This window comes from Alligator mississippiensis, chromosome 11 (assembly GCF_030867095.1).
Source record: "Alligator mississippiensis isolate rAllMis1 chromosome 11, rAllMis1, whole genome shotgun sequence".
Lineage (NCBI taxonomy): Eukaryota > Metazoa > Chordata > Crocodylia > Alligatoridae > Alligator > Alligator mississippiensis.
The window spans coordinates 62,425,266-62,688,411 of NC_081834.1; the positions used below are offsets into that span (position 1 = coordinate 62,425,266).

The following is a 263,146-nucleotide window of genomic DNA, read 5'->3' on the forward strand; positions in this document are numbered from 1 at the left end:
GCCGTGTTAAAGCAACCTATTTTAAACAGCCTTTTATTCTTCAGACAGACACCTCTGATAGGGCCATGCGGGCTGTCCTTTCCAGAAGGAATTGACAGAGTGACTCGCCCGGTGGCATAAAACTTACTGGCGCAGGCAGAAGTAACCGCGACGTCAAGACCGCCATTGCAACTGAAACGATGTCTTTCTAGCCACCGCATTATTCATATTGGTGACCCACACAGTCACCTCCCTATTTCTGGGGAGGAATCTACCCAGGCAGGACGCTTGTCTGAGGAAAGGGAGAAGGAGAGTGTGAAAACTTTTCCCTAAAGCTTGGCAGATTCACCCTGGGAATGGGGCAAAGGTCGGATACCGATCTTGGAGCTCAGAGGAGCTTGGATACCTCAGAGGGGTTGACAGAGCAGGGCACCCCGAGAGCCTGGAACCCGGAAACAAAGAATTAATCGCAGGGCACCAGACAGGGAGGAAAGTTCTTTATTTGTTTTCTTCCTTTTGGGACTTTGGGTTTATTTAATTAAAAAAAAAAAAGGACTAAGACAGTGGGAAAAGGCTGGTCTTGCCTTGCATAGGAAGAAGGGAATCAGACCTTAAGTACCTAACTGACTATAAGTAGTGGCACGGACTATGCTGATTGACTGTGAGATTTTTTTTAATTAAAACCCCGGGGAATGTGACAGGTAAAGCATGAGACCCCAAGCAGAAAGCAGGCAGGTGGAAAGAAAATATATAGGGAAAAATATATAAAACTGTGAATTCCCAAAAGGTAAATACTTACTTGATGCTGGTCACTCCAGGTGCCGCTTCACCTTATCTCCAGTGAGGCAGATTGCTTTCCTGCAGAAACTGTGACAGGCCTGGTGAGCTGGAGGTAACCTGGAGGAGAACAGGATACAGAAACTATTTTGAGGAGGAGAAAATTAATTTGACATAGGCAGCAACTATCAATTGCATATAAACAACTGGTTGGTATTCAGCTGGGGTATAAGGGGAGGTTGGAGCCCCAGTAGGAGCAAGCCGGATGCCCTAATGATTAACCTTCAACAGAGCAACATCTCCCAAGTTATAAGTTCCATCAAGATGTGGCAGGTGAGAACTGGGCTGTGATCATTGGTTAATTGTTCAGGGCAAAGAGGCTCCAGCTCATAACGGCAGACCCATAAGACACGGGACATCGAGGCATTCATCTGTATACTATGCCCCTCTGACAGAAACCCATAATACACGCACAGACAGAACCCAGGCATTTGGGCCGCACCCCTCAATCCCCACCAAGAGACCCCCTACCCTCCCCTAACTGCAGGGGTACAGGGCCAAATCCCCAGCACCTGTTCCCACCTCACAGCTCAGGGACCGTCCATGCACACAGACACATGCTCACAGCCCTGGTCCCAGCAAGCAGAGACATACACACACGCGCACACAGACATGTGTCGAAGTTTTGGTCATGCTTAATTGTAGTTAAGCTAAGGTGCCACAAAACACCTTGGAAGCAGCAGGCTCCATGGACCCCTGGATGACCTGATGACTGACTGAGCTAAAACGCTGAAATCAGTGGAGTGCGAGTTCTAGGCACCCACTACCCGCTACGTATATTTTACAACTCACTGGTGAATCGCGCAATAAATGTAGCCCGTCCATATGTATAAAGCAATCATCACGCAATGAAAGGGTGAATCGTGCAATAAATGTAGATTGCCCACACATGCAAGGTAATTGTCATGCAATGAACAGGTGACTCATGCACAGGTGATTCATGCAATAAATGTACCCCAGCCACACACACAAAGGAATTGTCATGCAATGAACTGATGAATTGTGCAATAAATGTTGCTTGGCCATATATGCCAAATAATTTTCATGCAACAGGTGAATTGCACAATAAATGTAGCCCAGTCACACATGTGAAGTAACTGTCACGTAATGAACAAGTGAATCATGCAATAAATATACACTGGCCACGTGTACAAAATAAGCAGAATTGGGCTTGCTTTTTTTTTTTTTTTTTTTTGAGTTGCTTTTTTGAGTCATGGATTGATAAACACCCCCATTTCTTTAATATGGGTTGGGCTAATAGGGGATCCAGCCCTGCAAACCCAGCTTCAGGGTAATGCCAAGGTCCATACAGAACCTGGAGGGCATTTGGCCTTGGACAAGAGAGGCAGCAAGCTTCCCTGGACCAAAAGGAGAAAGGGGCACATGAGTCTAGTGCAGGGGTGGGCAATTAATTTGGGCAGAGGGCCACTTACTGAGTTTTGGCAAGCCATCGAGGGCCGCGTGGCAGGCAGCCCAGGGCAGATAAATGTTAATTTTCTAAATTTTTTAGGGGCCCCGTGGGCTGGACAGAATGGCCTGGCGGGCTGCATCCGGCCCCCAGGCTGCATTTTCCCACCTCTGGTCTAGTGTGTACTTGCACCCATGTGTTTCTACCTTGCCTCTGGTCCTGGTGCCCCAGAGGGACCCGTCTCTCTGCTCCCACACAAGGATGTTTGAAGGTGTGGCGCTGACAAAGCTGGAGTAGGATCCCAGGGTGTTACAACTAGGATGTGTCTGGCATCTTGCATTTTATCTGGACAAGTACAAAAGAAGTCAAAGCAAGCTCTTCCACAAGAGCCACTGTGTATTGGGATACAAGTGATCAGGGAACATTCCCCAAGTGACATGCTGTGTTTCAACCAAAGGATGTCCTCATACTCTTCCCACCCTTCCACAAGAGAGGCAGGACCTGCCACAGGTTGCACCTCCTTCCCCCTTTTCCCCCAGAAAAGGCACTCTACTCTCCCCTGGCCGCAGGCTTCTTCCAAAGGGCAGGGTACTTGCTGCACAGCAATACATGGAAGGCCTCAAGTGTTACTGACTCCTGTGCCCGAGGGTTTGCAACAGCCCCTGGATCACAGTGAATCCTTGGCAAAGGGAAGGGGATGGGAACTGACAGGGAGATCTGCCTGTGAAAGGGTTCTGGGTCTTGGTTGGTTCCTGACTCACAGCTCTAGAGAGGGCACAAAGCCCAGCCACAGGGATACCATGTTCAGTGCTGGAGCTTTCTGATCAGAGACTGCATAACAGAGGGCTGTAAAGGGCAGGAGAGAAGGGAAGCAACAGGTACCCAGGGGTACAGAGTACTGGAGAGAGGCTGAGAAGCAAAACCTGACAGACTGGGCTCAGACTCGATGGGCACAGGAGACAGCCAAAGGCAGGCCCTGGGGATATTTGGAGCCAGCTGCCTTGGGGAGGTCACCCTATTGGGAAGGTGCTTCTTCTCCCTGGTGGGGACCAGCTACATTTGGAGAACAATGGGAAAGGCACAGGCTCCAAGACCAATATGAAAATCACCCCCTTGCAGGTTCTCCCAGTATCTGAGCTGGCCTCTGCCTCAGGTGTTTCCTATTATCCCTCCCCAAATCAAACCTTGGGGGCCAGCCACTGGATCCTTTGGGTTCTGCAATGCCCGACAAGGCCCAAAGGCTGCATGAAATATTTCTACACTTCAGCAGCAGGAGGCTGCTTCCCTGAATGCAGCCCCTGGTGGGAGCTGATCAAGTAGGCATCTACAAGCCTTCCCTCCACTTCTGGCAGAATTATGGATCCTCCCGGGTCCAGATACACTGGTGTTTGGCCAGGCGGGAGGAGTCTTGGAAGCTATCCCCACACACAGAAGACTGATGCTGAATCTCCCGTGTGGATGCATAGGTGTCTGGTTAGCCTGGAAGATTGGCTAAATCTCTTTCCCAAACTCCAAGCACTGATGTGCTTTCTCCCCTGTGTGGATGTACTGGTGAGCGGCCAGGCTGGAGGATTGTTCTTCCCACATACAGGACACTAATACAGTGTTTCCCCCTTAGAGATGTGCTGGCGTAGCACAAGATTGGAGGAATGGGTGAAGCACTTTCCATACATAGAGCACTGACGTTTCATAGATTTCATAGACATTCAGGCTGGAAGGGACCCCGAAGGATAATCGAGTCCAGCCCTCTGCCCCGGGGACAGGAAGTCAGCAGGGATCATAGGATCCCAGCAAGATAGACATCCAAATGTGCTTGAACCACCTCCAGCAGCAGGCTATTCCAAACCTTGGGGTCTCAAACAGTAAAGAAGTTCTTCCTCACGTCCAGCCTGAATCAGTTGCACAAGAGTTTGTGACTGTTCAAACTTGTCATCCCTTGGGACACTCTGGTGAACAGACGTTCCCCCAGATCCTGGCGAGCACCCTGATAAACTTACATGTGGCCACCAGATCACCCCTAAGCCTGCGCTTTTCCAGGCTGAAGAGCCCCATAGCTCTCAGCCTCTCACCATAAGGTCTGTTTTCCTGATCTCTGATCATGTGTGTGGCTCTTCTCTGGACTCTCTCAAGCTTCTCCACATCCTTTTTGAATTGTAGAGCCCAAAACTGAACACAGTACTCCAAGGCCGAGTACAATGGAAGGATGACGTCCCAGGATTTGCTTGAGAAGCATCTATGGATGCAAGCCAACATTTTGCTCACTTTACTAGCTGCAGCATCGCATTGCAGGCTCATGTTCATCTTGTCGTCAATGATGACCCCCAAGTCCCTTTCGTCTGTAGTGCTAGCCAGCATAGCACTGCCGAGCCTATAAGCATGCTGCAAGTTTTTCCTCCCAAGGTGGAGAACCTTGCATTTTTTGGTGTTGAACACCATCAGGTTCTCGTCCGCCCATTTCCTGAGCCTGTCAAGGTCTGCCTGGATCACCCTCCTGTCCTCAGGGGTGGATGCTTTACCCCACAGTTTGGTGTCATCGGCAAACTTGGCCAGTCCGCTTCTGACACCAAATTCTACATCTTTGATGATGTTAAAAAGTATAGGCCCTAGGACAGAGTCTTGAGGGACTCCAGCCACTGGTCACCACGATGACTGACTTACGTCAACCACCACCCCCTGGGTCCTGCCGTGGAGCCAATTCCCCAGCAAGCGGATTGTGGCGAGGTCGAGGCCGCAGTTAGCCTATTTTGCCAAGAGGTGATCATGGGGTACCAGATCAAAGGCTTTTTTAAAGTCAAGATATATGACATCAATCTCCTCCCCCTTGTCCAGCTGATAGGTCACCTGGTTGTAAAAGGAAATGAAATTGGTCAAGCAAGACCTACCCACAACAGACCCATGCTGGCTATCCCTCAGGGTGTTACCATCTGCCAGTCCATTAAGAATGGCCTCCTTGATGATTTTTTCTAAGACCTTCCCCAGGATAGAGGTCAGGCTGATGGGCCTGTAGTTTGCCAGATCCACTTTCCTCCCTTTCTTGAAGATAGGCACCACATTGGCCTTCTTCCAGTCTTCAGGCATTTCACCAGAGCGCCAGGAGCTCTCGAAGATCCGTGCCAGGGGCTGGGCTATGATGCTCGCCAGCTCCTTGAGCACCCTGGGGTGTAAACCATCAGGGCCAGCTGACTTGAAGGTATCCAGCCTGTCAACATGTTCCTTCACGAGGTCAGCTTCAATGGAGGGTAAGGAATCTCCCTCACCCAGGCATCCCTGACCCACAGTGCACTCTCCCCTGTGTGGATGCTATGGTGTGCACAGTAGGGGGTATTACTACACAGACCCACCCACATCACTGTGCCAGGTCCAAAATCACGCTTTGGGAGTCTCCCCTGGGGAGCCTACATCCGGCCATCCCCCTTCCAGAGAGGGACAGAATGGGGGAGGGATATGGAACAAAGACATTTCAAAAGAAAATGCCTTGAGCAAAATAGAATAAATTGAGTCTTTCAAAAATGGACTTGGGGAGGCCTTTTTAACACATGGCTTATTGACTTAGTTTTAATCTACTGGCTAAGTTTCAAATCTACTCACTGTAAAATCAGCCAAAGAGTCTCTCTGAGGTGGCCTATGCTTGTCTGAGTCCCAAAATGACTGCCACAGGAAGAAACAGAGAGGAAACTCCCCTCCCTGCAGGAATTTTTACAGCCTGGTTGCCTAGGTGACCAGGTTGATCTAAACACCCAGTGCTTAAAAACAGAGGTGGAGCTGGAATGTCCCAGTCCAGGGAGACAGACACAGCGGGATTTTTTCACAGATGCATTGGTGCCGGTCCAGTTGGAAAGACTAGGTGAAGCTCTTTCCACACACAGAGCACTAATATGGCTTCTCCCCTCTGTGGATGTTGGGCCACGTGGGACGAAATAGTGACGGTCTTCCCACACTAAGGGCACTGATGTGGTTACTCCCGTGTACATAGGCTGGTGCGTGGCCAGGCTGAAGGATGGGTGAAGATCTTACCGTACTCACGGCGCTGATATGGCTTCTCACCAGTGTGAAAATGTTCATGTGTTGTCAGGCTGTAGGATTGGGTGAAGCTCTTCCCACACACAGAGTACTGATGTAGCTTCTCCTGTGTGTGCATACACTGATGTGTGGCTAGGCTGAAGGATTCAGAGAAGCTCTTTCCACACTACCACCACTTCTCCTGTCTGTGGATACACTGGTACTGGGCCAGGTAGGACGAACTGGTAAAGCTCTTTCCACACACAGAGCACTGATGTGGCTTCTAATCTGTGGGGATGCACTGGTGATGGCTACTCCCCAATGTGGATGCGTTGGTGCTGGGCCAGGTGGGAGATCTGGGTGAAGCTCTTCCTACACAGAGAGCACTGATGTGGCTTCTCCCCTGTGTGGATACGTTGGTGTTGTGCCAGACTAGAGGAGTAAGCAAAGCTCTTCCCACACACAGCACACTGATATGGCTTATCACCTGTGTGGATACGCTGGTGAATGATCAGGTTATAGGAACGGCTGAAGTTCTTCCCACACACGGAACACTGATGTGGCTTCTCCCCTGTGTGGATGTGTTGATGATGGGCCAGGTCAGATGAACTAGTGAAGCTCTTTCCACACTGAGAGCACTGATATGGCTTCTCCCCAGTGTGGATGCGTTGGTGCTGGGCCAGGTGGGAGGGCCGGGTGAAGCTCTTCCCACACTGAGAGCACTGATGTGGCTTCTCCCGTGTGTGGATGCGCTGGTGATGGGCCAGGTCAGTTAAACTGGTGAAGCTCTTTCCACACTGAGAGCACTGATATGGGTTCTCCCCATTGTGGATGCATTGGTGCTGGGCCAGGTGGGAGGTCCGGGTGAAGCTCTTTCCACACACAGAGCATTGATGTGGCTTCTCCCCTGTGTGGATACGTTGGTGTTGTGCCAGAGTGGAAGAATAAGCAAAGCTCTTCCCACACACAGCACACTTATGTGGCTTATCACCTGTGTGGATACGCTGGTGAATGACGAGGTCAAAGGAACGGCTGAAGCTCTTCCCACATTCAGAGCATTGATGTGGCTTCTCCCCTGTGTGGATGAGTTGGTGATGGGCCAGGTCGGATGAACTGGTGAAGCTCTTTCCACAATGAGAGCACTGATATGGCTTCTCCCCAGTGTGGATGCGTTGGTGCTGGGCCAGGTGAGAGGTCCGGGTGAAGCTCTTCCCACACTGAGAGCACTGATGTGGCTTCTCCCCTGTGTGGATACGTTGGTGTTGTGCCAGATTGGAGGAATGTTTGAAGCTCTTCCCACATACGGAGCACTGATATGGCTTCTCCCCCGTGTGGATGCGTTGGTGCTGATCCAGGTAGGATGAGCTGGTGAAGCACTTCCTACACAGAGAGCACTGATATGGCTTCTCCCCGGTATGGATGTGCTGGTGTCGTGCCAGATGGGAGGAGTGGGTGAATCTCTTCCCACACACAGAGCACTGATGTGGTCTCTTCACTTTATGGATGCGCTGGTGCACAGCAAGGTGGGAGGAGTGGGTGAAATTCTTCCCACACTCAGGGCACCCATGTGACAGAGCCTGGTGTGAGGGGCACTGAAATATTTTCTGGCACTCCGGGGAGGGGTGGGCTTTGTTCCTGGGCTTGGTAGCCACCTCCTGCTTCCCTCTCAGTCCCTCCCCACTGGCTTGGTTCGGACGCAGGGTCTCTTTCCGGTGGAACTTTGCCTTATGGCTCTTCAGCTCCACAAATCCTTCCCTGGGCCCAGGGCTCTCTCTGGCTTCTGTCCTTTCTCCACACTCACGTCCAAGGGAAGTTGGCTCCTGCTTCACTGCTACTTTCTCCCTCAGTTTTTGGGGTCTCCCCTGGCTCTGGAGCCATTGGTCTTCCTCAGGTCTCACGGACTCTATCTCAGCCAAACCCCCGGGGAAAGACCAGGGTGGCTCCAGGTTTGCAGGGCCTTCTTCCAGACTCTGCTTCTCAACTCTGCTCACCAGCCAGGCACCTCCTGCATGGGAAAGAGAAACTCCAGCTTATTCCCTGCCCTGCTGCCACAGGCCAAATATTACTGTGATGGGCATTAGAGCATGACTGCACCTTGGCACTTAAGTTTTCTGAAGAGAACAAGGTCTTCCTGCCAAACCACAAGTGCTGGGTGTGAGGGAGGGGCACGTCTCTGTGCCAGGTTAATGTTCCCTGCTCAGTGGAGGTGAGAACCAGACCCTCAGGGTTTCTGGCCCAGCTGTCATTGCATCCCCTCAGATCCTGCAGTGAGAAACCCACGTGGGACATGTTACGATAGGACCTAGATGACTTCTTGCCCTAAGGACCCCAGGAAACTAGAGGCAGAATCAGCAGAAAGGAAGAAGGATTCTCTCTAAGGGTTGCTCTGTTCCACAGCACTAGCGGGTCCACAGGGAGATGATGCTGAACCCTCCACCTGGCTAGGTTGACATGCTCTGGAAGCCAAAGTGCATTGGTGGGACTGCTCTCCATTGTTTGCCCATGGCCTCTGGCAGCCCTGAGACCAGCATCTGGTACCAGGATGGACAGCCTCATAGTGAATTTCTGGGGCTCACCAGCAGTCAGGGTTGTGGGGAGAAAATGGCTTTACACTGGACCAGCTGCTTCTCCTTGGTAGAAAAAGCCCATGTAGTTTGTCCCTCCTGCCTCCAAACCTGCTCTGGGAGGGGAGGATTTAGAGCTGGGGGTCTCTTTCCTGGAAGGAACAAAGCTGTGCCTCCTTCCTGTCTCCAGGGAAAGGTCTGGAGACTGGAATGGGTGTATGAGAATTTCCTCTGCTCCTGAGACCCAGGTGGCCTGCATGTCACCCGAACAGTATACCTGGTTGTCCCCTAGCAATTGTAGTTAGGAGGAGGAGAAGGGAAAGGCTGCTCGTCTCCACACCTTGGAGTTTCAGTGCGTGGGAACAACACCTCCCAGGACACATGACTGCATAAGCTATTCAAGGTCAGAAAACAGGAAGGGCAGCGCCGGGCAGGTCTGCGGGTTCCAGGCCCCGTCACTGTAGGCATGGAGCATTGCTGAGAGGGGACTTGGGGGAAGGGACAGCCACAACTCACCTGGCAGCAGGTCCTCCAACTTTGAGATGTCCCCACGGTCCTCATCATCACGGACCCAGAGCTCCTTCTGTCCTTGCACAATGCAGCAGATTAAGTCAGGGGTGGGACCACGATATCCTGTTCAGGGCAGTGGTTAAAAAGCATTCATGACTGGGTACTGGATCCCAAATAACCAACTGGGATTTGGGGAATGGATCCAATGAACTCAAGGATTCTACTGAGGCCTTGAAGGACAAGGGAGGGTGGACATTTAAGATGCAAGAGATGATGGCCTTTGTCACTCAGGGGCTGGGGGATGGTCATAGGAAACAAAGTACCCACCACTCTGAGGTATAAAACAGATGTGAGACTGACAGAACTCCCAGACAGGGGGTGTAGATGCAGTGATGTGCTCAAGGGGAGAAAGATGAAGCTTTCACTATTTAAAAGACACCAGAATGAATAGATGCTGGACACACTGGTGGCTGGATAACATGTCTTATCAGTGTCATTCCAGGTAAAAGAATGGAAATGAGTTTTTTCTCTGGGAACTTTTAAAGCAAGGCCTGGCAGCAGCAAACAGAATCCAGGACAATATGGCTGATCATGACACTTTTTTCTGCAAGATGGGATCATTCCCCACCAGGGCAGAGGAAGGGAGGATTTTATAAGAACTGCAGTGGCAACAAATGCAATCAACCCATCCAATGGGAGGATAATCCCAGAAAGGGAGACGAGCACACAAGCTCCCAATCATCCCATCCAGTCGGAGGACCATGCCAGAAGGAGAGATGAGCACACTCGCATGGAAATCCTGCAGGGTTTGAAACAAAGGTCCTGGGAGTCCTGGATATGGACAAGAGAAGGCAGAAAAAGACACCTTTTGCAGCACATAAAGGTCCATAGCGTAGGGATGGTTGACATGGTCTTCGCTGAGCAACAAAAAGTCTTAAAGCTCTTCCCAAAGGAAGTCCTTCAGGGGAGCCGGAAGAAAAAAGCACTAGAAAAGTAAACTGACCTGGTATAAGGTAAGTCCCCCAACCATGCCCACAAGCCAGAACAACCCCTGTATCAGAGACCCTCTGGAAACGACAACCAATTTTCACCAGTCCTGCACCAAGCCCACCTATTTTATCGCTGTGATGGCATCTAACATGCAGAGGGATGATGGGAGGAGGGGACAGCAACTTCTGTCAGTGTCAGAGCAAGCCTGGCAACAGGTCTCCAAGTAAACACAGTCAAGCCAGAGCCTGTACTTATCAAGACTGTAGGAAGGAACAAGCAGCTTCCAGGGATCTGGAGAAGAAGTTCCCAGATCCTGTCACACGTGCACAGGTTGCTAGAGATGAAGTCAAGGAAATGCTAATCCCAGGGCTGGTAGCAGCAGGGGCTGATAAGTCTTCCATTACCCTCTGCTGGGTCATAACCAAAGAAGAAAGGGGCTTTAGACAGCACTGACTGAACACAACCAGAGAATTAGACGTGTGGGACACAACATGCTAGGTGGAACAGAGAAGAAATCAGACCCACTTCCTGAGGAACAGCTGGCAGTGAATTTTTCTGCCCAATCAATTGGGAATGATATGACCACGCTGAGAAGGGAAAAGGAGATACCCTCACCAGTGAACGGCGTGTACAACCTGGTGGCTGGGGAGGCGTGACAGCAGTGGGAGCAGGTGGCAGTGGCGGGGAGACTGAGTTGATAAGCGCTGACCAGCAATCAGTGACCACCCGCAGGCGCCGCCAGCACTGGCGGCAGCAGCCAGCAGCTATCATGGACTGCCTGCAGATGCCGCCAGCAGTGCTGCCGGTGAGGTGGCGAGCAGTAAATACCTGCGAGCGCTGCCGAGTGTCGGCAATGCCTTTTTGTAGCGGGTGCACTGCCACGCTCGGGGGGTGCACATGCACCTGCGTGCACCCCCTACGCATTGCCCCTGCCCTCACCAAGACATGGCTGGAAGCACCAGAGGTTACAAGAATGGAAACGACTCAAGTGAAGGCAGTCAGATCAAATGAAGCAGGAAATGTTGGTGTTAAACATGAGAGAAGCATGATCATACATGGAGCTGTGGGGAGGACATGGATTTCAACCCCCGGGGAAAAGTTCATGAGGACAGGAGTGCTGAGAAGCAGGGAGAAGACAATAAGTGTCAGCGCTGACACGGTTGCGGGGAGAAGCCGGAAAAAGCTTTACCCAGGGAAACGAGGGCTCGCCAGTTCCTCAGCATCTGGTCCCGGTAAAGGCCCTTCTGTGCGTCTTCCAGCAGCTCCCACTCCTCCCGTGTGAAATACACAGCCACGTCCTCAAAGGCCTCCTGGAGCTGCAGCCACAAGCATCTGTGTCACCCAGGCCAGCTTCTTCCAGCCCCTGCCGCGCTCTCCAGAATCCCTCTGCGCGACACCTCTCTGCAGGCTGGGCCACGACACCCAGGGGTGCAAAATGCCCCCTTCTGCACTGACAGGGAATGTGGGTGCAGCCGTGGATGTAGGGGTCCACGTCTGCCCTAGCCAAGCCCATCATGTTCTATGTGCTTGGCCCCGATGGCAGCACCTTTAGAGCCAGATGTTCCCGTGCCAGCAACCCTGGCTAGCGACACTGGGGGCAAGCTCTGGCTAACGCCACCTGGGTGTGGCTGCAGCCCATGTCACCAGACTTGTCTCTCCTTAGCTCTCTCCGCTCCCCAAACTCTCAACTGCACCCCTGTCTCCTCCCAAGTATTGCCCCAGTGGCACTCCCACCCCCCCCCCAGGAGCTGGTGCCCTGCTCACCTCCGTGGTCTCCACCTGCTTTGCCAGCTTCCCCTGCCCCTGCTGCAGTTTGCTCGGCTCAGGACTCAGGAAGCCCGTCTCCCCCAGCCTCCCTGAGGAAGTCCTCGGCAGCTCCAGGTTTGCATCCCCTTCTTCAGGAGGCTGCTGATGAGCTTTGCTCATGGTTCCTGCAGCTGTGGGTGGGAAAAACAATGCACAGGTGAGGCCTGGTGCTGCTGGCAGGGGACAGCCCTGCTGTTGTCCTGTACTGGCCTGTGACTGTGGCAGCTGGAGCCTGTGGTGTGTGGGAGTGCAGGGAAATGGAGAACAACTGCTGTGGCACTCAGACCTGTGCCCTGGCCTGCACCTGGCCCCTCACCTGACTCTGGGCCTGGCATCGGCTCTTCTCTGAGGCTACGAGGTGGCTGGTCCTGAGACCTTGCGTTGTCCCGCTGTGCTGCCTCCTCCAGAGGCACTTCTGCAGTTTGGGCCCGCGCCTGCTCTGGCCAGGGATCGCCGGGCTGCTGCAGCGCCCCACAGGGCTGCATCTCATGTGAGGCCACCTCCTTGACTTTCACATTCACCGTGACCTGGGGACAAGAGGAGCGTGTCACGGGATGGCTAGGGCTGGGAGAGACGGGGAGGCAGGAAACATGCCCCAGGCACACAGAGGCAGGGTCAACAGCATCCACGATCAAGGTGAAATGGTTGGAGGTGGATTTTCTTGGCCTCTGCCTGCCCCAACGTCGGCCTCCGGGTAGCGCAGCCCCTGAAGTGCCGGCTCCAGGCGCCGGCGCGGGGAGCTGGTGCGGGTGGCAGCGCTGGGTGTGCGGGGCGGGGGCGCGGGCTGCCTCACCTCCTGCCCCCGCCTCTCCCGGCGCGGCACCGGCTCCTCCTCGCGCCCCTGCGCCGCTTCCCGCAGGGCTGAGGCTCCCCCGACCCCGGCCTGGGCCGCGCCAGACACTCGCCCTGCCGGCACACGGCCCGGGCCCTGCTCCGCCATCGCCCCGGGGCTGCTCGCGGCCGCAGGGAAGCCCGAGGGTGCGCGGGGCTCCGGCGCCGCCGCGTGTCCTCCGCCGGGAGAGGCCGCAGCCCCGCCGGGCCCCGCTCCGCTCCGCTCCGCGCACGGCGCCGCCGGCAGCGCCCGGCCCCGCGGGCTGCAGGAGAGGAGGCGGCGCGGCTCGGACCGGGGCACGAACACCGCCCCCCGCCCCGACTCCCCTGACAGCCCGCAAACCCCACCCGCACAGGCGGCACCGGGGCTGCCCCAGGAGCCCCCGGCCCCGGCCCCGCCCCCTGGTCCCAGCTGAGGGATCCCCGCCCCCGGGCCGCGCCTGCGCACTAGCTGCTCGCCTGCCGCGCCCCCGGGAGCAGGTTGGCCACGTGACGCCCGGCGGGGCGGGGCGGGGCGGGGCCGAGGCCGGGACGTGCTGCGGGGACGCTGCCCAGCGGGTCGGCGGGGGGGGGGGGGGGGGCCGTGCCGGTAGCGCAGAGCGGGGGGGGGGGGGGGGGGGAAGAGTCTCTCCTTAAATGTCGCAAGCGCGCGGGGGTTAGCGCGGTGCGTGACGACGCGGTCCAGCTACGGCGCTCTGCGCCTGCGCCGCCGCCCTGCTCGAGGCGGGGCCGTCGGTTTCCCGCGAGGGGCGCAGCAAAGCCCCGGGGTGCGGGTGCGGGTGCGCCAGCCCGGCTGTGCCCGGGGCCGAGGGGCGCTGCGGGTCGCGGGCGGCCGCGGAGGGCGGGGCGGACCCGCGCGCCCAGGCCGCGCACACGCGTGGGAGCCAGGGCCGGCGCACATGAAGGCCCCCCCTGCCCCCCCCCGATGTCCGGGACACACGGCCTGGCCCGCAATTTTGTGCCCGGCCCCTCGGGACTCCGGGGACACCCCCTCCCCCCCGCGTCTGACCCGCCCCGCCCCGCTCCCCGCCCTGACCGCGCTGGCGACTGGGCCGCTGGCCCTGCCCGGCCCGGCCCGGCCCGGCCCTGCCCACCTGGGCCGGGGTTGCAGCTCGGCCCGTGGCTCCCTCCGTGGCCGGCGCTGGGAGACGGACGCGCTGTCCGCTCCTGTTCACTTCTTCTCCGCTGTCCCCCCACGGCCTTTGCCGCGGAGCTGCTGCTCGGCCAGTGGGCCCCGAGCCGAGCCGGACCGGACCGGGTGCAGGACAGACTGGGGACCGACTGTCCCCTCCCCTGTTCTCACAACAAAAAAGACACCATGAAAACCAGTAAAACAACCCCAAAGTGCCCCAAAGATCTCTTTAATTTTTTTTAACCCCTCCATTGTTCTTGTCTGGCTTCGTGCCACTCGGGTTTGTTTTTTCCCACCCCCCCACACACACACACGCACACACACACACACACACACAGCCCAGGCTAGTTTGCATAGTATATGTATTTTGAGGGAAATCCAGACAAATATATACATTCAGGGAACCGCATAAAGTGTGTCCTTGTTGTCTGGGCGGCTAACAGCATCCTGGGCTGCGCTGGGAGGAGCGGTGCCCGCAGGTCGAGGGCAGCGATCCTTCCCCTCCGTTCAGCACTGGGGAGGCCACATCTGGAGTCCTGTGTCCAGTTGTGGCCCCCCACTACAAAAGGATGTGGACGAGTTGGAAAGAGTCCAGTGAAAGACAGCAGAAATAGTTCGGGGGCTGAGTCCCATGACTTGTGAGGAGAGGCTGAGAGAGCTGGACTTATTTAGTCTGCAGAAGAGAGACCGAGGGAATTTGATAGAAGCCTTCAGCTTCCTGCAGGGCGGTTGTAAAGAGGGTGGAGCTGGGCTGTTCTCCGTGCTGACAGATGACAGAGCAAGGAGCAAGGGGCTCGAGTTGCAGCAAGGGGAGTTGAGGCTAGATACAAGGAAAAACTCTTCCCTAAGAGGGTGGTGAAGCACTGGAACAGGCTACCTAGAGAGTGGGGGGTTGCGCTCTATGTCAATGAGCAATATACATCGACCCTTATCAAAACGGAATCGGAGGAGGAGAAAGTAGAAGGATTGTGGGTTAGGATACACGGAGGTCAAGGGGAAAGGGATTTGGTGGTAGGGGTCTGCTACAGACCCCCACACCAAGGGGAAGAGCTAGATTTGGGGCTCCTGAGGCAGCTCTCGGAGGCCATAAAGACTAAGGAGGCGGTAGTCATGGGGGACCTAAACTACCCAGACATCTGGGAGACGCAGACAGCAAAGTCCCACCATTCACGCAGGTTCCTATCCTGTGTACAGGACCTCCACCTGACACAGGAGGTACACGGTCCCACTAGGGGGAAGGCCTTACTGGACCTGGTATTGGCAACGGGGGATGACATGGTAGGGGACCTACAGATCGGTAGCCATTTGGGGGACAGTGATCACCTAATAATAGAATTCACCGTAAGGTGTCGAGTGGGTAAGGTAGCTAGTAGGGTGGAAGTGCTATACTTTAGGAAGGCTGACCGGCAAGCTCAGGCATTTAGTCAAGGACACACTGCAGGGTAAGATTTGGCGAGATGGGAGCCCAGGAAGGGTGGCTGTGCCTTAAGGAAACAATCCTTTGGGCACAAAGGGAAATGATTCCAATAAGGGGGAAAGGGGCCAAGAGGCTTCCTTGGCTGACCAGAGAAATCCAGAGCAGCCTAAGGGCAAAAAGGGGGGCATATAAGCAGTGGAAACAGGGAGGAATTACTAAAGAGGAGTATACCTCCTCAGCTCGCAGTTGTAGGGAGGCAGTTAGAAAGGCCAAAGCTACCGTGGAGCTGAGGATGGCATCCCAAGTTAAGGATAACAAAAAATTGTTTTTCAGATATATAGGGAGTAAAAGGAAGGCCCAGGGCGGTATAGGACCACTACTGAACGGGCAAAAGCAATCGGTGACAGACGGGGGACAAGGCTGAACTCCTCAATGAGTTCTTTGCCTCAGTGTTCCTAAGCGAGGGGCAAGACAAGTCTCACAATGGGGTTGTAGAGAGACAGCAGCAAGGCGCCAGACTACCAAGCATTGACCCTGAGATAGTGCAGAGTCACTTGGAAGGACTGGATGCATTTAAGTTGGCAGGCCCGGATGAACTCCATCTGAGGGTGCTGAAGGCGCTGGCCGACATCATTGCAGAGCCGCTGGCAAGAATATTTGAGCATTCATGGCGCACGGGCCAGGTCCTGGAGGCCTGGAAAAGGGCCAATATGGTCCCCATTTTCAAGAAGGGGAGGAAGGAGGATCCAGACAACTATAGGCCAGTCAGTCTCAACTCCATCCTTGGGAAAGTCTCTGAAAAGATTATTAAGGCTCATGTATGTGAGAGCCCAGCAGAAAAAATGATGCTGAAGGGAAACCAGCACAGGTTCGTAGCAGGTAGATCATGCCTGACCAATCTAGTCTCTTTTTATGACCAGGTTACAAAACACCTGGACGCAGGAGTAGGGGTAGATAGACTTAGACTTCAGGAAGGCCTTCGATACGGTATCCCACCCCATACTGGTGAACAAATTAAGAGGCTGTGACTTGGATGACTACACAGTCCGGTGGGTGGCAAATTGGCTAGAGGGTCGCACCCAGAGAGTGGTGGTAGACGGGTCGGTATCGACCTGGAAGGGTGTGGGCAGTGGGGTCCCGCAGGGCTCGGTCCTTGGACCGACACTCTTCAATGTCTTCATCAGTGACTTAGACGAGGGAGTGAAGTGTACTCTGTCCAAGTTTGTGAGTGGTACAAAACTATGGGGAGAAGTGGACACACCGGAGGGCAGGGAACAAGTACAGGCAGACCTGGACAGGTTGGACAAATGGGCAGAAAACAATAGAATGTGATTGAACAAGGAGAAATGCAAAGTGCTGCACCTAGTGAGGAGAAATGTTCAGCATACCTACTGCCTAGGGAATGACCTGCTGGGTGGCACAGAAGCGGAAAGGGATTTTGGAGTCCTAGTGGACTCCAAGATGAACATGAGTCAGCAGTGTGACGAAGTCATCAGCAAAGCTAACTGCACTTTATTGTGCATCAGCGGATGCATGACAAACAGAGCCAAGGAGGTGATACTTCCCCTCTATCAGGCGCTGGTCAGACCGCAGTTGGAGTACTGCGTGCAATTTTGGGCGCCACGCTTCAAGAGGGATGCGGATAACCTGGAGAGGGTCCAGAGAAGGGCCACTCGTATGGTCAAGGGCTTGCAGGCCAAGCCCTACAAGGAGAGACTGGGGCACCTGGACCTCTTCAGCCTCTGCAAGATAAGGTTGAGAGGCGACCTTGTGGCTGCCTATAAGTTCATCCTGGGGGCGCAGAAGGGAATTGGTGAGGCTCTACTCACCAAGGCGCCCCTGGGGGTTACAAGAAATAATGGCCACAAGCTAGCAGAGAGCAGATTTAGACTGGACATTAGGAAGAACTTCTTCAGTTAGAGTGGCCAAAGTTTGGAACGGGCTCCCAAGGGAGGTGGTGCTCTTCCCTACCCTGGGGGTCTTCAAGAGGAGGTTAGATAGGCATCTGGCTGGGGTCATCTGAACCCAGCACACTTTCCTGCCTATGCAGGGGGTTGGACTCAATGATTTATTGAGGTCCTTTCCAGCCCTAACATATATGAACCTATGAATCTAAGAGGTGGTGGAATCTCCATCCTTGGAGATTTTTAAGACCCAGTTAGACAAAGCCTTGTCTGAGATGAGATGTTTGTGGCTGGTCCTGCTTTAAGTAGGGGGTTGGACTAGATGTGACCTCCTGAGGTCCCTCCTAACCTCCATGATGAATGCATTCATATAAAGACCCATACAGGGACACCACAGCTTCTTCCATGAAACAAGTGGCTGGGCACTTGGTATAACTTGAGGCCTGTCTCATGGTCAGAGACAACCCAATTAGGGTGCTGGGCCCCAGGGAAATCAGCCTGTGCAGGGCCCTGCCCCTGGACATGAGGAAGCCGGCGGTGGATTCGGCAGCCCAGGGAGGGGGGGTTTCCGGGTGGCTAGAGTTGCTGCGTCGCTCTGCCCAGCTCCGCAGGGGCTCCCTAAAGTGCGGGGCTTGGGGCAGTCACCCTGATTCATCCCCCCCAGGGATGGGCCTGCCCATGGTACAAGGATCTCTTTGTTACGGCCTGGAAGGTAGCTAGTTCATTGCAGTACAAAGATTGCAGTTCTGCTGCTGCCTGTGCAAGGGGCTTGGGGCTGTCGGGTCCTGCGACCGACTTCAGTGCTATCAGGATGTAGAGTCATAGGAGTCCAGAAGGAAGGGACCTTATACATGCACAGACAGGACCCAGGCATTTGGGCCACACACACACACACCCACTCCCAGCTGATTGCTACTCACTGGTGGAGAAGGCATGGTCCAGCCTGCTGCATATAAAAATTGTGAAAGCTTGGACAGTGTACAAGACAAAGGCTGGGGCAAGACTGGATCACAGTAACAAGACTGCCACAAGAAAATCAAACTCTGCTAATGGCTTGCAACCCATTAGGCGTCAAGACAGTAGAGTGTTTGCAGTACCTAATACCAGACCCATGTCATAAAATAATAACAGTGGTTAAAATTGTTGGCAGAGACCCAATGCGCTCATCACATGTGTGCACCTAAGAAAGCCCTTTAAGGAAAAGGCTGGGCCAGTGAAGGCAAGGAAACTATATACAGACAAGGTTCTTTGGGTGAATCTGATATCTTTTATTAGATCATCTTAAAAGTGTAGTTGGTCTAATAAAACATATCAGTGTCACCCAAAGAACATTGTCTGCCTGTGTCCTTAGACCAACACGGCTACAACCTACACCCCAGGAAACTATATATGCATTTCAACTGACCTAGCAGCTAAAGAAAACAAAAGGCATCTCAAAAGAAACCTGTAAAAGGTGCACTGAATGCAGGGAGGATGTTCTATATGTGACATCCTCACATTTCTCAAAACAGGCATCCAATGTCACTCTAAGGCGTTACAGTGTCTCAATCATTCAATGTATATCTGGAGTTCTGTAAGTAGACCATCACTGGTACAAGCTACTGCAAATTTGCCCCACTGCTATACAAATACCCCAAGATAGGTTCAGTGACACCTCTTAGTATCCTGTCTGACACCCAAGGCCCGTCATCTGTGATTGACCTATAATTGCAGGGACTGCAGAAACACAGTCTTTACACCTAGACATTCAAGAACAGGAGCCAAACACTTAATAGTTACGATATGATGATCAACCTTTTCCTCCATTTTGTTTGGACTTTAATCAGGCAATCATCAAGGAAAAATGATGTTTTGAAGCTATACAATTAAACAGTATAAGAACTAAGCAGGACTGCCAGCAAAGTGTGCATAGTCCAAAAAGTCATTCTGCCACCCAGCCAACAAGTGAAGGACCCACGCTTTCAGGCTGTACAAGAACTGCTTCCTGCCTGCAAAGGGTAAAGATCTTTGTGTAGCTAAGATAATACTAAGGACTAATAGCTTGTTTTATATTGGGAAAGAGTCTTTTTCTGTTTAGTTTTGTAGTTTGTTGGAAGTTATTAAAACCAGCCTTTCTGCTATTCATCAACTGAGTGTTGAGTCAATTCTCAGAGCACTAGGTTTAAAAACCTGCTTTCTAAGTGCAACACAGTCTGGACTCTGCTTCCCGCCTACGCTTCATTGCCCCAGCAAGGAAAACCATTGGTGGTGCTGTGCCCGTCTGTCTCCGCGTGACCACTGGCAAATGTGTGTTCATTGGTTGTGACCAGCATCAGGGGCTCCCAGGGGCTGTGTGTCTGTCCATCTCCACTGCCCTGCATCCACAGTCCTGGCAGAGGTACCCACATCTGTACAGCAGATACCCAGCTACAACCAGCACAATAATCCCAAGTGCTATGAGGACTGTGCCCCACACAGGGAAATGCCCTGAACCTGCAAACCAATGACCCCAGTCAGAAGTGGGACCCCAGGGGTTACTCTGGAGCCTCAGCTTCTGCCTCAGAGGAGCCCTCAAGTGCCCTGTGGAGGGGTAAACCCCACCCCACTACTTACCCTGGTCCCCAGTGGTGATGCTGGTGGTAGACCCATGTCCATGCATAGCTGGTGGAAACAAGGCAAGTTCTGGATGGAGACACAAGGTAAGGGGGTGATGGGGAGGTTTGGGCGAATGGTGGTGAGGGTGAGATACAGTGTCGAAGGCCTTCCTGAAGTCCAGAAAGACTACGTCCACCACAACACCTGCGTCCAAGGATTATGTGACCTGATCGTAGAAGGCCACCAGGTTGGTCTGACAGGACCTGCCTCAAATGAACCCGTGCTGGTTGCCCCTAAACATGATCTCCCCTGCTGGTCCCTCGCAGATGTGCTCCTGGATGATTTTCTCAAAGAGCTTCCCCAGGACCAAAGTAAGAATAACAGGCCTGTAGTTTCCTGGGTCCTCCTTCCCCCCCTTTTTGAAAACGGGGACCACATTGGCCCTTTTCCAGTCCTCCGGCACCTCGCCAGAGCACCGCGAGTGCTCGTAAATCCGTGCCAGGGGTCCCGCAATGATCTCTGCTAATTCCCTCAGCACTGGGGTGGAGATCGTCAGGACCTGCTGACTTGAACACGTCCAGCGCCACCAGAAGTTCCCTGACTAGGTCCTCACTCACCCTGAGCCTGACAGCACCTCCCCTGGGTCCGTCAGGGATCCCAGTGTGGGGGATGCCCTGCCCCTGCTCAAAAAAATAGAGGCAAAGAAATTGTTAAAGAGGTTGGCTTTGTCGTCTGGTGTGACCACCAGATTTCCTAGCAAATCCTGCAGAAGCCCCACATTACCTGGTACCTTCTTTTTACCCGCTATGTATTTAAAAAATGATTTCTTGTTGTCCTTGATCCAGGTCACTAGTCCCAGTTCCATCTCTGCCTTAGACTTCCTGACCACCCCCCTGCAGTCTCAAGCAATGGAGGCATAATCCTCCTTGGTGATGACCCCTCCCTTCCATTGGGTGTACGCCTCCTTTTTAGCTTTGAGACACTTGTGGATGCTTTTGGCGAGCCATGGGGGCTTTTGAGCACTCTTGCCCCTTTGATCCGTGTTGGTATTGTCACCCTTTGGGCTTGGAGGATCGTCTCAAGGAACGACCACTCTTCCTGGACTGGTCAGTCTTTCACAAGTCCTGTGGGATGCCCCTGCCCATTACGGGACAGGGATGCCTAAGCGAGGGTGGTTTCTTGCCCTCCATCAATGCTGACCTTGTGAAGGAACAGCTTGAGAGGCTGGACACCTTCATGTCAGCCGACCCTGACAATCTACACCCCAGGGTGCTCAAGGAGCTGGCAAGCATCATAGCCCAGCCCCTGGCACGGATCTTCGAGAGCTCCTGGTGCTCTGGTGAAGTTTTTTTCCCTGCAGGCAAGCCCAGCTTCAGTTTTGAAACATTTCAACTGCCCCTCATTTCGTTTCGAGGCTGTTCAAAGCCCTTTGTTTCATTTTGATTTTGCTGTTTCAAGCTCAAAATGAGTCGAAACAAAACAGCCAGCAAAATTTCACACAGCCCCAGTTCACACCACTCAGAATCCCCCCACAACTCCCTGCAAATTTCGTCCCATCCCCACAGACCAGGCCGGTTCATGTAGCTTGTGTCATAACGTACTTTGGGGGAAATCCAGACAAAGATACAAAATCAGGGGCATAAAGTGTACCCTTGTTGCCAGGAAAGCTAACGGCATCCTGGACTGCATTGGTAGGACCGTTGCCAGCAGGTCAAGGGAAGTGATTCCTCTCCATTCTGCACTGGTGAGGCCACATCTGAGGTCCTGTGTCCAGCTTTAAGCCCCCACTACAGAAAGGATGTGGAAAAATTGGAAAGAGTCCAGCGGAGGGCAACAAAAATAGCTCAGGGGCTGGAGCACATGATTTGTGAGAAGAGGCTAAGGGAACTGGGTTTATTGAGTCTGGAGAAGAGAGGACTGAGAAGGGATTTAACAGCAGCCTTCAACTCCCTGTAGTGGGGTCCAAAGAGGGTGAAGCTGGACTGTTCTCAGTGGTGGCAGGTGACAGAACAAGGAGCAATAGGCTCAAGTTGCGCTCTCTCACTAGGAGGGTGGCAAAGCACTGGAACAGGTTACCCAGAGTGGTGGTCCATCCTTGGAAGTTTTTAAGACCCAGGTAGAGAAAGCTTTGGCTGGGATGAGATGTTTGGAGCTGGTCCTGCTTTGAGGAGGTTGGACTAAATGTGACCTCCTGAGGTCCCTTCCAACCCTAAATTGTTATGATTCTATAATTATATATATGTGTGTGTGTGTGTGTGTGTGTGTACATGTATGAAGATACGTATGTATATGTGTAACATCACGTTAGGTGCCAGTGTAGGCCTCAATCAGCAGTGGGTACCAAGAGCTCTTGCAGTGAAGGAGCCATGCTTGCGGGCAGAGAAAACAGTAGAAGGAAGACGCAATGACTAACAACCAGGCTCCCTGTTCTCCAGCACAGGGGCCACAGGGAAAAGGAGCAGAAAATGGATCCAAACCTGCTCGGGGGTCCAGTCAGCCCAGTCACAGCGTGAAATCTTACCAGCATTGGATGGGGGCTGACAACAGACTCCCTCTTGATCCTTACTAATATTTGCTTCTTTCCTTTCTCCCACCTCAGGTGAAAGTTGATCCAAGCGCAGAGAAGACTCCTACACTGGATGGGCAGCTTGCTTTTTAACATGGTTCATGACAAGTTTAGGGCTGAGGGGAAGCCATCTTCTGCCCAACTTAGACTTCCTTCCTCAGTTCAGGTGTGTCCTTCAGCCTCAGGTACCTCTTCCTCCCCCTGGAATCAACCCCTTGGGTGCATTTACAGTGGTCTCACCTCCACCAGCCCATTGTTTGTGGTTTGCACAGCGCTGAGCACCAAAGTCTCTTTTGCCCTTGGTTTGCTCTGAAAATTGTGCCTCCAGAGCTGTGATGAACGTCCTCACTTTTCAGATATACCAAACTTTTCATTCAGATCGACTCAGTGACTATGGGATCAAGCTCCACATCTGACATTGGGTTACCGCACAGCTCTGCTGCCAGCCCTGCCCCCCACATTGCTGGTGCCCCTCACTCCCGACCCACAGCCCTCTGCCCTCCTAGCCCTACTGCTGCCCCTCACTCCCGACCCACAGCTCCCTGGCCCCAACCCTGCCAGTGCCCCTCACTCCCGACCCACAGCCCGACCCCCCAGCCCTGCTGGTGCCCCTCACTCCCGACCCACAACCGCCTGCCCCACCGCTGTTCCTCACTCCCAACTCGCAGCCCCCTGCCCCCCAGCTGCACACGGGGCAGCAATGGGGATCTCACAGCTGGGTCTGGGGGACCCCCTCCCAATCAGAGGTCTCCCCTGGAGCTGGGGGACAACTGGGTCTGGGGTGGGGGGACGGGGGTTGCAGGGACCCTCCCACTTCAGATAAAAGCAGCCCCCTCCCTCACCTCACGGACAAGCCCCAGTCTCACTCACGGGTTGGAAATGAGGTGGGAGATGCACTTACCCTCTCACGCCCTGCCCCTCCCTCTGCGCATGAGCAGTAGCATCTGCCAGCTGCCTTCATCAACTGCTTCTATGGCCCCATCACACATGCCACCCTAGAAGTGCAGTTCGCTGCCTGGGCCTGGTGCATTGTGGGAACGTGGAGCTGGCAGTGGGGGCATGGAGCCACCCAGGCAGGATGAGGGCAGAGATGAACCTCACCATATACAACTAACAGCCCCACCCCACCTTCCCACCATGCACCAGGAAAAGCCTTTGGGAATGCCCCTCCTTTCCCCCCACACAGCTGACCCTAATACCCCCCCATTAAGAGCCAATCCCCCTATATAGCAATTCCCCTCCATTGCTCTGCCATACAACCAATTCCCCCACAAAAGACACCGCAGGCTCCAGCAAGATCCAGCTCCATTTACTGTATAAGAACAAGTTCCAGGGTCAGGGTGCAGACACGTGGGTGGTGGAGGCGAGTAGCAGCAGCAAGAGTGAAAGCCACCGCACAACGAGCAGTGCAGGCAAAAACAGTCCCCAGGCACGTGTGTGGAAAGGGGCAGATGCAGGCAAAAGCAGGGGGGGGGGCAGCATCGCCCAAGGGTGGCGTGTAGGGGAGGGGACATGAAGTGCCTTGTATTGCAAAACTGTGGGGGGCGGGAAGAGAACGACATGCCCATACATGGCATGGTGACGGGAGGTGCGGGTTTCCCCGGCATTTCTCCCAAAAGTGGGGGAGGCAGGGTCATGTGCTCAGCCCCCTTCCCCATCACCCCATCACCTACCAGAAGGGCACCACGGGTAGTTGTGCCCTTTTGATGGCTGCAGCAGTACCTCGATGGCTGGTGATGCTCTAGCCGTATGTCTCTGGTGCCAGCGGACACTCTAGCCCATAGGACCCAGCCCCCTCTTTATGGTTATGGGCCTATGTTGTTTAGTTAAGTGGAGTTGCGCTGCAAAGTAAAAGTCTTACTTTTTTTTTTATTATTCGTATCTGAGTTTGCACTGGAAGCTCAGGATCAATTTGTTTTCAACATTTTTAAATTATTATTTCCTTTTGTTTTAATTTAGGTCAGGTCGATGGGGGCAGCCGTCATCCCCGGTCTTTTCCCCACAGAGAGCACAGGCAATAGGGACAAACCTGCTGTCCAGGCTGAAGTCGCCCTGGCCACCACCAGGGGAGCTACCATCAGTGCCATGAGGGCCAGGAAGCCAAGTCTTACGCTGGTGCCAGTGCTGACGTTGCCCATGGGATCATAAGGGAAATTGTCACGGTTGTTGCTGACAGGGCTTCCCCCAAGTCCACGGCATAACTTGTTGGGGGCTGCAAGGAGTTTGCCGAGGAGGACGCCAAGGCTGCTGTGGTTACCAAGAACGCCACCACCAAGGCCGCCATGGTTGCTGCCACCAGGGTTGCTGCAGCTGCCACCTCTAAGGCTGCTACAGCTGCTGCCAGCAAGGTTGCCAGCAAGGCCACCAAGGTGCCTCCAGGGGATGCCACTATGGCCGACAAAGCTGCTGCCGAGGCTGCCGGGGCTCTCATCATTGCTGTTGAGGCCGCCAAAATGGCATAATATTAAATTTAATCCGACAGCAGCCACTGGGCATTACTGTAACTGATTTCTTTTATACACCATGAGCTATTACTCATTTTACCCGACTTGTGCGATGTGCTGGGCATCACGATGCCAAGTAATTAAAATTTTTTAGCTGCATTTTTGGCTTTTTGGTGCTTTATTTGTAAATCGGGCTGTGCCATTATTGCTACTACTGCAACATTCACTGTTACATCAACAGGCTTCACGCTTTGATCCAGATTCAAGATTTTGTTTCACAAAATTGGGGATTGTCTGTGTAGTTCTATTTTTTAAGAAAGGCAATATTATGTGCACACACATTTTTTGTGATGTTGCAGTAGCACTTATAATGTATTGTTCCATTTTTACATTGTGTTTACCTTAAGACTCTCTTCTTTCCCATCAGTTGAGGTGTGGGTTTGGGCTTATTTTCAAATGTATTTTTACTCCCATAAAACCATGAACTTGCTTTTTTTAAGTAAAGCCATAAAGCTGGGCCCCCCACCTACCTACAATGCACACTGAAATAAACTCGAGAACCCCCCTGCCCCCCATATAAAGCCAATCGCCCCCACCAAAAGAAAACCCACAGCCCCAAGGCTCCAGGGCAGCTGCAGGATTCAACTCCATTTCCTGCCTCAGGCAAGACGCTCCAGGGTTGGAGACAGACAGACTGGGTGGGAAGTGGCGGCAAAACCCTGGAGCAGGTTCCCTGCAGCTCAGACCCCCCCTATACACAGAAAGGGGGGGCACCAGAGTGCTAGATTCCCCCCCAACCCCCTTCCTGCCGGTCCAAGTAGCTGAATCTGCTCCCAGTTACCCAGAGTCCCCCCCAGCTACTAGGGAGACTGGGGAGGGGGCCAGGAGCAAAGGATTATGGTCTGGGGGTCAATAAATAAGAGGTGGCGGCTGGTCCCATTGGAGAAGGGGGCTGGGGGGGGGGTCCTAGTGCACCATGTGCTCCCTGTGCTTGTTGAGCCAGACCTGGCAGAAGAAGCAGCCCAGCAGCATGTAGAGCCCAGCCATGATGAAGCAGCTGTAGCTGACCTGTTCCCACAGGTGGTAGGTCCTTATCGGCCCCTGCAAGCTGGGAGGTGGAGGGGGGGATAGAGGGGGTGAGGGGGTCAGCCCTGATACACAGGACTCCCTAACCCCCCCACCCCAGCCAGGGACCCTCAGGATCAGGGCCCTGGAGGAGAAACCTGCCACCCCAGCTGGGGATTCCCCCCCCGCCCCCAACCACCCAACCCAGCACCAGCCCCTTTGGGGAAGAAAACCCCCTTGGCCCCATTCCCACCCCCCAGGACCAGGTCTGGATCAGGACCCCCACCCCCCAGCTCTTACTCATCAAAATCTTCCTCAAAAAATGGCATGTCCTCGATGTGCACGCTGAGGAAGAATCTCAGCAGGATCTGTGGGGTGGGGGAAGATTTTTTCTTAGTTAATCAGCATAGTAAATATTTCCTTGCAATTCATAGAATCCTAGACAATGAGGGTTGGAACGACCTCAGCGGGTCACATCTAGTCCAACCCCCTACTCAAATTAGGACCAGCCCCAACTACTCCGTCCCAGTCAAGGCTTTGTCTACCTGGGTCTTCAACTTCTCCAAGGGTGGAGACTCCACCATCTCTCTGGGTAACCTGTCCCCGTGCTTTACCACCCTTCTGAAAAGAAAGTTCTTCCTCATATCCAAACCCAGCTTCCCTTGCTGCTGCAGCCTGAGCCCATTGCTCCTTGTTCTGTCATCTGCCACCACTGAGAACAGGCCAGCTCCTTCCTCTTTGCAACCCCCCTGCAGGGAGTTGAAGGCAGCTATCAAATATCAACCTCAGTCGTCCCTTCTGCAGACTGAATCAGCCCAGTTCCCTCAGCCTTTCTTCACAAGCCATGTCCCCCAGCCCCTCAACCATTTTCATTGCCTTTCCAATGTGTCCACATCCTTTCTGTAGTGGGGGGCCCAAAATGACTCCAGATGTGGCCTCCCCAGTGCTGAATAGAAGAAAAGAATCACTGCATGCTGCCGTCCATCTGCTGTTAGCCTTCTTGGCAACAAGGGCACACTGCTGGCCATACTCAGATTCTTGTGCCCTGTCACCCCTAGATCCTTTTCTGCAGAGCTACTGCCCAGCAGTCAGCCACCAGCCTGTGCTGGTGCATTGGATTGCTCCATCCCAAGTGCAGGACTTTGCATTTGTCCTTTTTGAACCTCATGAGATTTGTTTTGGCCCAATCTTCCAATGTGTCACAGTCTCTCTGAATACCAGCCCTACCTTACAACATATCTACTACTCCTCCCAGCTTGGTGTCATCCACAAACTTGCTGAGGGTGTACTCTATGCCATCTTCCAGGTCGTTGGTGAAGATATTGAACAAAACCATCTCCAAGACCGACCCCTAAAGCGCTCCACTTGATACCGGCTGTCAACTAGACATCAAGCTATTGATTACTACCCTCTGAGCCCAATGCTCCAGCCAGTTTTTTATCCACCTTACAATCCATTCATCCAGCTGGGACTTTCTTAGCTTGCTTGCATGAATGTTGTGGGAGAACATATCAAAAGTCCTGCTAGAATCTCACACCTATCATCTCCCATAGCCTTTGATTCTCACTGCCACGCATTTGGATTTTCACAGACCTGTATTTTGCATGTCGGCTTCTCTTCCACCATGGAGAACACAATAACAGCAGCAGACCCTTCCTCTGCCTGAAGGAGGGTGTTTGTACCTAAAAGCTTGCAAAGAACAATTTTTCCAACTATTCAGTTGGTCTAATAAAAGATATCACATTTATGCAAAGAGCCTTCTCTGCCTGTGTCCTTAGACCAACACAGCTACAGCCAACACCCCTGAAACATAGAAGATATTGAATTTTGCCATTTGAAATCGAAACTTCACAACATGAAGCCAAACATTTTCTAAGCCTATGCAAGAAACACAACATCATTCCCAGAGGACTGAATATCTACAATCCTCTGACTATGACACACAACCCCAAATACTCTTCATTGCTATGCAGGAGAACTTCAGAAAAACAAAGAAATCATCTCCTTCACTTCACCTACTCCAAGAGAGATCAACTTAAGGAGGAAACCAACACAGGCTGTAACAAGTTAAGAGAGATCAATCCGGATATCTTCCCAGACATCATATAACATTTACAAAGAGACTTCCAAAGACTTTTTACAACATCCATCCAACATAAAAAGAAGAAATTGAAGCAATTACTCCAGGAACAACTTTCCCAGCCACTAAACAACCCTCAGAGAAACGCCACCAACAACGTGTGACATTCCAACCTCAGACCTGATGGAACTGAAGGAACCAGTCAAGCCTCAAATATTATCCATCTCTGCATGCACGCACTTAGCAAAGCTGATAAATCTGTCCTCTCCTACAGGCCTTCATTTCTGCCCAGATAAACACCTTCATGAGAGACTACAATGTGGAGAACTAGAAGAATTTTTCCAATGCCTCCAACTCAAGGAATATTTCCACAACCAAAGTGAATCCACTTTCAACAACACTTCATCCTGTCACAACATCAAGGAAAAGGTTAACACCAAAAACTCCAAAAAACACATCAGAGTGGACACTTCACAGCAGACAAAAACCAAACCCCAATGGCTACATTGACGGCTTCAGAGACAGAACAAACAATGAAATAACCAGCGCACGGCACCACAACAACCGCTCCCTCTCGGAGAGATGGGCCGTAGAAGCTCTAAGATCTGACCACCAAATAGTCATAAAACCAGCAGATAAAGGAGGAGCGATAGTTATTGTTAACCACGAAGACTACATCAAAGAAACCAACACACAACTCTGCCACCATGTAGGATGAAGAGCTAGAGCAGTGATCACCAACCAGTGGATCTCGATCCACTGGTAGATCTCGGAGCCTCCTGTGGAGTTGATCCGAGGCTGGGGTGCAGGGCTGAGTGCGCGGGTGCATGCACGTACATGCCGCACCCCCAGCCCAGCAGGTCAGTCCGTGGGGGAGGGAAGGGGGCAGGGGCCAGATCGAGGTCCCCAGGGTGAGGGCAGAAGTGGGGCTGGAGCTGGGACCTCGATCTACCCCACTCCCCCTTCCCCTTCCCCACAGACTTACGTGCTGGGGAGGCATGCCCCCAAATAATTTTTTCTCCCTCTGCTTTGATCTGCCCCCCCTTCCCCTCCCCACAGACTTACTGCTGGGGGTGGGGGGTGGGGGCAGGTCAGGAACGTTGTACGGTAGATCTTGGGTTGCTTTTAAATGCCAAAGGTGATCTCCTACTTTAAAAAGTTGGAGACCACTGAACTAAACGAAAATCCAACTCCCCTTTTCACCTTAAAACTCAAAACCACCATCACATCATTTCTATCTGAACTACAAGAGAAACTACAGAACTTGATCCCCCATGACCCAACCCAGGGACTCTTTACACTTCCCTAAAACCCACAAACAAGGGAACACCAGCAGACCTCTCATATCCAACCATGGAACCCGAACTGAGGAAACCTCAGGATTCATCGAATCCATCCTAAAACCTGAGACCGACTTTTTCCAAGACACAACAAACTTTCTACAAAAACTTAAAACACACACCACCCTCCTAGCCACCATGGACGTTACTAGCTTATATACCAGCATCCCACACTGGATGGCACCCAAGCCTGCCTCACATATCTACGAGAGGAATATTACAGCTCCAAGTATAGCCCTCAGGATATTACTGGACTTCCACACTTCATCCTCACACGCAACTTCACTTTCAACAACCAACACTTCCTTCAGACCATGGGCACAGCTACAGGCACCAAAAGGGCCCCACAAGATGCTAGCCTTTTTATGGCCCATCTGGAAGAAAAATTCCTCAAGAACTGCCCCATGAAACCCATGCTATACCTGAAATATCTAGATGACATCATCATCATTTGGACCAAAACCCTGGAACTCTGATTGATTCCCATCAGATATTCAACAATCATCACCCCTCCATCAGATTCTCTCTTCAATACTCCAGCACAAACATTTCCTTTTTAGATACAATGATTTTTATCCAGAATGGTGAAATACAAACGATGGTATACAAGAAACCCACAGACCAACATACATATCTGCACAGAACCAGCAATCACCCTCAACACACCAAGAAAGCTGATATCACAGCCAAGCCCTCTGATACCACCAAACTTGCACCAAGGAGAACACTCACGATTGTCACCTCGCAAATCGCAACAAGGACACCACTTCAGAGAGATAGATCACACTTTTGAAAGAGCCATCCGGATACCACGTGAAGAATGACTGCAGTACAAAAAGAAACCCCCCACGAACCATACACAGTTAGCTATGACACACCATCCTTCCCTGGAACCAGTCTGGAAAATCCTCAAACAGCTGCAACCCATACTAGAAGAAGACCCAACTCTTAAAGAGATCTTCCCAGAGCCACCCATCCTAGCCTTTAAACAAGCACCGAACCTAGCCAACCTCCTCACCAGAACCAAACTTTCTATGGCCCAAAGCACACTGAATGGATTCAAACCACCACAAGAGATGTAAAACCTGGCAACGCATCTCCACCAGTCCCAAACAGATGGTGACAGCCTTCTTGTGACCCACCCTCTTAAGCAGTCTGCTTACTTTTTGATCTCCTGAGTCTGCAACTAATGTCACCAAAATAGCGACCAAGTGCCTTTAATTGGCCTCCCAGTCAATGGAGCATAACTCAATATTGAAGTGATTACAACAATCCTTTTCAAGACCAAGCACCACGATTAGTCCCTGGAACATGGATTTGTCAATTGAATGTTGGTCTTTCACAGGCTAAGTGTGACTACTTAGGAAAGATGCTGAGAACCAATGACACTGATGATCTCACACAACAGGAAACGCAAGTTGTAACAACAAGCAAGCATGCCGCTATAAGAGCTATGGCTCTAAGCCTGCCACACCCTACACCATGTAAAATATGGCCTGGAGCGCTGCATGAAAGATGACGTTACCAGCTGTATCACAGAGGCACCGCTACAGCAGCTGTCAAGATTGGTAAGCTGACCGTTAGCAATATCTACAAACCCCCACAATGAAGAATGGCCTAATCTAGCTCTCCCCTCAACATCCAACCAAATATAAGGGAGACTTTAACAGTCACCATACTGAATGGGGCTACGATGGAAATGACACCAGTGGAGAAGCCCTGAAAGACTGGATGTCAGCCTGGGATGTTCACCTTGTGTATGAGGCCAAACATTGTGCAACTTTTCGATCAGCAAGATGGGGGAGGGAATACAATCCCGACCTCACCCTTGTCTTGTCAGGTAGCGAAGGCATCTCTATACGCCTGTCCCAAACTGTCCTATCAGACTTCCCACAGCCAACATAGGCTGGTTACCAGCCACAAGGGGTTGAAACCCCTGTCATGGAGAAAACTATCCACTGCATCTCCCTGATGCCAAAACAGTACAATTGTTTCGTGGCTCTGCTTGTTGCTGCAGCTAAGAAGAACATCCCTCGACGTTTCAGAGAGCGATACATCCCTTGTTGGAGCCATGACTGTGAAGCCCTTTTCCAACAATATCAACAACTGCAGACCCAGCATTAGCCACAGCACTACTTGAATCTTTAATATCTGCAGACAACAAAGCTGGCTGGACTGCGTGGAATCCGCAGACCTGGAGCAGCAAACCTAGCTAACCCAGAGTCAGCCCAAATACTGTCACTGCCAAATTGATGGCCAACTCAAAGAGATCCCTTGAAAAACAACACTAACAGGAAGTTAAGAAGAATAGTGAGAGACGATGACTAATTGTCCAGAGTTCTCTCAACTGTCAGACCATGTCACTCTTGCAGACCTGGATACTGGCTTAGCATCCACAAAGGGCAAAACTGCTGGGAAAAATGGTATTCCACCAGAATTCCTCCTCCATCTTGGCCCAATGGCAAAACAATGGCTTCTGGCTCTTTTCAGCTGTGATGGAGAACAGCCATATTCCACAAAGCCAATGTGAGGCAGTGGTGCTAGCCCTGCCAAAACCAGGAAAGCCAGTACATGACCCTGGGAGCTATGGGCCCCTTTCTTTGCTCTGCTCAACCTGTAAGCTCCTTATAGGAGCAGTGCATCTTTGTAAGAACCAGCTCTATCATCAACCTATTCCTCCCGCAAGAACAGGCTGGCTTTAGACCCCATCACAGCAGCTGTGAACAAGTTCTTGCCATCACTACAAACATCAAGGCTGGTTTTCACCACAAGCTCAAGACCAGGGCTGCCTTCATAGATCTTTCCTCAGCCTATGATCCTGTGTGGAAACACAGCCTGAAGCTCAAACTGTCCCTGCTGCTGCCATGTGCCATATTACTCTGGCTGCTGTGGACTTTGATGAGCAACAGAAGGATGAAGGTGCAGCTACAAGATCAGTCAGCGCTCCAAGAATACTCAACAATGGCTTCCCACAGGGTACTGTTCTGGCACCAACACTTTTTACCATCTGCATAAGTGATATGCCATACACAACACAGCAGAAATTTATCTACGCCAACAGCATTGCTTTGACCACGCAAGCAAAGTTTTTTCAGGATACTGAAGCCACATTGGACTCTGATTTATCAGTAATGGCTGAATACGTCCATAAGTGGAGACTACGACCAAATCCAACCAGGTCCATCATCTCTGCATTTCATCTTTACCATTGCAAGGCACATACCCTCAACATCACCTTTTGTGGAGACCCAGCTCCTACCTACCTCAGGGCAACTCTTGATCGCTCTCTAACCTACAGTTATGACCTCCGAAAGACTGCAATGAAAACAAAGGCACAAGTGGACATCATCCAAAACCTTGCCAGTACACGCTAGATGCAAAAACCTCTGTGCTCCGCACTTCTGCCATAACCCTGGTCTTCTCAACAGCTGAGTACTATGCACCCATCTGGACCTCAAGTAGATGTACCAAGTTCCCCAACACACAACACCACTCAGTAATGAGGGCTCTGTCTGGAACGCTGCTACCAACTCCAGCGCAGTGGCTACCAGTAACTTCAAACATTACACCTCCCTCTATTCGACGGGATGCAGCAACATACAGAGAAATAACGCCTATCAATAGTAATCCAGACCTTCCCATCCACAGAGACCTGCAAGATCTTCCAACTCATCACATGATTTCACGAAAACCTTTGCTACTCTTGAATCCCAGCTCCCCCCCCCCCCCCCGCCCCAGCCCAACCCCCCCATTACCCTCCTTCTGCCAGCTCCCCCCCCCCCCCTTCCAGCATGACAACACCCCAGGTGCTGAGCACCATGCCGCAGACGGCCACCTTGGGTCCGCAGCACCACAGAGACACCAGGGCCGGGCCATCCAAGCCGGCTGTGGGTGCGGTGGGCGTGCAGCCCCCTCCCCACCAAGCTGCTGCTGATGGACACCGAGGGTCTGCAAAGGTGGCGTCAGCGCTGCCAGGTCTTAAACACGAAATTGGTGACTATAACTGGCCAGTGAGCAACTGGGAACTGGGTCCTCCAAGTTGAAGCATGTCATTTTGAAGCAGACAGGCATGGGAAAGTGCTGGCAGCAACCCAAAGGTCACTTAGTATGATTATTATCATTGCATAGTTATACATTAATTACTGTATAATTCTTTTACAAGCGGCGGGAACAGGGCTGGCTTTTTAAAACTCAGCTTCATTTTTAGAGTGGCGGGTTGTGCGTTTGGGGCCTTTTTTTATTTGCAGGTGACTTAAACTTGAGATTTTTCGACAACACGGGGGTTCCCAAACTGTGGGTCGCGGGTTGCAGAAACCAGGCTGGAGGGCGGGTGGGCACCCAGCACACGACAGGGCTTGTCGGCAACCCGGACGTGCCCGATCCTTTCCCCGGGACCCCGCGTGCCCCCTTCTTGCTCCAAAAACCCCACCCCACGTGCTGCACCCCGGAAACACCCTCCGTGCCCCAAATGCCGCCCTTCACCCCGCTCCAAAATGCGCGCGGACCTCCCCCGCCCCTGCCCGACACACACAACGTGCCTTACTCTCAGACGTGACGTCGTCGCCGGATGGGCAGCGGCGCGCGCAGCAGCGCAGGCCCCGCAAGGAGGGCTGGGGCCAGAACCGGCTCTGCATCGCGCCGCGCCGCGCCGCAGGTACCGCCACCCCGGTTGGGAAGCGGGTGTTGGCGGGCCCCGAGTTGCCCCCGAAAGGCGGGTGCAGGAGCCCCTCGCGACCCCCCCCCGATCTGGTGCCCGGGACGCCCCAGAGACGGATGGAGAGGACCCTGGAGACCCCCGGGCTGGGAGGGGGGTCTCCCCGGGGAGCCGGGGCCCCTGGGTTTTCTGCACAGGAAGTGGGTGCTGTACACCCGGCTCCGTGCGGAGGGGAGTTTGGCCCGGTGGCTGGAGCACGGCGCAGCTAGGAGCCCAGGCACCTGTCTTCTCGGGGCTGGGCGGCGGCAGCCGGCACAGCCGGGCTCTCCCTGCGCTGGGGCGGGAGGCAGGGCTGCAGCACCCCCATCTCCCCCGTGCTGCAGGGGAGACGCAAAGTGGAGTCGCCCAGGCAGGAGACCGCCCTGCCCATGCTGGAGAGGGGCCCGAGTGATAGCGACCTCAATGGTGAGTGTGGGACTTGAGAGAGAAAGGAGGTTTGGGGGCCTGAATGCCTGGGCTCTCTCCTGGCCTTGGGGGCGAGAGCAGGGGCTGGGAGCCCGGACACCTGGGCTTTCTGGCCAGGTCTGTGCAGGGAGCACTCATCCTGCGACTTTCTCTCTCAGGTCCAAGGATGCAACGACTCCAGGACCCAAAGCCAGGGACAGATCTTCTGCAGACATCCAAAAGCATTGTGCATTATTGGTACGGGGTGACCAGGGCATCATGGTGCTGGGCTCTGCCTGGGACTCTCCCAGGCCTCTACTGGGTGCCCCCCCCCATTCCCCTTCCTGCTGTGCTGGGCACTGACTGCAGCCCAGGCTGAGGATGGAAACTGGGCTGCGCTAATGTCCTTGCTGGGATCAGCCCTGCAAGGACATTAGCTACTTGTGCTACACTTGCTGCCCCTTCTGACACCCACTTCCCCTCCCAGTTATCATCGCTTTAGTATTACTGGCACTGCTTCTGGGGCTGTGTGGGATACCATGGCTGCATGGGACACCGCAGCAGAACACCACCACTTTGATGCCTTTCTCCAGTCCCCGTAAGTAATGGGGGGGGGTGGAGCTGGAAGCCAGGACATCTGGGTTCTCCCACAGCTCTGGGAGAGGAATGGCACAGCAGACAGCTGGGCTCTCTGTTACTTAAGAGGAGAAGTAGCCAAGCCAGGGAGCACTGCAGGGCAGTGGGTGGCTAAGACAACCGGCTACTGGGCACTTAGCAGGCACCACAAAACAGTCTGCTGACCAAAGGTAGGCAGGGCCCCAGGTGCATACAGACCTGGGGCTTGAGCGCCTCTAGGCCTGCTCCCTGGTTCAGGGACACTGGTCAGACTGCTTTGCTGCTGGCAGGGAGACTTAGGCTGGAGAAGCTCACAAGGAGCCAGGCTGGGAGGAATGCTGGCCCAAGAATAGGAGATTTGCCCTCTGAAAGGGACAGAGGGCTGCTTCTATTGTTTTGTTTGTTATAGCCCAAGGGCTTACGTTATGTTACTGCTTCTACGGGTGGTTTGGGATGAGGCTACAAGGAGAGGTGGTGCCCAGGGGCACAGCCACAGAGGGGCCAGGGGGCCAGCAGACCGGGGCTAAGGAGCTGGTGACTGGACAGGACAGATGAAGCCAGTGCCTTGAAGCCAGGTCCAATTTTCAGTGGGCCCAGGCTAGAAGGAGATTAAAGGGGCAGAAGCCAAGGAGCCCGAAATCCCAACAGAGGGACAACGTACCGGTAATACCCACGTGGCATAGGGCATGGTAAAGGGGAGGATTTGGTAGGCCGTGCAATTAGCACTTAAGGCTTTGGGTGACCTGCTGGGCACAGCTGACTACAAAGGCCCAGCCAGGGGCCTGGGACCACTGTGACCGAGGCTTAGCAAAGGTCTGCGGGCAGCTGCCCCCATTTATTTATGTTACCATCAAGGCAGGCATGGTAGGCAAGACAGGAAGGTGTCCTAGGAGCAGAGGAGGGCATAGTCACAGTACCACCGGGGGTGTCACAGCCACCCCTGAAGCCCCGCCATGTTACAAATGGGGACTGGTGGGCTGGTGCAGGTGAGCGGGGAGCCCAGTTAGCTCCGTTCGAGGGAGTGACCCTGTTATACCCCCTTCTACCTCTGATTTCTCCCAAAGCAAACAGCATTGCAGAAACTCTCTTCTTCAGCAGCACTAAACTAAACTACTCAGCATGTCACAACTTCTGTCAAGATCAAGGGTGGGAATTGCTTGGACCTGACGTGGCACAGGTAGGTTATGGTCAGGTGTAACAAGGGGGCTGAGATCCTGCTACCTCTGGGCCGAGGCACTGGGGGCTGGTTGTACAGAGCACCAGCACCCTGTGCTGAGATGCGGCTGGCTCTGGGGTGGGCACAGGAAGCTTGGGCTCCTGTTACTTTAACAAAAGAAGAGGCAGCAGACGGAGCCCAGGGAGCTGAACAGGGGCTAGCCCCAAGGACAGCGGCAAAGAAACACTGCTGCCCGGTTAGGGAGGTGCCTGTAGAGGGAAAGGGCAGAGAGCACCCAAGGAGGCTCAGTGCCCACAGCCAGGCAGACACAAGGCCCAGGCAGAGAGCTACCAGAGGCTCAGCGCCCAGGCCATGGGGGAGACAGGGCCAGGGACCCAGACCAACAGAGCCAGAGCAGGGCAAGGACAGGACCAAGGGTGTAAGAGAAGGACAGATACCAGAGCCAGGGGGTTCAGGACCCAGGGAGGAGAGACAGGGCCTGGAGCCCAGAAGCTCGCTCCAGCACAGCACACTAGGGCTGGAGGGCCCAGCAAAAGAAAAGGGGTGGTGGGCAAGGCCCCGACAGGGGAACGACCACAGTAGCAGTGGCAAGGTATAAGGGGTGGTCAGTGCCACGTAATTAGCCCTCAGGGCTGGGGACAGAAGCTGCACACAGGCCAACTTAAATGACTGGAAACCAGGTCAAATCTGTAACACAACAGCTGTTTGCCACACTTAAGCCGCTTCCTGAATGGCTGAAACCAATTTAAGATAAACCTGGTTGGATGTAGCATCAGACTAAACTGACTTAGGTCAAAGTGGTTTATGGACCTTCTGTCCCAGACCCCTTCCAGCAACAAGTTAACTCACAGAATGTTTCGCAGTCCTAGGCTGTGCTGTCTGCTCCACTGGGGTAGCATTGCCCCCACCCCTCTGCTCTCTAGCTGGAGAGCTGTCACTGTTCTGGTTGACTGAGAAGGAGGTAGGGGGTAATCCCAGGCCCAGACCCAAGTTGAGGTTTTCCTGGGGGGTGGCAAGCAGCTGCTCTGAGGCTTTTCCCTGCTCAAGTGGAAGATGTGGCCAGGCCCCAGCCCAGCTGGCATGCTGAGGTGGGCGAGAGGGGTTTAAATCCCCTCCCTGGCCTGAACAAGATCCCAGTCAGGGTCTGCCTGGCAGGAGAAGCTACAGGTGCCCTGGAATATGGACATTTGGCTTAAGGGCACAACTGAGGTCAGCAGGATCTGGGAGGGGACCTGCTGGCATCTAGAAGAACCAGGGCTCTTTCAGTTAACCAAATGCATCAGTGCCTGGTGGGTGAGGAAGGCACCCTAGAGCTCGAGCAGGGCAAGAGTAGCGTGGGCACTTGGCAGTGCTATGGCCGCCCCTGGAATCCAAACCTTCCTACAGGCAGGGCTGGATTAATGCGTAGGCAAACTAGGCACAAGCCTAGGGCTCCAGTCCTTCCCTCCATGGCAGCACAAATGGCCTTGTCCACCTCTCTTTCCTTCCCCTCCCCTCCCCTCCACTGGCTTCGCCACCATGGCGGCCACGCCCTAGCTGCAGCTTGGAGCCCCACTCCCTGCAGGTAGCAGCGTTTGCAGGGGGGGGGGAGGGGGGTGTCTCATCCAGCCAGGGGCCCACTAAAGGGTTAATGCGGCTCTGGCTACAGACTGGCTCTAAGGTGGGTGTCCAGCACCACAGGCAGTCCTGTTTCTCCCACAGGCGCAGCAGGAGCATTACAAAACTACATGGGTCCAAACTCCCTCAACTAAGGACCAGCCTTGGTGAGTGCAGTGCTGGGCTGGGGAGGGGGCACCCAGGTCTGCCCCCATCTTCTTTTGGCTTCAGAACAAGCACACTAAAGATCCCAGTGCCCCTGTCTGTTGGGAGGTGTGAGCCTCCCATGGGCCCTGCCTCTGCCCTGCTCTGTGCCTCCCCCCGGGCTCTCGCTGCAGCGCTGGGACAGCACTGGGGACAGGCAGGGAGAGGCCAGCAGAGCTGCTGCTACGTGTGGCCGTCTGGAGGTTTCTAACAGCATCTCCCCATTTCTAGGACATGCTACTACCTGGAGGATGGGGAGCAGAGAGAGAGCAGCTGCACTGTCACCAGACCCTGCCATTGCAGGGAAGCATCAGCACCTGCTTCCCCGCAGAACTGAGGTCTTGGACCCCAGGGGGACAGCTCCAAGTACAGCCCTCAAGATATTACTGGACTTATACACTTCATCCTCACACACAACAACTTCACTTCCAGTAACCAGCACTTCGTCCAGACCATGGGCACAGCTACAGGTACTAAAATGGCCCCCCAATATGCCAACTTTTTTATGACCTGGAAAAATAATTCCTCAAGAACCACTCCATCAAACCCATGCTATACTTAAGATATATCAGTGACCTACCTCTCGATCAACTGGACCAAAAACTTGCAGTGTGATTGATTTCTATCACTAATTCAGTAATCATCAACCCCGCAACAGACTCCGTCTACAATACTCCAGGACCAACATTTCCTTTTTAGACACTTGGATCACTATCCAGAATGGTGAAATACAAACCACCATATACAAAAATCCATGGACCAACATACATATCTGCACAGAACCAGCAATCACCCGAAACACACCAAGATAACTGTAATATACAGCCAAGGCCTCCAATACCACCAAATCTGCACTAAGGAAAACACCCATGATTGTCACCTCACAGATCTCAAAAGGGCTTTCACCCAACAAGGACATTCCTCCAGAAATATAGACTGCACTTTTGAAAGAGCCACCCAGATACTACATGACAAACTGCTGCGGTACAAAAAGAAAATCCCCATAAATTGCACACCATTAGTTATAACATACCATTTTTTCCTGGAACCTGTACAGAAAAGCCTCAAACAATTACAACCCAGACTAGAAGAAGACCCAACTCCTAAAGAGATCTTCCCAGAACCACCCATCCTAGCCTTTAAACAAGCACAAACCTCGCCAGCCTCATACATTCATAGACGCTAGGGCTGGAAGGGACCTCAGAAGATCATCGAGTCCAGCCCCCTGCCACAGGGGCAGGAAGTCAGCAGGGGTCACAGGATCCCAGCAAGATAAGCATCCAAATGTCTCTTGAAGGTGTTCAATGTAGGCACTTGAACCTCAGGCAGCAGGCTATTCCAAACCTTGGGGGCTCGGACAGAAAAGAAGTTCTCCCTTATGTCCAGCCTGAAACGGTCATGGAGGAGTTTGTGACCGTTCACCCTTGTCATCCCTTGGGGTGCTCTGGTGAACAGATGTGCCAAACCCCAGATCCTGATGAGCACCCCTGATAAGCTTTCAGATGGCCACCAGATCACACCTGAGCCTGCGCTCTTCCAGGCTGAAGAGTCCCATGGCTCCCAGCCTGTCATCGTAAGGTCTGTTTTCCTGACCTCTGATCATGCGCGTGGCTCTTCTCTGGACTCTCTCAAGCTTCTCCACATCCTTTTTGAATTGTGGAGCCCAAAACTGGACGCAGTACTCCAGCTGCGGCATCACCAAGGCTGAGTACAAGGGGAGAATGACGTCCCGGGATTTAATTGAGAAGCATCTATGGATGCAAGCCAGCGTTTTGGTCGCTTTACTAGCAGCAGCATCACATTGAAGGCTCATGTTCATCTTGTGGTCAATGATGACCCCCAAGTCCCTTTCGTCCATGGTGCTAACCACTGTAGCACTGCCGAGACTGTAAGCATGCTGCAGGTTTTTCTTCCCAGGGTGGAGAACCTTGCATTTTTCAGTGTTAAACACCATCAGGTTCTCATCTGCCCATTTTCTGAGCCTGTCAAGACCTGCCTGGATCACCCTCCTGTCCTCAGGTGTGGATGCTTTACCTCACAGTTTGGCGTCATCAGCAAACTTGGCCAGTCCGCTTCTAACACCAATGTCTACATCATTAATGAAGATGTTAAATCATATAGGCCCTATGACAGAGCCTTGGGGGACCCCACTGGTCACAGGGCACTACAACAAGTCCTACCACAGAGCCAATTCCCCAGCCAGCGGATCGTGCTGGGCCCGAGGCCGCACTAGCCAGTTTTGCCAAGAGGTGATCGTGGGATACCAGATCAAAGGCTTTTTTTAAAGTCGAGATATATGACATCAATCTCTTCTCCCTTTACCAGCTGATAGGTCACCTGGTCGTAAAAGGAAATGAGACTGGTCAAACAAGACCTACCCGCAACAAACCTGTGCTGGCTATCCCTCAGGATGCTGCCATCAGCCAGTCCATTAAGAATGGCCTCTTTTTGATAATTTTTTCCAAGACCTTCCCCAGGATAGAGGTCAGGCTGATGGGCCTGTAATTTGCCGGATCTACTTTCCTCCCTTTCCTCCTTATCACCGGAAGCAAACATCTTATGGCCCAAAACATACCGAATGGATCCAGACCGTGCCAGGACAAGAAATGTAAAACCTGCCAACACATCTCCACCACCCCCACAGCAAAACCATCAGCATTCCCAGATCTCACACCTGCATCTCCAGAAGTGCGATGCATCTCATCCCATGTACCAAATGCTCTGATGGAAAATGTGTTGGAGAAATGAACCAACAACTGCACACCAAAATGAACGCTCAGCAAAAATCTACCAAAGACAAGAATAACCAATGACCTGTGGGTGCACACTTCTCACAAGACAATCACTCCCTCTCCGGCCTCTCAGTTCTAATCCTCAAAGGGAATTTGCAAAACACCTTTCATAGATGAGCCTACGAACTTCATTTCATCAACGTACTGGATACAAAAAATCATGGACTAAACATAGATATTGGATTTATGGCACATAATAACCTGCCCAACACCTGACACCCCAGGTAAAGTCTCTATATTTTACCAGGTCAACACCCCCCCTCCCCCTCCACCTGTCTCACACCTATTGTTTCCCATCCTCTCTGCTCACGGCCAAGCATTTGCATTTTCACAAACTTGCATATCGGTGTCTATTCTACACAGGAGAGCGCACAAAACACCAGCAGACTCTCCCTATGCCTGAAGAAGGAAGGGTGTTTGTACCTGAAAGCTTGCAAAGAACAATTTTTCCAACTATTTAGTTCATTTGATAAAAACTATTACATCTACCCAAAGAACCTTGGAAACCATTGAAGACAATTAAAGAAAGCACAAGGCCAAAAAGGAGATAAGGGAACGCTATGCATTAAATAATCTGTAAACACTATATTGCAGCTTTATCTTTTAGCAGTAGTAGCAGCGATTGATGTAGCCTAATGCATTAGATGTTATTTAACTATAATAGGGATATTTCTGTTCAAATGCTGAGACAATCTGCAAAACCAAAGGCAGCCTGCTGGAGAAGACCATAAAGTCAGGTAAAAAAGAGACAGGACCAGCACTCCACAACGGGGAAGGAAAGGTCAGAAACCCTCTGTCTTTCCCAAGGATATCAAACCCAACTAAGTGATGCTTTCTGAGTCCACCAGAGATCTGGTTCCATCCACTTCCAAAAGTTTCAGTGAAACAGGGATTTTTTCTGCTCCCTGACTAACATCAGACACCTCCAGTGATGAAGCCTGCCTAATCAATATATCAGAGAGCAACTCTCTCACAAAAGGACTGAGTCACCCAGGGGAATAAGTTTTCAACCCCTCTCCATCCCCTGTGCAAAATGAAGTATTCTACTACCTGGAAGATTTTTTGCAATCTTTGAATTCTCCTCAGCCTGATGAACAGTGTTTGGACCCAAAAGCTTGCTAAGAGAGACACTTTTTTTTTACTAAATTGGTCTAATAAACCTGTAACGCAACAGAAGTTTGCTGCACTTAAACTGAATTTAAAATGGCTGAAACCCCTTTAAGATAAACCTGGTTGGATGTAGCACCAGACTCTACACACCTGCCACCCCTCAGCAAGGATAAGCCTGTGGCAGGGGCTGCTCCTCTCCCCCCACGGCCGTTCTCCATCTTCACCTGGCTACAGCACCTCCCTGGAGCCACCAGGGGGCAGCACCGCCCCGCCCCGCCCCGGCTCAGTGGCTCTAGTGCCCACTGTTAGCCACAGGAGCGCAGCACTTCCCCATCTCTACGTCCCAGATCAAGCTAACCTCAGTCCCGGTTTAACACTAGGCACAACTCCAAATGGTGGCTGGTTAGCTCAGCTGGTTAGAGCGTGGTGCTAATGACACCAAGGTCACCCCAAAGAATAATGTTTCCAACGGCTTAGTTGGTCTAATAAGAGATATCACATCTACCCAAAGAACCTGGTCTGCCTGTGCCCTTAGACCAACACAGCTACAGCCAGCAACCCTCACAGTCCCCCAACATCCCAGGCTGTGTTGAAGCCCTGCGCTGTGCTGTGCTGTGCTGTGCTGCGCTGCCTGTCGAGTCCAGTGGAGCAGTGTCTGCCAGAGCACCATCACTGCTCCGGCTGGCTGAGAAGGGGAGGGGGGGGACCTGGGTCCGGACCCCAGCTGGGGTCTGCCGGGGGGAGAGAAAAGAAGCCCTCAGAGGTTTTTCAACTCTCTGCTAAAGGGGAAAGGCAGGGATGGGTAGGCCCCATCCAGCAGGCTGAAGTGGAAGGGGGAGGTGAGGGAGAGGGGGATTTAAACCCCATCCCTGGCCTGCAGAGGACCCCAGCAGGGTCTGCCTGGCAAGGCTGTTTCCCCCTCCCGCCCCCCACCCACTGCAGGCAGACCCTGGCTGGGGTCCCTTGCAGACCAGCGGCAGACCTCACGCACTGGCCATACCTCCCCCATCTCCGCTCGAGCACGGGAGGTGGGGGAGAGAAGCTACAGGCGCCCTGGGGCACAGATAGGCCGAGTACCCATTCGGCTTAAGGGCAGAACTGAGGTCAGTGGAGTCCAGGAGGAACCTGCTGGAGGCTAGAAGAACTGGGCCCCTTTCAATTCCCCCAGTGCTCAAGCTCTAGGGTGCCCTCCTCGCTCCCTTGCCCGCCAGGCCCAGAGGCATGAGCACCAGGGATGCTATGGCCACCCCTGGAACTCAAACCTTGCTACAGGCTGGCTCTGGGGTGGGTGTCCAGTGCCACAGGCTGTCCTGTTTTTCCCCACAGGCACAGCAGAAGCACAACAACAATGCATGGATCCAAACCCGAACTCCCTCAGTGAGTGGCCCCTGGGCTGGGAAGGGGGCACCTGGGTCTCCCCCATCTGCTTTTGGCTTCGGAACAAAAGTGCTGTGGACCTCGGTGCCCCTGGCCTGTGGGGAGGTGTGAGCCTCCCATGGGCCCTGCCTCTGCCCTGCTCTTGCCTCCCCTTGAGCTCTTACTGCAGCACTGGGAGGGCACTGGGATACACTGAGGACATGAGGGAGAAGCAAGCACAGCTGCTGCTCCGTGTGGCTGTCTGAGGGTTTCTAACAGCGTCTCCCCCCTTCTAAGACACGCTCCTACCTGGAGGACAGGGAGCAGAAGGAGGGTGGCTGCACTGTCACCAGAGCCTGCCACTGCCCGAGAACGCCAGCACCGCCCCGCAGCAGGACTGAGGTCTTAAAGTAGTTGTAGCAGCCTAATGTAACCTAATGTATTAGAGGTTATTTAGCTATAACAGGAATATTTCTGCTCAAATATGGATGTAATTTGCAAAAAAAAAAAAGCAGCCGGTCAGAGAAGACCATAAAGTCAGGTAAAGAAAAAACAGGACCACCGCTCCACAATGGGGAAGGAAAGCTCAGAAACCCTCCGTCTTTCCCAAGGGTATCAAACCCAACTAAGCGACACCTTCTGAGTCCACCAGAGATCTGGTTCTGTCCCGTTCCAAAACGGAAACACTCCACCCAGGAAGCACGCACCACGCGCAGACGCTTCCTCAGCCTGATACCCGAACGCTTGCTAAGAAAAACTGTTCCACCTATTTGAGCTGGTCTAATAAAAGATATCAGATTTACCCGAAGAGCCTTGTCTGTCAGTGAAACAAAGACATGTAAATAAAGCCAATCAGAGATCATTAATTATAATATTAAAACCAACCACCTATCAATATTGGGTAGAGTCTGGAGAGCTCAGCAAATTTGAGACCTGCTGCCAGTCTGTGTGCCACCCTCCTCCCTGGCCGGGAGCGGTGGGGATCTGTGCCGTGGTGCCGTCGGGAGCCAGGCAGACTTCGGAAGAAATATTTACGTTCGTGTTTGAAGGTGCCAGCAAAGAAAAGGTTGGGCTGAACATGCCAAAGGCAGCTAACTTGAAACAAAGGGGGGGGAAACGAAAGTGCCACATTTGTCTATTAGTATCTGCATACTTGTCCTAGCAGTACAGTCCAAAACGTTGTCAGCGTAGGGCACAACCCTGGCAATGGCGTGGCTGCGTTTCACTCGTGCAGAGGGGACGAGTGTCGCGTTGCAGACCGCGCTGCACGGTGCTGGGGGGGGCCATCACACGGTGCCCCCCCCCGTGGGACTGGCGTTGTCCGAAAGGGGCCTCACGCGAGGACTGGCGCGAGGGAGGATTTCACAAGGGGGAAGGGGTCAGTGCAGGGGTGGGCACGATGCGGCCAGGCCAGTGTGTCCGGCCGGCGGGGGCCATACAACATGTAGAAGATTACTATTTATCTGCCCCGGGCTGCCTGCCAAGCGGCCCGAGGGCGCCCAAGCCTCAGCAAGCCTCGCCCGAAATCCCTGCCCGCCCCTGGGGTACGGTAGGGTGCCGCAGTGGCTATGCCCCCGCCCCGCCCCGCCCCGCCCCGCCGCAGCGGGACACCAGCCTTGTGGAAAGGGCCGGGCCGGGCCGGGCCGGGCTCTCACCGCGGCCGCGAGTGGGTGCGCGTTGTGCCGCGCTGCAAAATGGGTCCAGGCTCGCTGTGGCGGGCTCGGCCCGCGACCTGCCGCCGAGGAGCAGACCCAGGCCCGGGGGTCTCGGGGCGGAGCCAGGCGGCCGCAGTGACTCACCGGCACGATGCGGCAGTCCCGCTCCGGAGGCCGCTTCCTGCCCGCGCTGCAGCCGCACTGACGGGCGGGCGGGAGAGCGCGTCCCCGGCTCTGGGTCCACGTATCCGCGCCCGGCCGGTTTCCGAGCTCCTTTGAAGCCGCTGAAGAGCGCGGAGCCGGCGGGGGGCAAGGCCCGTGCGCGGACAGACCTGTCCCCGGGTCGTTCTTCAACCTAACCCACGTTCAAGACAAGCTTCGTGCTGGTGCAGCGCAGCGCGGGGACAGGGGCTGTAACGAGCGGGCCTCGGCACGTAGGAGATGCGCGCGGGGGCCGGGGGTGGGCGCTTGTCGCCCCCGGACCGCGCGTCGCTGCCGCGGGCGCCCCGACGCCCCCAGCGCAGCCCCGCTCCCGGCCCCCCGCACCCCCCCCACCCGGTCACAAGCGTGCCTGTAAAGGCAGGACCTGTTCACGGGTTATGGACGTTTTGTGAAGACAACAAAGTCACGGGTGTTCTGGCGATCCCCCTGGTTCTCTACGGCTGAATCTCCGAATCGTCTGAAGTGATTCGGCCACGTCAAATCGGGGAAATGATTTGGGTCTCCGAATCAAATCTCTGGCATCCAAATTGGCTGAATCCAAATCTGAATTGAATAGTTCCCCACTCACGCAGGCCTAGCACACACACATCCCCTGGACACCTGGGCTCTGTGTGTGTGCGTGTCCATCACAGACACCTGGTGTGCGCACTCACGAACACACACACACCCTGCCGCCTGCTGCCAAACCTCCAGCCCCCACCCAGGCCCTGCCCCCTGAATGGGGGGCCCAGCCAAATAGACACACCCAGCAATGGGCATTATAAAGAGCCATACACAGACACCACGACTTCTTGCATGAAACAAGTGGCCAGGCACTTTGTAACTTCAGGCCTGTCCCGTGGGACAAGGAGCTCTTTGTTACGGGCTGGAAGGTAGATTCAGCTCATTGCAGGACAGAGGTAGCAGGTCTCCTGCTGCCCGTGCGAGGGGCTTGGGGCTGCCAGCTCCTGCGACCAACTTCAGCACTGTTCAGTTGTAGGAGTCCGGCAGGGACCTCACACACACAGACAGGACCCAGGGGCTCAAGACACACACGCGCGCGCGCGTGCATGATAGCTGAATCTCACTGGTGGGGATGGTGTTGTCCAGCCTGGACCCAGCTTGTAGCCCCTGCTCCATTGGCCCGGCTAGGAAAACCATTGGTAATGCTACATCCATCTGTCTCCGTGTGACCATTGAGCAGTGTGTGTCCACTCATTGTGATCAGCATCAGGGCGCCCTGGGGCTGTGTGTCTCCCCATCTGTATTGCCTTACTTTTCACAGTCATGGCAGAGACCCACACCTGTACAACAGAAATCCAGCCACAGCCAGCATGAAAACGATGAGGACTATCCCCCACCAGGGGAAACCCCCTGGACCTGCAAAACAATGACTCCAGTCAGAAGTGGGACACCAGGAGTTGCTCCAAAGCTTCAGCTTCTGCCCCAGAGGAGCCTTCAACTGCCCCAGGGAGGGGCAAACCCCACCCCACTACTTAACTTGGTCCTTGGTGGTGAAGCTGGGGGAAGATCCAGGTCCATGCATGGCTGATAGGAGCAAGGTGGGTTCTGGAAGGAGACACAAGGAAAGGGATGAGGAGGATCTTTAGGCAGGAGGCTGTGGACTAACATCATAGCATCAGAGAGAAGTGAGGCTAGAAGAGACCTCCAGAGCTCACATCTGCATGGCACCTCCAATCTTTAACAGTCAGTCACATCTACACCTGAGTGAACATGACCACACCTCAGTGAAGGTCTTTAGCTGGAGCTAAAAAGAGTTTGCGGGACTCCAAAACAGAGGAGAGATTAAGAGCATGGGCAGATGTAAGATATAGAAAAGGGGGGTGCAGAAGGGGTGGCACCTCATTGCATACTGGAGAAACATATGGTGCAGTCACTATCCCTGGTGGTGTTCAAGAGGAGGCGGAACAAGCACCTTGTTGAGCTCCTTTGAGCCCAATTACCTCCTGCCCATGGCAGGGGACCCGACTTCCTCCTACAGGTCCTTTCCAGTCCTTCTAGTCTACTATTTTATATGTATTGTTTAAGGAAAACAAGACACTTTGGTAATATACTGGGGGCCTGACACTATAGTATTCAGATGTAGATCCAAGCAGAGACAGATATAAATACTGGAATGTGCATTACATTATATATAATCCTAGAAATAGTTTGCTAGATTATATAGATAGGTTTTAAGAAAAGAAAAACCTAAGAAACTAGGCAGAAAAATAGCCAAAATACTCCAAAGCTATTGTGTTGTTAGCCCTTTTGCCATGTCATCAATTTCTAATTTGGATTCATTAAAACAAAACCTCGACTTCTTGAGGAGCTTAACAGCACCTCCAGGACTTCACAGTCTGTTGTATTGGGGGGGTTTGGGGGGTGCACGTGGGTGCACGTGTACCCCCTGAGATTGGCAGTGCCCCTTCTGTGAAAAGTGCCGCCGACGCTGCTGATGGCGCCCGCGGGCAGTTGCTGCTTGCCACCCCCCGCCTTGCCACTGACCGTGTCTGCAGGTCGTCGCCGACCACCAATCAGCACTCAACACCTTCCCCCCCTGCTGCTGACACCGCTGTGGCCACCTGTGGAAGCTCCCCGCCTAGCCCACCCCTGCCACCAACACCGCCACCACCGCCTGCGGGAGCTCCCCGCTGCCACACGCCCCGCCCTCCCCCCCAGCCTCTGGGGGCATGTGTCATTCATGGTCAGTCATGTCTACCCCTAAGTATGTGACCACCCAAGTGCAGGATTTTAGCTAGAGCCACAAGCAGTCTGTGGGGCTGTGAAAGATGAGAGAAATGTCACCAGGCAGGGCTGACAGACAGCAGAACTGCAAAAGAAAGGGTGGTTTGATTAGTGAGAGATCAAGAGCATTGGAGAGGAGGGAGGGGTTCACACCAACAGAGTGAAGATATTAGCAGAAATGAGAGAGATGACAATGCAGTCATTGGGCTCCCTCACGGCTGCCTGGATACAAATGTCCCTGTCTCTCCCACACTTTTGCCTTAAACTTTGTAGGGGGGAGCAAGGATGAAAGGAGAGGTGTGACTGCCCCAGTTCCCGCCCCCCGCCATATCCGCTGCTGCTGGAGACTCCTTACCAGGCAGCACCAGTGTGATGTTGGCCAGGAGAGTGCTGTCCAGAGAGCACCTGATCTCAAAGTGCCCACGGAGCTGCTGGACCATGCTCTGGGCTGTGAAAGCACCATCCCCCAGCGTAAAGTGGCCTAAGCTGTGGGCCATGGGTCCTCCCGGGAGCTAGGGCAAGATCTTGTGTGGATGTGATGTCCCCATGGGCCATGCACGGACCATCATTATACAGCCAGGGGGGTCCAGGGGCACGTGGGCAGCTCCCCCCTTGGGCACAATGCAGCGCCAGGCAGGGATCTCTGCAAGGAGAGAGTGCTGTGGTGAGACCCTCATGGCGGTGAATGGGTAGGATAGGGAAGGAGCAAAGGAACTATGCACCCTGGGAACTGGGAGGGCTGAAGGGGAGATTCTCCCCCCACACACAGATGCAGGACATAGGGGTTCCCCCAGGGTTTGGGAAAGGTTCTGCTCTCATCTGGTGGTTGGTTCTGGCGCTGGCAGTGGCTTGGGGCGGTTGTGGGTGTGGGAAGGGTCACTGCACCCAGCAGGGATCATGGTGCTCCCGCTGCCCCCTGGCCTGGGGCCCTGTGGGGGAGATAGAGTCCCACACCCCTCACCTCACCAAGGCAGCCCACCTCCCACCCTCCCACCGGCTGCAGGGGGACAGGGCCAAAGCCCCAGTGTCTGTTCCCACGCCACAGCTCAGGGATGTGAGACTCTCCACACACACAGACACATGCTTACAGCCCTAGTCCCAGCAAGCAGGGACACACACACATATGTGTAGAAGTTTTGGTCATCTGAGGCTGCAGTTATGCTGAAATCTAGTTAAGCTAAAATGCTGCAAAGGACCTTGGGAGCAGCAGATGCCACAGACATCTTGACAACACGGTGAACTAAAATGCCGAAATCAGTGAGGTGTGAGCTCTAGGCCCCTGCTACATGTTACATGTAGTATGCAATTCAGTGGTGAAACACACAATAAATACAGCTTGGGCACGCTTGCCGAATAATGATATCACAATGAACCAGTCAAGTACACAGTAAATGTAGCCTGGCCACACACACAAAGTTACTGTCATGCAATGAACACGTGAATCACGCAATAAATGTAGCCCAGCCACGTGCAAAGAATAAATGTAGACCATATATTCAAAGCAATCATTATGCGATGAACTTGCAAACTGCACAATAAGTGTAGCCCAGGCACCTGTGCAAAGTAACTGTCACATAATGAATGGGTGAATCATGCAATAATGTAAAAACTGGCCACATGTGCCAAATAATCTGAATGGGTTTTTGGTTGTAGCCGTGTTGGTCTAAGGACATAGGCAGGCAAGTTCTTGGAGTAGATGTCATATCTTTTATTAGACCAGCTGAGTTCTTGGCAAGCTTTCAGGCACAGTCACCCTTCTTCAGGCAGAGCAAGTCTCTGCTGGTCTGAGACTCCAAGGAATGAGAAAAACTTCTCTCAGTAAACCTGGGGTAATAGCAGACCACAGTATGAATGTGACCCGGCTGTGCAATGCTGTAGGCAGCAGGGCAAACAATACTCTGGCATTGTATCACTCAGTGCATCTCCAGCAAAACCAGGGAAGTGATTCTTCCGCTTTCCCTGGCACTGGTGAGACCGCAGCTGGAGTACTGCATCCAGTTCTGGGTGCTGCACTTCAACAAGGATGTGGACCAACTTGAGAGTCCAGAAAAGAGTCACCCATATGATCAGGGACTTGCAAGGGAAGCCGTACGAGGAAAGGCTGAAAGACTCGGGCCTCTTCAGCCTAAAAAAGAGAAGGCTGAGAGGGGACTTGATAGCAGCTTACCGCTACATCAGGGGTGTGCATCAAGGGCTCAGTGAGCAACTGTTCACCAGGGCACCCCTGGGGAAAACCACGAGTAATGGCCAGAAACTCCTGAAAGACCATTTCAGGCTCAAAATTAGGAAAAACTTCAGATCAGGGTGTCCAGACTGTGGAATAAGCTCCCCCGAGATGTGGTGCAATTTCCTACCCTGGAAATCTTCAAGAGGAGACTGGATGGTCACCTCGCTGGGGTCATCTGACCTCACTTGTCTTTCGTGCTTGGTGCAGGGGGCTGGACCTGATGATCTTCCGAGGTCCCTTCCAGCCCCTTGCAATCTATGAATACACACACACGCACCTATCTCTATATATATCTATCTACACACACATGCACACACACACACACACACACACACCCCTCTCTGCCTATATATATAATCTATATGTATCTTTATGTATATCTTTCTATATTCTTGTATGTGGCAGGCTTGCCTTTTGGAGCTTGGGTTGAGTCCCAGGCTTGAATCCTTGCTGTTTTGATTGGTGGAGCTCATCCCCCAATCAGGAGGCAGGAAGAGGAGTTCAGTCATGCCCCTTTCCTGAGGGGGCCTGCAGAGGAGTCGGTCCCCCCCCCGCCCGGACCTGATTGAAGACTTCAACACTCAGGTGCGGTGACTTCAGGGGCGGAGCCCTGGGGCGTATAAAAGGAGCTGTGTGCCCAGCATGGGGGGACATGTCCAGGACAGAGAAGAGCTGAGGAGAGGTGCTCAGCAGGGCAAGGCAGTAGCCCAGAAGCGACCCTGAAGACTTCCATCACTGGGGAATAGCGGATGGCTCCAGCAGATAGGCTCTCGGCGCACAACACAGCACATGGCATGCAGCCCCTGGGAGCTGCATGAGGTGGCTCGGGTCTGCAACCTCTGGTGTGCAGCCAGAGATACGGTGCACAGGCCGGTGCACGGAGCAGGACCTTTGGAGCGCTTGGGTGGCTCAGGTCCTCAACCCCCAGAGCGAAGCTGGGAGCTTGATGCAGGACATGCTGCACGGAGATCTGGGAGCAGACAGAGCCTGGTGCTGCACAAGGGGGCCCAGGTCTCCGACCCACAGCAAAAGGCTGAGTCCAGGCAGCCAGACGGTGCTCGGGCTCGTGAGCCAGCAGACAGGGCCGAGCCAGAGGCCCCAGACGCCCTGCACAGAGGAACCCTGTTCCAGGGGACAGCGACCCTCCCCAAAGCCCATGGCAGGCGAGAGCAGCTTGGCACACAGGATGAGAACTGTCCTCCAGGCCTGGGAGGCAAGAGTTGCAGGGAAAAGAGGGTCCCCACGGGGGAGGGGGAGTCTCCCCTGGTTAAATAAGGGCTCCTGAAAGTGGAGGTGCCACTGCAAGGGCCCCCCTAAAGTTACCGGCTTCCTTGTAGGGCTTGGGCAAAGCCCAGGGGCATTGGAGTTTCCCCTTGGGATTGAGTTTATCTTTGGTGTTTATCTGTTTCAGAACAGATACTTACCTGTGACTTATCTGTATCTGGAGCACTGGTATAAGGTTTTATGTCATTTACCCACAGGGTACTGTTTATGTTACTTGTTTAGATACCTTATAAATATATATATATACATTGTACATATGTTTATATCCCTGTTCCTTTCCCTTGTGAGAAGTTAATGTAAATAAATGTGTATATAAAGTCCCCTGACTGTCCTGGCCTGGTGCTATAGGGGCAGAGGGAAACAGCGCTCTGCACTTCTCCCACAGCACACCTGCCAGCTAACAATGCCCTTCAATTGGAGAAGGGGAGTATATACCCAAGTTACCTGGGCTACATCTATATATATACCTATCTACACACACACACACACACACACACACACACACCTCTCTGCCTATATATATAATCTATAGGTATCTCTATATATATCTTTCTACAATCTTATATAGCTTTGTCTATATGTAGCTATATCCCTATATAGCTATCTCTCTCTATATATATCTATAGATATCTTCCTATATATTTATATATAGCTCTATATTTCAATATATATCTGTCTTTCTCCTCTATATATACAATCTCACTATGTCTATATAAAATATCTCTTGCTTTCTCTATATGTATATAATCTCTGTCTCTGTATATCATTCTCTCTCTCTCTCTCTCTCTCTCTAGTCTAAGCAAATCATCACAGCTGGCAGCATTCCCAGATGATAAGAGGGTGGAAAAAGGTGGGGGAAGGATTCTTACCCCAGTGAGAGACAGAAGGTCATTGCTCTGGGCAGAGATGCCTCAAGGAGGCTACATCCCAGGCACAGGTCCAAGATCAGCAGAGGCTGAGGTCGCAGCCCAGAGAGAAGGGAACAGAGAGGCCTAGAAGCTGGCGATGCAATGGGGGTGCACGCAGGTGCAGATGCACCCCAGGAGCATGGTGGTGCACCCCTTACAAAAAGGTGCCACTGACACTCTCGGCACTCTCTCACACTGACACACAGGCACCGGCCTGTCTGTGGGCAGTCACCGCTTGCCACCCTCCTTGCTGCCAACACCACTGACGGCACCTGCAGGCGGTCAGCGATTGCTGCTGGCTGCTGCTGCCAGTGGTGTCTGTGGGTGGTTTCCAATCCTTGGTCGGTGCTTGCCACCACCCTCCCCACCCCCACTGACAGCGCCAGCAGTGTCTGCAGGAGCTCCCCACTTACCGCCACCACGCTCCTGCCACTGCCAGCACTGCCATGGCCCCCCAGGTGCCGGGGGCATGTGTCGTTCATGGGCCTAGATTTGCAATCACTTCCCCCGGCCCTCTCCAGGCCCAGACAGGAACCCAGGCATCCAGGCTCCAGGCCCCACTTGCTCCAGCAAGCCCCCAGAGCAAGTGTTCAGGGCTCCAGCACCCCTGCTCTAGCCTCCCTCCCAAAGCAGGGAGACAACCCAGGCTTTAGCACTATGGATGAAAGGGACTTGGGGGTCATGGCTGACCACAAGATGAACATAAGCCTTCAATGTGATGCGGCTAGTAAAAGGAGCAAAATGCTGGCTTGCATCCATAGATGCTTCTCAAGTAAATCCCAGGACGTCACTCTCCCATTGTACTCAGCCTTGGTGATGCCGCAGCTGGAGCACTGCGTCCAGTTTTGGGCTCCACAATTCAGAAAGGATGTGGAGAAGCTTGAGAAAGTGCAGAGAAGAGCCATGTGCATGATCAGAGGTCAGGAAAGCAGACCTTACGATGACAGGCAGGGAGCCAAGGGACTCATTAGCCTGGAAAAGCGCAGGCTCAGGGGCCATCTGCTTGCCACCTATGTTTATCAGGGGTGACCACCAGGATCTGGGGGAACATCTGTTCACCAGAGTGCCCCGAGGGATGACAAGGTCAAATGGTCACAAACTCCTCCATGACTGTTTCAGGCTGGACGTAAGGAAGAATTTATTTGCTGTCCGAGCCCCCAAGGTCTGGAATAGCCTGCCATCGGAGGTGGTTCAAGCACCTACTTTGAACACCTTCAAAAGACATCTGGATGTTTGTTTTGCTGGGATCCTATGACCCCAGCTGACTTCCTGCCCCGGGGCAGGGGGCTGGACTTGATGATCCTCCGGGGTCCCTTCCAGCCCTAATGTCTATGAATCTATGAGTCCTGCCTCCCACCCTTCCCTTGCTCCAAATGCCCCAAAACTCTCATTATAAGCAGGAGGGGCCTGGAGCCAACACCCTGTTCATACCAGGGAAGGAAACAATGCTGTTATACACCAAAGAGTACTATAACTAAAGGGCTAAAAAAAATTCAGAAAGAGCCACTAAAGTCATGTTAAGAACTGTCTACAGTCTATACACACAAGCAGGTAAAAAAATTGGGGAAAAAACAGGCAACTGCCATTTAGGCCAGGGTGGGCAGAACGCAGCCCACAGAGTGATTTTGCCCAGCCCGCTCTGGGTCCCTTGGACCTGCTGGATTGGTTTTGGGTGCACGTGTCCTTACCAGCCTGCAGCTCGCCCTGGGATGCCCGCGCAGCAGCAGCAGCTCCCAGCTCTGCCACCCCTTAAGGGCATGGTTCCCCCCCTCCCGCAGGGAAATGATGCCCCCAGATCCATCCCCTGCCAGAACATGACCCTCTCCCTCGCCCACTGCCCCCCCCATGGTATCCTCTTCCTCTTCCCATGGTGCCCACAGTCTGCCCCCCTCCTCCCTCCCCCCTCACCCAACATACACACAGGACCCAGACATCTGGACACATTTTTTTTTCTCCTCTGTCTCTTTTTTTCAGGAAAATTTGTACAAACCCATGGGGGTGGGGGACAACAGATGAATGCAGGGGAGGGCATGGGCAACTGGTGCCACCTTAGTCAGGGGGGGCACATGCCCCCCCCCAGCAACCAGTCAGCAACCCTGGGGGGGGAGGCCCCCTACAGCAAATCTCACTGACGGGGGAGGAGGCGGGGGGGGGGGCGAGAAGTCCCCCCACAGCTGATCATGCCGACTGGGAAGTGGCCATGGCACTTCATCTGGCACTCCCACTCTCTGGCCAGTGCTCATGGGGGGGGGGGGGGGCACCAGTGCTCCCACCTGCGCCCCCTGCCCGTCACCTAAGTGGGGAGTGCAGCCTGTCAGGCACTGGCACTCTCAGGGGGTGCACGTGCACCCTGTGCACCCCCTATACATTGCCACTGGGGGAGGGGACACACAGGTGGCCATGGGGGTGCTGTGCATGTTCCCACCCCCTACCCCCTAAAACCCTCCTCCAGCCACTGCAGGAAGATCACCTCATTAAAATGCTTATTAAATACCTGGCCCTATATTCACTCCCCCAGGGTCCCTGGTGACACCCGGGGTGGGGAAGGGTTCGGGCCAGAGGACCAACCACATAGGGGGCTCTGTGAGCTGTTGTGTGCCAGGTCAGATCTCCCCACCCTCTGTAATGTTGCATCCCCCCCATCCCCAGTCAGCCCCACCGCCGACAACAGCTTCCGAAACTGCTGCCCAGGACTTACAGCAGCACCTGGAAGGAACCGCCACCTGCCCCCCAGGGAACCCAGGCGGCAGGGCCCCCACCCCCTGCTCTCACCCCCTGGCCCCTCCTCCCCTCCCAGGGAACCCAGGTGCCCAGACCCCCAGTCCCCCCTGCTCACACCCCCAGCTTCCCCTTCCTTTCCAGAAAACCCAGGTGTCTTGCCCCCCACTCACCTTAGGGAACCCCCATGCCCCCCTCTCCCCCTCCCACAGCCTGGAGCGGAGATATAAATACCAGTTCACGAAGCGCTGGTTTAAACTCCCCATTACCAGTGTTGGGGAAGGCTCTGGCAGGAGGACCAACCTCACTGGGGGTCCCAGGAGCTGTGCACTGAGTCTGGGCCCCCACCTCAACAGCTGAGCAAAATTCCCCAAGTGCATGCCATACTCAGCCCACCAATCATGCCAGGGATTGGTGTGGGGGTCGGGCCCAGATCACAGGGTAATGACAGCTGCCTGGGTGTCCCAGCCTGTCCCCATGGAGCCCCCACCAGCTGCCTCCATGTGGCGCCCGCAGCAGTGGGCACAGGGCGGATGGGCTGGGGTGCTGGGGCAGCAGGGCTGGCAGCAGCAGGAGCCGGCAGCAACAGCCAGAAGCCACCACCGCAGGAGCTGCCAGGAAGTGAGTTCAGTCCCTCTGTGATGCCCCAGTCCCCCTGCGTACCCGGGGGTGGTGGGGCTGGTCCCACGCACCACTGCTTGGCCTGGGCACAATTGAGTGACCCACCGGGGACTGTAAAACATCCCTTGGCAGCTGGATCCAGCCCACAGACCATATTTTGCCCCCACTCATGGGATAAATGGTTACCCCATGGCATGCATCTACAGCAAAACTGAGCCTACGGTCTTCCCAACAAATTCAATCTGGCCTTCAGGCAGCTGGTGCTAGGGAAGGAGCTGAGAGACGGAGGCTGGTTCACGCCAGGCCTGTCTGTGGGTTGCAGCCAAAGGACTGCGGGGCACCGGTGACTTGTGGAAGGGACTATGGGGCGGTCCTAACTGCCCAGGGAGAGACAGCAAGGACCAGAGAGAGACCCCTCAGCCCACAGCACCTCACCCAAATTCCCAAACTTACCAGCACCAAGACAGCTCCCATCACCACCCATTAGCAGGGACATCTTTGTATAAATGGACTCTGGCTGAGAGCCGGCACTGATTGAGCCCCCCCGATTCTAGGTCAGCAGCAAAGGGGAGAGATGCCCTTTCCTGCATTGACATTTCCTTTCTCAGTTTTTCCATAGTTTTTCCATAGTTCGTCATCCCACTAACCTGGAACAGATGAAAACAAGAACATGTGTTTGGATTGGGAATTGGAGATGGAAAACTTTTGGACTCAGGACCTGGGATAACCAGAAAAGGCTCTGTGGGACACAGTGACTGTGCGCACAACAGCTTAACTTAAAGTGCAACATAATAAGCAGGGATCTGGGTTTTCTGTTTCCTGTGGCAAAACGTGCATTTTCCCCTTTGAAGTGTGAAACCATGGGCTTTCCCTGTTGCAAACAGCTCTGTGCAGACTGGCAGAGCTCCAGCCTGCAACCAGCTGCTTACAAAAGGGTGGGAAACCCTTAGCCCTGTCCCAAGGCAGAGGAAGCAGGGCCTGAGAAACCTAGGACCAACCAGGGCTGGCTCAGACTCACTTGCCTCCTGCAGCCTTTGGGATAAGTAGGGCCTGGGGGTGGCTGGCAGCAGCTGGATGCCCCCTCTGACAGGGGGCTATAGGTTGGGAATGAGGCACACCAGCAGGGCTCGGGGGGGCTGCAGGTTGGAAATGAGGGGTACCAGGGGAAGCTGGGGGGCAGAGGGGACTGTGCAGGCCCCCATGCCCACAGGACAAGGAGGAGGAGATCAAGCAGGAGATGAACGTGCTGAAGAAATACTTGCAGCACCACCTGCTATGGCACCGTTGTAGAGTACACAGTGCTGCCACTTCCCCTGGCCTGGCTCATCTGAAGGTGTGATGTCACGTTAAAAGCTCAAGTCCTGCACAGGTGTGATAGGTCATGGTTCTGCAGTGAACTTTTCCTTGAGGTCAAGTGAAAGATGATCGGTTGGAAGTGTGAAAAGTAATAGGTTTGTTTCAACATGAGGATCGATGGCAGCACCAACTGGACACGGGTTTGAGTGGCAGGTGCCTTGGAGAGATGACTGGATTGTGTATATGGGGCAATGTTGAGGGTTAAAAAGGGGCCTGAGCTCTGCTCTGGGTGTGTGAGTGGTGCGAGTGAGGAACGGTGTGTACCTTGTGCGAGTTTGGGGTATGTGCTGAGATTTTGTGTGAGTCTGAGGACAGAGACTTGTGAGTTTGAGGCTTTGCATCTGAAAAAAGACTGCTTAGGTCTGGTGAGTCAGACTGGATGAGATGAAGGGTGTTTGATGAGCGTCTAGTGTCTGTTGAGGGATTGTAGGTGAGTGTGCAACCCTCCCTGGTGATCCCGCTGGGAGCACGACTGTAGACCCAGACCGGTGCCAGTGGGCCACTCTTGTGGTAACGTATCACCCATTCCCTGGATTGAAGGAGAGAGAGTGCACTGAAGAGGGGAAAATCTCCTGGGAAAGTGAGGACTGTGTACAGTTCTCATTGGGCATTTAGACGCATACTTTTTCATTCAGTGACGAGCCAGAGATCTGCCACTTCGGAGCACACTTGATTACTCGAGTCTGCTCTGCACGCGAGCTTGATGCGCACTGCGCCGCGTGCAGTTGTATAAGTGGCAAAATGCACAACCACGCACAGAAGATGACGTGCATGTGGCTGCTTATACAACTGTAAGTGCCTCAGTGCCAGCCGCTTTGCAAAGCACCCGGTGCTGCAGCGCTTGCAGGTGTAAAAATGCCCATCGTAAGCTCAGGGCCCGAGAGCCTGTAACAGCGAGGCTCTGTGCACACGAGTGTAACTTGCAACACTTGTCTGTCTCACTGCTTTCTTACTTACCATTGTAAATACTCTTGCAATTATTGTAAGCATTTGTTGTTGTCTGTTATCATTAATAATTAAACTGGAAACCACAGGACTGTAAAGAATCTGATCGTTTGTTTGGTGGTGGGGTTGTGCTGGGCTGCAAGCAGACACCCTGCTTAGAGTCCCCCACCACCTGCATTTGCCACCAAATCTTCTCTGTTTCCGCTCGGGCGTTTGCACCAGGAAGTCGTCCCCAGCACTCTCCAAAACCTCCCTGGATTGCCTGTGCACTGCTGTATTTTCCTCCCAGCAGATGTCCGGGTGATTGAAGTCCCCCAACAAGGACCAGGGCCTGTGATTGGGAAACTTCTGCTAGCTGTTTGAAGAAAGCCTCATCCACCACTTCCTCCTGCTCTGGTGGTCTATAGTAGACCCCCACCACCACCTCACCCTTGTTGCTGTCTCCTCTGACCCTATCCCAGGGACTTTCGACAGGCCTATCTCCAGTTTCACACTGTTTTCCATAAAACGCAACCCCTCCTCCTCTTCTCCCCTGCCTGTCCTTCCTGAACAGCTTAACTGACGCTATTGCAAAATGGATAGCTATGGGCTGCAGACCACTCAACATTGTAAATGACAGAGGGATAAGAGACTGCCCAAATCGCATCTTCCAATCCTCCCGAGGAGCCTGCAACGTGAATACAGGATGTATATCAAATGAGAAGACTACTAAGTTGGAGCTTCTGAAAAATGCAGAAGTTGGTGATCACTGGACATCTTTGAGAATCACATCTATCTTGGAGTCATGGCACACCTGCTTGACCCCGGTGAGAGGGCACCAGGGTGGGGAGCCCAAGCCTGAGCCCGCAGTGGACAGCCCACTCCTGCTCCCACCCTGTGCATAAATCTGGGTGCTACGTGCCCCCCAATCCCCTCCAGGAGTGTGCACAGCAGTGGGGAGCCAGCCCCCGCCCCCATCCCATCCCAGAGGAGTCACCTGCAGCCCTGTCCCACTTGCCACTGGAGCCCTGCAGCCATGCATTTCAGCCCCAGGCCCAAAGCCCTACGCGCACCCACCTGGGCAGCAGCCTGAGCCCAGCCCTGCCCAACTCCCTCCCCCTCTCCATCACTATGGGGGCCTTAACCACCCTCCCCACCACTGGACTTACCTGCGGGAGCTGCTGTCCAGGCTGCCTGGCGGCCATGTGCATGCATATGTGCACACATGCACATGGTGCCCCCTACCTGTCTGCCCTCCTCCCACTCCCCCCAGCCCCTTGCAGGCCGGAGCTCTGCCAGCCTGCAGAGAGGCCTTTGCACAAGCGGAAAATCTGCGTGTTTCTCCATTAAAATGAAAAATCCACACTTTTTTTTTTTCCTTGTAAGAAACAGAAATCCCAGATCCCTGGTTATGACCACCATCAGAGGCTCCCTGGAGCTGTATCTGTCCATCTGCACTGCCCTTTTTCCCACAGCCCCGGCAGAGATACTCACGTCTATACAGCACATATACAGCCACAGCCAGCATGAGAATCCTAAGCACCATCCTAAGCACCGTGGGGAATATGCCCCACATGGGGAAACCCTCTGGACCTGCAAAACAATGACCCCAGTCAGAAGATTTGGTGTGTGCAGCCCTCCACCGCTCACCAAAACTCATTAAATTGTCCTCCAGGTGAAATAATTGCCCACCCCAACATTAAGAGCTGATCATGTGGCTCCTCATCTCTGCTTTTAGCCATGTCCAGGCCTCACAGGTGTTACTAGTCTGCTCAGGGTGAATTTTACCCAAAGGACAGACCATCCCTGGAAGCAGAGACACCTCTCGGGTGGGTCCTGGGTTGAGATGCAGTCTGCTCCCCACTCCTTCCTCCAGTGCAAACACTGGCCTATCGTGGACTCATCATGGGGCATTAAAGCCCCACTGTCCCATCAGTGGTTCAGCCCCCTTGTCACCTCCAGTCCATGCAGGCCTTGAAACCAGGAGCAGTCTGTGCCATGGATGCAGCTGCCAGCCCTGGGGCCTTTGAGCATCCCACCAGCCTCTATGCATCGCATCCTCTCGACCCCTCCTGGGCTCTGGCCTCTGTCCCTGTAACTGCACCTCCAGCTCCCCTCGGGCTCCGGCCTCATCACCGCTGACAAACTCTGTCCTTCCTGGGCCAAGGCCTCCTAGCCCTGCTTGTTCTCACCCCTCATTCCCAACCCACCCAGGGTCCGAGCACCCTCACACCCCACAACCTGTCCCCCACCAGAGATCCCAGGTGCCTGGGCTCCCAGTCAAACCCTGCTCTCATCTCCTTTCCCCCACCACTACCACTAACCCAGGCATCAGGCACCTGCTCCCCTAACCTGGCCACCCAGGGGATGGTCTGCAGCCCAGCCCCCACGGCTCCCTCCATGCCCCAGCCCGGGAGACAAGGGCACACTGCTGGCTCCTATTCCCAGGCCATGATAGACCTTACACTTTACAACCTGATAATGTGTTACACCCCGTAACATGATGCACATGCATGGGATTATATCATCACGTGCAGAGGCACAATCATCGCGTGAGCTCGACAGACATGGTTTAGCTGAACCAGATGTAGTTGAACCAGGTTCTGAGACAGACGTTACAAAAACAAATCACCCGATGTGATTTAGGGTCTGTCTGCGTTGAGAGTTATGTAGTTTGTCCACTAGCTGTAGGTCCAGAGCCTGTAATTTCTTATCTCCAAGCTTCTGAGTTGTGGCTGGTCAAGCAGATTTCGTTGCTGGAAAAGCAAAGTAATCAAGTATCACCTTGGGATTTGCCAACTTGAAAATTCAAGTAGGCACTTAAGCTAGGATGTTTTAGCAATGGGACCCTGGGCTGTGCCAGGAGCCTCTATGCCCTAGTAAACTATGTTGTGTTGCGTCTAAATGCTCCCAGGACAGGGAAATGAGTTTTATGAGCCATCAGATCTTGCTCACTTGTCACTCCTGAGCAACAGGAAATCAGAAGCATGCATACAGACAGACTCACTCTCCATTCACAGGCTTCCAAATACACAGACACAATAAATATGTATGTTTGCTCTCCCAAGCTACACACATTTGCACATACACCAGCAGGGGAAAGAGGAAGAAACATGAAAAACTTGGGGGAAAAAACCTGAAGTCATGAAAACTAAAGGAAAGCTCTGACCTATTTGAAAGTATTCACTAAAACACTCTTTCATTTCTCAGTCCCATTTCTGGCAGTGTCAAGCCCAAACACAATCAGTATTTATCCTGCAGGAGCACGAAGCAGCCCCAGCCATGGGGTGGGATCCCCCCGTGCCAGGTGCTGCGCACGCTGAGAACAAGATGACATTCTCCCAAGGAAAACAACAATAAGAGAAGAGGAGCTGGGTCAGGCTCAGCAATAGCCGTGAGGTAGTTCCTACCCAAGAAACGAGCGAGTCTCCCCAGCTGCTACCAGATGTGGCTGGGGGAAATTCCACCAGCCGCTCTCACAACTCCCCTGCTGCTGCCTGTGTCTCTGGATGGGATTGGTAGCAGACAGCTGCTCAGGAACATTTCTTTGACCAACACAGCTACAACTTATATCCCTGAAACATGGAAGATAGCATATTTAACCATTTGCAAATGTAAACCTCATTGCTAGTAGAACTGACCAATTGTACTTTGACTGCTGGCTTTGGCCAAGGACCCACTGTTTGGGGCCCTTGCCCCTGCAGCAGCGGGGCTAGTACATAACCCCCAGAGGCCACCCCGGACTTGTTAGCAATGGAAAAGGAACAAAGGAAGGTCAACAACTAAATGAACATGTAGCGGTCTTCTAGTAGTTCTCCCTGGCTTCACCTTCCGGGTGCCTCTTAGCCTGGGAGCTTGTGTAACAAGGCAAAGCAAGCAAGCAAGCAAGTAGAACAAAGCCCTGCTCCTGTACTCCCGGGGGCTGCTTAACCTTCGTAACCCCAGGCTCCAGCCAGGTGCAGCCTCTTGAGCCTGTTTTCTGTGTCTTTTATCAAAGATATCACTTCTGGCCCAAGAGTTTTGACTGCCTCAGGCACAGCTGCCCCCACCTGCTCATCTCGTTTGCAGGGCCCTGGGACAGTATGATGGTCCCACAGAGCTGCAGTCGCTTAGCGTTTGTGCTGCCGACAGCCACAATAGATGCAGCCAAAATTTCTCCCCTGTGGCTGGAGAAGCCAGGTTCCCCTGGGAGCATAGGGCCTGGCTCCCTGCCCGTTCCTAAAGCAGGGCCAAGCCCTCCTGAACCTCTCTTACACCTGCCCCTTTCTTCCTCGTTGCTCTGTGCCAGCCACATTCCCTATAGGGAAACTACAGTCCCTTGCTCGCCCAGTGCCCAATCACATCCCAATCTCCCAGTGCCACAGCAGGCGCTTAGTTCTGGGAAGGTCTGGACTATGGCTAGAAGCCTTAGCATAGCTCAGTTTGCCTGCTTCTAGTTTCACTGCCCAGAAGAAATGCTTCATTTGTAGCCCCATATCTCCATGTCCCACCCCAGAGCATCGCACCTCAGAGGACACCATAGCTCTATTCTACCTGGCTGCTGCTATGTCCCCCCACCCCAATGCTAAGCCCCTCAACCACCTCCCCCCTCCCCACAAGAAGAAATGAGGCTCAGATTAGCAGGAAAATAAACTTTATTCTTCACAGAAAGAAAAGCTTTAATTTACATTATATACATTGTCTTTTAATTGAGCTGTAATTAATAAGTTAAAGCTATTCAAGTCTTCACATATTAAAAGCTTAAATATTTAACCTTTAAATAAATGAAAAATAATTTAAGTGTTCAAAATAATTACAGCTAAATTGAAATTAAATAAATATACTGTCTAGAACAATGCCACACGAAGCATGACATTTCAAACCATGATGTTTTTTCAGAGTACATTCATGCAGTGTGGCATGTACATGCCATCCAGTAGTGCTACCAGGTACTAACTTAACACACATGACTGACTGAAATGTATATCATCTCTTTAGACAGTGGGTGCATGCATCTCAGCTGCAGCTGAATCCAGAAGGATGGTGAAGCATGGGCACAAGCTGCCCAGAGAGGTGGTGGAATCTCCATTCTTGGAGACTTAAGACCTGGGTAGACAAAGCCTTGGCTACAGTAAGATGTTTGGGGCTGGTTCTGCTTTCAGCAGGGGGTTGGACTAGAGGTGATCTCTTAAGATCCCTTCCAGCCCTCTTTGTCCATGATAAATGCACACACATCAAAAGCCATATTAGACATCATGGCTTTTTGGTGCAACTTGAGGCCTGTCCCATGGAACAAGTAACTCTTCATTACTGACTGGAAGGTAAATACAGTTCATTACAGTACAGAGGTAGTAGTTCTGCTACTGCCTGTGCAAGGCCCTTGGGGCTGGTGGCTCCTGCACTGACTTCAGCACTGTTTGGTTGTAGAGTCGTAGGAGTCCGGCAGGAAGGGAACCTCATACATGCCCAGACAGGACCCAGGTGTTTGGGACACACGCACCCCACCTGAGGGCTGAAATTCGCTGGTGGGGAAGGCTTGGTCCAGACTAGATCAAGCTTCCAGCCTATGCTCCGTCACCCCCACCAAGAAAACCATTGGTGACGCTGTGTTGGTCTGTCTGCAAGTGACCATTGGCAAGTGTGTGTCCATTGGTTTAGACCAGCATTTGGGTCTCCCCGGGGTTGTGCGTTGTCTGTCCATCTACACTGCTCTGCTTCCTATGGCTCCAGCAGAGAGATGCTCACATCTGCACAGCAGATATCCAGCCACAGCCACAGCCACAAGAATGCCAAGCCCTATGAGGACTATGCTCCAAGGTGGAAAACTTCCTGCACCTGAAAGCCAATTACCCCAGTCAGAAGTAGGAGCCCAGGGGTTACTCCAGAGTCTTAGCTTCTGCCCAGAAGAGCACTCAAGTGCTCCAGGGAAGGGTAAATCCCACCCCACTACTTACCCTGGTCCCCAGGGATGATGCTGTGGGGAGATCCAGATCCATGCACAGTTGGTGGGAGTGAGGTGGGTTCTGGAAGAGACACAAGGAGAGGGGGTGACGGGAAGGTTGGGCAGAGGGAGGCTGCAGAATACTGTCATAGCATCATAGAGACACGAGGCGGGAAGGCACCTCCAGAACTCAGATTCACAGTGATAGAATCCTAGAAACGTGGGGCTGGAAGGGATATCAGAGAGTCATAGACAGAGAGTCAAAGAGAAGTGGGGCTGGAAGGGACCTCCAGAGATCACATCCAGTCCAACCCCCTTCCTGATATTACATAGTAAGTTTAAAAAGCACTGCAACCTAGACAGAAACAGTCAAAAGATAGTGGGTTTTTTTCAGTTCTGTCACTCTCATTGAATGTACATCTCTTATTGAGATTCATGAAACCAAGTCTAGCCTCCTTGAGCATCTGGATGGTGCCTCCAAAACTTTGGGGTCAGTCATGTGTACCCCTGGGTGAACATGACCACACCTGAGTGAAGGTTTTTAGTTAGAGCTAAAGAGTATGCATGGCTCCAAAATAGAAGAGAAATATTAAGAGCATGGACAGATGTAGGATTTAGAAGGGGAGTGCAGAAGGGTTGGTGCCTCATCACCCCCCCCCCCCCAAACAGAACAAAATAAAACAAGTTTTTTCTCCAGTTAAAGGACAACCAAATACTTGGGTAATACACCAGGCGCCTGGCACTATAGTATTCACCTACAGATAAGAGCAGAAACACACAGATACTGGAGTGTCCACTAGATTCTATATAACCCTAGCAATAATTTGCTAGATTATATATGTAGGTTTAAGAGAAAAACATAAGAAACTAGGCAAAAAAGAGCCAAAATAGTCCAAAGCTATTGTGTCATTAGTTCCGTAGTCATTATAATTGACTATCAATCTCTAATTCAGATTCATAAAAATCTCGCCTCCTTGAACAGCTTGACAGTACCTCCAGTACTTCACAGTCAGTCCTGTCTACCCGTGTTCATGTCACCACCCGCGAATGCAGGTTTTTAGCTAGAGCCACAATTAGTCTGTAGGGCTGCGATAGAGGAGAGATGTGACCAGGCAGGGCCGACAGACAGCAGAACTGATTAGTGGAAGATCAAGAGCAGAGAAAGGCTTCATTACTAGGAAGGGCTGACAGACATTTACAAAAGACGGGTGGCTTGATCAGTGGAAGATCAAGAGCGCTGGAAAGGAGGGAGGGAGATTCATACCTGTGGAGAGAAGAGATTAGCAGGAATCAGAAAAACTGATCATGCAGTCAATGGGCTCCCTCACAGCTGCCTGGATAGAAGTGTCCCCATCTCTCCCCTACCCTTAGCTTTAAATTTATTTATTTGGGGGGGGGGGCAGGCAGGAGTTAGAGGGGTGCAACTGCCTCACTTCCCCCCACCCAGTCTACCCCTGCTGTGGACTCCTTACCAGGCAGCACCAATGTGATGTTGGCCAGGAGACTGTTGTCCAGAGAGCACCTGATCTCGTAGTGCCCGCAGAGCTGCTTGACCATGCCCTGGACTGTGAAGGCACCATCCCTCAGAGTGAAGTTGCTCAAGCCATGAGCCACAGATCCCTCTGGGCGCCAGACCAAAACATTTTTTGGATACGATGTTCCCACAAGCCATGCATGGACTATCACTATGCAGCTGGGGGTGTCCAGGGGTACACGAGTGGCTCCCCCCTCCGGCACGATGCAGTACCAGGCAGGGATCCCTGCAAGGAGACATTGCTGTGGTCAGGCCCTCATGGGGTAGGAACGGACAGGAGCAGAGAAACCCTGCACCCCAGAAATTTGTGGGGGCTGACATAGGGAGAAGCGCATGAATGACTGGTGCCTCTCAACTATGGGGTGTGGCACAAGTTTTAGGCGGCAGCTTCAGTGACAGGGTAGCAATCCACAACTGTCTGCAGATGCTGGCAGCAGTGGCAAACGTTTGTGTGTGTGTGTGTGTGTGTGGGGGGGGGGGGGGGGGTGCCAAGCAGCAGCTCATCTCAAGGGGACATGTGCACCCATGTACCCTGCCCTACTTGTTGCCAGTTGGGAAGGGGGTGACCCCAAACACCTGGGTTCTGCTCTCACCTGGTGGCTGGTCCTGATGCTGGCAGAGGTTGGGGGTGGGTGCTGTCGAGGCAAGTGTCACTGCACCCAGCACCAGGTAGACAGCAATAATCATGATGCCCCTGCTGCCCTCTGGCCTAGGGCCCTGAAGAGGAGAGAGGGAAGCATGAGTTCTGCACATCTCACCCCATCTTCCACCCCACCAAGGCAACCCACTGGCCCCCTGCAGGCTGTGGGGGGACAGGGCTAAAACCCCAGTGCCTGTTCCCACCCCACAGTGCAGGAATGCAACACACACACATTTTGGTTACGCTAGGCTGTAGTTATGCTAATCTCTAGTTAAGCTAAGGCTCTCAAGGTCCTTCTCGGCACAATAGATGTAGCTGGCCACAGATGTCAAATAATGATCACGCAGTGAACTAGTCCAGGGGTTCCCAAACATTTTGATGCTTCCCTCTCTAGAAGCAGTGGTGTGGATGGCAGGGCCAGAGCCACCATCTGGCACTGCCACATGCTGTGAGCTGTTTCCCTGCATCCAAGTCTGGCCATCAACTAGCGAGGGTGGGGGCATCCCCGGGCAGCCAGTCAGCTGGACTCAGGTGTGGGGAAGCAGTGCACAGCACGTGGCAGTACCACACAATGGATGGTGGTGGTGGCCCCGTGCCCTGTGCCACCCACTTCTAGGGAAGGAAGCGAAGTTTGCAACCTCCTTTAAAAAGTTGCTCGCAACCCCCCAGGGGATCAGGACCCACAGTTTGAGAGCCCCTGAACTAGTCAGTCACACAATACTTGTAGCCTGGTCATACATGCAAAGCAACTGTCACGCAATTGAAAAACTAATGCAGCCCAGCCACAAGTGCAAGGAATAAATGTAGACAGGCCATAAGTGCAAAGTAGCTGTCATGCAATGAATGGACCAATCACGCAAAAAATGTAGCCCAGCCACTTGTGCAAAAGTAATTGTCATGCAATGAACAGGTGAACTGCACAATAAATGTAGAACCCCTTCCCCAACTCACAAAAAATAGCACATACATGCATGCACACGTTGTCATGTAGCAAGGTAGGGCTTCAGCACCTTCCCCTGGCCCAGCTCCCACAGCTCTAGGAGTAGTAGACGCACCCAGGGCTGTTGGCTTCTGTTGCTGGCCATCTGTCCCTCTGTCTCCTCCCCGCCCTCCCCTTCTCTTTGTGTCTCCTTCTTTCTACACCCCCCCCCCCCATATTAGGGATGCACCGATAGAGATTTTGGGGGCCAATACCGATTTTTAAGGCGGCATATCAGCCAACACCGATCTGATTTCCGATACAGCTAGTAAGCCTGTTGTGGTAGACGAGGAGGGGTTACGAAAGGTGTGTGTGGCGGGCAGGCAGATCAACACCGCCTGCGGTGAGGGAGGGAGTGGGTCTGGTGCTGCCCAGCCAGGGCAGGGCAGCTCCTGGCACTGCATGTACCCTGGGAGGGCAGGGGGGAGGCATGTGCCCCCCCAAGTCTGCATGGGAGGGATGCCATGGCTGGCTGGAGCCAGGGACCATAAGCACTCTTCCCCATGCATGGGGCTGCACTCGGGGCATGCAATGACAGAACTGGGAGGGGGGAAAGACTGAGGGCCTGCAGCCATCCCAAATTTCAACATAGCCCCCCCTGGTATCCCCCTCCCTACACCACAAAGGCACTTTAACTAAAGCTTGCTGAACAAGATGTAGTTAAAGCCCCCCCCCCCCCACCATTTGAAATCCAGGGAGGCTGAATACATGCTATGTAGAGGCTGCTGAAGCACACTAGTTAGCACACTCCAGCAGACTCAGTTAATTGAGTCTGCTCTGATGTATGCTACTTACCATGCCTCCAAGCAGAGGTGTGTCACATGTCTAGGTGTCCCTGGCTTCTTGTCATGTAAGCAGGGGGACTCTACATCTAACCTCATGGGCTACCTGGGCAGTGCTCTTTTTCATAATTAATTAGTTAAGAGAAAAAGAACCTGCAGGCCAGGAAAGTCCCAATTAGAAGACCTTGGGCAATGTAACACCAGGAATACAGCAACCTGTCTGTCTGTCTGTCTGTCTGTCTGACAGACCTATAGCAGTATAGCTCTATCACTCTGTATAGACAGCCAGCCAGCCAGCCAGCCAGCTATAGAACGACGTGAGGGAACCTATTTTAACCTCATATACATTACATGCTCAGGTGTGTACACACACACACACACACACACACACACACACACACACACACACACACACACAGCTTTAAAAACGGTCTCAGCTTCCCACCCTTTCCCTGGAGTCCCTCGCTCTGCTGAATTTATTTTAGCAGATGCAAGTCTCCCAGCTTCCTATTGGTCCTTTCCACCTGCCTCCGAGAGAAACAGACCAATCCAGATGTGGATGCTGGCCTGGCCTTTCCTTCAGCAGGGAGGAGATGCCAGGATGGCGCCCACCCCCTGGAGCCTCGGCTGCTTCGACTCTGTGCTGGGGGCTCAGGACCAGCCCCTGCCCTTGCCAGGGTAGCCCCTTTCCCTCCCCATGGCCGGCGCTCCCTGTGGCAGCTGCTTAGAGCCCACACAGGGATGCCCAGCCTCTCTGCCGCATCACTGCCACTGCTGGGTGGCAGAGCTGGCAGTGAAGGAGCCATACTGAAGCCTAGCATGGCACAGGCTCTGGCAGCAGACATTGCCCAGTGTTGGCAGAGGGGGGCGGGGGCACTTTCCTCTGCCCCAGCACCAGCTTGTGCCCAGCTGCTGCTGCTCAGCCTGACAGGTGAGCCTGGAGCTGGCACAGGGTCCAGGCTAGCAGCGGCGGAAACAAACTGCTGCTCCACATGAGGCAAAAAAGCACGCCCCAGACTCTTGCTGCCAGCGCTCCCTTGGGGTTTCCCCACACCATTCTCACAAGCAAGCTAAAGAAGTCCTGGCTGGATGAATGATCTGTAACATGGAGAGAAAGCTGGCTGGAGCATTGGGCTCAGAGGGTAGTAAGCAATGGCTCGATGTCTAGTTGGCAGCTGGTATCAAGTGGAGTGCCCCAGGGGTTGGTCTTGGGGCCAGTTTTGCTCAATGTCTGCATCAACAACTTGAAAGATGGCACAAAGTACAGGACACCCTCAGCAAGTTTGCAAAAGACATGGAAGGGGGGGAGGGAAAAGAGTAATAAATACACTGGAGAGTAGAGCTAGGATTCAGAGTGACCTAGACAAATTGGAGGATTGGGCTAAAAAGGCATCTCATGAGGTTCAACAAGGACAAGTGCAAAGTCCTGCACTTAGGAGGGAACAATCCCCTGCACCAGTACAGGCTGGGGTGACCGGCTGGGCAGCAGCTCTGCAGAAGAGGACCTGGGGGTGACAGGGGACAAGAAGCTGAACAGGAACCGACAGGATGTCCTTGTTGCTAAGAAAGCAACAGCATCCTGGGCCCCCAGGATTGATAGGAGCATTGCCAGCAGATCAAAGGCAGCGAGTCTTCCCCTCTACTCAGCACTGGTGAGGCTACATCTGGAGTACTGGGTTCAGTTTTGGGACCCCCCTGCCCCCCGTTACAGAAAGGATGTGGACAAGGCAAAGAGAGTCCAGCAGAGGGCAACAAAAATGGTTGTGGGGCTGGGGGATGACTTGTGAGGAGAGGTCAAGGGAACTAGGCTGGAAAAAAGAGATGGCTGAGAGGGGGATTTCATAGCAGCCTTCAGCTCCCTGCAGAGGGGTTGCAAAGACGATGGAGCTGGACTGTTGTCAGTGGGGGCAGATGGCAGAGCAAGGAGCAACAGTGTCCAGTTGCAAAAGAGAAGTTTAGGTTAGATATTAGGAAAAATTCTCACAAGGAGGGTAGTAAAGCACCAACACAGGTTATCCAGAGAGGCGGTGGAGCCCCCATGCTTGGATATTTAAGACCCAGCTCAACAAACGCCTGGTCTGGGATGATGTAGTTGGGGCTGGTCCTGCTCTGAGCAGGCGCTTGGACTAGATGCGAGCTCCCGAGGTCCCTTCCAGCTCTCATACAGACACCACTGACACTGCTACAGACGCGCCCCATGCCTCTATAGCTCTCTCTCTCTCTAGTCTAAGAGATCACAGCTGGCAGCATCCCCAGAAAATGGGAGGGTAGAGGGAGGGGAGCACAGGCAGAATGAGTCTGACCCCAGCAGGGGATACAAGATCACTGGTCTGGTTACAGATGCCTCGTGGGGGGCAACATCCCAGGTGCAGGTCCAAGATCAGCAGAGACCAAAGTATTCAGGGCTCCAGCACCCCCTGCTCCCAAAGTAGGGAGAAAGCCCAGTAGTCCTGGTGCCCACCCTCCCTTGCTCTAACCCTGCCCCAAAACCCCCATCTTCCTCCAGACCAAGGAGAGGATCCAGGAGTCTGAAGCAGGAGGGGACTGGAGCCAACACCCTGCTCAGACCAGGGAAGGAAGTAATGCGAGTAAAGGGTCAAAAATATTCAGGAAAGAGCCACTAAAGTCATGTTTAAAACCATCTACAGTTCTACATACAGAAACATGTAAAGAAAAAAAAAAAATAGAAAGAACAGCAGTGAACTATCATGCAGGCCAGGGGTGCACAGAAAGCCCAGCCCGCCGTGGGGCCTTCACACCTGCTGGATTGTGCTGGGGAATCTCTGCCCCTGCCAGTCCCCAGGTCACCTTTGGATGCACCCACTCTGGCAGCAGCAACCCCGAGCCCCACCTTGGCATGAGGAAGAGCAGAGGCGGGTAGACAGCAGGGCTGGCAAAGTCCTGGCACAACCATCACATGGACATTAGAGATAGCTAAGGGAGCAGGGGAGGGTCCCAGACTGCTTGGACTTGGGTGAGCAAAGAAAGCAGAAGACGACAGAGGTGTAGGTTGTAGCCATGTTGATCTAAAGACACAAGCAGACAAGGTTCTTCAGGGGAATCTGATATCTTTTATTAGACCAACTTAAGTAGCTGGAAAAACAATTTTAGCAAAATCGTGAAAAGAGAGTGTCCAACTATTTAAGTTGGTCTAATAAAAGATATCAGATCCACTGGAGGATTACAGATGCAGCTCAGAAGCACAGCGGGGCACGGCGCGGCACGGCACACCAGAGCGAGGCAAAGCGGGCGCTCCCGAGGGAGGGAAGGGAAGGAAGGCAAGGCAAGGCAAGAGAGCGCCCGAGGGAGGGAAAACAGTAAGCAGAAAGGGGAACAGCGGAGGTCAGAGGAGCTGTGGCGGGCACACAGCAAACAGGGCACGGACACGAGTACTCAGCGTTTCAAAGAGGGCTAATCATGTTTTCTAAAACCTAACAATAAATCCCCTGAAGTGCGAGCACAGATGAACTGAAGTGTGAAGCCAAAGGTAGAGGAGAAAAGAGGAAAAAGAAAAAGCGACACCACCCCGGTCCCTGCACAGAGGGACAGGGAACAGGACCAAGGCCACGCGGCGCTGCGGTGGCAGCCGGACTGACACGAGCCCCGGTCACCCGCGGGAAAGGCACCCGCGCAGCGCGGACACGAGCACTTGAGGCAGGTTTCCAGGGGTGCGGACCCAGCGCCCCGCTCCTGCCCCGCCGCCCCCGCCCCGAGCAGGGAGACAAGCAGGAGGCGGCCCGGCCGGACTCACCCGCCGGCTGCCCGGAGCTGCAGGTGCCGGCGCCGTGAGCGACCAGAGACCGGCGCGGACACGAACCCGTCTACGCGGCGCCGCCGGCGCAGCACCAACATTTAAAGGAAGCGGCGGGGGCGGGGCCCGGGGGCGGGGCGGGGCAGACCATCTCGCGCAGCTGCAGGGTGCGCCGGTCCGGTCCGGGACGGAAGCATCACCCCCCCACCCCCGCCCCCCCTCACTATCTGGGTGCGCATGCGCACACCTTAAAATATTTTTCCACATTTTGACACCAATAGTTTTGAAGTGTTGGTTCTTGCGCCGCTCTTACTCTTTTCATTCCTGGCTTGATTTTTAGTCTCATCTTATTTTTTATTGTCCTATTTCTCTGTCCTCAACTCAGTTGTATTGCTTGTTTAAATACACAACACCCCCCCCCCCCGCGCGCGCGCGCGCGCGCACACAGACGTGCAAACAGCTGCACGTGCCCCTAGAGCTTGAGCTGAATGACACACACTCACGCGCACGCCTACAGACACCCGCAGAAACGTGCACACACACACGCACCACTAGAGCCTGAGCTGACACACGCACGCACGCGCGCACACCTCCTCCCGCAGGGTGTCTGTGCGGGCGGGGGTGGGGATGTGACTCCCGAGCCGGGAGCGGGGAGCGGGGAGCTCCCGGGGGTGCAGCTGCCCGGGGACGGGAGCAGAGAGCAGCGCACGGTCCCCACGTTGCACTGCCGCCCCTCTGCGTCGCAGCGCGGCACGGGGGACAGAGGGGCAGGGAGGAAGGGGACTCCTCGCAGCGAAGTTTATTGAGCTCGGGCACATCACAGGCCAAGGGCGGGGCAAATAGGGCAGGGAGCAGAAAGCAGAGCAGTGGGTGGGGCAGGGGCACAGTTGCCAGGTGGGGTGTGCGTGTGTGTGAACAAGTGTCCCTGGCCCAGACACCAGGATGGTGCCCGCCCGCACCCTCCTGCCGAACTCCGCTGCTTTCCCGCCCGGATCCCACCGGGCTGAACCGTCTCAAGCGCCGGCAGTGAGGGCAGGAGAGCTCCGTGCCAGCCCCGTACCTCTGTGTATGGCTACGTATACATGTGGGCATACATGCGTACACACACCCAGATGGATACACACGTGTACGTATACAAATATATGTGCGCACACACACCTAGGCACAGCCCGACACCTGGACATGCACACACACTTATGTACATAGATTCCCACCCCCACGCACCGTGTTAGCCCACGTTACAGCACTGCAGCACCCGGTGCTACAGCACATACAGTTGTTAGTGGTGAAATGCACGGCAGCGCTGAGAAAATGGCAGTATGCTTTTGAACTGAAGCACCTCAGAGGCATTTTAATTCAAAAGCACACTGCCATCATTTTCTGCACACTGATGTGCACATCCGCACTTACACAGCTGCACGCCAGCTCGTGTGCGGAGCAGACTCAATGAATCAAGTCTGCTCTGACCCGCCAGATTGCCAGCGCACTGCGATACAAAAAAGGATGTGTATAAATGCCCCAAACTTCCAAGACATCATGATCCTGGAGCTGGTTTATCCCATTTCCTGTTACAGGGCAGCAGCGCAGTCGAGTGCCAAGAGTCCCCACGTGGACTCGAGCCCTGCCTTCGATTCCTGGCTCTGCCACTGACCTGCTGTGTGATCTTGTGCAAGCCGCTCAATCCATGTCTTGGTTTACCCTCTTTGGGGACACAGGGGTTGCTACCAACTTCCTTTGCAAAGAGCTTTGAGGCCTAGTGCTGAAAGAGCAAGGCCCTCTTTGGAAGCACAACGACATGCTCAGAGATGAAAACCCTGCACTAAATTTCCCAGAGACTGATGCCAGAAGTGAATGTTCTTTGGGACTGCTCTTGGCTTCTGCACTTGCTGCAGGCTGCATTTCTCACTTCCCAGGAAATTGGAGGTTGTAAAAACAATGGACCACTGGGCTAGAACATGATTTCACTCACGCTGGTGTAAATCCAGGATAAAGGCCACCGACTCCACTGGCATCGCTCTGGATTTGCACTGCTCAAAGAATCAGAATGAGGACCACTAGATATGCTGGGCTTTAAAAACCTCCAAGGGCATTTTGAGTATTTAGGAATTCAAGAGAAGTGGAATTAGTTGGCAACTCCAACAGGACAGCATCTTGTTGTGATTAATCACTCGTCTATGTTCTTCCCTCTGGTTTTTGGTATTGCTCAGAGGGGGCAGGTTCTGACTCTTTTGTGCAACAAGCAAGACTGAAATGCCTAGACCTGACCTACACACCCGATAGGTAACTGCTTACAACCTAGTTTGTGGTAGGCCCTTCTGATAGACCACAAGCAAGAGTTGTGGTAGACCACAAACAAGAGTTGCACCCTAAATCTCTATCTTCTATGAAAAGGAGAAACTCGTAGTTGACATCCTGAAGCCCTGGGGCTCTGTATGGTCCTTGCACGGCCTCCATCACTGTAGCAACAGAATGATTCCTAATACTCCTCTAAAGCAGGGGGTGGTAATGCCCCCATTTTACCAGTGGTAAATCGAGCGGCGGAAAGCTATGAGATTTGCACAGGAAGTTGTAGTAAATCAGGTCTGAGTCAGCTTTTTGCACTTTCTTTAACCCCTGGGAAACCCTTCCTCAGCCCATATCCTTAAGATGTGCTATCTCTGCATCCCATTTTGAGAGACCCTTTGACTAAAGCAGTTAGGAAGATGATTGAAATGTATAGCAATCATAACTGCTTATGCTCCTTTTGTCTTCAGTATCAAAGCACTTAGTGTCAAGGTGAATTTATTTGGAGTGCTAACCGAGCTCTAAATGATGAGGTTGGTGCTAACTGAGGGTAGTGAAGACAGGACAAGGCCTCACTTCAACTTTTCACCTTGTTGATGATAGCCACCACCAGGTCAAGGAGTTCTTGGAGTAGACCAAGGATCTCTGTGCCAGCAGACAATAAAAAGACATCCCTTGCCCTAAACCCTGCATGACAGCCAGTGACAAGTGAGGTGAACACAGACAAGAGTGGGGAGTGCAAGAAATGCGTGCTGATCTGGTTGCCAGCATAAGCAGCAGAAATTATTTTTCTGGCCTTCCACTGCTAGGCCACTGGTGCTCATGGACTAAACAGACCTTGGCTTTATGACATTATAACCTGCCTGACATCTGGCTCGCTCTTTGGCTGACAAGCAGTTTAAGGGTTGATTCGATGAAACCCACTGACTGTCAAGCACTGACTCCTCAATTTCCATTTTCACTGACTGGCTTGCTGTAGCCCAGCCTCTGGCTTCACTATTCATTCCATCCAGGAAAAGCGCACACACCAAGTGCAGATACTTCCTCAGCCTGATAAAGGGTATTTATACCCAAAAGCTTGCTAAAAAAAAATTAAAAAATTCCAACTATTTAGTTGGTCTAATAAATCAGATTTACCCAAAGAACCTTGTCTGCTGTGTGTGTGCATTTGGCCATAGTAGCATGAGGCATGTGCCCCCCACCCCCGGGTCCACCCAGCCTCCCCAGCCAGCACTAGGAGGGGAAGGGGCCCCTCTCCCCCTGCAGCCCAGCTCCCATGGTGGTAGGGGACCTTCAATTTTGTGTTTGCCCAGGCCCCCCAATGCACCTTAATCCACCTCTGGGCAGGTTGAAGCAAGGTGGGCAGACTGTAGGACTTGTGATAAGGAACTTGTTTGGTGGTAATGTCAACGTCCATTCCTCATACCAGAGGGTCTCCGCCACACGGTCCTGGTGTGGCAGTTTGGGCCTCAGTGGGTGTCATGATGGTAGGTGTAAAGCAGGTGGATTTGAGAGCTTGTCATGCAGCAGCAGGCTAGGACTAACAACAGTCCCGTTCAGCCCATGCTGGGGCAGAACCTGGCTGGCATCTGACTAATACAGCTTGCTGGGGGTAAGGGGAAGCAGCAGAGGCAGTGCACTGTTGCGCTTCCACCCAGTTTGGGAAACAAGTTGGACTGGAGGTTTCGGCGCTTCCGACCCCTGCTGTGGCTTTGTGGTTTCCACTTGTGACCTCGGATTTCACATCGCAGTAGTCTCAGATTTTCTCCCTCACCTGCGACAGGAACAATGCAAGGTGTCCCCCCCGCCCAGTCCTGCTGGCTGGACATGCAGGCTGCAGCCGGGTTCTCCTCTGGGCCAGTGTACACACACTCTCACACACCTGCATGAGTGCACCCACACAGGCGTGCACACCCATATGCATACACATGCACTTGTGCACATACATGTGCATGCACAATGCATAACATACACACACACATGCAGGTACAAGGACACCTGCTTGTGTGCCCACATACGCATTTCCCTACGTACATACAAACACACGCAGATATGGACACCCACACAGGCACATGGAGACACGCATGGGCACCCACATGTGCACTTACAGACTGACGTGCATACATGCAGATACACATGCACAGCCATACATATACACTTGTAGCTGTATATAAGTACATATGTATATATACCCATGCATAAGCATACATACTTACATGTGCCACATGCACACATACATACCCACATGTATACATGCATACACATACATCTACACACAATCCAGGCATCCAGGACACCCCCAGGATCTATATAGGAGCCCTGTTTCCTTCTGCAGGATCCCAGAGGAGGGGGGAGCCCCAAGCCTGCAAACAGGAGAGCCGCAGAGGAGAGGAAACCTCAACTGGATGCAGCTGCAGCACAGGTCACCAGCAGCCACCTCTCAGCCACAGGAACCCTCCCACAAGCACCAGACGCCAGGCCACAGAGCTCAGGCGATCCTTAGGACATGCAGGGCACCCCACTATGCAGCCACCACAGGTCGCGGTCCAGAGAGGAGGGACTGATAGACACAGAACTCGTGTCCAGGTCACCCCCAGCCAATTCTCTAGGGAGACACACACATATACACATGTATGCATCTACGTATATGGATATGTTTACATCTGTATACACACACACACACACACACACACACGTACATAAGCACCTACCTAGACAATTCAACACCTAGACATGCAGATATACATGCAGACTCCCACCCCCATGTGCCCCATGCGCACACCACAGGCTGCCCCCCTTGACATGCAGTGGTCCCAGACTCAATAAACTTGGCTGCAAAGAACTCCCCTGCATCCCCCCCGCATGAACCTCAGATTCTTTGTCCCATGGGCTCCCCTCACCCCCCCCCAGCCCCCATGATCCTAGTCCAGATTGCCAGATGCAGCCTGGGCTCCCACATGTCTGTTAACGTGGGAAGCAACAGCAGTTTCCAGCTTCCCACCTGCAGAGACCAGCCTATGGCCAGCGCAGCAGCTTTCCCTTTCCACTCCAGCCGAGACAGGCTGCTCCCACACACTGGGGTTGCGCGTACATGTATAGTCCATCTGTTCTGGAAACAAGCATGTGTATATGTCCGTCTGTCCATCTCCGACACCCAGGTACGACTGTGCTCATCTTGGACACCTGGATTCTGTGTGCAAGTTGTGTGCGTGTCCATCCTGGACTCCCGTGCAGTGCGAGCATGTTCCCCAGACATCTTGGGGTGTGTGTCCATCTGTCCACATGTGCACGCATGCGTATCAGATGCCTGGGTTCTGTGCACATCCCAGACACCTGCTGTGCATGTGCACATGCATGCATCTTGACCACCACGCCCCTGCTGCTGCCAAATCTCCAGTTCCCAGAGGGAGTCCCAGGTCCTGCTCCCTAAACTGGACACCCTCCCGTTCCAAGAATTATACCTTACAGGCTCCTGGCAGACATTACATTTAAGGCACAGTTCATCACATCTTAAGCAGCGACTCAGCCCAGTGTCATAAAACATGGACTAAGGAGTGAAGCTGTTTTGCAATATAAGCGCCATAAGCATAGCTGGTTCCCATTATGCCATAAATGGAACGTGTGACCAGCACCCACGTGACGACCAGCGGGTCCAGGCTCAGGAGCTCGCTGGAGCCCTCGCATTCCCAGGAAGAAGCCGAGAGCCACGTTACTCTGGGGGGCAGGGGAAGAGCAGACCAAAATGCAGCTCGTGCTCATGGCAGTCCTTACACTTACAGCACCGTTTGCTAGTTTCAAGCACATGTTGCACCATCTTCACCCCTTCGGAGTGGCTGAGGTTCCCCTTCAAACATGGCGTTATCCCCAACACACCCTGTCCCAGAAGCGGCCTCATCTCAACCCTGGGGCCGTGATATAAATGCAACCCTCCTCTACACCCCCCACCCCCAGAAGCAGCCGCACGCATGCGTAAGCCCAGCAGGACGCAGTCCCCGACAGCTCGGCTACCGCACAAGAACTTTATTCGAGTCACTCCAGTCTTTGCAGGGGAGAAGTATCCACCCACCCCCGCCCCCCCCTCACCTCTGATCTTCTCAGGGAAGGATCCCAGGCAGCGAGGGGCTGGGCCCCGGCCACCACCCAGGGGCGTCCTCGTGCGGCTGTGAGCTGGGTCCCCTGCAGGGCGGGCTGGAAGGGAAGAGGAGGGCGGCGGTGAGGCGGGGGCAGGCGGGGGGGATGGGCAGGCGGGGGGGGGGGGGGGGGGGGGGGCCGCGGGCTCAGGGCGCTGCGAGAGTTCGTCACGGCGGAGTCAGAGACTCTAGTCCAAGCAAATCATCACCGCCGGCGGCACCCCCAGAACACGGGCGGGGGGAGTCTTACCCTATGGGGGGGGGGGGGGGGGGCGGACGGGACAACGCAGGTCACCGGTCCCGACCGAGATGGCTCCTGGCGGCTGCGCCCTGGGCTCAGGGCGGAGGTGGCGGCCTGGAGAGAAAGGAATACGGAGACGAGTGGTGATCGCTTCCCCCAGCCCCGCTCCGCAGCAGGGAACGCCCCGGCGCCCGGCCCCACACCTACCTCCGCTCTCGCCGCCGCGCGGAGAAAAGGACCGCCCGCTCGCCCGCGCCTGCTTTTATAGAGCCCGTGGCAGGCTGCGGCAGCGCCTGACTGTAAATCCCGTGGGCGGGCCCGCAGGCACCGCGCTAGACGGCTTCCCGGCTGCCCACCCGCAAGATGGCGGACGTAAAATACAACGGTAGGACGCCCCCTTCGACCGCCAAGGCTGCCAGCATCCAAGATGGCGGGCGGGAAAGCGCGGAAGAACTCCCATACCTGCGATGACGACCCACCGGCTACATCACCCGAGCGGGCCGTCTCTGCGCCCCTAACAAAGATGGTGGCCGGCCTGGCGCTCCTTTGAGGCTGCAAACCTTTCCCCTCAGGCCTCTCCTCACCCTCCGAGCCGCCCGGCCCTGTTTATGTCCCCTGGCCTATCACTTTTACACCCCCCCACCGCCGGTGCCCCTTCCCGGGCTCAGACACCCCCATCCCAGAGCCAGGCAGCATCCAATCAACTGCCAGGGCTGCCCCCCCCCCCCAGGCCTGGGAGGTTTCCCCCTCCAAAACCAGTAACATCCACTGCATCCAGCCCATCCCACCCAGTTAAACCAGCCCAATAAGACCCACTCCCCCTTACAAATCCATCTCAAGACACCCCACCCAGTGAAATCATGACGCCCACTCTGCCACCCCTGAAGTTAACCCAGCATGACCCACTGCTCCATTTACCATCCCCCACCCCCCATTTAAGCCAGTCCACCAGGACCCACTGTTCCAGTGCCCTCAGTCCATCCCCCCCCCACACGCACCCCCTCCACCCCCACAATATGGTTTCAGGCATTTACTAGTTTCCTCCAAGGCCCAGCAGTGCCAGGCACCTTTATTACCAAAAACACCCCAAAAGATGACAATGGAGATGACATCACCGGGGGGTACACAGTCCGCGAGGGGGGGGGGGGGGATTTTTTTTTTTTTTTTGGAGTATTTCTCTTTTCTATAAAAACAAAATTCCCAGTTTGCCACAACAGCAGCTCTGGGGGGGATGGGGGGGGAGGGGGGGCAATCTCTTCTGTCCCCTGCCCAGCCTGGGTGCCCCCCTCTCGGTGCTGGGGGGTCCAACAGGGACAGGGAGGTTAAAGACCATCAAAAAAGAGCCGGGGCAGTTCCAGTGGGGCCTTATCGGGTCTGCTCAACTGCAAGAGAGAAAAGAAGGGGGGGGTTAGTGGGGATGCCCGATAGCCCCCAGCCCCCCACCAGAACCTCCAGCCAGGCAGGCCCCCACCCCTCCCTGAGACCCCCGCTCCCAGCCCTTGCACCTTTCCCCAATAGCCAGGTGCCTTCAACCCAGACAGATGTGCACTGCCACCATCTGTCCCCAGACAGACTGAGGGAGCCTAGAGCACAGTAGCAATGTCTGCACAGTGCCCCCCCAACCCTGGCACTACTCACTGTAGGAGGAGATGTCGATCTCATCAGGAAGCTCGCTGATGTTCACCTCAAAGCGATCCTGGACATCATTCAGGATCTTAGCGTCATTCTCATCTGACACAAAGGTGATGGCCAGGCCTTTGGTGCCGAAGCGTCCAGCACGTGCCACCTGTGGGGAAGATGGTCAGAGCCCAGCAGGCTGTAGGGGGAACCCAGGGTCCTGCATCCCAGCACAATCCCCATTCTACACCCTGCTGCACCCCAAACCCAGTCATCTGGGCGCACCACCCCCATGACTTCATTTCCCCTTTCAGGGCTGGAAAGAATTCAAGAGTCTGGGCTCTCAGCCCCCTGGATCTAATCCACCCCCTCTGATTTGGAGAACCTAGGCAAATCCAGGCTCTCAGCTCCCCACCAACTAACCACCTCCCCCAGCCTCCTCTCCCCTCTCACAGCTGGGAAAGAACCCAGGAGTCCAGGCTCACAGTTCCCCAAGCTCTAGCCCTCCCCACCCCAGACACCACTCTGCCAGAGGATTCAGGGATCCAGGCTCCCAGCCCCGCTCCCCTACCAGGAAAAGGACCCACATATCCGAGTTTCTAGTTCCCTTCCTCTAACCCCGCCACCATAAATCCCTTTCCAGACAGGGGAAGAACCCAGGTGCCCTGGCTTCCTGCTCACCCTTCACTCACTCCCCCTTGCAGAGTAGAGGGAGAATCCCAGCATCCAAGCTCTCAACTCTCCCTTCTGCTCAGCACCCAAGCTTCCAATGCTTCCTCCCCACAAAGAGCCCTGCCTGCCACCCACCTACCACCCTTCCCCCACCCCATGGAACCCCAGCATCCAGGCGCACCCGGTGCAGATAGGTGTCCGAATCCTCGGGCATGTCGTAGTTGAAGGCGATGTTCACACGCTCAATGTCCATCCCCCGCCCAAACAAGTTGGTGGCTACCAAGATGCGGCGCTGGAAGTCCTTGAACTGCTGGTACCGTGACAGCCTGGAGAGGAGGGGCAAAGGGGTGAGAGTCAGTGCTGAATATCTGTCAACCCCCCCCCCACCACCATTACAGCTGCCAAGAGCAGAAGCCCAATCTTCTGCTCACTCATTCTCACTTTCCTGCTTAACTTAAGCTGAAACTCTAGCTGCTGCTGGAGATGGATCCAGAGACCTATTGCCCCTCCCCATCCCATGGTCCACACGGGAGCCCACAATCCCCCTCTCCCATGCTCTTTGGGGGACACCCAGGAACAGCTGACAGACAGCAACACTACTGCAGTAAGGCTAGCTTAGACATCATATATACAGTTTCTCCCAGAAAAGTCACTGCTCTCCCAGTACCCAAATGTTCAGATTTCCCACCCCCCCCCGGAGAAAACAAAAAAAGAGAAAAGAAAGAGAGGGCTCCAGGAAAAAAAAGGTTACCTGGGAATAATGGGCTAAATCACTTCTGGGAGAGTTTCTACTGAGAGTGATAAAACCCTCTTCCTCCTTGGAGAAATAAATCATTCCCAAGAGAGTTTCTCTGGGAAGTGATTCAACTCCAGGTGTTTCTCTTGGGAGAAACAAATCACTCCCAGGAGTTTCTCCTGGGAGAATAAATGCTTGTACATGCCATGGCTTCTCTCAGGAGAGGACATAGTCCTCCAGTATTCACCCGCTCCCTAGGGAGACTGCTTAATTTGCTGGTCTCTGCTGCTCCAGCTGGGAGCAGCACATGCCCCCTTCACACCTTTTGTACTGCACTGCAGGGAAACAGGTTGGCCACAGGCAGCCAATCAGGGCCATCTTATGTACAGCTGCCATCTGTCACCAGCTAGCCTAAGAGAGTCCACAATACACACTGTGATGGGTGCACAGGGTACCCCAAGCCAGCTATAGTGTCACTGCTAGCTCTCCACTCTTATGGACCTCAGCATTGGGACATCTTTACACAGGGGTCTGGGTTAATTCTCTCCAGTACTTTCTCTTGGTAGAAGTTCTCCCTGGGCAAAAATAGCTCAAACTATACCTACACTAGGAGGGCTGTTACCACTCAGGAAACATCTGGGAGTCAGTGGGGACAGTAAACTAAAAGCATCAGCTCTGTGCTCAACTGCCAAAGGCAAACACAATGTTAGACATTATAAAGAATTAAGTTGTCAGCACAGCTGAAAGCATCATGATGCTGCTTTGTAAGCCCATGAGGTGTCCACACCTTAAATACCATGCCCAGCTCTGGTCCCTACACTTCCATAGAACTAGAAAACGGTCCAGAGAAGAGTAGTAAGGATGCCGAGTGCAGGGCCTCCAGATTGGGAGAGACTAACGAGGCCAGGCCTGGTCAGTTTAGGAAGGAGACTCTTGAGGGGAAACATGAGGATTCTCAAAATACTAAAGTAGTGAAGAGAAAGTAGATAGGGATTTGTTATAGACTGTCTCTCACAGTAAGACTCAGGGTCATAAAATGAACCTAGTAGGTAGAGAGTTGAAAAACTTCCTCATGTTCGTTTTTTAATCCAGCGGGTCATTAAAGGGTGGGACTCACTGACACCAGATGTGGTGGAAGCCGAGTTCAGCCAGATTCCCAAAAAGGATTGGAAATATGCTTGGAAAAACGGGTTTCAGTAGCAGTTGAGCATAGGAGTAAGGGGCACAGCCTCTGAATGAGAACTTCCTGGATTTGAAGGCTGAAAGGGGGGTCCCAGACATCTGGGGAGACTTGCTGAGGCCTGGCTCTGGGGGTAGGAGGGGTTGGGATTCCAGGTGTCTGACAGTGGGATTGCTCTCAGGTCTGGCTCCAAGGAACAATGGTAAAAAAAAGCACCCAGGTCATAGTGGTTCACTCTCCCACTCAGCTGCCATGTGACAGGGGTCTGAGCAAAAACAGACCTATGGGCTGACCAACAAAATGGCAAATATTATGCTCTGCATGTCTGCAGCCTTAATTAGCAGATGTCAACCCGCAACAAAAAAGGAAAGGGTGAGGGTCTCTGGAGCCAGGGTTAAAAGCAAGCTACCTCCTCAGCTGAACAGAAGAGGCCCCTGCTGCTGGGAAAAGGGAAGTCAAAGCTGGGGGCTTCTGTGTATCCACCTGACCCAAAACCCACCTCTCCTCCTGGGGCATGCCACGGTGGATGGCAATGGCTGGGAAGTTCTGCTCCACCAGCAGCTGTGCTAGGGCAATGCAGCGTTGCACGGACTTCACGAAGATCACCACCTGTGGGAGGTGGGGGAAAGAATAAACCAGGATTCAGATGCCTGGGCCCCCAACCCCAGCCTGGCAGCTGAGGGGTTCCAGCAGGCCTGGCTCCCCTGCTGCTGCTCTCTCTGGGAGCAGACAGGACTGCAGAGTCCAGGGAGAGGTTGCCCCAAAGGCTTGGGTCCTGGCCCCTGCCATAAGAGGCCTGGGGATGCCACCCGGACACCTAGGTCCCCCTTCCCCATGAGTGCTGACACTGCCCTTGGCAGGTGTGGGCATATAAAGCTCCCCAGATACCTGGGTCCCAGTCCTTCCCTCTAGAGCTGAATGAATTTTATAGCTGCCTGGGTCCCATCCCCTCTCTTCAGACCCAGACCTCACAACACTGCCCCCACTCAGGGGCTATGGCCCAGGCAAGTCCTCCCTGGATGCCTGGGTCCTCACCTGGTTGAATTCAAGGACGTCGAGGAGATCGAAGAGCTTGCGGTTCTTCTCATTGTCCTTCAGTTTGACATAGTACTGCTGCAGCCCATGCAGCGTCAGCTTTGTCTCATCGTCCACGAAGATCTCCATGGGCTGAGGGGGGCACAGTAGGGTCAGGGCCCCGCTCACACTCCCATACACTCCCCCCAGGCCTGGAGTCTTCCCACACCTGCTTCAGCCTCCCCCCAGGCATTCTGGAACAGAAGCCACACCCTCCCAAATACTGAGGGCGCCCTCAAAGACCCAAGTCCCTCACCTTGCTACATACACTAACATCCCCCCCCCAAAAACCTAGATGCAAGGCATGCTTGGAAGAGAGGAGAGGGACCATTCCTCCCTGGCTTTCCCTTAAGGGGAAACAAGAGATCCCAGAATGCTCTGCAGCACCTAGCCATAGAAGTTAAGGCAGTGCAGCCAGTAGCAGACACTGAGCATCCCTCACAGCTCACACAAGCAACATCAAAGTTGCTGGCTACATCCCAGCATGCACCAGGTGCAGCTCCACTACTCCCAAGGGAGCTAAGCAGCAATCTTGGAGGAGGCGTGGCTATTGCCATGCCCATGTATCACCACCAGCCCTCCCCAGGAATGGGATTAACCCTGTTTCCCACCCACCAGGAGGGGGGAGGTGGGTTTAACCCTCTGCTGCCCACTTCAAGGAGTCAGCTACTCCTCCTAGACCCTCCCCCAAAACTTCCCCACCAGCCCCCCACCAAAATCCCAGCCCGGCCGCCACAAAAAGGATAATCTGGCTCCGGGTGCCGCCGTGGGTCCCTCCGGAAGTCACCGCCACGGGCCGCCATGCCATCTCCATCTCGCTGACTGTCTTCGCCACACGGAGCGGGGGGACGCCGCGGTCTCCGGAGGGGGGCAGGGGAACGGGGGGGCCGTTGTGGGGGAGTGGAAGGGAGGATCTTAAGGGGCCCAATTTGCGGCCGTGATAGAGATGTGCGGGTGTGAAAAGGTAAGTCCAACGCTTACTTGCCTGGGGGTGAGGGTCCAGATGCTTGCGGTGACAGGGCCGGAGGGAGGCAACCCCCCCTCGAAGGAAGAAGAGGGGGGGGTCCCCTACTCGAGCTGGGGCTGGAGGGGGAGAGGGGCTAGCATGACCCGAGAGATCTTCCGGAGGCTATGGGGGTGGCCTGAGCTAAAGCAGTGCAGGGCGGGACGGCGGGTCCCGGCGGTGCTGGCTGACGGAGGAGGAGAACCCCAGCACCCCCCCTGGATGGAGTGGCAGGGGGCTGAGGGGGCAGAGAAGGTAGAAGCGAGGGGGGGTGGTAATTACGTCTTGCATGAATTTGCGGCACACGGGGCGGATTTCCTTGCTCAGGGTGGCGCTGAACATCATGACCTGCTTTTCATGCGGGGTCATGCGGAAGATCTCCTGGACATCCCGGCGCATATCTGGGAGGGGGGCAGAGAATTGGGAGGGGGTCAGCAGAGGGAACCCCCACAACAATGAGGGGGTGGGGAGCTGAGAAACCCCAGCAAATCTTGCCCCCTGTGGGCAGAACCAGACTGTGCAGTTGATGGGACATTTCTATTCAGGCAGTGCTGTTCAAGTCCAATGACTATACCAACAGTGCTCAACCTAGTGGCCCCAAAGACCAGCTCACAGAATCATAGGTAAGTCAGGACAGAAGGAATCTCCAAATATCGCAGAATCATAGTCATAGAAAAGAGGGACTGGTAGGAACCTCCGGAGACCAGTCATGACCATAAAGAAGTTGGGCTAGAAGGGCCCTCCAAAAGATCAGACAAGCTGAGATAAAGGAAACCTCCAAAGGTCACATCCTGAGGCAGGATCAGCCCGGTCCAAACCATCCCAGACGAGAAATCCCAAGCAGAAGCTAGACCCCACACTAGAGGAAGTCAACCCCCTCCCCCGCACCCTCATCAGTACTAGTCTGACCAATGCAGCATCAGTATGGCTCTGAGCAGAGAGGCAAGGCCCTCTAGCCAGGACTCTCCACCTTTAAGTCCCAGCATAGGTCCAGCCTGGTCACCATCCCCAGCCTGGGCTACAATCAACACCCAGTGTCTTTGAGAGCAGCTTAAAAACCCTCTGACATGTAGCAAAAAGGGGGGAAAGCTTCCCTCCCACTTTCACGTCCCAGAAGCCTAGGAAATCTCCACGGCAGGGCACAGGTACCTCTAGGCCTAGATCAACCCCCAAGAAGTGTTCTTCTTGTACACCCCCCCCTGCTGAAGAGCCCACAGCCTCTCTGGGTGTCTAATTCCCCTACCTCGTGGCTTTAAGTGAAAAAATATCACCCGCTATCCAACCTAAGCCTCTTTGGCCATAATTTCAAGCCATTAGTTCCATATTCTCCTCTCTGCAGCACAGGGGGAGGGGGGCTTTCCTTCTTCCTCATAGCAGCCCTCAAGGTATTTGAAAACTGCACTGCTTAGATGCCTTTTCCTCAGGCCCAGCAGCTTTTGCCATTACCTCCCCACCACACATGGCTCTACCCACCCCACCACCCCCATGGGATCTCCCCCAGCTGAACCAAGAGAGAGGACCCCCCAAACAAACAGCACTGTGGGAGGGTTCTGAAAGGGAAGGGATCCCAGGAAATCCTGCCTCTGTGGAAGTCTGGGAGGTGGGGGGCAGCTGTAGTGGTTTCTCTATTCAGGCAGTGCTGAAGAAGTCCACTAATTACATCAAAGCTAAAGTTCTTGCTCCCTGGACCAAATGAGTTAGATGAGCTTCTGAACACAAGACTAAGACATTCTTCCTCAGGTTTCTGCTAGCATCAGATTGTTGTTGTAGCAGTGATGGTCCCAAAATGACAAGATAACTTTCTTAGCATGAGCTCTTATTGGACCAACTAGAAAAGACTTAAGAGAAGCTTTTGAAAGCAAAGCATCCTTTGTTAGGTCTCTGATCACGCAGAGCCATAACCACTGCAATAAAAAAAACAAACTGCCCTAAGAAAGCCTTGCCTCTTGTATCACATCTTTAGGCTGTTCAGGGCTGTGACATCCCTCCAACACTTTCAAAAACAAGGAGCAACTTATCTGGAAGCATGCGAGAAAATGCCCTCCACCTTTTGGGCAGTGGGGGGCACCTTACCACAAGCTGTGACATCAAAGCCAGAACACCCCAAGTGACTGAGGACTGCCTCCCACAGAAAAAATCTTGCTGCCCCCTGGAAGGGCACCCGTTCTAGGGGTGGAAGCCAGGTACCACCCCCAGCAACTCACCGAGTTGCTCCAGCATCTTGTCACACTCGTCCAGGATGAAATGCTTGATGTGTTTGAGGTTGAGGCTCTTGTTCCGCGCCAGGGCCAGGATCCGGCCCGGAGTCCCCACCACAATGTGCGGGCAGTTCTTCTTCAGCACCTCCTCGTCCTTCTTGATGGACAGGCCCCCAAAAAACACCGCCACCTGCAAGGGAACGGGAGGGGGGGCAGTGAGAGGCTGTGTTCGTTGCCCTGCTAACATCCCCCCCCCCCCCCCCCCCATCCCCAGGCATATGCCCCTCACCTTTACGCTGGGCATGTACTTGGAGAAGCGTTCGTATTCTTTGCTGATCTGGAATGCCAGCTCCCGCGTGTGGCACATCACCAGCACCGACACCTGCAGGGGTAGAACAACATGGTTACTAGCGTTTGGTAAGCTGCATTTGCGCTGGCCTCAGGACTGCCAGTACCCACCTGGGTTAAAAACTTCCAATGCAAATCAGCCCCAGTTGCTTCCTCCCAGATTCTTCGCCACCCCCAGTAACCCCAGTTGGTTTCTCCTAGAGCCCCTTCACCCCCCCCACCCAACAATGAATCCTTCGAGACCCCTCCAACAAATCCCCAGTTGCTTGTTCCTGCTGAAGGCCTGAACTGTTTCTTCCAAAACTCATAATCTGTCTATCACACCCAGCTGCTTTTGCCACCCCCTCCCATTCTCACTCAGCTCTACCCTGCCCCCCTCCCCCCCCAGCTCACCTGCCCCGTGACAGGCTCCAGCTGCTGCAACGTGGCCAGCACGAAGACGGCTGTTTTGCCCATGCCTGATTTAGCCTGGCAGAGCACGTCCATGCCCAGGATGGCCTGTGGGATGCACTCATGCTGCACTGTGGGGACAAGAACACGGAGCTGGAACACACTACACCACACCATGTGTACCTACTAGGCCCCCCAACTCCCTGCAAGTACTCTAACCCACCAGATTCTATTCCACTGCCCAGATCTGGAAAAGAACCCTGGTGTCTGGGCTCCCAGTTTCCACTAGTCCTCAGCAAGCCCCCACCCCAGACCCTACACCCCTGCCTGACCTCAGAATGTCTTGAATTCAACCCCTCCCTCAAGAGCCAGAGAGAACCCAGGCATCTAGGCTCCCAGCTCCCCCTGCCCTAAGCCCCAAAGCCAGAGAGAACCCAGGCATCTGGATGTTCTAGCTTGTCCCTGCTCTCACCCACCAAAACCTGCTTCTAAGAGCTAGGAAGAGAACCCAGGTGTCCCAGCTCACAGATCCCACACCCCAAGTATGCAGGAACCCTGGAGTCCAGGCTCCCCCTGAAACATCCCCTCCCCCCACCTGCACATGCAAGGCAGGAACTCCAGCACCCAGGGCCCCAAGCCTCCCCGCCAGAGTGAGGCAAGAACCCTGGCATCTGGGTTGCCGGCACCACCCCCCAGCCTGGTGGGAAACCCAGAGTCCAGGCGCACCTTCAGAGGGGTGCTCAAAGCCGCAGTCGACGATGGCACGGAGCAGCTCGGGCTTTAGCAAGAAGTCACGGAAGCCGGAGCTGTGGATGGAGACGTAGGAGCCCTTGACGTCCTTTTTGGAGGGCACGTCCACGCCGTCGCCTGCGCCTGCGTTTTCCACCTCATCATCCTCATAGTCCAGGAGCTCATTATCCACGTCGTTCTCTGCCATGGCCGGCACTGCTGGGGAAGCAGGGGAGGAGGGAGTCAAGCTAGAGGGAAATCAGGCATCCAGGTGCCCAGCCCCCATGCCTCGCCCCAAAATTGTGGAACCCAAGTGTTCAGGCTCCCCCTTCCCCCCTGCTGAAGCCAACCTCCCTCCACCATCACCAACTTCCCTCCCACATCTTGCAGTGTACCCAGGTATCTGAGCCCCCAGCCCTTGCACCTCACACAAAGGTAAGAGAGAACCAAGGCATCTGGGCTCCCAGTTGTCCCTGGTCTAACCCCCCAGGCTGGGAAGGGAACCCAGGCATCTGGGCTCCCAGCTCCCCTTACCCTGGCTCTGGGAGTTAGAGAACTGAGATGTCCAGGCTTCCAGCCCTCTCTCCCCACAACTTAAGCCTACTAGACCTCATGTCTCACACCAAGCTGGATGAGAACCCAGGGGTCCAGGCACCCAGCCCCACCCCTCCCCTTTCAGCCCACCAGATCCCATGTCTTGAGCCAAAGCTGTAGGAGAGAACCCAGGTATCCAGGTCCCCCTGCTTCAGCCCACCAGACACCTGTACCTTGTCCAAAACTAGGAGAAGACCCAGGTGTCTGGACTCCAAGCCCCACTCCCCAACCCCCCTGCCCAGGGCACACAAAACCCCCAGGCATCCTGGCTCCCAGCTCTCCCCACAGTCTCTCACATCTAACAACCTGGACCCTGTTCTTCTCAAAGTACATCCAGGCTCCTAGCCCCACCCCCGCTTTAGCCTACAAGACCCCAGTCCTCATCCCAAGCTTGAGATGGAACCCAGGCATCCGGGCTCCCGTCCTCCCCCTACTCCGATTTCCTTAGCTAGGGGGAACCCAGGTATTCAGGCTCCCAACCACCTGGGATACAGCTACAGCACCCTCAAACCCACACAAACAGCTGGAGGTGGGGGCAGGGTACCCAGACACCTGGGCTCTCTCCCTGCTTTGAAGGGGGAATAGGGGTCTGATGGCTTTGAGCACAGGCAGGGTGGTGCTGGGAGCACAGGCACCCAGGGTGTCCCCTACAGGGGAATAGCAGCTGGGGCAGGAGTGGGGTTCGAGCAGAAACTGAGGACACCTGGGTTCTCTGCCCACCCTGGGGCAGTAGTGGGGGCTGCACATGTGGGTACCCAACCTCCCCCACAACACTAGGAGGGGGCAACATGACACCACGGAGCTGGGATGCATGGACTCTCTCCCACTTGACAAGTGGGGGGGGAGGGGCAGCAAGGAGCCCAGATGCCTGGGTTCTCCCCGCACTCACCCCAGCTTCTAGGTGCCTGGCTCCCCCCCAACCAGGCAGGTTTGTGGGGGGACCTTAGACCCCCACCCCTATAATGGGGTCCCCCAGAGCAGGGCTCCTATGTTATTGGGACCCCTCCACACAGCCCCCAGTGGGGGAGTCTGGGGTCCCGTGGGGGGCACCCCCTTCCCACCATGCATTGCAGCTGCCCCCCTTCCAGCCCCAGCCAGGGGGAGAGGGGGATTCAGCGCGCCACGTTCCTGCCTGCCACCCCCCGCCCCGCCAATGCCCATCTCGGGGACCGCAGAGGAGTCCGCCCGCCCCGCCTGGCCCGGGAGCGGCCGACGGCGGGGCGGCGCGGGGCGGATGGCGGCGGATTACGGCGGCCGCGGCCAGGAGCCGAGCAGCGCCCGCGCCATCTTGGATTTCCCCGCCACAGGCCCACAATGGGGAGGTCCCCCCTCCTTTCCCAGCCGGGCCCAGGGCCTCCAGGGGTGCAAGGCGGCCCCTAACGGGCCCCGCGGGCGGGGAATCGCCGGCGGACGGAGCCCGGGCGGTGAGGAGGGGTGGACGGCTCCAGATGACAGCGATGCGCGGGGGATGGCGGGCGGGGACGCCCCTCTTACCTCTTGCGGGAGGGGGCGGGGCGACAATGGCTTCTCTCGGCAGCGACCAAAGCCAAATGAGCGCGCAATCTCCACTTCCGGCAGGAGGCGGAAGGCGGGGTGTGCGTCAGGACCCCGCACCATGAGGCTGCCGTCAGCAGGTGCCTGTGTAAAACAAAGAGGGGGATGTCCTCCCCTTCCCTCTAGAGGCCTCAATAAGGGACGCGCGGGGGTTGATGTCCTGGCCCAGAGAGGAGAAGACGCACTCACTCCCCCCGCAGATTTCTGCTCAGGCGGCTGAAGTAGATAGCCCTCCGCCTCAGCGGGAGGAGAGCGTTTCCAGCTCGCAGGGAGGGGGCTTCAGGGCGTTGCTATGGAGAGGGGAGTCGTTTGGTTCGGACTGCGAGGCAAAGTCTTGGTTGGCGGGCCGTGGGGGCGTGACGTCATTAGTCGCGCCTGACTTCCACCTGCATCATAGTGCCACACCATCCAGTCCCATGTCCTCTGCCGTGCCAAAGTGCCACACTAGTGTCATGTGACCACCACCCTGGTCCCACACTTGTTACATGACCCCCTTCAACATGGCACCATGGCTGTCACGCGGCCCTCACCAACACGATGCCATGTTATTCATGTGACCCCAGAGGGTGCCACACTGTTCTCACGTGACTGCTGGCAACATGGTGCCACACTACTCGTGTGCCTGCCAACCCCTGCTCCATGCTGGTCATATAACCCTGCTCACATTGCGTCATGTTATTGTCATGTGACCCCACCACCGCACCATGCTATTGTCATGTGACCTGCCATGCACCTCATGGTGTCATGCTAGTGTCCTGCGACCCTTGCACCCATCATGGTGCCACACCATTGTCATGGGACCTCCACCACATCAATAGGGCCATGCTGTTGACTGCGGCCAGTGCCAAAGTAACAGACCCTTGTCATGCGAGGCCTAGCTGCATCAAAGTGCATTCCTGACTACATCCCTAGTCACGTTTCCCCCCTACCCACGTCCCATGGGGCCCAGCCCTGTCATGCTAGTGCCAGCCCCAGTGCCTGTCCCCGTTACAGCCAGGCCTGACACCCCCCCAGAGCCAGCTGCAGCGCCTGTTCCCATTGCACCCAACCCTGAACCCTGGAGCCAGCCGCAGCTCCTGTCCCTGTTATCCCCCCCCGAGTCAGCTGCAGCTCCCAGCCCCACTGCTATTCTAGCCCCCGCTGGCTCCCACTCCCCCCCCCGGACTGAGGTAGAACCCCGGTGTCCAGGCTCCCAGACCCCTTTGCTCCCAACGTGCCCCACCCCAGAAGCAGCTGCATCTCAGCACCAGCTAACTTGGGAACCCAGCATTGGGCTAGCTGCGGGCTCCAGGTTGGGACTGAGGGGTACAGGCACAGCTGGGGGGGCGCAGGGGCTGTAGGTCAGGAATGAGGGGCACCGGCCCAGCTAGGATGGGTGCAGGGGCTGCAGGTCGGGCATGAGTGGCACCAGCCTGTCTACGGGGAGCAGGGGCTGCGGGTCAGGAGTGAGGGGCATCGGCACAGCTGGTGGGGACAGGGGCTGCGGGTAGGGAGGGAAGGGCATGGGCATGGGCATGGCTGGCAGGGGCTGCGGGTAGGGAGTGAGGGACACCGGCACAGCTGGCAGGGGCAGGGGCTGTAGGTTGGGAGTGAGGGGCAGCAGCTCGTCTGCAGGGGGCAGTGGCTGCGGGTCAGGAGTGACATCAGCACGGCTGGCGTGGGCAGGGGCTGTGGGTCGGGAGTGAGGGGCACTGGCCCGTCTGCAGGGGGCAGGGGCTGCGGATTGGGAGCGAGGGGCACTGGCACAGCTGGCAGGGGCTGCGGGTCGGGAGCGAGGGGCACTGGCTCGTCTGTGGGGGGGCAGGGGCTGCAGGTCAGGAATGAGGGGCATCGGTACATCTGGTGGGGGCAGGGGCTGTGGGTAGGGAGGGAGGGGCACAGGCACAGCTGGCAGGGGCAGGGGCTGCAGGTTGGGAGTGAGGGGCATCGGCACGGCTGACGGGGGCAGGGGCTGCAGGTTGGGAGTGAGGGGCACTGGCTCATCTGCAGGGGGCAAGGGTTGCAGGTCGGGTGTGAGGGGCATCAGCATGGCTGGCAGGGGCAGGGGTTGCGGGTTGGGAGTGAGGGGCACTGGCTCATCTGCAGGGGGCAAGGGTTGCAGGTCGGGTGTGAGGGGCATCAGCATGACTGGCAGGGGCAGGGGTTGCGGGTTGGGAGTGAGGGGCACTGGCAGGCCCAGACCCGGGGGATGCTAGGACCCAGCGTTGCCGTGGTACCCGGCTGCTGCCGTGGCAGCAGGCAGGGATGCGGGGACTGCAGCATCCTTCCAGCAGCGCCATGGCCAGCCAGACTCAGGGCATCCAGCAGCTACTCCAGGCCGAGAAGCGGGCGGCCGAGAAGGTGGCCGAGGCCCGAAAACGTGAGCCCCCAGCTGGGGGGAGGGGAAGGCATTGGGGTTGGGGCGGGAGGCACCCGGAGAACCCAGGTGCTTAGGCCCCCACTCCCCCTGCTCCCACCCGAGTCCCCACTCTCCTCCCAAAGAACACAGGTGTCCGGGTCCCCAGCCCCATCTGCTCACCCCCCAACCCCTCCCAGGGAACCCAGATGTCCACCCCCCACAGCTCTCCTTCCCGCCCCTGCCCTCACTCCTCTCCTGAAGAACCCAGGCATCTGGGCCGGCAGCCCTCTGCTCTAATCCCCCCAGCCCCCGACTTCTCTATTAGGGAATCCAGACAGCTGGGCTCCTAAATTAGAGCCAAGGGGGAGTATGGGGCTGGGAGGGGAGTAGGAACCAGCAGGCGGACTGGAACAAGTGTGGCTGGGATCCCGCACTCCCGAGTTCCCTAATAGGGGAGTCAGTCTGGGGGGATTAGAGCAGAGGGTTCTGGTCCCTCGTACACCTGGGTTCCCTCCCAGGCCTGGGCCAGCCAGGAGGAGGGGGTGGGGACTAGCTCTGGCTCCCCCGGATGCCTGGGGTCTCCATGGGTCCCTGCCCCTACACAGGGAAGGCACGGCGGCTGCGGCAGGCCAAGGAGGAGGCCCAGGGCGAGATTGAGCAGTACCGGCTGGAGCGTGAGCGCGACTTCCAGCAGAAGCAGCAGGCGGTGAGGAGGCACTAGGGCCAGGCTTGGGGGGCATGGGGGTGGATCTTGGGGGAGACAGGGGAAGTGAGGGTCCCAGGGAGCTCCCAGGGGGGCTGAGGGCAATGGGTGGGTCCAGGGAAGAGGAGCTGGGGGAAGTAGGAAGAGCTGGGGCATGCCAGGGGGAAGTGGGGGTCTGGGGGAATCTTGAGGTGGGGCTGTCACTGATGGTGGAGGGTCAGGGAGGTCTCTGAGCACCTCTGTGAGGCCATGTGGGGTCTGCGGGCAGTGGGGAGGCTTGGGGGGGATTTCTGGAGAGAGTAGCTGTATCTGGGGGTGCCTAGGGACTCCCGGGGGGGGGGGTCTGCACCAATGTAGGGGGATGCTGAGGGGTTGGGGGACTCTGGGAGCCTGTGGGGCCATGTGGCATAGGGGAGGTAGTAGAGAAGTCTAGGGGAGGGGAGGTCAGGGGAGGGGGGTCTCTGGAGATAGCAGGTGGAGTGGGGAGCTGTGGCTAGATCTGGGGAGCACTGGGTGTTCGGGGGGTCTCTGGGCGGGGTCTGTGGGGCAGCACTGACCCCCTTCCCCCTACAGGCACTGGGCTCGCAGGGCCACGTGAGCGCAGAGGTGGAGGCCGGCACACGGCGCCGGGTGCAAGCTCTGCGCGGGGGCCAGGCCCAGGGCAAGGAGCGGGTGCTGCGGCGCCTGCTGGGCCTCGTCTGTGACCCCCGGCCCTGCCTGCACCCGAACCTGCGCCTGCCTGCCTAGGCCCCACCCCCAGGTGCAGGCCCTGCCCCAGCACCCATCTGGCCTGCACCCGCTTGCCTAAGCCCTGCTGCCTTGGTACCAGCCCCCACCTGCCCACCTTGGACCAGCCATGCCCCCCCCTGTACACTAGGCCCTGTTATCACTAGCCCCACTCCTAGGTGCTAGGCCCTTCCCCCTGCAGTAGACCACATGCCTTGGGGAGCCAGGCCCTGACACCTTCACCCAGGCCCTGCCCCAGTCTTGGAGGTTTGACCCTGGTCCTGTGCACTATGCCCCACCACAGCTGCACCTGTTCCTGCCTGGCTCCACCCACCTCCCAGGCCCCTCCCACTATGCTCCAAATCCCACCTCCCTAAGGGGGCCTCAACTCCACCCACCACTGCCTGGCCATGCCCCCATCCCCATAAACCCTGCCCCTTTCTGTGCTGCTGACTGTGACCTGCGACAAATAAATGGTGACCTGTGGTGGCCAAGTGGTTATTGTGGGGCCCAGATGCCTGAGTTCTCTCCAGCTCTGGCAGGGGGGCTGGGAGCCTGGATGCCTCCGTTCTTCCCCGACTCCAGAGTGCGGCCTGTGAGCCCTGGGGGCAGCCCCCAGCCCCATGGAAGTTCACGACCATAATTTCTGACCTATGAGATGCCCTATTGCCCCCTCCCATGCAACCTGCTGAACACAGGGGGCATCTGAAGCGAGAGGACCCCAGTCCACTGGGCCTGGACCTGGCCTGAGCCGACTTGCCTGGGTTCCTGGCCCTTGCCACCCCCAAGGGAACCACATCCTGCCACCGGGGGCTTCGTGGAATGGCCCAGGCTTTTGCCCCCACCCCAAGGCTGCATTTGACCCCCCTGGGAACACTCCCTGGCTTACCGGTATTGGCAGGCTCGGTGCTGCCCTCTGCGGGTCAGGGCTGGAACGCACGTCGTAGGCAGGGAAATACATTAGCTGCGGTGCCCCTCACTCCTGACCTGCAAACCCCTGTGCCCCGACCCTGCCAGTGCCCCTCACTCCCAACCTGCAACCCCACAAGCTCAGGCAAGATGAACCATCTTGTTCCTTTATTGACCTGTCAGGTAACAGTCCAGCATCTCAGGGGTTAATAGGCCCCTTTGTGCTAGGGGGGTGAGCAGGGCAGGACCAAGGCACTCCATAGCAGCAGCACTGAGGGGGATTGGAGCAATCAGCCCCTCCCCCCCGCCAGGCCTGGACCCCCTCACAATAGTCCAGGAGCAACCTGAGAACTCCCCCATTCAGTCCCAGTGCCCCCAGCATCCGAGTAGGAACTCCCCCATACAGGCCAGTGCCCCCCAGTGTCAGACTGGGACTCCCCAATCAGTTTGAGTGACCCCAAGTATCAGCCTGGTATCCCCTAGTCAGCCCTAGTACTCCAGGGTACCCCAGTACTTCCCAGTGCCCCCCAATGTCAGACTGGGACCCCCAATACAGCCCCAGAGTGGGAGCTCTTCCACAGAAACCAGTGCCTGTCAGGGTCCGACTGGGGACCCCCCAAAGGCTAGTGGCCCCCTGGGGGACCTGGTGCCCTTCAGTTGGGGGTGGGGGTGTTAGTAAGAGAGGCCTGGAAAGGAAAGGGTTAATAAATTAGAGGGGGACAAGTGGAGCTGGAGGCGGAGCTTATTGGGGGCTGAGTTAGAGTGGGAGACTATGCCCTTAAAGGGGCAGGGCCAGATCAAAAGGGAGCATGTCCCTGTCCTGGGGGGTGTGACCAAATGGAGGAGGGATGTCCCTATCCAGGGGGCATGGCTAGACCTAAAGGAGGCGTGCCCCCAGCCTGGGGGGCGTGGCCACATGGGGGGAGGGGTGCAGGGCAGGGCTCAGAGGGTGCCAGGGATGCTGATCTTGGCCAGTGAGATGCTCTCTTCAGGCTGGCTTCGCCCCTTCTCGTAGAGAAGGAAGAGGCTGGGGGGGCGCCCGGGCCCCGTCCCCAGGGCACCCAGGCAGGAGTAGCCACTGGGCCCCTCCCAGACCTGCAGGGGGTGCTGCCACCACGAGGCGCCGCCCGTGAAGCTCCAGCGCAGCGTCAGGTTCTGCCCTGGAGGGGACACGGGGGAGCAGCGGTGAGGGGCTGCCCAGATGCCTGGATCCCCAGGTCCCCTGCCTCCAACACAACCCTGCCTTCCCCACCCGTGGATGCCTGGGTCCCCAGCTCTAACCCCAACCCTCCCCCTGGGATGCCTGGGTTCCCAGCTCCCCCCCACCCCCACGGGGCTTACGCTTGCTCTCGTGTGCCGGGTTGCTGAAGAAGACGAGGCCAGAGGTGGCCAGGGCACCAGCAGCCACAGCTGGGTCCACTAGCTCGGGGTCGAAGGTTACAGCCTTAGGGGGCAGCGTCTCGCCCCCGTCCCAGCTTCGCGCCACGATGCGACAGGCGCAGCGGTAGAAGTTCTGGTTGCGTGCATTGATCACCAGTGACCCGTCCGACAGTTCGTAGGGCTGGAGAGGATGATGGGGGGAAGGGGTGTCAGCCTGGATGTCTGGGGCAGCTGGGACACATGCACACACACACACACCCCCACCCACCCACCCCCTGGATACCTGGGTCCCCTTACTTCCTTGGCGGGGGGGTGGGGGGAGTGGGGGGTGATGGGTCCCCTCACACCCCCAGGGATGGTGAGGGGGGCCAACCTCGATGCCTGGATCCTCTACTTAGCTGGGGGAGGGTCACAGGTCCCCTCACACCCCCAGGGGTCACTCAGATGCCTGGGTCCCCTAGATCCACCTGGGGATGGCAGGGAGGAATCAGCCCAGGCGTCTGGGTTCTCTGGCGCACGGGGGGGCAGCGAGGGCCGGCCCAGACCCCTGGGTCCCACACCCTGCCCTGAAGAGGGTGACCACCCCAGATGCCTGGGTCTTACCTGGCACTCGTCGGGGCTGAAGTCACGGAGCTGCTTGGGCTGCCCATAGGGGAGGCCCCAGAGGGCGCCCCCAAAGCGCCATGTCCCACCGTGGTCATCGCTCAGGAGGCAGGAGATGCCGTCCAGCTCCAGCGTCCCATGGCCGCAGACCACCAAGCGCCCACGGGCTGGGGGGAACCGCTTCTATGGGGGGAAAACACAACTGAGCAGCCCCTTGCACCCCTCACTCCCAACCTGCAGCCCCTCCAGTCTCCCAGTGCCCCTCACTCCTGACCTGCAGCTCCCAGCCCTTCTGATACCCCTAACTGCCAACCCACACGGTGCCCCTCATTCCCGACCCGCAGCCCCCACCTGGATGCCATAGCCAGGCCCGGGGGCAAACATGATGGTGCCGATCTCCTCAGACAGGTTGCGGGGGAGGCTCCAGGTCTCTCCCTCATCGTGGCTGCGGATGATCATGGTGCTGGCCACATCGCAGCGGCGGTAGTGGGCGCACAGGGTGTAGAGCAGGAATGCGGCACCTGTCTCCTCATCCACCACCACCGCCCCCAGGTTCAGTCCATCTGGTGGTGAGCCCCTGTCATCCACAATGAAGGATGTTGGTGTCCATGTGGCCCCTGTGAAGCAGTAACATAGTTGCATAGTAGCTAGGGTCAGGACGGACCTGAACAGGTCACCTAGCCTGACCCCCTGCCACAGGCAGGAGTGAATGCTGGGTTTACAAGACCCCAGACAGGTGATAGTCCAACCTCCTCTTGAGTTTCCCCAAGGTAGGGGTGAGGACCACTTCCCTGGGAAGTTGGTTCCAGATTTTGGCCACCCTAACTGTAAAATATTGCCTTCTGATCTCTAACCTAAACCTATTCTCCATCAGCTTATGACCATTGTTCCTCGTCACCCCAGGTGGTGCTGGGGAGAAAAAGGCTTTACGTATTTGCTGTTGCTCTCCCTTGAAGAGCTTGTAGGCAGCCACCAGGACCCCCCCAGCCTCCTCCTGCTGAGGCTGAACAGGTTCAGTTCCTTCAGTCTCTCCTCACAGGGCCTGTCCTGCTGCCCTCTCACCAAGCGGGTAGCTCCTCTGAACCCTCTCCAGGCTAGCCACATCCCTCCTGAAGTGCAGCACCCAGTACCGGACGCAGTAGTCCACCTGCGGCTTGACCGGCTTGAGATGCACCTTTGGATGCATGACAAGGTATGGCTGGCCTTGCTGGCTGTGGTCTGGCATTGGTAGCTCATGTTCATTTTGGAGTCAGAGATGGTAGAAGTGGCAGCAGGGGGGACCCTCACTCCCGCCTTGCAGCCCATGCCCCACTCCAGCTCTGCTGGTGCCCCCCCAGCTCTGCTGGTGCCCCTCACCCCCAACCCACTGCCCCCCCCCCGCCCTGCCAATGCCCCTCACCCCCGTCCAGCGAGCGGCGCAGGGCAATGAACTTGGGCCCGCTGTCGGAGGAGGAGCCCTTGCGGGCCTCGGCGAAGGCCAGCAGGGTGCCGTTGGGGGTGGCCGCGATCAGTGGGATCCGGTAAGTTGCCACTTCCCCCATCTGTTTCCCGCTCACCCACAGCAGCTGCTCCATTGTCACCAAAGGGTTAACCTGGTGGGGAAGTTGGGGGGGAAGGGGGTAACATCTGCCAATGGGGGGGAAATCTGCCCCCCTGGGGGCATCAGGCTCAGGACAACCCTCATGGGGGGCTCTAGGGGGGAGCGGTGCCAGGGGCAAGTGTGGGGGCACCTGCCCCCCTGGGTGGCACTAGGGGGCTGGGAGGCACCAGGCTTGAGACAGCCCTCCCGGGGGAGCACTATGACCCTGGCGGTGGGCGGGATGCACCGCCCTGCGAGGCACTGTGGGGCATGTCTGGGACAGCCCCCAGGGGGCTATGGGGGCACGGGGGGGGGGGGGGGGCGCCAGGCCCAGGACAAGCCACTGGGCAGGCCGGGGGGGGGGGGGGGGGCGCCGGGAGTGAGCCTGGATTTACGCCCCGGGGGCAATGAGGAGCCAGGGGTGGCAGAGGCCAGGGACAGTCCCCTGGGGTCCAGGCCGGGCCGAGCCCCGATCGGGGGTGGGGGGGCTCACCTGCCCAGGGGTGGCGACCCAGTCCTGCCCCCGCACCAGCGCGCACAGCGCCAGCGCCAGCAGCGCCCAGCGCCGCCCCATGGCGGCGGCCCGGGGAGGGGTCGCCGCCCGGGCCCAGCAGGACCCCGCGACGCTGTGACAGTGGTGGGTCACGTGCCCCGCGAAGCCGCGCGGGCGGGGTCGAGGGACGGTTCCGGGTCACGTGACGGCGGGTCACGTGAGAGACCGGCTGGGCGCTGGGCTTAAAGGGGTAGAGCGGTGCAGAGCGGATACCCGGGCTCTCTGTGCAGGGGTCGGGGGGGGGGCGACAAGAGAAGCTCGGACGCCCGGGTCCCCTCCTGCCCCCGCTGCAGAACAAAGGATACGGCTGAGACCGGAGACCAGGAAACAGCCCTTTATTCCTTCTCCCTCCTCCCATCCAGCCCAATACCCCTTCCCGCCAACCTCTATCACCAGAGCCCCCCTGCGGCTGGCGCTGGAGACAGCATAGCACACAGACCCCCGCCCGGGCACTGGGGGGGTGCAGATCCCCAACCCCCAGGTGCCCCCTTGGGGGGCGCAAGTTCATCCAATAAATAAATAAATAAGTCAGTCCCAGGGCCACTGCACCCCCCCAGAGGGCAGCCCGGGAAAGGCAGGTCCTGCAAAACAGGACAGAGTCCAGGGTCATGTGTCAGCTAGTCGGAGCAGAGTCCCGGAGGTACTGGGGATGCTAGGAAGGAAAAGAAGAGGAGATTAGGCAAAAGAGGGGGGCGGGACGGAAGGGCTGGATCCCCCCTACCACATCTTGGGTGCCTGGGTCCCCTCCCTCCCATGAGCCTGGCATGGGCGGGCAGGCAGGAGCCCGTTCATCCAGGTCCCTTCCAGGTGAAATTGGAGTGGGGAATGATTTGGAAGGCCGGATGCCTGCCTGGGGTCTCATCCTTTGCAGTCCCCAGTGCCTGGGTTCTCCCTCAACCATGAGAATGGATTAGGGACATGATGTGGGAGCCTGGGTCCCCTTGCCCTGGAATCCCAGATGCCCGTGTCCCGTCCCCAACATGGGACTGGATTGGAGGGGTGACATAGGAGCCCAGACACCTGGGTCCCTCACCAACGGACCAGCTGGGCCCCGATGAGGTCGTGGATGTGGTAGGGCAGCCCCAGGCGGACAGCACGGGGCGGGCGCCGGGTCTGCAGCTCCGCCAGCAGCACCTCGCGGTACCGAGCCTTCTGGATCAGGGCCAGCACGGCCTTGCGCCCTACAGGAGGAAGGGGGCAGGTCAGGGGAGCCCAGCCCTCGGAGGGGAAGGAGTGGATCAGGGGAGCACTCACCTCGCAGGAAGGCCTTCATGAAGCGTCCAGCACCCGGCACGGCCAGCCACCAGCTCCCGGCGTCTCGCACCGTCAGCACTCCAGCGCCCACCAACTGCCTGGGGAGGCATGGAGGAGCTGCAGCTGGCTCTGGGTGGGTAGGGCCGGGTGTAATGGGGACAGAAGCTGCAGCTGGCTCCAGGGCAGGTGTTGGGCTGGGTGTAACAGGAACAGTAGCTGCAGCTGACTCTGGGGGGCATCAGACTGGGTGTAATGGAGACAGGAGCTGCAGCTGGCTCTGGGATAGAACAGGGCTGGGTGTAACAGGTCACAGACTCACGTGATGTCGGCGTCCCGGAAACCGAAGTCCTGCATCATCCTCACCATGTCATAACTAATGTCAGCACAGGGTGTGAGCACCGAGTCCAGGAAGCGTCGCACCAGCGCCTCTGACTCCTTTCCCGCCACCGCCTCCACCACCTGATGGGACCAGGACCCATTACCCAAGAGCCAGCCATAGCTCCTGCCCTGTTACACCCAGCCCTCCTCCACCCTACAGTCAACCACAGCCCAGCCCAGCCCAACCTTGGCCTTGTAGTCCTCAGTGAAGACTACCCCGAAGGCATCAGTGTCAAAGCCGAGCTGGAAGAGGCGGACCAGGCCCTCCTCCTTCATGCTGTTCTGGGGGGAAGGGGAGAGTCAGAGGGGCCCTAATATTAGTGGGGGGCAGGGGCCCGATCCGGGGGCTCACCAGGTGCTGGTCCACAGCTGTGCGAGCAGGCACCAGGCTGTAGAGCTGGTGGCGCAGCACAAGGGGGGGCAGCGCGTCATCGAACAGCCCCCGGGGGAAGAGCGCAGCCAAGGAGTGCAGCGCCCCCTCCACTGCCTCACGGCCCTCTGGGAAACAGGGGCACTGGGTCAGACCCTGCTGCGGAGACCCAGATGTCCAGGTGCTTGCAGCCCCCCTTCACCCCCCACTTCTCCCCCAGGGAACCCAGTTCCCAGCCCCCTCCTGGTCTCACCCAGCTGGATCTGTTCACTGGTCAGAGGACCCAGGCAGCCACCCCCCAAAGAACCCAAGTGTCCTGCCCCCCAACCCCCACCAAGAAGCCCAGACTTCCAGTCCTCCCCACCCCCACCCCAGGGACCCAGGCATCCTGCCCCACCACCCTCCAGGGATCCAGGCATCCTGCCTCCCCGAGGGGACCCAAGTATCTTCACTAATGCCAACTGTCACAAAGCCATCACAAAATTCAGGATTTCGAAGTCAAAATGACTCTGACATTTGATTTCCTGATCCAACTCTCAGATCTTGAGATTTTCCCCAGCTGGTAAGTGGAGGGAATGGGCAGGGGAGAGGGAACGGGTGAGGTGTGGGGCAGACTGAGGCCCCCGCAGTGAGGGAGGCGGTGGGGCAGGAGCAGGGGTGGGGGTGAATGGGGCCCCGGGCCAAGGCAGGTCATCCAGAGGCACTGGGGGGTGGTCCCCTGCAGGAGCATGCACCCCTGGGGGAGGCATGGGCAGCCCATGCCCCTGCAAAACAGAGGTGAGCTGCCCACTGCAGGTACATGCCCCGCCATGCCTCCCCTCAGGGTGTGCGGCGCTGTGGAGGGGAGGCCCTAGTGCCCCATTCACCCCTGCCCCAGTGCCTCCCTCACCACAGAGATCTCTTTTGCACCCCCCCTTTCCCTCCACTTACCAGCTCAGAGCCATCTGTGCATCTGTCAGTGTCTCCATGCATCTGCCCCTCACTCCCACCCCCAGCCCTGCTGCTGCCCCTCACTCCTGACCCGCAGTACCTGCATCTTGCCAGGGTGTGTGGGGTCCCCCTTCCCCGGGTCCAAACCCTGCACACACGCACAGCCCCCCAAGCCTTCACAACCCCCCCCCCCCCACACACACACACACTTCAAAAATAGCATCTGCGATCTAGGTGCCAGTCTCTTGATTGTTTATGAGTTCGTCTCATGGTGTTTTGGCAGGGTGGGGCTGGCAATGCTGCGCCCCTGGCACCCCCGGCATCGTGCCCTGCCCCCCACCAAGGAGCCCAGGCTTCCTGGGCCTGCCCCGGGGACCCAGGCGCACCGGGCTCGGGCTCTTGCCGCCGCCGCCGCCGCTTGTGGGCCCCGAAGGCGTCGGCAAGGAGGCGACGGCGGCGCCGCTCCATGGCCCCCGGTCCCCGGGAGATGACGTCACGCCGCCCCCTCTCCGACCCCAGGACTCCCAGCCAGGCTGGGTCGCCGGAGGACGACGTCAGCTCACGCGGAAGAGGCTTCAAGCACCTTCCTCTTTTCCGGAAATGAGTTGTGACGTTAGGACCCAACCCCCGAACTACGCTCAAAAATGACATGGGCGTGCTGGGGGAGACTAAATGAGCAGGCAAGGAGTTGTCACGTGGGCGCGCTGCCGGGTCAAAGGTTGGGGATGTGCGGCGCAAAGCTACCCTCCGCCATCTTTTTTGTGGGCAGGGCTGGAGCTCACCAGCCGGATGAGGCCATCTTGGATGAGGGCAAGCGCCCTGCCTTTGTCAGCCATCTTTTTTGAGAGCGGGGTGCCTGCTCTTGCGCGTAGCAGCCAGTCCCAGGGCCCGCCGCCTGCGGGGCCTTTGACGTCACCGCCACGCCCAGGAGCAGGGGGCGGGGTTTCCCCGTCGCTCTGTGATGACGCCACACGGAACTCGCGCCACCGCGGCGGCCTGAGAGGGACACGGGAGTCGCCGGCGGCGGTGAAGGGTCAAAGGTCGCCAGACGGCGGGGGGCTGACCCTGGGAGTGCAAAGGGCAAAAGTCACAGCCCCCGGCGGGGCCTCCCTTTGGAGGCCTAAAGGCTGCCCAGGGGCGGGGCCTCAAGGGTGGGGGCGGGGCCTAGGGTGAAGCTCTTGGGTGGAGCCCGGGAGTGCAATGGGGAGGGGGAGGAGAAAGGGGCGGGGCCTTCGGGCATAGGGGCCCTCGGGGGTGCCGCGTAGGCTGTCCATCCCAGAATGCTCTGCGGTCGGGAGGTGGGCTCGACGCGGGTCCCTTTGGGAGGAGATGTGGGGATTTCCTTCCTGGGGTCAAGGGTTAAGTGGGAAGGGCCTCAGGACGTCACTGAGGCAGGGTAGGTCCTGGGGGCCCACCTGGGCTAAGGGAATCTTGGGGTGTCAATGGTGGGAGGCAGTGGTGGTCCCTTCACCCCTCCCCCCCACGTCCCCAGGTCTCCATGGCAACCGCCGCCCACCCCCGCAAGCGCCCCCGAGAGGATGACCCTGAGGCCCCGCCCCCACAGCGCGCCCCGAGCGCGCCCCCCCGCACCCTGCCCGTGTCCCCAGGGTGCTATGCCGGGCCCTTCCCCTTCTATGGGCGCCCGGCTGAGGTCGGACACTTCTCCCTGGACGAGCAGCGCCGCTACCACGGCGACGCCCGGCAACTGCGCTACTTCGCCCCGCCCCCCGACCACCGCCCCGACCCCCCCTTCGACCTGCTGGACGGCTACCAGGACCGCTACGTGCGCCGCGATGAGGACGTCCGCGAGGGCCTCGACCACCTGCTGCGCTGGGTCCTGCACAACCGGTGCCGCCTGCCTGGCCACCGCCCCGGCCAAGGGTCAGCTGGGGTCCTGCGTGTCGATGGAGTCTGCCACGGCCTGGAGGGTGGATGAATGGGGACCAGGGCCCTAGGGGGTGCCAGGGAGTGGGGGGTGGGTGGATGGGGTCCTCCATGAGCCTTGGGAGTGCCAGGTGGTGGATGAATGGGTTCCTCCACAGCCCTAGGGGGTGGGGGTGATTAGGGTCTTCTACAGCCCTGGGGGTGCTGCGGGCCTGGGAAGGACTTTTCTAAACTGCTGTTCACTCTGGGACCTACTGATGGCTCTGCCCCTCCCAGTCCAGGCAGGCACCACCTATGTGGTTGGTATTGCCCCCCAGCCACTAGGGGGTACAGTGAAGGTGGAGTCTGCTACCTCTGAGCCTTCAGTCCCACCTGAGGCTGTTCATCCTGGTCCCTACTGATGGCTCTGCCCACCTTTCCCTCCCCAGCAGGCACCAGGTGAGCACACATGGGGGTTAGTGATGTCCCCACAGGCACTTGGGTGCTGTGAAGGCAGGACCTGCAGCCCTGGAGCCTCCATTGTGATCCACGGCTGTTTACTCTGGTCCCTACTGATGGGAGCATTCCTTTTCCACTCCAGCTGGCAACTGCTGAGCATGTGTGAGGGTCAGCGGTGCCCCCTCAGACACTGGGGGGATGGCATGAAATCAGAGCACTCAGCGCCTGAGCCCAGGGCTGTTCACCCTGGTCCCTACTGACGCTCCTCCCCTCCCCCTGGTAGGCGCCCGGTGGCGGCGGACGTGGTGACATGGCGTGGGCACCTCACCAAAGTGGTGACAACGCCGTACGAGCGGCGTGAGGGCTGGCTTCTGGCTGCCACCCGCTTCCACGGCACCATCTATGTTAGCGAGGTGGAGACGGTGGCCGCCCGTGCCCAGCGTCTGGCCCGGTCCGAGGACCTGCGGCGCCTCATCTACATGGGCTACAAGTTCGAGCAGTACATGTGTGCTGGTGAGTACCCAGGTGTCTGGGCTCCCTGCTCCCCCCCCCCCCCCCCTGCTCCACCCCACAGGCCACTCACAGCTGGGAAAGGCCCCGGGCACCAGACCAATGCTCTTTTAACCTACCAGACCCCGTTCTCCTTTTGTGCCTCAGGAAAGAACCTGGGCGTCCGGGCTCCTAGGCTCTCCTGTTCTCACCCCCCCCAGCATAGAAGACAACCCAGGTGTCCAGGCTTCTAGTCCCCCAGCTTTCACCCCCAGCCCCCCTCACCCCCCAAGAACCCAGGCATCTGGGGCCTCAGCCCCCATTTTCCCCCCAGTAAACCCAGCCTCCCAGCCCCAGTGCTGGAGAGACCCCAGGTGTCCGGGCTCCCAGCCTCCTCCTCCTCCCAACCAAGAACTCAGGAGTCTGGGCCCCCCAGCCCCCATTTTCCCCCCAAAGAACCCTTCAAGCCCCAGCGCTGGAGCGACCCCAGGTATCTGGGTTTCCAGCCTCCTGCTCCCCCACAAGACAACCCAGATGTCCTGGCTGACCCTCCCTCCCCCCCTGTGCCAGCAGAGCGGGCGGGGGGCGGTGCAGCACCTGGGGGGGTGGTGAACACCAACGCTGCCTACTGCACGGTGCTGCGCGCCCGCCTGGGCCCCCACTCGCTGCTCTTCGCCGCCGAGGTGGACTGCGCTGACCCCGCCCCTGGCCCTGCCCCTGACCCTGCCCGCTACGTCGAGCTCAAGACCACGGCCACCCCCACCGTCTCTGCCCAGCACCGTGCCTTCCGGTGAGTCCCTGATCCCTGATCCCAGCCAGCGCCGCTCCTTTCTCTGAGGTCTGACCCCTGGCCCCATCCAGCAGCACATCATCTGGTGAGCCCTTGACCTTATCCAGGGCCCATCCCAGCCCTGGTAATATCTGACCCCTGACTCCACTCCTGACCTTACTCAGTGCCACATCTTCTGGTGAGCCTCTGACCCTTCCTTCTTGACCCCCCCCCCTTTTTCTGGGGAAGCTTGACCCTAGCTCCAGCCCCTGACCCCACCCAGCATTGTACTTTCTTCATTTTCTGGCTCCACCCATGACCCCAGACCTTTCCCAGGGTCTGCCTTCTGGAGAGAGCCGAGCCCAGCCCCACCCTCTGCCCAGCATTGAGCTTTCCAGTGAAGTGTGACCCCTGACTCTACCACTACCCCATGCCCTCCAATTCATCCCTGCCTCCTGACCTGCCTCTGCCCCTTGACCCTGTCCAGCATTCCTCACTCTCTTACCCCCCCACCCAGTGCCATGCCTTCCCGTGAGACCCTAATCACACCCAGCCCCCTATCTTCTGGAGAGACCTAACACTTGACTCCACTCCCTAGTCTCTGCCCTAGCCCTGCGTGTCCTGGTGAGACCCCACGCCCTGATCCCTCACTCAGCTAGTGCTTTCTAGTGGACCCCAGCTCTTGACTCCTGACTCTACCTATGACCCTGTGCAGGTTCATGTCTTCTGGTGAGGCCCTGCCCCATGCCACACTGCATGGAGCCCTGACCCTCCCACTTCCGGAGTACACCTGGAGGGCTGTGGGGATGAGACACCCAGACACCTGGGTTTCCTCTCCACCTCAGGCAGATACTGGGGGTTGGGGTGAAAGATCCTGGATGCCTGTGTTCTTCCTCCGCTCCTGGTGGGGGTGGGGAGACAACCTGGACACCTCAGTTCTCTCTAGTTCTGGGGCAGTGGGGGCTGGGAGCTTGGACACCTGGGTTCTACAGCCCCCCCCCCCATCCACAGGCGCAAGCTGCTGAAGTGGTGGGCGCAGTCATTCCTACCTGGGGTGCCACGTGTAGTGACCGGGCTGCGAGAGCCCGACGGCTCCGTGGCTGCACTGGAGACCTACGAGACAGCTGCCATGTTCCAGCTTGTGCGGGTGAGTCCCTGCCCCCTACCCGCTACCTGCACTGACCCTTGATCCTGACCCCCCCCCCCCCCCCCCCCCGTACCCCCTGCAGGATGACCCCGGGGCCTGGCAGCCGGCTGCCTGCATGAACTTCGCCTTGGCCTTTCTGGACTTCCTTTCTCACGTTGTGACCCAGGATGACCCCCGGTGAGCATACATGGGACCCAGGAGTGTTGGAACCACTTCTCCCCTGAACTCCATTCCTACGCCCTCCCTGGGGGTGGGGGGCCTGATCTCAGGGGAACCCATCCCTACCCCATGCCCTGCTGGAAGAACCCAGGTGTCCAGGGACCCCATCCCCAAACTCTACCCGTATGCTGCAGTAGAAGGAACCAGGCACCTGGGTTCCCAGCCCCTGCTCTCAACACCCCCAACCCTCATCCATCTCCCAGGGATGGGTCCCCCAGCCCCCCCCGGGGAACCCAGGCATCTAGGCTCCTCTGACCCACCCTCTCTGCCCCCCTGCCAGGCTGGTGACCCTGTTTGCATGGGAGCCTGGTTGTCATGTGTCCTGGACCCGGCACCGTGACTCCGACTACAACTTCCTGCCCACCTGGTACACCGAGGCCTTGACCCAGGACCCAAGCCCCCCACAGCCCCCCCAGGCTCCCCCCAACCCAGCAGACCCCCAGTAAAGCCTTGGGGGGACGACGGAGCCACCCCACACCTTTGCTGTCCATTTGTCTCTGTAGGTCTCTTTCTAGCTAGGGAGCAGTTTACACAGGAAAATACAGTAACTGAGGTGGGACTTCGGCTCCAGAGTCACAGCCTCCCCAAGCCCTGGAGTAGCTCCTGGCCCCATGACCCAGACAGGGGTGGTAGCAGAGTAGGGAGGAAGGCAAGTGGCTGTACTATTTAACTACCTATGTACAACACCCCAGCTTGCTCCTTTGCCATCTGTCTGTCTCACTGGGTCTGTTCCTCTTGGGGTTGGAAAATATGGTAACTTGGATGGGGCAGGACCTCAACCCTGGACATCCTGCTCCTCTGCCCCCATGCTCCAGCTTAGTTCCCAGCCACACGAGCAAGACTTAAGTTGGTAACAGGGTAAGGAGAAAGGCAGGGTGGACATACTGGAATACCCCACGTGTGATGTACCCACATGTTCATTTTTTTAAGTCCTCTGCTCGGGGAAGAAGTTTAGATGGAAAAATATAGTAATTTTATGGAGGGTAGGATCCCTGCCCTGGAGGCACCCCTCCAAGGTGCCAGATTGGCTGGGAGCTTTATGACATGGAGGCAGGGAGTGCTAACAGGGTAAGGTGCAGGTGGTTGTGCTTTAATTACCTGTGTCCAATATGCCTCCATGCCCCTCTTCCCAGGCTGCTTCTGCCTGTGGCTCTGCCTCTCACTAGAGAGTTTAGATGGGAAAATATGGCAACTGGAAAGAAGAGAAGGAGGTCCATGTCCCACCCCCACCCTCCCCTGGATTGGATCCCAGCCCTGTGAGTTGGATGTAGGGACTGGTAGCAAGGCTAGAGATATACAGGCAGATGTGCTATAATTATCTATGTACAATATGTCCGTGTGCACCTCTGCCCAGGCTTCCAGTGTCTGCCTCTGTCATATGTCTGTATGTGGCCAGGGAAAAGTTGATGTAAGAGAATACGATAGTCAGGAAGAACAGTGGGACTTTACTCCAAAGATGCTGCCCCTACAAGCTGCAGATTGGTTCCCAGCCCCACTAGCTAGACACTGGGATTAGTAGCTGAGTAGGGAAGAAGATGGAGATGGGTGTACCATAATTACCCATGTACAATGCACCCCATTCCTCAAGTATCTGCCCCATAGCCGAGGCAGGGGGGGGCAAGGCTCTGGCCACAAGCAGCAGGGAAGGCATTCCACTGGGCATTGTTTTAAGCAGGTTGTGGGGTTTCCTGTCCTACCTTCAGGCAGCTGGACCAATCAGTCAATGTCCACCTCCATATACCAGTCAGGCACCAAGCAGCAGCAGCTTCAGGATGGGGTTTATTATGGGCTGTAGCTAGCCCCAGATATTCTAGGTAGGTGGGGGGCACAGTTCTGACCCCCTCAAGTCCCCCCCCCCCCCCCCCCCCCCCCATGATGCCACCAGGGGGAGTTCTCAGGCACAGGAGCCCCATGGGGGGAGGAGGGCTGCTCCCCTATTGGTCCAGAAGCAGCTGGTCAAAGGTCATGCCTAGCTCCTTCCCCCATAAGTCCAGAGATGAAAGGTCAGAGGGCAAACCCACTCCTATGACCGCAATGGAGGGTCAACAGTCACGAGACTGAGAAGCTTCTAGGGGATCAAAGTTCATGAAAAAAACTTGCCCTAGTGACCTCAACGTTCACAATGGAACTGTTGACCCCAGCCCAAGGGTGAAAGGTCACCAGGATTCAAGGCCTTCCCTGAGGTCAGAGAGCAGCAAAGGTGTCTATTTCCCCCAGATGGGGGTCAGAGACTGGAGCTTACAGTGGGGCAGAGGTCACTGAATGTAGAGATTGGCAGCAAAGGTCAGAGGGGAGCTGTTAACTCAAGTCCAGGGATGAAAGCTCACCAGGATTTGAGACGATCTTTGAAGCCAGAGGTGTTCTGTCCCCAGGGCAGGAGAGCACGATTGGGTCGCAGATCCCAGGTTTGAAAGTTCACAGCAAGTCCAGGGGGCATAGGTCAGGGATCACAGCAAGACTGGGTGGGGGTCAAGAGGCTGGCAGTCATGGCAAGGCCAGGAGCTGGACATTGTGGTAAGATCAGGGTCATAGCTCGGATGCAGGGGGGGGGGGATTGGCTAGAGGGGGGGATTCAGAAAAGGTATGTATAGGACTGGGGACAGGAGTCAATTGCTACACCATGGGGTCAGGTTGAAGATCACAGGTCATGACGGTTAGGGTCACAGAGAAAACTGAGAAAGCAAGTCAGGGTATGGGCTAGGGTCACAATGAGGTCAGAGGTTGTGGGGTGGTAGTCGTGAAATCAGGAGGGTCGGAGGTTGGAGATCCCAGTGAAATCCAGTTGTGACAGGTCAGAGAGATGGGATCACAGCAGGGGTGGAAGTCACACTGAGACAAGAGGTCATGCCAAGGTCAGAAGTTGCACTGACAGATGGTCCTGCCAGAGTTAGGGGTCAGAGACTGGGAATTACAGTTGAGTTGGGACCAGAGATCATGGCAAGGTCAGGGGGCACAAGGTCGAAGGTCAGCATTGAGGTGACAGCAAGGGCAGAATCTCAGAGATCATGGGTCAAATCAGAGGTCACAGTGAGGTCAGGGCTCACAGCTCAGGAGTCATGAAGTTGGGAGTCTCAGATGGGAACTCAAGGTGAGGTTAAGTGTCACAGTCCAGAAGGCAGAGGTCACTGGGTGTAGAGGCTGGCAGCGAAGACGATGTCACGCTTGATGAGAGCAGCAGCCGCCTCCATCTTAGCACCGAGTGCAGGGTCCCCAACGACACGGGCAGCGCCACGCACATCCCGGCAGGTCTCAGCCAAGCGCTGGATCCCACGCACCACGGCCCCCTCCTGCACCGCTGACAGGCGCGCCAGCTCCACAAACGGCTGTGGGGGAGGGAGCAAAGGTCAGGGGTGGGGCCTGATGGGGGTGTTGTGGTGAGGTCAGTGCAAGAGGGGTGCTGGAGGACTAGAGTCCTGATCCTGGGAAGCCCCATCAGGGTAGGAGGGGCAGGGCCTCCATCCAGAGGGTGGGGCCAGGGCCAAGGATGCCAGGAGGTGGAGACCATGCTGGAAAGAAAGTGGAGCCCCAATCCTGGGGGGGGGGCACCCCTGATGGGGGGTGGGCCGCCTGGGAGGTGGAGTCTTGATCCTGGGGGCAGGTCAGTGCTGGCAGGGCAGGGCCCTGATGCTGAGGCCTCTGGACCCTAATGGGGGGGGGGGGGGGGGCGGGGGGCCTCACCATGCCACGCGCCCACTCGTAGACAACCTCCATGAGGCCAGGCCCGAACTGTGCCACAAAGTCGTCAAGGGGCTCGGGCACCCCGCAGGCCTCCTGCAGCTGCCCCACACGCTCCGCCACTGCCCGCAGCCGCTCCAGGCCCTGCCAGATGGGGGTGGGGCATGTGTCAGGGGACCCAGGTATCTGGGCCCCCCTGCTCACATCCCACCTCCCAGACAGCCCAGGTGTCCAAGCTCCCAGCTCCCCCTGCTTACACCCCAGGGAACCTAGGCATCCAGCCATTTCATCTCAGGACAGCCCAGGTGTCCTGCACCCCCCCCCAAACCCAGCAAAAAATAACCCAGACATCTGGGGGCCCCTGCCCTCAGCAGGGAAGAGCCCCAGACTCAAGCTGACCTGGCGCAGGCCGGGGGTGAGCTGGAGCTCAGCAGTGGCAGGCTGGGGGCAGGCGATGCAGCTGAGCAGGGCGGCTGCCTCCTCAGGCTGCAGCGGGGTCAGCGCGTTGTCCAGCACCAGCTCAGTCAGCACCAGCTCCTGGCTGCTCATGGCACAGGCCACACGGCCCGCTAGCCCCACCGCCCCCCCTGGCTCCACATAGCCCAGCGTCCGTAGCACCTGCAGGGAGGACCCAGGCGTCCGGGAGGGGACTCAGGCAGCCGGGAGCCTGAGCCCCACCCCAGGCCCTGCTCCCCTCCTGGAGAACCCGAGCATCCGGGAGCCTGACCCCCTACTTTGACACCGCAGCCACTACTCCCCTCCCAGAGAACCCAGATGTTCAGGAGCCCCTTGGCCCCCACTCCCTTCCTGGAGAATTCAGGTGCCCAGGAGCTTGATCCCTGCCTGCTCTTATCCTCCAGCCCCACTCCCCTCCCAGAGAACCAAGGCATCCCACAGCCTTTCTTTCTGCTCCCACCCCCCCAACCCCCAGTCCCCTGCCCAGAGAACCCAGGTGTCCAGGCTCCTAGCCCTGATCCCCTACTGCCCTCTTGCCAGTACTCAGGGGGGCCTGACAGACTAGGGGGCTGAGAGAGGGGAGCTTAGAGAGGGTATTGGAGCTCCTCAAGGCATTGGTGGTATTGGGGACCCCCACGGTACTGGGGGGCTCACCTCCAGCCGCTGGTGGTACTGGGGCAGCAGCAGCAGGGACTGGTCAGACAGCAGGAACTGCAGCTGCTCCAGCTCTGCCTCAGCTGCCCGCCGCCGTGCCAGCACTGCATACTAGAGGGCAAAGGGGTTGGGGGTCAGCCTGGAGCCTGCACCACACCCCCTCCCCCTGCTGGCAAGAGAGGGGAGCAAGAACCCCACTGGCCCTTATAGGAGATCCAGGACTCCCCCTGTCCCCCACAAAGATCTCCCACCACCCCTGCTGGAGACCAAGGAGACCCCCAACACCCCACAGAAGAACAAGGACCCACTGAACCTGCTAGGAAACCTTCCTCTAACCCCTAAGAGACCCCCCCCCCACCCCCGAGGGACCCTCCCAGCCCCCTCTAAAGACCAAGGGCCCAACCACACCCCAGACCTCCCCCACACCTAGGACCCCCCCAGCACCCCAAGGGACCCCCCAAGAGACCTAGGACCCCCCCACAACCCCTCAAAGAGACAAGGACTCCCACAACCCCCTAGCCCATGAGACCCCTTCCCCCAGCTGACCCCCCAGTACCTGGCGGGGAAAGCGGGGGCTGTGTGGACAGTGGAAGCCAGGCAGTGCAGCCTCGAGGCGCCGGGCATGGGTGGCCGCCTCCACCACAGCCGGCTCCTTCAGCTGCAGGGCATTGACAGGGTCCAATGGGGGCAACCCCCCGCTAGCGGCCCCTTCTGCCAGCCGCAGCAGCTCCTGTGCTGCTGTCACTGCTGCCGCCGCTGGGGGGTCTTTCCTGGGGGAAGTGGGGGGGGGGGGCTAGGGGTCACAGCCTGCCTGGGGGCTCCCCCAGGATGAAGCAGGAACCCAGGTTTCCAGGCTATGGAAGCCCCACCCTCTCCCAGGCTCTACCCCCAGGCCAGCAGTGTGCCCCCCACTCCACCAAATCCCAATACAAGCCTCACCCTCAGGTTTCACCCCCTGCCAGAAGCTCCTCCCCTGTCTAGCAGCTCCGCCCCACCCAGGCTGTCTCCCACTGCCCCAGACCCCAAAGGTCCTATGCTTCCATACTGGGAGTCCGCCCCCCACCCTCCCGGGACCCAAAAAACAGGCCCCACCCCCATGCTGGAAGCCCCACCCCACCCAGGCTCCACCCCAACCTGTAGCGGGGGGTCTGGCGCCGTCGGCTGTCCTCAAGGATGCGCTCAGCACTGATCCGCAGTGTCTTGGCTGTCACGGCCGCTATGTCACCCGGACCCAGCTGCTGCACCACGTGTCCTGCCCGGCCTGAGAGGGTGAGGCAGGGGGGTAGGGTGGTTAGCCTGCGGCTCTAGGACCCAGGCTCCAACTCTGCCATCCCTCCCAGCTCTCATTCACCAGCCCCTACTCCCTGCCCAGAGAACCCAGGTCTCCAGACTTCTGCCCCCATCCCTGCTCTTGCCCTTCAACTTGCTTCACAGAGAACCCAGGTGTCCATGACCCCTGCTCTGACCCACCCCACACTGCCCTTCCATAACTGGGATACAACCCAGCATACAGGCAGCCCGCCTCCCCTGCTCCCAGCCCCAACCCCCACTGAATACAGGTATCTGGGCTCCTAGTCATGTCCTGTCCCCCCACCCCACCCTGAGAACCTAGGCATCCAGGCAGACCTCACCTTCTGGGAGAAAGAGCTTGGTGAGTAGCAGATCCTCAGGCAGGGGGGCTTCAGCCTCAGCCACAGGGCTGGGGGGGTTGGTGCCCTCCGCTGGGGTCCCATCCTCAGGGGGCACGTCACACAGCACCAGAGCGGTGAAGCTGCGGGCGCCTGCATCTGTCGAGACCTGGGGGGGGTGGGAGTGGGAAGCGTGATGTGGCTGGTTCTGGGGTGGAGCGGGGCCCCCACCAGCCACACGTAACAGACCCAGAGAGCTCCAACAGGTCTTGACAGCTTGAGAAGTGGGATGTGGAAGATGATTCGGGGGGGGGGGGGGGGTGGCGGCGGCGGCGTGCAGGACTATGGAGATGGGTCTTGGAGTTGTCCAGAGAGTACTGGTGGATTGCTGGAAGGTCTTCCAGGGTAGGGGAATGATATGCCCCTTACTGTGCCTACCTGCAGGACCAGGCCCAGGGCATTGCGGTGCACACTGTTACAGACGACAACCACACGCCCGGGGCTCAGTGCTTTCAGCCCGGCTGCCGACTCCAGCACCTTCCTCTGCGGGGGTGGGGGAAGAGCGTCAGCCCCTAGCCCCTCCCCCAGTGGACCTGTCCCTAACCCCCCAAAACTTCCCCTACTTCGGCCCCTGCACCCTGCAGGGCTTGGCTTCTGCCCTCTGGTGCCTGCCAGGAACCCCCAACCCCCCGGGGCCAACCTCAGCCCCCTCACACCCTCCTAAACACCATGGGAACTACCCTTGCCTCCCCTGGAGCACCTCTTAGGAGATCAGGGCAGGCCTAAACTCCTGAAGCCTCTAAAGCCTCCCCAAGGGCTTGTCTCTTCCCCCTTGGAGCCCCCTCAAGGGGCCTGTCCCTGCCCTCCCAGAGCCCCCGAAGCACCCCAGGCCTGTCCCTGGCCCCCAAACTCTCAGATCTGCTTCTGCCCCCTGCACCCTCCAAGCCCCACCCCACCCCATATTCCCCAGCACCTGCAGCAGTTGCCGGGCCTGGCGCAGCTCCTGCACAGAGTCATAGTACTGGGGCAGGTCAGCCAGGTCCCCTGTTGTCTCCACTGGCTCCATGGCCTCCAGCGCCTGCCGCAGCTCTGTCACCCGCTGCTCATGGGTCTGGGAGGAGGGTGGGGGGGGGTCAGCACTCATCCTCTAGCCCTCTAGGATCCCCCCCCAGGACCTCCTGGCCTCTCCCAGACCCTTCTAATTCACCCCAGACCCCCTCCAAGACCCCCTAGACCCCCTGCCACCCAGAAACATTCCAGCCCTCCTTCAAAATCCCCTAAATTCCTTCCAGCTCCCCCAGGCCCCCTCCAAGACCCCCTGCAGGACCCTCCCCACACCTGCAGCTGATGGGCACTACCTGCGCATGGCGGCGGGTGTGAAACTCGGAGAAGCTGCGGCGCATGACATCCTCAACCCGCAGTCCCCGGGCCCGCAGGAGATTTAGGATCATGCCATAGGTCAGACGGAAGCGTGACTCCAGCGCCAGCGCACGGCCCTGTGGGGTGGGGGGGGAGGGAGGGGGGGAGAAGGGAAGGAGCCCAGTCAGGAGGCAAGGCATCTCTAGATCTAGTTGGGGGAGGGGGGCATGGGAGAGTAGGGCAGTCTCAGACCTGAGTCTGGCTAACCCTTCAACCAAAGGTGGGGAACAGGGCACTTCTAGACCATGGAGGGTAGGGCTACGATTCAGAGAGACCTCAACACATTGGGGAACTGGGCCAAAAAAAAAAATCTCATGAGGTTCAACAAGGACAAATGCAAAGTCCCTTAGGAGGGAACAGTCCCATGGACCGATACATGCTGGGACTGACTGGCTGGGCAGCAGTTCTGTGGAAAAGCACCTGGGGGTGACAGAAGACAATAAGGTGAATATGAACTAACAGTGTGCCCTTGTTGCCAAGAAGGCTAACAGCATCTTGGGCTGCATTGGTATGAACATTGCCAGTAGGTCTAGAGAAGTGCTACTTCCCCTGTATTCAACATTTGGGAGGCCACATCTGGAGTCTTTTGTTCAGTGTTGAGCCCCCCACTACAGAAATGATGTGGACAAATTGGGGACAGTCCAGTGGAGGGTAACAAAAATGGTTCAGAGACTGGGGAACATGATTTCTGAAGGAAGACTGAGAAAATTGGGCTTATTTAGTCTGGAAGAGACTGAGCGGGGGTTTAATAGCAGCCTTCAACTCCCTGCAGGGTGGTCCAAAAGAGGGTGAAGATGGACTGTTCTCAGTGGGGGCAGATGACAGAACAAGGAGCAATGGGCTCCAGTTGTAGCAACGGGAGTTGAGGTTGGATATTAAGAAAAATTATTTCACTAGGAGGATGGTGAAGCACTGGAACAAGTTACCCAAAGTAGTGGTGGAATCTCCATCCTTGGAGGTTTTAAGACCAGGATAGACAAAACTTTGGCTGGGATGATCTAGTTGGGGCTGGTCCTGCTTTGAGCAGGGGGCTGGACTAGCTGTGATCTCCTGAGGCTCCTTCCCTCATTGTCTGTGTTTAGGTGCATCCAGCCCTGGACGGAAGCATAGGGCAGGACAAGGCAAACCTAGACCCAGTTGGGGGAGCAGGCAGTCCTGGAGGAGGAGGTCACAGAGAGCCCCCAAACTTAGGAATTGGGAGGCAGCTGGCCCTGGGACAGGATGACACGACAGTACAGGGCATGGCAGGGTAGAAAAGCTGAGCCCTTCTCCAGCTGGAGCTCTCACCAGCATCATCTTGTGGAGGTCAGCCATCTCAGGCACCTGGCCCTTGCACAGGATGATGACCATGCCTGTGGTGTCCAGCCCCCGGCGCCCAGCCCGCCCGGCCATCTGGATGTACTCGCCTGCAAGGCATTGTGGGAGAAAGAGGGAGCATGTGGGGTGTGAGAGCAGCTCCTGGTGCCACCTGACCCCGGGGGACTGCTCTGGCCCTGCCTGTGATGGGGGGGATGGAACCCAGGCGTCCAGGCTCCCAACCCCCCGTCAGGCTGCACCCCCCTGACACAGAGCAAGAAGCAAACCCAGATGTCCCAGCCCAGCCCAGCCCCCCCTGCACCACTGACCTGTCTCAGTGCTAGGAGAGAACCCAGGTGTCTGGGCTCTCAGATCTCCACCTGCTGCAACACTCCCAGTGCCCAAAACCCTTCACCAACCCAGGGGCTCCCATCATCCCCCAGACTCTACCCTCCCAGGCCCCACTGTCCTGGCTCAGAGCCAAGAGAAACCCCAGGCATCCAGTGCTCACCGGGCAGCAGGTCACGGAAGCAGGACCCGTCGTGCTTGCGGATGGAGTCAAATACAACCGTGCGGGCTGGCATGTTCACGCCCATGGCGAAGGTCTCAGTGGCAAACAGCACCTGGGAGGGGGTGGGGAAAGGGTTAACCCCACCCCTTCTAGCCCCACCCCATCTGAGCCCACCCCCCCTGCTCAAGCCCCACCCCCTCACCTTGACCAGCCCCCGGCTGAAGAGCATCTCCACAACCTCCTTGAGGATGGGCAGGATGCCGCTGTGGTGCACCCCGATGCCTCTCTTCAGCAGCTCTACCATGTGCAGCACCTGGGAGGGGGAGGGACCCCAGGTAAGTGCAGGGCTCCCAGGGGACCATAAGTGATGTTGCACTGGGGAGGGAGGGGACCATAAAGACGGTTGCACTGGGAGAACCGTAAGCACAGAGGTCCACCATGACAGAGACTGCTCCAGCCAAAGAACCCCCCCACTGCTTCCTGTCTCATCCAATGAGACTTCCTGCTGCACACCCTCTGACCTGCAACTGGTCCCCTAAGCTCTACACTCACGCCAACCCCTACGGGGCCAGTATCTCCCCCTACCCCTCTGAATGGCCTTTGACCTTCAAGTGCTCACTTAAGTAGAAAAAACTAGTTTGGTTTGGGGGGAGGGGGGGACCCCTTTGTGGGTGGCCTCACTTCCTGTTCCATCCTGTGGGCATCCCTACAACTCGCATGCCCTCCCGCCCATGGTGGGCACCCCCCACTTCCTGGCTCATCCCATTGGGCTCCTAAAACACTTTCCCGTGCCCGCAGACCGCTTAATGAGTGGTCCTCACTTCCTGGGGGAACTCCCATGGCCGTCTCCCCCATCCACTGTCCCTCCACCCATGTCCTGAACTACTGGGGGTGGCAGGGTACGGACCTGGGGGAGCTGGCGGTCAGTGCCCTTGAGGCGGGAGATGCACTTGTGGAAGAAAACGTGGATTTCGCTCTTCTCGGCGCCCGTGGTGAGGTCAGCCGTGGTCAGCATGGAGGCGTGCTCGTCGCACCGGTTCCGCGAGAACGTGAAGGCCACCACGGGCAGCTGGTCCCGGCGCCGCAGCAGGCTCAGCAGCGACAGCCACACGTTCTTGTCCTGGGCGGGGGGACGACAATATGACTGTCAAAACTGGGGGGAACCAAGATGGTGGCAGACCCAAGATGGCACCAACAGGGAAGACTTGATGGGACCAACATGGCTGCCAAGGGGAGCAACAGATCCAGTACGGCCACCAAGACGGGTAGGGGTTGGCAGGACCAAGGCTGCCAAGGTGGAGCTGACTGACCCAAAATGGCCACCAAGATGACCTCCAAGGGGGAGGAATAACAGACCTCAGATGATGATCAAAATGGTGGGCCAAGGGGTGGGGGGCAAAGAGGGCAGCCCAGAAGGGATGGGATGACAGGATCAAGATGGTGGCCAAAGGGAGGGAGGTTGGCAGGACCAGGATGGTCGCCAAGGAGGAGATGACGAACGCAAGATGGAGGCCAATGGGGTCAGGGGGTGAGGGGACCAAGATGGTCACTGAAAGGTGGCAGGTCACACGACTAAGACAGAAGCCAAAGGGGGGGAGGGGGATGATGGGACCAAGGTGGCAGCCAGCAAGTCACGCCACCTACCTGACGGGATTATGACAACTCCAACCCCTATGCGGGTCCCCGTGACAACCCATAAGTAGGGCTAGGAAAGGCCCCACCCTCACAAGTCATCCCCGAAACAGTCCTGTGGACCCTTTTCTGGTTGCCATAACAACCCCCCAGCACCATACCACCCCCTGCAGGTTACCACAACTGCTCCCCTCCCCCAGGGTCACATGACCTCTCCAGATAAATGTCCCTAATTGCCACTGTCCACCCCCAGTGGCCCCCCTACCTGCCTCCCTGCCACTGACCTGCCCGGGCCCGGTGGTCTGGTGCGTGGGCTGCCGGGCGCCAAAGGTCTGGGCATGCTTGCTGGTGCGCTCCTTCTTGGCCTCCAATGCCGCATAGTACCTGGGAGAGCAGGGGTTAATGGGCGCCCACCTCTGGGGGGGGGTGCTAGGCTGGATGTAGGACCTGCGGCTGGCTCTTGGGGGGGGGCGGAGGGCAGGGCTGGGTATAACGGGGACAGGAGCTGCAGATGGCTCTGAGTAGGTCAGGCCTGGGAAGTTCAGGCCCAGCATAACATAGGAGAGGAGCTGCAGCTGGCACTGGGGCATTGGGCTGGGTATAAAGGGGACAGGAACTGTGACTGGCTCTGGAGCAGAGTAGGGTTGGGTGTAATGGGGACAGGAGCTGCAACGCGCTCCAGGGTGGGGCAGGGCTGGGTATAACAGGGACAGGAGCTGCGGTTGGTGCTGGGGGTGCTGGTGGAGGGATATGGCTTCCTCCAGAGATGAGGGACACACACCCCTGGGTGAGGAAGGTGCCACGGGCATCAAGCAACAAGAAGAGCTGGTCCTGGGTGCGCGGGCTGTTGCCCGTGTAGAGGAAGTGCTCCAGGGGCACAGGGCGGCGCCGCGTGCTGATCACAAAGATCTGCTTCTGCTTGATCCGCCTGGAGGGAGGCATTGGGGGGGAGGGTCAGCACCTGCCAGACCCCCAGACTCAGCTGCAGTCCCCTGGTACACAGGCCCCCACACTGGGCTCTGGGGCGGAAGACCATGGGGGGCTGGAAAGGTGAGCATCAGCCCCCCCACCCCCAGTGTTACAACCCCCCCACTGTGGCCTAGACCCCCCCCCCGCACTGACACCCCCAGACAGGTGCCCCCTTCACCTCACAAGGCATGACACTCCCCCAATTGCTTACCCTCCCCTTCCCTTCCAGGAGCTCCATGCACTCCTCCCTGCCCCCCCAAAGACCCACGGACCGCCCAGGCCCTTCTGCACCCCCAGCCTTCCCCCAGACGTACCCGACCCAGTCGGCGAACTCGAGGGTGTTGGGGACAGTGGCGCTGAGCAGGATGATGTTGACATGCTCAGGCAGCATGATGAGGACCTCCTCCCAAACCACCCCACGCTGAGTGGGGCACAAAGAGGTGAGGCACTGACCCCAGAGACCGCCGCGCCCCCCCCACCGGGAACAGAAGTTGGCATGACACCCCCCAGAAATCCCCAAGCCATGCTGGGGGGCAGAAATAGATGAGACACTGCCGCCTACTCTCTGAGGCCCCTGCTGGGGGGCGGGAGGAAGAGGGGTAGAAATACATGGGCCACGGCCCCATCTCACCTCAGCATCATTAATGTAATGAACCTCATCAAAGATCACCCACTCCAGGTCCCGGATGGCGTCTGACCCGTTGTACAGCATTGATCTGGGATGGGCAGACAGACCAACGGGTTCACCCCTGCTTGTCTGTGCCCCTCACTCCCAACCCACAGCCCCCTGCCCCCCAACCCTGCCGGTGCCCCTCACTCTCGACCTGCAGCCCCCCATCCCCTCACCGCAGGATCTCGGTGGTCATGATGAGGCAGGAGGCCTCGGGGTGCAGCTGGACGTCCCCTGTGAGCAGCCCCACATCTCCGAAAGTTGTCTTGAAGTCCCGGAACTTCTGATTGGACAGAGCCTTGATGGGTGACGTATAGATGGTCCTGCAGGGCGAGGGGGGGCATGGGAAGGGTCTCAGCTCACAGGGGTGGGGTCAAGCAAAGTGGGTGGGATTGCGCCAGGATCATGATGGGGGGGGGGGGGGGGGGGGGGTGTTGGCCAAGGGGGTGAGCCAGTGGGGTATGGTGGAGGATGGGGCTTCGCACAGGGGGGCAGGGCTTGCTGAGTCGTGCGTTTCTGGACAGATTCATACTCGAAGGGGGAGGGACTTGGCCCAAAGAACAGGTCTCACCAAATAACTGTCACCCTAGACCAGAGTGACATCATACTGTGCCCAGGAGGGGCGGGGCTTGGTCCAGGGATGGGTGGGGCTTACCAAAACATACAACCCCAGGCCAGGGTGATATCATACTCAAGCGAGCAGGAAGTGGGGTGGGGGCTCACCCCCATTCCTGAGCCAGGATGACATCATGCTAGGCCAGGGGGTGGGACTCAGTTGAGGGGCTGGGACTTGGCTCAGAAGTAGGCGGGCCATAACAGGTCATGTGGTACTGAGCCAGGGCAGGGCTTGTCCCAGGGGGCGGGGCTCACCGTGTCATGTGGCGCTGGGCCAAGGCAATGGCATACTCGGCCACCACAGTCTTGCCGGCTGAGGTGTGGGCAGCTACGAAGACGGAGTGGTGCTGCTCCAGGTGCAGGATGGCCTGCTTCTGGAAGGCATCCGGCTCGAACGCCCACTGCACCGCGCAGGACAGGGGAAACCAAGTCACAGCGGGGCTGAGGAGGCACTCTGCCACTCCCGAAGCCCTATCTGCCATGAAGGTGGGGCTGGCGTGTGAGCTGGACAGATAGCCCCACCCACAGCACGGCACCCCCCCCAGTTCCCCCCTAGGGAACCCACTGCTCCCCTGCTGTCATGCCCCACACCCCAACCCCAATGGGGAAGTAGCTCAGGTGTCCAAGCTCCCAGCCCCACCTTCCTCCAACACCCTGAGCTGGAAAAGAACCCAAGTATCTAGGATCTTCTCCCCTTCCCCAAAGCTGGAGAACCCAGGTGTCTGGCCTCCCAGCCCCCCTTGCTGTGAACCCCCAAACCCCTCATCCCCTCCCAGAGTGTCCCACAGCCAGAAAGAACCCAGGCCCCCAGCAGCCCCCCAGGCTGGGGAGAGCCCAAAAGTTGGGGGTGGGGGGGCGTACGGACAGTACCCGGAAGGCAGGGTCAGGGACACGCTTGTAGAAGTCATCCACGGGCGCAGAGACATCCACGGCTACAGCCCACTGCTGCTCCCGAGGGGGCTGCACAGGGGCTGGGGGGGCAGTGCTGGACTTCGGGGTCACCTTCTGTGGGGGGAGGGGGGGTCAGGGCCTGGGGGAGACCCCCCAGTTCCCCTTTGACCCCTTCAACCCCCAGTGACCTCCCGCTGCCCCCTGAACCCTCACCTGGATCTTCCCCCCGCCACCCCACTTGCTTCCCCAGCATCCCACAAGCCTCCTCTGGGTTCTCCCCGCTCTGGCCACCCTACCAAGCATCCGAGAATCCTCCCGGCCCCTCCGGAACCCCCAGCATCCCACAATGCTCCTCTTTGCTCCTCCCCCACCCACACCCCATAATTATTTGCTCCTCTAGCATCCCAGTCTTCCTCTGAGGTCCCTCGGCATCCCACAATCCTCCCGTGTCTCCCCAAACATCCACAGTCCTCCTGTGGTCCCCTGGCTCCCCCAGTAACCCAATCTTTCTTAAGTCTTCTGACTCTTCCAGCATCCCACAATCTTCCTCTGTGCACGGTCCCCCCAGCATTCCCACTCAGTGTCAGGGAAGTGGAAGTTGGTGGAGCTGCCCCTCCCACCATCCCACATTTATCTGCTCCCCCAGTATCCCACAATTCTCCTCCAAGATTCCCTGGCTCCCCCAGCCCCCTTAAATCCCATCTCTCCAGCTCCTCCCATACCTAGATCCCCCCTGCCCCCCCCTCACCTTCATCACCAGCTCCTCCAGGCTGTCAGTGCGGGCTAGGCGAGGGCTGGGGGTGGGGCTGGGAGCATCCTTGGCCCCCTTGGGCTGCTCCTCCGCCCCCCCAGCCTCATCAACCAAGCCCCCCAGGTCCCAGGTGTCCAGCGCCTCCAGGAGGCCAGGCAGGGCCAGCAGCCCCGGGGCAGAGCTGGCAGCTGGGGGGAAAGCAGGTGAGGTGGGCACAGGGGAGACCTACAGACAACCCTAGAGAGGAAGTAGCCTGGGCACAAGAGATTGTGGGATGCTGGGAGGCCTGCAGAGGAGCATTGTACAATACTAGATGAACTGGGGGACCTCAGAGGAGGATTATGGGATGCTGGGGGAGCCAGAAGGGGCCCAGAGGATTCTGGGATGCTTGGGGAGGCTGGGAGGGGCACAGAGAAGGACTGTAGTAGCTAGGGGAACAAGTGAGGGGGAGGGGGGGCAGAGGATTGTGGGAAACTGGGGAGTGCAGGGGGGAACTCAGAGAAAAAATGGTAGGACACTGGGGTGCGAGGCAGACAGGAGGATTCTGGGTGCAGGATGGAAATTCAGGGAACCCAGAGAAGGATGGTGGGACACTGGGGAAGCTCCAGAAGAGATGTGTGGGATGCTAGTGGGGCTGGAGAGTCTTAGAGGATTCTGGCATGCTGGAGGAGGGGTCAGAGGAGGATTCTGGGATACTGGGGGAATGGGAGGTTCCTAGAGATAGCTTGTGGGACGCTGGTGGGACTGGGGAGCCCAGAAAAGGATTGTGGGATACTGGGAACTAGGAGGACCCAAAGGAAATTAGTGAGATACTAAAGGAGGGAGGCAGAGGATTGTGGGATGCTGGGGGATCCAGAGGAGGTCTGTCCCACTCAGCCCCACTCAGATCCCTCCCAAAATACCACCCCTACTCCCAACCCTCATGCTCTCCTCTCAACCCCTCTTTATACCTCCAGGTCTTTCCCAGAAGTGTCAGACCTCCATAGAGGGGCTCATACACCGCCCAGAGGCCCCCTAGAAATACCACAGCCCCCCACACCCCCAGAACCCTCACCTGTGGGCTGGAAGTCCACACCGCGCTGCCAGCCGGGGGGCACTGTCAGCAGGTCTGTGGGGGAGGGGGTGGGGGGAGGGAATAGGAGTTAGCTGAGGTCACAGCCAGCCTGGGGGGCTGGGGCGGGGGCCCAGATGGTTCCGTACCACGCTCAAAGTCCACATCTTCCTCCTGGTCCCCTCGGGCACTGATCTGGTCCAGGCCAGGCTCATCCAATCCACCTGCGGGTTGCGGGGGGCAGGGGAGTTAGTAGTGGGGTGGGGGTAGATGAGGGGGAAGGGACAAGTGTGTGTGTGTGGGGGTACGTACCTGGCCAGAAGGGGAAGTTGGTGGAGCTGCCCCGGAGAGCCTCGGCGGGGGGACCAGGCGCACGCCGCAGGGACAGGGAGTTCTTGGCTGACAGCCCAGGGGTATCCAGCACGGCCTGGGGGGATCACGAAGGAACCCATGTGTCCGAGACTACACTCAACAGCTCCTTGGGGGGATGGGGGGACCTAAGCATCCAGGATTGCCCCCCCTCCCCTGGCCCCAGCTTGGGCAGATGAGACCTAAGTGTCCAGGGTGTTTTCCCCCGCCCACCCTCCAGCCTTCTGGGGTGGAAAGGACCCAGGTGTATGTGACAGGGCACCCTGGTCCTCATCCAGCAGCCTCTCCAGGGAGCAAAGGACCCAGACATCTGGGATGCCTCCCCACAACTCTGCAAATCATCGAGGGGAGTTGGGACCCAAGCGCTCAGGCCTTCTCCTTCCAACCTCAGAGAGTGTACCCAGGCATCCAGGCCTAAGTCTGTTCTTTCCCTCTACCCACAGAGTGCCTGGCTGGGATCCAAGCACACCCCCCTGCATCCTAAAACAGTGGATGCGGGCATCCTGGCCCACCCCCACCCTCAATCCCTAGCCAAGTTGCAGGCACCTGGGCCCCACCTACTCTAAGCCATTGGACCCAGGCATCCAGGCACCTCCCAGAGAGTGGACCCAGGCATCCAGGTCTGCCCCCACTCTCACCCTTTACCTGTAGAGAAGCTGGCTGGTACCCAGGTGCCCAAGCTGCCTCCTCACCCTGACCCTCAGACAGCAGACCCAGGTGACTGGGCCCCCCTCCATCCTCTCCTTCTCCTCCCCAGAGAGCCTGGTTGCAACCCAGGTGTCCAAGCCTCCCACACCCTCTCCCCCTACCCCTAGGCAGTGAACCCAGGTGTTCAGGTCTGCCCCAACCCTCAACCTCTACACCCAGAGAGCCTGGCTGGGACCCAATCGTTCAGGCCCCACCTACCATCAAACAATAGACCCAGGTGTCTGGGCCTGTCCTAGGCAATGGGCCTCTCCCTCTACCCCCACACAGTGGACCCAGGTGTTCAGGCTTCCCCTCCATCTCTCCCCAGAGAGCTGAGCTGGGACCCAGGTGTCCAGGTTCCCCCTCCCCAGAGAACCCTGGCATCCGGTGCTCACCTCGGCAAAGCCCAGCACACGGCCCGTGGCCGGGTCCCGCTGAGCCCGCAGCTCTGAGTGGGCAGGGGTGGGCTCTAGCCCGAACAGCGCCCGGGGCTCCGGCTCCCGCGCCCAGAACCTGGGGGTGAAGGGGGGGGAGGGGGTCAGAGCTCCCACATCACTGGCAGCCCCACAACATCATGGGACTGGCCGGCAAGGACTCTACGGCATCAAGGGACTGTCCAGAGGAACCCAGGTGTCTGGGATACCCACCCCCCACCCAATCCCATCCAGTCTCCATGGGTGGAAAGGACCTGGGTGTATGAGACCTTCCCCCAACTCTACTCGCACCCTTCCCAGGCCCTGCAATAACACGGGATTGGTCGGTGTGGGCCCCAAGGCAGCATGGGATTGGAGGGGCCTACTGGCAGTCCAGTGCATTCTGGGATACATTGGTAGTATTTCTACCCCATAATCCTTTGACTGCAAAGCAGAAGCGCTAGTGTGCATCCCAATGCATTGTGGGTAGCCAATAATAGAACAGAAGCTCCAAGGGATTGTGGGGAAGCATTTGCAGCCCACTGAAACAAGTATTATGAGCAGCCAATGGCATTATAGAAGTGGTCAGCAACCCCAAAGCATTCTGGGAAGACAGTTCTAACCCAGGGCATTGTGGGAAAGGCCCGATAGGTCCAAAAAGCATTGTGGGTAACTAACAGCAGCAGGGGAGAGATCAGTCCCCCTGGAGGACTGAGTAGCCAAGAGCTCCATGGGATGGGTCAGCAACGCCAGAGGACTCTGGGTAGCCACAACAACCCCAACATGACTGGGTAGTCAAGGGTCCCAATGGGATTGGGGATCCCTGAGCCTTTTGGGTAGCCAAGGGCAGTGCAAGATTGGCCAACAATCCCAAAGGGTTCTGGGTAGCCAAATGTCCCTCCACAACTCCAGAAGCTTCTGGGTAGGCCCAGAGAATCGTGGGAGAATCCGACAGACCCCGGAGGCCTGGGGTGCGGCTGCCCCAGGGCATGTTGGGATAGCACCCCCAGCTCACCTGTGGGCACGCTCAAAGTGGTGCAGGGGCAGCCAATCAGGGGAGGCCAGGAAGCGCCGCTCCAGTTCCGCGGCCAAGTCAGGGGCGTGGGGGGGCAGCCCCCAGGGCAGCTGTGGGCACAGGGAAGGGATCAGGGGATGGCAAAGGGGGGAGGAGGGGGCAGCAGGGGCAGGGGAGAGGGGTCTCACCGTGGAGAGGGGGTCCAAGCCAGGGTTATGCCCCTCCAGCAGCTCAAAGCGCCCCCCACAGCCCAGCTCCAGCAGTGACAGGGGCAGATCCAGGGGCCCCCGGGGGGGCAGGGCTGGGGCAGGGAGAGAAACAGGTTAGAGCAGGGCATTGGTGCCCCCCCCATCAACCCGCTCCGCCCCCAGAGGCCCCAGGCCCTGCCCCCAGCCCAGCAGCTGCCTGACACCCCCAACCCCATCCTAGCTCCTCCCCCCACCCCTCTTTTACTCCATTCAAGCCCCACCCTCAACCCCATCCTAGCTCCTCCCCAACCCTACTAGCCCCCTCCCCAACCCCACACCACCCAAGACGCCCCCACTCCATCCTGTCTCCCCCCTCCCCTCGCCCATTCCACCCCTCCCTCCCCCCACCGAGCCCCCCACCCCTCCCCCCAGAGGCCCCCAACTCCCCTCCTCCACCCCATCCTATGTCTCTACACCCTCAGCCTATGTCCCCAGCCCCCTCCCCCAGGCTCAGCCCTTCCCCCATCCAGTCCCCCTCCCTCGCCCAAGATCCTCCCATTCCCCTCCTCCGCCCCATCCTATGCCCCCGCTCTGCAGCCCCCTCCCCCCGCACCCATCCGCTCCAGCTCCATGTCTGCGGCCCAGGGTCCTGACAGCTGGGCCCTGCCCCGGAAGTGCTCCCGCCGCCGGCTCATCCCCTTCCACTGAGGGGCGGAAGTTGGGGAGACTAGAGGCGGAAGTAACACCAGACAGAAGGGCCCGCGTGAGGGGCGGACGTAACGTATATAGACTTCCTCCATCAATGGGCGGCCACAGGTAGGCCCCGCCCCCCGGGCGGCAGAGCCAACCCCCCCCCCTTCCACCAATGGGCGCCGGTTGCTCGGCGGATTATGCAAATAAAGAGTTGGGCGGGGCTAGACCGCAGCCGCGCAGGTGGGGGGGGGGGTCTGGCGCGGCGGGGAGCGGTGCGGACGAGTTGCGGTAAGGGTCAAAAAGGGGCGGTGGTGGAGGGAGCTGAACGGGGATCCCCCTAATGCCCCCCGAGATGGGGGGCGGTCTGCAAAGCATCATGGGAGCGCGTTGGGAGGACACCCCTCCTTTAGGTTGAACATGAGCCCCGAGGCATCATGGGAGCAGCTCGGGGTTGGGCCCCTGGTACATTCTGGGAGGGCCCAGAAGTTGGCACAGGCCCCAGGGCATTGTGGGAGCAGGTCATGGGGTGGCCCTAGTTGTGCTTGGTGGGCATGGCCCCAGGGCATCATGGGACTGGTGGGGGGGCTCCCCAGAGTCACCGGGGCTGGCATAGGCCCCAGGGCATCATGGGATTGACAGTGGGTTCCCAGAGCCCGTGGGACTTGGCATAGGCCCCAGGGCATTGTGGGAGCAGGTCCTGGGGTGGCTCAGGCTCTGCGGGGTTGGCGTAGGCCCCAGGGCATCACGGGATTAGCACTGGCATCTTGGAGACTGGCAGGGGTTGGTGTAGGCCCCAGGGCATCATGGGATTGGTGATGGGCTACCCCATCACCAATTATTAGCTGGAAACCAGCAGAGATGGTGCAGCCCCAGGGCATTGTGGGATTGGCACTGGCATCTTGGAGACTGGCAGGGGTTGGTGTAGGCCCCAGAGGATCATGGGATTGGTGATGGGCTACCCAGAGACCAGCGAGGGCCGGCATAGGCCCCAGGGCATCGTGGGATTGGTAATTGGCCTCCTCGGCCCAGCAGGGGTTGGCGTTGGCCCAGTGCATTGTGGGAAGCGATAAGCAAGACTGCTCAGGCTCAGCGGGGGATAGCACAGACCCCAGGGCATCGTGAGGGTGGTGGTCAGTTCCTGGAGACCAGCAGGGTTGGTCTTGGCCCCATTGCATTAAGGGAAGAGAGAGAGGGGCTGCCCAGTTTCTGTGGGGTGGCCGTGGACCCTAGTGCATTGTGGGACTGGTGGAGGCTGATGCAGCTTTGTGGGGTGGGCATAGAGCCCTGGGCATTGTGGGAGAAGTGGAGGCTACCCCTGCTCAGTGGGCTTAATGTTAGTCCCAGAGCACTGTGGGATAGGTAGAAGTCACTTCAGGTCCCTGGGATGGGCATAGGCCCCAGGGCATTGTGAGCCACCCCCCTCCCCAGGACTACTGGGACGGGGCAGGGGGCTGTAACAGCGCGTTGTGGGCCACTGTCCCGGCAGGCTGGCACCATGCTCACACTGCCGCCCGGGCTGAGCGAGGAGGAGGAGGCCCTGCAGAGGAAGTTTGCCAAGCTCAAGAAGAAGGTGAGTGGTACGGGGGGGCTCTGGGGGGGGGACTGAGGGGGGCATTGGGTGTTCTGAGGGGCAGAGGCAGGCTGGGGGTCTCTGGGCTGGGATGGGGGGGGGGTTGAGGGATTGAATGGTCAGAGGGGGCAGTGGGGAAGGGGTCTGAGCTGAGGGGGTGAGGGCTGGGAATGTTGGCCAACTCTTCCCAGGCCTCACCCCCAGCTCTGGGTGGTCTGAGGGTGCTGGGGGGCTCTGAGGGGGCAGTGGGTGGTCAGATGGGGTGGAAGAGGAAGCACCCCCCCTAAATTGTCTCCCTCTTTCCCCCCCCAACAGAAGAAGGCACTGATGGCTCTGAAGAAGCAGCAGAACTCAACCAGCCAGGCCAGCCAAGGCGGCATCAAGCGCTGTGAGCTGGACGCTTGGGTTCCCTGTGGGAAGGGGAGTGCTGGGAGCCCCAGACACCTGGGTTCCTTCCTCAGAGAGCAAAGGAGTTTAGGAGTTTGGAGCCAGTGAGGGGGGGTGCTGCCCACCTGGACATCTGGGTTCCCTGCTGGCAGGGCATTGAGTCTTAGGTTAGCTCACGTCCTGAACTCCTGGGGCTAAGAGGGCAGGCGGGCGTTGTAGGTTGGCTAATGCCCCGGACACCAAGGTTCTTTACCTGAGGATCTGAATGGCGCTGGCATCCAGCTGCCTGGGTGCCTTACTGGAGACCCATGGATCTGAGTGGGGCTTACCCCCCAGACACCTGGGTTTTTTACTGGGAGACCCATGGATCTGAATGGGGCTGGCACTCCAGATGCCTGGGTTCCCTGCTGGGAGGGCAGCGAGGCCTAGCGGGTTGGCTGACATCCCCAGACTCCTGGTTCCCTGCCACAAGGGTCACGGGGCTTTGGCAGGGCTGTGCCGGAAGCTCAGGTGCCTAGGTCCCATTCCACCTCCACCCCTCCCCACTCCTGGCAGCCATCTCAGACCAGCCGGCAGTGGACACAGCCACGGCCACTGAGCAGGCCAAGATGTTGGTGAAGACGGGAGCCATCAGCGCTATCAAGGCCGAGAACAAGAACTCGGGCTTCAAGCGCTCCCGCACACTGGAGGGCAAACTCAAGGTCAGGGAGCAGGTCCTGGGCCCAGGGCGGGGCAGAACATTAGGGGGTGGGGCCTTGGCACCCAGGGGTGGGGCCAGCCCAGGCCCTGCCCCTCATGGCCACACCTCCCTGTAGGACCCAGAGAAGGGCCCAGCCCCGACGTTCCAGCCTTTCCAGCGCAGCATCTCGGCTGATGACGACTCACAAGAGGTAGCTGGACGCCTGGGTTCTCCAGAGGAGGGTGGTGGGAGCAGCAGGGCTTGGGAGCCCAGATGCCTGGGTTCTCGCAGCCCTGAGTAACTGCCCTCCTCTGCCTTCCCTTTGCTCTAGTCCCGGCGCCCCCAAAGGAAGTCGCTCTATGACAGGTGAGAGCAAAGCCCAGCATGACCCTGCCCCCTCCCAGGAGACTCCGCCCCCCAGGGGCACCTCTAAACCTGCCCACTCACCTTGGGAGATTCTGCCTCCTCCACCCCTGTGAGGCTCCACCCCCAAAACCCCACCCTGACCCCACCCCATAGAGATTTCCCTCCCCTCCCCATGACCTTATTTCCTCCAGGAGACTCCACCCACCAGGGACCCCACCCCCACTGCAACCCCACCCACTTTCCTAGAGACCCCACCCCCAGGTATTCCTCCCTCTCTCAGGAGGCGGTGCCTCCTCCCATAGCCCCACCCCCTGACCTGTGGGCCATGCCCCCTCAGCTTTGTGAGCTCGAGCGAGCGGCTGCGGGAAAGCGAGGAGGACGGGCCCCGCGGGGGTGACAAGGACCCTGAGCGTGGCGAGGGGCCCCGCAGCGCCTATGACTGGGACCGTGGCCGGGACCGGGACCGTGATCGAGACCGGGATCGGGACCGCAGCCGCGACCGCAGCCGAGACCGGGACCGTGATCGTGACCGTGACCGTGACAGCAGCTTCCGCCGTATGGCTGTGCCCAGATGCCGGGGCTCTCTGGGAGGGGAGGGGGTGCTAGGGGTGAGAGCAGGGGGGCTGGGAGCTCGGATGCCTGGGTTTTCTCCCAGGTCTTAGATTGGGGCTTAATGGGTCTAGCTAGGGGGATCCCAGCATGGGCGACTGGTGGCGCTTTAGTCAGGGGGGGCACAACCCCCCCCTGCAATCTGTCCCGCTGACGGGGGGATCCCCCCATGTCCGATCCCACTGGGAATGGCTGCAGCTGCTTCTGGGAGTGGCTGCAGCGATTTAGCCAGTCCTTGCAGGGGGGGCACTGGCACTCCTGCATGCCCCCCCGCCCATCGCCTAAGTGGCAAGCATGGCCGCTCTGGGGGTGCACCAACACTCACAGGGGGTGCACATGCACCCCCTACGCATTGCCACTGGATCCTGGACACCTGGGTTCTCTAGGGAGTGGGGGTTGGGGGGGTGAGAGCAGGGGAACTGGGAACCCAGATGCCTGGGTTCTCTCCCAGTGTGGGGGTGGGATGGGAGGTGCCCGGGTTCTCCCTTGGTGGTGTGGGGTCAAGATGGGGCATCCCTGGATGCCTGGTTTCTGTAGGAAGGGAATAGGGGATGGGGGGGTAAGAGCAAGGGAGCTGGAGCATGGACACCTGGGTTCTCCCCTGGTGGTATGGGGACAAGATAAGCAGGTCCCCAGATGCCTGGGTTCTCCCTGGTGCTTGTTGGGGCAGAGCACCCAGACACCTGGGTTCCCTGACCCCCTCACGCTCCTCCCCCCGCCCCAGGCTCAGACTCGTTCCCAGACCGGCGGGCTCCACGCAAGGGGAACACAGTTTACGTCTATGGGGCCGACATGACGCAGGCACTGCTGCGCTCTGCCTTCACCCCCTTTGGCACCATCATCGACATCTCTATGGACAACCCCCGCAAGTGGGCACTGATGGGACAGAGGGCAGGGCTAAGGCTAGGCAGGGGGAGGGGCTGGGGTAGAGGGTAGAGGCTTGGGGAAGACCTGGGCAGGGCTATAAAGTGTGGGGGGCTGGGGTAGAGGTGGGGTTTGGGAAGTGGTGGGGCGGGTCTAAGGCTGCTGCTGGCTACGTCAGGGGGGCAGGCTCTGACTCAGTTTCCCTCCTTATCTAGCTGCGCCTTCGTTACCTATGAGAAGATGGAGTCGGCTGATCAAGCCATCGCTGAGGTAATGACCCCCGGCATGCAGCTGGCTCTGGTGGGGGGCAGGGTTGGGCGTAACGGGGACAGGAGCTGCAGCTGGTTCTGGGGAGCATTGGGTTTGGTGTAACGCTCTCTCCGGTTCCCCCCAGCTGAATGGAGCAGTGGTGGAGGACGTGCAGCTCAAAGTGAGCATTGCCCGCAAGCAGCCCATGCTGGACGCTGCCACCGGCAAGTCGGTCTGGGGGTCGCTGGGTAAGTGCCTGTATACTTGGGTTCTCTGGGAGCTGGAAGCTAGGAACCTGGATGCCTGGTTTCTCTGGGTGGGGGGAAGAAAGTCTGGGGGGTGAGAGCAGAGGGGCTTGGGAGCCTGGATACCTGGGTTCTGTGAGAGGGGATTGGGGTCTGAGGGATGGGAGCAGGGGAAACTGGGAGCCCGGACACCTAGGTTCCGTCCCCACTGAGGCTTTCTCCTGGGCACAGCCGTCAAGAACAGTGCCAAGGGCTCCCACCGTGACAAGCGCACCCAAGTTGTCTACAACGAGGACCTATTCTGACTCCCCCCCCCCCCACTTGCTGGGGTCTTGTTTGTATCTCCATTTGCTAATTAGAGTCATTAAAGGAACCTTCCTGTGCTTCTTTCCTTGAGCTCCAATCACCTCCCCACACCCCCAGGGTTGCCAGGCCTAGTGTGCTCCAGTCTGGGAGGCTCCCTGAGCAGGGTATGGAACCCAGGTGTCCAGGCTCCCAGCCCCCACTCCCTTTCTAGACCTGAGTCAATGTAGCTGCTCCCCACCCCAGACCCACAGCGCCCCCCGGGGGGATCGTCCCAAGTGTAGCACCTCCTACTGCCTCCCGCCCCCCAGCCCCACAGTGGCTCCTGGCAAAGAGACAGGGACCTGCAACCATTTGGAAGCCAAGTTTATTCTATGTTCTCCCCCTTGGGGGGCTGGAGGCGGGGAGCTGAGGAGACTTTGAGGGGTTCAGAGGAAGCCGAGGTCCTCGTCGGCCAATATTTCCCGCAGCCAGGGCAGCACAGTGAAGAGGTTGATGTGGAAGTCACGGGCATAGGCTGGGGACCGATTCTTGCCCTGCATCTTCTGCCCTCGGCACACGTCCACCACGCCCCAGCTGATTACGCCCACCTGTGGGGTGCTGCTGTCAGCCACTGTCTTGGTAGGACCCACCAAAATGGGCCCCTTCTCCCTCCCCCACCCATCTATCAACCTCTGGATGGTTTTAAGGGAAGCTGGGATTGGCCTCCATTTTAGTAGGACCCCCCTAAAATTTCCCCCCTCCTCCCAGCTGGGTAGTGGAGGGCATGGGGTGGGCTGCCATTTTAGTATGACCCACCACAATGGCCCCCACTTCCCCAAGCAGTCACCACCTGGAGGGTTTTTGTGTGGGGGCTGAGTAGGGGGGAGTGGGAGCAGGGTTGGGATTGGCCTCCATTTTGGTAGGACCCCCTGAAATACAGTTTTTGAGGGTGGGACTGGGGCTAGAAAATGTCAGCTCCCGTATTGGTAACACCTACCAAAATGGCTCCGTCTTCCCCTCCCTGCCCCCCCAACCAACCAACCGCATTCTGGATGGCGGGGAGTGATGGGACTGGTCTCCATTTTGATAGGACCCCCTGAAATTTCCACCTCTCCCCTGCCCCCCCCATTCCCTTGTGTGGGGGAGTCATTGAGCTAAGGTGCCAGCAGCCATTTTTGTAGGACCCACTGAAAATCCCCCTGCACCCCAGAGCTGGGTGCATTGTGGACCCACCTGGATGTAGCGCTTGCCCTTGGCAATGATGAGCGGTCCACCGGAGTCTCCTGGGGGTGGGGAGAGAAGGATCAGGGGGCGGACTCTGGGGGGGGGAGGGGGTTGGGGGGGTTTGGGGGCAGGGCCTCACCCTTGCAGGTGTTGGGGTCGACGTAGGGGTCAATGCCACCACTGCATAAGAAGCGCGGGGTCACAACGGCATCGATGCGGGTCACATTGCGGTAGATGGTGGCCTTAAGGGCATCTGCCTCGCATGCTGGCCGCTGTGGAGTCAGAGGTCGTGGCGCTCAGGGTCGGAGGTCATGGTGCTGGAGATTGGGCCTTACTATCCCCAGTGGCAAAAGTCAGGGCCATGACGGGGGAGGGGCAGAGAACAGGGGGCAAGGTTCACAAGCCTGGGGGCAGAGGTTGCGACCCCAGAGAGGTCACAGCCCAGTGACAAGTCAGAGGTTATAGTGACAGGGAGCAGAGGTCACAACTGCAGGGGCCAGAGATCGTGACCGCAGAGATTAGGAGGTCATGCCCTGGGAGCAGAAGTCATAATCCTGGGGGCAGAGGTCGCAGCCCAGGGCTTAGAGGTGATTGCTACAGGAGGCAGAGCTCAATGATTCCTGATCCCCAGACACCTAGGTCTCCTCACCTTGTCACCATACTTGACGAGCACGTTCTTGCGCTCCAGCACCTGGCGCCCTTCATGCGGGTGCTGGTTCACAAAAAAGGCACCAACATCACCCGGGTTCAGGAGCATCTGCTCTGTTGGGGAGAGGGGGTGGGTTGGGAGTGAGGGGCACTGGTAGGCCTGGGGGGCAAAGGGCTGCAGGTCACAAGTGAGGTGCACCATTGGGCTGGGGGACACGGGGCTGTGGGTCGAGAGTGAGGGGCACCAGCCAGGCAGAGGAGGTTGGGGGTGAAGGTCCTTACCGTGGTCCTTGCAAGTGGTGCCAGGGTGCCGCTGGCGCAGGGCCCGCGTGGTGCCCTCAGTGCAGGGCAGGCAGATGGGGCTGTCCAAAGGAGGGAGAAAAAGGGGGTGAGTTGCAGGGGAACAGGGAGCAGAGGGCTGTGAGTCAGGAGTGAGGGGCACCGGTAAGGCTGGTGGTGGGGCAGGGGGATGCAGGTCAGGAGTGAGGGGCACCAGCAGGCCTGGGGGGATGAGGGTCTCACCGCACGCCGTTGTCGATCCCCACCCGTGCCGCCTTGTTCAGCTTCACAAGGGCCACGTCGTAATCGTAGAACTCGGGGATCCCAGCACTCGCCTTTGCCCCAATTTTGTACATGGGGTGCGAGTGCAGCCTTTCCACCGTCATTGGCTGCGAGCGGTCCCCTGCATGAAACCCAAACGTCCAGCTCTGCTACCCTTTCCCCCCAAGGACAGGAAACCCGGGCATCTGGGCTCCCAGCCCCCTGTCCCCAACCCCCACCCCAGAACCCACGTGTCTGGGGCTTTCCCTGTCTCCAGAGAACCCAGGTATCCTGGCTCCCAGCCCCCCTACTGCCACCCCCAGCCCCAGCTCGCCTTGCAAGGACCCCAGGCATCTGAGTTCCCACTCCCTGCCCCAAGAACCCTGGTGTCCTGACTCACCCAGGTCCACGGTGATCCAACTGGCTTTATCATCTATGGTGAAGCAGTGCGCGGCCGTGAGCACAAAGTACGGTGACACCAGCGCCCCCTTGCACGTCTCCCGGCCCTTGCCTGGGCGCTAGGGGTGGGAGGAGGGGTCAGGTGGGGGCACCTTTGTGCCACACAGGAGCACTGGCCTTGCACAGTGGATGCTGGCCTTGCACTAGCCCATGGGTGCCACAGGGGCCCCGCACAAGGGTTGAAAGGAGAAGGGGGTGGAGAACAATGCCTTCATGCCCCGCATGCCAGCAACCCCAGAACAGGGAGCTGAAAGCAGAGGATTTGTGGCCGCGGTGGGCTGGGGGCAGTAGCTGGGTGTCCAGGGGCAGCTTGACAGCATGAAGCTGCAGCCGTAGGCAAGAGCAACAGTGAGATGCAATAGGAAATAGCTTCAGCTGACCGTAGAGAAATCCCAGGGCACCCTCTGGGAGTGGGGATGGTAGCGGGATGGTGTGCCAGGGCCTCAGCCAGGCTGTGCCCTGCATTGAGGCTCAGTGTAATTCCCACCAGCGAGCCAGGACCGGCCTCTGAACACCGGGACTGTCCAGCTAGACAACGACATGGTGCCCCAGGGACAGGAAGCAGCAATGGGAATAGTTGAGAGCCATAGACAGTAGCAACAGGCAATAGCAACCGATCAGCAATAGCAGGAAAGATAAGTTACAGTTAGAGGTAATGTCAACTGATAGGCAACAACAAGGGTATCAGTAGGTCATTAATGGGTAATTAATAGGTAATGGCAACACACAGGCTATAGCTGGGCTTATGTGGTCTGGAGAGGGGAAGATGGAGGGAGATTTAATACCAGCCTTCAACTCCTTCATTGTCTTCAGACCTGCAGGCAATAGCAACAGCCAGGGCACTAGCCATAGCAGTAGGCAAGAGCAATAAGTAATGGCAGTGGCAATGGGTAGCAGGGTCCAGAGGAGGACCGCTCGCATGATCGGGGCAGCAGGGCAGGCCCTATGAGGAGAGGCTACGGGACCTGAACCTGTTCAGCCTTCGCAAAAGAAGGCTGAGAGGGGATCTGGTGGCCGCCTATAAACTTGCCAAGGGGGACCAGCAGGCAATGGGAGAGTCCCTGTTCCCCCGGGGCACTACCAGGACTGTCAGGGCGGCTAGGAGCTGGAACCAACTTTCAAGGGAAGTGGTGCTCGCCCCTACCCTGGGGGGTCTTCAAAAGGAGGCTAGACAGTCATTTGACCCCAGCATCCTTTCCTGCCCGTGGCAGAGGGTCAGCTTGATGATCTGCTTAGGTCCCTTGCAACCCTGCATTCAACTTCATGATGGGTGATTGCAAAGAGGATGGAGCTGGACTGTTCTCAGTGGTGTCAGATGATGGATGGTGCTGGTGTCACATGGGGGTGGGGTGGGGCCTGGGATAAGGGCAAGGGGAAGGGCTGTGGGGGGTGATGGCATCATGCTCACAGTGATGGTGATCCCCACGTGCCAGGGGTTCTTCTGCTGGTCCCTGGCCTTCTCGAATTCCCAGCCCAGCCCACACATGCTCAGCGTCTCGCTCTCATCTGCAGGGGTGGGAAGAAGTGGGGGGTCAGGACACCTGGGTTCTCTCCCTGCTCAGCAGGGGATTGTCTCCAGGATGCCTCAGTCACCTGGAGTAAGTGTGGGGGGGTCTCCCTGGTGCCTCAATCCCCTGGTGGTAGAGAGGGGGGTGGTCTTCCAGATGGATGACAGGGTGCCTTCAGGACACCTGGGTCCCCTGGGGGTAGAGGGGGTGTCTCTCAGATGGTTGGGGGTGTCCTGGATGCCTGGGTCCCCCCAGGAGGGTGTTGGGGACTCCCCTAGACACCTGGGTCCCTTGTGGGGGGTAGGGAGAGCTCTCCTGGACCCCTGGGTCCCTGGAAGGTAGGGGGCAGGGTCTCCCAGATGCCTGGGTCCCTGAGACAGTGGTGGGGGGGCCCTTCTGGGTGTCTGGGTCCTCTGTGAGGGTGATGGGGACTCTCTCAGATGCCTGGATCTCCTGTGGGGGGGGCTTTCCCAGATGCCTGGGTCCCCGGGGGAGTGGGCATACCAATCATGTCATGGAAGGCCTGCTGGAGGTCGGTGAGGTCGCGCAGGTAGAAGACGTGGCGCTCATCAGGCTTCTTTGAGGCCAACTCGTTGATGTTCTCCAGGTGCACCATGGCCCCCACACCGAACACATATATGTCTGTGACATGACACACAGGTGAGCATGGAACCACACAGACCCTGATCCCCTCCCCAACCTGAACACGTACTCATTTGGGACACGCCACATGTCACACAGGGTGAGTCCGGAACCCCATGGACCCTGACCCTTGAACACATACATGGGACGCAACACATTAGGTGAGTTGAACCACATGGACCCCCTCCAGCCTGAAATATTACATGTATGGGACCCCACAGTCCCATTGCTACCTCCTTGGAATAGGGAGGAGACCATAGAAATGCCAGGGGAAGATGGGCCAGAGTGTCCCTAGTGCCTATAAGACCACTTGGAGCTATGGGGTCCCCAGTGGTGGACAGTGGAACTGCACCCAGCCAGACCACACCCCACTGCTCTGCCCTGCCCCCCCCCCCCCGCCCTTCCCACACCTGGCTTCTGCCCCCCAGCTCCCACTCCTGCCCATATGGCCCCTCCAGATCCCCCAACCCCCCTCTACCCCCAATACCCCCCAGCCCTGCTCACCCAGGAAATCCTCCCGGGGATTGTGGATGTCACGGCCAATGCTCAACATCTCCCGGATCTGCTTGACGACGGGCACTGGAGATCCCCCCATATTCGTTTTGCCTGGTGGGAGGCAAAGGGGGGACTCCAGCTGGACTGGGGGGGGGGCCCTGATGCTGGTTTGGGGAGACGGGGAGGTCTGCTGCGGAGCCCGTGGGTGGGGTAGGGGTGTCAGGGGTGTCTGAGGGGAGTTAGAAGGTCTGGGGGGAAGTCAGGGGAGGCTTGGGGGATCCAGAAGGTGTCCATGGGGTATGGCAGGGTCCAGGAGTTATTGGGGCAAGAGAGAGTTTGACAGTCCAGGGGAGGTCCAGGGGGATCTGGGGTATAAGGGAGACCCAAGGGTTATTGTGGGGATCAGGGGGGCTAGGTTATGGAGGGGATCCAAGGGGTACTGGGGTTGGGGGGGGTCCAGGGAGTGCCAAGGGAGATGGGGTGCCTGTTGGGTCTCGGGGATAGTGGAGAGGTCTGGAAGGTGTCAGGGGGCACAGGATGGGTCTGGAGAGGTTCAGGGGCTGTCACTGAGGTCTCAGGGTGCCAGAGGGCCCAAGGAGGCTCTAGAGAGTCCAGGGGGTGATCGGTGGGTCCCAGGGGTCTGGCCCCACTCACCATCGGTCATGATGATCAGGACGTGGCGGGTGGAGTTGACAACAGGGGCTGGGGCGGGGCCATGCCGCAGCTGCTCCTCCTCCTGCTGCACCAGCATGTGGTAGACGGCCTCCAGTGCTGCCCGAGTGTTGGTGCCTGCCTTGTACGCATGGTCTGGGGGGCAATAAGGGGTCAGGGCCTCGCCTGGGTGGTCACAGACCCCCTCTCTGTCTCCCCTGGGGGCTGAGTGGGGCAGGAACAGGGGGTGGGAGGGGCCAGGGGGCAGATCTGGCTGGGTGCAGTCCCACCCTCCACCTTCAGGTGGCCCCATAGCACCACACAGAGGTGTAGGCACTAGGGACACTCTGGTCTCTCTTCTCCTGGCTGCTCTATGGTCTTCCCTTTTTTCCAGTCTTGTCCCCCAGCCCCTTTTTGACCCCAGCTCTTGCACCCCACCCCCTTCCATCCTCAGCTCTTGTCCCTGCCCCAGCCCTGGTTCTTGCACCACTACTCCCTCCAGCCCCAGCTCCTGCTCCCGTCTCTGCCCTGCCTCTGCCCCTCTCCCCCATGCCAGCCTGGGATTTCCACACCCCTGCTCACCCTTGTATTTGAGGCCCTCAAGCTGCTCACGCACCCAGTTAGCATCGGCACTGCGGGCGTCCTGGGTGCTGATAACCACGTGGGGCTCGCTGGCAAAGGTGATGAGGCTGTAGTGTGGGAACACCCCGTAGCTGGAGACCTGGGGGGGCATGGCATCAGGGAGGGCAGTGGTGGGGGAAGGGCAGATACTGGGTTGGGGGAGGCACAGCATGGCTTTGAGGTGCCATGGGTGGAAGGGGAGGACATATTTGGGGGATCCTGGGGTGCTCCCAGCAAGTCAGGGGGGCCCACCTTCTCGACAAGCTGGCTGAGAGCGTCGCGGGAGCGGGTGAAGTTGTCGGTGCCGATGCTGTCAGAGGCATCGAGCAGCAGGTAAATGTTCATGGTGCCACCTGGCTCAATGCGGATGCGCCGCTTCTGGCTGTCACCTGCAGTCAAGGGTCAGAAGGCAGGTGGCTACCCCCCACAAACCTGGAGAGCCTCAGCCTGGCACCCAGACCCTTCCTAGAGACCCGTGGTTCCCCGCTATCCTGACCCCACCCCCCACAATGCAGCCCTGCCCCCAACCACCCCTGGCCCTCCCTCACCCCCTACACCCTTAAAATTACCCCCCTCCCTCCAGCCCTGCCCCCCCAAACCAGTCCCTTCTCCCCCAAACTGACTGAGGGAGGTGTTGGCCTCGGCCTTCTCCACGGTCTCGGACAGGGAGGCCAGGAAGGCGGCAGCCACGTCACGGGGTGTGTCATAGGCGTACGGCGCTAGGGGTCACAGTGTGAGGGGGGTAGTCAGCATGGCCCCTCCCAGCCCTGCCCCCACCTCTGGGATCCCCCCCGGCCTCCTGCCTTTGGGGAGATCTCCCAGCCCACCCCAGGTACAGTGCCAAAGGGGGGGTCCCCTCACCCCCCCAGGTGTTGATGGTGGCAGAGGAGACCCCCTGCCTCCCCAGGGACTCAGGGTCTCTCTAGGCCCCCCCAAGACCCCTCCAGTGCCTCCCCAGATCACCTGAGTGCTCACACCCCCCCATTCACCCCAGCCCCTCCAGGACCACCCCCCAGTGACCTCAGACCCCACCACTGAATGCTCCCAGCCCCCACAGTGACCCCAGACTCCCCAAAACCCCCTGAGGTCCCTCAAAGTCCCCCAGACCCTCTGTGACCTCAGATTCTCCCCCAAACCCCCCAGCCCCCTTAAGACCCCACAGACCCTCCCCAAATCCACTGGGGTCCCCCCAGATCCTCCTGGTGATCCTATCACCCCCCAGTCTCCCCAAGACCCCCTTAGACCCTCCCCAAATCCCCCAAGACCCCCTCAACCTCCCCTCTGGTGACCCCCAGAACCCCTCTAGCCCCTCCCAGCCCCCCAGCACTCACTGCGGCAGAGGGGGGGTGTCCCACTCCAGGTGCGGTCCTCTAGGCAGGTGCGATGTGCGGAGCCAAGTAGGGTCAGGCCAGACCGGCACCGGTACTGCACCTCGTCCTCAGCCCGCAAGCCCCCGCCCGATACAGTGGCCCCCACTGGAACCCCCAGCGCTGGACAGTGGCCCCCTGGGGGGACAGGGCACAGGTCAGAGGTCAAGGGTCAGAGGTGCATCCAGTTTCCCCCCTGGCCTCCCACCCAGCTCTCCATCTGTTCACGCCCCGCCCGCCATGTCTGTTCCTCTGGCGCCAGGGTCTGTCTGTCCATCCAGGGTGGATGTCTTCCCATTTGTCTGGGACTCGTGGCTGGCTGTCTGCCTGCCTGGGACCACTGTCTGGGGCCAAGGTCCATCTGTCCTTCTGTCTGTCTGACTGGGGCTATCTATCCGTCTGTCTGTCTAGGGCTGGGGTCTGTCCATCCATCTGTCTGTCTGTGGCCTGGTGTCTGCTGGTCCGTGTGGCTACGGCCAGTGCCTGCTTGTGCAAGGCAGGGTGTCTGTCTGGGCTGGCAGGTGCCCCTGCCCCATCCCCCCACCCCCCCGACTCACCGCCATCATCACAGACGGCAGGGGTGCCGCTCCAGGTGCCCTGGGGCAGGCAGGTGCGGACACCAGAGCCACTCAGGGTGAAGCCGTCAAAGCAGGAGAAGGTCAGCTCCTGGCTCATGTTGTACCAGGCCTGGCGTGGCCACCACGTGCCATGCAGGAACTCCACCGGTCCCGGGCACCGAACCACTGTGAGGCAGGGGTTAGGGGCAGCTGGGACTCCTGATCCCCCCAGGACCCCGCCCAGCCTCTCTGCAGGGTCCCTTCAACCTCAGGACCCCCCAGCCCCTCCACAGGACCCCCACACCCCTGAGATCCTCCCGACCCCCCAGTCTTTCTGGCTGGCCCTGCATCCCCGTCCTCCAGTCTCCCCCCGACAGACCCTTCCCAATGCCCCCAGCCTCCCCAGTGATCCCAGAGACTCCCCCCAGACACCCTTAGACCCTCCTCAAATCCCCCACAGCACCCCCTGAAACTCCCCTAAAATCCCCCAGGATCCCCCCTTGCTGATCTCAGCCCCCCCCTTAAACCCACCTAAATCCCTGAGGACCCCCAGCTCCTCCCAGTGACACCCTCAGAGCCCCCCCAACCCCTCCAGCCCTCCCAGTGACTCCAGACCCCCTGAGACCCTCCAAAATCCCCCAGACCCTCTCAGGAAACCCAGACTCTCCCCAATTCCCACAAAACCTCTCTGCCTCCTCCAGTCCCCGCAGCTCTCCCTGGTGACTCTAACCCCGCCAGACCATCCCAATGACCCCCTGAGACTCCCCCTAAATCCCTAAGGACTTCCCAGCTCCTCTCAGTGACCTCTTCAGCCCCACTGGTGACCTCAGACCCCCCAAGACAGACTCCACCCCACCAAATCACCCCAGCCCTGCCTCCAGGTCCCACCCAGACCCACCTCGGCACTCAGCCTTGGCCACAACCCGGTTCTGGGTGTCCCGTAGAGGGCTCCACATGCCGTTGCTGCGGCAGGCGCGCAGGGCTACGGGGTGCGGGTACTTCCCCTCTGGGCATATGTAGCGCAGCCATCGGCCCCTATCTGCCACCTCCGCCTGGCCCCCCAGGATCGGGGCCCCCTCCGGGTCGCAGCTGCCCTCCGCTGCAACTGCCGCCCCTGGGGGACACAGCATGGCCAGGGTCATGTGGGCCTGATCCTGGAGGGTTGGTGGGAACTCGATCCTAGGCCACCTGCTGGTTAGGGGCCCCGATCCTGGGGGCAGGGGGCCTGGTCCGGGGGGGCAGGGGGTCCTCATATGGCCTGATCCTGAGGCAGAGGGCCTGATTCTGGGGGAGGCGCTGAGGGGGTCCTGATCCTAGGGACAGGCAGGAACAATCCTGAGAGGGGCTGGGGGTGCTGATCCAGGCCTGATTGTGAAGGTCTGGGGGCCCCGATATGGGTCTGATCCTGGGGGTAGTGGGTCCCAACCCTGGGGAGGGCTAGGGGTCCCAATCTGGGTCCAGTCCTAGGGGGTAGGGGTCCCGATGTGGGTCTGATCCTGGAGGCAGGATCCTGGGAGGGGGCTGAAGGTCTCAATCTAAGCCTAATCTGGGCCTGATCCTGAGCATGAGGGCTGGGGGGCCTGATCCTGTGGCTTGGGGGAGGCATTGTTCCACTTGGCTTTTGCCCCACCCCAGACCTGGTCGCATTGTGAGGCCCAGGAAGGACATTGTCGGGGTGGGGGTGGAAGGATCCAGACCCTACTGAGGGTCCCAATCCAGGCCTGATCCTGAGGGTTGTGAGTGTGTGTGTGTGGGGGGGGGGTTGTTCCACTTGGCCCTCTCCACCCACCCCAGCATTGGTCGCATGCCCAGCACCCAGGGAAGCCCATGGCAAGGTTGGGGGTAGGGAGAGGTCCCGATCCAGCCCGATCTGTGAGGCAGGTGGGGGCCACCCACCGGAGCCAGCCGGGACCAGGAGCAGGAGGCAGGCCAAGATCCGGATCAGTGCCCTCGGGCCCATGTCTGTCCGTTTGTCCGTCCTCTTCCTCCGCAGCTCTCTCGTCTGTCCGGCTGGGTTGGGGCTGGGGAGGGAAGCCTGGAGGGGGGGCAGCCCTGCTCTTGCGTCACCCCCCCTTCTGGGAAATAGCTCTGGGGAGGACAGGGGGGATTCCCCGCAGGGTGTGGGGAGGGGATCTTGCAGAGGAAGGGGCGGGGGGGATGCAGAGAGAACCCAGGCATCGGGACAGAGGGGAGGGTCACCCCAGGGAGGGGGGGAAGCAGGTGAGTTCTGGGAAGAAGAGACAGGGGGGAGGCAAAGGGTGCGGCCCAACCCCCCCGCAACCCCTCCATTGGTTGCTACTTCCCTGTTGCCCCGGCCAACACCTGCATTCCCTGGAACAGGGTGTGGAGCGAACCCAGGTGTCCAGGCACCCTGCCCAGGACCCAGACCCCCTGCCAAAGAACCCTCCCCCTGACACGCAGCCCACGGGGTCTGAAGTTCAGACTGTGTTTGTCTGGTGGAGGTCGTAAACCCTGCACCTGGGGCACTGTCAGGGGGAAGCTCGCTGCCTAGGGGCACTATCAGGGACAAGGTCCCTGCCTCAGGGCACTGCCAGAGGGAAGCTCGCCACCTCAGGACACTGTCGGGGGGAAGTGAATAGCCTTAGGCCACTGTCAGGGAAAAGCTCCCCACCTTGGGGCACTGTTGCGAAGGGAAGTTCACCACCTCAAGGCACTGTTACAGGGAAGCTCACTGCCTCGGGGTACTGTTACAGGGAAGCTCGCTGCCTCGGGGCACCTGTCGGGGGAAGCTCAAAGCCTCAGGGCACTGTTACAGGAAGCTAGCAGCCTCAGGGCACTGTCAGGGAAAAGCTCGCAGCATGAGCACAGGCCAACAACCACAATGAAGTTCTGTCTTGACACCAGGACTTTATTGTTCCATCAGCAGCACGGGATGCTGGGAAGGGACTGAGCGCAAAGGACTGTGGGCCATTGGAGCAGAGCACAGGATGCTGGGTCGGGCCCTGGGATTTTGGGGAGAGATATGCTGGCCAGGCCACGGCTGTGTCTGGAGCAAGGCATTCTGGGATGTCAGGGGTGAGGGCCCCACACTCTAGGGCATGCTGGGATGTTGGGGGTCTCTACAGCAGGGCATGCTGGGATGGTGGCAGTGGGGGCCCGTGCCCTGGCCCATGAAGGGATGTCAGGGGTCTCTACAGCACAATATGCTGGGAGTCTCTGGGATGGCGTTGATGGGGGGCACCCACTCCGGGGCATGCTGGGCAGCGGGAAGTCTTCTCAGCAGGCCATGCTGGGATGGCAGCGATGGGGGCCATTCCCCGGGGCATGCTGGGATGGTGGAGGTCAGGGGCGAGGGGTCAGGCCGGGGGCAGGAAGTGGAGGGCGGGGCTGAGGTGCTCCCGCAGCCAATCCTGGGTCTGGAAGAGGCTGAGGTAGAAGTCGCGGGGATGGTGCCTGTGGGGCGGTGGCTTCCTCTGCATCCGCCCCTGGTTGTCAGGGCGACTCTGGGCACACGGGTTGTAGGTGCCCCAGCTGACCACGCCCACCTGCAGGACCAGGCGGGGGCAGGGTGAGGGACCCAGGCATTGACCTCTCCCCCTCCCCGCCCAGGGGACCCAGGAGTCCGGGCCAGTGCGGGGGCTGCACCCACCTGGAAATACCTCATCTTCTTCTCCACGAACAAGGACCCGCCGGACTCACCTGCGGGGAGGGGAAATTGAGGCCTGGGGGGGGGCCAAGAGGCCCTGCCCCTATGGGCCAGGGGGCAGGGCCTAGTGCCCTCCCCCCCAGCCCCACCCCCACTGGTGCCACTATCCCAGCATGCCTTGCTCAGGGACTCCCACCTTCCCAGCATGCCTCATTCTGGCCCATGCCCTGCTCCGCTTCCCAGTATGTTCCTCCCTTCCCCCTGCCCCGCCTCTTCCTAGCATGCCCTGCTGACCCTTGCAGGTGGAGGCCTCAGGCTCGCCGGTGCTCTCAGGGCCGGAGCAGAGAAAGCGCTGCGTGACCACATCCGATACGTTTGCCTTGCCTGCATATAGCGTCCCTGGCTGCACTGCTCCCTCTGTGCAGCGTGCCCACTGTGGGGGGACAGGGGTGAGCACCCGTGTGCCAGAGTGCCCTTCTGCCTGCACACCTAAGTCCCCTTTGCCCAGATACTGAGGTTCCCCTCCATCAAAGGGGCTGTGGGAGCCCAGATGCCTGGGTTTCCCCCACCTGCCTGGACGCCAGGGTTCCCAGATGCCTGGGTTTCCCCTGACCCGGCTGCCTGGGTTCCCTCCAGCAAGGGGGCTGTGAGAGCCCGGATGCTTGGGTTCTCCCCTTGCTCTGATGCCTCAGTTTCAACCTGCCTGGACACCAGAGTTGCCACCCACCCGGACACCAGGGTTCACTCTAGCGAGGGAGCTGTAGGAGCCTGGGTGCCTGGGTCCCACCCCACCCAGATGCTGGAACTGCTCCCGCTCAAGACACCTAGGTCCCTCCCCTCCCAGATGCCTGGGTCGCTCACCATCTCATTGGTCTTGATGTGCACGCTCAGGCGCTCATTGTCCAGAGAGATGAACTGGGCCGGGACCCGTGCCTGCCTCAGCAGTTCTACCTCTGCCGGATGGACGGACGGAGAGATGGAAATGTCAGGACCCCGCGACGGACCCCCACCCCATGCCAGAGGTGAGACATGGGGATGCCCAGGAGAGCCCGGACACCTGGGTTCTCTGCACAGGGTTGGGGCTGGGGGATAGGAGTGGAAGGAGCTTGGGAGCCTGGATGCCCGGGATGGGGATGGGGTCTGGAAGCAGCGGGGTGGGCGCCTGGACGCCTGGGTTCTCTGCACCCACCGTGGTCCTTGCAGGTCGCCCTCACTGGTTTCCTCAGGGCTCGGTTCGCCTCCTTGGTGCAGGGCAGGCAGATCGGCCTGGGGGGTGGGGCTCATACTTATGGCCATGCCCCATCTTCAAGCCACACCCACAGTCTCTAAGCCAACCCTTACCTCTATGCCCTGCACTAAGCCCCACCCCTCACTTTCTATGCCCCGCCCACACTCTATGTCCAAACCCCATTCTCTAAGCCCCACCCCTTCATATGCCCCCCACACCTGATGGTGGCGGAAAAGTGCACGGGTCTCTCCAGCTGCAGCAGGGAGAGGTCATAGTCATAGAACTCAGGGATGCCTTGGTCCACCTTGGCCCGGACGTTGTACTGCGGGTGGTCGAAGCGCTGCGCAATTTGGATATCCTTGGAACCTGTCGCGGCCCCCAGGTCAGGATTGAGCCCACCCCGGCCAGGATTGGGGCCCATCATGGATCAGTATTGGGCCCCCTCCGCCAAAATCAGGCCCCCACAGGTCAGGATCAGGACCCATCATGGGTCAGGATTGGGAACCCCCTCCCCAACAGCCAGGATCGGGCCCCCACAGGTCAGGGTTGGGCCTCTTGCAGCCAGGATCAGGCTCTCTGGTCAAGATTGGACCCCACAGCCAGGATCGGGGACTGTCGTGGGTCAGGATTGGGCTCCTCCCAACAGTCAAAGTTGGGCCCCCGCAGGTCAGGATTGGGCCCCCCACATCCAGGACTGGGGCCTCCCTGTCAGAATTGGACCCCAACACAGCCAGGATGGGGTCCCCAGGTCAGAATCAGGGCCCATCATGGGTCAGGATCAGGCTCCCCTACAGCCAGGACCCCCAAGTCAGGATCAGGGCCTCACAGGCAGGATCAGCCCACCCCCCAGTCAGAATTGGGACTTCCCAGCCAGGATGGGGCCCCAGCTAGGATTGGGCCCTCTCCAGGTCAGAATTGGGCCACTTCACAGTCCAGAATTGCCTCCCTCCCCATCCCCAACCTCCTGCAAGGGTCCTATCCTCCCACAGGTCAGGATTGCACCCCACCAGGATCAGGCCCATCATGAGTCAGCATCTGCCCCCCACCCCCAAGACAAGATTGAACTGGGTGTCCAGCGCCCACTCCCCCAGGCTCCCCGGCCTGATCCTGACCCATGATGGTCCCTGATCCTGACCTGTGGTGGCCTGATTGTCACTGTGGTGGGGCCTGATCCTGATCCGGGGGGGTTCCAGGGGACCTTTTTTCCCACTCCTACTGGACACTTGGGTTCCCTGGGTGGGGAGTGGAGACTGTGGGGAGGGAGAGAGTTGGGAGGCTCCCAGATGCCTGGGTCCCTTACCTATGTTGACCCTCCAGAGCTTGGTGTTCTGCACATTGTTGAAGCAGTGCGCAGCTGTCAGCACCCAGCGGTCGGCCACCAGTGACCCCCGGCATGACTCCCCCCGTTCTGGCTGCAGGGTCCAGGGGGTCCAGGTCAACCACCGTGGGGACCCTGGTGTCCAGGGCCTGTCCCCCACTTCCTGGAGAACCCAGGTGCCCAGGGAGCACTGGGTGTGAGACCCAGGAATCCGGGTGGCACTGGCCAGCCCTTAGGTAGGTGGGGGCTCTGGGATGGGGTAGGGGACCCAGGTGTCTGAACAGCACTGCCTCTGGGTAGGTAGGAGGACCTGGGACAGGGTAGGGAACCCAGACATCCAGGCTGGGGCCCATCTGAAGCCTTCAGGGGGCGGGGGGTAGGACATAGGGAACCCAGGCATCCGGGGTCCCCCTTACCCTAATGACCACGTGCCAGGGGTTCATCTGCTGGGCTGTGGCACCCTCTGAGTGGTTCCCGAGTCCACACACCTCCCCGATGCTCTTCACATCTGGAGAGAGAGGGGGTGGGGTCAGCTCCGACCCCTCTCCTCAGCCCCAGGAGGAGAAGGGGATCTGGGATCTGCCCCCCAGGGGGGGCAGTTCTATACCCAAGATGCTGTCCAGGGTAGTGCGGAGCTCCACAGGGCCATTGAGCTTGAAGGCATGTTGCTCCCCAATCTTCTTGGAGGCAATGGCGTTGAGGTCTTCCCACTCCACATCCGTCTGCCCCACTCCAAAGGCATAGATGTCTGAGAGACAGGGCAGGTGTTGGTGCACCTAGGCCCCACTAGGCCCAGGCACCATGGGAAGGGATGTTGGGAAAGGTGGGTTCCATGGCATGGGGGCATTTGGGAACTTGCTGAAGCTTGGGGTAGGCAGTGGGGCACCTGGGACTGGGGTTGTGGCACCTAGAACAAGGTTTGGGGCACCTACAATGGGGTTGGGGCAGCTAGAACTGGTGTGGATGTACCTAAAACCACAGTCAAGGTGGTAGGAACCAGCATTGAGGTACCTAGAACTGGGATTGGGGGCACCCAGAACCATGGTCAATGCACACTGAACTCATGTTGAGGCATTTAGCACACCTAGAACCAGGATTGGTAGACGTAGAATTGGGCTGGGGCACCTGGAAGTGGTTGTGGTACTTAGACCCAGGATTTGGGCACCTAGAATGGGTGTTGGGGCACGTAGAACTGGTGTCGATGTACTTAAAACCACAGTCAAGGTGTCCAGAATTAGGGTTGAAACACTTAGACCTGGGGTTGGGGCCCCCTTGAACTAGGATTGGAGCATCTATAATCACAGTTAAGACATACCTAATTAGTGTTGTGGTATCTGGAGCTGGGGTTGGGGCACCTTACCAAGGATGGGGCACCTAGGACTGGGATTGGGGGCATTTAAAACAGCAGTCAAGGCACCCATAACAAGTGTCAAGGTATCAAGGACCAGTATTGGGCCACCAAGAACAGTGGATGAAGCACCTGAGTTACTTCATCTAGAAGCATGGTCAAGGCACCCAGAACTAATATCTAAGTATCTAGGATTGCGGTTGGAGCAACTACAACAGCAACTGGGGCACCTAAAATCTGTGTGAGTGCACCTAGAGTTACATTCAAGGCACCCAAAACTAGCATTGCAGTATTTAGGACTGCAGTTGGGGGCAACCAAAACTGGGATTGGGGTGCTTAGAATGGGATTGGGGTGCCTAGAATGTGAATGAACCTACAAGCATGGTCAAGGCGCCCAGAATTAGTGCCAGCATATCTAGGGCTGGGGCTAGAGCATGTAAAACCATTGCTGGGGCATCTAGAACAGCAACTGAAGCACCTAAAACTTCAATTAGGGCACCTGGAACCTGTGTGGATGCACCTAGAACTGTGGTCAAAGGACCCAGAACTAGTGTTGAGGCACCTAGAATGGGGATTGGAGCACCTAGAGCCTGTGTGGATGCATCTAGAACCATGGTCAAGACATCCAGAGCTAGTCTTTAGGCACCTGGAACCAGTGTTGGGGCACCTAGAACCTGTAGTGCAAAGAGCTCAGCTCCCGGGCCCTGTACAGGGACTGGGGGCCCCAAGACTAGCACAACCCCTGCATATGTGTGGATGCACCTAGAACCACAGCAAAGGCCTCTAGAACCACAGTGGAGGCACCTAGAATCAGGGTTGGGGCACCTAGAACCTGCAACACAAGGAACTCGGTGCCCAGGCGTTGACCAGGCACTGGGGTTCCAAGGACTGGCTGAGACTGGCTGGAAAAGCAGTGGGTAGATTCCCAGAGTCAGAAGGGCAAGGAACCCAACACTGAGGCACCTAGAACTGGGGAGCTTCCAGTGGTAGGCCTCTGGTACCCAGCAGCCAATTGTGTATCATCTGGCTACTCCAGGAACCAATAAGAGGCCAGCTCTAGGACCAGCTTGGAAGCACCTTGAATAGGCATGGCGTGAAGACCAGCACCAAGACCCTTCAGGGCCCAACTCACCCAGGTAATCATTCCTGTCTGGCTTCACCTCCAAGACATCTTCGATTTTGGTCACAGCATGTTTTGGGGACCCGCCCATGTTGAATTTGCCTGAAACAGCATCCAGTGGGAGTGAATGAGCGGGGCTGGGTCCTTCTCCACCAGAATCCCACCAGGGAAAACTAAGTCTGGAGCCACAGAAGGGTATAGAGAAGACCTCTCCTCCCCCTGGCAGATCCTCACCATCCGTCAGCAGGATGACAGCATGCCTTACTTTCTTCCACTCATCCGGTTTGTTGGTCTTGGACAACGCCTCCTTCTGGAAGATGATCCAGTGATAGATTTCCTGCAGTGCATCATGGATGTTGGTCCCTGTCCTGTTGCCATGAGCTGAGGGAGTGAGGGAGCGAATCAGGAGACCTGGACACCTAGAACCATCATGGAGCCCCCCCATAGTGGCCACGAAGCCTACTGCTGGTGTTGATGCACCGAGAACCCACTCACTCTGGGTCTAGGGCACCTGGTGCTCCCATGAGGTCCTGGTTGGGGACTGAGACACCTAAAACCCACCCCTATGGCTACCATGACCTCATGACCTGTCATGGCTGCAACCACATGACCTGTCATGGCCATGACCTCACAACCTGTCACAGTGGTGACCTCATGACCTGTTGTGGCCATGACCATATGACCCATCTCAGCTGTGACCACTGCTTGTCGTGGCCATAACCTCATGGCCTGCTGCAGCTGTGACCTCACATCCTCTCATGTTGGGTCTTGACACGCCTTGATGCTACTGGATGGGAAGTTTCTTCCACCACTCCTCAGAGCAGGCAACTGAGTCACTTCCCTCCCCAAACTGGCAACAGTTGTTTCAAGGAAACTTCCTGTGTCCTCACTGGGCCATGGATGACTCTGCTGGCATCCTTGGAAGACCTAGAACATGGGCAAGGAGAATCTAGAACCCAGCATGGCACCTTTCTTGCTCATGTGGTTCTCCACGCGTTCAAGGACTTCGTCAGCATCGCCAGCTTCTTCTCCATTTATGGGAACGATCACGATGGGCTTGGACGCATACGAGATGACGGCAAATTTCACAGGCACATCAAAGCTGGCAATCTGGGGGTGGGGGGCAAAAGAGAAGGGAGGCAAGGGAGCATGGAGTTAAGGGGACAGGGCAGAAAACCAGGGGAAGACCCGCCTTGGAGAACACGGGGGGGGGGGGGTGTCTCAGAGCCTGACCTGGTAATTAGGTACCTAAAACCAACCTTGGGGCACCTAGAATGTGCTCTGGAGGTACCTGGGATTGTGACCTAGGCTCTGCTTTGCCAATGACAGCTCCCCAGGGAAGCCTGAAATGCCAGCAGTGGCTCCTGTAAGGTGCTGCGACACAAATGAGCCAATGAGGAGGCCCCTCTCTGGTTCCTGCCTCTGGGAAGGGGGTTGGCCTAGATGGGCCTGTGCAGATTCCTTCCAGTCCTACCTGTCTATGACTATGACCCTATGTATGCCCTCTGGAGGCCTCTTCTAATCCAACATCTCTATGACTATCGTTCAATGATTTCTGGATGTCCCTTCTGGCTGCTGGATGATCAGAGTAGTGGCCAGCTGGACAACAGACCAGTGGTCCTTGGACTACTGGACTATAAGACTACTTGACTAGACTATTAGACTAGTAGGCTATGGACTTCAGGACTAATAGACTAGGTTCACCAACACCCACCCGCAGCCACGACAGGCCTTGAGGCACCTAGACACAGTGCCAGGAAGCCCAGGACCACTCCCCACATCCACCTCAGGCTCACCCGGTCCACCATGATCTTGACACAGTCCTTGAAGACCTGGAAGTTGGCCTCACTGACGCTCTTGGAGGCATCCACGAGCAGGTAGAGATGGAGGACACTGTCCTGGCTGAGGATCAGCCGCCGCTCCAGGGAGTCTGTCCCAGGATGTGGGGCAAATGGATAAGTGGGGCACTTAGGGTGAAGTAGGGGAGATGACCCCAGACCCTGCCCTTGTGGGGATGTTTTAATGCCCCCCAACTTCCTTTTTGTCCCCCCTAGGGCCTAAAAAAATCCTAGAGATTCCACCCCTAGGGGTTTCATCTCTGATCACCCCCTTCTTCACCCCCCTGGTCCTTTGATCTTCCCCAGCCCCCCACCCCCTTGGGGAGGGGTCTCATCCCCGATTCAGACCCTGATATTGACCTCTCACCCCTCACCCTGACTTAGGAGCTCTCCCTAACCTCCTCTCCCACCCCTGGGCAGCACTCACAGGTCTTGAGGACAGGCTGGTTTTGGTCGGTGGAGGTTGAGGAGGCCACAAAACCCAGGACACTAATCAGGGATGCCCCGAATGAGGCCGTGACATCCTCAGGCAAGTCGTAGGAGAAAGGGACTGTGGCAGGAGGACAGAGCAGGATTAGTATGAGGGTGGGAGAATGATGTCCTGGGTTCAAGGACATCTCAGGGAAGTGGAGCTGGGCTGGGAGGATCCATAGGGGAGTCTCGGGGGGAGGGGTGGGGGGGGCCTTAGGGTGGGGGGCTGGCCTCAGGGATTTTGGGGGTTGTGGGCTCTGTGGGGTATTAATTGTAGTGGGAGTTGCAGGGCTGGAACCAGGGGGTCTCAGGAGCTGAGGGGTCCAGTGGAGGGTTGGGGGGGTTGGCAGTTTAGGGCATCTCGGGAGAGGCCAGGTACTCACAGCGGCAGGTGGGCTCCGCCCCAGACCACTCCCCAGTGGGTAGGCACTCACGCTCAGGGGACCCCACTAGAGCCAGGGTCCCCTGGCAGCGGTAGGATACACGGTCACCCTGGCGGTAGCGGGAGCCACGCCGCAGCGCCCCGGCCGGTACACCAGGCTCGGGGCAGTGCTCCGCTGGAGGCAGGAGGAGCCATCAGGGATGGTATGAGGGCTGTGGAGAGACCTTCCAATGGCTTCCCCAACCCCCCCAATGGCTCCCCATACCCCCTAGTCCCCCAAGACCCTGCCAGAAGCCCCATGCCCCCCTGATACCCTCCATGGCTCCCAAATACCCCCCTAACATCCTCAGATTCCACCTGGTCTCCCAAGGATCCCCAGCCACTAAAGACCCCCCCCCCCCCCCCGAGCCCCACAGGACTCTGCCAGACCTCCTTAGGGCGTTAAATAAGTAGGAGACCCCAACCAGAGGGGCTGGGGGTCAGTACAGTGTAAAATCATCACAGCTGTCAAGCAGTTTTAGCCCATCTAAGAAAATTTGGGTTTTTTTTTTTTTCTTTACTGACAACCGAATGGTGTTTTTACTAGGGTTGAGGTTCCATCCTGAAAGTGGAGCCCAGCCCTTCTCACCCAGCAGAAGAGCCAGGCCTGGCAGCAGAATTCCATCTACATGAAGGTACGTCAGTAAAAAAGTGCATTGGGGGAAAAATATTGGATTGTCTGGAAAATTATTTGATGGTCAGGTAAAAAAATGGATTGTCTGGAAAAAGCTACCAGGAAAAAATATTAAGTGTCAGGAAAAATTGGACTTAGTAAAACGGTTTGATTTGATTATCAGAAAACATCTTGATTGTCAGTAAAAATGTTATCAGTAAAAATTGTGTGGTCAGTAAAAAGTTTTATCAAGAAAAAGAATTATCAGTGAAAATGTCTGTTAATAAAAAAAGTTGGATATCACTTAAAAATGGACGCTAATAAAGAGTGTTTTCAGTAAAAAGATAGTTGATAAAAAAGATTGTTAAGAAAAAATGTATCAGTAAGAACTGATATCAGTAAATAAAAGTGTTGAGAAAAGCTTGATGGAAAAGTAAAAAAAATGGAATCTTGGTTAAAAAGTCATTATCAGTAAATAAATTTGATTGTCACTAAAAAGTTTCGTTATTGGTAAAGCAGTTTGCAAGTGAAAAGATGATCAGCAAAAGACTGGTTTATGAGTCAAATGCTTATCAAATAAAAATGTTGGACTATCAGTAAAAAAAGTTGGTCAGGATGCAACATTGATTAACTTTAATCTTTTGATTGTCATTAGGAAGTTTGATTGTAAAACAAAAACAAATTGGGTTCCATGTAAAAAGCCATTACCTGTAAAAAAGTGTCTCTGCAAAAATATCTGTAAGAAAGACTGTCAGTAAAAAAAAAATTAAAAAAAATCGGGTGGTGGCAGAAAAGTTATCAGTAAAAAACCCTGTCAGTAAATATATATAAATATATATATATGTATTAGTAAAAAAATTGGATTTGTCAATAAAAAAGTCAGTAAAAAAGAGATCAGGAAATAATTGGATGGTTGGTAAAAGTTTGTCAGTAAAAAAAGATTGAAGGTCAGTAAAAAAAAAAAAAAGGATTGTTAATAAAAAAATTTCCTTTGATTTTCAACCCTGGAGCTAGGGGCTAGGCTCAGGGCCAAAGCTCAAGGTGTTGTTGGGGGGAGGGTGGGGGGCTCACCTCCATCATCGCAGGCTGGCATCTCCCCGTCCCAGCGGCCTGTGGGCAGGCAGCGACGCAGGGCGCTCCCACGCAGGGTGTAGCCATCACGGCACTCGAAGGTGAGCTCAGAGCCCACGAGATAGAAGGTGCGGCGTGGCCCCACAGTCCCATGCTCGAACTGCAGCTGTGGTGGGCACCGCATCTCTGCCCCCCAACCCCATGCAGAGTTATTGGGGGATCCAGGCATCTGAACACCCCACTCTCAACAATCCTGAAACCCAGAGCTGAAAGAACCCAGGTGTCCAGGTTCCCAGCTGCCCCACTCTCACCCCTCAGGCCCCAACCCCCACCCAGAGAACCCAGGTGTCTAGGCTCCCACCCCCACCCCCTCATCCCTGCCCAGAGAACCCAGGTGTCCAAATCCCAGCTACCCCACTCCCACCTCCTGGCCCTCACTCCTCTCCCAGAGAACCCAGGCATCTGGGCTCCCAAGCCCCCCCACTCCCACCACCCAACACCAGTCCCCTTACAGAGAACCCAGGTGTCCAAGGGGAGCTGCAGTACGTACTGCGGCAGGTAGGGGTGGGGTTGTGGGTGCTGGAGGAGGTACGCAGAGGGGTCCAATGCCCACTGGGTTGGCAGAGGCGGCTGGGCTGGGGGTAGGGGTAGGTGCCAAGGGGGCACAGGTAGGTGAGGAGGCTGCCTGGGCGCAACCCATCTGACAGGCTCACGTTGCCCCCCTGGATGCCCACATCCCCACTGCACTGGGGGGACTCAGCTGGCAGTAGGGCCCGGGCCCCAGAGCCTGAGGGGAGGCAGGCAGGCAGGTGAGCCCCAGGCATCAGGGCTCCTAGCCCCCCTGCTTCCACCCCCCCTCCTCTTCCAAGGAACCCAGGCATCCAAGTTGTCAGTCCCCCTTGTTCTCAGCCCCCCCTCTCCCCAGGGAACCCTGGTATCCAAGCTCCCAACCCCACCTGCTCTATCTACTACTGCCACTCCCCTCCCAGGGAACCCAGGCATCCGGGATCTCCGTCCCCCTGCTCTCACCCCAACCCAGAGAACCCAGGCGTACAGGCTCCCAGTCCCCCCCCCCCCGCCAAAAATATCTTGGGGTGCCCCTAGCTGGATCTCACCCCCCAGCTGGGGGGCTGAAAGAGGGACCCACATCCCCCTATACCTGAGGTGAGGATGAGAAGCAGGAGGGCGCAGAGTGGGGGGACCATGGCAGGGCAGGTTGTGGCTGCTCCAGTGCCGGCTGCTCTGCTCTGGTGGAAATCCTGCCCACCCTGGGTTGGGAGGGGCCTGGGCTGTATCCCCCCCCCCTCCCCCCCACACAAACAGCCCTCCCACCCCTTCAGCCCTTCCCGTAAATGCCTTCTGGGTTAATGGGTACCCAGGGGTTGATTGACAGTCTGGCAGGGAACCCAGGCGTCCAGGCTCCAGCTGGCTAGCCCTCACTCCCTCTTCCCAGAGCTGGCAGGGAACCCAGGCGTCCGGGATCCACCTCCCCATCCCTGCCCCCCGAACCACCCCACTTCCCTCAGAGCTGGAGAGAACCCAGGTGTCCGGGTTCCCAGCTGCCCCTGCTCTCACCCCTAGCCTGCACTGCCCTCCAGGAGAACCCAGGTGTCTGGGCTTCCCCCTGAAACACACATTCGGGTCCAGGCTGGGGTCGGACCCCCGGGGGCAGAAGCCCTGGGGGCGGGGATGGGAACTGGTGGGGGGCTTGGAGGGGGTGACCCAGCTCAGCTGCCTTGTGGCTGTGCCCCATGTCTGTATGCACATATGTGACCCTTATCCTGGGGTAAGGTTGAAGTAGACACACGGATGGGCCCCTTAATCCATATTACAGATGCACAGAGACTGAAGGCCAGGGTAGTTGTGGGTTAAACCTAGACTGGACACACAGATGGGTCCAATAATCTGGATTAAAGACACACAGACACTTGAGGCCAGTGTAGACCTGGGTTAAGCCCAGAGTGGACACACAGACAGGCTCATTAATCTAGATTAATGACCAACAGATCCTGAAGCCAGTGTGGACATGATTTAAACCTAGAGCAGACACACAGACAGGTCTGTTAACCTGGATTAAGGACAGATGGACACTGAGGCCAGTGCTGATGTGGTTAACTCTGGAGCAGACACACAAATGGGCCCTGTAATCTGCATTAAGAAGACGCGGATGCCTGGAAGGACGGACAATGGGAGAAGAGACACCTCTGAGCCGGAGCTCCGTGTAAACATGTGTTAAACTGAGAGTGGACACATGGATAGGTTACTCTCCTCCATGGATTGGGGAGGGGGGGGGCGGGGGGGAGGGGTTCCATCCAGTTTAAGGATTGATGAAAACTGAGCCAGTATCTGTTAACCAGATTAAGAACATCCCAATGCTGAGCCCCGTGTAGATGTGGGTTAAAGTAGGAGTGTGTGAACAGATGGGCCTGTTAATCCAGACAGAAACTGAGGCCCATGTAGACAAGTGTAAAACCCTGGAGTGGACACATGGATGGACCTGTTAATCTGGATTATAGATATGCAGCCACTGAACCACTGTAGAGGTAAATTAACCTAGAGCGGACACATAGATGAACCTGCTAACCTGGATTAACTACAGACAGGTTTATTAACATGGATTAACCATAGATGGGCCCATTAACCTGGATTAGCCTGGACACACAGATAGGCCTGTTAATTCAAGTTAAGGACGCACATACAATGTGTCAGCACAGAGATGAGTTAAACCTTCAGGAGACACAGATGAGCATGTTAACCTGGATTAAGGACACAGGGGCATCTACGGCCTTGTGTAGATGTGGATAAAACCACAGTGGGGTGGGATGTTAATCCAGATTAAAGCCACCTACAAGGATGGACAATGGGGCAGAACCCCCCAGGCCCAGAGACCTAAGTAAAAGTGGGTTAAACCTAGAGTGGACACACAGACGGGTCCTTTAATCTGGATTCAAGACACATGGACACTGAGCCCCATGTATACACGAGTTAAAATGGGAGCAGACATGCATGACCTCTTTAATCCATGTTATGGATGCATGGACCGAGCCAGTATAGACCTGGTTTACAAGGGGAGTGGACACACAATCAGGTTTGTTAATATGGATTAACAACACACAGGACCAGAGCCAATGAAGATGTGATTTAACCCTGAAGTGGGCACATGGACAGGTCCATTAATCTGGATTAAGGACACACGAACCCTGAGCCCCATGTAGCCATGGGTTAAATCCAAAGTAGATACACAGATGGGCCCATTAATCCAGATTAAGGATACACAGACATTGAGCCCAGTGTAGACAGGGTTAAGAATGCAATAGACACAGGGACAGGCCTGTTAATCCAGATTAAGGACACGGACACCCCATGAAGACGTGGGCAAAAGCCGCAGCGGTTCCCACAGCACCTTGGGTACCACGGGGCCCCCTGAAGCCGCCTGGTCCTCCAGGTGTCCCACAATGCATTGTGCTGCACCTGCGGCACCACTCGGGTGTGAGCCGGGACCTCTACTGCTCTGGGGTCAGCTCATTTAAACCCTGGGGGTCCCAGGCCCCCCGCTCCCGCCCCAGCCCCGCTCCTTGCCAGAGTGCCCAGGTGTGGTGGCGAGGTGGGGCTCCTTTAAGTGTGAATGTGGGCGGGGGAGCTGGTAGCTATGGTGATTCCAGGAGAAGGGCTCAGAATTCTCTCCCGGCGCCCGGTGATGACATCCCGGTGCCCGGTGATGGCGTTCGCGACATTGAAAGTGGAGGGTGGGATTTAAAAGCTCCGTTCCTCCATCGATCCCACAGTGCTCCGGGGCGGACTCCCACCCCGCCACCCATCCCACAATGCTCCGAGACAGCCTCCTCCTCCGCCTCCTCCCCTTCAGCTCCCACAATGCACCGGGGCAGCCCCGCCCCCACTTCCCACGCTGCTTTCAGGCCAACACAAAGCCTCTTCCCACAATGCACCACGCAGCCCCCCCTCAACCCGCCCCCCGCCCCCTTAAGACCCCCCCTCTCCCTTGTGTCCAATTTCTATCCGGCGGACAAATAACCGCCCCCCCTTGGTGGGCGCCCTGTCCCTTTAAGGGGCCCCGGCCTCGCTCGGCCCCTTTAATTCGCTCGCTCCGGAGCTGCCTCCCGGTTCGCAGAGGCGGGGGGAACCCGGCCCCCCCACGCGCCCGGTCAGGGGGGGCTGCGGCGGAGGGGGGCGTATAGGGGGAGGGGCTGGGGGGTATGCAATAGAGGGAGGGGCTAGGGGGGTGGTCGTGCCATGGGGGGAGGGGCTGGGGGGGTCCATGCAGTGGGGTGGAGGGGCTCCATGCAGCAAGGGGGAGGAGCAGGGGGTCCCACAATGGGGGGACATGCAATGGGGAGTGGCTGGGGGGGTCCACGCAGTGAAGGGGAGGGCTGGGACAGGGGTCCGTGCAGTAGGGGGCAGGGATGGGGGGGGTCTGTGTAGCGAGGGGGAGGGGCTGGGGTCATCCATGCAATGGGGCAGGGGCTGGGGGCTCCAGCTATTGACCCCCACCTTTCTCTTGCAGCTTCATCAGGTGCACCCCACTGTCGGCCACCTGGAGCTCTCCCAGCTGCCTGCACCCCCCTGCTTGGCCCCTCCTGGGCCCCCCCACCCCCATCTTCCCCAGTGCGTCCCAAACCCCATCTCCACTCTCCTGGCTCCCCCATTCCCTTCCAGCCCTGCCCCCGTCTCTGCCCCTCTCCTTCCCCCCCAGCCCCAACTCCTTCACCCATTTCTTGCCCCTGACTCCCCCACCCTTCCAAGCCCCCCCAAAACCCCTGTCTCAGCCCCCCAGGCCCTTCCAAGCCGCTCCAGCTCCCCCCAAACCCCCCACTTCCCCACAACCTGCCATCTTAGCTCCCCCAGAGCCCCTATCTCAACCCCCCCAGGCCCCTCCAGCTTTTTCCAACAGTGCCCGCACTCATCCAGCCCCCCGAACCCCTATCTCCTGCCCCCCAAGACCACCCACCTGTCCCCAGACATCTCCAAGCCCCCCAAACCCCTATCTCAGCCCCCCAGACTCCTCCCCAAGACCACCCAGCCTGCCCCAGAGCCCCTCAAGCCACTCCAGCTGCCCCCAACCCCCCCAGCCACTTCTGAACCCCCCTCAGACACATCCAAGCCCCCCCGTTTCTTTCCCCTAGACAGGCCTCTAGACACCCCCAAGCCGCTCGAGCTCGCCCACTCTCAACCCTCCCAGGTTCCCCCAAATCCCTATCTGCACTCATCCAGAGCCCTCGGGTCCCCATAGCAACCCCATCTCAGTCCCTCACCTCCCCAGGTCCATCCAACCCCCCATCTCGGCCCCTCCAAAGCCCCTGGGTCCCCCCAGCATCCCCACCCCGGCCCCCCAGGCCCCGTCTCTGGGCGCAACAATGGCATCGGGGCCGGAGCTGCTGCGCTTCCAGCTGCCAGGCCACGAGGCAGCCACGCTGCGCAACATGAACCAGCTGCGGGCCGAGGAGCGGTTCTGCGACGTGACCATCGTGGCCGAGAGCCTCAAGTTCCGGGGGCACAAGGTGATCCTGGCAGCCTGCTCACCCTTCCTGCGCGACCAGTTCCTGCTCAACCCCAGCTCCGAGCTGCAGGTCTCGCTGGTCCACAGCGCCCGCATTGTGGCCGACCTGCTGCTTTCCTGCTACACGGGTGCCCTGGAGTTTGCCGTCCGCGATGTAGTCAACTACCTGACGGCTGCCAGTTACCTGCAGATGGAACATGTGGTGGAAAAGTGCCGCAATGCCTTGTCCCAGTTCATTGAGCCCCGCATCGGCCTTAAGGAGGACAAGCCAGGGGCAGGCGGGGGCCCGCGCCCAGCCCCCTTGCGCCACACCAAACCGGCCCCCCGCAAGCCTCGCCCACCTGTCAAGCTGGAGCTGCGCCTGGCCGAGGAGCCTGAGCCCAAGGATGAGGACGATGATGACGAGGAGGATGACGGGGATGAGGATGCCGTGTCCGACATCTGCATTGTCAAGGTGGAGTCAGCCTATGAGGTGGCCCAGCGCCACCGCAAGCAGCACCTGCTGCAGCCTGCCTGGGCCAAGGATGGGGCAGCAGGGGCCAGCTGGGTCAAGGACGGGTCTTCTACCGCCAACTGGGTCAAGGATGGGTCTTCCACAGGCAGCTGGGCCAAGGATGGGTTGTCGCCAAGCAACTGGACAAAGGAGGGGTCATCGGCGGCCAACTGGACAAAGGAGGGGACATCGGCAGCCAACTGGGTCAAAGAGGGGTCAGCCATGGCCAACTGGAGCAAAGAAGGGTCTTCCATGGCCAACTGGGCGAAGGAGGGGTCATCGCCAGGTAACTGGGCAAAAGAGGGGTCGTCGCCGGGCAACTGGAGCAAAGAGAGGTCATCACCGTCCAACTGGGCCAAGGAAGGGTCGTCGCCGGGGACGTGGGCCAAGGAAGGGTCGTCGCCAGGGACGTGGGCCAAGGAGGGGTCGTCACCAGGGGCGTGGGCCAAGGAGGGCAGCTGGGCCAAGGAGGGCCCCGGTGACGGCGAGGGTGAGGACCCGGGCCCCGAGGCGGCCGGGCCAGCACCAGGTGAGCCAGGCAAGGCGGTGCCAGGTGTGGTGAAAGCCCGCTATGCCCTGGCAGAGGACACGGAGGGCGAGGGGCTCCTGCTGCTGCCCCCGGGGGCCTACCTGGAGCCCGGGCCACCCAGCGGGGGTGGGCACGGGGCCGGGGGTGCGGGCGGGGGGCCGGCGCGCTGTGCCAAGTGTGGCGAGGCCTTCCAAGGGGTGGAGAAGCTGGTGTTCCACATGCGGGCCCAGCACTTTGTCTTCATGTGCCCGCGCTGCGGGAAGCAGTTCAACCACAGCAGTAACCTCAACCGGCACATGAACGTGCACCGCGGCGTCAAGTCCCACTCGTGCGGTGTCTGCGGCAAGAGCTTCACACAGAAGTCCACGCTGCACGACCACCTCAACCTGCACAGCGGCCTGCGGCCCTACCGCTGCTCCTACTGCGACGTGCGCTTCGCTCACAAACCCGCCATCCGCCGCCACCTCAAGGAGCAGCATGGCAAGACTACGGCCGAGAACGTGCTGGAAGCCAGCGTGGCCGAGATCAACGTGCTCGTCCGCTGAGCCAGGGCTGGGTGGGGTGTGGGGGGCCCAGGGGCCTGGAGAACCCAGGTGTCCAGGGTCCAGATCCCGTAGCAGGTAGAGATCACAGGCATCGGGTGCCTGGACCCTGCTGTGGGTGGAGAACCCACACATCCAGGTGTCCAGATCCCATAGCAAGTAGAGAACCCAGGTGTCCGGATCCCATAGCAGGTAGAGAACCCAGGTGTCCGGGTGCCTGGACCCCACTGAGGGTGGAGAGCCCGGGTGTCCGGGGTCCGGATCCCGTAGCAGGTAGAAAATCCGGGTGCCTGGATGGCATGGCAGTGCAGAACCCACAGCAGACAGAGGACCCAAGTATCCAGGTGCCCGGACCCGCCATGGGAAGAGAACCCAGGTGTCCAGACCTCATAGCAGATACAGCAGGGGTTCCCAACCCCCGGTCCACAGCCCGGTGCTAGGATGGGACGGGCTGGCTGCCGGACCAGAAGTGATTGCGGACCGGCAAACTGCGGACTGGAAATGATGGGGATCCTGCAGACTGGCAGCCAACCCTTCCCTACGCGGAGTAGAAACAAGGGTTGGGGTTGGTCCGCAGTTTGCCGGTCCACGGTCGCTTGCCGGCCCTCAGCATAAGAAGGCTGGGAACCCTGCGACGGAGAACCGGGCGTCCGGTGCATGGGTGAGACCCCCGGTGCCCAGGTCCCGTAGCAGGTCGAGATCCCAGGGTCCCGACTCCCCGGCGGAAGGAGGCACCAGGCGTGCAGGAGTCTGGCCCCTGGGTAGTGCAGGTCCCGCGGCTGGAGAGGACTGGGGGGGGGGGGGGTGAAGCGGAGTTGAGGGTGTAATGGGGGGGCCCGGACGCCTGGGGTCTCCGGAGGGGGGGCGAGTTGCCATCAACCAAAGAATAACCACGTGAGCCCGCGGAGGGGCGGGGCCTGGGGGCTCCGGTAGCAGTAGCAGTAGTAAGAGGTATTACCCCGTGGTAGGCGGGGCTAGATGGGGCGGGGCCTAGACCCTGCTGGGGTGGGGGGCGGGCCTGGGCCCGGGGGGCGGGGCCATAGAGGATTAACCGTTTTTAGACTTTTTAACTTTTTTTTTAATTAAAATAATTCAAAAGGAAATAAAATTTGAGACGTTTTTATTGGGGGGGAGGCGGGGCCCGGCCGCTTGGGTGGTCTGCGGGGGCGGGGCCGGGCGCGGACGACCGGGGAGGGGGGGGCCCGGCACCACGTGGACCCGAACAATGGGCCGGGGGGGCGGGGCTCCGGGCGGGGCCGCGGCGCCTTTAAGGCTCCCGCTCGCCGTGACGTCAGCGTCGTGACGTGTCGCCGTCGCTCCACCCCCACCCCCAGCTCTGCAGCCGCAGCCATGGAGGCGGTGAGCGCGGGGAGCCGGCGGGGAGCGGGAGCCCGGGGGGGCGCGAGCCCGGGGGGGGTGGGAGCACCCGGCGGCCGGGCGCGGGGGGGGGGGGGACCCGGGCGTCCGGGCCGGGCGGCGAGGAGCCGGGACGCCGGGGTCCCGGCGGGGCTGGCGGTTGACCCACCCCCGCCCCCAGGAGCAGCTGCCGGAGGCGCTGGAGGCCGCCGCAGACGCAGGGGACGCAGGTGAGATGGGGGCACAGCCCCCCGCCCCCACTCCTCCTCCCAGCCCCCAGCCCCTCCCCCTACTCATCTCCCCCCCCCCCCCAGGGCAGCCCCCCATGGGCCAGGGCCCCCCCCCAGAGCCCTCCGCCCTCCTCTGCCCTGCCGAGGCAGGGGCCAGTGGGGACGAGGTGGCACCGAGGACCCAGGTGTCTGGGAGCAACAAAGAGCCCGAGGCTGAGAGCAGCCCCGCAGCCGGCGCCAGCCCCGGGGGCAGGGGGCTGCCAGGTGAGGGGCTGCGGGTCGGGGGTCGGGAGTGGGGGGCGCCGGCAGGGCTGGGGGCCGGGGCTGCGGGTCGGGAGTGGGGGGCACCGGTAGGGCTGGAGAGGGAAGGGAGCCAACTCCTGGGGACACCTGGGTCCTTGGCCCCATTCTCACTCCCTTCCCCCCCGGTAGGCCACGCTGCCAAGACCCTGCCGTCACCGCCAGTGGGGCCCGGGGGGCCCCCGAGCCGGGCCAAGATGTCACTGACCGGGGCAGGGAAGTCGCCCCCCTCGGTGCAGAGCTTGGCCATGCGGTTGCTAAGCCTGCCGGGTGCTGGCCCTGCCCCCAGCATGGGCCCCGCCCCTGCTGAGGCCCCGCCTTTGGCACCCCCAAGCCCGGAGCCCAAGCCCAAGGTGCACCGGGCCCGCAAGACCATGGCCAAGCCCGGCAACGGACAGGTGGGTGCCAAAATGCCTGGGTTTCCTCTGGAGGTGGGGGTCCCTTTGCCACATGGGTTCCTTCCCTAGCCTGTTCTTTGTGGGTGGGGGGGTCTCCCAGATGCCTGGGCTCTTCCCAGGGGTTCTGCGGTGGGATGGGGGGCAGGGGTCCCAGATGCATGTGTCCCATTTGTGGGATACATTTGGCTGGGTGTGGGGGGCAAGGGCTGGCAGAGGTTGGGGGGTGCCCCAGATGCTTGGGTCCCAGCCTGCTGCCCCCCCCAGGTGCCAGAGAAGCGCGTCTCCGAGATGCTGCACTTCCGCGTCTCCGACGATCTCCGTAGCATCGAGGAGCCAGGTATCTGGGTTGCGGGTCGGGAATGAGGGGTACTAGTGGGGCTGGGGGGGCTGCAGGTTGGAAGTGAGGGACACCGTGAGAGTGGCTGCCACCTCCCTCATGCCTTTGTATCCCCCCAGAACCCGCCAAGCGCCGGAAACTGGACTACGGCCCTGAGTCCCTGCACAAGCGCCTGCCGCCCACCTTGCCCCGTGCCAGCACTGAGGTACCTGCCCCATATGCCTGGGTCCCCTGAACCCTGTCCCCAGGCACCTGGTTGCCTTCCCTTCCACTGCATCCTGGACACCTGGGTTACCTACTCCTGACCCCACCGCTGCAATGTCTGGATCCTTTTTCCCTTGATTTTTCCCCTTCTTTCCTCATAGACACCTGGGTTTCCTTCTTCTGACACCCTCCCCTTGCACCTGAGCTCCCTACCTGGGAGCTCTCCCTCTTGGGCGCCTGGGTCCCCGTCCAGCTGGGAGCCTGGGCCGAGCTCTGACCCCCCCGCCCATTGCCCCCCAGATCACGGTGACGGAGGAGATGGCAGCACGGCCATTGGGGCCAGCGGGCGAGGATCGGGGCCCCGATGAGTGGGAGGCCGAGGTGGGAGCCGACTTCAGCCTCTTCTACGACAGCTACTCAGTGGATGGGCACAATGACTCGGACAGCAAGGTGGGGGCGCGGGGGCTGGGCTGGGCATAACAGGGACAGGAGCTGTGGATGGCTCTGGGGGACGGTGTCAGGCTAGGCCTGGACACCTGGATTCACCATGCTGGGCCCCACCCGCAGTCAGAGGCGGATGGGGCTGGGGAGCAGTTGAGTGAAGAGGAGGAGGAGGAGGAAGAGGAGGACGAGGAAGAGGAAGAGGAGGAAGACGATGAGGACGACGATGATGAGGATGAAGAGTCCGGGAACACCTCAGATAGGGTGAGGCCCTGGTGGGGTCGAGGTCACCAGGGGTGGAGCGGTGTACTCCAGAGCTGAGGCTGGATGGGGTCAGAGATAGGGAGGAGGGGCCTGGGGAGTGGGCTCAAGGGCTTAGATTGCGTGTGGATATGGGGTCAGAGGTCAGGCCTGAGCTCAGCAAAGGTCAGGGCTCAGAGTCTGGGGTGCATGGCCTGTGAGGGTGGGAGTCAAAGGCCTAGCATGGGAGCTTGGGTGTGCAGAGGTCAGAGACCACAGCTGAGGGTTTGGTTTGTGGAGTGTTGGAGACTTAAGGGGAGAGCGTGGCTGGGGTCACAGGGCACAGGTCAGGATGGGGTGGGCATTGGAGGTGGGGGAACTTCAGGGATTATGAGAGGGCCTGGGGGCTGTGGGTTGGGTGTGAGGGGCTTGGGGAGGGCAGGGGGCTGTGGACTGGGAGTGAGGGGCACCAGCAGGGCTGGGGGGTTGCCTCACCTGACCTGCCCCCCAGAGCGCATCAAGCACCAAGCGGAAGGCGCGGAAGCGCTGGAAGAGCGACAGCCCCTGGGTGAAGCCGTCACGCAAACGCAAGCGCAAGGACCCCCGCCCCAAGGACCCCCGAGGTGGGGGGGAGGGTTCTGGGTGTTCTGGGGAATGTTAGGAGGGGACTGGGGAGGGGGAGGATCCTAGGGGGGTTCTGGGTGCAGTGCCCCTGGCAGGGGATTTGGGGGGGGTCTCAGGATGGGAAAGTCAGATGCTGGGGGGCCCCCAAGAACTCAAATATCCCTCCTCTCCCCCCAGGTGTGAACGGGGGGCCGGCGCCAGGCCAGGGCGACTACACAGAGCTGCCCCTTGGCTGCCTGGAGCTGCCGAATGAGGGAGCCCTGTCCCCGCCCCATGCAGGTGAGACCCACCCCCATACCTCCCCCTTGCTGCTGCAGGACCTCCTGCAGCCTCCCACAGAGAAGGGTAGCAGCATCAGGACCTTCATGATATCCTACCCCCCTTCTCTTTGCCCTGTGGCTTCGCCCCCTCACCCATGCTCTTGCTTTGTGTGGCTCTGCTCCCTTTGTCACCACTTTCCTCTGGCCCCGCCCCCAGGGGTGTCAAACGAGACAAGCTCGCTGGAGACAGAGCGCTGCGAGGAGCTGCCCCTCTGCTCCTGCCGCATGGAGGCCCCCAAGATCGAGCGTCTTGGCCCAGCAGCCCGCGCCCATTGCATGGCCACGGAGAGCGTGGACGGGCAGGTGAGACTCCATCCCCCTGGAGTGAGGCCAGGCAGAGCAGGGGGCGGGGCAGTGAGGAGAAGGGAGGGGCTATGTGGCTGGCAGTAGGGCAGGAGGATGAGTGATGTGGGAGGGGTTGGGGGTGGGGTTATGGAGATGTGCTGGAGTGGGTGGAGGTTTGGGTGGAGCTGAGGGCTGTGCAGATTGAGCTGGTGGGGGTGGGGCCAGGGGGTGGGAGTGTGGCTGGGTGCTGGAGGTGTGGGATATGCAAATGAGGTGGGAAGGGGGCTGATGGGGTGGGTCTGGTGGGGCTATGCAGATGCAGGGGAAGTGGGCTGCAGCGAGTGGATTGGGGTGGGGCTATGCAGATGAGGTGTGGTGGAGGCTGTGGGGGTGGATCTGGGGACAGGGCTATGCAGATGAGCCCTGGCAGGGGCAGATCAGTGGAGTTGTGAACATGACCTGGGGGCGGGGCTATATAGATAAAGGTTTCCTGCGGTGTGGACACGGGAAGAGAATCTGCCCCGGTTAGATATTGGAAGAGGTGTGGGTATGCATATGAGAGTGGGACTATGTTAAGGAAGCACCCAATGAAGGGAGGGACCTCTGGTGGAAGAGGGGGTGTGGCTATGGGGTAGAGGTAGGGCTGGGGCCAGCCAAGGTTGTGGTTTGGGGCTGTGGGCAGAAGACAAGAGCGGGGCGGCCTTGCTGATGCAGAGGTGTGGGCGGGGTGGGAAGGATCCCAGGCATCTAAGCTGACCCCTCCCCACCCTGTCCCCAGTTGAGCGGCTGCAACAGCAGCATCCTGAAGCGTGAGACGATGCGGCCATCCAGCCGTGTGCCCCTGATGGTCCTGTGCGAGACCCACCGCGCCCGCATGGTCAAGCACCACTGCTGCCCTGGCTGCGGCTACTTCTGCACCGCCGTGAGTGCGGAGTGGACAGGGGACTGTGGGTTGGGACTGAGGGGCACCAGGGGAGCTGCAGGTCAGGAGTGAGGGGCCAGGCTGAATCCCCCACCCACCCACCCAGGGCACGTTCCTGGAGTGTCACCCTGACTTCCGCATCACCCACCGCTTCCACAAGAGCTGCGTCTCCACCCTCAACGGCCTCGTCTTCTGCCCGCACTGTGGTGAGGATGCTTCTGAGGCCCAGGAGATCACCATTGCCCGGGCTGACACCTCCACGCCCGCCCCCGCACCCCGGCCCCCTGGCCACGAGCCCCCCCGCGCTGACTCCACCCAACCCAGGTATACCCTGCAGCTGGGCTGGGCGTCAGGAGTGAGGGGCACTAGCAGGGCTGGGGGGAGCTGAGGGTTGGGAGTGAGGGGGGGCTGCAGGGCAGGAGGCTGTGGGTTGGGAGTGGGGGGCACTGGCAGGGCTGGGGGGCTACTGAGGTGAGTTCTGAGCTGGGGGGCAGAAGCTTTGTGGGGTTTGGTGGAAGGAGCCTTCTGTCTCACTGACTCCGCCCCACTGTGGCCTGACTCCGCCCTGTGTTGCCCTGGCAGCGCACGGATGCGGGGCCAGGGTGAGGGGCGGGCGGCGCCCCCAGACCCGCGGGCCGACGCCATCGACAGCTCGGGAGGCCCAGTGCTGCCCCTGCCCTCCGGCGCTGCTCTCTCAGCCCTGGGCCTGGCCCCAGGGCTCGGGCGTGAGCAGCTGGAGAAGGCCCTAGTCGTGCAGGAGTCTGAGAGGTGAGTGCTCCGCCCCCTTTTTGAGGCCGTGCCCATGATGAAAAGAGAGGAGTACGTCCTGGGGACCTATGTATGTAGGCTGCACTCCTGATGTGGAGGGAGGGGAGTATATATGCCCCACCCCTTCTGAGTTGGGAGGTGCATAGGCTCCGCCTTTGACTGGTGAGGCTCTGCCCCTTGAATGGGGGTGTTTAGGCCCCGCCCCATAGCACCTCCTGGTGGAGCAGGCGTTGCTCATCCCCCCCCCCCCCAACTTGTCTGTCCATCTGGGCCACGCACTGATCCAGTCCCCTTTCCCATGTCTGTCTGGCAGACGCAAGAAGCTGCGTTTCCACCCACGCCAGCTCTACCTCTCGGTGAAGCAGGGGGAGCTGCAGAAGGTTGTGCTCATGCTGCGTGAGTGTTCAGGGCAGGTGCAGGCCTGGGAGGGTCTCCCTGTGGTCCCAGGGACAAACCCTTGGGGGGGTTTGTCCCTGGTGTGGGCAGCTAGGGCATGGATCCCCCCATTCCAGGGGGTGGCTTGAGGGAGGGACAGTGACTCTGTTCTGTGCTTGTCTGACCCTGATTTCCCCCCCCCAGTGGACAACCTGGACCCCAACTTCCAGACTGACCAGCAGAGCAAGCGCACCCCACTGCATGCTGCCGCCCAGAAGGGCTTCTTGGAGATCTGTCACGTGCTGCTCCAGGTGGGCGGTGGAGACTGGTCTGGGGGCGAGGCTTAGTTCTGGGGACCAGATCTGAGCATGGAGGGACTGATGTGGGGGGCTGGCAGGCTATGTGTAGGAAGAAAGGGGTAGGGCTTGGTTTGAGGGGGGGAGGCTGAGGAGTAGGGGAAGCAAGGGGTGGGTCCTGGGTGGGGTTAGCTGCTTGAGGGGGTGGGGCCTTTATGCTATGGCAGTAGGGCGGTGCCTATGGCAACTAGATGGGAGGTCTAGGGGGGCTGGAGTGATGAAGAGGAGGAGCCTGGCTACTATGAGAGGGGCTGGGAGTGGGGGAGGAGCTGGGCTTTAACCCTGTCCTCCCTGGGGCAGGCGGGCGCCAACATCAATGCGGTGGACAAGACGCGTCGGACGCCACTGATGGAGGCCGTGGCCAACAATCACGTGGAGGCCGCACGTTATATGGTGCGCCGCGGCGGCTGCGTCTACAGCAAGGTTAGGGATGTCCAGTGCCCCTTTGGTGGGCAGGACATGGATATGGGGCGGGGAGAAATAGTCCTGTGGTTGAGGGGAAGCGGAGGAATATGGTGGGGCTGTGGAGTTTGGAAGATAAATAGTTCCTCTGTCTAGGGCAGATGGAGAGGTGTGGGGAATAGAGCAATAATTCTTCTGTGTAGAGCAGGTGGAAGGATATACAGGATGTGAGATTTTAGAGAGAAATAGTTCCTTAGTGGGGTGTAGGTGGAGGGATGGGGGGAATTGGGGGTTTGAAGGTAAAAAGTTGTCCTGTGCTGGGTGGGTGGAGGGAGACAGGATTTGGAGCATGGGGAAGTGGTTCCCTATGTAGGGCAGGTGGCAGAAAGCAGAGTGTGGAGTTCAATGGCAAGCAGGTGGAGGGATACAGGGAGAGCATAAGTAGTAGAAAGTCTTTTAGGGGAGAACATGGAGTGTATAAAATAGTCCCTGGACAGAGGGATGCATGTGGGAGTTCAGGGTGGGGTTGGTGGAAGGACACATGGGCTTCAGTGATGGGGAGGCTGGTGGCAGGATACATGAGGGTGCATGGAGAGTTCATGGAGGAGGGGGGCGGTAGAACGTGGGGCTCAGCGAGGTGGGGGGCTGGTGAAGGGATGTGTGAGGGATTAAGGGGCAGTTGGCAGAGGGATACGTGGGGTCAGTGGGGTGGGTTGGAAGAGGGCTGTACGGAGAGTAATGGGGCTTCGGTGTGGGGGTTGACAGGGAGGGATATGTTGGGTGTGGAGGCGGGATACATGGGGTCGGTGGCAGGGTATGCAGAGGGATACATGGAGGGTGATGGGGTTTCAGTGGGGGAGGGCGGGCACAGGGATACATGTGGGTGACAGGGCTGTGGTATAGTTAGACCCATGCAGCTGGGCTTAATTGGGGGTTGGGGGAGGGATTTGTGGGGCAAGTGCTGATCTGCGTGGGTGGAAGGACACATTAAATAGGCCCTACCCCCCAGGAAGAGGACGGCTCCACCTGCCTGCACCACGCAGCCAAGAATGGCAACCTGGAGATGGTCGACCTGCTGCTTTCCACCGGCCAGGTCGACGTCAATGCTCAGGTGGGACCCTGGTGTCCAGGGTGGGGGGCATGGGGCGGGGGGGTTGGAGGCGGCATGCTGACCTATTGACTGACTCCCCAGGACAATGGCGGCTGGACCCCCATCATCTGGGCGGCCGAGCACAAGCACATCGACGTCATCCGCATGCTGCTGACCCGCGGTGCCGACGTCACCCTCACAGACAACGTGAGCCCCCCGGGCTGCCTATACTGCTTCCCCTTTGTTTGTGTGGCATCCTGGGGAATCCTTGTACTGGCTGGTTTTGGGGTCCCCTGCATTGGGAGTCTTGGGGATCCTCTCTCCCTTGGGAGGTTTGGGGGTCCTGGTGGGGGTCCAAGCCACCCTTGCCTCTCAAAAGGTATTTGGGGTCTTGTCTTGGGGTCCCCATTATGCTTGGGGTCTGGGTCTCCTGTGCTGGGGGTTTTGGGGTCCCCTTGCTCCTGCCTTTAGGAGTTCAGGTTCCCCCAGGATAAGGGTATTGAGTGTCCCCTATGCTCCTGGGGGCTTTGGGGTCCCCTGTGCTTGGGGTTTTGGGATACACTGCTCCTCTGTGTGGAGAGACTACGGTGCCCTGTGCTGGTACGTTGAGGATCCCTTTGGGCTCCTAGACTTATGGGAATCCCAAACACTCTGCTCTTGGATTGGGGGGGGGGTTCTGTAGGGGTTTCTGGGTGTCATGCTCCTGGATTTGGGGGTTCAGTGCTCCTAAGCTGGGTATTTCAGGGTCCCCCAGTGCTGGGATTTTGGGACACCCTTGTGCTTCTGGATTTGAGAGCTCACAGCCCCTGAGCTTGGGACTTGGGTGTCAGGGATTCCTGTGTGTGGAGGATTTAGGGTCTCTTGTCCTCCAAGTTTGGGGTCCCCTGGATTTGGCAGCTCAGAGGACCTGAGCAGCAGAGTTCAGGGTTTTCCTGCTCCTGCTTTGAGGGGTTCAGGTCCCCACCAGGTGGGGGATCTCGGAGTCCCATTTGTGCTGTGATTCTAAGGGGGCCTCATTCCTGGATTTGGGGGTTCAGTGTCCTGAGCTGGGAGGCTTGGGGTCCCCCTGCTCCTAGATTTGGGGTTCAGCATCTCAGCTGGGGATTTGGGGGTGCCACCATACCAGCTCCCTTTCTTCCTGTGTGTAAGGGTCCGGGTGCCACATGCAAGCTTCAGGGTCACCCCAAGTTGGGGGAGTTCTGACTGCAGGAGTTCAGGCCTCCTGGTGACCCCCACCCCCATACCTCCCTTCTGCTGTAGGAGGAGAACATCTGCCTGCACTGGGCCTCGTTCACGGGCAGTGCTGCCATTGCTGAGGTGCTGCTCAATGCCCGCTGTGACCTGCACGCAGTCAACTGCCACGGCGACACGCCACTGCACATCGCCGCCCGTGAGAGCTACCGCGACTGCGTCACGTGAGTGATGCGTGTGTGGGGATACCAGGGTGGCGGGGGCAAGAGGGACACTGCTTCACGTAGGCTTTTGTGAGAGCTAGCATGGTTGCATTACACAAGCATCGCGCGTGTGTGGGGACGGGTAGAGGAGGAGACACGTGTGCAGGGATATGGGGGTGGGAGGGACACTGCTGCATGTGGGTGCTTGTGAGAGCTACCACAGTTGTTACATGAGTATCACATATGGGGGGGGAACACATGTACAGGGACAGGAGGGTGGGAGGGGCACTGCTGCACATGAGCATTTGTGAGAGCTGCGTTACACAAGTAACACGTGTGTGTGGACACAGCACATGTATGCTGGGAGATGGGGGGGGTAGGGAACATGTCACTGCCACCGCTCTTGAGACTTTGTCACGTATGCAGTGCATGCATTTAGGGAGCATGCGTGTGTGGGGACATGGGGATTTGAAGGATGTCTGGGTTCATTTCCTGCTGGCAGTCCAGATGCCTGGCTTCAATCCTGGTTTGGGATGGGTGGGTGCTAGGGGCCCATACGCCTGGGTTCTCTGGGAAGGGAGTTAGGGTCTGGGAGCAGGAGGGGGGTGGATGGGAGCCCGGACACCTGGAGTCTTTGTGGGGGAAGTGGGAGCTGGGGAGTGATAGCAGGTGGCACAGAGAGCCCAGATACCTGGGTGCCTTTCATGCTGGGAGCCCAGATGCCTGGATTCAATCCCAATTTGGGATGAAGGGACATTGGGAGCCCAAATGCTTGGGTTCTCTAGGATGTCAGCGGGGTGGGGCTGGGAGCCCTGCTGTCTGGGTTCTGCAGCAGGGCAGGGGGCCTAGATGCCTGGATCCCTGGCCTGACCCCCTGCCCTGCCCTGCCCTGCAGACTGTTCCTGTCGCGGGGGGCCGACACAGAGCTGCGCAACAAGGAGGGCGACTCCCCGCTGGACCTGACGTTGGAGCACTCGGATGTGTGGGTGGCATTGCAGCTCAATCGCAAGATCCGCCAGGGGGCGGCCTCGCGTGGCCTGCGTACTGAGCGCATCATCAGCAGGTGGGCGGGGCAGCAGGGGGTAGGGGAAGGGAGGGGAAGGGGGTGGAGCCTGGACATAAAGGGCACCATCAGCAAATGGGTGGGTATGGGGCCAGGACCCAGGTGCCAGCGTTCCACAGGTGCATCTGTGCGCCCCACACACTTGGATCATGTTCGTGCATCTATGTGTGTATGAGCTTGTGTGGCCCAGACACCTGGGTCCCCTGCATGCACCTGCATGAGCATGGTTGGGATACTTGGGTTCCTTCTGTATGCGTGCGTATGCAGGGCTGGACACTTGAGTCCTGTGTGTGTCTATGGCTGGAGCCTGGATGCCTGGGTCCTGTATGTGTGCATGGCCTGGGCACTTGGGTCCTGTGTCTGCGTGTGCGTGTGGCCTGGATGTCTAGGTTCTGTGCCTTGGTGTGTGTGCATGTGTGACCTGGATGCCTGGGTCCTGTGTATGTGTGAGAGACCCAGACACCTAAGTTGTGTGTGCGTGGGGCCTGGAAGCCTAGGTCCCTCTTGTGCTGGGAGCCCTGTATGCCTGGGCCCCTCACACCCCCCCCATACGGTGGCAGGGACGTGGCGCGGGGCTACGAGAACGTGCCGATCCCATGCGTGAACGCAGTGGACGATGAGCCCTGCCCCAGTGACTACAAGTACATCGCTGAGAACTGTGAGACCTCGGCCATGAGCATCGACCGCAACATCACCCACCTCCAGGTGCCGAGGGGGTCCCTGGGTCACCTGCCACCCCCACCTGCTCTGTCGGGAGGGGGTGGAGATGTCTGCTCCTTCTGGGTGCCTATGGGGGCCAGCACCTCCCTGCTGTAGATGGGGTGGGGGCGGGGGGAAGTGCTTGAATACCCTCGTTGCACTGCTCACCAGGCCTTCACTGCACCCCCAGTATCCTACAGTGTCCTGCTCCCACCCCCAAGAGGAGCAGCTGTAGGGCTTCCCAGGCTCTGAAGGGGCAGGGGGGCTAGAAGGGCATCCCTTTCTCCCTGGGGCTATAGGGTGGGGGCCTGACCTTGACCCCTGCTGCCCCCCCGAGGGAGGGACCCAGGCATCCGGGGCCGGCTGACCAGCATCTGTCTGCCCGTGCCCAGCACTGCACCTGCCAGGATGACTGCTCCTCCAGCAACTGCCTCTGCGGCCAGCTCAGCATCCGCTGCTGGTACGACAAGGTGAGCCCCACCCCCAGTCCCTGGGGAGTGGATGCACTATCAAGGGTGAGGAGTGGGGTCGGGTGTACACTGGTAGTGGTGGGGGGAGAATACCAGTAATGGGGCTACAGGTTGTGAGTCAGGCCCTGGGGGGGGGGGGGGGGGACACTGTGGGTTAGGAGTGAGGGGTACTGTAGGGTGTGGGAGGGGGCAGGGCCTGGGATGACATGACCCTCCTTCCACCCCCAGGACGGGCGGTTGCTGCAGGAGTTCAACAAGATAGAGCCACCGCTGATCTTCGAGTGCAACCAGGCCTGCGCCTGCTGGAGGACCTGCAAGAACCGCGTCGTGCAGAGCGGCATCCGGTTGGGACCCAGGCGTCTGGGAGTAGCCAAGGGGCGGGTGGGGGCAGAGCTTCAGTGAGGTTGGGGGACCCAGGTGTCTGGGGATGGTGGGGGGAGGGGGTGTCAGTGAGGCTGGGACACCCAGGTGTCGGGATGGTGGGGGGAGGGGGTGTCAGTGAGGCTGGGTGTCTGAGTGGCAGTACTGACCCCGTCTCCCCGCAGGGTGCGGCTCCAGCTCTACCGCACAGCCAAGATGGGTTGGGGGGTGCGGGCACTGCAGGCCATCCCGCAGGGCACCTTCATCTGCGAGTGAGTCTTGGGGGCCTGATCCAGGCCTGATCTTTGGGGGGGGGGCATGGTGTTCCTCCTGATCTGCAGCCCCCCCCCCCCCCCCCCCCGAACCCCATGGCTGCCCATCCTGACCCAAGGCCTCAAAAACCCCACCCGTGCCCCTCACTCCCAACCCGCAGTCCCCTGCCCCCATCACAGCTCTCCCTCGTTGGGGGTGGGGTGGAAATTACTTGGAAGTTTCCCACAATGCACCTGTGCCGTTGCACCGCCTGGCAGATACGTGGGGGAGCTGATCTCGGATGCAGAGGCCGACGTGCGGGAGGATGACTCCTACCTGTTCGACTTGGATAATAAGGTGGGGTGGTGGGCTCTGCCGCCTGGCTTCTCAGAAGGATTGGAGGAGCTGGGAGCCCAGCACCTGGGTTTCCTGCAGGTTGGGAGTCCAGGCTGGGGGATGAAAGGGGAGGGTGGGGTACTGGGTCCCCCGACGCCTGGGTTCCAGTGCCCTGTCTGCCCGTCCACCAGGATGGCGAGGTGTACTGCATTGACGCGCGCTACTACGGCAACGTGAGCCGGTTCATCAACCACTTGTGTGACCCCAACATCATCCCCGTGCGTGTGTTCATGCTGCACCAGGACCTGCGCTTCCCCCGCATCGCCTTCTTCAGCAGCCGCCACATCCGAGCCGGCGAGGAGCTGGGGTGCGCTGTGCTGGGGGCAGGGCTGGGGTCCAGGCTAGGAGCCTGGGTGGGAGGGGCTAGGAGAAGTGGGTGGAGCCGTGGCAGGTGCCTGGGGGCAGGTGGGGGCATGGAGTAAGGGGGTGGGGCCAGCTCTGGGGGCTGCTGTGGAGCTAGGATGATGGGTAGGGGCAGGTGATGTGGGTGGAGCTAGGATGGGGGTGTGCACTAGGTGGGGGGGGTCTAGGGGGGAGCCTGGGGCAGATGTGGGAGGTCTGGGCAGGGCTAGGATGAGTGGATGGAGCCAGGGGATATGGGCAGGACTAGGAATTGGGCTTGGTTGAGTAGGTGGAGCTAGGGGCCAATGGGTGGAGGCTTTTGTGAGGGCTAGGCAGAACCCACCTAGGGCCCCAGCAGATTCCACCCCCCCGCCTGGGCAACAGGCTCTGTGGGTGAGGCTGGCTGACCCTGCCCCCTGGCCTAGGTTCGACTATGGGGACCGGTTCTGGGACATCAAGAGCAAGTACTTCACGTGCCAGTGCGGGTCGGAGAAGTGCAAGCACTCGGCTGAGGCGCTGGCCCTGGAGCAGAGCCGCCTGGCACGCCTCGATGCCCCCCATGACCTGCTGCCTGACCTGCCTGCCCTGCCCCTGCCCGCGCCCTGAGCCCTTGTGCGACGGGGGCACTTCCGTTCGTTCCTCATACACGGGGGGACCTCCTCTGCTCCCCGGCCTGCTGGGAGACAGGGCTCAACCTGGGCCCTGGTGCGAGGCCTTGGGGCCAAGGGCGTGCTCCTGGCCCCTGGTGCATCCTTCTTGTGCAAATGGGTGGGACCTCGTGCCTGGGCCCACCCGTTTGCCTTAGGGGAGGGGGCCTTGTGCGATGCCTTGGGGGAGAGGGAGTGCCCCTGGGCCCTTGCCCTATGGCCTCATGCAAGGAGGCTAGGGTTGCTGTCATGTGGACAGTCTGGTTGTTGTCTGTCTGCTATTGATACAAACCTGGATGCCTTTATGTCCTCTATTTTTCTCTTGAAGAGAAAAGTAAAGGCATCAGGTTTTGTAGCACGAGGACAGAGTAGCAGAAAACAAATGCTGCCGATACCGGCCACGCTGGAGGCGACCCCTTCCCCGTGCCCCCTCGTCTGAGAGCCTTAACCCCCTCCCCTTTTGTTGCCACAAAGGAACCAATAAACTTTGCTTTGATACAAACTGCCTGGCCCAGGCCTGGCTTCTTTCTCCTTTTATTTTTATTTTCTGCGAGGTGGGGGGTAGCAGGACTCCTGAGTCCTGTTGGGGGGGAGGGGTGTCCTGCATGCCTGGGTTCTTTATTTTTGGGGAGGCAGGACCCCTGGGTCCCATGAGGGGACTCAGGGCATCTGGGTTCTTTTTTGGGGGGGCAGGATGTCCTGAGCCCGTGAGGGGGTGGGGGGGGGGTCATCTAGACAGCTGGGCTCTCCTGGTGGGGTGGCAGGAAAGCTGGGTCCCCGGGGGAGGAGGAGGGATGTCCCCGGGCACCTGAGTTCCGGCCAGGTGAGCAGGTGCAACGGGGGCGTGGCCAGGTACGCAGGTGCGGGGGCGTGGCCGGCCGACGTCACAGGGGTGGGGTTCGGACCCCCCGCGCAGTGTCCCCGTCGCTCGCAGCCAGTCGCAGCCGCGACCTCGGGCCACGCGGACCCCGACCCCCGCCATGGGGCGCCGCCAGGAGGGGGGGCAGCACGGTGAGGGGCAAGGGGGGGGCTGCACCCCCGGGTGCTTCTGGGGGAGGGGGTCCGAGCTGGGGGCTTTTGGAAGGGAGATCGACTACCCCCCCCTCAGCCGGGCCGGTGACCAGGAAGCGACAGCGGGAACATCGTGAGCCCGAGGGTCCGGGCCCTGCCCCCCCCCGCCCCCGCCCCCTGCCCGGGGAGTCCAGCCCGGCCCGCACCCCGGCGTCCGGGCTCCCGGCCCCCGCTGCACCCCCGCCCCCTGCCCCGGGGGCCAGGCGTCCGGCCCGGGCTGACAACGCCCCGGACGCGGCCGGATCAGAGTCCAGGTTCGGGACCATAAAGCGGGGAGGAGGAGAAGCCCGGTCCCAGGGAAGCAGCCTGCACCGCCCCCTGAGCCAGGATCCGGCCCGGATCGGGGCCCCCTGAGAGGGACCGGCTCTGACACTTGTCACCCCCCCCCCCCCCGGTCCCCCGCCGGGAACACGCCTGTTTGCACACGCGGGTGCGACACCGCTGTGCCCAGGGAACGGGAAACAATCACAGCCCGGGGGGGGGCACCAGCGGGGCAGGGGGGGCACCAGGGGCTGCAGGTCAGGAGTGAGGGGCACTGGCTAAGATGGGGGGCAGGGGGCTGCGGGGTCGGGAGCGAGGGGCACTGGCAGGGGTGGCAGGTCAGGAGTGAGGGCACCGGCCGGGCTGGGGGGCAGGTTCTGTGGGTCGGGAGTGAGGGGTACTGGCAGGGCCAGGGGAGCAGGTGGGGACTGAGGGGCACCAGCTGGACAGGTGGGGCAGGGGCTGTGGGTCAGGAGTGAGGGGCACAAGGGGGAAGGGGGCTGCAGGTCTGGAGTGAGAAGCACCGGTCAGGTGGCAGGGGTTGGACTTCATGCCCCGTGGGGCAATAAGGAAGCTGTTGGGGAATCCCCAGGGGGCAGTTCAGGGCAGGGTGGGGAAGTGGGGTGTCATTGCCTCCTGGCTCAAGGCTTTCAGGGCCCCTGGGCAGAGAACCCAGGCATCCGGGTCCATCCCCTCCCCATCCCCCTCCCCCAGGGCAGCCGTGCCAGCATGACCCGTCCTTCCGAGGCCCCATCCAGAAACGGTGAGTCCCCCCCCCCCCCACACACAATCCCCAACCACACCCAGGCCCTGGCCTCTGCCCCCTGCCCCATCTGACCACCTGTCGCCCCCAGGAGCTGCACGGATATCATCTGCTGTGTCCTCTTCCTTGTCTTCATCGCTGGCTACATGGTCGTGGGCATCCTCGGTGAGGAGGGGGGGCAGTCGGGACCTCCCGGGGCCATGGAGGGCAGCAGGGGGCACAGGCCAGGTTGGGGGCTCCACCCAGATGCCTGGGTCCCATGTCCAGCTGGATGGTGCCCCCAAGCTGGACCCTGTTGCGGGGCAAGGGGCAGTTGGGGGAATCTGTGGGCAGTTGCCCTGACCTCTGTTGCCCCCCCCTGCCCTCCCAGCCTGGCTCTACGGGGACCCCCGGCAGGTGGTCTACCCCCGCAACTCCACCGGTGCTTACTGCGGCATCGGGGGCAACCGGTGAGTACCCCCCTGTGTCCCCTTGTTACTCCGGTGGGGGGGGCTTTGCTCTCTTCTCCCCGTCCTCTATCTCCTGCATCTCCCTGCTCCATGCTGCTATGCCTGTGGGGGACTCAGGGGGACACCAGGGGGGACCCAGGAGTCTGGGAGGCCTGTCAGAGGTGGCCTGGGGGGTCCTGGTGCCTCTCTCTGCTACCACTTATGCCTTGTTTCTGTCTCTTCCTACCCTGCCCCCTGCCCCCCCCACTAGGGACAAGCCCTTTGTTCTGTACTTCGACCTGCTGCAATGCGTCCCCTCCATTGGGGCCTTGGCAGCTGCCCTGGATGGGCTGCAGTGCCTCACACCCCAGGTACCCCCCCCCCCACCTTCCTGTAAGCCTGGGTTCCCTGGGGGACAGGAGGCTGGGAGCCCAGATGCCTGGGTTCCCTATGGTGGGGGGAGTCTGGACACCTGGGTCCTCCCTGCTCTCCTGTGCCCCTCAGGTCTGCGTCTCCTCCTGCCCCGAGACGTTCTGGACGGTGCCGGTCACTGCATTCACGTCACCAGGGCAGAGACCTGACCAGGTCTGGACTGCAGAGCTCAAGCGACTGTGTCAGCCCGGCCTCAACCTCACGGACACCCACCTGGTACAGCCCCCCCTCGCCGGTGCCCCTCACTTCTGACCTGCAGCCCCTTGCTCCCACCTAGCTTTGCTGGTGCCCCTCACTCCTGACCCGTAAGCTCTGCCTGCCACCGAGCCCTGCCGGTGCCCCTCACTCCTGACCCGCAGCCCCCTGCCTCCAGTATGACCAGGTTTCTCTCCCTCAGACAGCAGCAGAGATTATCAGGCGGGACCTGTGCCCTCGATACACCATCCCGAGCAAACCCAGTAAGCCTGGATGCCTGGGTTTTCTGTGGGGGTCGCGGAGGGTAGGAGTCCGGGTGCCTGGGTTTTCTGGGGCACAGGGTGGGGCTGGGCATCGGGGTCTAGTCCCCCTTTCTTCCCTCTCCAGTCCTGAACCGCTGCTTCCCCTGGTTCAACTCCTCTGACCTGGGGAGCTTCAGCCTGGATGGACTCAGCCCCAACGGTACCCAGGAGGCCCTCGCTGCTGGCGTCCGGTCAGTATGGGGGCCCTCACTCCTGACCCGCAAATCCCTGCCCGGCTGGTGCCCCTCACTTCTGACCCGCAGCCCCTGCCTCCCCCTGGCTCTGCCGGTACCCCTCACTCCCCCCTCCCCCCTGCAGGCAGATCATGACGTCCCTCGACGCCAGGGACATCAGCGTGAAGATCTTTGAGGATTTTGCCCAGAGCTGGTACTGGATCCTCATGTGAGTGACTCACGGGACCCAGGTGTCCAGGCTGGGATTCAAGTGGGGCAGGGACACAGGTGTCCAGGTTTGGCCCAGGGCGTGCAGGCCCCAGGAGTCCTGGATGGGGGCTGGGACACAGGACCCACGCGTCTGACAACAGAGACAGTGGGACCCAGGCGTCTGGGGCTGGGCCAGGCATGGGACCCAGGTGTCTGGACGGTGCTGACCCCTGCCCCCCACAGCGGGCTGGTGATAGCCATGGCGCTGAGCCTGCTCTTCCTGCTGCTGCTGAGATTCGTGGCTGGCATCCTGGTCTGGCTGCTCATCATTGGCGTCCTCGGCCTCGGCGCCTATGGTACTGGGGGAGGGGCCTGTGAGCTGTGGGGTGGGGCCTTTGAGCCAGGAGGAGTGGGGCTAGGAATGGGCAGGGCCTGTGAGCCAGGAGTGGGTGGAGCCATGTAGAGGCAGGGCTGGGAGACAAAAGGGGGTGGGGCTTGCCAGGCCTAGTACCAGCTGGAGGGCGGGGCATGGGAGCCAGAAGGGGCAGGGCCTGGGAAACATAGGGCCTGGGGGCAGGGCCTGGCAAGGAGTGGGGCTTGGTGGAGGCCAGGTGGTAGAAGGGGGCGGGGACTCCACTAGGAGGGGTGGAGCCTAGTGCCTTGTGGGGGCAGGGTTTAGGAGAGGGTGGGGCTACATCTTAGGTTGCACTCCAAAGGGGGTGGGGATAGGGGAATGGGTGGGGCCTCCTAAAATGGGGGTGGGGCCAGGGGCAGAGCTTATCCCTGCCTGGCTTTTGGCCCAAAGAAGATGGGAGCCTGGGGGTTGTGGGGGTGGGGACAGGGGAGGGAGGCGGAGCTTGTGGGGACCCAAGCCCCTCCCCCTTTCTCACCTAGGTATCTACCACTGCTGGCGGGAGTACAGCACCCTGCGTGCAGCCGGTGCCTCCATCACCTCCGTGGGTTTCAGCACCGACCTCAGTGTCTACGGAAGTGTCAAGGAGACATGGCTGGCTGCCTGTGAGTGCGGGGGCCAGGCCCGGCCTGCAGCCACATCCCTGGACGACGCTAAGCCACACAGGGGCCTCAGACTCCCCAGACACCCCCAAATCTTGGCGGGGTACCAGGGCGCTGTGGGCACATCACAAGCACCCCTCAAATCCCAAAAGTTTCCATGTTTCAGGCAGGTCCCTGGACACCCAAAAACCCCTGGGAGGGGTTCAGGTCCCTAGATACCTTGAAATCCCATGAGCAGATCCCTGGACACCCCCAAATCCCAGAAGGGCTGCCATATTCCAGCCAGAGCTCTGGACACCCCAAATTCTGGGGGAGTTTCCTGGGTTACAGGCAGACTTCTGGACATCCCAAATCTGAAGCTCCCCCAAATCTTGGGGTGCCCCCAGCTGCCCCCTTTGTCTTGGCAGGGGTCCTCCTTGCCCCTCCCAGGATGAATTGAGGCCCTCTCCCCACACCCCTCCCTGCTTAGATGGGTGGAGCCAGGGGGAAGGGATGTGGCCTGGGACAGAGGTGTAAGGTCTTGTCGGGGAGCTTGTTCGCATTTCAGTGAGGGTCAAAGGTCACCAGGTGCGGCTTTGCAGGAAAACCCATAGCATTTTAATGAGGGTCAAAGGTCAGCAGGTTGGTTCTGGGGGTGGGGCCTTGTGGTACCTGCTGCATGTTAATGAGGATGAAAGGTCAGCAGTGGGCAGGGTCACCCCAAGCCCCGCCTCCTGCCCCCACAGTGATCCTGCTGGGCGTGGTAGAGGGCATCCTGCTCCTCCTCCTCATCTTCCTTCGCACCCGCATCCGCATTGCCATCGCCCTGCTGCAGGAGGCCAGCCGGTGAGCCAATCAGGGCCTGAGGGGGGCGGGGCCTGAGGGAGGGGGTGTGACCTGGCAACCGGAGCCTGGGGACGTGGCCTTCAATGGACGAGGCCTAAGAGAGCTGGCAGGGCTGAGAAAGGTGGGCAGGTTCTGGGACATGTGGAAGGGGGCCCGGTGGAGGGGGTGGGGCTTGGCATGGCGGGTGTGGGCAGAGGGAGGGCGTGGCTTTGGAGGAATGGGTGGGGTCTGGGGTGGGTGGTGAAGACCTGTGTGAAGAGGGTGGGTTTAGAGTGGTGGGTGGGGTCTGGGGGCAGTGGGGCAGGCCTGGAGGGGAGGGGAGGGCTTGTGGCTTGGCATGGGTGGGTGGGGCCTTGGGTGGGGTTTAAGCAGGTGGGCAGGGCTTGGGGTTGTGGCCACAGGGTGGGGGCGGGGCCTGAAACAGGTAGGCAGACCCAGGGGTGGGGCCTGAGGGAGTGGGCAGGGAAGATGCCGGGCTGGGCGGGGCAGGGGGCATCAGGGGCCTCATGGAGGCCCCCCAAACCAGAGCTAATTGCTCCTCTCCCTGCAGAGCCATTGGCTACATGATGTTGTCCATCCTCTACCCGCTGGTCACCTTTGTTCTCCTCATTATCTGTGTGGCCTATTGGGGCATGACGGCCCTGTATCCTTCCACACTCCTCTCACCCCCCAATCAGGGCCCCAACCCCTGCCTCCCCAACCCCCCCAGGTTTGGTTCAGATCAGGGCTGCCACAGAGGCTGGGAGCAGGCCCACATCAGAGACCTCTGAAGGGACTGGAAACAACACCCCCCCCGATCAGGTTTGGATCGAGGCACCCGACCCCACCCACCACCCAGGATTGGCCCAGATTGGGGCCCACACAGAGGCTGGGCTCCTGCCCCCATAGCAGCTGGGACTGGGCCCACATCGAAGCCCCCCTGAAGGGGTCAGACCCCTGCTTCCAGCCCCGCCACCCCCCCAGGATCAGGCCCGGATTGGGGCCCCTGTCCCTTTGCTGTTGCTTCCTTGACCCCCGCCTCCAGGTACCTGGCCACATCAGGGACCCCCCTGTACCGTGTCACCCCCAACAATGCCAGTGCCCCTGGCTGCTCTGCTGTCTCCGGCAACCAGTCCTGTGACCCCTTGGTGAGCACCCCGGGGCAGGGACCCAGGCATCCGGAACCCTGTGGGGGGCAGGCGGTGGGATCTTGAACGCCTGGGTCCTTTCTCCTTCCCCATCCCACCCAGCCTGAGGGGGTCACTGAGAGTGTGTGGGGGGAGGGGTTTAGGAAGAGGCTGAGCACCTGTTGTCCAGGGGCTAAGCCCTGTAGGAGGGGGTCCCGGTGGGTTGCACACGTGTGTGTGCTGGGACTCACACGTGTGCTGCCAGGGGCTAGGCGGGTTCTTCCGTGTGGGGTGCATATGAGTGGGTGGAGCTGACTGCACTGGGGTGGGCCCCTCCTTGTGCCCCCATGTTCACCCACCTGTTCTCTCGTCTGTCCATCCTTCATCCATCTGTCCATACTTATATCTATTCTTCTTGCTTTCTCTCTATGTCCATCCTTCCATCCATCCATTCATTCATCTGTCCATCTTTCTGTGCATGCATCCCTCTCTTCATCTGTCTCTCCACTCACCTGTTCATCCATCCATCCATCTGTCCATCCTTCCAGCAGCTTTACCCAATACCCATTCATCTGTGCACCCACCTACCCATCAATCCTTGCCCACAACAACCCACCCACTCATCTGTGCATCCCCTGATCCACCCACACATCAATTCATCCTCACAGCCACTGGATCCATCCTTCCTTCTTTCCATTGCTCCTTTTGCCAACTCGCCCACCTGCCCACACATGGATCCATCTCCACAACAACTGATCCACTTATCCATCCATCCATCCATCCATCCATCCATCCATCCATCCATCCCCACGTCAGCCCACGCACTTATTTGTCTATCCTTCTGTCCCTATACCTACCCATCCGTCTGTCTCTCTATCCCCACATTGTTTCATCCATCGACCCACCATCCATTTTTCTGTCCATCCACCTACAGATCAGTCCATCTTCACACCAACCTGCCCTCTTCTCCACCCATTCCTCCATCCCCACATCTATCCTTCTGTCTGTCCATCCATCCTTCTATCCATCCATCTACCCATGCACCCACCCACCCATTCATCCCCATATCCACCCATCCTTCCATCCATCCAACCACCCACACACCTATCCACCCATTTGTCCATCCTTCTGTCCATCCACCCATACATCGATCCATCTCCAAACCAAACCACCCACAAATTCATCTGTTCACCCCCACATCCATCCATCCACTCAGCCTCCCACCTACCCACTCATCCATCCTTCTGTCCATTCACTCATACATTGATCGGTCTCCACAGAAATCCATCCATCCATCCATCCATCCATCCATCCATCCATCCATCTGTCCATTTTTTTATCCATCTCTTCCTCCATCCACTCTCCCTTCCACATATCCATCCATCCATCCATCCATCCATCCATCCATCCTTTTAAACACGGACCCACCCCCACACCAACCCATCCATCCAGCCCCATGCCCACCCAACCTTCCATCCACCCCCCTCCCCCACTCATGCATCCACCATCTCCCCTCCCTGCAGACATTCAACGCGTCACAGTGGCTGCCATGCGTGACCGGCTGCACGTTCCTGGCATATGACACCAAGGGGCTGCTCCAGCGCAACCTCTTCAACCTGCAGATCTACAACGTGCTGGGGCTGCTGTGGGTGGCTAACTTTGCCCTTGCACTGGGCCAGTGCGTCCTGGCTGGTGCCTTTGCCTCCTACTACTGGGCCCGCGACAAGCCCCGTGACATCCCACCCTGTGCCATCACTGCTGCCTTCCTGCGCACCCTCCGGTCAGCCCAGACACTTGGGTTCTCTGGGAGGAGGGGGCCGGGGGCCAGGATACCCAGGCTCTCTGGGGGGAGGGAGGGTGTTAGTGCAAGGGGAGCCCTGGGTTCTCCAGGAGGGGTGTGTGAGGGCTGGGGGAAGAGAACAGGAGGGCTAGGGTCTAGACATCTAGGTTCTTTGGGAGGGGAAGAGGCTGGGAGCCTGGACACAGGTTCTCTTGGCTGAGAGGGGGATGAGAGCTGAGACACCTATGTACTTTTAGAGGGAAAAGGGGATGCGGGTTAGATCAGGGGGTCTGGGAGCCCAGACTTCTGGGTTCTCTCCCCAGGACTCACCCCACCAGGTCCCTCCGGCAGGTACCACGTGGGCTCTCTGGCCTTCGGGGCACTGATCCTCACCATTGTCCAGCTCATCCGCATCTTCCTTGAGTACCTGGACCATAAGCTCAAAGGTGGGGGCCCCCAACCCTCCTCACTCCCTACCCTGCTCCCCACAGCATTGGGACCTCATACCCCCAGATCTCAGCAGGTCAGATGGTCTCTGCAATTCCTCACACCTCTCCGCCAGAGTCTGGGCCCCATCTCACCCTGGTCATGGCCCTCCCAAAACTTTACCACCTTCAGCTGCAGCCTTCATCCCAATATCCAGCTGTGCTCCCCAAAAACCTACCTCTGATCCTCCCCTCCATGGTTGCTGACTTGAGATAATTTTTTTTATTGATGATCTGAATTTTTTTTACTGATGACCCAATTTTTTTTACTGACATGGTGGAAGTATGGATGGATGGAAAGTTGGAAGAAAGCTGTAATGGCAGATGGAGATTTTGGGAACCCCCCTCCTTTTTCCAGTTGTTGCTCCCTGCCTTCACTCCAGGGAGCAGGGCACTAGAGCAGCTTTGGGAATTAGGGGTACATCTGGGGCCAGGCTAGGGTGGGAGTCAGGCCTGTGCAGGGCAATGGTGGGTAGGAGAGAGCATCTGCATGGCACACCTCATGCAGCCCCCAGGTGATGAGGCCCCCAGGGCATGGGACCCCACCCCAACTCTGGAGGGCTTAGAAGTTGGACAACCCTGATTTACATAATGCAACTGTAACTCTTCTATCAGGCCAAGTTCAGGAGTCCATTTAGGTGTTTAACACCAATTATGGTGAAAAAGAGGTTGTTGGTTAAAAAAAAAAAATGTTGGGATTTTCCATTTAAAAATGTTGGGATTTTCATTAAAATTTTTGGGTTGCCTGATTAAAAAAAAGTTGGGATTCCCAGTAAAAAAAAACCCCAAACCAAAAATTTTTGTGGGGGGGTCTGTTAAAGTTGGGAATTTCAGTAAAGAAAAAAGTTGGATTGTTAGTTTTAAAAGGTTGGGATTTTCAATAAGAAAAACACTCAGGGGTCTGTTAAAGTTGGGATTCAGTTAAAAAAAGGTTGGGATTTTAAATAAAAAGGGGTGTTGGTTAAAAAATATTGGAATGTCAGTAAAAAAAATTTGGGATATCAGTAAACAGTTGAATTGTTACTAAAAGAATATTGGGTTTCCAGCAAAAGAAGTTGGGATTGCCAGTAATGAAAAGTTGGACTGTCAGTTAAAGCAAGTTGGGGTGTCCATAAAAGAGTTGGATTGTCAGTGAAAATGTTGGGATTTTCTGTTTTTAGAAGAAAAAGTTGGATTGTTAGTAAAAAAAAAACAACCCCCCACCCCAAAAGATGTTGTGGGGTGGGAATTGCTGGTTCATGAGTAAAAAGTTGAATTTGGCAGTCAGAAAAGTTGGGTACCAGTTAAAAAAAAAAAAGAACTGTTAGTTTAAAAAAAGGGGGGGATTGTCAGGAAAAAGAATGTCAGTAAAAATGAAAGGTTTGGAAAGTTGGGGTCCAGGGCATTTGCAGATCCAGGGGTGACCCCCCAACAGTTCAGGGCTTGAAGGGGGGGTATGGTGACTGCCCTGGGTGGGTGCTTGGTCTGGGGGGTTGGGGTGCATGGGGGGGGGTCTGATGACTTATGCCCCCCCAGGTGCTGAGAACCCCCTGACCCGGTGCCTGCTCTGCTGCCTGAAGTGCTGCTTCTGGTGCCTGGAGAAGTTCATCAAGTTTCTTAATAGGAACGCCTACATCATGGTAGGAGGTGGGGGCTGGTGGGGCTGGGGAGGGGGAAATGGGGGGTTGGAGGGTACTGGAGGGGGTCCCAGGCTGTGTGGGGAGGGGTCTTGGGGAGTCTCAGGGGGTGTGGGGTTGATTATGAGGACAACAGTGTTGGGCGGGGGGGCTGCATGTGGGAGGGACCAGCGTGTGTGTGATGGGGTGGGGTCCCTGGGGAGGGGTCTTAGAAGGGGTCTCTCAGAGGTCACTGGGGGATCTAGGGTGTGTATTGAGGTCACTGGGAGGTCACAGAGTGGGTCCAGAGTATATGTATTAGGTGTGACTACAGGGGTCATGGGGGGGCAGTGTGTGTGTATTGGGAGGTTCTGGGGGTCACTTAGGGGTCATGGGGGTCATTAAGGGGTCAATGGGGGGTCCAATGTGTGTATTGTGTGTCATGGGGGGGGGTCCTGTGTCTGCATATATATGTGTATTGGTCACTGGGGGGAGTCCTAGGGGTCACTGAGGTCATTGAGAGGTCACTGGGGATACAGTGTGTATGTACTGGGGTCACAGGGGTCACTGAGAGGTCAAGGAGCTCCAGTGTATGTATATATTGGGGGAATCAGTGGGGTTCATTGAGAGGTTATAGGGGGCTACAGTGTGTGTGTATTGAGTCCTGAGGGTGTTGGTGGGATCATTGAGGGGTGCTGGAGGTCACTGGGGACATTGAGGGATCACTGGGGGGTTTCAGGGGTCAGCTTTGGGGGGCACCAGGTTGGGGGTTCTATGGAGGCTCCCAGGTTTGTGTACTGGGGGTCCCTGCAGGGAGCTCTGGGGGTGTGAAGGGGCATCAGCCCAGCTGGGGGTGTGGGCTTGGGGGTTGGTCAAAGGGAGCCACTGGGCTGTTCAGGATTGGGGGGCACTGGGGCCAAAGTACCCCCTGCCCCCCAGATCGCCATCTACGGGAAGAACTTCTGCGTCTCGGCCAAAAATGCCTTCAGCCTCCTCATGCGCAACATCCTCAGGTAGCCCAGGCGCCTGGGTTCCCTGGGGGGTGGGAGCAGGGGCGTTGGGAGCCCGGGCACCTCGGTTGTCTGGGAGAGCGGTGGGATGTGGGAGGGGGGGTGGGCTGCACCTGAGTCTGCCCTGACGCGTGGACCTGCGCCGCAGGGTGGTGGTGCTGGACAAGGTGACAGACCTGCTGCTGTTCTTCGGGAAGCTACTGGTGGTGGGGGGCATCGGGGTCCTGGCCTTCTTCTTCTTCTCGGGCCGTCTGCCCGGCGCTGGCTCCACGCCCCCTGCACTGCACTACTACTGGCTGCCCATCATCGTGAGTGCCCCAGGGCATGGGGCTCCTGGAGGGTCTCTATGGGGTGGGCTGGGGAGTATGGGTTATGGGGGTTCCTATGGGAAGATTTAGGGGCTCTGGAGGTGCCAGGGTGATGGGGGACTCTAAGAGGTGGTCTGGGACATGGGGGGTTTTTAGGAGGTGGGGGTGGGATTGTGTGGGTTTCTATCATTGGGGGAGTTATGAGTTTTGGGGTGTTCCTATGGAGCAATTGAAGGGGTCTGGGGGGTGTTTGGATCATGGGGGGTCTGGGATATGGGGGGTTCCTATGGGGTGAGGTGGGGGGAGACCTAGATTCTTGAGGAATCTCTATGGGGTGTGGGGGGGGGGGGCTCTGGGCTATGGGAGGGTCCCTACAGGATGTGGGGGGGGCACTCAGGGATATGGGGGTCTCTTTTGGGTGCTGGAGGGGCTCTGGGATATGGGGGTCTCTGTGGGGTATGGGGGGCTGTGGGATCGGAGGTCTGTATGGGGTGGGCCAGGGGCTCTGGGATGTAGGGGTATTTGTGGGGTGGGCCAGGGGCTCTGGGTTACGGGGATCTGGGACCACCTCTGTCCCCCACTGACTCCCCCCTACCCCCTGGCGGCAGACGGTGGTGGCTGGTGCCTACCTCATTTCCCACGGCTTCTTCAGCGTCTACAACATGTGCGTGGACACCCTCTTCCTCTGCTTCTGTGAGTACTTGACCCCCGACCTCTGACCCTCCCTGAGCCCTGACCTCCCCGAGCCCTGACCTCTGGCCTCTTACCCCTGACCCGACTTGCACCTGCAGTGGAGGACCTGGAGCGGAATGACGGCAGTGTGGAGAAGCCCTACTACATGTCCAAGCCCCTCATGAAGATCCTCCACAAGAAGAACAAGACCAAGGACAAGGCCAAGACCAAGGACAAAGACAAGGAAAAAGTCAAGGCCAAGGACAAGGCGAAGAAGTAGCCGCCAGCTCCTGGCCTGCCCCTACTTTCTGTTGGCCATCTTGTCTTCACGGCCTTCTCCCATTCACAGGCTTTGGCCTGGCAGCAACACTTCCTGTTGGCTATATTGTTGCCTTGGCCAACTCCTGTCAACTCCCTGGTCTGTTGACAGCACTTCCTGGTGCCCATTTTGGTGCCTTAGCCAACTCCCTGCCCCATTGGCAGCACTTCCTGGTGGCCATCTTGCCCTGGCCAACTCCACAGCCAGTTGGAAGCACTTCCTGTTAGCCCCTTGTGCCTTAGCCTGTTGGCAGCCCTTCCTGGTGGCCATTGTTTTGCCTTGGCCAACTCCCACCAACCCATTGGCAACACTTCTTGTCAGCCATCTTGTTGCCACCACCAACTCCCCTGCCCATGGGCAGCACTTCTGGGTGGCCATTTTATCATCCCAGCTAGCTCCCCCCGCCCTGCCCATCAGTGGCACTTCCTGTCAGCCATCTTACCCTCCCTCACTCCCACTTATTAGCCGGCTCCAAATGGGTGACTTGGGTCTTTCCAGCTGGCTCTGCACTTTAGTGGCACTTGGTGCTCTTCCCATCGGCCATGTTGTCCTGAGTTGCCGTGGGTTCCTGCTGTTTCGTGTCAGCCATCTTGGATTTCTGGCCTACTCCGCAAGGGCCGATTCCTGCCCATGAGCTGACCTCCATCTGGCACCTCCCCTCACACCCTACCCGCTCAGCCCTACTTCCTGCAGGACGGGAACCTGCCAGCTCCCATTGGCTTACAGCGGCCTCCACATCATCGTGCCTTGGCCAGTAGTGTAGCGATGGTGGTGGGGGCTGGGGAGGGGGGGAGGGGCGGCCATGGAGCCCCCCCACTCAGCATCAGCCGTGGATGGGGGGGCGCAAATGGAAACACTGATCCCCTGGCGCTGGAGACCCACAGTATGCCACTGGCCCTGGCACCTCCTAGTTTGACCCCAACGCCCCCGATGCTCCGGTTCCTGTCCGCCACGTTGGATGTAGGCCTACCCCATCGGCTGGCAACAGCTAGCTCCCTCTGGAGGGCCAACCACCTTCATCTCTGCTGCTCTGTCCCCACCACCCTCCACCGTCAGCCACCCTGCTTTCCCAAAACATTCCCCTCCTTTCCCCACTTCCTGTCCATAACTCCCTCACCTCCTGCCCTGTCTCTATGGCATCCCCCCAGTGAAGTACTGTACAGAAGGGCTGTTTTTTCCACCCTTTTTTTTTTTCAGAAGATTTTTATGGAATATTTTATAATCCGAATGAGTAATAATAATAATAATAATAATAATCGTAATAATAAAGGTGATTGATTGATATCAAGTGGAGTCCTCCTCTCGCTGCCCCCTCCCCCACCCTAGCGCGCCCTGCTGGAAGCAGCCCCGTTCTCATGCTCCATCCTCTCATCTTGGGGCTCTAGTTGCACCTGTGACCCTGGGTTTGAGTGGGGTCAAATCCAGTGGGGACGGAGAGGACCAGCCTCTACGATACCCTGGGCTTGATCCCCCATGGCTTTCCCAGCAGCCCCGGCTGCAACCTAAGGGCATTAGGAACTCAGGGTGAAACTTGTGCCCTTCTTAGCTCCCAGTGACTCTTGGGGAGCGGGGACAAGGTCTTAGGGACTCCAGACCCCATCAGGCTGGGAAGGTGTCCAGACAGGGCATCAGGGGCTGGAGAACCCAGGTGTTCGGTCACCCAGATGTGAGATCATCCCATAAAATGAGAGGCTGGGAAAGAGGGTAAGTGCAACCCCCAACCCGGCCGATGCCCCTCACTCCTGACCTGCAGACCCCCAAGGCCAGCTGATGCCCCTCACTCCTGAACTCCTGTAGTGTATAGCCCAGACACCTGGGTTCTCTGCCAGCCCAGATGGGCTTGGTGGGAACTGGCAGGTTAAGAGGAGGCAGCAGGGCAGGGTGGGGGGTGTCTGGGAGTCCGGATGCCTGGGTTCTCCCAACACAAAGGACATCCAGATGCCGGCAATTAGGGAATAAATCACTTTATTCTATAAATACAGCGCATGTTGGGGGGGGGAGAGGTAACACTGAGCCCCCCTAAAATAACACTACACCCCCAAATTGGGGGAGGGGCACTTATGCCTTGCGGGGCATGTAAACAGTAAGGGGAACCTCAATACTCATGCTGGGGGATCGAACCCCCAAATACTGTCCCCCGCATCTGCCAGGGCCTCCCAGGACTGACCCCTGAGTCACCCCAAGTCCAGCCCTGAACCCTGAAATCATGTGACCATGACTCCCCAAAGCAGCAGAGCCTCTGCAGCTCCTGTCAATCTTATCTATAGTACCCCAAAGAAGCCAGGGACTCCCAGGAGCCCCCCATGTCCAGCCAGGCTCCCCCCACCTGCAAAGCTGAACCCCCAAAGAGCCCAGGTGCCTCCCCAAGCTGCCTGGCACCTCCCCTGCCTGTGGGGGCTGGGACCCCCAGAGTGTGGGGCTGGGGGGTGGGGCCCCTTGTACCCCCAACCCAGCTGTACACCCCCAGCCTTGTCCTGGGGGGCACTGCTATGGCTCCCCCCCACCCCTGAGCCAATGGGGGCTCCATTTTGGGGGGTCAAGGAAAGGCCCCCCAAATCCCTGAGTACGTGCATGGAATAGGGAGGGGGGATATTGGACAGGGAAGGGTTAATACTGGGGGGTCCAAGCTCCAGTTGCCCCCTTAAAGCCCCCCACAAGCCACAGCCCCCGCAAGCCAGCCCCAACCCCCCACCCCCACTGTCAACGTGGCTGAGAACCCAGTCGTCTGGACTCCCAGCCCTCCCTGTTCTCACCCCGAGCCCCCCGTCCTGTCCCAGAGACCCCAGGAGTCCTTGTCTCCAGGCCTCGCTCCCCTCCTGGAGAACCCAGGCGTCCGGGCTGCCAGCCCCCTCCCCTGCTGGAGGACCCAGGCGTCCGGGCAGGGCTACGTGAGCCAGGGCTGGATGCAGGTGCTGTAGACGCGCCGGGAGTTGTGCCAGGCCACATGGCCCACGCCGGGCACTACACAAGTGTGGATGCTGCCGCGCCCGTCCAGGGTCTTCAGCCCAAAGGCGTCACGCAAGTAGACCTGGGGGTGGAGGGGTGGGGAGCATGGGACCCAGGTGTCTGGGAGCCCCCTGCTCCTACCCGCTCCCAGAGAACCCAGGCATCCAGGCTCCCAGAACCCCACAGCCCCCACCCCCATGCCCAGGGAGCCCAGGTGTCTGGGCTCCTACCCATGCCCCAACACAGAACCCAGGCCTCCAGGCTCCTGGCCCCCCTGCTCTCACTTCCAGCTCCGAACTTCCCTCCCAGAGCCCAGGTGTCCATGTGCCACTCACCGGCTGTGCCCGCATTTCTGTCACCGTCTCGTTAGTGTCGTAGAAGGCGAAGAGGCTGGTGGGGGGGGGGTCATTGGGGGGTGCTCAGAGACTCAGGTCCCCTCAACTGGCCAGTGCCCCTCAATCCCAACACGCAGCCCCTGCCCCCCAGCCCTGCCAGTGCCCCTCACTCCCAACCCGCAGCCTCACCTGGACTGCCAGGGCGTGATGACACCGTCATCGGGCCCCCCGATGAGAACCATGTTCTGGATCCGCAGCAGGTTCCTCTTCCAGGCTGAGGAGATGCCAGGGGAGGGGAGCAATTACAGGAGGGCAGGAAGGGCAGCCCCCTCTTGGAGCCCCAGCCAGGGGGCCAGGGGTGCTGCAGGTTGAGAGTGAGGGGCTCCGGGTGGGGCTCACCAGAGGCATTGGGGTGCAGCCGCTCATCGTTGAGTAGGGCCAGGAAGCTGCTGCTGTTCAGATACAGGTCGCGGTGGTGGGGGTCTGCGGGGGTCAGGGGTTGGGGGTCATGGGGGGGGTCAGCCACCCCCAACCCCCCCAGCCTCCCTAGCCTCCCCTGGCCCCCCCCCAGCTCTGACCGTTCCAGTAGTTGCAGATGGAGACATCCTGGCCCAGCTGCGTGTAGCAGATGCGGTAGATGTTGGTCTTCACGTGCTGGGGGAACAGCCACTTCAGGTAGACAGTGTCTGGGGGGCAAGACAGCAGGGGACGGGGGACGGGGGTCAGGGAAGCCCCCCACTCCCAACCAGCAGCCCCCTGCTCCATTGGTGCCCTTCACTCCTGCCCCGCAGCCCCCCAGCCTGGTTGGTACCCCCCACTGTCAACCTGCAGGCCCCCAGAACATCACTGGTGCCCCCCACTCCCAACCCACAGAGCCCCTGGCTTGGCTGGCGCCCCTCACTCCCAACCTGCAGCCCCTGCCCTAGTGGTGCCCCACACTCGACTTGCAGCCCCCCAAAACTTCAGTCACCTCACTCCCAACCTGCAGCCCTCTCCCCCCAGTGCCCATCACTCCTGACCTGCTGCCCCTGCTCCATTGGTACCCCTCACTCCCTACCTGCAGCCCCCCAAAACCCCAGTGGTACCCCTCACTCCTGACCCACAGCCCCCCCTCTGCTAGTCCAAGCGTTGCCCCTCACTCCTGACCTGCATCCCCCTGCTCCATCGGTGCCCCTCACTCCCAACCCGCAGCCCATCACTCCTGACCCACAGCTCCCTCCTAGCTCCAGCGGTGCCCCTCACTCCCGCCACGCAGCCCCCGCTCACCACCATACTGCCCCATCTGTGGGGCCGAGAGGGAGATGAAGGTGTCCACGTTGTGCTCTGGCATTGTGCACAGCAGTGCCCGGCAGATGAGGCCCCCTGAGGAGTAGGGGTAGAAACAGGGGGGTCATCACAGGCTGGAGATGCCCCAGCAGGGGCCTGTGCACCCCCCTCCCCCCTGCCCACCACATGGTGGTGCCCGTCTGCCCTCTGGTGGCCCATGGGGGCACCACATCCCTCCCTCCAGCACAGTGGGGGCAAGAGCCCTTAATGAGGAGGCCTCCTTAGTCTGGGCAATGGAGTGTCACCCCTGAACAGCCCCTCAGCAGGCCCAAGGGGATGAATATGAAGATGGGGGGGGGGGGATCTAAGGTGTCTGGGAGCCCCCCCTAATTACCCCAGCTCTCTGCCAGCAAAGGCAGGTGGTCTGTGGTGGAAGGGGCCGGGAATAGGGGGAGCAGGAGGCCGCAGCTCGGGAGTGAGGGGCATTGGCTGGGCAGGGGGCAGTGGGTTGTGAGTGAGGGGCACCAGGCTGGTGGAGGGGGCTGCAGGTGCGGAGTGAGGGGCACCTTGGGAGTAGCAGAGCAGGTGGACACCGTCAGCTGCGTTGGCCATGATGGGGGCGATGGCACGGCGGAAACCTTCGACCTGGAGCCAGAGCGGCCGGAGGCTCTCGCTGTGGTCAAACAGGTCAACCACCGTCACGTTGGTGCCTGGGTGTGTCTGTAGAGTGGGGGGACGAGGGACGGGTTTAGAGACCCCTGGTACCCCCCACTCCCAAACCTGCAGCCATCCCCCCCACTGGTCCCGTTCTCTGTCTCTCCCACCCCCAGACACTGGGGAAGCACCCAGGGGAAGTTTCCGGCTGGTGAGTCAGGCAGGGAACCCAGGCGTCTGGGCGGTCCGGTCCAACAGCCCCAGCTCAACTCCCAGCAGCTGTTCCTCCACCTTCTGTTTTGGCCCCAGGCCTGGGAGGGGGCAGGAGATGCTGACCTTGTGCCAGAACCGCCTACAGCCCCATTCTCCAGTCAGAGAACCCAGGCACCCGGGCCCCTGCTCACACCCTCCAGCCCCAAACCCTCCCAGAGACCCCAAGCATCCGGGCTCCCAGCTCAGCATGCTACCACCCCGGCCCCCTTCCCAGAGACCCCAGGTGTCCGAGCTGCCCCTACCCATGCACATCGCACCTCAGACTCTGGGCAGGGAGCGAACCCAAGGGTCCGTGTCCCCCACCTTAAGAACCCAGGTGTCCAGGCTCCCACCCCTCTCCTCTAAGTCCCCCAACCATGCTCCACACTCAGAAAACCCAGGCGTCCGGGCTCCTAGCCCCCTGCCCCTACCAGCCCAGCCCAGAGATCCCAGGTGTCCGGGACACACTGACCTCGTTGATGAAGCCCAGCAGGTGCTGGAAGTCGGCCGGGCTGTCGAAGAGGCCATGCACCACGATGACCGGCTTGTAGGCACCCCCTGCTCTGGCCAGGCCCAGGAGGAGGAGGAGGCCGAGGCTGAAGCCCAGGGGGGCCGGGGGAGCCCCCGCCCCCATCGCCACTGCCTGCTGGCACAGTGGGGGGGAGCATAGTTAGTGCGGGGCAGGAGAGGAAACCTGGGCAACCAGGCTCGCCTGCTCTCAGCCCTGTAGTATCCAGAGACCCCAGGTGACCGGGCTCCCCGCTCCCTGCCCCCATCCCCACTCCCAGCCCCCCAGTGCCTGGAGAACCCAGGCCTGCGGGCTCCCAGCAAGGAGAGAACCCAGGCATCCTGCTACCCCCCCCCGGTCGCCCCGCCAGCAGGCCTCCGACGCCTGGATTCTCCCTCTGGCCTGGGGGGGTCCTTGCCTGGCCTCTGTTTATTTCCCCTCTTGTGCAGATGCCCCCCCTTCCCCCCCACGTCACTTCCCTGGCAACCTCCTGGCAACCGAGCAGGCGTCCGTGGCAATTGAGGGAGGAGCATCTGCCCCCCCAATCCTCCAGCAGCTGGAGGGAACCCAGGCGTCCCGGCTCCCAGAACCCCCTGCTCTTACCCCCCAGGCTCCAGAGCTGGAGGGAACCCAGGTGTCCAGGCTCCCAGAATCCTTTGCTCTCGTCCTTCAGCCCCAGTCCTCTCCAGAGAACTCAGGCATCCGGGCTCCCAGTCCCCTGCCCCCACAGTGCTTCCCCCCCAAGAGAGCCCAGGTGCCCTCTCACCCACCAGCCTGTGCAGGGCTCCCCAAGCAGGAGGAGAACCCAGGAGACTGGGCTCCTCCCCCCACACGCTTATATAAGCCGCAGCCAGGCCTGGCGGGATCCCAGGAGTCCTGGCCGGGTGCCCAGGGTGGGGGCGGGTGCTGGGCAAACACTTGGGGCCTGAGAGGGTGTAAGGCGATTCAAGGGCTTGTCTGGGCAGATGGGGGGGGGCGGGGGGACGGGACTGGGTGTGGCTGGTGCTGGGATGGAACAGAGGGTGTTACCATAATGCCTTGTGTACATGTGCACCTCACCCTGCCCTGCACTGGGCACCTAGGTGGGGCATGGGCTGGGGCTGCTACAGTAATGTCTTGTGTACACATGCACCTCGTATTTCCAACCCCCTTCCCCACCACTAGGCACACGGGTGGGGCACAGGCTGGAGCTGTTACCATAATGTCTTCTGTACAATATGCACCAGCAGTGTCTGCCCTAGTGCAGCCCCCACAGGGGGCACACGGGTGCTGTAGGCAGATGGGCTTTGCCCCAGGCAAGTGAAGGGAGAAGCCCCCTGGGGTTGGAGTCTGGGGCCACAGAGCTGCAGTGCTGGTACAGGCGGAGTGTGTGCATGTGTGCTTGTGTGTGTGTGTGTGTGTGTGTGTGCATGCATAAATATTATGCACATATGTACATATATGTAAATACGTGTTTTGTGGGTGTGTGTTTGCATATCTGTGTGTAAAAATGTGTGTTTATATGTGCGTGTAGATATGTGTGTTTCTGTATGCATGTGTATGTGCATATGTGTGTGTGTTTGTGTATGTGTGTTTCTATACATGTGTGTACATGTATGTTTTTGTATATGTGCCTGTGTATACATTTTAGAGACATGTATTGTATAAATATGTTTGCATGTGTGTGCAAATGTTTGTAGAAATGTTTTTGTACCTACATGTGTTTGTGTGTATATATGTGTGTGTTTCTATATACATGTGTGTGTATTCATGTGTGTTGGTGCCTACGTGTGTGTGTGTGTGTAAAATGCAGGTGTCTATGTATGTGTGTGTGTGTATACTTAGGTTGCTATGTCTATGTGTGTCTGAATATGATTCTATATAGATATGTGCGTGCGTGCGTGTGTGTGTGTGTGTGTGCAGTGAATATTATAATGACATAATGAATATTAATAGTGGGAAATGGGATCGGTGACATGAATGTGGTGATAGTGTCATTCACATTAAGGCTGCGTTGGCAGAAACATACACAAACATAATAATGCCATCATAAATATTCATGCAGGGATACTGAATAAACTGTGTGTGTGTGTTTGTGAGTGGCACTAGTATGACTCATGTGATATAGCTATAGATAGACACACTTTCCTCCCCCTCCCCCGCCTAAGAACCCAGGCGTCCTGGCTCCTCCTGCCCCGACCCGGCAGAGAACCCCTGCCCTCACCCACCAGCCTGAGCAGGGCTCCCAGAGCAGGAGGAGAACCCAGGCAGACAAGGTTCCTTGGGTGAATTTGATATCTTTTATTACACCAGCCCAAATGGTTGGAGAATGGTTATTAAGCAATCTTCCGGGTTCAAAAACTCTTCGTCAGGCTAAGGAAGCTTCAGTAGTTGGAGTGTGCTCTTCCTGGAGAGAGAAGATGCCTGGAGGAGAACCCAGGCATCTGGGCTCCCTTATATAAGCCACTGCCGGGCCTGGCGGGAGCCCAGGCGTCCTGGCCGGGTGCCCGGGGCAGGTGCTGGCCAAACACTTGGAGCTTGAGAAGGTGTTGGGGCAGCTCAAGGGCTTGTCAGAGCAGATAGCGAGTGGGAGGACGGCTGGGTGCGGCTGGTGCTGGGGTGGAACGGAGTGCTACCATAATGCTTCGTGTACACACACACTTTTTTGCCCCACCACCTTCACTGGGCCCATAGGTGGGGCACCGACTGGGGCTGCTACCATAATGCCTCGTGTACAACATGCACTGGTGCTGCCTCCCCCAGTGCACCCCTATGTGAGGGCACACAGGTGTTATGGGCAGCTACGCTTTGATGAGGGGAGGGAGATGTGCCCCTCGAGCCTGGATCCATAGCACAGCCGTGCTGGTACAGGCAGAGAGTGTGTGCGCGCGCACGCGCACTTATGTATATATGTGAACATGTGAGTATGTGTGTGTATACAGACATATATTGCACATACATGTGTATACAGATGTCGTGTGTGTGTGCATGTTTACGTGTGTGTGCAGAAATATCTTTCTGGAGGTACATGTGCACGCACACGTGTGTATATACATATGTGTGTTTTTATATATGTATGTGTATATATAGATATGTTTGTGTACATATATGTGTGGAGGGGTGTTCAGAATGATTGTGTAGATGTGTGTATTAAAATATGTGTGCATATTTATGTGTCTTTATGCATCTATAAATATGTTTCTGCACATATGCGTGTTTCTGTCTATGTGCGTGTACCTGTGCATGTGCAGTGAATATGATAATGAAACAATGAATATTAATGTTGGGAAAGTGAATACAGGCAGTCCTGGATTTACAACGTTTTGAGTTACAATGTTTCACACTTACAACGTTTATAAATTGACACCCTGTTTCAACTTTACAAAGCCAGTTTTGACTTACAGCGCTTGATCCAATGCAGTGCCATGCCAGTGAACAAGTTTGCTGCGTCGCTCATCTCTCTGGAGAACATCTGTCCAAATTTCCTTGGACACTTTCTTCAAGAAAGCAGACAAGACTCCGGAAAAACCTGCAGCCGAGACTGCTGAGAAGACTCCAGGCAAGAGCCCTTCAAAATGTCCAGCAAAGTCATGTCAAAGAAGGCCTTCCAAATCAATATGATTGCTATTTACAATATAAATATATTAATATAGCTATATTACTCATCTATAATTGATCGAGTACAAAATTCTTGGGTATTTTTTGTGAAAATACGGTATCGAACCAATCCCCCATTTATAATATTGTTTCTTATGAGAAAACTGGTTCCGAGTTACAACGTTTTGACTTAAGAGGCAGTTTTCAGGAACAGTTGTGTCGTTTGAATACAGGACATGGTGTGGCGCTGGTGCACTACGGGGCCAGCCGCGCCGTGTCCCCACGCGTGCACTATTGCAGCGCTGCAATGAATATTCATGATGGGGAAACAGAAATAAACATCATCCATCCCGTGCTGATGCCATTAACATAAAGCCATGCATTTTGCATACATGGACACATGAGCGAGTACACACACACCTACAGACACACACACAAATACACATGTATAGACACATGCACAGGTACATGTACATGTACACGTGCACACATCCATGTGTATACACATGCACACACTTGTCCGTACACGCACACACGTCTACACATGCACACACACGTATGTATATACGCACGCACGTGCACATGCGTATATGCATAACCCACGCACAGAGCACTACACCTGTTTATATGCACGTAACACACCCGCAATTATGCAAAACAGAGATTTGCATAGAGAACGTGTTTCTGCACATAGCTCTAGCACACGCATGGACAGGGAAGTGCACACACACGTGCACACCATGACCATTAAGACGGGACACCGACAGCCCCCACGGTGCTAATCAGCTACAGACGAGATGGCAAAAAACCGCCCCGTGCCTCCTGCCTCAGCCTCCCCGGCCCCCGCTGGCCCCGCCCCGCCCCGCCAGGAGGACGGGGAGGAGCACGCGGGAGGCCCCGCCCCGGGGCGTTGCTCACAGGCGCTTCCGGGACGGGCGGAGGCTGCTCCCGCCCGCGGCGCGGCCCCCCCCGGCCCCATGCGGCGGTGGGTGCTGCCCGGGCGGGTGCGGGGCGGGCTGTGGCCGGTGAGTGCCGCGGGGGGCGGGGCGGGGCGCCGCCTCGTTTGCATACATGCATCCGCCGTGCCAGTATTGAGCTGCGCCTGGAGTTGCATTATGTAGATGAGATGCAAATGAGGCAACTCGCAGCCGGAGGGGGGGTTCCCTCGCCCGCCGGCCCGAGCTCACTTGCATGTATGCAAATAGAGAGGCTCTGCCGCGGGGGTTGCAAACTGGTCGCGGGGGGCGGGGTGGAAAGCGGAGCTGCACGTGTCGACCCGCACACAGCCTGCTCCCCGCGCATGCGTAGGGGCTCCCCAAGCTTGCAGTGCCCGGCCCGGCCGCAGGGGGCAGTGGGGCCAGGGTGGGGGTGGGGCTAGGGGTGGCCTGGGGGTGGGACTGGGGGAGGGGGCAGGAGCTGGTGGGGGAGGCTGGAGGTGGGGCTAGGTGGTCTGGGGGAGGGGCTAGGCCTGGGGGCAGGAGTTGGGGGGCAGGGCTAGAGGGACTGAGGGCGGAGTTGGGGGTAGGGGTGTGGCCAGGGGGTCGGGGCACAGCCAGGAGCCTGAGAGAGTGCCCATGGGGGTTGTGGGCGGGGCTGAGAGGGTCTGTGTATCCTGACCCCTTCCTCCCTCTTCCCCAGGGCACCCCCCTGCGCCGGGCACTGGCGGTGCCCCCCTCCAGACCATGCCAGCCAGTGCCACCACTGGGGCAGACGCTGGGCCGGTACCTGCGGGCACTGGAGGGGCTGCTGGAGCCCTCTGAGCTGGAGGAGACGCGGGCACTTGTGGCTGACTTTGAGGCCCCCGGGGCCGAGGGGCCGCGACTGCAGGCCCAGCTGGAGCGCCGCGCCGCCCGCACCAGCAATTGGGTGCGCCAGGGACCCAGGCGTCCAGGGTAGTGGGGGGGATGTAGAAGCTTGGGGGGCCATGAGGGTGACCCACGAGGCCGGGAGCCTGCAAGGGGTGGCAGGGTTGGAGGGGAGGAACCCGAGCATCTGGGGACTTGAGGGTGGACTGTCGGGGGGGGGTGTGGGGTGGGACCCAGGTATCCGAGAGGGGTGGGGGCTAGGGGACTTGGGGACCCAGGAGTTCAGGGGCAAGAGGTGCTGATGGGGGAGGGGACCCAGGTGTGGGGTGGGGGTAGGGAGGGGCTGGGGGGGACCCAGCAGTCTGGGAAGGAGCTGGGAGGGCACCCAGGCGGTGTCCAATGTAGAGGGAGGGGGCTGCTGGAGGTCTGGTCTGAGCCCCCAACCCTGTTGTCTCCCCCCTGACAGCTGTCAGAGTGGTGGGTGCAGAGCTCCTTCTTGGAAGCCCGCTTGCCCCTGCCTGTGCACTCGAACCCGGCACTTGTCCTGCCCAAACAGGACTATGGCGACTGGCACGGGCAGCTCAGGTGGGCTGTGGGTCAGGAGTGAGGGGCATCAGTGGTGTTGGTGGGATGAGGGCTGTGGGTCAGGAGTGAGGGGCACTGTGTATGGTGGGGGCTGCAGGTTGGGAGCGAGAGGCACTGCCTGGGCTGGGGGCAGGGGGCTGCGGGTCGGGAGCGAGGAGCACTGCCTGGGCTGGGGGGCAGGGGGCTGTGCGTCGGGAGTGAGGGGTACCGGCCAGGCTGTGACCCCCCTCCCCCCCCATCAGGTTTGCAGCCAAGCTCATCGCCGGGGTCCTGGATTTCAAGGCCAAGATTGACCAGTGAGTGTCTGACCCCAGAAGGCAGGGTGGGTGTGGCATTTGGGAGCCCAGGGGATTTTGGGTAGTGTGGGGAGGTTGTGGGAGGGGCAGAGGGATTTTGGGAGGTGATGGGGGGGCTTGTGTGGGGGGGGTCCAGAGTGGTTCTGGGTAGTGGGACACCCAGGGGGTTTCTGCGTAGTGGGCAGGCCCAGGAGTGCCAGGGAGTTCATGGGAGCTCAAGGGATTGTGGGTAGCTCCCTGACCCATTCCCCCATCCCAGTGGTGCGCTGCTGGCGGAGTACCAGGGCGGGCACCCACTGTGCATGGCGCAATACGGGCGTGTCTTCGGTGCCTGCCGTGTGCCGGGGCCCAAGCACGACGGGCTGCTCCTGCCCCCCCCGGGGCGCCGGCCCCCAACCCACGTCACCGTCGTGCGCAACTTCCAGGTACCCCCACTTGGGGTAATGGGAAGGAGGCTGAAGGGGGAGGGGGCTGTGGAGTGATGCAAGGATTCTGGGTAGTGAGAAGGGCTGAGAGACCAGGGGGATTCTGGGTAGTTGGGGGGGAGGGCGCCTGACCCAGAGGTTTCTGAGTATTAGGGAGGCCCAGGGGGATTGTGGGTTGCGGTGGGGGCTGTGAGGGTGCCCAGGGGTATTCTGGGTAATGGGGGTCTCTGGGATGACCCAAAAGATTCTGGGTATTAGGGTGGGGTCCAGGGGAATTCTGGGTAGCAGGGGGCACTGGGGTGACCTAGAGAATTCTGGGTATGAGGACGGCCCGCATGGATTCTGGGTATTAGGCTCTGGGGCAACCCAGAGGCTTCTGGGTAGGAGAGAGGCCCAGCATGGTCCTGGATAGTGATGGGGGCTGTGAGGGGTGTCCTGGGGCACTCTGGGTAGTAGGGGGGCCCAGGGGAATCTTTGTTAGCATTGGGGGATATGGGGATGTCCAAGGGCATTTTGGGTAGGGGGCACCCCTGGCATGACCCAGAGGATTCTGGGTAATAGGGGGATCCAAGAGCATTTTGGGTAGTAGGTGGCTCTCAGGTGACCCAGAGGATTCTGAGTAAGAGAGGGGCCCATGTGGATTCTGGGTATTAGGCTCTAGGGTGACCTACATGCTTCTGGGTAGGAGAGAGGGCCAGGGTGGTTCTGGGTAGTGGTGGGGGCTGTGAGGGAGCCCAGGGGAATTGGGTAGTGGTGGGAGATGTGGGGATGCCCAAGGGCATTCTGGGTAGTGGGAGGATCTGGCGTGGTCCAGAGGTGTCTGGGTAGTGGGGGTCCCACGTGCCCCTATCCCCAGTTCTTTGAGGTGGAGGTGTACAACAGCGACGGGACGCCACTGACTGTGGACCAGCTGCACGTGCAGCTCCAGCGCGTCCGGGCGCAGTCCTGGAAGACAGACAAGGAGCCACTGGGGCTGCTGACCAGCGACCACCGCCACACGTGGGGCCTGGCCTACACCACCCTCATGCGAGGTACCCTGCCCCCCGGGGAGGGACTTCTTGTTGTGGGGTGAGCAGGGCAGAGGGTCTTCCTGTTTTGGGGATGCCCATGGAGGTGGGACTTCCTATTTTGGGGTAAGCTGGGGAGGATCACCTTTTGTGGGGTGATCAACTTCCTGTTTTGGGATGTGTAGGGGAGGTGGGACATTCTTTTGTGGGGTTTGCTAGTGGGGAGGGACTTCCTGCTGAAGGTTGGACAAGGGGAGAAGGGGATTCCTCTTGTGGGATGATCTGGAGGCCAGGATGTCTTGTCCTGGGGTGTGTGAAGAGGAAGCACTTCCTGTTTTGGGATGCACAGGGGAGGGGCTTCCTGCTTTTGCATGTGCAAGGGAGGAGGGACTTCCTGTTGTGTTGTGTGCTGTGGGAGGGACTTCCTATTGCAGGATGTTCTGGGGGGAGGGATTTCCTGCTGAGGGTTGCATAGGGAGAGAAAGAGCTTCCTGTTGTAGGATACACAGAAAGGGGAGGGAGGGACTTCGTGTAATGCAGTGTGCAAGGGGCTGGGACTTTCTGCTCTGGGGGGGTCACCTTGGGCACAACTTCCCATAATGTAATTTGCAAGGGGTTGGACTTCCTGCTCTAGGCTTCTGTGGGGGAGGGACTTTGTCCTCAGCCATTGGGAATGCCCTGGCCCTCTGCCTCCAAGGTCAGGAGGAGCCTGGGGGGAGGGCACTGTGGCATGACCCCGCCCCTGTCCCATCCCCAGACCGGCTGAACCGGGAGTCGGTGCAGTGCATCCAGCGCAGCCTCTTCACTGTGTGCCTGGACGCGTCCGTGCTGAAGGTGTCGGACGAGCGGTTCCCGGCCCGCGTGGCTGCCCAGATGCTCCATGGTGGCGGCAGCTGGTCCAACAGTGGCAACCGCTGGTTTGACAAGGCCCTGCAGGTGAGGTGGGGCCAGTGGGGGTGGGACTTCCTGCTCAGTGGAGGCAAGACTTCCTGTCTGGGAAGGCGGGATTTCTTGTCTCGGATGACAGAAAGATGGGACTTCCTGTTCTGGAGGCCAGGACTTCCTGTCTTGGACTATGGAAAGGTGGGACTTCCTGCTTTGGGGACAGGGACTTCCTGTCTTCAAATGAAGGAAGGTGGGGCTTCCTACCTTGTGAGGGCTGAAGCTTCCTATCTTGGATTGTGGAAAGCCGGGACTTCCTCCACACGGGATAAGGGAGACTTCCTGCTTTGGGAGTGGGTGGGGAGGCGGGACTTCCTCTTTTGCAGGAAATGGAAAAACTGTTTTGTACCTTCTTCCCTCCCTTCCCCCTTCTCTTGCCCCCAGTTCATTGTGGGAGAGGATGGTGTATGCGGCGTGGTGTACGAACAGGCTGTGGTGGATGCACAGCCAGTCGCCACCATTGTTGACCATGCCCTCGAGTACTGGTATGGGCACTTCCTGCTGGGGGGGAAGTAGGCAGCACTTCCTGTTTAGTTGGTTAGGGGAAAGGGCTGGGATTTACCCCCACGGGGGCAGAAAGCAATGTGGCTTCCTTGTTTGCTGAGGCAGTGGGGTAGGAGTACAGCTGGACTTCCTATTGGGGGGGCTGGACTTCCTGCTTCTGGGGAGGGAGGGGAAGGGGGTGGGACTTCTGGGGGAAGACAGTCAGGTCTCCTTTTCTGTGGCACAAGACTTCCTGTTTGGGGGTGGGACGTCTTGTTTTGGGGGACCAAAGGGGGTGGTCTTGGCTTGTGGGGTTCAGGCTGCCGGCCCTGATCCTCCCCGTCTCCCCACACCCACAGCAAGAACCCCGACACGCTCCGTGCTCCCATGACACTCCTGCCCCTCCCCCGCAAGCTCTACTTCTACATCACCCCCGAGATCAAGCACGACATCGAGAGGGCCAAGTGTAACCTCGACATGTGCGGAGGGGCTGCGGGTCGGGAGAGCGGGGTGCTGGGAGGGCAGGGGCTGCAGGTCGGGAGAGAGGGGCACTGACAGAGCTGGAGAGGGAAGGGGGCTGCGGGTCAGGAGTGAGGAGCACCGGCAGGGCTGAGGAGTAGGGGGCTGCGGGCCAGGAGTGAAGGACACTGCCAGGGGTCTCTAACCCCCCACCCCCCTGCAGCCTGATCACAGACCTGGACATCAGCTGCTTCATGTTTGAGGGCTTCGGCCGGGACTTGCTGAAGGCACAGGGGCTGCGCCCTGACTCTGTGATGCAGGTGGCACTGCAGCTGGCCTATTACAGGTGGGGGGGGGTCTTCAGAGGGGGCTGGGTGGGTCATGGGGGGTCTTTGTGAGGGCTGGGGGAGATCCTGGGGGCCTGGGGAGTTTTGGGGGGCTGGGGAGACCTGGGGGGGAGATTGAGAAGGGTCTGTTGGGACAAGGGAACACCAGAGGGGTGGGGGGGGGGTTATGGGGGGCTTACAGGGGAGCCCTGGGGGGGTTTTGAGGGGGTTTGTGGGACTGGCAGAGACTCTTGGGGGTTTGCAGGGTGCTGGGGGGTTGTGAGGTTCCCTAGGGTGTGGGGGGAGACTCTGGGCTGGCTGTGGTGGGGTATATTGGGAGGACTCTAGAGGCTGCAGGGAGTTTCAGACCCCCCTGAACTCTGCCCCACTCCCCTCCCCCCAGTGCGCATGGCTCACTCTGCACCACCGGCGAGACGGCTTCGCTTCGCCGCTTCCACCTGGGCCGCATGGACTTGGTCAGGCCGCCGGCCGCCCCCTGCCTGGCGCTGGCCCTCGCCCTTGACGCACCCCACAGCTCGGTATGGCCCCGGGGCCCAGCACTGGGGAAGACCCCAGATCCCCTCTAGCTAGTGGACTGTAGACTCCCCCCCAACCATGGCCAGAAACCCTCCTTGAAACTTAGCACAATGGCCAAACCTCCCCCCCCCAGGATCCCCCTATGGCTAAAGACCCCTCCATGCCCCAGAACCACCCCATGGCTGGGGAACACCTTTGAGCCCCCCATGGCCATAGATGCCTCCCTTTCCTGATCCCCTTATAGCCAGAGACACCCTACATAGCCAGGGAACCCCTGTGGGCCCCCCCCCAACATCCCCCCCCTTCCTCTCCCTCCAGGACGAGAACCTCCTGGCTTTGCTCCGGGAGGCTGTGCAGAGCCAGAGTGACCGCACTGACCAGGTGAGACACCCCCCACCCCTCCACCTTGGGGCTGGGACCCGGAAAACTGCGGGAGGGGGGCAGAAGGTGATAGGACCCAGGTGTCTGGGCGAGGAGGAATCCAAGTGTCCAGGGCTGGGCCAAATGGCAGGTGGGCAGGGAGGGGACCAGGCACTGGGGCGGGGCAGGACAGGGGCTGGCAGGATGGACAGCAAGGAAACAAGGTGTCTGGGCCACCATGTTCAGGTGCTGGCAGGGCAGGGCGTGGACGGGCACCTGCTGGGACTGCGGTTGGCGGCTATTGCAGACGGGCAGCGCTTGCCTGAGCTCTTCTTGGACCCGGCGTTTGCCCTGGCCACACACTGGCGCCTGCTGACCGGACAGGTATCTCCCCCCTTCCCCCCAGCCCTCCCTGGTGGGGGGGCTCTCGATGGAGTCTTCCAGGGGGTCTCTGGGGGTGGAGGACCTCGGGTGGGGGGTACTGGGATTGGAGGGGTCAGGGGAGGGGAACTCTGAGGAGGTCTCCAGGGACTCTGGGGGGTGGTCTGGGGAGATCCAGGAGGTCTCGGGATTCAGGGGGTCTCTCAGGGGAGGAGAGGTCATGGGGGAGTCTCAGTGTTGTGGGATACTTGGGGGCTGAGGGGCTTCAGGTTGTGGGGAGGGCTCTTGGCAGTGGGGTGTTTCTGGGGGCAGGGGTCTTGGGAGGTCCTTCATGGTGTCTCAAGGGGGACTCTGGAGGGGTCCCAAGGTTGAGGGCGTCAGGGGCAGGGGGATCTCGGGGGTAGAGATTGCTGGGAGGTTCAGAGATCATTGGGGGGGGGGTGTTGCGGGGACTGGGGGGTGTTCAGGGGTCACTGGGGTGTATTGGGGGGTCCTGGGACCTGGCGGGGTGGGAATGCTGCCCCCCCTGACCCCATGCTGCCCCCCAGGTGCGGTCGCGGGCAGCGGAGCTGCTGGTGCGGGGCCCGGCGGTGCCCGATGGCTATGCTGTCTGCTACGACCTTCGTGGAGGCCGCGTGCGTGGGTCCATCACTGCCGCCGCCTGCTGTCGCCACACAGCTGCACTGCTCCTGCACCGCACCCTGCAGGCCACGCTTGCCCGCCTGGCCCGTCTCCTTGGCCTGCCTGGGCCCCCCCCACCGGCCCCTGACTCTTGAATCCCCGTGCTTCACGGGCCCGGCTGGCGGGACCAGACCCCCAGAGACTTCTTCTGGGACCCCCAAGATCTCCCACACTCCACAGGCCTGGCTGGGGGGGGGGTGGACCCCCCCATGGCCTCCCTGACACCCCCACACACTCCATGGGCCTAGCAGGGGCTGCCCCTCAGCTGCCTTATGTCCTTCCGGGCCTTGCAGGGGGTGCCCCAACCTCCTGAAACCCTCCAGCCCCTCCCCCGTCCCCAGGCCCAGCAGGGGGTGTCCTTACAGCCCTGAGGACCCCCCCCCTCCCTGCAGCCCCCCACACATGCCAAGGCCAAGCAGGGGGTGCTCACCCACCTCCAAGGAGACCCCCAGGTGGGACAGGGGGCACCAAGACTCCCCCACACTCCCAAACTCCTCTGGTGGGGTCCTGCCCCCTCCTCCCCACCAGCTCTGGTGCTATGTTAGTGTCAATGGTCCAATAAATAGACCCTGGATTTGCAAGGTGCAGGTGTTGACTCTGATTGGGGGGGGTCTTGAGGTGTGACCCCCCCCTCCCCCCAGGCAGCATAATGCTTCCTAGGGGCAGGGGCTGTGGGTCAGGAGTGAGGGGTGCTGGGGGAAGAAGGGGCTGCTGGGCGGGAGTGGGGGGCACCAGGGGGCTGTGGGTCAGGAGTGAAGGGCATCAGGGCAAGAGGGGAATACAGGTTGGGAGTGGGGGGCACCAGCAGGAAGAGGGTTGCAGGGTGGGAGTGGGGCACTGGGGGAAGGGGACCAGTGCGGGCAGGAGTGAAGGGCACCAGTGCGGGCAGGGGGTTGTGGATCCACCAGGGGGAAGAGGGAGCTGCAAGTCGGGAGTGGGGGGCACCAGGGGGCTGCGTGTCAAGAGTGAGGGGTATTGGGGCAAGAGGGGAGTACAGGTTGGGAGTGCGGGGCACCAGCAGGGCACGGGGCTGCAGGTCGGGAGTGGGGGGAGCCGGCAGAGGATGCTCCATTTCCCTGTGTGGCTGTGGGGGGGCAGGGCTGGGGGGAGGAGGGGGTGACGCTGGCGTCGCGGTCCCCCCCCTGCATTCGGTTCTGTGCGGAGGAGCCGGAGCAGAGCGGAGCCATGTCCGGGGAGAAAGCAGGTACCGGGGCCAGGGGGCTGCGAGTCGGGAGTGAGGGGCACCGGGGAGGGGCAGGGGGCTGCAGGTGGGGAGTGAGGGGCACCAGTGGAGGGGGGGCTGGATGCGGCGGGGATGGGAGGGCAGCCAGTGGAGGTATTGGGGGTGTTCCCATAGCAACAGGGTTGAGGGGGTCTGTGGCTGTGCTGTGCGTTTGGGGGGAGGGCATGCTGTGGTATGTTGCCCTGCGTGGAAGCGTGTGTTGCCTCTGTGTGTGTGTCTGCATGTGTGGTGCATGCGTGTGTGTGGTGTATGTGTGGTGCACCGTGTGCATGCGCGTGCGTTGGTATGAACGCATGTGTGTGTGTGTGCTGGGTGTTGGTGGCATGTGGGGAAGGCCCCATGTGGGCTGTGTGGCACCACATGTTGTGACCCGTTGCGTGTTATGCTCTGGGTCATGCTCTGGCGTGTGGCTGAGTGCACAGTGTGTTGGAGGCCTGCTGTGTGTGTGCGTGTGTGTCAGGCACCTGGGTTCTGTATGCAGAGGTATGTCCTGGACATCTGGGGCCTGTGTGTGTGGGGGGGTGTGTTGGATACCTGGGGGGGGGGGGTCTACAGGCACAGCAGCGCATTCCACGTTTCTAGCTTGTTGGTGCCCACAGCACATTCCAGTGTGGTGTCCCGCGTGGTGCATGCTGCCCAGGGCCACGTTGTGCTCAGCAGAGCTGGGTCTCCCAGTCCCAGCACAAGCACATGCCTCATGGGAACATGCCCCACAAAGAGACAACATGCTACACAGGTGGGCTATTGTACAGGCATGTGCGACTGCCAGGCTGCAAGCCCCATGATAGGCCTGAGCTGCCCCCTCGCTCTGCTGTGCTGCTGGTGTGTGTGTGCGGGTGTGTGTGAGCATACACATGTGTGCGTGTGTGTGGGAGAGAGACCTCCAGACTAGGGCATTGGGTGCATGTAGGTGTGACAGCATGGGCATATGTACTTGTGTGGGTGGGTGTGTGTTCCTGTGTGTGCATCTGTCCCCCCCCCCACCTCCAGTGGCTGCCTCTGGCCCTGCCCCCCCACATGCCAGGCCTGGTGCCCCTAGACCACACCCACAATCCCCCCCATTGGATCCTAGGGTGTGACCTCACTGTGACAACATCTCCAGCCCCAACACCTGGTGAAGGAGCCACCTTGAGCAGCTAGGGGCCAACAGACCTTAGCTTCCCTTATCCACCCCCCAAAGGCCCCGGCTACACATGGGGGGCACTGCCAGGGCCTGCGAGCAGCTGGGCTTTGACAGGCTGACAGATCATTAGCATCTCATTATCATAATGGTGGGAAGTGACGTGTGAGAGGTGGAACTAGGAGGTGATGCAATGCAATAGGAGGTGATGGGATGTGATGTGTCATCTGTACATTGTATTACAACATTCAGAGATGATATATGATATGATATGATATATGGTGTTAATGTAATATATTGTATTAACATCATATATTAACACCACATATTATATTACATTGTATTAACATCACGGAATACTGTAATATGTGCTGTTAATATAATATATATTATGCATTAATATATAACAGCACGTGTTGCAATACAATATATTGTGTTAATATATACCATACTATAATATAATATAAAATAATGTAATATAATGTCATATTAATATATTATATTGTATTATATTAACATGATGCCTTATATGGTATTATATTGTAATATGTGATTATAATATAATATAATTTAATGCCGATATTACAAGGTAGAGATATAATGTAGAGATAATGTTGAGGTGGCAGACAGCATCATACACAGGTAATATAACATGATATACAGATAATTTATTATAATGCAGCGATAATATACCATACAATGCAGAGGCAATACAATGCAGAGACATAACAGGACGTGGAGTGAATGGACAGATGATGTGCCATGCAAGGCACAGACAATGTGGTATAATGCAGATAATATACTGGCATAAATAGACCACGCGCAGATGCTGGAGTGGAGCACAGTGCCATGTAACCACACAAGGAGACCGCACCGTGGAGATGCATGATGTAGAAGCAATGCACAGATGACATGTAATATAACACACAGATAACACACCGCAGAGACTGTACAATGACATATAAGTTGGCATGTAGCGATACCCTAGCACACTGCAATACAACATAACACAGCGCGCAATGAACACGAAGTAGAAATATGTAATATAGAGGCAAAGCACAGATGACATATAATACATAGTGGTTCACCACATCACACAGAGAAAATAGGATATAATATGTCCTGTCTGGTGAATGTAGCACTGTGCAATATAGCACAGTGCACAGGCAACACAACATAGAAGCTGTAAAGATGATGGACAGATGATGTATAGTATAAGCTGCAGATAATACAATATGTAACACACAGATAATATAATATGTAACAAGCTATGATACAGTGCAGCAATAGTCCAATTTATAACACAGAGATAATGCAATACAATGTAGTATAGTATATTCTGTACAGATTAGGTACTACAATACTGTATAGTGTAATATGTTCCAGAGATAATACAAGCTAGAGATATAGCATAATTAGAGATAACATAAAGATGATATATGGTATAATGTACAGATAATATCATGGAATACAGAGATAATATGTAATATAATATGATATAATGCCGACATAATTTAATGTATAGATAATCTAACGTAGAAATGATAATACAATACAATGTTCCGGCAATACAACATACTATAATATAAAACTATTTTTCATTCCAGCAGTCCAGCCATGGGTTTTTTTTTTGCCTTCCAATTTTGGGGGTGGGGGCATAATGAGACATGAAATAATATGCATTTTAATGACCCCCTGTGTTAGTTGCAACCCTAGGCCTCTCCCCTGGTTTCCAGTGGTGCGTAAGGAGCCAGCAGGCCAATGCAGCTGGGACAGACACAGCACAGCCCTGCCCTGAACCACAGCAGCACGCCCCCCCACCCCTCCCCTCCCCTCCCCCGCAAAGACTTGGAGGCTGTTCTAATTAGCATAGATGCTAATGACAAGTTTAATGAGCCATTAGTGCAATAGAGTCCCTTCCCTTAGGAACTAATAATGTGCTTGTTGTTGACAACCATGGGAATGTCCCCTCCTCCTCCTGCGTTATTTAGATTGATACCCTTATGAATTCATTTTATGCACTTGTGAATTGTACCCTGCTAGTTGTCATCTATTGATTCTATTCCTTCCTGCTAATTGGGTCCCACATCAACTGTACCAGTGACAACCATCATTTCTTCCCACCCCTCTAGCCCCTCCTTGACGCCGGTTCCCAATAAAGGCCTCGGACAGCTCTTTTAAAACTCTTGGAAGCTAGAACAGCTAATTCAAATGTGTCCGGCTCAGGGAGGTCTCTGGGGGGTATGTGTGGGGGCCCGGGGCCTGGGAAAAGCTCATTCTGGGGGTAAAGCAGGCAGGCTGGATGGCAGCTGTAGCTTCCCTTATCTGCTGGCTACCCCCCACTTTCCTGTGTGCAACCTTGCTTCTGCCTTCCTTTATTCCCCCTGTCCCCCCAGCTTTTGGGCTTTGCTGGCCCGGGCTATGGGGTGTGAGTGGCTTGGATGCTTGGGTTCTGTGTATGTGTGTGTGCACGCGTGCATGTGTACGTGTATCTTGGATGCCTGGGTTCTGTGTGCGGTGTGTGTGGGTGCGGGTGTGGTCTGTGTGTGTCCTGGATGCCTGGGTCTGCTCTGTGTGTGTGTGTGTGTGTGTGTGTGTGTGTGTGTGTGTTGCAGAAGCCTGAGTTTAGAGTGTGTGTGTGCGTGTGTGTGTGTGGCCCGGATACCTGGGTTCTGGGGCAGAGGGGGTGGGGGCTGAGAGAGGCCTGACACCTTGGGGGACAGGACAGGATGCTTGGGTTTTGTGTAGGTGTTGGGGGGGTCTCCCCTCCCCCTGAAGGTTCATTCATTTTTAGTGGGTCAGCATGGGGGTGGGGGGCCGAGGAGACATCTCAGCTCTGGGGCTGGGTCCCATTGGGCCTGGCCCAGTGCCGCGAGCAGGAAGCTGGGCCAATGAGCCCTTGCCATTCTCCTTGACCCAGGGAGGGGGGCAGGGGCTGCGGGGTGGGAGTGAGGAGCACTGGGGAGGGGCCTCACCTCTGACCTGTGACTTCTGCCCCCCAGGCCTGCCAGAAGCGGCCCCTCACGCCTCACCACCCCCCTACAACCCACCAATGCAGCCACCGCCACCTCCTCCCACCACGGCCGCACCGCCACCCCTGTTGCCCCCCCACTCGGGCACGGCCACCCTGCCCCGGCTGGGGGGCGGAGGGGGGGCCGCCACTCTGCCCCGGCCCCCTCCAGCCTCGGCCACACTGCCCCGGCCCCCGCCCCATGCCCATGCTGCCACCCTGCCCCGCCTGCCCCCTGACCCCTACCTGCAGGAGACCCCCTTTGGGGGTGGGGCTGGGGCTGGCGGGGGTGGGGCTGCACCTGGCTCAGCACCCCAGGGCTATGTGGTGCCCACCCACCCCTCTGTGGGGCCACTGCCGCTGGGGGGCTACGTGCAGCCTGGCTACCCCCTGCAGCTGCAGCCCTGCACCGCCTACCTGCCCGTCTACCCTGTTGGCACGGTGAGTGGGGCTCAGGGTGGGGCTTAACCCCCCAGGAGGAGGGGCTTAAGGCTGATGTGGATAAAGGGGGTGCAGTTAAATGTAGGAGGTTTCATGGGGTGGGGCTTGATCGCAGGGGGCAGAGCGTGAGTGTGTGAGTGGGGGCAAGGGATGGGGTTTAACCACTGGAGGTGGGGCTGAAGGAGGTGAAGCTAAGGGAACCTAGAGGGTGGGACTAATGGGGCGGGGGTGGGGCTAAGCCACAGTGGGTGGGGCTGAGCCACAGTGGGTGGGGCTAAGAAGCTTGGGACCTAGATCCAGGGGTGAAGGGGGCAGAGTTTAGCTGCTAGTGGTGGGGCTGGGGCTTAGCTGCTGGGGGGGGTGGCCTAAAGGGGGAGGAGCTAAGGAAAAGGGGTGGGGCATGGCCACAGGGGGGTGGCCCCACGTGGAGGGATGGGGTGGGACCACAGGAGGCGGGGCTTAACCCAGGGGCCGTGGCTTGTAGAGGGGGAGGGGCTTGGTACATGCTTGAGCCAGGTGCAGCAGGAGGGGCGGGGTTTATGCAAATGTACTGCCTCTCCCTCAGCCCTACCCACCCACGAGCCCCCCGCCAGCCCCGGGGGCGCCTGCCCCCACGCTGCCCCCTGGCCTGGCCCTGCTGGAGCCACGTCGGGCGCCTCATGACTACCTGCCCATCGCTGTGCTCACCACCATCTGCTGCTTCTGGCCTACTGGCATCATTGCCATCATCAAGGCTGTCCAGGTACTGTGGGGTGGGACCAGGGGCTGGGGGTGGAGCTTCAGGGGAAGGTTTGGGCACCGGGGGTCAGGCCAGGGGGTGGAGTTTGAGGATGAGGGTGGGGCTAAAATGGCAGGGGGGCCTACAAGGCTTGGAGGTGGGGCCAGAGGATGGGGCAGGGCTTGAGATCGGGGTGGGGCCTAAGTATGGGGGTGGGGCTGGTTCCTGGGGCAGAGCCTAATGGAGGCTGGGCTGCTGCTTGGGGCAGAGAGGAGGGTGGGGCAGATCAGGCTGGCACTTGGGATGGAGCCTAAGAATAGGGGGGTGGAGCTGGCACTTGGGGGCAGGCCCCGCCCACATCTGAGGCTCCACCCCTTGCAGGTGCGAACGGCGGTGGCGCGGGGTGACATCGTGTCTGCCGAGATTGCATCGCGGGAGGCGCGGAACTTCTCCTTCATCAGCCTGGCCGTGGGCATTGCCGCCATGGTGCTCTGCACCATCCTCACTGTCGTCATCATCATCGCTGCCCAGCACCACGACCACGACTGGGACCCCTAGCCCCACCCCTGGGCCCCAGGCCCTGCCCCCGTCCCTGCAGTGCCACGCCCTGCCGGCCTAGGCCACCCCCGCTACCCACAATCCTTTGCGCCTCCCCTGTGGCTGCTCGACCCTCCTCCCTCGGCAGGAGGCGGCCTATGATGCCTTGTGCCGGCCTGCTCCGAGCTCCGCCCTCTGCCTCTCAGGCCACACCCCCCTCTCCGCCAATGCCAGGCTAGGCCCCGCCCCTCTCTAGGGCTCTCTGGGGCGGCGACCCATGACCCTTTGCCCCAGCATGGGCTCCGCCCCTCTGTGCGGAAGCTACACCCACCTGGGCCTTAAGCCCCACCTCCTTTACCCTGTCCCGATGCCCTGGGCCTTGACCCCTCTCCACTTTTGGAGTGGGGCTCCACCCTCTTGCTAGAAGGCCCAGCACCCTCTCTGGCGCCGCCTGGCCTGTGTGATCTCCAGTGCCAAACCCCACTCCTTTGATGTAAGCCCCGCCCCTCAGAACCCCCATGCCATGTCCATCAACCAGCCACACCCCCTACCTGCAAGCCCCTCCCCCTATTAGCCCCACCCCACCCACCTTGCCTGTCTACACCCCCCCTCCTCACCCCAGCTGGGCTGTGGGTCAGGAGTGAGGGGCACCATAAGGGTTAGGGGGAGCTACAGGCTGGGAATGAAGGGCACCAGCTGGGCTGGGGAGAGGTGGGGGGGGGTGCGGGTTGGGAGTGAGGGGCACTGGCAGGGCTGGAGGGTGGTCAATGTTGTCTGGTCCATTGTATCCTAGCCCCCCAATTCTGCTCTCCCAGGAGTGCCCCCTTTCCCTTCCCCTTCCCCCCCACCCCCCCTTTGGCCGTGTTGGTCTTTCTGTGACTGGTGGAATCGAAACAAATCTTCTCTATATTAATAAAAACACTTGGATATTTCGTGGCAGCTTCATGGTCCCCACCGCGGGGGGCTGTGGGTTGGAAGTGAGCAGCACCAGTAGGGCTGGGGGTGGGCTGCAGGTTGGGAGTGAGGGCCTGGCGGGGCTGCGGGTTGGGAGCGAGGGGCATCGGCTGCCATGGGTTTGGCCAACACGAGTCAATGGGATCTGTCTCGACTGAGAGCAGTGGGCTGACCCCCAGTGACCTCTGACCCCCTGACCTTTGGATTCAAGGGGAGTCCCCCTTTTCCACAAGTGCCCATGACCCCTGAACTCCCTTGTGGTGACCTCTGCCCTGTGAATCACCTCACTGCACCCAGAAACCCATGCCTTTTTCAGTGACCTTTGACCCAGGCTCCCTGACCTTTCACTTCACTGCAGACCCTTCTTCTGGGGACCTCCCTGTCACATCCCCGGGCCCCTGCCAGCCAATGCCTATCCTCTGCTGCTCCTGCTCCCATCCCCCTAGCCTGAAAAAACAACTGAACTCAATTAGTTTCCATTTAATTAGTGTCCTTTATTTCCAGACAGGCCCTCTGCATCTCCTCCCCCAGATTTGTCCAGGACTGGGGCCCTCTGGAGCAGTATTTCTCAACCTTTCAAGTTCAAGTACCCCTACTTCTGAAAATTTTAATCAGTACCCCAACACTCAATTTTCCAGGGGATTTTATATTTTAGACTAATGTGTGCTATATGCTGTCTCTATAAGGCTGTGATATGACAGATGTCTGATCTGGTGCGGGTAGGGTGGCCACCTTTTACACCAGGGGTGCACAACTCAAGTATGTACCTGGGCTAGAAGTGATGTTGCCCAAAGCTAGGAGGGCTGAACCCACTGCCACGCGAAGTGCAACACACCAAATTATTACCGGGGAATTTTAATGTGTGGCCCACCAAATTTTTTGCTGTAATTTTGAGAGGAAAAGAGGGCGAGAGAGGAAAAGAGGGCGAGAGAGAGAGTGTTGGGGTAGCTGCGTACCCCCTGCCTGTGCCCCAGGGGTATGCAAAACACAGGTTGAGAAACTATGCTCTGGAGAACACAGATCCCCTCCCTCTATCTCCAGCAAGTGTCCCTGAATCAGGCCAGGATTGTGGCCCTCTGGCATGGCACAGGCCCCACCTCCACCACTACCCAGTGCCCATGAGTCAGGCCAGGATTGGGGCCCCTAGGAGGCCACACACCCTGCCTCCATCCTCAGGCAGTGTCTCCGAATCACACCAGGATCAGGGGCCCTGCCAGGAATCACTGGAATAGCTTGCTCATGGCTTTGGCCAGGTGAGCATCCCGCTCCCGCGCCCGCCGCACCACCCTGCCTAGCTCTCGGCGGGCGGCTGTGTTGCCTGGGTCAGCCTCCAGCAGGGCCCGTAGGTCCTCGGCTGCGGCCTCTAGGTCGCCGAGGGCGGCGGCGGCCAGAGCCTGCCGGTACCGTGCCTTGGCATGGCTGGGGCTGAGCGCCAGCGCCTTGGCACTGTTGCGGGCGGCATGGGCTGGCTGCCCCAGGCGCAGCTGGCAGGCTGCCAGGTTGGCATGAAGCTCAGCCTTGGTGCCTGGGCTCCAGGCCTGGGGCCCTGCAGCTACTGCCAGGTGCAGGGCCCGTGTGTAGCAGCGGGCAGCGGTGCCCACATCGCCCTGGCGGTACCGCTCGGTGCCCAGGGCCTTATGGCCCAGGGCCAGGGCCCACTGTGTGCCAGGTGGCAGCTCCCAGAGCTCAGGTGCAGGCAGGAAGGAGCTCAGGGAGACGTCCACAGTGCCCCCGGCCTGTGCCTGCAGCTGCACCCGCTCCCCCGCTGCCATGCTCTCCAGGCAGGCATCCACCAAGTCATCCCAGGCTGTGGGGCCATGGCCCAGCTGGATCTCAGCCCAGTGCCCCGTGGGGTAGCTTAGGGAGGTCCCTGGTGGTGCCTGCAGCAGCACCTGGCAGCGGCACCCCAGGGTGGGCCGTGCCAGGCCGTGCCCAGCCTCCAACACCAGCTTGGTGAAGGCCCCGTCTGGGCTGGTCCAGGTCATTGGGGTCTGGTTGCTTGGTTTGGGGTTGGCTGTGTCCTCACTGGTTGGTTCTGGGGTCACTGTGCTCTCATTGGCTACTCCCAGGGCATCTCTATTCCTATTGGTTGCTCCCTGGTTGTCCTTCTGCTCCTCTAGGGCCCCGGAGCCTTCTCCTGGGGACTGAGCACCTCCACCAGCTGCTTGCACCTCATTGGCTGCTCCTGGGGGCTTTCTCTTCCCATTGGCTGCTTCCATCATCTCCATCTCCCTTCCGCCAATCAGAGTGTGGTTCTCTTCCCTGGTCAGTGTGTGGGCAGGTGCAGTGGGGGGAAAGGGGTGGGGTTGGAGAGCACCAGCTCCTGGGAGTGAAAGTAGGGGGTGATGGTTAGACAGACTCCCAGCCCTCCACCTCTAACCCCTAGCCCTCCTTCCCATCCCCGAGACCCCGGGTGTCTGGCTCCCAGCCCCCCACCTCTATCCCCTAGCCCCCTTTCCCATCCCCAAGACCCCAGGTGTCCGGCTCCCAGCCCCCCACCTCTACCCCCTAGCCCCCTTTCCCATCCCTGCAACCCCAGGTGTCTGGCTCCCAGCCCCCTGTCCCTTCCCCCCCTTCCCATCCCCAAGACCCCAGGTGTCCGTCTCCCAGCCCCCCCACCCCCAGCCCCACTTCCCATCCCAGAGACCCCAAGTGTCCGTCTCCCAGCCCCCCCACCCCCGAGACCCCAAGTGTCTGGCTCCCAGCCCCCCCACCCCCACTTCCCATCCCGGAGACCCCAGGTCTCCTGGCTCCCAGCCCCTCCCCCCCAATCCCCTCCCCCCTCCCCCAAAGACCCCAGGCATCCCGGCACCCACCTCCCCCTGCTCTACCTCCCCCACCCTCTCCAGATAACCCAGGCGTCCAGGCTCCCATCTCCCCCTCCCCAAAAACAACTGCCCCCCACCCCTTGCAGCGCCCAGGGAAGGGGGGCAGATGGCGAGGGTATCTCGTAACCTAGCAGCAGCTCCGTCCCTCTGTCTGTTTCCAGCTTTTCCCTCCCCCTTCTTTTGCTGACATCACTTCCTTAGCGACGGGGCCTATACAACTAGGCCCAAGCCTGCCCTAAAGTAGTGCTGGACAGAAGGCTCCCAAAAAAGCACAATCCTGCCCTGCAGTAGTGTGTGTGTGTGTGTGTGTGTGTGGGGGGGGGGGGTCACAACTCTCTCAAAGCAGCACATGGCTTTGGGGGGCAAGGGGGACCCCAACATCCACCCCCACCCATGGGTCTCGGGGTTGGCCAGATAAGGGGCTGCCAGGGCTCTTTGTGTGGCGGGGGGGGTCCCCTGTGCTGGGCTGAAACTCATCCAAGCCCTCTGCTCTGCGGGCGAGGAGAGCGCTGCGATTAGCCACCGGCACTCGCCCGACAACCAGGCAGAAGCTACGCTGACTACAAAACATCTGCTAGGCACAAAGCAGTTCATCAGCGGGGACGGCCGGAGTACAAGGAGTCACCTTGGCTGGGATCGCCAGCATAGCAGCGGACTGAGCGCGTTAAGGTGACTTCGCCGCCTGGCGAGAGCTGTGACGCAGGAGTTCCTCCCGCAGCCGCCCGCCCTGGCAAAGCTGCCCGGGTTGCGCTGTTGCTCCGGGTCTGAAGGGCTGCTCCTTTCGACATCGGTGCAGATGGCTCCCACAGCTCGCAGCAGCAAACAGCCACCTCTGACTTCACCTGCTCAGGCTGTTTAACCCTTTCGTGGCATCACCATTATCATTGCTAGCCAAGCTTGTTATATAATATTTTGGCTCACAGATCCTAAAAATACAATAGCACACCCTTGCACCTTGAGAATATTTTCCTGTTATTTTCCCATCCCCAAATTAATTACTCCCCAACATGACCACGCTATGGTTCTATGTTAAGGCTCTGTTGCTCCATTGTTTTCAACGCTGCACATTCCCTGGCATTTTACTGGGGTTAACTTTAGGCCACAATCACTGCCAATTTTGAGTCATCTCGAAAAGACTTCTGGGAGTCTGGTCAACTTGACATGACCAGATTTGAGTTTCCTTGCAACACCCTGAGTTTGAGGGGCAGATGGGGGGGACTGGGGGCACTGTGGGGTGCAGGAGACATGTGGACCCAGGGGTCGGGGGCAAGACGGGTGTGTGTGTGTGTGGGGGGGGGGTGTGGGGAGGGATGCTGTTCCCTTTATTTGGCTCAAGGGGCCCCAGGCATCTGAGGGGCGGGGGGCTGTTTGCAATGGGAGGAGAACTGTGGGTCTGTGAGTGCTGCCTCGCCTCCCCCCAGCTCCGGTAGGGTGTGGACCCAGGCATCTGGGTGTGGGGGGCACGTGGGGAGGGTGCGATTTAAGAAACTAACTACATAACCCAGAATCCTCCCCCCCCCCCCGGCAACATCTTTGGAAGCCAGGGGCTGGGAGAGCCAGCTGCCCTCCCTGTTTGTGCCCCAGCTCCCCCTGTATGGGGGGCCTGGCAGCCTCAGAGCGTGGCGCCGTCCTCTATTTTGGGGGTTCCCCATTCCCCTGCACCCCAAAACCAGCCTTCTCTAGACCCCACCCAGTTGCCCTTGGATTTTCCCTAGACCCCCCTCCCAAAGCTCAGCAGGTGGCAGCACCCCTAAACCCTCCCTCTTGTCTTGGGGGGATTATTGAGAGCTTTTCTGAAGCCGCTAAAATACAGCTTCTTTGGCTATATTGGGGATCATGGATTCGGCGGGGCAGGGGTGGGGGAATGGGGTGCTTTATGGGGCCAGTACCCCCAGATTCATCCCTTTTCTCCCTTCCCAGGTGACTGGAGAGCTGTTGTGCCCCTCTGGGGGTGGGGGGTGTTTCTGCCCCCTGGGGGTGACTTGGCCCTGCTCCAGGGTTCCTGGGGCACCCCGCTGAAGGTGCTGCCGGCCTGCTGGGGGCAGAACAGGGGATCATAGGGCAAGTCCCAGCTTCATGGCAAGAGGCTGGCTCCTACTGAGCTGCACCCTGGATTTGGGGCTGGCATGGGGAGGGCATGTACAAGATGCCTGTCGTGCACTGAGGGGTACTGGCTGGGGGAGGTCAGAGGGTCTCTCCTTTTGTGTGTGTGTGTGGGTGCCAGCCTCCATGCGTCCCAGATTGGCTGCTGGGGGTGGGGAGGACAGGGCTGTGACATCACACTGTCATGTGCACAGGAGTGATGTCATGGGTGGGGGGAGAAACTAAAAGCCAGCCAGCTGTATTGCCGGGCTGACCGCACAGGCAAGGGCAGTGAAATAACTCCTGGTGACATCACCCCCGGAGTACAACCCAGCTCTAGGGCTCAAGCCCACTGCCTTGGGGGTGGGAGAAGTGAACGCCGCTACGCTCAGGCTCGGGCTTCTTCTGTAACTGGCCCTTTAAATCTCCAGGAAGGGGTTGAAAACTATGATTCCCAGGAGGCAGCGGGGCAGGCGCAGGCGCACTAGGAGCCTCCAGCAAGCCTGGTAATAGAGGGTATGATGCGCAGCTGGTCTGGAATTGACACAGGCACATTAACGGGGGGGGGGCCTCCAACGCATGCGCATGTCCAAACCGATCAACTACGCAAGCGCAGTCCGTATGGCGCATGCCTATTGTTCTTTTCAGCCCCCGCGCCGCCGTCGGCATGCCTCCTTCATCCTCACCCGCTTCCTGGAAGGGAGGAGGGACCAGGAGGCGGAAGTCGCCTCCCGATTGGCTGGCCCACGCCGGCTCCTTCACAGTGATTGGCCCGGGTAGCAGGACCGGTTTGCTACCATTGGGCGCCCCCGTTGCCATGGCAGCGGAGGGGCGGGGCTTCCCGGGAAGATGGCGGCGCTGGCCTCGGAGCTGCCGCTGCTCAGCGACGCGGGCCGGTTCCGTGCCGACAACCTGCTAAGCAGCGAGGACTGGGGTGGGTGGGGCCTGGGCCAGGAGGGCTGGGCTGGGCTGGCGGGGGCCGGGCTAAGGAGCCGCGTGGGGGCGAGGGGAGGGGCTAATTGGGCTGGGGTGGGGCTTGGCCGGAAGGGCGGGGCCAAGAGAGCGGGGGGAGGAGCCGGGGTGGGAAGTGGGGCTAAGAGGCCTTGTGGGGGCACAGGAGCGGGGCTAACTGGGCCGGGGGTGGGGCTTCACCAATAGGGCGGGGCTAAGAAGCTTGATTGGGCGGTGGAGGCGGGGCTGAATGGGCGTGGGGCGGAGCCTGGATGGGACAAAGGAGGCGGGGCTATAGAGGTGGGGGGCAGCCTAGGTGGAGGGCAGAGCTGGGCAGGCAGGTGGGTGTGGCCTATGGAGGTCTCTGCCCCTCATACTTGCCCCTGTGTGTTCTTGCCCCCCCAGATGCTCCCTTGTACAGCTGCCTGGATGATGGGGCTGAGCCCGCCGCCCTCTTCCCCTCCCTGGAGCCATGTACCCTGGTGAGTCCTGCCCCCCACCCAACCTGGTCCCCCTCCCCTGACTCCCCACCTCCTCTTATGGGGGTTGCTCCATTCATGGGGCCCTGCCATGCCTGGAGGGTCATATATTGATGCCCCCCAACCACCCTCCCATGTACTCAGGACCCTGTGGGGGTGTCTGTGCTCCAATAGATTGTGGGGGAGGGGAGGTATAGCAGCTACTCCTTCACCCTGATACTCTTCCCCTACTTTTGCCCTGCAGTTTGATGATTCCTTTGGCCTGGACATGGACACCAGTCCCCCGGACCCGCCGTGGGACACATCACCCATCAGCCTCTTCCTGGGTAAGGGGAGCGGTGTTGAGGAGGATTTGTAGGAGTTGGGGGGCAGCTTGGGGAGCAGGGTGGGGTGGAGGGATATGGGTATGAGTAGGTCCCTCGAGGGGCTTGGTATTCGGGAGCAGGCAGAGGGGTATGTGGATGTGACAGGGATGAACCACGCAGTCTGGGCTGTGTCAGATGGAGGGATACACTAGTATGATATACTTGGAGGATTGGCTGACCCAGGTGGAGGGATATGTGGGCATAGTGATGCTGACCCCTAAGGCCTGGGCTGTACCTCGTGGAGGGATATGTGGGTGGGATGGGGCTGAACTTTGGGGCCTGGACTCTGCTGGTGGAGGAATATGGCGGTGTGCTGGGACTAGCACATTGCCTGTGCTAGGTGGAGGGATACATGGGCCTTAGCCAGTGGCTGGGTGATGTGGACATGATGGGGCTGGGGTATTGGCTGTGCCAGGCATAGGGATACCTGAGTGCAGTGGCCTCGGGCCTGGATTGTACCAGGGGGAGGGATACATGGGCACTGGCATAAGGGGTACATGATAGGGCTGAGCCATGGAACCTGGCAGAGGGATACATGGGTGTTTCGGGGCCAAGTGCTGGGGCGTAGACTGCACCAGGCGGAGGGATACTCAGCATAATGGAGCCCAGCCGGGGGGCTGGGCCATGCCAGGTGAAGTATATTAGGGTGCGACGGGGCCTGGCCCAGTGAGCACGGTGGACCTGAGGCACTAGCTGTTTCCAGGGAAGGGAGATACATGAGTGTTATGGGGCTGGGTGATGCCAGGTAGAGGGTGGTGAGCCTTGTATGACAGGGCTGAGCCTTGTGGGTGCTGGTGGAGGGATATGCCAGGGCACTGTTTCTATTCTGCCCGCCCAGACTTGCAGGTGAAGTCAGAGCCTGTGTCGCCAGCCTCGTCCCACTGCTCTGACTCCTCCAGCTTCTCTTCTGCCTCTGACCCCCTGGCAATGGTACGTACCCCCCCCCCATGCCTCCCAGCCCCCCAGGCTACACCTCCCCTGGCTCAGCCCTGTCCCCCTCTTCTGCCTCCCCTACAAGGCCCCCTCCCTGGCGGAGACACTGGGCGTAAAGATGGAGCAGCCACCCACTCCCCCTTGCGCTCTTGGCGATGTCCTCGCCCCCCCCAGCAGCACTGTCCACATCAGCCTTGTGCCCCCTTCAGATGCCCAGGCTACCCCAGGTACCTGCAGGGTGGGGAGGTCTTGGGGCACGAGTGCTGACTGGCAGGGGGGCTTCTAGTATGGGGCTCTGAGGCGGGATATGGAGGCAGGAACACTGGCTGGGGGAGTCTAGGGGGGTGCAGGTAGATGTGGGGGCTCCCATGTTTAGGGTGCTGGGAGGGACAGGAGCTGGCTGGCCAGGGCAAGCTGCCAGTAGGCACACTGGGGGGTAGGGGCAAGTGGGGGCGCCACAGCAGGAACATTGTCTGTGGGGTGCAGAGGGCTGCGGGGTGCAGTAGCAGATGGCTGGATGGGCTGGGGGCAGGGTGTTGGGTACACAGCACGCGGGGAGGGGGGCTGAGGGCAGGGGCTGGATGCTTGGGAGGAACTGCAGGGCTGGGGCTGGGGGGGCAGAGTTTTGGGGGGAATCAGTCCCCTCTCCTCTGTTTAACGTTGTGTCTTCCATAGGGCGGCCGGTGCCCATAACCAAGCCTGAAGGGGGGCTGAGCCGGAAGCCACCCCTGCAGCCCAAGCCCCTGGTGGTGACAGCTGTGCCCATGCCCCCCAGTGCTCCCCCTGGCCAGGCTCTGCTGCTGCAGCCTCTGCCCCATGGTCAGCCCCCCACCATTGCAGGTACCCTGGGGGGGGCATCACCTGGGGATGGCGGTGGAGAACAGGGATCTGCCCCCCCCCCCCCAGCTCTGGTGGGGGTCAGGGGGCTACAGGGTCCTGATGCTCCCCTTTGTCCCCCTCCCCCTGACAGTGCGGGCACCGCCAGTCGTGCTCTCATCGTCTGAGCTGCTGCACCTGCCGGTCTCGGGGCTGCTCCAAGTGAAGGCTCCAGGGCCTGAGGGGCCCCCAGGGAAGCCCCCCAAGCCCGAGGCCAAGACCATTGTCCCGGCCCCAGGGCAGGTGGGGTCCTGTGCCCAGGAGATTGACGTGAGTAGCCCCCCCACTACCTTGCCCCAGCCCTGAAGGTGCTCCTTCCCCCTCCCCCCCCAACCCTGCCCCTCACTTCTGACCCACAACTCCCAAGTTCCACTGGTGTCCCTCACTCCTGACCTGCAGCCCCTGTCCTCCCCAGGCTTTGCAGAGTGCTCCTTACTCCCAGTCTGCATCTCTTAACCCTATCCGTGCCCCTCACTCCTGACCTGCAGACTCCTAGCTATGCCAGTGCCCCTCACTCCCCCATCGCCTGCAGATGAAGGTGCTGAAGCGGCAACAGCGCATGATCAAGAACCGGGAGTCAGCCTGCCAGTCGCGCCGCAAGAAGAAGGAATACCTGCAGGGCCTGGAGGCCCGGCTGCATGAGGCCTTGGCCGAGAACGAGCGCCTGCGGCGGGAGAATGCTGTCCTCCGCCGCCGTCTCGACGGTGTGCTCAGCGAGGTAATTGCCTCAGCTTGGGAGAGGGTGGTAGGGGCAGGGGCACCCCAGTATTTGGAGGGCTGCCTCAAATTCCTCTTCTGTGAGGCAGAATGGTACGCCCCAGCCATGACCACTCATACCATGTTTGCAGCATCATAGTTTTAATTGGTAACCAAACCCAACCAGGTGAGTTTGTATTGGTACCTTCTGTGACCCCCCCCCCTTAGGGTGTCATAATGGTACATGCTAGCTGCAGGCAAGGATTCCCCCCTTCAGGTAGGGGCCATAGTGGTGCAGCCCAAAGGGAAATTGATACCTCCCCCCTGTTGTGGGGATAGTGACACATCATTGCAAGCTGGGATCACCTCTGTGGGGCTACACTGGTACATTCTGGCCAGGAGTAACTTCTGTGTGCAGCCTAATGGTATCTTCCATTGTAGCATCAACAGTCCCCTCTTTGTGAGGTCCTAGTGGTACCTTCTGTGAGCCCCTGCTCTTCCTGTGGGGTTACAAAGGTAGCTGCCAGCAGCAAGCAGGGGACCATAGTTGTACAGCCCAAAGGGAAATAGCTCTCCCACTGTTTTGCAAATAGTGGTGTGTGTAATAGATTCATAGATGTTATTCATAGATTCATAGATGTTAGGGTCGGAAGGGACCTCAATAGATCATCAAGTCCGACCCCCTGCATAAGCAGGAAAGAATGCTGGGTCTAGATGACCCCAGCTAGATACTCGTCTAACCTCCTCTTGAAGACCCCCAGGGTAGGGGAGAGCACCACCTCCCTTGGGAGCCCGTTCCAGACCTTGGCCACTCGAACTGTGAAGAAGTTCTTCCTTATGTCCAGTCTAAATCTGCTCTCTACTAGCTTGTGGCCATTGTTTCTTGTAACCCGCGGGGGCGCCTTGGTGAATAAATCCTCACCAATTCCCTTCCGTGCCCCCGTGATGAACTTATAGGCAGCCACAAGGTTGCCTCTCAACCTTCTCTTGCTGAGGCTGAAAAGGTCCAGTTTCTCTAGTCTCTCCTCGTAGGGCTTGGTCTGCAGGCCCTTGACCATACGAGTTGCCCTTCGCTGTACCCTCTCCAGGTTATCCGCATCCTTCTTGAAGTGCAGCGCCCAGAATTGCACGCAGTACTCCAACTGCGGTCTGACCAACGCCCTATAGAGGGGAAGTATCACCTCCCTGGACCTATTTGTCATGCATCTGCTGATGCACGATAAAGTGCCATTGGCTTTTCTGATGGCTTCGTCACACTGCCGGCTCATGTTCATCTTGGAGTCCACTAGGACTCCAAGATCCCTTTCCACCTCTGTGCCACCCAGCAGGTCATTCCCTAGGCTGTAGGTGTGCTGGAATAGGCAAGCTGGAGCCTTTATGTGGCTGCTGGGATGGTACAATCCAGCTGGAAGCATAATGGTACTTTCTGTTGTAGTACCAAAATTCACCTCTTGGAGGTTTTAGTGGTGTGCTCCATGGAAAAGGTGACTTCCCCCCTCTTTGCAGGGTTGCATTGGTACCTGCCAGCAGCATGTGGGGGCTATAGTAGTACAGTCCATTGGGAAATAAATTGCTCCTCTTGTTTTGGGGGTAGTGGTACATGCCATGAGCAAGCTGGAACCTTTTACTTGTAGTGGTACAGTCCATTTCCCCCCCCCCCACACCCACCGTTTTGAGTCACAGTGTTGTGTTCCATCAGGCTTCCACCCCCCCTCCCCAGTGGGTTCTATATTGGTGTTTCCCAGTTCTTGGCTCCCCCCAGCGTAGCCACAGTGGTGTATCTCAGTAGCAAGTAGTCACCCCCTTGTATTGGATCGGAGTGGTTCATCCCATGGGGGGGAGAGTAGTACATGAGCAGGGCAGGAGGCTCCCCCCAGTTGCCTCTGGGTGGTATGTCCCAAGAGCAAACAGGTACCTTTCCATCATAATAGTACATCCCAAGAGGAAGCCTGCAGGCTTCCCCCCCCCTGTTACTTTGTTGTAATGGTACATCCTTCACTAAATTTCCCAGTCTCCCAATCACAGTGGTAGGTGCTTCCTGCTGGACTATTTCATTATAAGCTGGGGGGGGGTGCTTTAGATCTTGGGGTGGACCATGTAGAGGGGGAGGAAACAGTGTTTTTGGGGGAAGGATGGTACCTGTCTTTTAGGGCTGTACTCCCACGATCCTTGCAAGGTGGGGAGGAAGTATAAGTGCTGGGATGTACCATTAGATCTACTCTGTGTGTGTGTGTCGGGGGGGGGGGAGGGGGGGGTGACAGGTTGTATTATGGGATACACCATAGTATGTGTGTGGGGGTAGTAGATCTCTTCCTGGGTTGTACAATTATGACCCTAGCAGGGGGAGTGATGTAAGTGCTGGAAGCTACCATTAGATCCACTGTATAGATTGCAGAATGGGATATACCATTGTCTGCATGTGTGAGGGGGATGGTAGATCTTGTTGGGTTGTACCATTACAATCTTGGTGGGGGGCTGATATAAGTCTGCTGGGAGGTACTATTACACCCACTGTGTTGGGGTGGCAGGTTGTATTATGGGATACACCATTGTGTGGGAGCATGCTAAGTCTCTTCCTGGGCTGCACTATTATGATCCTTGCAGGAGGGCAATGCAAGTCTGCTGGGTCCTACCATCAGACCCATTGTAGGGGGTTTGGAGGTTCTTTTTTGGGAATGGTCCATTGTGACAACTGGGAGTTGCCTCTTACTGGATCATTCCATTACGATGGGGGGGTTGCATCTCATCAGGGATAGTCCATTGTATTCTTCCCCCCCCCCACTCATGCATGTGGGAAAGGGGGAAAGAATACATACATTTAATTTGTTGGAACTATCATCTTGACCTCCCCATAAGCATTATAATGGAAAAAATGGATCCCATCCGGTTGTGCCACTACAAGCCAAACAAAGGCTTAGTGGAATGTTCCATTGCAGTATTTGTGGGGGTGTTGCAGAAATGGTGTTTTGCTGGGAAGTTCCATTGCAATGGGGGTGCCATTTCAGCGGGATGTTCCATTGTGCTATCAACATGAGCAGGGAAGAGATAATACTGTGCTTCCTTCTCACAGGGGTGGGCAATTATTGCAGGCAGAGGGCCACTAACTGAGTTTTGGCAAGCCATTGAGGGCTGCGTGACAGGGAGCCAGGGGCAGATAAATATTTATTTTCTAAATTTTTTAGGGGCCCTGTGGGCCGGGTAGAACAGCCTGATGGGCCACATTTTGCCCACCACTGCAGTGGAGCATTCCAGGCATAAAAGCACCCCCCCCATGGCTCATAATGAAAGAGCCTAGCATGAAGCACCTACCACTATGAAGGGGGGGCTGTACCATTTTGTGTGTGTGGGGGGGAGTACAGTTATGGCATCCTTATGGGGGGAGTTGGTGGGCTGTGCCATCAGGATGATGGGGTGAGAGGTCTGCTGGAATGTACCATTATGGGGGCTGGCTAATTGATTCCTATGTGTGGGGAGAGCAAGGATTGTACCATTCTGAACCAGTCTCCCCTCCAGAACACGGAGCTGAAGTTTGGCTCAGGGAACCGGAAAGTCGTCTGCATCATGGTTGTGCTGCTCTTCATTGCTTTCAACTTTGGGCCCATAAGGTGAGATCCTGGAAGCTTGTGGGTAATGTATCCCAGCATCCTCTACAAGCTGTCCCTCAGCTGCTATGTACGTGGTTGCTGCTGGGAAAGAATTGTGGGTAATGTATCCCAGCATCTTGTGGGAGGTCCCTTCAACTCCCATGGACCTGGTTGGCACTTCCAAATGATTGTGGGTAATGTATCCCAGTATTCTCTGGGAGTGGACTCTAAGCTCCCAAGGACATGGTTACTACTGAAAAATGATTGTGGGTAATATATCCCAGCATCCTCTGGGAGCTGCCCTGCAGTTGGGCAGCAGTGGCAATGGATTGTGGGCAGTGTATCCCAGAATGCCTTGGGAATTGTTCTCTTAGCATGGCCAGCAGGGGAAGTCCCAGCATCCCCCTGGGTGACCTCTTAGCAGGCACAGCCAGCAGAAGTCCCACACTCACAAGGGATTGTGGGTACCAAATCCTAACATCTCCTGGGTGCTGCCTTCATCCTCCCACCCTCCCCACAGCATCAGTGAGCAGCGCCCAGGAGACCTGGAGCCGCCGGGGGAGGCCGTGGAGCCAGGACCCAGCCGCCGGCACCTGCTGGAGGTGGGCCAGGAGGTCCCAGTGGAGCCCACGCTGGCACCACAGCCTGACCTGCCCCCTCCTGGCCTAGCCCAGGCCCCCTTCAGGTACATGCCCTCCCCACCATTGTGCCCCCCTGCTCCCCTCAGGGAGCCTGAGGGTGACCTCTGACCTCCCCCTCCCACTAGGAACCTGACAGGTCCCTTGTCGGGGATGAAGGACCTGATGCTGCGGGACCTGGACAAGTTCTTTCTGGCCTCCGACTGCCGCCAGTTCAACCGCACGGAGTCGCTCAGGTAGTGGACGGGGTTGGCGGGGTCGTATCCCATGATGCCTCAGGATCCTGCAGCCCTGGTGGGGGTAGGACTACAGTGGGTGCATCCCAGAAGGCTTTGCGCCCCAGTATTGAATTGGCCTGGGTGGGAGGAGTTGGGGGTAGGAGACATGTCCAGCAGTACCCTGGGCTCTCCCAGCCCCAGGGGGGCAGGACTAGAGGGGGGATATCCCCAAATTGTATTGGGTTGCCCACAGTGGGCAAGCTAGCAGTCGCGTCCATGAGGGTTAGTGGGTGATGTATCCCAGCATGCCCTGTGCCTCGAGCTGAAAGTGATTATGGGTAACTTACATGAGAGTGCTTGGTGGAAGCCATTAATATTTGTCAAGACAGGCTAAGGCCCAGAGGAATTGTGCATAATGTAGCCCAGCATGCCCCAGGCCTCTGGTTGCCAGGGATCATGGATAACGTATCCCAGGATTCTTGGGGTGGGGGACATTAATATCTTCGTTAGGGTAATCCCAGTTCCTAAGGGATGGAGGGCAACATTCTAGCATGCCCTGGGCCTCAAGGGATTGAGAGTAAGGCCAAGGGATCTTGGGTAACATATCCCAGAATCTTCCAGGGGTGGGGGCATTAATATCCCCATGGGTGCAATTCCAGGCCCTTCCTTGTCTGGGAACTATCCCAGCATCCCCCAGGGCTGGCCTTGGTGTCTTTCAGCATGCCCTAGGGTGGCTGTGGCTCTAGCCCCTCATTTCCCCTCCCTGCAGGCTGGCTGATGAGCTTAGCGGCTGGGTCCGGCGCCACCAGATCAACCGGAGGAAACCCCTGCAGGCCCGTGAGACCCCGGGCCGCCAGGTGAGCAGGGTCTGGGGGGGGGGGGGGGGGGCGGTGCACTGGGAAGTGGGTGGAGCCACAAGAGGGTGGGGCTAGGCACCAAGGCTCTACTTTGCTGCCCCACGGGGTTACCCATAGTCCTCTGTGGCCTATCTAGGGGAGCACTGGTGCTAAGTGAGGCACAGTCCTGACCTCTATCACTAACTGCCTCCCTTTCCCCCTCCCCCAGCCATCTCCTGCCCGCCCAGAGCCCAGTTCATCTCGCTACGTCCCAGCCAGTGCCCCCAGGCACCCCGAGAGGTGAGTGCCTGCTGCCCCACCTAGGATGGCAGGCTCCATCCCCTCAGGATTGGACCTGGATCACGGTTTCACTGATGTCCATCCCTCCCCTCTGCCTGTGGCGGCTGTAGGGCGGCACTGAGCCAGCTGCAGGTGTACCAGCGTCCTGGGCGGGGGCAGTATGATTTCCTGGATGCCATTGACAGGCGTGAGGACACCTTCTACGTTGTCTCTTTCCGCCGGGTGAGTGTGGCGGGGGGCAGGGCCAAAAGAGGGCGCCAGCCCAGGATGGAGGGGGGGGCTTACAGGTGCCCTCCCTGGGACTGGAGGGGCACTTGTGGATGGGTCCATCATGAGGTGCTGTGCTCAGGGTGGAGGGCGTGGTCTATGGGGTGGGGGGGTTGGGGCAGGCGGCAGGCCCAGCAAGGGGCTCCTCCCTGGGCCCATGGGGGCAGCGGTGGGTGCTGCCTGTCCATCTGTCTCACCCGGGTCCTCATGTCTGTCCACTACCCCAGGACCACCTTCTCCTCCCAGCTATCAGCCACAACAAGACCTCGCGGCCCAAGATGTCACTGCTCATGCCTGCCATGGCCCTCAATGGTATGGCCCCTCAGAGCCAGCTGTAGCTTCTGTCCCTGTTACACCCAGCTCTTCCCTCCCCTGAGTCAGCTGTATCTTGGGGGCATTCAGGACAGGGGGGACCCTGTTATACCCAGCCTCTCCCCAGAGCCAGCCAAATCTCAGGGGGGAGATTGGGGGAGGGAATCCTTTTGTCCCCACTGCAGAGCCAGCCACATCTCCAGGGGAGACCCTGTTCTACCCAGCCCTGGCCCAACCCCAGAGCCAGCTGATCTCAGGGGTGGGGCTATTGTATCCCTCCCCCATAGCCAGCCGGGTCCAGTCGCTGTGGTAACACCACCTGTCCATCTGCCCGGCAGAGAGTGTATACCGTGCAGGGCGGGACTACGAGGTCATGATGCAGATTGACTGTGAGGTCATGGACACACGCGTCATCCACATCAAGAGCTCCACGGTGCCACCTTCCCTGCGCCGACCCCAGGCCCCTGCCCCCTCGGACAACGGGACTCAGGCATCCTCGGTGGGCACCCGGCCCCCCCGTGGGGCTCCTCGCTCTGCCCGCCGGCCCCCCCGCCCCCTCTACCTCAGCGGCTATGGTGATGGTTAGCCCCAGCTCCTGTTGTTTGGGGTAGCCCTGCCTCCTTTGGAAGCCCTGCACCCTCCTGTGGGGGGGGACCCCCTGGAGGGGGGTGTCAGCCAGTTGGGAGCTGGCTGTCCCCTGCCTTGAAATGGAATAATTCCAGGATTTGCCTGTGTCAGGCCAAGCCACATCCCCCAGTGAGATCATGCCCCTCCATACCCTGCCCGTTCTGTCCCCCCCTTGTTTGGCCACACCCCCTCTGGTGCCATCCATTCAGCCTAGCCCTTCCCCTGGCTAGCTCAACCATGCCCCCTTTGGTGAGGTCACAAGCCCTGCCCACTCACCAAAGCTGCTGCTGCTGCCTCTTGACTGGCCTCCTTGGGTGAGATCACACCCTTTTTTCTTAGACCCACTTCCCCAGCCAAGCCCCACCCTCTTAGCTTCACCCACCATTTCTTGTGGGAAGAAGTGGTGGTTCTGGGTGACTTCACTTCCTGGGGTACTCAGCCCCTTCCTTGTGGTGTGGCCACATGCCTCCCAGCTCCTTCTACTAGCACTTAGCCCCGCCCTCAGCCTTAAAAGGTGAGGGGGTGAGGTCATGGGGCTACCCACTTCCTATGGGGGCTGCCCAGGGCATTAAGCCCCACCCCTTTTTTATGGCAGCTCTGCCCCTTTACAGTCCTGCCCTCCCAGCTACAAGGGGGTGGCCTGTGATGGGGGCCAGGCCTCAGGCCCCACCTCCCCAGCCCCATCCCTGGTCTGTTTTTATATGGAGAAATAAAGTTGAGTGTGATCCTTGACCTCGGGCCCTTTTATTATTGGGAGGGGGTGAGGGAGGCAGAACCCAGGTATCCAGGCTCCCAGCATTCCCTGCTCTCCCCCTCCAGGCCCAGCTCCCCTCCCAGAGAACCCAGGTGCCCAGGACTCTTCCACCAAAGCAGACATTGTTGCCCTATTGGCTGTGATTGCTTTACTGGGCACTAGGGCTGTGCGAAACACCACCGTTCCGTTTTGACTTGCGTTTCGGCGGAACAGTGTTTCATTTTGTTTCGATTTGAAACTGCTGTTCTGTTTCGTTTCATCGAAGCAGTTTTGCCATTTCGACGTTTCACCCGTAGGCTATAATGGGGAAGCTCAAAACAGCCTATAACTTTGTTATTTCTGGCCTGATTTGGATGAAACTTTTAGGAATGGTAGCCCCTACTGAGGGCATGAAGCCTGCGAAGTGTCAAGGAGATAGGTGTAGGGGGTTCGAGGAAGCGGCACCTCAAAGTCTTTAAAGCAAAACTCATGTTGCGTGTACATGTTAAGCTACAGTGGGGTCAAAACTGTGGGCATGCTAGCCCCTGCTGAGGCCATGAAGCCTGCCAAGTTTCACGGTGATAGATGCAGGGGTTTTTGGGAAACTGCACCTCAAGCTGTGGAGAAGCAAAACTCGTGACATGGGTGACACTGTGTGTGTTAAGGCGCTGCAGGGTGAAAGCTACAGACCTGCTAGCCCCTGCTGAGGCCACGAAGTCTGCCAGCTGTCAAGGAGATTGGTGCAGGGGCAGTCTGTGTTTTGGGGCCATGCTCCTCTAGCTGCTGACAGGCAAAACTGGAACACGCAGCTCAGTAACTGACCCCAAGGCAGAGAGCAGGGCAGGTCAAACAGTGCTGCCTCTTATGCAGTTTTTCCATCCCTCCCCCAGAGCACTGAGAGTGGAAGAGACCTCAGGACAGTCACTGGCCGGCTACATTGTCAATAATGAGAACACGCCTTCCTCTGCTCTTCCCCCTCTCCTTTGTTTTCTGTTTCCCTGCAGGTAAACCCAGCTTGAGCTTCAAAACTCGAAACATTTAAAAAATGTTGGAACGTTTCGACTTGCCTCCTTTCATTTTGATGCTGTTTCAAAGCTCTCTGTTTCAATTTTGCTGTTTCAAGCTCGAAACGTGTTGAAACAGCACCGAAATGAAACTGCTGGTGAAATTTCGCACAGCCCTACTGGGCATGTCTCACATCAGCTGCAGCGAGTTGTGCTGGGTCTCTGGTGCTCTGGGCTCAGTTACTGTGGCCTGGGAGCCCCCCCCCATCACTGCAGTGAGTTGTGCCTGGTGTCAGGCTCTAGGCTCGGTTACTCTGGTCTGGTGGGGGGAGAAGCTCCCCCATCACTGCAGAGAGTTGTGCCTGGGTTCTGCCACTCTGAGCTCAGTTGCTCTGGTCTGAGGCGGGAGACGTTTCCCCACTGCTGCAGGGAGCTGTGTCCAGTCTCAGCTGCTCTGGGCTCAGTTGCAGTGGCCTGGAGGCCCCGCGTGGCTGCAGTGACTTGTACCCCAGGCTCAGTTGTTTTGGCCTGGGTGTGCCCCCTTCCATCCAGTGAGTTGTGACAGGCTCTGGGCTCAGTTACTCTGGCTGAGAGCTCCCACCCCCATCACTGCAGTGAGTTGTGTGGTGTCAGCTGCTCTGGGCTCTGCTGCTGTGGCCTGAGAGTCCGTCTACCCCCCCATCGCAGCAACCAGTTATGCATGGGCTCAGGTGCTCTGGCGTGGGGGGGAGGGGAAGGTTCCCCCATTGCTGCAGTGAGTTGTGCCCAGGCTCAGCCATGGGCTCAATTGTTCGGGGGGAGGTGGTGGAAGATGCTTTCATTGCTGCAGTGATTTGCGCCCAGTCTCAGCGGCTCAGGGCTTGATTGCTTTGGCCTGGGGGTCCCCACCATGGTTGCAGCAAATTGTGCCCCATGTCAGCTGCTCTGAGCTTGATTGTTTTGGCCTGGAGGCCTCATGGCTGCAGTGGACCTGCCTGGGCTCAAGCACTCATCCTGGGGAGGGGAGAGGTCCTCCTGTTGCTGCAGTGAGTTGTGTTTGGTCTCAGCTGTTTAAGATCCGATTGCTCTGACCTGGACGGGGGAGGTTCCTCTACCGCTGCAGTGAGTTGTGCCCAGTCTCAACCCTGGGCTTGGCTGGTCTGGTCTGGTGTGGGGATAGCGGAGGATTTCCCATCGCAGTAGCAAGTTGTGCCTGATCTCAGCTGCTCTGGCCTCAGTTAATCAGGCCTGGGTGTGTATGCCCGTGTGGGGTGCAGTGAGTTGCATCCAGTTTCTCCCCCTCTGGGATCAGTTGCTCTTGCCTGGTCAGGGGAAGGGGGGCTGCACTGCTGTGGTGAGTTGTGCCTGGTCTCAACTGCTCTGGCATATGGGGGTCCCCCACGGCTGCAGTGAGCTTTGTTCGGCCTCAGCAACTCTGGGCTCGGCTGCTCAGGCCTGGGGGAGGTCCCGGGTTTGCTCCCTCTGCGCTTGATTGCCCTGCCTGTGGTTCCCCTTTCAGCCCCTCTGGTTTCCACTACTCTGGCCTGAGTGGTGGTGGGGAGGGAGATTTTCCCATCAGTGCATGGAGCTGTGGTCCTCTGCTCCATGGCTCCGGCCTGGGAAGCCTCTATCACTGCAAGGAGTTGTGCCCAGACTTGGCTGTAGTGGGCTCTATTGCTCTGGCCTGGGGTTCTTCCCCCATCACTGCAGTGAGTTGCATCCAGTCTCAGCCTCTCCAGCCTGGGTGGGGGAGGGGAGGGTTTCCCATCAGTACAATGAGCTGTGCCTGCTCTCAGATGCTCTGGGCTCAGCTGACCTGGCCTGGGAGCCCCCCACCCCCCTTCCATCCCTGCAGTGAGTTGTGCCTGGTCTCAGCTGCTCTTCTGGGACCTGAGGGACTGAAGGGGGGGAGTGAGGGGCACTGGCTGGGCTGGGGGGACAGAGGCTGTGGGTCAGTGTGGCATAGTGGGGCTCCCCAACTAGCCACAGTGCTAGTTTCCCCACCTGCCTTTGGGTGCGCCACCCACCTGTCCTGCCTTGCTCTTAATTAAGGCGGGAGGCTGCCCATTCTTGCCCGATGTCAGGGGACGCCCTCTGTGACTCTGTTCCTCCCCTACACCGCAGCCCAAGCGTTGCAGATGGCCTCCAGATGCGACTCTGCTCCGAGCCTGCAGCTGGACCAAGCTTAGGCCTTGTTGTCAGGGCTCAGACGTGCACACTTTCATACCACCCTCCTCTCACACTCCACCCTCTCACAGGGTGTCTTTCACCCCTTGACAACTCGTCTGCCTTGCTCCCTCCTGGAGTAGGCCCCTTGGGCCATAGGCTTTAGCTAGCTTATACCTTGGGTGGCAGACATACCGTCTTTTGGGCCTCTCCCACGCCCCTCACCGGGGTAGTGGCCAGCCAATTATCTGACTGGATCTAAGCTTGCCATGGCCCTTCCAGGGCAACTGTATACAGACTTGCACATGCTGGGCTCCCAGCCCTCTGGTTTCCCCCTCACTGGGGCCACGGGGCTTCTGTCCCCAGTGGGATCAGGTGGCCACAGCCATGCCTGGCCCCAGATACCTCCAATGTTACCTGACCCACCTAAAGGTGAGGGCTGGGGTTAAGGCACCCCGACCTGCCTTTCACCAGTGTGGTAACTGGCCTTTCCTGGGGGCTCCCGCACCACTGAGAGCCCCACCAGGCCGCCCACCACTGGCAGGGTGCAGTTTTAGGTCATGCCCAGGACCAGGAGCCTCCTGACCATCCCCTACAGCTCCTGCCTTTGCCTCCAGGATGTTGCATGCAGCCTTGCAGCCAGGTGATGTTACTGCCTGGCCTGCCAGCAGTGAACCGCTCTGTTTATATGGGTGACTGAAGACCTAAAGTGGCTGCTACAACCAAGGACCTGCTGCCCTCTTGGCTCCACTCTTAAAATGGCAGGCACCAACAGTGCCCTGCCACAGTTGGGAGTGAGGGGCACTGTTAACCCCTTCCCCCACTACAAGCTGGGGGAGCTGGAGAAATATAAGCAGGTGGGCGGGGCCATGGGGAGGTGGGCGTGGTTGGCTGGAGTGGGTGGAGCTATAGGGCTGGCAAGGCTGGCTGGAGTTACAAGGATAGGGCAGGGCTTGCTGGAGGAGGTGGGGCTATGGGCTGGGGGTGGGGCTGCCTGGAAGGGGAGGGGAGGGGAGGGAATGTAGGGCTGGGAGGGGGTGGATCTATGAGGCTGGGGGTGGGGCTGGAGCTACAGGGCTGGGACAGGAGGGGGGCTTGTGGGAGGGGGTGAAGCCCTAGGGTTGCGTCCAGAGGGGGCGGACCTAGAAGGGGCAGTGGGGGGCAGGGATGTGGGCTGGGCTGGGTGGATGGGGTGGGGCTAGAAGGGAGGGGGCGGGTGTGGCAGAAGGGGTTTGGGTTGGCTGGAAGGGGTAGAGCTACAGGGCTTGGGGGTGGGGATATGGGTTGGGGGGCAGGTCTGGCAGGAGGGGGCAGGGCCAAGAGCATGGCATGGGGCTGAAGGCCAGGGTGGGGTTGGATGCCCTGTGCTATATCTGTGTAACCCCCCCTAGTCTGTCTTCACCTTGACCTCCAACCCTTGACCTCACTCTGGACCCCCAGCCCAAAGCACCTGTGAGGCTGTTGGGATCCTCTGCTTCTGCTTCCTTGACTCCAGGCCTTACTTGACCTTGGACCCCACCCTGTCCCTAATTCCTGTCCCCTGTGTGGGGACATCACCATGCTTCCTTGGTGACGGGTATGACCCTCTGACTCCTCAGTCTGACCTTCTATCTCTGGACCCCCTTCCCTGACTTTTGACTCCTCCCCAAAGCACCGGTGAAGCCGTAATCAGCCTTTGCTCCTGCTTCCTTCACACCAGTGACTGCCCTTGACCTCTGACCCCCACCCCAAAGCACATAAGGCTATTGGGGTCCTTGACCTCTGCGATCTCCCTTGACCCCCATACTCTAACCCCACTCCTGTTTCCTTGATGCTTGGTGCCATAACCCCAAACCTTTGACCCCTGACCCTGTGTGTCCTGGCAGCCAGATGCAGCACAGCTTCACCCAGCAGGTCACAGCCCCGCCCCAGTGCAGGGCCAAGGACCAGCTGCCTGCCCACTGTGGCATCATGTTTCGCAGGTGTGGGTGAGACCTACAGCCAGGGAACAAGGCCTGGGTAGAGAGGTGGAGCCTATAGGAGAGGGGCTGGGGTCTGGGTAGAGTGACTGGGCCCTGGTGAAGGGAGTACAGGAGCTTTGGGACATGGCCTAGGCAGGTGGGTGGGGCCACAAGGCTTGGGGGTGTGGCCCAAAGTGAAGGGCAGGGCCAGGGACCTTGGGGTGTAGCGGAGGTTGAGAGGCATGGCCTGGATCGAGGGGGCAGGGCCATGGGGCTTGGGTGTCTAGCCCTGGCTGAGGGGTGGGGCCAGAGGGCATGAAGTCATGGGGCTGGGGCCTGATTGGAAAGGTATGGCCACAGGATGTGGGGGCAGGCCCATGGTGGCTGATTGAGGGGTAGGGGTGGGGCCTGAGCTCAGGCTCTGCCCCCAGTGCCTGCCCTCTGTCTGGTTCAGGCCTCCCTGTAGGATGGGGGGAGGAACTCACTCTAAGGTGGGGCACCCTCAAATCTCAGCCTTTTTTCCCCCATAGATGGAGTTTGTCTGTGCCATCCCCTCGGCCTGATGAGGGTGAGTTGGGCTTAACCCCTCCCCTCCCCCTCCATCTGGGGTAGGGAGGGGGCAGAGGGGGAAGGGCTGCCTGGTTGGGATGGCAGCGCCAACATCTTGGCCATCGGGAACCAAGATGGTGTCTTCATGGGGGTTCAATCCAACAGGGAGGCCACTGAGAGCAAAGGTGGCATCTCTTTGCAGGGTCCATCCAAGACGGCAGCCACCAGGTGCCAAGACAGCCAGCAAAGATGCTAGACTCCGGCACCCGGAGCCTTCAGTCTTCTGCCTCTGCCCGAGTGCCCCCCTGCCCCCAACACCGCCTCCTAGAGTCCCACCCTAGGGTGCCCACTTCCTGTTGGGGTGAGGGGTCAGGGGTCCTGGAACTGGAGGTGGGGGTGGTGTGGGGCAGGCTTTTGTTTCTTTATTATTCATGTTTTCTTAATTAGGAAAATCCAATTAAGTGTGGGGGGGCAGGTCTGGGAACTGCCCCTAGCACCCCCAGCCCATAGGGGGCAGAAGGGTGGGGCTTAGCCCCTGCCCCCCAAACTGGGCTGGGCACAGTGGCTCTAGCGCCCCTGCCATGTGCTCCACCACCTTTGTGCGCTGGCCCAGAATGCCCCTGCGGGAGGGAGAGACGGGTGCACTCTGCACTGCCCCCCCCACTATATTTCTTATTGATACTTAAAAACAAAACACCCCCACTCCCTTTCAAGACTGGCTCAGGAGGCTTCTATGAGGGTGGCCATTTTGGAGCTCATCGTTGGGTGGCTCGTGGATGGGTTTTGGGGGGTGGGGGGAGAGGAAACATGAGCTGTTGCGTGGGGGGTTCCTCAAGCATGACACCAAAGGGTCCTTAGCCCCCCCCCCAGCCTGCACACCCATGCCCAGAGTGCCTCACTCCACAGCAGGCTTCAGTGGAGGGTGTAGGCCTCGCTGGCTGTGCTGAGGTCTTGTGGGTTCCGCAGCCAATAGCACCTAGTTTTTGGGGGCACAGACCCTCTAAGTTGTTTGCGGGGGGTCACGGGAGGCTCCCTACCCCCCATTGGTTGTATTTTCTTGGCTTATGTAATAAAATATATTTCTTCCAGGTGCGGGAGGCTGTTCCATGGCTTTGGATTGGCTCCCTGGGGTGGGGGGACCCCACAACCAGCCACCTCATCTCCCCAAAACAAGGGAACCCCTCACCATCTCAGTGACTCCCCCCAGGGGGGCACAGGTAGTGGGGTCCAGAGTAAACTCCCAGACCTAGGGGAACAACTTATGGTAGATCCTACCCTTGCCCTTTTCAGTGTCTCTCACTCCTAGCCCGCAGCCCGGGGTCTTATCTGCTCTCGCCTCATTCCCCTAATGAGAGTCCAGATACCCCAGGGTACGAATCACCAGTGCTTTAATGACACCCCTGGTCCCCCTGCCATGGGGGGGTGTGGGGTCACCCTGATTTGCCCTGTCCCATAAACACTCACAGATGCCCCAGAACTGCCCTCTCTCCCCCCACCCCATGTGCAGGGAGCACCAGGGCCTGGCCCGGCCAGCAGGGGATCACTGGGGAGAGCAGAGGCCAACCCTGAACTGGCCCCTCCCCCCTATTAGCCCTTAGGGAACCCCCCAAGTCCTGCCCCTTGGCCACTACATCATGCCCCCACGCATGGGGGAGGGGCAAAGGGGAAACCCTGCTAGAATACTGTAGCCCCACCCTCCAGGGGTTAACCCCTGCCTGTCCATGGCAGGGGTGCGTTGGAGGGGAGGGGGGGGGTCAGACACTGAGAAGCCAGAAGAGGAAGAAGATGGCAATGAAGAGGAAGAGCGAATCCTGCCAGCCAGAGGGCCGGGGGCCAGCAGCTGCATCTGGGGGGGGGAGGAGAGAGATGTTGTAAATCAGGGGTGAGCAAAATGTGGCCTGTGGGCTGGATACAGCCCACCAGGCCATTCTATCCGGCCCATGGTGCCCCTAAAAAATTTAGAAAATTAATATTTATCTGCCCCTAGCTGCCTGTCATGTGGCCCTTGATGGCTTACCAAACTCAGTAAGCAGCCCTCCACCCAAAATAATTGCCCCCACTGCTGTAAACTGAGGAGGGGAAGGCTGGCGGGGGGGGACTAGTGCCAGTGTAGGGTGGGTGGAGGGTGGAGAGGAGCCTGGGGCATGTGGGGGTACTCAGAAGGGGGCCCATGGGCATGTGTGGGATGGGGTAGGGGAGCCCCGGGGGGTCCATGGGAGTCATCCTGATGTGGGGGGAGCTCAGCCTGGGGTGGGGAGGGCGTGGGAGTCTGCCAGCATAAGGGTTGCCCAAAACAGGGTGCAAGGACCCTGGGTTTGGGGTGCCAGGGGGTCTCTTACCAGCTGGTGCGTCAGGGCCCCGCATCACGGTGGTGAAAAAGCCGAAGGGGAAGGCGCCGATGCCGAAGGCCATGTGGAAGCCAGTGTCGGGGAAGACAGGCGGTGGTGGCCCCTGCAGACACAGGGTATTAGCTGGGGGTGAGGGGGCAAAAGAAGGGCAGGTGGCCGTTTTCACTCACCCCACGGCTCTCAGGCTCCGGGCGCTGGCCCCGCGGCCGTGGAGGGGTCTTCAACCTGGGCAGGGGCAGAGATGGGGCATCAGGGCGGCAGAAGCCAGGTGCCTCCTGCCCTGTAAATGCCCTCCAACCCTGCGTACCTGGGGTCCTGCTGCCCGGCGCTACCACGGCCATACAGGGGGATGACCTTGTCACGGCTGATGCCTGCCTTGCACACGGGGCACTCCTGCCGCTCTGGCCGTGTCTCCAGCCACTGCCGGCGTGGGGGGTAGGAGAGGGGGTGAGGGACCCCCCACGACTCCCCCACCTGCTCCACATCATGCCCCGGGGGCGGTGGGGGACGAGGGGGAGGGAGGGACTCACCTGGTGCAGACAGGGCCAGCTGCAAGGTGTGTGGAGGGGGGGGGAGTGTTATGGGGGTGGGCCTTGAGGCCCCCCCCTTTCAACTCACCCATGCTAGCCCCTCCCCCACCCTAAGCCCCTCCCCCACCCACTAGACCACTCCCCAGTCATATCCGATCCCCGCCTCCGTCCTCCCGGCCCCACCCCCAACCATATCCCACCCCTTTCCTCCCCCCATCCCATTCGCGCCAGCCCCACCCCCACTCCAGCCTCCCCCACCCATAGCTACGCCCCGCCCCCTCCCTAGGCCCCTCCCCTCCCCCACAGCTAGGCCCCTCCCCCTGCCCCACCCCATGAGAGCCCCCCACCCAGGCCACGCCCCCACCCGGCCCCGCCCCATACCAGTACAGGTGCCCGCAGAGCCCGATCACGGCGTCCCGGGCGGGCTCCAGGCAGATGTTGCACTCGAACGCACTGCGGTCGCGGTTTGGCACCTCGGGGCCCCCATCGGGGACCCCCGGGCCTGTCCCGGCCGCCATCTTCCGCCCCACCCCCGGAGGGGAAATGCCACCGCCTTCCTTCTCAAGGGTCCCATTGGCCAGCGGGGCCGCCAATCAGCCGCGCCCCCCGCTCAGTGGCCGGTGACGCTGCCTCTCAAGGAAACTGGCGAATATGATTGGCGGGAGGGTAGTTGGCATTACCACCAGATGAGGACACGCCTCTGCCAGTGGCTGACTGGGTAGATTTGCTGTCCATCACACGTTGCCTCACGCTCATTGGTCACTGCGGCTTGGGTCCCAGCTTCTCAGCGTGTAGGATATTCACCCGCTTCCTATGGGTGCCGGCTCCCGTCAATCACGAGTAAACGACGCGTGATTGGTCGCTTCGGGGTAAGGTGCGGGCAGGAGCGGAGAAACTTTGAATGAACAGCTCCATAATCCAATTATTAGTAGCCATAAGTGAGGCGGGACCCCCAGGGACATGTAGGATTCTATTGGCCTGGATTCTTTCTGTCATGCTGACTGATTGGCTGAGGGGGAGTAATTGTAATTAACAAGCGTTTAGGCCAATCCTCGCCCATAACGGTTCCGGACTGCGGAAGGGATTGGAGGAGCGGGCGGCGAGGGAAAGGCCACTGATTGGCTAAGAAGGCCGGTGGGGGCGGGGCACACGTGTCCGCTGTGAAGCCCGAGGTGCGGTCAGCGGCCGGAGAGACCGAGGCAAAATGGCCGCCCTGGAACCATGGCAACTGCCCTGTCACTGGAGCAACCACAGTCTGTCCCTGCCAGCCCCGTCACCACGGCAACCGCCACCCCCCGCCCCTGGCAACCAGTCCTGTCACTCCTGCAACCATCACTTGGCCTTGGTCGGGCCTGCCCCGTCACCATGGCAACTGCACCCCTGCTGTGTCACCATGGCGACTGCCCTTGCTTGCTATTGCCCCCAAACCCTCCATCACCTTGGCAACCCTCCCCCACGGCCTGGCCTCGTCGCCATCGTGACGACGTTGCCATGGCAGCAGTCCCCCTTTGCCCTGGGGCCCGACTGGCCGCCCTGCCACGTTGGTATAGCAACGGTCACTGGGGGGCCACGGTAACCATGGCAACTGCCCCTCTCCTGGGCACCCCCCCACTCCTGGGTGTCCCTCGAGTGCCCCCCCGCCACGTCTCTATGGCAACCGAGGCAGCCCCAGGCCCCGCCCCCGGGGCAACAGGAGGGGGCGGGGCGTGGGGAAGGGGCGGGGCCCATTGGGGTGGGGGTCCGTAGAGGGGCGTGGCAGGGCGGCGGGGCTCGCACGCGGGAGGGAGCTGACGTCACGGGGTCCGGGGGCAGGCGCGCGCGCGGGCCCCATTGGCCGCCTCCCCCCAACCTTCCCCCCCGGCTTCCGGTGTGAGGCCCCGCCCCTTTCCGCCCCCTCCCCCCCTCCCCGAGCATCCTCTGCCGCCATGGCCCGGCCCGGCCCGCCGCCCTGAGCGCCCCCACCCGCACCACCCGGGGCCAGGTGCGGGGGTGGATGGATGGGGGGCTGCGGTTGGGGGGGCCTGAGGGGGGGGACCCTGGGGGATGGGGGCTAAGGGGGGTGTTCGGGGTGGGGGAGGGGCTGCCCCGAGCGGGGGGGGGGCTGGTGGTACCCTGCTTCAGCCTTGGCAGGGGCAGCCCTTTACTCCCCTGCAGCGATGGTTTGGTCCTGCTCCCCCCCTCCCCCCCCAGCTCCAGGGCTCAGGGGTTCGGGTGGACGTGGGGTCCAGTGGGGTCTGGGCGACCTGGACCCCTGTGGTGTGTGCATGTGTGAGCACGTATCCCAGGTGCCTCGGTTCTGTGCGTGTATGAGTGCACACGTGTGCTTTGGACACATGGGTTGTGTGTGTGTGTGTGTGTTCCAGATGCCTGTATGTTGTGTGTGTGTGTGTGCGCGTGCGTGCACCTGTTCTGGAATCTGGGTTCTGTGTGTGTGTGTGTTCAGGGTGCCATGGTTGTGTGTGTACATTTGTGTCCAGGGTGCCTGACAGGTGTATGTCCATGTCCCAGATGCCTGGGTTGTGTGTGTGTGTGTTTGTGTGTGTGCACGCGCGCGCATGCACGGGGGGGTTACAATTGTTCTGTGGTAACCATGAGTGCCTTTGAGGGTCATGGGGTGTTGTGTTCATGTGTGTGTGTGCATCCAGAGGGGTCTGACTTGCACATGTTTGTGATGGCTACTCCTTCATGTGTGTGTCTGTGTGTAATGGGTTGTGAGGGATGTGGGGTTGTGCATGTGTGCAACTGTGATAGTTGCAGGCACTTGTGAGGGGCACTGGGTATGTGTGCCTGGGGGGGCACAACTTCTGTGTGCATGCACGTATGCATGAGATTCAGGTTTGCATGTGTGTGTGATGGTAGGAGGGTGTTGGGAGAAATGTGTGTTACTGTGCTGGGGATACAGTTGGTGCGTGTGTGAAGCCTGCAGGGTGTTATGCAGGTATCATTTTCACCTGTGTGTATGTATCCCCACACCTGGGTTCTGTGTGCGCTGGGGAGAAACAGTTCTTGTGTGTGTGTGGTTGTGAGCAGCTGTGTGGGGCACAGGGCAGTGTGTGTGTGTGTGTGTGTGTGTGATGTAGGGTGTTGTGGAGGGGTACAATTTTCACCTGTGTGTGTGACGGTAGCAGAGTGTTATGGGTAGTGTGGAGTACTGTGCTGGGGAGCAATAATTTGTGTGTGAGAGAGAGAGATGCTTGTGGGGTGTTGCACAGGGTTCACTTCTCACTTTTGTGTGTGATGGTAGGGGTGTGTGGGGTGCAGTGCTGGGGGTACAGTTTGTGTGTGTGTGTGTGTGTGTGTGTGTGTGTGTGTGTTGTTGCGAGCCATTGTGTGCAGTACAGGCCACTGTGTGTGTGTGTGTGTGCACGCGTGCATGTGTGTGCATGTATATGTGAGACAGACAGATACTTGTAAGGTGTTGTGGGGTACAGTTCTCGGGGGGTGTGTGATGGTAGTGGGGAGTTGTGGGGAACTGTGCTTGGTAAAATTTGTGTGCGTGTGAGATAGTTATGTGGGGCCTAGGGTACTCTGTGTGTGATGCTTGGGTGTTGTTGGGGGTACAATGCTCACCTCGTTGTGTGTGTTTGTGTCTGTGTATGTGTGTGATGGTAATGGCATGTGAGGGATGTGGAGCACTGTGCTGGGAAGTACAAGTCTTGTGTGAGTGTGTGTGATGGTTGTGTGGGGCACAGGCCTCTACATGTGTATCCCAGGTGCCTGGGTTCTGTGTGTGTGTGTCTATTCACATGCAGATGTGAATGTGTACTTGTTTGTGTATTTGTGTGTGCATGTGTATATGCTGGCATGTGCATGCATATATGTGTACTCGTGTGTGTCCTGGGTGCCTGGGTTCTGTGTGTGTGTTGGATGCCTGGATTCTGTGCATGTGTCCATCCATTCACACGTGTGTGTGTGTGTGTGTGTATTCACGTGCGTATTTGTGTGTGCACGAGTGTATTCATTTGTGTATGTGGCATGTGCGTGTATTTGTGTTCTTGTGTGTGTTTGTGCATGCATACAGGTTTCCCATGCTCCCTGTGGCTTGCTATTGTGCGTGCCACGGCCCATGCCATAGCTGTGTGTGTAAATCCACACCATGTGCATGTGTTCACCTGCCTACCATGTGTGCTGCCATGGCCCCTATCCCCCTGCAGTTGTCAGGCCCAGGCTGGGGTTGAGTCTGGGACAAGGCCCCCCTCGGGTGCAGGGTGGGGTGGAAGATCAGGCGTGTGCACGCCTACATGTGTGTCGGGAACTTCCAGCCCTGCGGCAGGGAGGTGTGTGTGTGGCACCGGGTCGGAGTGTGGCAGGTGTGTGTCTCTGGGCATGTTGACACATGCACAGGGCTTGGGCAGGGTTCGGTTTGCTGTGCATGTGTGCGTGTGTGAATAACCACGTGTACTGAGAACATTGTTTTGCATGCAGTGAGTGATATGTACTTGCTCTGCCACAGTTGCACTAGCGTACAAAGTTACGTGCACTCACTTGTGCATGTGTACATGCACACATGCAGTGGGTTTGAGCAAATAGTGTAGCTTGGTCCAGTGTGTGTGTGTGTGTGTGTTGTGGACACATGGTCACTGTGTGTGTGTGTGTGTGTGTGTGTGTGTGTGTGTGTGCGTGCAAATGGTAGTGTAACAGTATGCTGCAGGTGTGTGTATACATGAGTGTTTGAGCAAGCACTGATAGCATAGTTCTGCTTATATGCATGCACACACACACTGAGTAAATAGTGTGTGTTGCACACAAACATGCATTTGAGCAAGCAATGAGCATAGAACTGCTTGTTATACGCAAATGCACACGGTGTTTGACAAGTAGCAGAGAAATGCTTGTTTCACACTCACGCAGCATGTTTGAGCAAAGCGTAGCTCTACACTGTGTGGGTATGTTGCACACATGCACAATTTTGACCAAGCATTGATAGCATAGGTCTTCTTATTGAACGTGCGTGCACGCGCGCGCACACACACACACACACACACACACATGGAGCAAGTAGTGTAGCTTAGTATTTATTTTGGACATATGCACACAAGTGTTTGAGCAAGTATTGAGCATAGATCTTGTTACATGCCTGCACACGCAGTTTTTGAGCAGACATTGCTAGTGCAGGTTTGTGTCACACATGCTATGAGCAAACACTGATGGTGTAGTTCTGTTTATCAGACACGTACACACACGCACACAATGCACACAGCATGTTTGAGCAAAGAGCTCGGTACACTGGGTGTGTTGCACACTCACATGCACACAAGGTTTGGGCAGTGCAAACACTAATAGCATTGATCTACCTGTTACACCCGCAGCAAAGAAATATTGCCAAGTTCTGCTTGTTATACTCACACATGCGTGCATGCACACACACACAGTGTGAGCACATGCGGATAGCATAGGTTTGGTTGGCATGTGTGTATGTGACACACACACACATGCAGGGTGTGAGCAGACACCAGCAGTATAGAGGTACTTGTCCAACACATGAAGTGAGTAAACAGTGATAGTGTCGATCTGCTTGTCACACGTATACGCGTGCACGCACACACAAACATACTCGCACACAAAATGTTACAGCAGACACGGATGGCAGTGTTGTAATTGTTACACATGCACAGAGTGCCTGAGTAGGGTTCTCTACTACATAGGTTTGTGCGTGTGTGTGACCTGGACACCTGAGTTGTGTGTGCATATGTGTGATCTGGATGCCTGGGTTTTGTGCCTGTGTCCCCATCCCACAGACAACTGGATTCTGCGTGCATGTGTGTGTTTCAGATCCCCCCTTCCCCCCTGCCATTCTGTGTGTGTGTGTGTGTGTGTGTGCGTGTGTGCGCGCGTATGCGTCCATGTATTCTGGACCACCTGGGTTCTTCTGTATGTTTTGGATGCCTGGGATCCGTGTGTGTGTTCCCAACACCTGGGTTGTGTGTGTGTTGGGTGCCTGGATTCTGTGTATGTGCGCGCGTGTGTGCACGTGCACCCCCATGTGTCCTGAACACCTGGGTTCTGTGTGTCTGTCCGTGTGTCCCGAAAACTTGGGTTTGGTGTGTGTGTGCACACATCATGGACGCCTGGGTTCTGTGCATGTGTGTCCCAGATACCTGGGATCTGTGCCTATGTGGTGGTGGTGGGGGGGGGGTGGTTAATGCAGCCCCTTTTCTTGCCTTGTGCAACACATGAACCCTAATACCTCCTCCCTGTCCCCTGCAGGCAGGCGGCGGCAGGAGCATGGAGGTGTCGGCAGGCGTGTGGGCGCTGGTGCTGGTGCTGGCGCTGGTGCCACTGCTCTATGAGCTGAGCGGCTCCTTCCGCTTCGTGGTCAAGATGGCCTTCTACAATGGCTGGATCCTGCTGCTGGCCGCCTTCGCCCTGCCCCTCTGCGCCGTGCGCGGCCGCTCCGTTGAGAACATGAAGTCAGCCGTGGGCTGGGGGGCTCTGGGCAGGCTGCGGAGGGGGCTCAGGGTCCTGTGGGGAACTAGGGAGGGGGCTGGGAGCCACTAGGGGGATTGGAGAATGGTGGTAGGGGGTACTTGAGAAGGGGAGGGAGCTGGGAAGCTCCAGGCAGGCCAGTGAGGGGGCTGGGTGTGGAGCTGGGTGTCCTCTGGGGGGCTCCAGGGGGCTGGAAATGGTGGTACAGGGCACTGGAGCAGGTGGAGGAGGCGGCTTGGGGGCCCTCTGAGGGGCTGGGGAGGGGGTGGAGACTTCAGGGAAGGAGCTTGAGGTTCCCTGAGAGGCTGGGGAGGGGGTGGGGGGCTCTCAGAGGCAAGGGGCGGGGGCTGGGGGTTCCTTGGGGGCTGGGGAGAGGGTGGTAGGCTCTGGGGGGCAAGAGGAGGGTGGCTGGGATCTCTTTGGGGGCTGGGGAAGGTGATGGGGGTTCCTTTGTGGGGAATGGGCAATGGGGTGCCACCTGAGGGTGGGGTCCCCAGAGGTGGGGGGTGAAGGGTGGATCTGCGGGGGGGTGTGGGGAGCAGGTTCTTGGGAGGGTCTCCTCTCGTGCTCACCCCACACCCGTGCCCCAGGATCCTGCGGTCCATGCTGCAGCACGTGAAGCACCTGTACGGCATCCGCATGGATGTTCGGGGCCTGGAGCACTTCGACCTCAAGGAGCCCTATGTTGTCGTCTCCAACCACCAGAGCTCCCTCGACCTGCTCGGTACGCTCGGGGCGGGGGTGCAGCTGGGGCAAGAGCAGGGCAAGCAGGATGGGAGGGGCAGGAACGAGGCTTGGGGGGCATCCATCAGGGGGCCCTGGGTTGTGGGGCATTGGCTCCCTTGGGCGGGGCCTCCCAACAGCGGACAGGTCTAGCCTCCTTGGGGTGTGGCCAACTATTTGTGGGTGGAGCCAGTCCTTATCGGGGCAGGGCCATCTTGGGGAGGTGGGGCTTCCTGGCAGTGGGTGGTGCTGCGTCCTATGGAGTGAAGCCAACTCCCTTGGGATGGGGGCCTCTCAGCAATGGGTGGTTCCAGCCCCTATGGGGCAGGGCCTTGTAGCATTGGGTGGGACCAGCCTTGCCCGGGACAGGGTTCTGTGCTTGGGACAGCATTAACCCCAGGTGTTCTGGCACAGGCATGATGGAGGTCCTGCCAGACCGGTGCGTGCCCATCGCCAAGCGTGAGCTTCTCTACATGGGCACCGTGGGGCTGGCCTGCTGGCTGGGCGGCATCATCTTCATCAACCGCCAGAAGACGGACGATGCCATCTCTGTCATGGCTGAGGCTGCCCGCACCATGCTACGCGAGGACGTGAGCCCCCCAGGGGGGCAAGGCGTGGGGGCCGGAAGGGAGTCCTGGGTGGGGTCCTGGGGGTGGGACATGGGGAGCTGGAGGGGTGTGGGGTGGGATCATGGGGAGTGGGAGGGGGGGCATAGAGAGGCATGGGGTTGAGAGTTGGGGTTGGGGTGGGGTCGGGGTGGGAGGGGGTCAAGGGGGCTGGAGGGGAGGGGTGGAATCATGGGGGGGTGAGGGGGGCATGCAGAGGCAGGAGGTCAGGGGTCATTGGGGCTGGGGTGGGGTCAGGGTGGGAGGGGGCCATGGGGGGCTGATGTGTGATATGGGTTTCCTAGGGGGTGGGAGATGCTGGGGGGGTCTATGGGGCGTATCTGACTCCTCCCCCCACCCCATCGCCCCTCCAGGTGCGGGTGTGGGTGTTCCCTGAGGGCACCCGCAACCACAACGGCTCCATGCTGCCCTTCAAGCGCGGCGCTTTCCATCTGGCTGTGCAGGCGCAGGTAGGGCCCTGGCCTGGGCTGGGGGATCTGTGTGGGGGCTGGCATTGTGGGCGAGGTCTGCAGGGGCTGTAGGGGGTCCTTTGGGGCCTCTGTGGGGGTCCATGGGGGCTCCTCCAGCTGTAGGGGAGCCATCAGGCTGTGGGAGGGGTCCATGGGGGGCTTGGGGCCACTGGTGGTGCCTTGGGGGTCCATGGCCTAGGGGAGGGTCCATGGAGCACGCTGTGGGGCTGGTTGCCCCCTCGCTGGGAGGGGTAGGGCTAAGAGAAAAGGGCCAAGGCTTTGCTGGTTCCTCCCCCTTGCAATGCTCCTTCTGGGCAGCTAGGGGATGCAGAGGGGCGGGGATAAGGGAAGTGGGTGGAGCCTGGGCTGGCAGGGGCTTTGGGGTCCATGGGGGGGGTCTTGGGGTTGTAGAGGGGTCTATGGAGGTTCAGGGGCTCCAATGGGTGCTGGCTGAGGGCCTGGTGCTGAGGCCCGGAGCAGTGGGGTGCCTGGGAGAGGGTTGGGGTGCCCCTTGTTGGGCGAAGGGAGACCCTCCTGCCCCCACAATCCCTGACCCCTGCCACCTCCATCCCTGCCCCCAGGTGCCGGTGGTGCCCATCGTGATCTCATCCTACCAGGACTTCTACAACAAGAAGGAGTGGAGGTTCACTTCGGGTGAGTCCTGGCTGGGAGGGGAGGTCCATGGGCACGTGGGGAGGGGGCTGTGGGGGGCCTGGGCAATCTGGGGGAGTGTATAGTGTCTGGAGGGGTCTCTGGGGTGTGGGGCTGGGGCATTTTGCGGGGATCTGTCAGACATTAGGGGCCATTGGGGGGTCTGTATGGGGGGTAGAGGCCAGGGGGGTGTTGGACCCCCTGACCCTGGCTGCCCCCGCCCCCCTGCAGGGCGGTGCCTGATCCAGGTGCTGGCGCCACGACCCACGCAGGGCATGGGCCCGGCTGACGTGCCGGCGCTGGCGGACGGGACGCGCCAGGCCATGCTGGATGCCTTCGAGGGGCTCTCGGCTGAGCTGCGCACCCGTCAGCCCCCTGCCCCCCAGTGACCACCCCTGCTGCCACGTGGTACCTCCCGATTTCCCCCCCCCCTCATCTCCTGCCCCCTCCATCCTGCCCATGTGGACCAATCTGCTCCCTCTGGCACTACCACGGACCGATCCACTCCAGCCCACCAGGAGAGGGGGGAGCCACAAACCGACCCATGCCCATTGGTCATGGGGGGTGAGTCATGCCATGGACTGATCCACTCCAGCCTCCTGCTGGGGGGGAGGATGCTCCGTGGACTGTTCCACTTGAGCCTGTCACCAGGGTGTGGGTGTGTCATGGACTGATCCACTCCAGCTACAACCACTCCAACCTTCTGCTGATGGGGAGATTGCACCATGGACCTTTCCACTCCAACTGTGGACCGATCCACTCCAGCCTGGCACCAGGGGGAGGTTGCTTTATGGACTGATCTACTCCAGTTTCAATTGTGGACTGAGCCATTCCAGCCTGGCATGGGGGGGTGGGGGGAGGTTGCTTTACGGACCATTCCATTCCAGCTCCAACTATGGACCTATCCACTCCAACCTCCTGTGGTGGGAAGGTTGAGCCATGGACCCTTCCACTCCAGCTCCAACCATGGACTGATCCACTCCAGCCTGCCAGTTGGGGGTTTGCATCATGGACTCTTCCACTCCAGCTCCCACCACAGACGGACCTGCTTCAGCCTCCCACACAGGGGGAAGGGATTAAAAATCATGGACTGACCTACTCCAGCGTTCCACCATGGACTAACCCACTCCAGCCTTCCATGCAGGGGGGATTGAAATCATGGACTGATCCATTCCTGCCTATAGAAAGGGGGAGAGGATTGATAATCAGAAGCTGTGGACCAACCCATTCCTACATCCTCTGTAGGGGGAGGCTGAGGAAGTTGGGAGGCATGGACCATACCATTCCAGCCTCAACAGTTGGGCGGGTGGGGTTCCTTCAGGTTGTCCCATCTCTGCCTCTGTGTGGGGGAGAGCAGAAGGACTGGCCCCGGACTGACCTACTACCAGGACGTGGGGGTGCGAGGCAACCATATTTATTTCCCCTGAGACACAATGGACCATACCATAGGGGGCTGGATTCCTAACCCTCTTCCCCTGCAATCTGCATAGATCCTCCCCAGGGCCATGGCTGCCGGGCCACCCCCAGAGGCGGGAATGATGAGGGAGGGGTGGAGATGGGGAAACCCCCCAACACAGGCCTGGGGGTCACCCTGACTGGGGTATTTTGGGGGTGAAGGGGCCCTTTAAGACCAGAGTCTGGGAGAGGCTACAGGTGGTGACTTCTGATTGGCTGTTGGGGTCACTGGTAATAAGAGTATTGTTTCTGACTGGCTGTAGGGGTTGGAGCCCCAATAAGGAGGTGGTTTTTGATTAGCTGTCAGGATAGAACATCAGCCAATAAGGAGGGGATTTCTAATTGGCTGTTGGGGTTGGCCACCCAATAAGTGTGTTGTTTCTGATTGGTTGTCAGGGTCTGTCATGCCCAGTATTGGGTGGTTTCTGATTGGCCATCGAGACAGGTCACCCAGTAAGAGATCAGTTTCTGATAGGACGTCATGGTAGGTTCCCCTCCCTGCTCCTCCCTCCCCCCCAAATATAGGGATTGTTTCTGATTGGCCATTAGGATAGGTCACCTAATAAAGAGGTGGTTTCTGATTGGCTGTCACGTTTGGACATATCCCTGATAAGGTTGTGGTTTCTGATTGGCCTTCAGGGTAGGTGACCCAGTAAGGGCATTCTTTCTGATTGGCTGTCAGGATAGGTCATGCACCACTAAAGTTTCTGATTGGCTGCTAGCAGAGGTCCTGACTCCCCTTCTGTGAAACGTTATTGGGGGGGAAGGCTGGCAAGTGTTTCAGTTGGCCAGTTTGTGATTGGCTGCCCCAATAGGTCATAGCCCCCCCAGCAGGGTGGAGGTCAGAGTTGCGGCCTGTATTTATTAAAGGGGGGAGGCGGGATCTTGCCAAACTATGGGACCCCTCCCCCTTCCTGTGGGGGTGGGGGCAGTGGGGGGAGGGGTGTCTGCGTGCCACGGCTCGGTCTGCTTTTAATAAACACCCTTGCGCCCACTGGGACCTTGGCCCCCACTGGTCATTTCTGGGTCCTGGAGGCTGGGCTGAGGGAAGGAGTGGGGCTGGTTGACTCCTCCCCCTGCAGTGCCCCTTCTGGGCATTGTGGGGGCTGGAAAGGGGGCAGGGCCTGGTTCTGGCTGGTTCCTCCCCTTGTGGGGTGGGGCTAGGGAAAGGGGCAGGGTCTGGCATGGCTCCTTTCCATGCAGTACCCCATGTGGGCAGCAGGTGGCTGGAAAAGGAGCGGGACCTGGGTCTGGTTGGCTCCTCCCCATACTAGGACACATAGGGCAAAGGGGCGGGGCCTGATCTGAGCTGGTTTCTCCCCTGCCCAGGAGGGGGCCTCAAGGGGTCAAGTCCATGAGGGATGGGGCGGGGCCTTCACATAACTCCACCCCATTGGAGGGGCTTGTTCCTGAAGTGAGGCATGATGTCACCACTCTGAGCATTGATATCCTGAAGGGGGAAGGAGGCTGCAGAGCATGAGGTCACTGGGGGGGGGGCAAAAATGTGATGTCCTAGGGCAGCAATGGCACCTGCTCCTTGCAGTGGGCTAGCAGAGGGGATGTGATGTCACAGCACCTGAAGATGACATCACCGGGGGGGGGGTGCACGATGATGACAACCTTGCCAGCAATGACCTCCTCATTCCAGGGTGTGATGTGGGACCAGGCCCAGCAGTGATGTCACGCAGAAGGTGAGAGGGGGGTGGGGCTAGACGTGGTGGTGTGGGGGAGGGAACCCAGGCGCTGGAGCGCTCCAAGTCCCCTCCCCCTACTCCACCCCCTTTGCTCAGCCCTGAGATCCCAGGTGTCCGGGGCTTCCTGGTGCCCCTCACTCCCCACCTGCAGCCCCCCCCACGGGCCCTGCTGGTGATCCTCCATCCTCTGCCACTGCATTAGAGCTGAGGCTGGAGGGGCAGGGGGCATGTCTGTGGTGGTTTAGCCCCGCCCCCTGGTGCCTCCCCCGAGCTGGACCCACTTGGGGGAGGGGATCCTGGCTGTGATTTCCCCACAGTCACCTGGCTTCCAGGAACCCAGGAGTTGGGGGGAGGGGGGGACAGGGTCCAGCTGGAGGCAGTGACCTGGGGGGGAGTTGCTAGGATCCGGCCTGTGCCCCCCCCCATGTCTCTCCACCCCTCCAGGCCTCCCACTGCCCCTCACTCCTGCCCTGCCCCCTATCCTCCCATCTGGCCAGACCCTGGGAAATCCCCCCACCCCCACAATGCTGGCCTGAGCCCAGGGCCTTGGTACATTAATGATTCATAGGCCTCCACTTCAGACCTCCCACCCCCCCAACTGTCTCTGTGGAGCAGCCAGAGCCGCAGGGAGGGGAGGGCAGAGTGGAGGAGACGCACCCCCATGGCGGCTGCAACACGGGGCCCCTGTTGGGCCTGATCTGCCTGGGAGCCCTTGTGGCCTCCAGGCCCCCAAGTGCTGCCAGGCTGTGGGGCGGCAGCGCGGGGCACCGCTGGTGCTGGGGGGGTTGCTGTGGATCTGGATTAAGGGGCACCCACGGCTGTGGGGTCAGGGGGCTGCAGGTTGGGAGGTGAGGGCGGAGGCTGTGGGTCAGGAGTGAGGGGTACTGGCAGGGCTGGGGCTGTGGGTTGGGAAAGGGGCTCTGGCAGGGTGTGTTGTGGGGGAGGGTGGTGCGGGTTGGGAGATAAGGGGTACTGGGGGTGTGGGTCGGGGGTGTGGGAGAGCAGCGGGGATGGGGGCTGTGGGCTGGGAGCGAGGGACCCCAGCAGGGCTGGGAGCGAGGGCTGCAGGCTGCACTTGGCACTGATGATTGGGGTGGCCCTTAGGCTGGTGCTGGTGGGGCCGGCATCGGTGCGGCTGGGCGCGGAGGCGGCCGTGGTGCTGCAGGCCGAGGGGGCGCCGGGTGGCCTGGCCGGGACGCTGCAGCTGCTCAACGAGAAGGACACGCGACTGCCCTGCTCCGCCGAGCTGCCCTTCGCGCTGGGGCCGGGGGCCCACTCCGTGCAGCGCCTCGTGCTCTAGGTACAGGCCCACCTGCCCTGCCCTGGGAGCCCCAGCCACCTTCTTGATAAAAGCAAATCTTATTTTTTATCTTCATGAAAAGCTCTAGCAATGTTTTGCAGACAACTCTACCAGCAGCTCCCTCCACTCCCAGCTGGTCTCCACCAGCTCTGAATCACAAAACAACACGAGCTCTAGTGTTTCTGTTTCCAGTAGCTGTTCCCTTGAAGAGACCATGTACTATTCCCACATCACCCCTTTTTAAACATCTAGGTTTCTAACTATAACACAACTTTAATAAATCATTTTTTTTTTTTTATACAGAAACGACGTTCGATTGCTAACGTTAACATCATTCAATATGTCTCTGTGGTGCTCAGCATAGCGTGTTTGATCTGCGCGGTGCTGCTTTGGCCTCCACAGTGACTGAAGTGGGTGCCTGTTCTTTTAGGGTGCTTGTACACGTCATAGATTTCATAAATGTTAGGGTTGGAAGGGACCTCAGTAGATTGTCGAGTCAGACCTCCTGCCTTGGGCAGGACAGAGCACTGGGGTCAAGTGACCCCAGCCAGTTGCTTCTCCAGTCTCCCCTTAAAGACCCCCAAGGTAGGGGAGAGCACCACCTCCGTTGGGAGCCCATTCCAGATTCTGGTAACCCTCACCGTAAAGAAGTTCTTCCTGATGACTCCTCTAAACCTGCTCTGTGTCAGTTTGTGACCATTGTTATTAGTTACTCTATTTATCAGGGTGCCCCTAGGGGTATCTCCTATTCCTTGCTGCCCACCCACACCTCCCGATGAATTTGTAGATGGCCACAAGATCACCTCTCAGCCTTCTCTTGCAGAGACTAGAGATCCAGGTCGCTCAATCTCTCCTTATATGACCTTACCCACAGGCCCCTAACCATACTAGTGGTCCTCCTCTGATCCCTCTCAAGGTTATTCACGTCCCTCTTGAAGTGCGGCATCCAAAACTGGACACAGTACTCTGACTGTGGCCTGACCAGTGCCGCATAGAGGGGAAATGTCACCTCCCTGGACCTGTTCGTGATGCCCCTGTTAATGCATGTTAGAGTGCAGTTAGCTCTATTGATCACTGTCACATTTTCGACTCATGTTTATCTTTGAATCAACTATGACTCCGAGATCTCTTCCTGCTGCTGTGCTGCTTAGGAAGTCTCCTAATCTGTAAGTGTGCTGACGATTCCTTCTCCCCAGGTGCAGCACTTCGCACCTATCTTTGTTAAACTGCATCCTGTTCTGTTCTGCCCACTTTTCCAGCCTGTCCAAATCCACCTGAATCCATTCCCTGCCCACTAGCGTGTTTACTTTGCCCCATAATGTGGTGTCATCTGCAAATTTGGACGGAGTGCTTTCCATACCCTCGTCCAAGTTGCTGATGAAGATATTAAACAGCACTGGTCCAAGGACCGATCCCTGTGGGACTCCACTGCCCACATCTTTCCAGGTCGATACCGACCCATCCACCACCACTCTCAGTGCATCCCTTAAGCCAATTTGCCACCCACCTGGCCCTGTAATCATCTACGTCACAGCCACTTAGTTTATTTATGAGAATGGGATGAGACACCGTATCAAAGACTTTTTAAAAGTCCAAGTATATTACAGCTATCTTGACTCCTGCATCTAAGCAATTTGTGACCTTGTCGTAAAAAGAAACAAGGTTTCTCAGGCAGGATCTCCCTGCTATGAACCCATGCTGGTTGCCTTTCAGTATTATTTTTACTGCTGGACTCCCACAAATGTAAGCCGTAATAATTTTTTCAAAGCTTTTTCCAAGGATAGAGGTGAGACTAACCAGTCTATAATTACCCAGATCCTCCTTTCTCCCCCTTTTGAAAATAGGGCCCACATTGGCCCTTCTCCAGTGCTCTGGGACCTGCTCTGAGTGCCACGAGTGCTCAAACAGCCATGGCAGTGGCTCTGCTATGACACTGGCCAATTCCTTCAGCACCTATGAATGAAGATCATCTGGGCCTGCTGACTTAAACACATCCAGCCCCTCCTAGCGTCCCTTCACGAGGTTGGCGCTAACAGTTGGTGGGCTGGTGTCCCTCCTGTGCCTGTCTATAGTCCACTTGATAATGTCACAATGTACACGTGATGAAAATTTCCCTTTGTGTGGCTTAATGGCATCACACGTTACATGTACCCGAGTTTTGGTGGTTCTAAATGAGTTTGCATCTATGCAAACTGAACTACATAGTTTCATAGTAGCTAGGGTCGGGAGGGACCTGAACAGATCATCTAGCCTGACCCCCTGCCCCAGCAGGAATGAATGCTGGGTTCACAAGACCCCAGACAGGTGATCGTCCAACCTCCTCTTGAATTTGCCCAAGGTAGGGGCGAGGACCACTTCCCTGGGAAGTTGGGTCCAGATTTTGGCCACCCTAACTGTAAAATATTGCCTTCTGATCTCTCACTGCCCACGACTGGGCAGTTAGCATTAGGGGCTATAGGCTCTACAGGCGGGATAGCGAAGGAAGGAAGGGAGGGGGTGTGGCGCTCTATGTCAAAGAGCAATACACATCCTCTGCCAGCAAAATGGGGTCGGAGGAGGGGCAAGCTGAAGTGCTCTGGGTCAAGATACAAGGGGGTCGTGGGGAGAGGGATTTAACAGTGGGGGTCTACTACAGACCCCCCAACCAAGGGGAGGAGCTGGACCGGGAATTTTCGGGCTAGCTTGCAGAGGCACTTAAGGCAAGGGATGTAGTTGTCATGGGTGATCTAAATTACCTGGACATCTGCTGGGAGGAGCAGTCAGCCAGGTCGGACCATTCCAGGAGGTTCCTGGTCGAGATACAGGACCTCCACATAACCGAGGAGGTGCACGGACCCACCAGAGGAAATGCCCTATTGGACCTGGTCCTGGTCACAGGCGATGATCTGGTAAGGGGACTGCAGGTCCTGGACCACCTCGGGGATAGTGATCATTGCTTGCTGGAATTCATCATCCAGCGCAGGGTGACAAGGGCCTGCAGCAAGGTGGTAGCCCTAGACTAAAAGAGGGCCAACTTCAACGAGTTGAGGAGATTGGTGGGAGAGGCGCTGGGGTTCTCGAGGGCAGGGGAACTCAGTGCCCAAGATGAGTGGTTGTTCCTTAAGGAGACGATGCTCGGGGCCCAAGGGATGACAATCCCAACAAGAAGTAAGGGGGCAAGAGTGCCCGAAAGCCTCCCTGGCTCACCAAGGACGTCCGGGAATGCCTGGTTGCCAAAAATGCAGTGTACACCCGGTGGAAGGGCGGGGGCTTTCTCCAAAGAAGAATATATCTCCACTGCTGAGGCCTGTAGGGGGGCTGTTAGGAAAGCTAAGGCGGACATAGAGCTAGGACTAGTGTCTAAGATCAAAGATAATAAAAAGTCCTTCTTCAAATATATAGGGAGGATGAAGAAGACACCGGGAAATGTGGGGCCCCTGCAAAATACACTGGGCAATCTGGTGGTTGTGCCAGAGGAGAAGGCAGACCTCTTTAACAAATTCTTCACCTCCGTTTTCTTGTGCAGGGACCGGGGACTCCCCCACCATGATTCAAGACAGGCTTGAGGGGAATGCCTCCAGACCTGAGGCTGAGGAGGACCAGGTTAGAGTGCTTCTGGAGGGGCTGGACGTGTTAAAGTCAGCAGGTCCGGATGCTCTCCACCCCAGGGTGTTGAGGGAGCTAGCAGGGGTTATTGCAGGGCCCTTGGCACGGCTTTATGAGCACTCGTGGTGCTCGGGCCAGGCGCCAGATGATTGGAAGATAGCCAATGTGGTCTCCATCTTTAAGACAGGGAGGAGGGAAGACCCGGGCAACTATAGGCCCGTCAGTCTTACCTCAATCCTGCGGAAACTCTTTGAGAAGATCATCAAGGAGCACATCTGTGATGGGCCGGCATCAGGGATGATGCTCAAGGGCAACCAGCACGGTTTCATTAGGGGCAGGTCATGTCAGACCAACCTGATTGCCTTGTATGATCAGGTCACAAAAGCATGGATGCAGGTGTCGCCGTGGATGTAGTCTTTCTGGACTTCAGCAAGGCCTTTGACACTGTCGACCACCCCATCCTCATTAAAAAACTAGGCAACTGCAGCATTGATGCCTACACAGTCAGATGGACTGCAAATTGGCTGAAGGGTGGTACTCAGAGGGTGGTGGTGGATGGGATATATTCGACCTGGGGGGAAGTGGGCAGTGGAGTCCCTCAGGGCCCGGTCCTTGGGTCCGCACTGTTCAATTTCTTTATTAGCAATTTGGACGACGGGGTGAAAAGCAACCTGTTCAAATTTGCTGGTAATACCAAAATTTGGAGTGAGGTGGGCAAGCTAGTAGGGAGGGAAAGACTGCAGAAAGACCTGGATAGGTTGCAGGGGTGGGCTAACCAAAACAGGATGCGTTTCAATACTGACAAGTGCAGGGTGCTGCACTTGGGCAGTAGTAACTGCAGCACACTTATAAGATGGGAAACTCCCTTCTTGAGAGCACGGAGGCAGAAAGGGATCTTGGAGTCATCACTGACTCCAAGATGAACATGGGCCGACAGTGCAAGGTCACGGTTGGCAGGGCTAACCGGACCTTGTCGTGCATCCACAGGTGCATCTCAAGTAGGGCCAAGGAGGTGATCCTCCCCCTCTACGTGATACTGGTCAGGCCGCAGCTGAAGTACTGCATCCAGTTCTGGGCACTGCACTTCAAGAGGGATGTGGACAACATGGAGAGGGTCCAGAGGAGGGCCACTCACGTGATCCAGGGACAGCAGGGCAGGCCCTACAATGAGAGGCTATGGGACCTGAACCTGTTCAGCCTTCACAAGAGAAGGCTGAGGGGGGACCTTGTGACCCTCTATAAACTCACTAGGGGGGACCAGAAAGGTTTGGGGGAGACCTTGTTTCCCCTAGTGCCCTCCGGGATAACAAGGAATAACGGCCACAAGTTGTTGGAGAGTAGGTTCAGATTAGACATCCGTAAGAACTACATCACAGCCAGGGCGGCTAGGATCTGGAACCAACTTCCAAGGGAAGTGGTGCTGGCTCCTACCCTGGGGGGTCTTTAAGAAGCGGCTCGATGCCTACCTGGCTGGGGTCACTTGAGCCTAGTTTCCCTCCTGCCCAGGCAGGGGGTCGGACCTGAAAATCGACAAGGTCCCTTCCGACCCGACTTCTGTGATTCTAACCTAAACCTATTCTCCTGATATCAGCTTATGACCATTGTTCCTCGTCACCCCAGGTGGTGCTGGGGAGAAAAGGGCTCTTCCTATTTGCTGTTGATCTCCCCTGATGAGCTTGTAGGCAGCCACCAGGTCTCCCCTCAGCCTTCTCTTGCCGAGACTGAACAGGTTCAGGTCCTTCAGTTTCTCCTCGTAGGGCCTATCCTGCTGCCCTCTCACCAAGTGGGTGGCCCTCCTCTGAACCCTCTCCAGGCTGGTCACATCCCTCCTGAAGTGTGGTGCCCAGAACTGGACACAGTACTCCAACTGCAGCCTGACCAAAGTCGCATAGAGGGGGAGGATCACCTCTCTGGACCGGCTTGAGATGCACCTTTGGATGCATGACAAGGTATGGCTGGCCTTGCTGGCTGCAGTCTGGCATTGGCAGCTCATGTTCATCTTTGAGTCATTGACTCCAAGATCTCTTTCTGCCTCTGTGCTTTCAAGAGGGGAACTCCCCAGCCTGTATGTATGCTGTGGATTCCTTCTCCCCAGGTGCAGCACCCTGCATTTGTCTACGTTGAACCCCATCTTGTTCTCATCTGCCCACTTTTGTAGTCAGTCTAAATCTATTTGCAGCCTCTCTCCCCCTTCAAGTGTGTCCACCTCGCCCCACATTTTAATGTCATGAGCAAATTTGGACGGTGTGCCTTCCACCCCCTCATCCAAGTCGCTGATGAAGATGTTAAACAGTGCGGGCCTGAGGACCAAGCCCTGGGGTACCCCACTGCTCACATCTCGCCAGGTTGAGTACAACCCGTCCACCACTACTGTCTGGGCGTGCCCCATCAGCCAATTTTTGACCCATCCAACTGTGCAGGCATCAATGCCGCAGTCACTTAATTTATTGATGAGGATGGGGTGAGAGACAGTGTCAAAGGCCTTCGTAAAGTCTAGAAAGACTACGTCCACAGCAACACCATCATCCAAGGATTTAGTTACTTGGTTGTAAAAGGCAATCAGGTTGGTCTGACAGGACCTGCCTTTGGTGAAGCCATGCTGATTGCCCCTGAGCATGATCTCCCCTGCAGCCCCCCACACATCTGCTCCTTGATGATCCAAGACCTTCCTGAGCACCAAGGTGAGACTTACAGGCCTATAATTACTTGGGTCCTCCTTCTTCGCCTTCTTGAAAATAGGGACCACATTAGCCAGTTTCCAATCCCCTGGCACCTGGCCAGATGACCACGAATGCTCATACAGCCGGGCCAAGGGCTCCGCGATGACCCCTGCCAGCTCCCTCAACACCCTTGGGTGGAGGGCATCTGGACCTGCAGATTTAAAAATGTCTAGCCCTTCCAGAAGATCCCGAACTACATCTGTGCTGACTGAAGGCTTGATAGAGCTATCCCCAAGACTGTCCCTACCTCTGGCAGGAGGGATGTCCTGGTCCCTGTTCAGGAAAACAGAGGCAAAGAAACTGTAAAAAAATATCAGCTTTCTTGTCTGGCATAGGCACAAGATTACCGTTTGTGTCTTGCAGGGGCCCTACATTGCCTGGTGCCCTCTTCTTGCTCCCAATGTACTTGAAAAAGGACTTTTTGTTGTCCTTAATCCTGGATGCTAGCCTGAGCTCCATCTCTGCCTTGGCCCTCCTAATAGCTCTCCTACCCACCCAGGCCGAGGAGGGGTACTCCTCCGTGGTGACAGCTCTTCCCTTCCACTGGTTGTACGCCCCCCTTTTAGTCCTCAGGCATTGCTGAATGCCCTTGCTGAGCCAAGGGGGTTGCTGAGCACTCTTACCCCCCTTGCTTCTGTCAGGGACTGTTATCCTTTGGGCCTGGAGGATCACCCCTTAAGGTATGACCATTCCTCGTGGACTCCCATCTCCTCTACCTTCTGGGCCCTCAGTGCCTCCCCCACTAGTCTCCTAAGCTCATTGAAGTTGGCCCTTCTGAAGTCAAGGGCTTTAGCCTTGGTGTGAGCCCTAGACCCCCTGTGTTGAATAGTGAAATCCAGCAGGTGATGATCGCTATTGCCCAGGTGGTCAAGGACCTGCAGTCCCCTCACCAGGTCATCCCCCGTGGCCAGGACCAGGTCCAGCAAGGCATTACCCCTAGTGGGGCTGTGCACCTCCTGGATAAGGTGAAGTTCCTGTAATGCAGCCAGGAACCTACGTGAGTGGTCAGGCCTGGCTGTCTGCTCCTCCCAGCAAATGTCTGGGTAGTTTAGGTCTCCCATGACAATGACATTCCTTGACCTAACCGCCTCCATAAGCTGACTGGAGAAGTCCTGGTCCAGTTCTTCCCCCTGGTTGGGTGGTCTGTAGTAGACACCCACTGTAAGGTCCCTTTCACCACACCTCCCTTGTAGTTTGACCCATAGTGTCTCTGCCCGACCCTCCTCTAACCCGAAGCTAATCCTTGATGATGTGAGGTGCTCTTTGACATACAGCGCAATCCCCCACCTTTCCTCTCTGTCCTGTCTCTTCTATATAGGGTGTATCCCCAAATGCCCACTGCCTACCTGCCCCACCAAGTTTCTGTGAGCCCTACTAAGTCTGGGTTCTTGCTTGCAATCAGGAGGCACAGTTCTTCCTGCTTACTCCCCATACTACGAGCATTAGTGTAGAGGCACCTGAGGCCTCCTGAGGGTACATGTGCCTTCCTCCCACTCCCAGGACAGTTGTGGCCCCCTGCTCCCCAGACGTTGATGCTTACCTGTGCTTCCCTTCCTCTTGTCACCCTGTGTGCTGGTGAAGCATCCTCTCCACTCGAAGCAGCCCCTTCCCCCGGTGAAGCTAGTTTAAAGCCCACCGTACGAGATCAGCCAACCTAGAGGAAGGTTGTTTCTCTTTCTGTTAAATATTCTTTTTGTTAAATATTAAAATCTCAGCAGGGGACAGGCCATGTGCTGGAGGAGCTGATCTGTAATTCAGAATCGCTAAATATGGATCGCCACCTGAATTGTTGCCTTTCTTTAACTACGTCCCAATGTAGTTCAGTTCGCAACGTTGTGATTTGGGATGTTGCAGCCATTAGCTCGCCCCCTGATCGCGGGAGAGGCAGGCAGGCTTCACAGGGGGAAAAAAAGGGATCGGGCTCCTCACTGTTTCCGTCTTCAGCAGGCTCCTCTGGCTGCCAGGACAAATCACGTGTATACAGTGACGGGCTAGGTTTCGATTAAAAACACCGTTTCAATTTATGGGGGCACAGAATACAACCTGAAGAACTAAAACCCTGTCACGTGTACAAGCACCTTTAGTTTGTCTGTCATCTCCTCTGAGCAACTTTTCCGAGTCTGCTTGTGTGTAGTCTCCAGCTAGTCTCCCCTCCTATCCTCCTCCCCTTGTTCAGGAATGTGTTGCAGGTGTCTCCCATTATGTCAAAAAGACTGTCCATCCCGAGTCAATACGTTGTAAGATCAGGGAGCAACTTAATTAATAACTCATGCTTTTTGTTCCCAGCTTTCACTATTGTAAATTAAGTGCCTGCAGTGCCCGTGACCATTTGTCACAGTACAATCAATTTTTGTTTAGCTTTGGCCTTTTGCCTTATACCTGTGCAAGTGAGTGTCAGTCCTGTGATTTGTTACTGTCAGTCTGGGCAACCTAGTTCTCAACTTTCTGTTTAATATTAAAATCTCAGCAGGGGACAGGCCATGTGCTGGAGCAGCTGATCTGTAATTCAGAATCACTAAATATGGATCGCCACCTGAATTGTTGCCTTTCTTGAATAATCTCTTTATTATCTTAACACTGTTTTGCACAAGACCGTTAGGCTGTGGGCATCTCGGGCTTAATGTAACTCACTGGAAGCCATAGACCTGTGCAATTTTTTTAAGTTCATGCCCCCAAAACTGGGGGCCATTGCCAGACATAATCCTACGTGGAATTCCATGCCTGGAAAAGGTTGTTCCATTAAGGCGCAGTATAATCTGCTCTGCAGTCATACTGTCTAATAAAGCAACATCAGGATACTCAGAAAAATAATCTAAAACCAACAGATAACCTTTGCCAGCTAGTGTAATCAAATCAATTCCCACTTTGTGCCATGCCTCTTGCAAATCATTGTCTATCCACATCAGTTACTTCATATTCTTAGGCTGGTATTTCTGGCATGTGTCACATCTCTGTACAGCATTTTCTATCTGATTATTCATGAATGGCCAATATAATACCTCTCTGGCTGTCCTTTTGCATTTTGCAATCCCAGATGATCCTCATGTATTCTTTAAATCATATCTGCTTGTAGCGCTGTAGATACTATCATCCTGTGACCCTTGAACAAAACACCATCAATCACCGAGAGATCTGCTTGAAACTGAAAGTATGGACTTTGTATATAATGGCCAGGGCCATGCAGTGGTGATGACTTTGATAACCTTCTGTAGTGTGCCATCCTTTGGTGTAGGGTTGTTGGTTGTAACCATGTTGGTTTAAGGGCATAGGCAGACAAAGTTCTTTGGGTAGATGTGATATCTTTTTATTAGACCAACTAAATAGTTGGAAAAAAAGTTCTTTGTAAGCCCGTAAGTCTGCAAAGAACTTTCCCTCAACTGTTTAGTTGGTCTAATAAAAGATATCACATCTACCCAAAGAACCTTGCCGTTCTTTGCTATAGCCACTACAAAGCTTTGCCACATCTCCTGCGATACTGGGTAATATTTTTTTTCATCCCATTGACATGTGCGGTGTCGGATACCAGCTCAGCATCATCAACAGTGTTGCCAACTGCCCTAGACAAAATATCGGCAATCACTAGGTCTTTGCCTGGTTTATAGTCTAATCTCAAATCATATAATTGTAACAAAAAAGAAGTCTCTGTAGTCTGGGAGGCATGTATTAGTGAGCACCTTCCTTGCAATGGTGACCCGAGATTTGTGGTCAGTTGTTGCACAACCAGTCTTCCATATATAAAACCATGACTTCCTCTGCACCCCACCAAAGATGGGCTTTTGGAAACTGTGACCCAGCAGCTTGGCTCAGGCAGCAGCACCAGCAGTGGCCTGCGGCTGCAGGGGTTAACAAGGCAGCCAGTGATCTGCTCCTGCCCCCCATGCCTCTCAGCCCACCCCCCACACCCTGAGGTCACTAACCCAGGAACATTTTTTTTTAAACTGATAATCTGCAAACTACTTTACTGACAAACTTATTTACTCACGGACATTTTTTACTGATAAACTTTTTATTGGCAATTTTTTCTGACAGACTTCTTTACCGACAATTGATTCTGACAAACTTTTTTACTGACATTTTTATTGATAAACCTTTATATTAACAATACAATTATTTTTACAATCCAACTTCTTTACTGACAATTTTTTCCCTGACAATTGATTCTGACAATTTTTTTAACTGATGGACCTTTTTACTGATAAACTTTTTTCTTGACAAACAATTTTTTTAACTAAAAATCACTTTACTGACAATTTTTTCGGACACACTTCTTGCCTGACAGATTTTTACTAACATTTTTTACTGACATACTTTACTGGCAGACAAACTTTTTTTTATTGACAAACTTCTTCATTTCTTTCCTGGCAAAATTCTTTACTGGCAAGCCTTTTCTGAGAATTTTTACAGATTAACATCTTACAGGCTTTTTTTTTTTTTTTTTAGCTGACTTTAGCAGTAGGCATCACTACAGAAAGGATAGTCTCCACTA

The 263,146-nt window shown here is 58.2% G+C and overlaps 22 protein-coding genes, 3 long non-coding RNA genes and 1 other non-coding gene across 39 annotated transcripts; 13 read left to right on the forward strand and 13 right to left on the reverse strand.

The window, feature by feature from the left end:
- Window positions 1–461: 461 nt before the first annotated feature.
- On the reverse strand, window positions 462–6,362 carry LOC132244194 (zinc finger protein GFI1 homolog pag-3-like). Of its 2 annotated transcripts, none has more exons than XM_059715272.1 (3): window positions 6,239–6,362; window positions 2,431–2,569; window positions 462–876 (listed from the first exon to the last, which is right to left on the reverse strand). In XM_059715272.1, exons 1-3 carry the CDS (start codon window positions 6,360–6,362, stop codon window positions 789–791), a joined length of 351 nt encoding a protein of 116 aa, XP_059571255.1. In that variant the 3' UTR covers window positions 462–788. The 2 variants fall into 2 exon arrangements, with proteins under 2 accessions (XP_059571255.1, XP_059571254.1); XM_059715271.1 differs by lacking the exon at window positions 6,239–6,362 and adding an exon at window positions 5,107–5,302.
- LOC102575374 (zinc finger protein ZFP2) lies at window positions 5,737–12,780 on the reverse strand. The gene is made up of 5 exons (XM_019483606.2): window positions 12,410–12,780; window positions 12,052–12,224; window positions 11,477–11,603; window positions 9,304–9,420; window positions 5,737–8,228 (listed from the first exon to the last, which is right to left on the reverse strand). Exons 1-5 carry the CDS (start codon window positions 12,576–12,578, stop codon window positions 6,535–6,537), a joined length of 2,280 nt encoding a protein of 759 aa, XP_019339151.2. The 5' UTR covers window positions 12,579–12,780; the 3' UTR covers window positions 5,737–6,534.
- A 3,773-nt stretch (window positions 12,781–16,553) lies between these two features.
- LOC132244195 (uncharacterized) lies at window positions 16,554–25,097 on the forward strand. Its single transcript, XR_009455764.1, has 3 exons — window positions 16,554–19,374; window positions 22,551–22,683; window positions 24,477–25,097. It is a non-coding gene; the product is annotated as an uncharacterized LOC132244195 (long non-coding RNA).
- LOC106737657 (uncharacterized) lies at window positions 23,811–45,512 on the reverse strand. 2 transcript variants are annotated; one of them, XR_009455767.1, is made up of 3 exons: window positions 45,194–45,512; window positions 26,327–26,394; window positions 23,811–26,069 (listed from the first exon to the last, which is right to left on the reverse strand). It is a non-coding gene; the product is annotated as an uncharacterized LOC106737657 (transcript). The 2 variants fall into 2 exon arrangements; XR_009455766.1 differs by lacking the exon at window positions 45,194–45,512 and having other exon boundaries at window positions 26,327–33,138.
- Window positions 45,513–72,426: 26,914 nt separating this feature from the next.
- LOC109282266 (uncharacterized) lies at window positions 72,427–79,158 on the reverse strand. The gene is made up of 6 exons (XM_059714143.1): window positions 79,146–79,158; window positions 78,504–78,898; window positions 78,306–78,410; window positions 78,009–78,113; window positions 77,017–77,199; window positions 72,427–75,699 (listed from the first exon to the last, which is right to left on the reverse strand). Exons 1-6 carry the CDS (start codon window positions 79,156–79,158, stop codon window positions 75,682–75,684), a joined length of 819 nt encoding a protein of 272 aa, XP_059570126.1. The 3' UTR covers window positions 72,427–75,681.
- A 175-nt stretch (window positions 79,159–79,333) lies between these two features.
- DDX39B (DExD-box helicase 39B) lies at window positions 79,334–90,437 on the reverse strand. 2 transcript variants are annotated; one of them, XM_014594537.3, is made up of 11 exons: window positions 90,332–90,437; window positions 88,241–88,459; window positions 87,518–87,645; window positions 87,066–87,158; window positions 86,783–86,966; window positions 84,861–84,979; window positions 83,537–83,668; window positions 83,001–83,110; window positions 80,767–80,911; window positions 79,935–80,082; window positions 79,334–79,678 (listed from the first exon to the last, which is right to left on the reverse strand). In XM_014594537.3, the coding sequence occupies exons 2-11, from the start codon at window positions 88,449–88,451 to the stop codon at window positions 79,662–79,664; spliced, it is 1,287 nt and encodes a 428-aa protein (XP_014450023.1). In that variant the 5' UTR covers window positions 88,452–88,459; window positions 90,332–90,437; the 3' UTR covers window positions 79,334–79,661. The 2 variants fall into 2 exon arrangements, with proteins under 2 accessions (XP_014450023.1, XP_014450022.1); XM_014594536.3 differs by having other exon boundaries at window positions 88,241–88,462.
- Window positions 90,438–92,570: 2,133 nt separating this feature from the next.
- On the forward strand, window positions 92,571–94,644 carry ATP6V1G2 (ATPase H+ transporting V1 subunit G2). Its single transcript, XM_059715273.1, has 3 exons — window positions 92,571–92,750; window positions 93,335–93,435; window positions 94,006–94,644. Exons 1-3 carry the CDS (start codon window positions 92,636–92,638, stop codon window positions 94,177–94,179), a joined length of 390 nt encoding a protein of 129 aa, XP_059571256.1. The 5' UTR covers window positions 92,571–92,635; the 3' UTR covers window positions 94,180–94,644.
- A 576-nt stretch (window positions 94,645–95,220) lies between these two features.
- NEU1 (neuraminidase 1) lies at window positions 95,221–99,293 on the reverse strand. Its single transcript, XM_059715255.1, has 6 exons — window positions 99,123–99,293; window positions 98,450–98,642; window positions 97,402–97,667; window positions 97,051–97,233; window positions 96,409–96,628; window positions 95,221–96,227 (listed from the first exon to the last, which is right to left on the reverse strand). The coding sequence occupies exons 1-6, from the start codon at window positions 99,201–99,203 to the stop codon at window positions 96,010–96,012; spliced, it is 1,161 nt and encodes a 386-aa protein (XP_059571238.1). The 5' UTR covers window positions 99,204–99,293; the 3' UTR covers window positions 95,221–96,009.
- A 208-nt stretch (window positions 99,294–99,501) lies between these two features.
- STK19 (serine/threonine kinase 19) lies at window positions 99,502–102,871 on the reverse strand. 3 transcript variants are annotated; one of them, XM_059715260.1, is made up of 7 exons: window positions 102,501–102,866; window positions 101,167–101,312; window positions 101,001–101,096; window positions 100,756–100,895; window positions 100,437–100,534; window positions 100,203–100,363; window positions 99,502–99,834 (listed from the first exon to the last, which is right to left on the reverse strand). In XM_059715260.1, the coding sequence occupies exons 1-6, from the start codon at window positions 102,763–102,765 to the stop codon at window positions 100,212–100,214; spliced, it is 897 nt and encodes a 298-aa protein (XP_059571243.1). In that variant the 5' UTR covers window positions 102,766–102,866; the 3' UTR covers window positions 99,502–99,834; window positions 100,203–100,211. The 3 variants fall into 3 exon arrangements, with proteins under 3 accessions (XP_059571243.1, XP_059571242.1, XP_059571244.1); XM_059715259.1 differs by having other exon boundaries at window positions 100,216–100,363; window positions 102,501–102,860; XM_059715261.1 differs by lacking the exon at window positions 100,203–100,363 and having other exon boundaries at window positions 102,501–102,871.
- A 106-nt stretch (window positions 102,872–102,977) lies between these two features.
- On the forward strand, window positions 102,978–107,548 carry DXO (decapping exoribonuclease). 2 transcript variants are annotated; one of them, XM_059715253.1, is made up of 7 exons: window positions 102,978–103,154; window positions 103,607–103,995; window positions 104,720–104,949; window positions 105,496–105,715; window positions 106,706–106,841; window positions 106,924–107,018; window positions 107,341–107,548. In XM_059715253.1, exons 2-7 carry the CDS (start codon window positions 103,613–103,615, stop codon window positions 107,504–107,506), a joined length of 1,230 nt encoding a protein of 409 aa, XP_059571236.1. In that variant the 5' UTR covers window positions 102,978–103,154; window positions 103,607–103,612; the 3' UTR covers window positions 107,507–107,548. The 2 variants fall into 2 exon arrangements, with proteins under 2 accessions (XP_059571236.1, XP_059571237.1); XM_059715254.1 differs by having other exon boundaries at window positions 102,978–103,995; window positions 105,499–105,715.
- A 937-nt stretch (window positions 107,549–108,485) lies between these two features.
- Window positions 108,486–126,645, reverse strand: SKIC2 (SKI2 subunit of superkiller complex). The gene is made up of 29 exons (XM_059715234.1): window positions 126,564–126,645; window positions 125,951–126,063; window positions 125,763–125,872; window positions 124,730–124,847; window positions 123,591–123,705; window positions 123,428–123,502; window positions 123,282–123,335; window positions 122,225–122,415; window positions 121,456–121,590; window positions 120,841–120,986; window positions 120,147–120,293; window positions 119,932–120,016; window positions 119,615–119,721; window positions 119,113–119,259; window positions 118,616–118,715; window positions 117,607–117,819; window positions 116,902–117,012; window positions 116,700–116,811; window positions 116,180–116,298; window positions 114,832–114,969; window positions 114,447–114,584; window positions 113,912–114,016; window positions 113,477–113,642; window positions 112,980–113,106; window positions 112,402–112,615; window positions 111,846–111,956; window positions 111,135–111,353; window positions 110,739–110,879; window positions 108,486–110,383 (listed from the first exon to the last, which is right to left on the reverse strand). The coding sequence occupies exons 1-29, from the start codon at window positions 126,643–126,645 to the stop codon at window positions 110,183–110,185; spliced, it is 3,840 nt and encodes a 1,279-aa protein (XP_059571217.1). The 3' UTR covers window positions 108,486–110,182.
- Window positions 126,646–126,695: 50 nt separating this feature from the next.
- On the forward strand, window positions 126,696–131,995 carry NELFE (negative elongation factor complex member E). Of its 2 annotated transcripts, none has more exons than XM_019479463.2 (11): window positions 126,696–126,766; window positions 128,130–128,213; window positions 128,529–128,601; window positions 129,156–129,301; window positions 129,416–129,490; window positions 129,611–129,645; window positions 129,983–130,200; window positions 130,979–131,123; window positions 131,334–131,388; window positions 131,513–131,615; window positions 131,844–131,995. In XM_019479463.2, exons 2-11 carry the CDS (start codon window positions 128,139–128,141, stop codon window positions 131,915–131,917), a joined length of 999 nt encoding a protein of 332 aa, XP_019335008.2. In that variant the 5' UTR covers window positions 126,696–126,766; window positions 128,130–128,138; the 3' UTR covers window positions 131,918–131,995. The 2 variants fall into 2 exon arrangements, with proteins under 2 accessions (XP_019335008.2, XP_019335007.2); XM_019479462.2 differs by lacking the exon at window positions 126,696–126,766 and adding an exon at window positions 126,842–126,931.
- Window positions 131,996–132,264: 269 nt separating this feature from the next.
- On the reverse strand, window positions 132,265–142,829 carry CFB (complement factor B). Its single transcript, XM_059715243.1, has 18 exons — window positions 142,506–142,829; window positions 141,508–141,723; window positions 140,610–140,795; window positions 140,017–140,190; window positions 139,309–139,404; window positions 138,938–139,074; window positions 138,647–138,785; window positions 138,068–138,220; window positions 137,423–137,524; window positions 136,781–136,918; window positions 136,177–136,274; window positions 134,710–134,827; window positions 134,292–134,451; window positions 134,052–134,131; window positions 133,771–133,883; window positions 133,261–133,393; window positions 133,131–133,180; window positions 132,265–132,505 (listed from the first exon to the last, which is right to left on the reverse strand). Exons 1-18 carry the CDS (start codon window positions 142,567–142,569, stop codon window positions 132,344–132,346), a joined length of 2,319 nt encoding a protein of 772 aa, XP_059571226.1. The 5' UTR covers window positions 142,570–142,829; the 3' UTR covers window positions 132,265–132,343.
- A 623-nt stretch (window positions 142,830–143,452) lies between these two features.
- On the reverse strand, window positions 143,453–154,914 carry LOC102574290 (complement C2). Its single transcript, XM_006268968.4, has 18 exons — window positions 154,804–154,914; window positions 154,195–154,431; window positions 153,645–153,830; window positions 151,923–152,096; window positions 151,496–151,618; window positions 151,027–151,160; window positions 150,199–150,340; window positions 149,465–149,611; window positions 149,243–149,332; window positions 147,370–147,510; window positions 147,179–147,270; window positions 146,745–146,856; window positions 145,663–145,810; window positions 145,406–145,482; window positions 145,078–145,169; window positions 144,511–144,649; window positions 144,220–144,269; window positions 143,453–144,115 (listed from the first exon to the last, which is right to left on the reverse strand). Exons 1-18 carry the CDS (start codon window positions 154,847–154,849, stop codon window positions 143,927–143,929), a joined length of 2,319 nt encoding a protein of 772 aa, XP_006269030.3. The 5' UTR covers window positions 154,850–154,914; the 3' UTR covers window positions 143,453–143,926.
- Window positions 154,915–157,614: 2,700 nt separating this feature from the next.
- On the forward strand, window positions 157,615–161,831 carry ZBTB12 (zinc finger and BTB domain containing 12). Of its 2 annotated transcripts, none has more exons than XM_006268969.4 (2): window positions 157,615–157,806; window positions 158,167–161,831. In XM_006268969.4, the coding sequence occupies exon 2, from the start codon at window positions 159,017–159,019 to the stop codon at window positions 160,724–160,726; it is 1,710 nt and encodes a 569-aa protein (XP_006269031.1). In that variant the 5' UTR covers window positions 157,615–157,806; window positions 158,167–159,016; the 3' UTR covers window positions 160,727–161,831. The 2 variants fall into 2 exon arrangements, with proteins under 2 accessions (XP_006269031.1, XP_059571231.1); XM_059715248.1 differs by having other exon boundaries at window positions 157,615–157,765.
- A 185-nt stretch (window positions 161,832–162,016) lies between these two features.
- Window positions 162,017–175,496, forward strand: EHMT2 (euchromatic histone lysine methyltransferase 2). The gene is made up of 28 exons (XM_059715235.1): window positions 162,017–162,082; window positions 162,261–162,309; window positions 162,394–162,573; window positions 162,742–163,007; window positions 163,272–163,344; window positions 163,464–163,549; window positions 163,849–163,998; window positions 164,116–164,253; window positions 164,741–164,852; window positions 165,031–165,132; window positions 165,331–165,476; window positions 166,237–166,380; window positions 166,487–166,704; window positions 166,963–167,148; window positions 167,462–167,544; window positions 167,728–167,834; window positions 168,180–168,302; window positions 169,291–169,392; window positions 169,474–169,578; window positions 170,632–170,786; window positions 171,661–171,828; window positions 172,389–172,533; window positions 172,920–172,997; window positions 173,226–173,341; window positions 173,543–173,629; window positions 173,888–173,966; window positions 174,137–174,312; window positions 174,773–175,496. The coding sequence occupies exons 1-28, from the start codon at window positions 162,074–162,076 to the stop codon at window positions 174,951–174,953; spliced, it is 3,564 nt and encodes a 1,187-aa protein (XP_059571218.1). The 5' UTR covers window positions 162,017–162,073; the 3' UTR covers window positions 174,954–175,496.
- Window positions 175,497–175,897: 401 nt separating this feature from the next.
- SLC44A4 (solute carrier family 44 member 4) lies at window positions 175,898–189,227 on the forward strand. Its single transcript, XM_019478081.2, has 21 exons — window positions 175,898–176,005; window positions 177,041–177,089; window positions 177,181–177,254; window positions 177,460–177,538; window positions 177,789–177,888; window positions 178,022–178,165; window positions 178,347–178,407; window positions 178,532–178,637; window positions 178,765–178,848; window positions 179,073–179,185; window positions 179,724–179,846; window positions 180,569–180,668; window positions 181,219–181,311; window positions 181,693–181,795; window positions 183,298–183,554; window positions 183,906–184,000; window positions 185,555–185,658; window positions 186,574–186,647; window positions 186,793–186,952; window positions 187,561–187,645; window positions 187,744–189,227. The coding sequence occupies exons 1-21, from the start codon at window positions 175,975–175,977 to the stop codon at window positions 187,902–187,904; spliced, it is 2,196 nt and encodes a 731-aa protein (XP_019333626.1). The 5' UTR covers window positions 175,898–175,974; the 3' UTR covers window positions 187,905–189,227.
- Window positions 189,228–189,891: 664 nt separating this feature from the next.
- On the reverse strand, window positions 189,892–194,373 carry PPT2 (palmitoyl-protein thioesterase 2). Of its 3 annotated transcripts, XM_059715263.1 has the most exons (9): window positions 194,323–194,373; window positions 193,869–194,039; window positions 193,057–193,210; window positions 192,491–192,586; window positions 191,803–191,910; window positions 191,624–191,707; window positions 191,414–191,498; window positions 191,225–191,279; window positions 189,892–190,971 (listed from the first exon to the last, which is right to left on the reverse strand). In XM_059715263.1, the coding sequence occupies exons 2-9, from the start codon at window positions 194,028–194,030 to the stop codon at window positions 190,828–190,830; spliced, it is 888 nt and encodes a 295-aa protein (XP_059571246.1). In that variant the 5' UTR covers window positions 194,031–194,039; window positions 194,323–194,373; the 3' UTR covers window positions 189,892–190,827. The 3 variants fall into 3 exon arrangements, with proteins under 3 accessions (XP_059571246.1, XP_059571245.1, XP_059571247.1); XM_059715262.1 differs by lacking the exon at window positions 194,323–194,373 and having other exon boundaries at window positions 193,869–194,307; XM_059715264.1 differs by lacking the exons at window positions 191,225–191,279; window positions 194,323–194,373 and having other exon boundaries at window positions 190,853–190,971; window positions 193,869–194,308.
- Window positions 194,374–198,397: 4,024 nt separating this feature from the next.
- On the forward strand, window positions 198,398–206,348 carry LOC102573756 (carnitine O-acetyltransferase). The gene is made up of 14 exons (XM_059715247.1): window positions 198,398–198,505; window positions 199,119–199,346; window positions 199,752–199,870; window positions 200,113–200,166; window positions 200,426–200,591; window positions 201,448–201,622; window positions 202,356–202,534; window positions 202,925–203,025; window positions 203,383–203,502; window positions 203,706–203,828; window positions 204,212–204,347; window positions 204,664–204,726; window positions 204,952–205,089; window positions 205,635–206,348. Exons 1-14 carry the CDS (start codon window positions 198,458–198,460, stop codon window positions 205,860–205,862), a joined length of 1,878 nt encoding a protein of 625 aa, XP_059571230.1. The 5' UTR covers window positions 198,398–198,457; the 3' UTR covers window positions 205,863–206,348.
- A 547-nt stretch (window positions 206,349–206,895) lies between these two features.
- PRRT1 (proline rich transmembrane protein 1) lies at window positions 206,896–213,768 on the forward strand. The gene is made up of 4 exons (XM_059715266.1): window positions 206,896–206,971; window positions 211,133–211,581; window positions 212,147–212,323; window positions 212,681–213,768. Exons 1-4 carry the CDS (start codon window positions 206,953–206,955, stop codon window positions 212,855–212,857), a joined length of 822 nt encoding a protein of 273 aa, XP_059571249.1. The 5' UTR covers window positions 206,896–206,952; the 3' UTR covers window positions 212,858–213,768.
- Window positions 213,769–214,263: 495 nt separating this feature from the next.
- Window positions 214,264–217,773, reverse strand: FKBPL (FKBP prolyl isomerase like). Of its 3 annotated transcripts, none has more exons than XM_059715250.1 (2): window positions 217,244–217,773; window positions 214,264–216,113 (listed from the first exon to the last, which is right to left on the reverse strand). In XM_059715250.1, the coding sequence occupies exons 1-2, from the start codon at window positions 217,404–217,406 to the stop codon at window positions 215,011–215,013; spliced, it is 1,266 nt and encodes a 421-aa protein (XP_059571233.1). In that variant the 5' UTR covers window positions 217,407–217,773; the 3' UTR covers window positions 214,264–215,010. The 3 variants fall into 3 exon arrangements, with proteins under 3 accessions (XP_059571233.1, XP_059571234.1, XP_059571235.1); XM_059715251.1 differs by lacking the exon at window positions 217,244–217,773 and adding an exon at window positions 216,746–216,819; XM_059715252.1 differs by lacking the exon at window positions 217,244–217,773 and adding an exon at window positions 216,696–216,800.
- A 1,734-nt stretch (window positions 217,774–219,507) lies between these two features.
- On the forward strand, window positions 219,508–230,514 carry ATF6B (activating transcription factor 6 beta). 2 transcript variants are annotated; one of them, XM_059715245.1, is made up of 16 exons: window positions 219,508–219,634; window positions 220,057–220,133; window positions 220,375–220,456; window positions 221,334–221,425; window positions 221,514–221,655; window positions 222,104–222,268; window positions 222,399–222,574; window positions 222,837–223,022; window positions 226,502–226,605; window positions 227,105–227,269; window positions 227,351–227,458; window positions 228,210–228,297; window positions 228,506–228,576; window positions 228,687–228,798; window positions 229,071–229,155; window positions 229,494–230,514. In XM_059715245.1, exons 1-16 carry the CDS (start codon window positions 219,550–219,552, stop codon window positions 229,739–229,741), a joined length of 1,986 nt encoding a protein of 661 aa, XP_059571228.1. In that variant the 5' UTR covers window positions 219,508–219,549; the 3' UTR covers window positions 229,742–230,514. The 2 variants fall into 2 exon arrangements, with proteins under 2 accessions (XP_059571228.1, XP_059571229.1); XM_059715246.1 differs by having other exon boundaries at window positions 219,509–219,634; window positions 226,514–226,605.
- A 4,476-nt stretch (window positions 230,515–234,990) lies between these two features.
- On the forward strand, window positions 234,991–237,241 carry LOC132244196 (uncharacterized). Its single transcript, XR_009455765.1, has 2 exons — window positions 234,991–236,172; window positions 236,356–237,241. It is a non-coding gene; the product is annotated as an uncharacterized LOC132244196 (long non-coding RNA).
- A 283-nt stretch (window positions 237,242–237,524) lies between these two features.
- RNF5 (ring finger protein 5) lies at window positions 237,525–240,099 on the reverse strand. Its single transcript, XM_059715267.1, has 6 exons — window positions 239,413–240,099; window positions 239,032–239,050; window positions 238,809–238,921; window positions 238,672–238,726; window positions 238,493–238,604; window positions 237,525–237,999 (listed from the first exon to the last, which is right to left on the reverse strand). The coding sequence occupies exons 1-6, from the start codon at window positions 239,547–239,549 to the stop codon at window positions 237,908–237,910; spliced, it is 528 nt and encodes a 175-aa protein (XP_059571250.1). The 5' UTR covers window positions 239,550–240,099; the 3' UTR covers window positions 237,525–237,907.
- An 803-nt stretch (window positions 240,100–240,902) lies between these two features.
- AGPAT1 (1-acylglycerol-3-phosphate O-acyltransferase 1) lies at window positions 240,903–250,361 on the forward strand. The gene is made up of 7 exons (XM_019497388.2): window positions 240,903–241,012; window positions 245,239–245,441; window positions 246,048–246,181; window positions 246,595–246,770; window positions 247,160–247,255; window positions 247,837–247,909; window positions 248,138–250,361. Exons 2-7 carry the CDS (start codon window positions 245,257–245,259, stop codon window positions 248,293–248,295), a joined length of 822 nt encoding a protein of 273 aa, XP_019352933.2. The 5' UTR covers window positions 240,903–241,012; window positions 245,239–245,256; the 3' UTR covers window positions 248,296–250,361.
- Window positions 250,362–250,731: 370 nt separating this feature from the next.
- Window positions 250,732–252,665, forward strand: LOC132244197 (uncharacterized). Its single transcript, XR_009455768.1, has 2 exons — window positions 250,732–251,052; window positions 252,160–252,665. It is a non-coding gene; the product is annotated as an uncharacterized LOC132244197 (long non-coding RNA).
- Window positions 252,666–263,146: the final 10,481 nt, after the last annotated feature.

Bases quoted from the DNA above. Each gene is read 5' to 3' on its own strand.
- LOC132244194 (XM_059715271.1), bottom strand. From the start codon at position 5,302: ATGCCTGAAGACTGGAAGAAGGCCAATGTGGTGCCTATCTTCAAGAAA. The intron at 2,570-5,106 runs GTAGGTCTTGCT...GTACTTGTCCAG, and splicing joins CCAGCATGGGTCTGTTGTGG to ATAAAATGCAAGATGCCAGA. The intron at 877-2,430 runs GTAGAAACACAT...GTTCTCCTCCAG, and splicing joins GCACCAGGACCAGAGGCAAG to GTTACCTCCAGCTCACCAGG.
- LOC102575374 (XM_019483606.2), bottom strand. From the start codon at position 12,578: ATGCAGCCCTGTGGGGCGCTGCAGCAGCCCGGCGATCCCTGGCCAGAG. The intron at 11,604-12,051 runs GTGAGCAGGGCA...TTGTGGCTGCAG, and splicing joins AGCAGGTGGAGACCACGGAG to CTCCAGGAGGCCTTTGAGGA. The intron at 9,421-11,476 runs GTAAAGCTTTTT...TGCCCTGAACAG, and splicing joins GCGAGCCCTCGTTTCCCTGG to GATATCGTGGTCCCACCCCT.
- LOC109282266 (XM_059714143.1), bottom strand. The intron at 78,411-78,503 runs GTAGGTGTGGGG...CTTTCTCTCCAG, and splicing joins GCGCGGCGGCGAGAGCGGAG to GCCGCCACCTCCGCCCTGAG. The intron at 77,200-78,008 runs GTGAGGGGGGGG...ACATGTGGACAG, and splicing joins CTTCCCTGAGAAGATCAGAG to ATGGACACACACCCCAAGAT.
- DDX39B (XM_014594537.3), bottom strand. From the start codon at position 88,451: ATGGCAGAGAACGACGTGGATAATGAGCTCCTGGACTATGAGGATGAT. The intron at 87,646-88,240 runs GTGCGCCTGGAC...TTGTCCCCACAG, and splicing joins CTTTGAGCACCCCTCTGAAG to TGCAGCATGAGTGCATCCCA. The intron at 83,111-83,536 runs GTGAGGACCCAG...CACCTCCCACAG, and splicing joins ACGTCCTTGAATTCAACCAG to GTGGTGATCTTCGTGAAGTC.
- ATP6V1G2 (XM_059715273.1), top strand. From the start codon at position 92,636: ATGCGGGGACTGCAGCATCCTTCCAGCAGCGCCATGGCCAGCCAGACT. The intron at 92,751-93,334 runs GTGAGCCCCCAG...GCCCCTACACAG, and splicing joins GGTGGCCGAGGCCCGAAAAC to GGAAGGCACGGCGGCTGCGG. The intron at 93,436-94,005 runs GTGAGGAGGCAC...TTCCCCCTACAG, and splicing joins TCCAGCAGAAGCAGCAGGCG to GCACTGGGCTCGCAGGGCCA.
- NEU1 (XM_059715255.1), bottom strand. From the start codon at position 99,203: ATGGGGCGGCGCTGGGCGCTGCTGGCGCTGGCGCTGTGCGCGCTGGTG. The intron at 97,234-97,401 runs GTGGGGGCTGCG...TTCCCCCCATAG, and splicing joins GGCCTGGCTATGGCATCCAG to AAGCGGTTCCCCCCAGCCCG. The intron at 96,228-96,408 runs GTAAGCCCCGTG...TGTCCCCTCCAG, and splicing joins CCCGGCACACGAGAGCAAGC to GGCAGAACCTGACGCTGCGC.
- STK19 (XM_059715259.1), bottom strand. From the start codon at position 102,765: ATGTCATTTTTGAGCGTAGTTCGGGGGTTGGGTCCTAACGTCACAACT. The intron at 100,896-101,000 runs GTTGGGCTGGGC...TGGTCCCATCAG, and splicing joins CTGAGGACTACAAGGCCAAG to GTGGTGGAGGCGGTGGCGGG. The intron at 100,535-100,755 runs GTGAGTCTGTGA...ATGCCTCCCCAG, and splicing joins TTCCGGGACGCCGACATCAC to GCAGTTGGTGGGCGCTGGAG.
- DXO (XM_059715253.1), top strand. From the start codon at position 103,613: ATGGCAACCGCCGCCCACCCCCGCAAGCGCCCCCGAGAGGATGACCCT. The intron at 103,996-104,719 runs GTCAGCTGGGGT...TCCCCCTGGTAG, and splicing joins GGCCACCGCCCCGGCCAAGG to GCGCCCGGTGGCGGCGGACG. The intron at 106,842-106,923 runs GTGAGTCCCTGC...TACCCCCTGCAG, and splicing joins CCATGTTCCAGCTTGTGCGG to GATGACCCCGGGGCCTGGCA.
- SKIC2 (XM_059715234.1), bottom strand. From the start codon at position 126,645: ATGAGCCGGCGGCGGGAGCACTTCCGGGGCAGGGCCCAGCTGTCAGGA. The intron at 111,354-111,845 runs GTGAGCCCCCCA...TCCTCCCTGCAG, and splicing joins AGTACCACCAGCGGCTGGAG to GTGCTACGGACGCTGGGCTA. The intron at 110,384-110,738 runs GTGAGGCCCCCC...CCTCCCCCACAG, and splicing joins ACGAGTGGGCGCGTGGCATG to CCGTTTGTGGAGCTGGCGCG.
- NELFE (XM_019479463.2), top strand. From the start codon at position 128,139: ATGCTCACACTGCCGCCCGGGCTGAGCGAGGAGGAGGAGGCCCTGCAG. The intron at 128,602-129,155 runs GTGAGCTGGACG...CACTCCTGGCAG, and splicing joins CCAAGGCGGCATCAAGCGCT to CCATCTCAGACCAGCCGGCA. The intron at 129,302-129,415 runs GTCAGGGAGCAG...ACCTCCCTGTAG, and splicing joins CACTGGAGGGCAAACTCAAG to GACCCAGAGAAGGGCCCAGC.
- CFB (XM_059715243.1), bottom strand. From the start codon at position 142,569: ATGGGCCCGAGGGCACTGATCCGGATCTTGGCCTGCCTCCTGCTCCTG. The intron at 140,191-140,609 runs GTGAGTCGGGGG...CTGTCCCCCCAG, and splicing joins TGCCGTCTGTGATGATGGCG to GGGGCCACTGTCCAGCGCTG. The intron at 133,394-133,770 runs GTGAGGAGACCT...CTGACTCCACAG, and splicing joins TCGTCAAGTATGGTGACAAG to CGGCCAGCATGCGAGGCAGA.
- LOC102574290 (XM_006268968.4), bottom strand. From the start codon at position 154,849: ATGGTCCCCCCACTCTGCGCCCTCCTGCTTCTCATCCTCACCTCAG. The intron at 145,170-145,405 runs GTGGGTGCAGAG...TCCATCCGGCAG, and splicing joins GGCGACCTGCAAGGACCACG to AGGTAGAACTGCTGAGGCAG. The intron at 144,270-144,510 runs GTCAGCAGGGCA...CCCTCCCCGCAG, and splicing joins TGAGGCCTCCACCTGCAAGG to GTGAGTCCGGCGGGTCCTTG.
- ZBTB12 (XM_006268969.4), top strand. From the start codon at position 159,017: ATGGCATCGGGGCCGGAGCTGCTGCGCTTCCAGCTGCCAGGCCACGAG.
- EHMT2 (XM_059715235.1), top strand. The intron at 162,574-162,741 runs GTGAGGGGCTGC...CCCCCCCGGTAG, and splicing joins CGGGGGCAGGGGGCTGCCAG to GCCACGCTGCCAAGACCCTG. The intron at 173,342-173,542 runs GTTGGGACCCAG...GTCTCCCCGCAG, and splicing joins GTCGTGCAGAGCGGCATCCG to GGTGCGGCTCCAGCTCTACC.
- SLC44A4 (XM_019478081.2), top strand. From the start codon at position 175,975: ATGGGGCGCCGCCAGGAGGGGGGGCAGCACG. The intron at 177,539-177,788 runs GTGAGTACCCCC...CCCCCCCACTAG, and splicing joins TGCGGCATCGGGGGCAACCG to GGACAAGCCCTTTGTTCTGT. The intron at 178,849-179,072 runs GTGAGTGACTCA...TGCCCCCCACAG, and splicing joins AGCTGGTACTGGATCCTCAT to CGGGCTGGTGATAGCCATGG.
- PPT2 (XM_059715263.1), bottom strand. From the start codon at position 194,030: ATGGGGGCGGGGGCTCCCCCGGCCCCCCTGGGCTTCAGCCTCGGCCTC. The intron at 192,587-193,056 runs GTGCCCCTCACT...CCTACTCCTCAG, and splicing joins CCTGCTCTGCTACTCCCAAG to GGGGCCTCATCTGCCGGGCA. The intron at 190,972-191,224 runs GTGAGTGGCACA...CTCCACCCCCAG, and splicing joins CAGAAATGCGGGCACAGCCG to GTCTACTTGCGTGACGCCTT.
- LOC102573756 (XM_059715247.1), top strand. From the start codon at position 198,458: ATGCGGCGGTGGGTGCTGCCCGGGCGGGTGCGGGGCGGGCTGTGGCCG. The intron at 199,871-200,112 runs GTGGGCTGTGGG...CCCCCCCATCAG, and splicing joins GACTGGCACGGGCAGCTCAG to GTTTGCAGCCAAGCTCATCG. The intron at 203,503-203,705 runs GTGCGGAGGGGC...ACCCCCCTGCAG, and splicing joins GCCAAGTGTAACCTCGACAT to CCTGATCACAGACCTGGACA.
- PRRT1 (XM_059715266.1), top strand. The intron at 211,582-212,146 runs GTGAGTGGGGCT...CCTCTCCCTCAG, and splicing joins CCGTCTACCCTGTTGGCACG to CCCTACCCACCCACGAGCCC. The intron at 212,324-212,680 runs GTACTGTGGGGT...CACCCCTTGCAG, and splicing joins CCATCATCAAGGCTGTCCAG to GTGCGAACGGCGGTGGCGCG.
- FKBPL (XM_059715250.1), bottom strand. From the start codon at position 217,406: ATGTCGAAAGGAGCAGCCCTTCAGACCCGGAGCAACAGCGCAACCCGG. The intron at 216,114-217,243 runs GTGACTCCTTGT...TTTCACTCCCAG, and splicing joins TGCTGGCGATCCCAGCCAAG to GAGCTGGTGCTCTCCAACCC.
- ATF6B (XM_059715245.1), top strand. From the start codon at position 219,550: ATGGCGGCGCTGGCCTCGGAGCTGCCGCTGCTCAGCGACGCGGGCCGG. The intron at 219,635-220,056 runs GTGGGTGGGGCC...TTGCCCCCCCAG, and splicing joins GCTAAGCAGCGAGGACTGGG to ATGCTCCCTTGTACAGCTGC. The intron at 223,023-226,501 runs GTAATTGCCTCA...ATTCTGAACCAG, and splicing joins TCGACGGTGTGCTCAGCGAG to TCTCCCCTCCAGAACACGGA.
- RNF5 (XM_059715267.1), bottom strand. From the start codon at position 239,549: ATGGCGGCCGGGACAGGCCCGGGGGTCCCCGATGGGGGCCCCGAGGTG. The intron at 238,727-238,808 runs GTACGCAGGGTT...GCCCCTGCCCAG, and splicing joins GCCGGGCAGCAGGACCCCAG to GTTGAAGACCCCTCCACGGC. The intron at 238,605-238,671 runs GTGAGTGAAAAC...CTGTGTCTGCAG, and splicing joins CGGAGCCTGAGAGCCGTGGG to GGGCCACCACCGCCTGTCTT.
- AGPAT1 (XM_019497388.2), top strand. From the start codon at position 245,257: ATGGAGGTGTCGGCAGGCGTGTGGGCGCTGGTGCTGGTGCTGGCGCTG. The intron at 246,771-247,159 runs GTGAGCCCCCCA...TCGCCCCTCCAG, and splicing joins GCACCATGCTACGCGAGGAC to GTGCGGGTGTGGGTGTTCCC. The intron at 247,256-247,836 runs GTAGGGCCCTGG...CCCTGCCCCCAG, and splicing joins ATCTGGCTGTGCAGGCGCAG to GTGCCGGTGGTGCCCATCGT.